At 46.3% G+C, this 284,937-nt stretch overlaps 6 protein-coding genes, 4 long non-coding RNA genes, 1 other non-coding gene and 2 pseudogenes across 29 annotated transcripts; 5 read left to right on the top strand and 8 right to left on the bottom strand.

Annotated features, from left to right (window-relative positions):
• Positions 1-2,305: 2,305 nt before the first annotated feature.
• On the bottom strand, positions 2,306-60,641 carry Rspry1 (ring finger and SPRY domain containing 1). Of its 2 annotated transcripts, none has more exons than NM_026274.4 (15): positions 60,152-60,641; positions 39,247-39,748; positions 33,474-33,526; positions 32,720-32,832; positions 30,400-30,526; positions 29,418-29,476; positions 27,091-27,157; positions 25,827-25,958; positions 24,204-24,319; positions 22,916-23,059; positions 15,887-15,998; positions 12,727-12,829; positions 12,235-12,387; positions 8,251-8,355; positions 2,306-3,878 (listed from the first exon to the last, which is right to left on the bottom strand). In NM_026274.4, exons 2-15 carry the CDS (start codon positions 39,594-39,596, stop codon positions 3,782-3,784), a joined length of 1,731 nt encoding a protein of 576 aa, NP_080550.3. In that variant the 5' UTR covers positions 39,597-39,748; positions 60,152-60,641; the 3' UTR covers positions 2,306-3,781. The 2 variants fall into 2 exon arrangements, with proteins under 2 accessions (NP_080550.3, NP_001346022.1); NM_001359093.1 differs by having other exon boundaries at positions 2,307-3,878; positions 60,478-60,641.
• Gm18002 (predicted gene, 18002) lies at positions 21,058-21,640 on the bottom strand (annotated as a pseudogene).
• On the top strand, positions 59,691-60,966 carry LOC115486880. Its single transcript, XM_030243886.1, has 2 exons — positions 59,691-59,769; positions 59,937-60,966. The coding sequence occupies exons 1-2, from the start codon at positions 59,691-59,693 to the stop codon at positions 60,644-60,646; spliced, it is 789 nt and encodes a 262-aa protein (XP_030099746.1). The 3' UTR covers positions 60,647-60,966.
• Positions 60,620-87,642, top strand: Psme3ip1 (proteasome activator subunit 3 interacting protein 1). 8 transcript variants are annotated; one of them, XM_011248256.3, is made up of 10 exons: positions 60,620-61,085; positions 65,474-65,531; positions 71,294-71,409; positions 73,175-73,271; positions 73,669-73,806; positions 74,481-74,579; positions 75,137-75,258; positions 79,568-79,698; positions 83,118-83,182; positions 86,725-87,642. In XM_011248256.3, the coding sequence occupies exons 5-10, from the start codon at positions 73,680-73,682 to the stop codon at positions 86,943-86,945; spliced, it is 765 nt and encodes a 254-aa protein (XP_011246558.1). In that variant the 5' UTR covers positions 60,620-61,085; positions 65,474-65,531; positions 71,294-71,409; positions 73,175-73,271; positions 73,669-73,679; the 3' UTR covers positions 86,946-87,642. The 8 variants fall into 8 exon arrangements, 7 of the variants coding, with proteins under 7 accessions (XP_011246558.1, XP_006530603.1, XP_006530604.1 ...); XM_006530540.3 differs by lacking the exons at positions 65,474-65,531; positions 71,294-71,409 and adding an exon at positions 70,880-71,013; XM_006530541.3 differs by lacking the exon at positions 71,294-71,409.
• Positions 87,643-92,052: 4,410 nt separating this feature from the next.
• On the bottom strand, positions 92,053-129,908 carry Cpne2 (copine II). 2 transcript variants are annotated; one of them, NM_153507.2, is made up of 16 exons: positions 129,389-129,554; positions 114,037-114,254; positions 111,233-111,412; positions 110,768-110,842; positions 109,121-109,192; positions 107,824-107,907; positions 107,563-107,652; positions 106,975-107,073; positions 106,524-106,610; positions 105,103-105,162; positions 104,324-104,457; positions 102,419-102,473; positions 99,793-99,844; positions 98,492-98,625; positions 93,755-93,991; positions 92,053-92,611 (listed from the first exon to the last, which is right to left on the bottom strand). In NM_153507.2, exons 2-16 carry the CDS (start codon positions 114,214-114,216, stop codon positions 92,504-92,506), a joined length of 1,647 nt encoding a protein of 548 aa, NP_705727.1. In that variant the 5' UTR covers positions 114,217-114,254; positions 129,389-129,554; the 3' UTR covers positions 92,053-92,503. The 2 variants fall into 2 exon arrangements, with proteins under 2 accessions (NP_705727.1, XP_017168221.1); XM_017312732.2 differs by lacking the exons at positions 92,053-92,611; positions 93,755-93,991; positions 98,492-98,625; positions 99,793-99,844 and having other exon boundaries at positions 104,297-104,457; positions 129,389-129,908.
• Gm38555 lies at positions 95,300-111,980 on the top strand. 2 transcript variants are annotated; one of them, XR_879110.3, is made up of 5 exons: positions 95,300-95,807; positions 96,217-96,457; positions 99,383-99,444; positions 108,132-108,283; positions 111,870-111,980. It is a non-coding gene; the product is annotated as a predicted gene, 38555 (long non-coding RNA). The 2 variants fall into 2 exon arrangements; XR_879111.3 differs by lacking the exon at positions 96,217-96,457.
• A 5,401-nt stretch (positions 129,909-135,309) lies between the features above and the next one.
• Positions 135,310-228,247, bottom strand: Nlrc5 (NLR family, CARD domain containing 5). 6 transcript variants are annotated; one of them, XM_006531162.3, is made up of 53 exons: positions 228,149-228,247; positions 216,449-216,524; positions 202,783-202,890; positions 192,366-192,765; positions 189,528-189,825; positions 188,538-188,597; positions 187,882-187,950; positions 185,225-186,887; positions 183,031-183,114; positions 182,808-182,891; positions 180,719-180,802; positions 180,517-180,606; positions 179,956-180,015; positions 178,450-178,512; positions 177,961-178,044; positions 175,867-175,950; positions 174,841-174,930; positions 173,931-173,999; positions 173,001-173,069; positions 172,160-172,252; positions 171,674-171,757; positions 171,012-171,101; positions 170,207-170,251; positions 169,464-169,541; positions 168,229-168,312; positions 164,717-164,800; positions 162,114-162,203; positions 161,902-161,964; positions 160,280-160,363; positions 158,118-158,201; positions 157,387-157,476; positions 157,055-157,120; positions 156,003-156,086; positions 155,832-155,915; positions 152,052-152,138; positions 151,287-151,367; positions 150,247-150,330; positions 149,936-150,028; positions 146,898-146,981; positions 146,276-146,359; positions 143,304-143,387; positions 141,676-141,759; positions 141,483-141,566; positions 141,289-141,372; positions 141,096-141,179; positions 140,779-140,862; positions 140,588-140,665; positions 139,830-139,913; positions 139,676-139,747; positions 139,350-139,433; positions 137,516-137,599; positions 137,079-137,162; positions 135,314-136,603 (listed from the first exon to the last, which is right to left on the bottom strand). In XM_006531162.3, exons 5-53 carry the CDS (start codon positions 189,817-189,819, stop codon positions 136,507-136,509), a joined length of 5,748 nt encoding a protein of 1,915 aa, XP_006531225.1. In that variant the 5' UTR covers positions 189,820-189,825; positions 192,366-192,765; positions 202,783-202,890; positions 216,449-216,524; positions 228,149-228,247; the 3' UTR covers positions 135,314-136,506. The 6 variants fall into 6 exon arrangements, with proteins under 6 accessions (NP_001028379.2, XP_006531225.1, XP_006531228.1 ...); XM_006531165.3 differs by lacking the exon at positions 180,517-180,606; XM_011248428.2 differs by lacking the exon at positions 202,783-202,890.
• Positions 148,673-163,667, top strand: Gm51584. The gene is made up of 3 exons (XR_003947587.1): positions 148,673-148,687; positions 159,269-159,342; positions 163,056-163,667. It is a non-coding gene; the product is annotated as a predicted gene, 51584 (long non-coding RNA).
• Mir7072 (microRNA 7072) lies at positions 157,477-157,536 on the bottom strand. Its single transcript, NR_106040.1, has one exon. It is a non-coding gene; the product is annotated as a microRNA 7072 (primary transcript).
• Positions 227,479-229,455, top strand: 9330175E14Rik (RIKEN cDNA 9330175E14 gene). Its single transcript, NR_015514.2, has 3 exons — positions 227,479-227,746; positions 228,106-228,355; positions 228,436-229,455. It is a non-coding gene; the product is annotated as an RIKEN cDNA 9330175E14 gene (long non-coding RNA).
• Positions 256,190-257,471, bottom strand: Ap3s1-ps2 (adaptor-related protein complex 3, sigma 1 subunit, pseudogene 2; annotated as a pseudogene).
• Herpud1 (homocysteine-inducible, endoplasmic reticulum stress-inducible, ubiquitin-like domain member 1) lies at positions 267,211-276,153 on the bottom strand. 2 transcript variants are annotated; one of them, NM_022331.2, is made up of 8 exons: positions 275,844-276,153; positions 273,149-273,226; positions 272,987-273,061; positions 271,734-271,864; positions 270,728-270,850; positions 270,058-270,408; positions 268,681-268,786; positions 267,211-267,991 (listed from the first exon to the last, which is right to left on the bottom strand). In NM_022331.2, exons 1-8 carry the CDS (start codon positions 275,988-275,990, stop codon positions 267,827-267,829), a joined length of 1,176 nt encoding a protein of 391 aa, NP_071726.1. In that variant the 5' UTR covers positions 275,991-276,153; the 3' UTR covers positions 267,211-267,826. The 2 variants fall into 2 exon arrangements, with proteins under 2 accessions (NP_071726.1, NP_001344134.1); NM_001357205.1 differs by having other exon boundaries at positions 272,987-273,058.
• Positions 276,154-282,264: 6,111 nt separating this feature from the next.
• Gm15889 (predicted gene 15889) lies at positions 282,265-284,707 on the bottom strand. Of its 3 annotated transcripts, none has more exons than NR_168553.1 (2): positions 284,377-284,707; positions 282,265-283,249 (listed from the first exon to the last, which is right to left on the bottom strand). It is a non-coding gene; the product is annotated as a predicted gene 15889 (long non-coding RNA). The 3 variants fall into 3 exon arrangements; NR_168554.1 differs by having other exon boundaries at positions 282,265-283,077; NR_168555.1 differs by having other exon boundaries at positions 282,265-283,062.
• Between the last annotated feature and the right edge of the window lie 230 nt (positions 284,708-284,937).

Below are 284,937 nucleotides of genomic sequence, written 5' to 3'. Positions count from 1 at the left end.
AGATGGCTCGGCAGCCTGGTTGATCTTCTACAGGACCTGGGTTCAATTCCCAGCACTCGTGCAGCAGTTTACAACTGTCTTTAACAGTAGTTCCAGGGCATCTCACACAGACATATGCAGGCAAAACACCAATACACATAAAAATAAATTAAAAAAGAAAAATATTTTAAGTTGGGCAGTGGTGGTGGTGCACGCCTTTAATCCTAGCACTTGAGAGGCAGGTACAGGCAGGTCTCTGAGTTCAAGGCCAGCCTGGTCTACAAAGTGAGTTCCAGGACAGCCAGGGCCACACAGAGAAACCTTGTCTCAAAATACTACAACCAACCAACCAACCAACCAACCAACCAACCAACCAACCAACCAACCAACCAACCAACACCAAACCCCAATTTACTATTTTTCTGGCTGAAACTCTAAAACTTCCCCTAACAAATCGCTGGGGAAATGCTGAAACTTATTTGTTTTTTTTCCCTCTGATAGCAATGCACTGACTGTAAAAATATACATACATACATACATACATAAAAAAGTCTAGTTTTCTTGCAAAGCAGTTATATTCGGCAGAGTGGCTCCACTGTGTCTCCATGCAGCTTGCCACCTTCTCTACATGCAGTCTGCTTCCTTTTAAAGCTTCAAGATGAATTTGCTTCCACCCTGAATGTTTTAATGAGTTTACTGCTGAAGCTGTTTAATAGTCCCCAAGTTAAAAAAAAAAAAAAAAAAGAAAAGGAAAAGCAGGACACCTTAGGAACAAAGTTCAAGGGGAGACTTCTAGAAAGCTGGCACTTTCCTTCCTGCAGTCATTTGCCTCCTGTTAGGTTTTCTGACTCCAGAGCTATTCTTTTATTCTCCAAAAAGAGGGCAGAGTCATCCTCTAAGAACACTATCCAGGCACTTCCAAGGTTCATAAACACCTTCTTGCCTTTTTCTACTGTATTTAGGAGGAAATACAAGCTCCTTACCTGGGCTTCATGAGGAGTCCCTGACCTCCAGGCAGCAGAGCAAGCTCCTCTCACCATATCGTCCTGAACCAGCTTTCTTCCTTAGTGAGGACCTCTGTCCACAGCACTATACCCACCTAGGCACCCAGTACTAGTAACCTTTCTTCAGTCCCTTCTGTCCGGTACGACCTTATGTCTCCCTTAGTTTTCTTCTGACAACTTCCCCTACCTATACGTTAGCCAAATATCTAAAGTAGTTCTGCCTAATTCTCTCCATAACTCTATGCTTATGTTCATGGCAGCATATTCTTTTCCTTCATGGCATTAGCAAATTGTCACAGTACATAGAAATTACACCGCTTCTTCCTGCTGCTACTCCATAAGCAGGTGTCTGACATGTCACACAGGCAAGTGCCAGTACCTATTATAGCTGCTCAGTGAAGAGCTGCTAGATGGACATGTAATTAAACAAGATCTCTTTGTAGTTCTGGGTGGCTTGGAGCTCTGTGGTTGGCCTGCTTCTGCCTCCCTGGTGCTGGGACTAAAGGCATGTTGGGGATTGGTTCTAATGCTCTGAATTAACTCGGCCCCCAAAATCAGGAAATCTGCATGCCCAAATGCTGAAGGACCTTGTCCCCCAATTGTTTTTGATCGAGAGTCAATGGCTGGGCAGGTAGACTGAGGCAGGATCTTTAGATTTGTACAGGCTAGGAACTGGGAGAAAGGAAGGAGAGAGATCACCATGTCTCGGAGGGAGACAGATCAGATTTAGAGCTGAAGAAAATTCCTCCAAGTTGTAGGTAGAAAGGGAAAGCAGCACTATGGGAGGGACTGCTCAGAAGGTAACAGGGCAGCAAAGATAAAGATTTAGATGGTGTTGAACCAGTAGTACTGGAGGGAAATGTATGCTAGCTGGGCAGAGGATTAGAACTGCCTAGCCGTGTGTGTGTGTGTGTGTGTGTGTGTCTTTCTTTTGAGAATCAAGATAGCTCTTGAGCGGGTGCACACATGTGACCCATCGGGAACACAAAGCTGTATAGCTAATTTGCTGCTATATACCATACCTAGTTAAACTTTAACTTTTTCTTTGAGGTGCCAGGAAAGGAACACAAGGCCTTGAGCATGCCAGACAGTACTCTACCACTGAGCTAAAGATCCAGTGCTATATACCCCGGACTATTCTGGAATTCACTATGTAGTAACCTAGGCTGGCTGAAAATGCATTCATATAAATCTTCCAGTCTCAGCCTTCTGAGTGCTGGTATTGCAGGCCCGACTTCTCTCCCTTCCTTCTTATACTTGATTCTCTCCACCCTGAGGAGTAGGAGCTTTAGCAGAAGACACCAATGAGAGCTGTGAAATCTTAAGAGTAAAAAATGCAACAGATATTTTATTCTTCAATGCAAATTACTGCATTCGCCACAAGCTGAAAGAACACATAACTATATCTATATATACTTATATGTATATATATATATATATTTGGATTTATGGAAGACCAGAGAGACACAAGGAAACCCCAGCACCCCAACACATACAGCCAGGAAGGAGATCGCCTCCGTTGTAGGACCGGTTTAATGAACCACAAACAAGAAAGAAGGAAAGGAAGGAAATAGGATGTGCAGTGAGTTTAACACACTGTAAAACTCAGAAGACATCTACTGTTCAAGTATAAACTCAGTAAGTAAGGACTTGGCATAAATTGAAAGGCAGTTGCTGAGGTACACCATTATGAAATAAGTCTTAAAAATTTACAATTCTACCTTCCAATTTTTTTTTTTTTTTTTGTGAGAAAAAAGTGGACTCTTGAAGGCCTTCACCAGAGACCCTGAGAGGGATATAAAACACTTTTGATGAAGACAGAGTCAACAATTCATGATTGAACTTGCTATTCAAAAACATGTATTTATTTGAAACAACAGAATATGTGTTCCCAGGCTGTCTTCTAGAGATTACTAATTGAAGAGTTTCAAAGTATATTACTTCCCAAAACAATACTGATTAAAAAATTTTTAAAAACAAAACAAAACAAAAAAACCTGATTTGATGGTACCTCAAAGATACACTAACTACCAATTTTCTCCAGTCTAACATTGCAATTGGTTTAAGAGTTCCTCCTGCATTGGTAAAACATTTTCCTCACAAAACATGGGTACTGAAACTGGATAGAAACACCATGGATGAAAATACCACCAATTTTCTGTAGTTTAAAAAAACTAGAATGCTCTTTGGAATCACTGAAATATAAAAAAAAACTGGGTTTTGTTGTTATTCTTTCCCTACAGTCTGTGCACCTTCTTTCAGGATCTTCGTGCTGTTTGTAGTAATGACCTGTGTGATCTAAGCGACGCTACGTTTATAGATTCAAGTCTTGCAGTGCAATATCCAAGCTTAACACACCTGGGTTCTCTGACCAGTGATACTTAACCCAGACACGCTGTCAATTACTTCTCCAAAATGACTTCACTCCAAAATAAAAACTGTAGACTAAGACACAAAACACTTTGTGTTAAACAATCAAATAAACCCAACATGAAGAATTCTGGCGTGGTTTCAGTATTCAGGAGACCCTTGCCACCTGTTATTTTTCATGGAAGTACCACAGGCCCACCTGCTGACATTCAGCCTTCCTTGGCCTCAAAAGGAATTCAGGGATGGCAAGTTGGATTAGACTAAGAGAATTTGTCTTTGATAAACTACCAATTTTAGCATAAAATCTGGCCATGGCTATAAGTTTCAATGTGCGTACAACTGGTTAGAGATGTTTGTGGTTTTTTTTTTCTTTTTGAACATTGGCTGGAATTGAGTAGAAATAGGTCCATGATATCTCTTCACATGTGTCATGAAATATGAGAAATCTGTCTGATTCTAGACACTATTTCTTTACGACACAATGGGCAGGTCTCCAGTTGCAAGGCACAATCCATGCACAGGTCGCTGAGGAAAAAGATATAAATGCCAGTTAAATTAATGCTTTAAAGGACAAATTCTACCTGCTAGCTAAATCCAAAATGTTAACAAGTATATTGGGGAAAGGGTAAATATTATATATACATGGTTTGGAAAAATCACATTAAAAAAGTTAAATAAAAATTAAATTTCTCTTCCCATTTTTATCTTTAATCCTCCTCCTCTGTAGGCTAAAGAAGTTGTTTATAGTTCACTAAAGTCTATATGTACATATTATACTCACACACATGAATGTGTATGTATTTTGGATGTTCAGGGATGTATGCTATTTTTTTCCTCTATCAACTTGTCATTTATCCTAGAGATATTTACTAAATACATCTTATATCACAGATGTGACACAAGGCCTATATTGCATATTAGATTTTCAGTTTTTTAAAATGTTATGTGCATGAGTGTTTGATCTATGCATATGTGTACCATGTGCAGTGCCTGCAGTGGCCAGAAGAAGGCACTGGATCCCCTGGAACAATTACATATGGTTCTGAGCTTCCATGTGGGTGCTGGAAATTGAACCAGTATTCTTAATTGCTGATTCATCTCTCCAGACCTCCTAGCTTTTTAATAGAAGCATGACATACTCCTTGGCATGCATTCTTACGTTTCTGTCAGTTTTCTAAGCCAGTATAAAAAGGACGGCAGTGATGGCACAATGCCTTTAAATCCCAGCACTTGGGAGGCAGAGGCAGGTGGATTTCTGAGCTCGAGGCCAGCCTGGTCTACAGAGTGAGTTCCAGGACAGCCAGGGCTATTCAGAAAAACCCTGTCTCAAAAAACAAAACAAAACAAAAAACAAACAAACAAAAAGGGCTTTCAGACAAATCTACTAACAGATTGGTATTTACGCATATAGCAAGAAGTGCTGACTTTTATTCATGTTGTAAATCAAAGCAATCAAGGCAGTGGCAGCATCTTTGTCTTGCCCCTGACATCTTAGGATGCTTCCAGCATATCACCATTAAAAAGATGCTAGTTCCTGAGTGCGTGGTCATACCTACAATGCTTTAGCACTTATGAAGCTGAGGCAGAGCAGCCTGAGCTCTATAGCAACACCTCATCTAAAAAACAAACAAAACTTATAAAAGTAAAAAGAAAAGAAAAGCATTTCAGTGGTATAGTACTTGCCTAGCATGTGTGAGGGTCTGGGTTCTATTCCTGCACTGCCCAAAGATAATAAAAAAGATGCTAGCATTTAGCTCAAATATAATATTTTAAAATATCGTTAAGGACATTTTTATCTGTTCTTTATTTGAGATTATTTCACTGGGCAGACCAGAAGGCTTGCCTTGAACTCATGAGATTCACCTGCCTCTGCCTCCCAAGTGCTGGGATTAAAGGTGTGTGCTGTCACCACCAGCCAGCTTCTTATTGTATTTATTAAAACCTTTTTTAGATTTACTTATTTTATGTGTGGGTTTTGCCTGTATGTCCATATTTCTGTGCACCACTTGCATACGTGGTGCCCTCAGTGGTCAGAAAGCATGGGATCTCTTAGAATTTGAGTTGCAGATGGATTTGAGCAACCAGGTAGGGACTGGGAACCTAACCCACGTCTTCTACAGGAGCAGAAAGTGCTAGGCTCTCCCTCTAGCTACTAATATTTTATTTAGATATATAATCGTAATTTTAAAAAGTGGTCTTATAGCCAGGTGTAGTGGCTCCTGTCTTTAATCCCAGGGCTTGTGAGGCAGAAGCTGGTGTTCTATGAGTACAAGACCAGCCTGGTCTACAGAGCAAGTTCCAGACCAGTCAGGCCTACAGAGTGAGACCCCATGTCAACAAAAACCCAAAACGAAACAAAAAGAAGTTTTCTGAGCATTTTGGTGTTTTCTTTTCAGCTTTTAGTGTGTTTGCCATGCAGATTTTATAAGAATAGTGCTGTAGGTTTATTTTGCATGTGATCTAGAGACATTTAGATAAATTTGAACTACTTTCCCCTTGAAAAAGTTAAAGGTTCACCAGTGAAAGTATCTGGGCTTAGTGCTTTCAGGAGGGAGGCAAAGGCAGACTTCACAACCATTTAGTATGGCAAGAGAAATGGTGTCCTTTCAGTCTTCTCTAGGGGTCTAGGGGTCACTTTCCCCTACCCCCCCAATTTGTTTTTTTTTTCACTTCTTTTTTTATTAGATATTTTCTTCATTTACATTTCAAATGTTACCCCCAAAGTCCCCTATACCCTCCCCCAACCCTGCTTCCCAACCCACCCACTCCAGCTTCCTGGCCCTGGCATTCCCCTGTATTGGGGGATATGATCTTCCCAAGACCAAGGGCCTCTCCTCCCATTGATGGCCAACTAGGCCATCCTCTGCTACATATGCAACTAGAGACACAGTTCTGTGGGGGTACTTTTAGTTCATATTGTTGATCCTCCTATAGGGATGCCGACCCCTTTAGCTCCTTGGGTACTTTCTCTAGCTCCTTCTTTAGGGGCCCTGTGTTCCAACCATTAGATGACTGTGAGTATCCACTTCTGTATTTGTCAGGCACTGGCATAGCCTCACAAGAGACAGCTATATCAGGGTCCTGTCAGCAAAATCTTGCTGGCATATGCAATGGTGTCTGGGTTTGGTGGTTGTATATGGGATGAATTCCCAGGCAGGGCAGTCTCTGGATGGTCCTTTCTACTGTATCAGCTCTGAACTTTGTCTCTGTAATTCCTTCCATGGGTATTTTGTTCTCCAGTCTAAGAAGGAATGAAGTAGCCACATTTTGATCTTCCTTCTTCTTGAGTTTCATGTGTTTTGTAAATTGTATCTTGGGTAGTCTAAGTTTCTGGGCTAATATCCACTTATCAGTGAGTGCATATCATGTGTGTTCTTTTGTGATTGGGTTACCTCACTCAGGATGATATCCTCCAGATGCATTCTAGGGGTCACTCTTGTCACTCACTTTATCCTCATTTCCCTCCTTCACCACCACCTTTAAAAGTAACTGTAACTTCTTTACTTCCTAATCACTGAAAAGGTGCAGACTTTATACCATGTGACTGAATTGTGTTAAATACCCTTGTCATTCTTTCATTTCTTTCCAACATTGTTTTGGATGTTCCAGAAACTTTGGCTACATAGGATAATTACTTCTAAGTCTTTACACATCATCAATTAGTCCTTAAATGTGTTTGAGGCCATCAGAAGGGCCAAAGGGCTCAAAGATGAAGATTAGATCCTACCATTAAGAAAGATGGAAAACTGTATGAAGGTATCAGATCTTTATTTTTTTTAATCAGTTTATAAGGCCCTGATAACTAAATTGTGCAAAGGTGTTTAATCTGAGAAGTTCTGGGGTATAGGAGAGAAACTGCCATAGCTAAGGCAAAAGGAGATCTGCTGCATGCACTTCTAACCCACTTCAGAAGACTCTGGGTCAAGGATCCAGTCATGGCAATCTGTGGTCAAAACCCCTGGGCAATAAGGTGACTAAAGATATGTCAAGACCACAGACACACATAGTGTTGGGATAGATGGATGCAGGCAGCTTGTGTTATCAGCATTAGTGCTGCTATCAGACTGTCAGCATGTATCAGGCTAAGGCTGCCACACTGTTTGCTCTCCTGTATAATGTTAGTGGGGATGGCTTTTTCAGTTTATTTGCTGCTATGGTGTGATGCTTAGACACTGTCCTACAGGATCTAGGATGTCCTCTATGTTCTTTTCACAGGGCTAAAATTTGGTCAGATGGTATGGAAGCTCCACCTTTTCAATGTTTAGGAATGTAAAGAAGCTGGTGAGGAAGGTAACTTCAAAATGACTTCCTTCCCAAGATGCTGACAAACAGCACCAAGTCTTTTGAATGTTGTAAGCCTGGCTTATATAAAAATATAAACCAGGCGTGATAGTGCATGTCTTTAATCTCAGCACTCAGGAGGCAGACACAGGCAGATCTTTTTGAGTTTGATGCCAGCCTTATGTATAGAGTGAGTTCCAGGACAGTCAAAGCTACACAAAGAAACCCTGTCTCAAACTCTGTATCCCCTAATCTACTTTTGTATGTGTGTTTGTCTGAGTAAACAAAAAAGCAAAAAAAAAAAAAAAAAAGCAAAAACCAACCAACCAAATAAACAAAAAAAGCCCCAAAACAAACAAACAAAAAAAACCCCAAAAAGTAAATAAAACCCTAGGCTTTCTATATCAGACAGTTTGTTCTACTCCAGGTATTTGCTGGAAAGCAACAGATACTACCTGGCAACTTAATTCTTCATTCATCCCATTAGAGTCCTAATAATCTAATGCCTCTGATGAATAGCTATAGATCTGCTAACTCCTCAGAAGTAGCTCAAGAACAGGATGAATGTTGCTGAATATGATGTGTGGAAGATGATCCAAAAAGCAGAGTCTCTAACCTGTGTCCACAAGGCTTCAGCTGTGTGTCTGCCACCTCATCACAACAGAGCGAACAGCAGTTCTCGCGAATACTGACTTGCTTCAGCAGAGCAAGGCGCCTGTGCCTGAGCAAAACAATACAAAATTCATTTTGTCAATAAGGAGTCAGCAGTAGGGCGCATGAAAGTTCTCAAAAAGCCCTAACAGGGAAAATACACTCCACAATCTTTGTTCAGTAAAGTTTCATACATTTCAGCTTCAGCAGAGTGAAGGAGGCTTGACTGCCATTTTATAGACAAAAAATACAAAGATAAAGTGCAATGAAATGATTTATATAAGAACTTAATAAATAGAAACCAATTCAGCAGGGCAGTGGTGGTGCATGCCTTTAATCCCAGCACCTGGGAAGCAGAGGCAGGCGGATTTCTGAGTTCAAGGCCAGCCTGGTCTACAGAGTGAGTTCCAGGACAGCCAGGGCTACACAGAGAAACCCTGTCTCAAACAAACAAACAAACAAACAAACAAAGAAAAGGGGAGGGGAGGGAAGGGGAGGGGAGGGGAGGAGAGGAGAGGAATCAAATTCAGACCCTTTCATTCTAATCCAGTGTTCTTTTACCAGCAACCATTTAAGTCATATATACTGAGAATTTGGTGAAAAATCACTCACAGTTTTCACATAAGGTAAAGGGGTTTATGACATGTATACTCCCTGCAAGTTTAGACACCTCAGGTTTGAACCCTTCCATTATTCTTCCATGCAGAATATACAGAAAAGCAGACAAGCGGAACTGCTCTCCTGAAATTCATTTACAGGCTTGCTGTGGGCCTGGCATTGCCCCAGGCCCTGGTAATTCAGCAGTGAACAGGAGACCAAATAAGTACCCTTAGCTAGGCATGGTAGCACACTGCTAGAATCATCATTTGGGAAGCTAGGCCAGGGGGACCTCCATGAGTCTTGGGCAGCTTGGGCTCCAGAGTTGACAGAGTTTAAAAAAAAAAAAAAGGCAATCCATAAACAAAGAAAGGGAAACAAAACAAACCAAAACAAACCAGGAAAAGTATCTGCTTTTATAGAGCCTTTGTTCTAGTGTGGCAGTGGGGGAGAGAGAATTAAAACTGATTATGTTAAATGCTGAGGAACACCATGGCGAAAAATAAACTGGAAAAGAGGAAAAGGAGTGCTCCTGTGTGTGAGGTTCAGGGGTTAGAATAATGGCAGCCAAGGAGGGGCTTACTCAGGAAACTTTAGGAGGCAAGCGAGGGAGAGGACATGAGCCTTGCTGTCTGTGGAGACCATTCTAGGCAGCAGCAACAGAGAAACTAGAATGGAAATGGGGTTATTAACAGATGGGTGAGGGAAGACCACAGGAGAATGGGTGAGAAGACCACCCATTGTGGCGGACTACTGTAGCTAAGGATATGTGTGCTTCACTGTATGATTCTCTTACATTTTTGTATGTGTTTGAATTTGCATAATAAAGAGGTTAAGAATAAGCAGTAAAGAGAATAAACACAACATAAACAACACAATTCTAGGTACTAGTTGCAACCCTCCTGTTTCAGCCCCTGTAGTACTTCAGGTTATAGGTCTGTATGTGTGTCAGAAACTTTGTGTATTTGTCAGAGACAACAAAGTCTAGTCTAGATTCAGAACAAAGTTGACCTAACATGTAATCTGTTGTTCTTACTCAGGATAGGCTAAACTCTAAATGTTAAGTGAATAGTCAGCCACGAAGTTGGCCATTAAAGTTAACTTCTATTCTGGGATGCTTAACTCTGAGGATGCAGGGGAAAACTCATCCATAGATGAGTTGTGCTCTTCAGGTAATATATGAGCCTTGTTCCAGAAAAAGCAGACTGGATAAACAAAGGACTGAAGTGTCACAGATGAAAGGGAGGTGTCACCTCAAATTTCACCAAGAGCAACTAGAGTTTATAATCTTTATCAAGAACCAAGACAAGGGGCTGGTGAGATGGCTCAGTGGGTAAGAGCACCCGACTGCTCTTCTGAAGGTCCAAAGTTCAAATCCCAGCAACCACTTGGTGGCTCACAACCATCTGCAACAAGATCTGACTCCCTCTTCTGGAGTGTCTGAAGACAGCTACAGTGTACTTACATATATTAATAAAATAAATCTTAAAAAAAAAAAAAGAACCAAGACAAAATGCACAGAAACTCTGAGGAACTAACCTCTGATCCCTAAACCCAATGGAAATGGCCTTAATATTCTTAGACCATTGTCAGGACTCTGCTGCTCTTACTGTCACATGTTCTAGTGCATCTGAAAGTGCCCACTCACTGAGACAGGGGGTAAGGTAAAGGAAGAGGGCAGCTTAGAGACCTATGCTTTGTTTCAAAACAGAAGCCAGGCTCTCATTGCATTGATTTATGGGTATGATATATGGTTCAACATAAGCTATGTCCTGGCCAGTATGGTCTCCTCAAATGTTGAGGGACTATCTTACTAGTGAACACTAGTAATATAAATTCCATGCCTCATACTGGCTCAGGCAGCTGCCCTGCTAAAAAAATGATAAACTTTGGTTGGGCTGTGGTGGCTCACATCTTTAATCCCAGCATTCAGGAGACCCAACAGGTGAATCTGAGTTTGAGGCCAGCTTGGTCTACAGAGTGAGTTCCAGGACAACCAGGGCTGTTACACAGAGAAACCCTGTCTCAAAAACCAACCATACAAAAAAAGCCAAACCAAACCAAACAAAAATTGACAAACTTTGGCTAACAATGTGTCAGGCTTCAACAGGCAGTAATCATTGGAGCAGCTGATCTTTCCCTTGCTGAAGGAACAGACAACATTCATCTTATAAGGAAACAAGCAGGGAAACAATGCCAATCTCAGTTTCTATCAAGTAAGGGCAATGAAGTTTTACCTGAGATGCATCCCCTTGTGTTAATGGCTGTAGAACCCTGTAGCATGTAGTTTAAACCCAAAAGGAGTTGTTTTCAAGAAATCAAGCCTGTTAATAATTTACTAATTTTTCCAGTATTAAGGATTTTTATATAGATTCCAGTAAAGTTAGTTTGCATTTGTGTGTAAATGAGCTATATTTTTTCTGAATTTTATTTTATGTTTGTTTATTTTTGAGACAGGTTCTTTCTTTTCTTAGACAACGCTGGCCTCAAACTCATAGAGATTCTCCTGCCTCTGATTCTCAGTACTGGGGTTATAAGAAGGTGTCACCACACTATCCCTTTTCTGAGTTTTACATCAATATTATTTACCTCATAAGAGGAACGTGGACGTGCTCCTTCTCCTCCTTCTCCTTTGGGTCCTATGACACTTTAAATTAGTGGCCCTAATGTTGTAACCCTTTAAACATGGTTCCTCATGTTGTGGTGACTTCTAATCATTAAAATTATCTTTGTTGCTACTTAACTGTAATTTTGCTAGTGTTATAAATTATAATGTAAATATCTGTGTTTTCCAATGGCCTCAGGTGACCCTTGTGAAAGAGTTGTTTGACAACCCCCTCCCCATTGAGATCAGCTGTTCTAATTAATAATGAGGTTATCACTCACAATTTGATAGAGATCTCATGAAACCACCTGCTTTTGCCAGATAACACTTTTAATATTTTTTTCAAATAATTTTATTATAACCATTAGTTTGTATGACTCTTTTTTTTTTTTTAAAGATTTATTTATTTATTATATGTAAGTGCACTGTAGCTGTCTTCAGACACACCAGAAGAGGGCATCAGATCTCATCACGGGTGGTTGTGAGCCACCATGTGGTTGCTGGGATTTGAACTTCGGAAGAGCAGTCGGGTGCTCTTACCCACTGAGCCATCTCACCAGCCCTGTATGACTCTTTCTGAGACCTGTTTTACTAATTTTTATTCCCCAGAAAGTCAACGTTTTCAGTGAGATTACTTGTTTAAAATTGTTTGTTCAATGCTGAAAAAAACCCCAAATCTCCCATAAGTTGTTTTGATTTTTCATGAGATGCACATAACAGTCCAGAGAGAGCTAGGCAGACTCTTACCTTGGCAAAATTATCTTTTCTTCAGCTGTTAGGAAGGCGTAATCATTAAAAGTGCTAAATTTCATAGATGGTGGGTATTTGAATGGTCTTGCTCCAAAATTGAACTCGCATTGTTGGTATGACATGAAACTAGCTGCAGCAAAAAATCCAGATCTACAGATAAAAATGAGCAGAGGTCAGTAGAGCTTATAAAACCAAGTCATACACAGAGTCGTTTTGAGAAAGTCAAAGTGAGTCAGCCTCGATGATAGAAAGTAAGGGAGACAGATTTGGTTTATTAACCTACACAGGTCGTGAGCCAGGGAAGCCCACACCTTTATCTTTCTATGTAATATCAAACCCTCGGGCATTGAGGTCAGATCAAATGGAGCTCTAGTTAATTGAAATAAACCAACTTTTCATAATTGCTTAGATAAACCTTTTTGGTTTTTATCTTTGAGAAAAGTACATTCCATGAATTTACTCAATCTTCAACTGAGAGGAGCTACTTACACGGTGGATGAAAAGACTTGCTTCTCAGGAGGCAGCTGGTTGCCATTTAAAAAGAAGATCATTTGCTTTTCATTCAAGTCTAACAGGAACCCTACTGTGTCTCCTGGAAGACAAACCAGACACTGTTAGGCTTGTGCTACCCCAGTCCTGGAAGCGCCTCAACGCCCTGCACTAAGTTTGTGTCTTGAGCCACACATTCAACACATTTATCTTTGCTTCCTGTGCAGCTTATCTGACATTTCCATAGCAGTATTTTCATGTTTCATTAAAGGAAAAAAGCTTCCATTTAAACTATGACAAGCCATCAATTGTATTAGATGTATCCCAATTTCAAATGCTAAAATGTGAAAAAAATGAACACACTGGGAAAGATAAAATTATGTGCTGATTTGCTTCTCGGCATGATTTAAAATCCCTCAGATGATAATTGTTTTTGTTTTAAAGCACACATTCTCACTGATTTTCTAAAATGAGACTTCAGTTTTTGTTCTTGTTTATAATGAAATATTGAAAAGAATTAAGTTTTTTGGGTTTTGTTTTGTTTTGTTTTTTTGTTTTTTGAGACAGGGTTTCTCTGTGTAGCCCTGGCTGTCCTGGAACTCACTGTGTAGACCAGGCTGGCCTCGAACTCATAAATCCACCTGCCTCTGCCTCCCGAGTGCTGGGATTAAATGCGTGCGCCACCACCGCCCGGCTGCACTAAATTATTTTACTCTGTTTTTTTTTAATTTTCTGAGACAGGTCTTTATGTAGTCTTAGCTAGCCTCAAACTGGCTATGGAGCCCATGCTGGTCTCAAACATGAAATCCTTCTGTTTCAGCTTCCTGGATGGTAGAATTATAGGTACACATCTTACCATACCAAGCCAATCATGTTTTGTTATTGTTCTGATTTTTAAAATTATTGTTATATGTAAGTACACTGTCGCTGTCTTTAGACACCCCAGAAGAAGGCATCAGATCTCATTACGGATGGTTGTGAGCCACCATGTGGTTGTTGAAATTTGAACTCAGGACCCTCGGAAGGGCAGTCAGTGCTCTTAACAGCTAAGCCATCTCTCCAGTCCCCCTCCCCCCCCTTTTTTTTTCTTTTGAGATAGTGTCTCTAGCTCAGGCTGATCTTAAACTCGGTATGTAGTTAAACTTTTGATCTTCCCACCTTTACTTCATGAGCCGTTGGGTTACCAGATATATCACTATATCCAGATTACTCAGTGCTAGGGACTGAGCCTAGGGCCTCACACATGCAGACAAGCACTCTTTCACCTGAGCTACATCTCTAGCCCCAGTGTTGTCATTTTTCATTACCTGGAAATCTGTTCAGAAGATGAGGTATAAAAATGGGAAATATGTACAAACCAATTTAAGTACCTAAAAAATCTCTAGGGCTGGAGAGCTGGCTCAGCTGCTGAGAGCACTGGCTGCTCTTCCAGAGGACCTGAGTTAGAAACCCAGCACCCACACGGTCTCTCACAACCATCTGTTAACTCCACTCCTGTCCTGGCTTCTGTGGGTACACGTGAGGTACACAGACATACTTGTATGCAAAACACCCACACACATTTATCTGTATTTACATATATTTATTTATACACACACACATACATGCGTGCGTGCGTGCGTGTGTGTGTGTGTGTGTGTGTGTGTGTGTGTGTGCGTGTGCGTGTGCGTGCGTGTGTGTGTGTGTATGCATGTCCTAGTTGGTTTATTTTCTGTCAACTTGACATGAACTGGGAATTATCTGGGAAGAAGACAACCTCAATAGGGAACACAGCCCCCATCAGTCCCCTACGGGCCAATCTGTAGGGCATTTTCTCTGATGCAGGCGGGCTCAGCCCATTGTGGGTGTATAAGTAAGCAAATTCAGCAAGTCAGTAAACAGTGTTCCTCCATAGCTTCTGCTTTTAGTTCCTGCTTCCAGTTTCCTCAGTGATGGGTTGTTAGTTGGAAGAAGATAAAACAAACCTTCTCCTCCCCAAGTTGATGTTGGTCATAGGGTTCTATCACAGCAATAGAAAAACCCTAACTAAAATCTCTCTCTCTCTCTCTCTCTCTCTCTCTCTCTCTCTCTCTCTCTCCTCTCTTTCTCTCTCTCTATGTGTGTAGGATTAAAATTGCTTTGCACTTTTCTATTTTTCAAATTTTAAAATAGGTGTATTCAGATATATTTTCTTTTTTTAAAAAAAATTATTTATTTTGCATATATGAATATACTACCACTGTCTTCAGACACACCAGAAGAGGGCATCAGATCCCATTAAAGACAGTTGTGAGCCACCATGTGGTTGCTGGGAATTGAACTCAGGATCTCTGGAAAAGGAGCCATTGCTCTTAACTGCTGAGCCATCTCTCCAGCCCCCCAGATATATATGTGTGTGTGTGTGTGTGTGTGTGTGTGTGTGTGTGTGTGTGTATACACATACATACAGACATATAAATATATATGACAGCTCTTAAGAAGCCAGGCATAGTGGCACACACCTGTAATCCCAGCACTTGGGAAGCAGAGGCAGGTGGTGGAGGAAGTGTGTCACTGGAGGCAGGCCTTGAGGTTTCAGAAGCTCAAACCAGGCCCAGTGTCACTCTCTCTGCTGTCTGTGGGTCCAGATGTGTAACTCTCAGCTCTTCTCCAGAACATGCTTGCCTGTGTGTCACCATGTTCCCCACTATGACAATAATGGACTAAACCTCTGAACCTGTAAGTCAGCTCCAATTAAATGCTTTCCTTTATAAGAGTTGCCATGGTCATGATGTCTCTTCATGGCAATAGAACACTGACTAAAACAGAAGTGTATGTGTTTTATGTGACACGAATGTAGGTGCCCATGGATGCTAGAAGGTATTAGGTTCCCCTGGAGCTGAAGTTACAGGCAATTGTGAGCCAACCAACATGGGTGCTGAAAATGGACCTCAGGGCCTCTGGAAAAGCAGCACCTATGTTCTTAACCACTGAGCCTTCTCTCCAGTCCCCAAGGACTTAATATTCTGAAATACTTTGCTTCAGGAAAGATTGATCAGGGAACAGCATTGACAATCTCGGCAGTGACATTGATACTAAGTCTCCTATTAAGGTATTTAAAGCCTATCTTATGTAATAAGTACCTGCTAGTACCTAGCTGTCCTAACCCAGGTGACAAGTTCAAATGGAGAAGAATGAATACCTTCCTTCCAGCACGGGTGCACATGAGGCTTACTTCTGGCATTGTACCAAATCAGCTGCCGGCAGCCATCGTAGGCACAGGAGTACTCATCGTCCCCAATGCCGTATCCTTCCTAGAGAGACACAAAGACCCGAAGATTAAGGCTACCTATTCTAACCTGGGGAGACCTAGTAGGTGGCATTCTAAGCTTTTTTGGATAAGGGGAAAGCCTATGGTACTTGGAAGATAGAGAAAATTTGGCACAGAATCCTAGTTCCGAGCAAACAGATACTAGTTTTGCCAACTGCAAGTTGCCAAGTGCTTCCTTTGTTGCAGGCATTTTCACACTTGTGAGTTCATTTAGTTCTTACTAGCACCATGAAGCTGCTGTCATTCCTGAAAAAGGAAACAAGCGCTTGAAGGTTAGTCAGCTTCTTTGTAGACTGGTCCTAAGAAAAGCAGATTTCAGTTTGGACTTAAACTTCCAAGATCTCTAGTCTCACCATTTCCCAGTGGTCAGGCAAATGCCTTTCCTGAATGTGGTGGATTCAAGATGCCCACACCCTCAGATTTTATGAATGGGCTCAAAACTATTTTGAAAAGAGTATGATTTGAATATTATGCAGGATCTCAATTTCTTTCTTTCTTTTTTACTTGATACCTTTCAATTATTGCCCAGAATTACTAACATAAAAGGGTGAATGGGAGCCAAGCACAGCTAATCCCATCACTCAGGAGGCAGGGGCAGGTCTAGGAGGGTTCAAGGTACCTAAGAGACCCTGTCTTAATGAATAAAGAGGGTGAGCAAAATCTTGTTTTCAGTGTTTGTCCACGGATAAATAAATAAACAGGGACAGGGGGAAGGTTCAGTGTGTAAAGGCACAGGTTGCCAAGCTTGACCCGAGTTTGATCTCTGGGACCAAATGGTGAGAGCAGAGAGCTGACTCCAGCAACTGTCCTCCAGCCTTCGCACGCATGCCAAGGGGCATGCCAACTACTCCTGCCTAACAAAATTAATAAATCATAATGAAATTATGTGTTTTTATGCATTTTACTTTTTGTGTATATATGTGTAGGTACCTGGAGAGGCCAGGAAGGGGCCTCAGATCCCTGCATCTGTAGCTATAGTTGGTTACAGGCCATCCAAACTCTGGGACTCTTGAAGAGCAGCAAGTGCTCTGAACAACTGACCCAGCTCTCTAGCACACATAAGGATGGTTCTTAAGGGAAAAAAACGTTAGAAATAGAAGTATGAAAGAAGAGGAGGAGATGGAGGAAGTCAAACCCTGTTATCTTTATGCACCAGTGGTGAAGAACAGAGTTAAAGGGGATGAAAGCATGGTTAAAGAAAAATATTACTTTCTAATGGCCTGTTTGTTCTACATGATAAACAGTACAGTCAGCATATGGACTGGAGAGAGTTTTAACAAATTCCCTAACTCTAATAATATATTGAATATATTGAATTAGAATTAGTCCTTCATGTGCACTATGCAGACATTTATTAAAAGTTAAATAGCCAGGTATGGTGGACCTTTAATGCCAGTACTCAAGAAAAAAAAAAAATGAAGTGAACTTGACCTAATTGTTTTGCAGAGAATTTCAGTAGCCTGCTACAAACAACACCTTGCTAACCCTTCCTGAAGTTGAACAAATCAGTAAATTAGCAAGTGTGAGGCCCCAGACTCAGACCTCAGCTCCAAAAACTCAACCTGAAACAAAATAAACCCCAAAACAAACACAAGCACTAAAATTTTACTGTTGAGAAATAGGCAAAGGCAAACAATTTTTCATTATCTTTACTTACTTTTTTAAAGGTGTGTGTGTGTGAGAGAGAGACAGAGAGACAGAGAGACAGAGACAGAGACATACTATGGCGCTCATGGAGTCAGAGACAATTACTTTTGGGAGCTGGTTCTCACTTCCCATCAAGTGGGTACCAGGATTGAAATCAAGTCCTTCAGGCCTGGCAGCAAGTGCCTTTCACTGCTGAGCCATCTTGCTGGTCCCATCTATCTTTGCTTTCTAACAACCTGGATAAATTCTCTGACAGAACATTGGAAAGCAATTCTAGAAGACTGCAAGCTAGTCAGGGAGGTGGTCATTACCTTGCAAGATCCTCTGGGTGAAACTATGGCACAAGAGGAAACTCTGAATTCAATTTTAATCACAGATCAGCTTCTGTAGAGCTAAGAAGCCTAGCAGAGATGAACTTTGAGCTTATATCTCAGAGTAAGTTAGATGTATTTATGCCTTCTTTCAACTTAAAAACATTTCCAATAGGATTAACATTAGTTTTCATTGGCAATGTCACACTGCTAAAAGAATAGGATAGCTAGCTTGATATTCTGGTATGCTTAAATTTCCTGTTTCTTAGTCACATAGCAATTATTAAGAGAAGTTTATTACAGCTTGTCACTGATGGGGTAGTTTGAATCCTTTTCTCATGCAGTAGAAAGTCCTTTTTTTCCGTGATGCCCAATATCCTCAAACCTTTCTATTATTCAGCATATCATGAAGACAGTGTCCTGTGCTGCAAGTGAACTAAGATTCACTAGGCTCCAAGAGGCTCCTCCCATCAGAGTCTCCCCACTATCCCAGAGGGATGGGTAGGGCTTACTTGTGGCAACAGTGCTGGCTGCATTCTAGAGAGTAGCCTCTCCAAACACCGGTGATTTTACTTTCTTTTTCTAGATTCTAACAATGCCTTACAATTTACTTCCTAGTACTTTATAGTCTGGAAGCCCCCAACAGGCTTCCAAGTCATTCCTTTTCTTTCTGTGTCTTACAGGCTCATCTTAAAGATGCTATGGCAATGTAAGGAATGAGCTATCCATTAGGTACCTTTAGGTAACTCTAATTTCCTCCTTCTTTTCAGGTTGAGTTGGATTCTCTCTCACTCTGTAGCCTCAGCCTCTACAATGCTACAGGTGCTACTATCATGGCCTCATGTACTTTTAATGCCTATCTAAAAACACACATATTATTGGAATACAATACATGTATATATTGCATTGTATTTAATTCAGGTAAACACATCCTTAAACATCTGTAATTTATTTTTTGAAACTGTTTTACTACCTAGTCCTGGCTGGCCTAGAATTCACTATCTAGACCAACTTTGTGTTGGACTGATGGTAATCCTCCTGCCTCTGATTCCCAAGTGCTGGGATTATAGGTATATGTTATATATGTGATAGCATGCATTCCAGATGCCCTTGGAGACCAGAGGAGGGCACAGGGTCCATGAAATGGAATTAGAGATGATTGTGACCTGCCATGTGGGTGCTGGGAGTCAAACCTGGGTTCTCTGGAAGAACAGCAAATGTTCCTAACAGTTGAGCCTTCTCTCTAGCACCCCTGCCTTTTTGAGGTTTATTCTATTAAATTATTTATGTACATGCATACATGCACATATGTATGTATGTATACACACATTCATGTGTATATGTGTGTATGTGTGTGTGTGGGGTACCCACAGAGCCAGAAAAGGGCATCAGATTTCCTGGAATGGAGTTACAGGTGGTTGTGAGCTCCCTTAGCTGGGAACTGAGCTTAGGTCCTTTGAAAGAGCATCAAGAGCTCTCAACCACTGAGCCATCTCTCCAGACTTCATAGACTTCTTTATAGTAAAAAAAATGTCCATATAAAATTGTTTTTACTTCCAGAATTTAAAATGTCTTCCTCTGGCCTCCAAATGTACCAGCAACAATGTACACAAACTAACATGCACATAGACACCCCTCCCCCACAGAGAGAGAAAATTTAGAGGGCAAGAAAACATTCTTTTTAGTTTTAATTTCAGGTGCCAAATATCTACCATTTATAGTTTTAGCCACAAGCTTCAATGATCTCAAAAAAAAAAAAAAAAAGAGTAACCATCCTTGTTATTAGTGTGACTGCTAAAACATTCCAATAGCAAACCACAGAGAGAAGGGCTGCAACTGTTCCACCCTACTTCACTTTAGTTGTAAACGACTTTATCATCTTTCAAGTGAAGAAACTGAGTAACTCTTCCAAATTCTCCTCATTTTTTAGGAAGAAAGTAAAGATCTGTTGTAAAATAAGAATGGTATTGAATTCCCAAGACTTATTCTTGATTTCCTTTCTCAGGCCCAATTTCTCTCATTTTTGAAATGTTTATGTGAGAAAAAAGCCACCTTAAGAAAGGGTTGTAGAAATTAGATGACAGACTCAAAAGAAGGGTTTTGTTCGTTTTTCATTTTCTTTTGTCCTTTTGAGACAGGGTCTTATAACGTAGCTTAGGCTGGAAGACTTACACCATCATGCCTCGCTCAAGATTATTATTGCTACTGCTGCTGCTTGTTTATTTTTGCAAGACAGGGCTTCTCTGTATATCCTTGGTTCTCCTGGAACTCACTCTGTAGACTCAGAGATCTGCCTGCCTCGGCCAGTGCTGGGATTTGGGGTGTGCACTACCACATCCGACTCAAGATTTCTTGTAAAAAAAAAAGATTTATTTATTTATTTAAAAAAAAGATTTATTTATTTAATTTATTTAGTGTATAATATTCTGCCTGTATGTCTGCATGTATGCCAGGAGAGGGCACCAGATCTTATTACAGATGGTTGTGAGACACCCTGGGAATTGAACTCAGAACCTCTGGAAGAGCAGAAGTGCTCTTAAGCTCTGAATCATCCGAACCATCCCTTTGGCCTTCAAGATCATTTTTTTAGTGTTTTAAAAAAAAAAAAAAGGAAAGAAAGAAAGAAATCACTTTTAGGATTCTATTTGTAACAGGCAGCCATTATTCATATAATTGATAAATTAGTTTTTGTTTGTTTGTTTGGTTTGGTTTTTCGAGACAGACTTTCTCTGTATAGCCTTGGCTGTCCTGGAACTCACTTTGTAGATCAGGCTGGCCTTGGAACAAGACAATGGAGTTGTTCTCCAAACCTAGTATCTTCCAACTACACAGCAGTTAAAAACAATCTCTGGCTTCCAAACACTACAGGTTCCCAAAGAAAAACACCAGCAGATTGGGGTCTACACAAGCAAGAGTTCAGACCTGCCTTGCCTTGCTCATTAGTTTTCTTCTTAACAACTATTTTATTTCTACTCTAGGGGTTTTAAAAAATATTCCTGGACAAAGCTGAATTGATTTCAAACAGCTTTTTTTTTCAGACTTAATTCACTTTATTTTTCTGGTATAAAAAACTAGAATACCCCATGTGGTAGCCAAAGCTGAAGATTGGGTGCTCTGAATGGAGACTCTGGTGTGGGTTTTCACAAGATGGTTAGTGAATTCCTGATAAGGAGACTTGGTGAAGAGTCTCTTTAGGGCATCAAAGGTGGCCTTGGCACAGGAACAGAGATGATGTCAGTGCCTCTGCCCCGATGAGACATTCCAGTACCGAGCCACAGTGGCCTATCCCCTTGCATGGGATAATGTGGAGCTTCCAAATTTTGTTCCCATGGTAGCATTCTCTCCACACAGGGATGACAGAATGCTTGGCTAAGATGATGGTCCCTCAGACTGCAGTGGCTCTCTGCTTAAAGTACTTATTGCCAAGAGCCTCATGGCCAGTGTAGTTCCCAATAGTGAAAAAAGCCTTGAAACTGGTCTGCTGTCCAGCCCAAGTCTGTTTCTGCACTGGCAATAACTTTAGAACCTTACCCTTTAGGGATGCTCCCAGGAAAAGTCAGATTCCTTAGTGGGCAGGAAGAACAGGTAGATCTCTTCTAGGGACTAAACATTCACGTTCTTGACCTGCTGCTGGGGATCACTCCTTGTCTTTAGCTTTAACCTCCAAAAGTCCTGTGGTGTCAACCATGATTCAACCTTAGTTGCCGAATCCTTCGAGGAAGCTGGCTAGGTCTCCCAAGGACTGAGGGCCCTTCCTGCTGCACCGGCACCACTACCATCTGATGTTTCCACAGAGAAGAAAGCTCAAATATCTTATAATTTGACCAACAGAAGAAAACCATTTAGTTTAGGTATTGAAAGGTATGTCTGGACAGGTGTGGTGATATAGGCCTATAATGCCTGTACTAGGGAGGCTGGAGTAGGAGTACCATGAGTTTGAGGTTTGGGCCATATAATGACCTAGGTTAGCAAGACTTTATCTCCAAACAGGAAACTATCCATCTTAAGGAAAGACCTGTGACACTCCCACACTCAGTGGTGTCCCAGACTTCTCTTTACTTCAGCACTTTCTATAACAGAAGATAAATACTGAAGTAAATGTGCCCATTAGTTACAAGGTAAAAGTCAAATAAGAAAAGTGAGTCAATAGTTAATGCTATGGAAAGAGAATTTGTACAAGGCTCCTTCCTTTTTTAAAGATGCATTTAAAATGTTATTTATGTGTCCATTAGTGTATGTGTGTGTGTATGTGTGCCACATATGTGTGGAGCCCACTGAGGCAAGAAAGGGTTGTTGGATTTCCTGGAACTGAAGTTACAAGTGATTGTCAGCAACCTTATGTGGACAGTAGGAACCAAACTCAGGTCCTCTGGGATGAGCAGAAAGCACTCGTAACTGCTGAGTAATCTTTCTGGCCCCCTACAAGGTTTCCAAAACTTAATCTCAAGGTAAAAATCATCTGTTGGCAGCCTGGTGGTGGTAGTGCACACCTTTAATCCCTGTACTCAGAAGGCAGAGGCTGGTGGATCTTTGAATTGGAAGTCAGCCTAATCTATAGATCGAGTACCAGGACAGCCAGTGCTATACTGAGAAACCCTGTCTCAAAAACAAAACAAAACAAGAAACAAAAGAAACAAAAAAATTATCTGTTGTCACAATGTGATAACTGGGTCCCAGATTTGGTAAGGACTACAGTAAAGCCATAAAGACAACTCTCTAGGTAGGAAATTAAGATGAATCTAAAATTCAAGTGAAAACCCCAGAGGCTGAGGACATTTCACTTGTTTCCCACTTTAAACGGTGCAGTGAGTCACTGTCAAGAATCTGGCAGCACCTAGTTACTGAGCAAGCCTACCTGAAATGTAAGCACATCTGACTGAGTATCTCTAACCTAGCCTCCAGAAGCTGCTGCTGCTTCCTTTGAATGACCCCAGGTACTCACGTGGTTGAGAAACTTGCTGTCTCGAGTAGCCCAGCCAATCTGCATGACACCAGAAGTGACCACTGTTACTTCATAGTACCACACCCCAGTGTCCACACAAAAAGTGCAGCGTACACTCTCAAAGGAGGAGGCGTCACAGCGAGCCTGGAAGAACCAAGGAGTACACATCAATTCATCAGTGTCTGAAGACTACCAAGTAATTGGCATAGGGAAGGATGGATGGAATTTTCCTTATTTAAGCTCCTGGTGGGATACCACTGTCCATCTTCAGTGATTTATAAAAGCATAAAACTGAGTGAAACAACCCTATTATTATTTCAGTGTAGAATTTCATTATGGCTGCAACTATAAGTAGTCAAAGCACCTGGCTTTGGTTTTCAGTTCTTAAGAAAGCTTGCTTTGAGGTCAGAATGTTTACACATGCACAGACATTGCCTTCATAAGATAAAGATGGAAAAGGGTAAAGACAGGGTACCTACATATAATCATTTGGCAACCACTGTTCAAACTGTACTTCAATCCTGAAAAGCTAAGATCTGTGGTACTTTCCTATATGTGCACCTACGTATTTCCACCAACTTGCATCACAAAGTTGGCAATATTCAACAGGAGAAAGGAAAACAGCAGGTCTAGTAGTAGTATGGCTACCTAGACATTTACAAAAGGAATGGCTTCTTTGGGAAACACTTGTCTTTGTACTTTTAGTTAAATAAAATGGCAAAGATTAAAAACAGATTAGAACTAGAGAGCTGTCTCATCAGTCAAGAGCACTGGCCTTCCAAAGGACATGGGTTTGATTCCTAGCACCAACATGGTGGCTCGAAAACTCCTGTAACTCCAGATCCAGGGGACCTGTTATCTTCCTCCGGCCTCCATAGGCACCAGGCAAGCAAATGGTACATAGACATACATGCAGGCAAAACATCAATATACATCAGATAAAGTTTTATTTTTTTTTAAGGTTTAAAAACAGATATACTTAGCTAGGACTGTAACTCAGTAGTAGGACATTTATTTAGCAATAGTGAGCACTACAAACCAACAATCCAGACATAAGTAAGCCAGTCAACAAGCACTGCAGTGCTACAGCAGAAGCAATAACACGTGAGAGGGAAGAGTGGATACCATCTGGAAGCATTCCTATCCCTACCACTTTTACCTCTAATCACTCCTTGGGTATAAGAAAAGTTTCTGCCCATTCCGTTAGACACTGCTTTTGTTCTGAAGCAGGGTATGAAAAGTGGGAACAGAGTAATTTTAGCCCTCAGAAGGTCTGTGAAAGCTTTACCTCCAAGCCGTGAGGTGAGATCTTCAAGTACTCGCTGACATCATTGCTGTTCAGCATGGCCCTAATGTTATTCAAGTCCACTTTCTCGTAGGTTAGTTGTCTACCTTCTTTTAAAACTGCAAAAGAAAAAGTGGTCATGTTTCCTAGGGCAGGCTGTAATGGTTTAGAAAAAGGGAAAAAGCTACTGTCATCTCGAGCTGCCATACTTGTCAAGGAATGAAAAACTGGTAGGGCCTAGCATCTGAGCTTTGCTGTTACATGGTCTATGCAAATGCCAAAAAGGGCAGCACTTTGAATGCGGTGTTTCTAGTCCCTGTGTCTATTATGGTTTGCATAGCAAAATTCAAATTACAGGTCTCATTCTATAGCCCTAACTGGCCTACAACTTGCCATGTAGACCAGGCCATTCTTGAACTGATAGAGGTCTACATGCCTCCATCTCCCAGTACTAAATTAAGAGTGTGACCTGCCATACCGGGACCATTGGTTGATTTGTTTTCTGAGCCAGGATCAAATGTAGCTTGGTTTAAACTCACTATGTAGCTGGGGGTGACCCTGAGCTCCCGTCTCCTGCCTCTGCCTCTCAAATGCTGAAACTGTACCTATGTGTCATCATGCCTAGCTTCCAGATTGCATTTACTCAAAATTAGTCTTTAACTAGCACTATACATGCTAAATTTCATGTTAGAGCAAGAATTAGACTTTTTGTGTTCAACTGCTTTAGCACAGAGCTAGCAATAGAGCTAGGCAATGATAAATAAATGTGGTTTGTATTCTAATAGCCCTTGGAAGAGAAAAAGAGAAAAAGTTAAAAATAACTGCCACAGTCTAAGTAAGAATTAATTTGCATTTGAAGACCATCTGAGGGAAAGAGGAGAGGACAAGGAAGGTAAGTGGGCTGGGAATGTTTCCTAGCATGAGCAAGGCTCTAGACTCTATCCCGAGCCCTGAACATTAAATTAAATAATAAATAAATAGGTATTCTGTCCTTTTTATATCCTTGCCTCCCTGACTGGGCTATTTCTTCTTCCTTCCTGCCACTGAGACCTCTGAAACTAGGAACCAGAATAAGTCATTCTTCCCATTAGGTCGTTTATGTCAGACACGTTGTAACGTGACAATAAAAACACCACATACACACACATAAAAAGAAGACAGAGAAGAAAGTACAAATATGAACAGGGCCAGAGTTGGAGCTACCAGAGCCTAGTTGGAGGGGAGTAAGGAAAGTGTGTGTTAGAAAAGTCTTAGACAGAGCTATATAGTTAAAGGTCTATGAACCCAAGAATGCTGAAATTCGAAGCATTCCAGTTAACTCTCATCTGAAAGGTGCCTGGGATACTTTTCTATTAGGGTATAGAGAAGCTTATTAAGAAGCTTATGATCCTACTGAAGACAGGGACTTAGAAATGTAAACAGATTTTGGCTGGTGAGATGGCTCAGCAGGTAAGGGCGCTTGTCTAATGAGCTGAAACCCATATGATGGAAAAAGAGAACCAACTCCTGAAATTTGATCTCTAATCTCAACACACATGTATACCCACCCCCAGCTCAACATAAATAAAATAAAAATATTCTATATAGAAGTAGAAACCATTTTTAATAAGGAAAATCTCCACTTACAGAGATTGTCTAAGCTCCACTGGGCACAGAAGCCAACTTGACGTTTCAGATAATCAGGATCATCAGCCCACAGCTCCAATGTGACCAGTCGGTCACTGATACTGGATTCAGAGATAGTCAATTTATTCTCACCTGTTTGGAAACATGAAATATGTAAATAACAATGAAAGAGGAGGATGAGGATGTGTAGTAGGTTAGTGGTGGTACGGAGTGAGGCAGACAATAGAGAATTTGGGGATTAAATTTCTACCAATGTTTCCTTCCAGGGATAACATAGCCAAAGAACTGTAGCTACTGTCTGGCAATCTCAATGCTATTTTTTAAAGATTTATTTATTTATTTATTATTTTGTTTTGTTTTGTTTTTGAGACACAGTCTCTCTATGTAGCTCTGGCTGTTCTGAAACTCACTGTATAGACCAGGCTGGCCTTGAACTTAGAGAGTAACTTGAGTTTGTATACTGAGTCCTGGGATTAAAGACATGCATCATAACATCCAGCTTAAGATTATTTTCTTTTTGGTTTTTCGAGACAGGGTTTCCCTGTGTAGCCCTGGATGTCCTGGAACTCACTGTGTAGACCAGGCTGGCCTCGAACTCAGAAATCCACCTGCCTCTGCCTCCCGAGTGCTGGGATTAAAGGCATGTGCCACCACCGCTCGGCCTCAAAGTCCAGTCTCTTGAAGAGCATCAAGTGCCCTTAATCATCTCTCTAAACTCAACACATCACTCCATTATGTTTTAAAATTTTGTGTGTGTTGTTTATGTACGTGTTTATGCCTGTGAATATATGCACACATGTGAGGCATGCATGGAAGCCAGAAGAGGGTACTGTGTCTACAAAATTCCTTTGGCAGGATCACTTCTTGAACTGGGGGCTTGCATTTTCTTGACTGGGCTGGAAGCCAGCCAGCCTGAGCAATCCTCTTGTCTTTGTCTTTGCCTCAGAGCTGAGGTTACTGGTACGCATAGGATGCCTGGCTTCTTACTAAGTGTTGGGATCCAAACTCAGGTCTTCATGATTGCATAGCAAGTACTCTAATTGCTAAGCCTTCTCTCCAACTCCCATTACTAAAGTTTTAGTTATGAAAGTAGTGATAATCACCATGCTTGGAATCTTAGCTGAGAACAATCTTTAGTTTTGTTCTTGATATATTTAGCTGGTCTTAAAACAAGAAAGTGTGTACATTTGATGGAGTTCAAAGTGCAGGCTCATTTTTTTAATAACCAACAAAGATCATTAGTGCAAGAAGTCACTATACCTACTTGTCTGGGCAAACTTTTCCAGTGCAATCAGTGCAAAAAGCATGACTGTGGGGTGGGACTGTAACTTCTGAAAGACAACAAAAGATAAAAACAAAAGTTACCCCCTGCAGAGGCAGTACGGTATCAATTTCATGTTCTATTTAATAGATGGCAGTCTATATATTTGGAACAGCAGAAAAGTCGCTTTTATTCAAACTCTCACTTGGCCATTTGGCTAATGGAGAATCAAGAGAAGAGTCTCTTAATCTATTTTTTTAAGTCATTAATTGGTAGATATGGATATTTCAGCAGTATCACATTGTGTTAGGGCTTTGTTAACTAAAACACCATTGATGCTTACATTCATTAAAACAAGCCAAAAAGAAAACTAGAATTGTATCTAAAAATGACCTTTAGAACCCTGAAAAGAATAATAGCAGCTCCAGGTTTATAAATAATGACATTATCAATGAACATCTTAGTTTTTGTTTTTGTTTTGTTTTGTTTTGTTTTTGAGACACGGTCTACTATATAGCTCTGGTTGTCCTAGAACTTGCTATGTATACCAGGCTGGCGTGAAACTCATAGCTAGGATTAAAGTCAGGTGCTGCCATGACCAGTAACATCTTAGTTTTAATCTAGTTCCTGCAGGAAATTCTACAGGAGCTCGTGATGACAGGAGAGTGACAAGTGCTCTTGACTTATATTTGAGTTTACAGCATGTGTGTTTGCACTTAAAGAAAGGCCTACATGTTTAGTATCTCCTCTTCTTGCCGTCCCCTAGCTATGCTGGGAGCCTCCAGAGAATTCTGGAACCCCAGTGTATTCCCATGCATTTCTGTGGTGCCTGCCTAAGTTCAGCAAAGCGCATAGAACCACTGTTCTCCCTGCTATAAAGCCTCTTTAGCATCTTTACCCTTGCCACATCCTGCCTGCTTTATCAGTTTCAAACCTTTCTACCTGGATATCCCTGTTCATGTCCTCCTGTCTGTGAACACTGCCTTCTCTGATCAGATAACTCTTTTACTAGGCTTCTATCTATGCTGCTTTAGCCAAGAAACTCACTGTGAGTTTCTAATCTTAGCCTTGTGTCATGAGCTAGCTAAGTAGGCCCCACCTTCATCAGGAAGTCTGTCTTTCATGATTACCACAGGTCCCTTGTCACCCAATCACATCCACTCCCCCACCCCTCTTCATCTTCTCAAAACTCTTATAGTGCTCAGCCTGGAGGAAGTAATTTTGCTCTTGATCACATCCTGTCATAAAGTAGAAGTTAACTGTTGTTTGAATGGTTCTATTCCTTTACCCTATAGTGACCTCTGTGATGGGGAAATGACTGTCCTACTACTTTGTATCTCCGAGTGCTCACTCAGAACATTGTAAGGGTTACTTTAAGTACATATTGTGTAGGCTAATTTATTTATAAATAAACTAGACAAATTAAGTCTTTTAGACTAAATGGGGTTTTGGTTTTTTTTTTTTAAAGAGTTTTTGTTTATTTGTTTTTGTTTTCCAAGACTGGATTTCTCCGTGTAGCTCTGGCTATCCTAGAACTTACTCTGGAGTTCCAGGCTGTGTAGACCAGGCTGATCTTGAACTCAAGAGATCCACTAGCTGCTGCTTTCTAAGTGCTGGAACTAAAGGTGCATGCCACCACCACCCAGCTTAGACTAGAGTTTTAAAAAAAGGCTAATTCTTACTAGGCTTGCAAAAAATAACCTAGAAAACACAGGCTAGTCAAAACTGCTGTCAAGTGCTGTGAGTGATAAGAAGACAGCTTCAGCAAACCACAGACCTCATGGTGATACATCAAACAGTTTACCAATGGCAGTTTTAATTGTGGTAGCAGGAAAGGCAAAGGTGGGTGAATATAGATTCATACACACTGCTGGTAACCTGGACTGCTGTTGGAATGCTGTAATTTTGTTTCCACTGTGTGTGTGTGTGTGTGTGTGTGTGTGTGTGTGTGTGTGTGTGTGTGTGTCTGTCTGTCTCTGTGTGTGTGTGTGATGTGTGCGTGAGGGCACTCTCACACATGAACCCAACCTGGGGTGTTCTCCATTATTGTTTGGTAGATTGTAAGGACACCTAAAAAGTCCAAAAGTCCTAGCAGCTATCTTATGACTAAATTTAAAACTAGAGCAACTCATAAATTTTTACCCCCTCCGTGTTATGTGTCTTCTTTCTTTCTGTCTCTAAACATAGGCGGTGTTAAATAAAAACCCAGCAAAACCTGTACATAAAGTTTAAAACTGATCCTATCCTCTGCATCAGGGACTATGCTATAACTTGAGAAAAACATACAATTCTATATAAATGAGAATAATCAGCTTTGATGTCTTACTTACCAGACACTGTAGCAAATATTCCAGTATTCCTGGGCTAAGTAAACCTATGCTTGCAGGACCTAAACAAACACAGCAAACACTGGACATGATTAAAAGTGTCATGCTATTTTAAATTGGTAACTAGTGACAACCAAATTGAGTTCCATTCTCTGACACACATTACCAAGGCTTCCTTTCTCAGGTTGTTCCTACTACCATCATCTTTTCAGTGTAGCAACTGAGTTCACCATAAAGAGACTAGCTAGGTCAGGCTCCTAGAGAGCCATAATAGTCTGGACCAGCACCCATGTGTTCTGATTTTGAATTCATCATTCTTTTACTATATATAAAGTAACTGGCTGAGATATTTTCATGCAATTTGCTGTTCATAGTCCTAAAGTGGACAATATTAATTATTAGAAATACATATAATAATTATTTATTATTCTAAATTTAGCCTTTCCCCTGTCTTAAGCAAATCAATACAACAAATTTATCTTAAATTTCTCTGAAAAAGAATCAACAAAGCTAAATTAGATTACACTTAACTGAAACTGAGTCTTTTGAGTAATTGTCTTCCTTTTAGTCCATTTCTGTTCATTCCTTTTTTGTTTGTTTTGAAAAAGGGTCCCCCACAGTTTGGTTTGGTTTTGTTTTTAGGCCAAGAGGTTTATTGGGGAAGGAGGAGAGTGAATGGCAGACTTGAAGTGAAAGACATGAGAGAGAAAGAGAGGCAGAGACACAGACAGAGAGCCAGAGAGACCAAACAAGAGAGAGGGAGAACAGAAAGGAAAGAGCTCCCCACAGTTTTGACTGGCCTCTAACATACTTACTGTGTGGGGTGGGGACTTGAACTTTTAACCCTCTTGTCTTAAAGTGCTGTGGTTATAGGCTTGTGCCACCATATTCAGCTTCTTTCCTTCTTTCTGCTCTAACAGGTTTGGTCAACGGTCTGTAGTGCAGTTGTCTCAATGTCAAACCAGAAAGCATGTGCTGGAGTTACCTGCTAGTTTCTCAGCCAAACAGCCCAAGACTGCGGATGTATTCCTATGTTTGGCAGGGTGGCCTGAGTCCTGGCATGCTACCTCTCCATTTAAATTGAGAATTTCGGTCAATTTCTGGAGTGCATCCTATTAAAAAAGTTGGAAATAGATTTGGTGAATATATACTCTGCAGGTTATTTTCCCAAAAGAATTCCTGGAAACAAAGCTATAAAAAGGTATTCAATAAACTTAGAATGATCCCATAAAATTATTTCATTAATAATGATATTATTATTAATAGGAAGTATCTGATAAACCTTAAGTTTTCTCAATGCCAGATTCCATTTCATTCAAAATGTACCAGTTATAGCCAATACATATTTCATACTTTTGTTTTTTGAGATAGAGTCTTGATATATACAGTTATACATGTAGCTGTATTTACCAAGGCTATCCTGGAACTATGTAGCCTAGGTTGGCCTTGAATTGTAGCAATCCTCCTGCCTCAGCCTCCAGAGTGCTGGAATTACAGGTATGTAACATCAAGTCAATTTTAATACATACATATGTGAATCATTAACCAGACTAAACCCATTCAAATTTCAAACATTAAGCACAATAACTTGGTCATGGTAGAACATACCTAAAATGTCTGAACTCAGGAGGCTGAGGGCATGAAAATTGTAAAGTCAAGGCTAAACTGGGTTACACAAGGCTATGTTACACAGTAAAACCCTGTCTCAAAAAGAAACCACACACTGAATCTTACTTAAAACAACAAACCCTAAAAGATAAACCAAAATATCTTATGACCTAATAATGTGGAAATAAAAAGTTACTCCCCCACCCCCAAGTCAAGGGCTTAGTCTAGCCCAGGTTGGCATACAGTCCAGGCTGGTCCTGAGCTTATACAATCCTCTACATCAGCTTTGCAAATGCTGGCACTGTAGGCATTGAGCCACCATACCCATTTTTTCTTTTAAGACAGGGTTCCATGTAGTCGAGGCTGCCTTAAACTTGCAATGTAACCAAAGCACCAAGACTTGCTATAGACTCCGGTATTCCTGCTTCTACCTGCTGAGTGCTGGGATTACAGGCATATACGACCTACCATGCTTGGCTTACAAAAAGCTGTATCAAGCAAGAACAAATCCCAACAATTTTTGAGGCAAATTAAAGATGATTAAGTTAGGTAATGCCCAAGCTGATAATGACTAGGCTAAAGATATTTCTCTCTGTTCATGTTTTTCTATCATAGAGTATCTGAAACTTCAACATACAAATAAAAGCTATCAGAATTCACATTTTTAAAAGTATGTATGGGTGTTATAGTACGTGCTTTTAATCCCAGCACTCAAGCAGATTTCTATGAGTTTGAGGACAGCTTGGCCTACAAGTTACGCGACTGTGAAGGCTACAAGCAAAGCAAAGCAAAGCAAAGCAAAGCAAAGCAAAGCAAAGCAAAGCAAAGCAAAGCAAAGCAAAGCAAAGCAAAGCAAAGCAAAGCAAAGCAAAGCAAAGCAAAATGTATGCATGGAAGCAGCCTGCCTGATGAAGGTAGAGGGCAAAGCAATGAAAGTTTAATATCTGTGTCCTAAGGTTGGAGAGATGGCTCAGCGGTTAAGAGCACTGACTGCTCTTTCAGAGGTCCTGAGCTCAATTCCCAGCAACTATATGGTAGCCAACAACCATCAGTAATGAGAGTTGATGCCCTCTTGTGGTGTGTCTGAGACATACTCAAAGAAATAAAACTAAATCTTTAAAAAAAAAAAAATCTGTGTCCTAGTTAGAGCATAAGCTAGGCTATGGACTTCTAAGTGCTTGAGTGAGACTCAAGCTTTCAGCACAGCACTGTTCCTCGTAACAGAAAATCTTTGTTATAAGCAAGTTGCTCAGATAAAATCAGTTCATTTTCTTCTAGTTTTCAAATGAAGACTGTCCTCGCAAAAGCAAACGTTTCTACTTTAAGATCTATTTATTTCATGTATGTGCGTACACTGTCACTGTCTTCAGACACACCAGAAGAGGGCATTGAATCTCCATCAAGATAGTTGTGAGCCACCATGTGGTTGCTGGGAATTGAACTCAGGACCTCTGGAAGAGCATTCAGTGCTCTTAGCCGCTGAGCCATCTCTCCAGTCCTTTACTTTAAACATTAAAAAATGTTAAACTAAAACCTATTGATAGAGGATATAACACTTCATTAGTAATAAAAATGTTCATGTTACTACTCAATAAAGCAGATCTCAAGTACATAGAGTACATCAAATGCTTCAGTGATTATTCGTCCTGTTCACAGATGACATTCATGACAGTTCCATAAAGATCAGTTTAACTTACTTTAGTGGGCAATGGACATTCGTCTAGTAACAAGGTTATAACAGCTGGTCCCAATGGATCTTCCAATGGAATAACTCTAATTAAAGACTGGACAACATCCAACCATCCTTCATCTAAGGGTAAACCAAGAAGATTATATAATGGAATCGCTATTTTAGAAACATGAAAACATAAAAAGGACTTACAAACACTTTAGGCCTTTATGCTGTGGCTTTAAGAAACTAGAGGATGACACAAGTATAGCCATAAAGCTCTAGTCATCACAATGGAGCCAAAACTCTGTTACAGGTGTCTGATGACTGGAGGGCATCTTTATTTGGAGAAAATCTAAGCTATGGCCTGGATTTTCAGATGATGACTAAAATAGATTTGAACATCTCATTTGTCATAAAGGAATTAAGTAAAGCCAGCACTTGGCTCTAATTTAGAAGGATACATGTGTAGGGTGCTAAAGGACAAACAAGTATTCTCCCCATTCAAAAACAAGTACAGTCAAAAGACCCATCAATAAAATAAATTTTCTTATCTCCTAATTTCAGATGAGATACAACCATCACTGAGACGTGCAGTTCAATACTGAGGACGTGTTATATGGTACCTATTACACTTTCACAGGAAATTTCCATACAGCCAGGACCTTTTCTATAGTACATATGGGCATTTTTGAGATCTTCTATCTTCAAAAAGCTGGCCATACACTTTTCATTGTTATTAATTCATCAGAAAGTATTAAAAATAAAAAAATTTAAAATACCTGTTTCTGCCATTTCATGTAATGTAATCATTGAATAAGGAGGTTCCTGATCACTGAAAAACAAACATTCAAAACATTATACTTAGGTAATGCCAAATAAAAGTCAAACTGGAAGTATGAGCAGAAACAGACAGAAGAAATCAACATGAATGAATGGTAAAGAAAGAGATGGAGGAGGCAGCCATAGCTACAACCAGAAGAACAACCAGTTGCCCTATGTTCTTTTTCCCTAACTGTGATGGCTCCCATGCAACAGGAGCAGGGAGGGTCACACACGACCCACTCTGTGACCTGAGGTGAAAGGACAATACTCAAACTGGGGACTAGAGTTCTCAGCTTTATTTCTCAAGGCCTGGTGCCAGCTGACATGCGACAGGAATGCCAACAGCATCTCCCTTACACTTACCTTAATGAGGTGGTAGGATGGGAGATGGCAACTCCACTGAGGACTTAGGGAATGGAGCACCTACAGATACACTGCACTTAGAAGACTTATTCTGAAACAATATCACTATTTGTTTAAACTTCGGAAAATGATAATAGAAGAATACAAAAATGTAGCAAGTGGAATTATTTAATAACGCCTCTAAAAAGCAATTAAATGTGTTAATGGGTTTTCACAGTCACCCAGGAATTCTAAAGAGGTGGTTCAGGGAAGCTTCACTGATGTTGTCCACCAAACAATGGTATTTCAAATTGCTTAGAGACTCACTTTTAGTTTATGAGTTATGGATTTCTGTTTCCTTACTGTGTGGTCAAGTGTGCAAACGTGTGTGTGTGTGTGTGTGTGTGTGTGTGTGTGTAGGCAAAGGTCAATGTCCTCTATTACTCTCCACCTTAATTTTCAGGTAGGCACGATCTCTCACTGAACATGGATCCTATTGCAGCTATACTGGATGGCCAGTGAACACTCTGGGAGCCCCCTGTCTGCACTCCCCCAGTGCTGGACTATAGATGCAACTGCTTTTGCATGGGTGCTGGAGGTTCAGAACTCGGTTGCTCAGCTTGCTAGGCAATGGTCCTCATGCTGTGCAGTGAGCAGCTGACCACTAAGCCGTCTCTACAGCTCCAGATTTCTGTTTCCTACTATGGAAAAATCAAGCCAACAAACATAAAAACTACTGTTTTACTTCATGTAATGCTTAGAATAACTTTGAGATATGGCAGTACTGTGTTCATCTCAGATGCTCATTAGGTGCTTATTGTTTGGCATACTCCCATGTCTATTCACAAGATGAGTTAATTATTATTTAAAAGATGTTTTAGGAGCAGTGAGATTGCTCAGAGGGTAACGGTGTCTGCTGAGCAAACCTGAAGACCTGAGTTCCACTCTCAGATCTTATAACAGGAGACTCCTAAAGTTTTTCTCTGACTTCTACATGTACATCATGTCCCAGGAGCACCAATACACACACACACACACACACACACACACACACACACACACACACACACACACACACACTCTCTCTCTCTCTCTCTCTCTCTCTCCACACTCAGACATGGATACACATGTTTTAGGTGGAGCATGGTAGCACATGCTTGTAATATCAGTACTTAGGAGGCTGAAACAGAAGGATCCTGAGTTAAAGGCCAGCCTGAGTTACATATAGAGACAGAAGCTCCTGTCTCAAAAGAGAAAGGAAGAAAGGAAGGAAGGAAGGAAGGGAGGAAGGAAGGAAGAAAAAGAGAGAGAGAAAGAGAGAGAGAGAGAGAGAGAGAGAGGGAGAAAGAAAAATTAAAAACAATATAACTATTGTATACATTCTTAAAGAATAATATGTCAATAATAAAGTCAAATATGCATATATAGAACATCTTTAGAGAAACTTTTGCATATATCTATACATCAGTGCACATTTTTGCTATTTATCAGACTATTTGCTTAAGTACCTATTACCATATGAAAATATGACAAAACATGGTATTTTCAAGACTTTCAAGCATATAAAGCAATACTCTGTAGCAGCCAGAAGAGGTGTAGATTTATATATGGCCTCAAACATAATGTTGAATGAAAAAAATTTAAAGGTTTGTATAATTATGTACATTTAAAAATCCAACCCCAAACCTTTCTCTATAGATACTCTATCAATACAGATGCAAGCAAACCTAAGCTTGAAACTGGACCACAAGAACAATTGATTATCTACTGATATGGTGGGTGATATAGAAGATAAAATTAAGGAAGAAGAGAAAAATGATAGAATGCAACAGAGACAGCAAACAAGGAAGAGGAGTATTGTAATTCTATGAGGAGGTACACAATGACTACAAAGACATCCCTGTACCCAAAGAAGATAAATGTCCCAAGAAGCACAAACAGAGCAGACACTTCTCATGGCAGATGGAAAGTAAGCCAGAGGATCTCTGAGCTGTAGGTTGGGAACTGGATGGAGGACTGGGGATGCTCAGCTCAGCTAGGTAATAGGACAAAAAACTTCATCTATGGAAGGGTGAGAAACTTGCACAAAGTACATCTGGGGAACAGATCCCTCTCAAGAAAAGGAGTTAAGAAAGTTAGATGGACAGGAGCAGGACAGATGGCTCTTCTGTTAAGAGGCTTCTCCTCTAGAAGACCAGGGTTCAATTCCCAGGACCCACATGGCAGCTCACAACTGTCTGTAACTCCAGTTCCAAGGGATCCATCACACCAGACATGGATGTGGTACATGCTCCGCACATGCAGGCAAAATAGCCATCCACATAAAACAAGATAAATAAATATTTAAAAGAAAGAAAGATGACAATCTGAGCTACAAGTGGGATAAATAAAGTACAAGTCTCCTGTGACCTATTTAAAACTCGGCAAAACAAAACTTATGCTGCGGGCCTTAGCTATTTACAGGGTTTCAATAAGGTTTATTTGGAGACTGGGGGAACATGCTAGCCCCTTTGAGTATGCATGGCATAAAGGCATATAGAAAAGTGAGTAAAAACTCGGAAGGAATGATGGCATTGGCCTGTAATCGAGCAGTTTATGAGGCTGAAGAAGGAAGATCTCAGACTGTGGCCGGTCTGGCCTACACAGTGAGACCTTGTCTCAGAAAAGAGAGGCAACAGAGGAATCTGGTCACTAACAATCTGAGTCATTACTCAAAATATGCAAATAAGAGAACTTTAAGATAAATATATTTGCAGGAACACCTATAAGAAGGATGTGAGCTAGGTGGTGGTTTTAAGTTGGAGGCCAGCCTGGTCTACAGAAAGAGTTCCAAGACAGCCAAGGCAACACAGAGAAACCCTGACTTGAACAAACAAAAACAAAAACAAAAAGACACCAAAACAAAAGAGCCAAACAAAACCAAGAAGCAAACATAAAAAAAAATCCAAATATGCATAAAGAGAAACTGAATGCATTAGATGAGAACACATGCATGCCTGTCCTCTGGCATTCAGGAGGCCGAGGCAGGAGGAAAATCTTAAGTTTGAGGTCAGCTTACACTACATGCCAAGACTCTCTCAAAAAGGGAGCAGGGGGCATATACACATGGGAAAAAATATTGAAGGGTTCCAATACCAAATACTGAATACCAAAAATATTTTTTTTAAAAATGGCAGAGAAATTTTCAGAACTGAAGAACAAAATACAAAGGATTAAAATTAAACAGTCACAACAACAAGAAAGCTGGGTATAAAGGCATGCTGCAATTAGGCAATTTATTTCAAATGAAGCTGTAGAGAACTAGACACCAACAGCATAAAAAACTCTTCCATAGCACCTCTCCACTATGGCACTGGGGCCTGCTGCCTTCTCCTCTCAGTTGCATTCCTTCTGGAGTAAGCAATCAAGAGAAGACAATGAGAAGACTATTTGGTAACTGCCACATTTGCATCTGGAACAGATTTAGATATGTTCTTGCTACATCCCTTTGTCCTGTCCTTCATAGTTCTCGGTCATATTTCAGCTTAACAATTTAAAAGCTTTCTAAGTTATAAATTATCCTTTAGTATCTTCTGAAATCAAGCCACAAGACTGGGAAGATAGCTCTGTGGTTAAAGCAGAAGTGTGAGGACCTGATTTTGACTCCCTAGATAACCCACATAAAAGTCTGGTGCAATAATGCAAGTCTGCAGTCCCACAGTTCTACAGTAAGATGAGAGGCAGAGATAGAAGTCCTTGAGTCTGCAGGCTAGCTAACCTGGTGCTGGCAGTGAGAACAACAAAAGAGACAGGTCTCAAACAAGGTAGAATGTGAGGACAAATAACTAGGGCTGTCCTCTGACCACCTCACCTATATCTATAGCAAGCATATGCCTGCACTCATACACATGACTTCATGTGCACACTCATGTATATTCACACATCATACAAAAAAGAAAAACAATAATAAAATATAATAAAATTAAACTATAAAGCTGGGTCATACCTGTAATCCCAGCTACTCTGGAGGCTAAGACAAAAGGATTGCAAGTTCAGGCTCTGCTTGGGCTACATACTAAGGTCAAGGTCAGCAGGGGTAACTTAACATTAACAAATACAAAAAGCAATGGTGATAAGTTCAATGGTGGGACACTTCTACTCTGCACCTAATATTTCAATGTGCCTAATTAATGTTGTGGTTTCCTTCCTTGTTTGGAAAGGATAATTTTCCATTATAATTCTGTAGGATGAAGGATAACATTTTAAAGAGGTTGGACCTGGTAAAGCGCTACATGGATATTAGGCAAGTACTCTAGCCACTGGGAAATATCACTAACCCCCAAAATTATTATTCTTGGAGATCAACAAATACTTCAGCATTGAGCAGAAGAGGCTAATATAGCTCTAAGGCTTTGTTTGTAAACTTTAGGTTTACAAGAGTTCTTTTCTTACCAGTTTTAGAGGACAAAAAAAAACCTGTACTTTTATTAATGTGAATATTAAATACCTATAAATTTCCTAGCAGGATATAAAGTAAAAAGAACTTTATAAAATGACTGCTATGCCTTGAGCATTTCTTTTTCCTTCTTTTTTTTATATAAAGCACCCCACTAGACCATTTATACAAATAACACAAGAATAAAAATTCTTATTAAAAAAAGGATTAGAAAAGTACCTTGCTGAATGTCATAAAATTAGTAATGGGCCAAAATCTGAATCTAGGTCCATCATGGTCTAAAATTTATGCACTTATTAAATAACCTTACACTGGACTTTTTTCAGTCTGAGCAAAACCCTTTAATTTCACTGTCATTCAAACCGAGATTTTGTTTTAAACAAAGCAGGAGAAAGAGAACACAGGCCCAGGTGTGCCCTGTCGTTTCAACTTACAATTTCCCCAAATGGATCTAACTGGCTAAACAAGAAATAATAAAATAGGAGAGGTTAAACTTTTGTTGCCCATTGTCCTTAATTGCCTACAGAAGTTGCATGCCATGCTCTTGATAAGACTACTCATCTTGAATATATGGTCAGCAGAACAAATAGGCAAACATAGTAATTAATCTTCAAGAAAACACTTCCTTATTTCCTACTTAAGCAAGTAATTAATACAGACTCACTCCATAGTTACTGTACTCCCTCATAAAGATCATATTTTCAGTCAGAAAATTAAATCCAAGTTTTCTGTACAGAACTGTCCAAAATGTTCCAGACAGGAGTAGATGATAGCAAGTAAAAATATCAAATCTTATTTAATCCACTATCAGAGAAGAAATAAGTATTCTCTCTTGGCCTATGAGCACAAGGCTTGGAAAATATATCCTAACTGAGTGGAAGGAGTCCAAAAGCGGTGGTTCCTGGCAGAACACTTTCCATGACACTGGAGTCGACAGTAAGTCAGATACTTACTTATCTACAAGAGTCCGTATTACCGCCAGTGTGTCCAGCACTAACCCATCCACATTTTGTTTCTTTCTCCTTGGCTCATGAGGTCCTCGGCCTCTCCTTGGAGGCCGGACAGGGTCCCGAGGTTGGCTCCTACTATCAGCAGTAGGGACTGTACTGTTCTCAGCCTGTTGCTGGTGGGTGTCAACATTGTCTTCTGCTCCACTGTCATCTCGGCAGATGCAGGAATTACCCATAGTAGCAGTGGCACCTGTAGTCCCCAATAGGTGGGCTATGTGCTCCTCAAGAGTCAGCAGCAGACCCTGACCAAGGCTTCTGCTTGCTAAGAACACAGCCCAACCAAAGACAATCATCTAGATAGTTTTCAATTTTCCGAGTACTGTTTTCATAATGTGGAACTGAACTTGCATTCTATTCATTTTTAACAACTGAATGCTGGAGAAGGTCAAGCAGCTCATTTCCAACATTATCAACCACTGGGAATGCTGGCCATACACTGGCAGTTCTACAAGAGAGGAAAAGAGAAAGAAAATTAACAGAAGGTCTTGACTACTCAATCACTCAAATTGCTAGTGTGGTTTCAATGGCATTCAGATTACAGTGAATAATCACCCTTGGATATCCTTATAGGTCCCCAATGTAAAGATATCTTTGGATAACAGAACTAACAACAACATTTCCTTTTAGATTAAAAAAAAAAAGATTGTTCAGTATGTGTATGACGTGTGTGGATATGAAAAAGTCCATGCTACGGCATCATAAGGAGGCCATAGGAAAATGTTCAGAAGTCAATTCTCTCCTAATCATGTGGGTCCTGGGCACTGAATTCAGGTCACCAGACTTGCACAGAAAGTCCTTCACCTACTAAGTCATCTTACCAGCACCAACAGCTCCTTTTTATCAGTCATTACATTATAAAGTTGATTGCTAAACCATAGCCTTATAAGCCATAGGAGTTCTAATCAATGTTTAAAAAACATGTATGTAGTTCTTATCTCTACAGAAATACATTTGGCAAATTTGTGGAACATTTTCAAAGGCTCCTTCTGTGATTAAAAAATGAATCATATCCTTTATTTAAACATATGGGACAATTTATTATGTTTCAAATAAAATATCTAATTACAGATGTCTGTTGTTGAAAAAGTTATGATACTAATATCATAGCTGCTGTCTAATAATAAAAGAATGTTTCTCTGAAATGATGGAAACTATACTGATTTTTAAAGGAGGATCACTCAAGAATTTACAGAAGTCAAGGTTGGGGAAATGGCTCAGTAGGTAAGACCCAAGTTCAGATCTCTAGCACTCACATAAAAGATTGGTCAGGGCAGTATGTGCTTGCAACACAGCATTGGGAGCCAGATCCTGGTAGATCCCAAAAAGCCAGACTAGCTAAGATGGCCAGCTTCTGGTTCAGTAAAAGATTCTATTTCAAGAAAGTAAGACAAAGAACAATAGAGAAATGTTGGGAGCCGCCCCCACATTCGCCGTTACAAGATGGCGCTGACATCCTGTGTTCTAAGTGGTAAACAAATAATCTGCGCATGTGCCAAGGGTATCTTATGACTACTTGTGCTCTGCCTTCCCCGTGACGTCAACTCGGCCGATGGGCTGCAGCCAATCAGGGAGTGACACGTCCGAGGCGAAGGAGAATGCTCCTTAAGAGGGACGGGGTTTTCGTTTTCTCTCTCTCTTGCTTTTTCGCTCTCTTGCTTTTCTCTCTCTCTTGCTTTTCTCTCTCTCTTGCTTCTTGCTCTCTTTTCCTGAAGATGTAAGAATAAAGCTTTGCCGCAGAAGATTCTGGTCTGTGGTGTTCTTCCTGGCCGGTCGTGAGAACGCGTCTAATAACAATTGGTGCCGAATTCCGGGACGAGAAAATCCGGGACGAGAAAAAACTCCGGACTGGCGCAGGAGGGATACTTCATTCCAGAACCAGAACTGCGAATCAAGGTTATAAGGTTCCCGTAACACAGACTGTTGAGAAGGATTCAACTGCCGAATTCAGAACTCATCAGCTGGGGAACGACGGTGATAAAGGTTCCCGTAAAGCAGACTGTTGAGAAGGATTCAACTGCCGAATTCAGAACTCATCAGCTGGGGAACGACGGTGATAAAGGTTCCCGTAAAGCAGACTGTTAAGAAGGATTCAACTGTATGAATTCAGAACTTTTCAGCTGGGGAACGAGAGTACCAGTGAGTATGTTTGGCCTTGAATTTTTTCTAGTGTTAGGAGCCCTTTTGTTCCTTTTCACATGTTATATAGTGCTTAAGGCAGGGCTAAAAATTCTAGAGGAAATTCAGGACAGTCTATCAGAAGTAAAGCGGAGAGAGAGAGTAGGAACAAGGAGAAACGGTAAGTATACAGGCCTTTCCAAGGGTCTTGAACCCGAGGAAAAGTTAAGGTTAGGTAGGAATACCTGGAGAGAGATTAGAAGAAAAAGAGGAAAAAGGGAAAAGAAGAAAGATCAATTAGCAGAGATCTCTAGGAGATACTCGTCACTAGATGAGCTCAGGAAGCCAGCTCTTAGTAGTTCTGAAGCAGATGAAGAATCCTCCTCTGAGGAAACAGACTGGGAGGAAGAAGCAGCCCATTACCAGCCAGCTAATCGGTCAAGAAAAAAGCCAAAAGCGGCTGGCGAAGGCCAGTTTGCTAATTGGCCTCAGGGCAATCGGCTACCAGGTGCACTCCCGCCCTATGCGGAGTCCCCGCCCTGCGTAGTGCGTCAGCCCGTAGTGCGTCAGCAATGCGCAGAGAGGCAGTGCGCAGAGAGGCAGTGCGCAGACTCATTCATTCCCCGAGAGGAACAAAGGAAAATACAACAGGCATTTCCAGTCTTTGAAGGAGCCGAGGGTGGGCGTGTCCACGCTCCGGTAGAATACGTACAGATTAAAGAAATTGCTGAGTCGGTCCGTAAATATGGAATCAATGCTAACTTTACCTTGGTGCAGTTAGACAGGCTCGCTGGCATGGCACTAACTCCTGCCGACTGGCAAATGATTGCAAAAGCCGCTCTCCCTAATGTGGGCAAATATTTGGAATGGAGATCTCTGTGGCGAGAGGCTGCACAGGCGCAGGACCGAGCAAACGCTGCTGCTTTAACTCCAGAGCAGAGAGATTGGACTTTTGACTTGTTAACGGGTCAGAGAGCTTATTCTGCTAAACCTGATAAGAGGTATCAATGGAAGGTCTTACCACAGGGAATGTCCAATAGTCCTACAATGTGCCAGCTTTATGTGCAAAAAGCTCTTTTGCCAATGAGGGAACAGTTCCCCTCTTTAATTTTGCTCCTTTACATGGATGACATCCTCCTGTGCCATAAAGACCTTACCATGCTACAAAAGGCATATCCTTTTCTACTTAAAACTTTAAGTCAGTGGGGTCTACAGATAGCCACAGAAAAGGTCCAAATTTCTGATACAGGACAATTCTTGGGCTCTGTGGTGTCCCCGGATAAGATTGTGCCCCAAAAGGTAGAGATAAGAAGAGATCACCTCCATACCTTAAATGATTTTCAAAAGCTGTTGGGAGATATTAATTGGCTCAGACCTTTTTTAAAGATTCCTTCCGCTGAATTAAGGCCTTTGTTTAGTATTTTAGAAGGAGATCCTCATATCTCCTCCCCTAGGACTCTTACTCTAGCTGCTAACCAGGCCTTACAAAAGGTGGAAAAGGCCTTACAGAATGCACAATTACAACGTATTGAGGATTCGCAGCCTTTCAGTTTGTGTGTCTTTAAGACAGCACAATTGCCAACTGCAGTTTTGTGGCAAAATGGGCCATTGTTGTGGATCCATCCAAACGTATCCCCAGCTAAAATAATAGATTGGTATCCTGATGCAATTGCACAGCTTGCCCTTAAAGGCCTAAAAGCAGCAATCACCCACTTTGGGCAAAGTCCATATCTTTTAATTGTACCTTATACCGCTGCACAGGTTCAAACCTTGGCAGCCGCATCTAATGATTGGGCAGTTTTAGTTACCTCCTTTTCAGGAAAAATAGATAACCATTATCCAAAACATCCAATCTTACAGTTTGCCCAAAATCAATCTGTTGTGTTTCCACAAATAACAGTAAGAAACCCACTTAAAAATGGGATTGTGGTATATACTGATGGATCAAAAACTGGCATAGGTGCCTATGTGGCTAATGGTAAAGTGGTATCCAAACAATATAATGAAAATTCACCTCAAGTGGTAGAATGTTTAGTGGTCTTAGAAGTTTTAAAAACCTTTTTAGAACCCCTTAATATTGTGTCAGATTCCTGTTATGTGGTAAATGCAGTAAATCTTTTAGAAGTGGCTGGAGTGATTAAGCCTTCCAGTAGAGTTGCCAATATTTTTCAGCAGATACAATTAGTTTTGTTATCTAGAAGATCTCCTGTTTATATTACTCATGTTAGAGCCCATTCAGGCCTACCTGGCCCCATGGCTCTGGGAAATGATTTGGCAGATAAGGCCACTAAAGTGGTGGCTGCTGCCCTATCATCCCCGGTAGAGGCTGCAAGAAATTTTCATAATAATTTTCATGTGACGGCTGAAACATTACGCAGTCGTTTCTCCTTGACAAGAAAAGAAGCCCGTGACATTGTTACTCAATGTCAAAGCTGCTGTGAGTTCTTGCCAGTTCCTCATGTGGGAATTAACCCACGCGGTATTCGACCTCTACAGGTCTGGCAAATGGATGTTACACATGTTTCTTCCTTTGGAAAACTTCAATATCTCCATGTGTCCATTGACACATGTTCTGGCATCATGTTTGCTTCTCCGTTAACTGGAGAAAAAGCCTCACATGTGATTCAACATTGTCTTGAGGCATGGAGTGCTTGGGGGAAACCCAAACTCCTTAAGACTGATAATGGACCAGCTTATACGTCGCAAAAATTTCAGCAGTTCTGCCGTCAGATGGACGTAACCCACCTGACTGGACTTCCATACAACCCTCAAGGACAGGGTATTGTTGAGCGTGCGCATCGCACCCTCAAAACCTATCTTATAAAACAGAAGAGGGGAACTTTTGAGGAGACTGTACCCCGAGCACCAAGAGTGTCGGTGTCTTTGGCACTCTTTATACTCAATTTTTTAAATATTGATGCTCATGGCCATACTGCGGCTGAACGTCATTGTACAGAGCCAGATAGGCCAAATGAGATGGTTAAATGGAAAAATGTCCTTGATAATAAATGGTATGGCCCGGATCCTATCTTGATAAGATCCAGGGGAGCTATCTGTGTTTTCCCACAGAATGAAGACAACCCATTTTGGTTACCAGAAAGACTCACCCGAAAAATCCAGACTGACCAAGGGAATACTAATGTCCCTCGTCTTGGTGATGTCCAGGGCGTCAATAATAAAGAGAGAGCAGCGTTGGGGGATAATGTCGACATTTCCACTCCCAATGACGGTGATGTATAATGCTCAAGTATTCTCCTGCCTTTTTACCACTAACTGGGAACTGGGTTTGGCCTTAATTCAGACAGCCTTGGTTCTGTCTGGACAGGTCCAGATGACTGACACCATTAACACTTTGTCAGCCTCAGTGACTACAGTCATAGATGAACAGGCCTCAGCTAATGTCAAGATACAGGGAGGTCTCATGCTGGTTAATCAACTCATAGATCTTGTCCAGATACAACTAGATGTATTATGACAAATAACTCAGCAGGGATGTGAACAAAAGTTTCCGGGATTGTGTGTTATTTCCATTCAGTATGTTAAATTTACTAGGGCAGCTAATTTGTCAAAAAGTCTTTTTCAGTATATGTTACAGAATTGGATGGCTGAATTTGAACAGACCCTTCGAGGCTTGCCATCATTCAGGTCAACTCCACGCGCTTGGACCTGTCCCTGACCAAAGGATTACCCAATTGGATCTCCTCAGCATTTTCTTTCTTTAAAAAATGGGTGGGATTAATATTATTTGGAGATACACTTTGCTGTGGATTAGTGTTGCTTCTTTGATTGGTCTGTAAGCTTAAGGCCTAAACTAGGAGAGACAAGGTGGTTATTGCCCAGGCGCTTGCAGGACTAGAACATGGAGCTCCCCCTGATATATGGTTATCTATGCTTAGGCAATAGGTCGCTGGCCACTCAGCTCTTATATCCCATGAGGCTAGACTCATTGCACGGGATAGAGTGAGTGTGCTTCAGCAGCCCGAGAGAGTTGCAAGGCTAAGCACTGCAATGGAAAGGCTCTGCGGCATATATGAGCCTATTCTAGGGAGACATGTCATCTTTCATGAAGGTTCAGTGTCCTAGTTCCCTTCCCCCAGGCAAAACGACACGGGAGCAGGTCAGGGTTGCTCTGGGTAAAAGCCTGTAAGCCTAAGAGCTAATCCTGTACATGGCTCCTTTACCTACACACTGGGGATTTGACCTCTATCTCCACTCTCATTAATATGGGTGGCCTATTTGCTCTTATTAAAAGAAAAAGGGGGAGATGTTGGGAGCCGCCCCCACATTCGCCGTTACAAGATGGCGCTGACATCCTGTGTTCTAAGTGGTAAACAAATAATCTGCGCATGTGCCAAGGGTATCTTATGACTACTTGTGCTCTGCCTTCCCCGTGACGTCAACTCGGCCGATGGGCTGCAGCCAATCAGGGAGTGACACGTCCGAGGCGAAGGAGAATGCTCCTTAAGAGGGACGGGGTTTTCGTTTTCTCTCTCTCTTGCTTTTTCGCTCTCTTGCTTTTCTCTCTCTCTTGCTTTTCTCTCTCTCTTGCTTCTTGCTCTCTTTTCCTGAAGATGTAAGAATAAAGCTTTGCCGCAGAAGATTCTGGTCTGTGGTGTTCTTCCTGGCCGGTCGTGAGAACGCGTCTAATAACAGAGAAAGACATCCCATATTCTGTTCTGGCCTCTACATACTCACAGAGGGAATATGCACATGTAACACACACACACACACACACACACTCGGGAGGTGAGGAGGGAGAGGGAGAGAGAATGAGAATATTTATAGAAATCATGCAAGTGGTTGTAGACAAAATTTTTCTATTACATAAGCAAGACTGTTTAGAAAATTGTGAATTCATAACGAAATGTTACATTCTTTACAACTGAAAACATTCTAAGCACTTTTTGCCAAGCACCAGGGCTGGGACTAGAAGGATAAAAACAGGGAAGGCACAGTCTCAGTGAGCCCATAGATGGTTGGTTAGTTTCATCCCACACAGTGTGCTTACCATCATAAATGATAGAAATAGCTCTTCATTGATCTGAGAACATGTACTTAGGTTGTGGAAAAAAAGACTTGGAAGTAGGAGACAGAAAAAAGGATGGTAGCTAAAAGTAAAAACAAAACAAAATAAAAACCCCAACAAAAGGCTGGTTGTGGTGGAACACCCCTTTAATCCCAAGATTTAGGAAGCCGAGACAGGCAGATCTCTGAGTTTGAGGCCAGCCTGGTCTACAGATCAAGTTCCAGAACAGCCAGGGCTACACAGAGAAGTCCTGTTTCGGGAAAAATAAAACAAAATCAAAAACAAAAGATGAGAATTTTTTTCTTTAAGGTTTGAGGGCATTTTATTAGAGGTTAAAAAAAAAAAAAAATCTAGCGCCAGGCTTGGTGGCGCACACCTTTAATCTCAGCACTTGGGAGGCAGAGGCAGGCAGATTTCTGAGTTCGAGGCCAGCCTGGTCTACAGAGTGAGTTCCAGGACAGCCAGGGCTACACAGAGAAACCCTGTCTCGAAAAAAACTTAAAAAACTAAAAAAAAAAAAAAAAAATCTAGGGCAGGTAACTTGTAATGTATACATGTGTATACATGTAACATCACACACACACACACACACACACACACACACACACACACACACAGAGGTGTACATAATTTCACAAAGTACCAGAGGAGAATGGAAGTATGGGAATAGAGAGATATTACTGCCCTCAGGCTGTTTCCCTCAAACCAGTGAGGCTGCCTCTAAAATTTGAAGCTTGTACTTAAAAAGGATGTACTGAATAAATAGGTAAGAACATGACATAAGGACTCAGCTGGAAATGGACTTTTTAACATAAAACACAGAAAAAGTTGCATAACATTCCTATTACTCTGAAGGCCAGGGCACAATTCCTCCTCCAGAGAATAGATAATCAAGAGTTTTCTGTGCTTAAAGAACAGAGAAAGAAACAAGAAATAACTTTACACAGTTAAAAGGTTTATAAATTTTGTTTATATATACTTATATAAACATTTTATATAAATATAATATATAATATAAAAATATATCTATAAATATATAAATATAACATACATATAAATGACAATATATTTATAAATAATGAGTATAATATACAAATATTTGTTAGATATATTTATAAATATTAATATTTATTTATTAACTATGCTGATTTCTGAAAAAGACCTAGTGACATTTAAGGACTCATGCTCTATGCTAGGCCTAGCAGCACATACTTGCAAATTCTAGCAATCAGGAGGCTGAAGCAGGAAGATTATGAGTTTTTAAAGGTCATTGTAGATTATATAGCAAGACTCTTACATGTGTGAGCTTGAATGCACACATGTTTGGCTCTTCTTGTCTAGTAACCTTTGTTACACATCTGCTTGCTTTTATACCAATTATTAGGCACTCGAAAATTAGTTTTTCCTTTCTGTCTGAAGCTATAAATGCTATTCTTTGGATTTTTTTTTTTTTTTTTTGACAGCATCTCTGTAGCCCAGGCCAGTTTAAATTCAGCATGCAGGTTGGGCTGGCCTGGACTTGCAGCAATCCTCTTTCATGTGCCTCCTGAATGCTGGGTTACTAGTGTGAGATACCAAGCTCAGTAACTTCCTATGCAATATACACAGAGCTACCTTACCAATTTATAGAAATATACTTCAGCTAGCAGGGTAATGGTGGCATGTATCTTTAATCCCAGCACTGTAGAGACAGCCTGGTCTACAGTGAGTTCCAGGAAAGCCAGGGCTATACAGAAAAACCCTTTCTTGAAAAAAAGAAAGGAAGGAAGGAAGGAAGGAAGGAAGGAAGGAAGGAAGGAGGAAGTAGAGAAGGAAGGAAGGAAGGAAGGAAGGAAGGGAGAGAGTGAGGGGTAGTCGAAGAAAAGAAGGAAGAAAGGCAGGAAGGGAGGGAGGAAGGGAAGAAAGGCAGGCAAGAAGAAAAGACCTAAAGAAACTTTAACTTTTTAAAAAGCTAGTTTTTTTTTTTTAACACATTATAGTATAAACATCTGTTGCTAGATCTATTAGCATTTTGGGATGTTGGAAGAGAGTGGTCCAAGATGATTCAACACAGGTGTTCTTTAAGAAAAGGCATCATCCCCATAGAAGAACTAATTCTAAACTGTTTTCTCAGAATGGTCAGAGCCCATGAATGTGCTCCATGCTGCCAGAGCAGGAAAGATTTCATGGGCGTCCCTAGTGCTCCAGGGTCTTTACACACCATCAGTATGGAAGGAAGAACGGACACAAGATACAAATAACACCCTCAGTCTAACCAGAAACATTAAGTGGGGAAACCATGCCTGAGCAATGGACAATCTGGCACTAAAAATAACTTAAAATGATCTCAGAATGTCAAAGTAAGCTTAAGTCCAGGAAACAAAGACCTGAAGGAGACCGAATAAGTCCTATAAAAATTACAGTTTGATGGCATCAGACATAAAGTTATTTAGCATAATTTACAAGAACAATATTCAGGGGCAGGAGAAATGGGCTGAAGGTTAAGAGCTCCTACTGTTCTCCCAGAGGAGCCATGTTTGGTTCCCAGCGCACACACAGCTGCTCATAACCACCTGCAACTCCAGTTCCTTGGAGCCTGGTTTCCAAGAGTTTTTGCAAGTTACACGGTGCACACAAACTCGTGCAAGTAAACACATGCAACAATAAGTAAATCTTTAAAGAGAAAAAAACAATGTCAAAAGTGCCTGTGATGAAGGCAGCTTACTGCATCTCAAATCTTAGAGTTCATTCTACCTAAAACTATTTTCCTAAGGCTTGCATAAATTACTTCCTTAACGTAAATTTTTAAAAATTTCAATAATTCTTATAATTTCAAAGTGATTAGGAGATATTCCACACATGCAGATATTTTTAAAACCTGACTAAGTTTGAAGTGACAAGGGGAAAATTAAAGGTTTTTTTTTTTTTCTTTTCTATTTCTGAATTTGAAGTCAAGCATACTTTGGGTCAATGTCTCCCAAAAGAGCTATTTCCTTAAATATCCCAGAAAATTATGTTTACTGTAAGTTTGTTAAGCAGGATATATTTTTGGGGGGTTGGAGGAGTAGGCAGTGTAGGGTTTTGTATTTTTAATTTTTTAAAAATTTTTTTGGTTTTTTCGAGACAGGGTTTCTCTGTATAGCCCTGGCTGTCCTGGAACTCACTCTGTAGGCCTCGAACTCAGAAATCCGCCTGCCTCTGCCTCCCGAGTGCTGGGATTAAAGGCGTGCGCCACCATTGCCCGGCATATTATTTTTAAGAATTCACTAAGATGTCCAGACCCAATTTGGCATTGAACTCCTGGCTCAAGTGATCCTCCTGCTCAGTCTCCAAGTAGCTTTGATCATGGGCATAATGCAGTCTAGTGAAATGGATATTTTTTTAAAGTTTCAATGATTTTAACACTAGAGATTTTAACACTTTTCTTTCTTTCCTTTTCTTTATTTTGTTTTTATTTTTTCAAAGCAGTTCTCACTATGTAGCTTTGGCTTTTCTGGAACTCAGGCTGGCCTCCTGCCTCTGCCTCCAAAATGCTAGAATTAAAAGTGTACACCACTACACCAGCTAGAGACTTTTTCTTAGCATAAAGCTGTAATGACCAGGTGTGAGGCAGGTGGTAGGAGCCATGAAGTGTTATACAGTGTTCATCACTCATGAAACATACAAAGAAAAGAGAAGAGCAGTTAGCTTAAAAAATTCATGAAATGGCCATATTCTTTAGGCTTATAGCCATGGTACATGCATATGCAAAGTATAAACTCCTTAGTTTCCTTCAGTATTGCAAATGCTTAGCTTCTTTCTTAGAAGCTACTTGAGACATATTTCCATAGGAAAGAAGTTCTGACTACTTATTGTTTGGCTACTAAGGCTAAACAATTACACTTCAAACAACTTTGTTTTGCCTTTAAAGAAAATGTGTTATCTTCCCAAAGACCACTGTTTGAAGACAGTACCCTCAGCTACATATTTTACACAGGCCACCAGGGGCCACCTACAGCACAAGCGCAGTACATGGACATGACAATCAGACCGCCCTGGGTACAAGTCTCAGTTCTGCTATCCTCACGGGCACTCCCTCCAAGGAATCTGACCATGGATGCACTTTACAAGAGGGAAGAAGGAGCAATTATTACCTCATAATAACTCCAAAGACTCAAAATGCTTTCCAGGATGCAGCCCACGCCTGTGACTGCTTAAAAGCTCCCTAGGTGGTTCTGATGGCAGCCAAGTCTGGAAATCACTATTAGTACCTACCACAGAACCTGCCATCTACTGAATGAATTATCAGATACACTAAATACAAAATGGTGACTCTTGTGAGAGCAAATATGTCAATATTCCTTTCCAGAAAAATTAACATTATTTTTGGATGTTTGGAGATGACAGTCAAAATAGTCATTTAAAAACTGTCATAACTACAAAATTGTGGGGGGTAAGAAAGGGCTCAAGTCTGCATTATGAAAATTCCATAATGAAACACTTAAACAACAACTGGATGAAAAACTAAAAATAGTTCCATATAGTATTTTCCATTAAATATACCATAGGAAGAATTGTAGCCTGATTATGGGTACTATTATCCAGAGTTGAAGACGAGATTATATAAAGGCAATACCTTTTAATGCCTATAAATTTCAACATTGTCTTCTCACCATTATCTCATGAAATCAATTTTAAAACCAAACATAAACAAAAACAACTATTGTATCTGTGACTGGGACAAGCCTCAACTGAATCAAAAAGAACTCTTATTACTGAATACCAGTGCTTAGTAGATCTCTCTCGCCATCTTAATGGCAACAACTTAAACCATCACTCTTAACTACCATTTTGCTGCAAGATTATAGACAATATAGCATTTAAAGTTTTCAAAATTCCTTTGAGAAAAAGAAAAAGAAAGAGAAGCCAACAAACTCCGTAGATCTTTGTAAATTTCATGTGAAATTAGTGAGAGTCCGGTATTCACTGTCTCACTGCCAGAAAACAAGAACAACAACAACAACAACAACAAACCACCACAATCCTCTACTCTTACCCCCACCCCACACACACACAGAGGTTTTAGCCAACTGATCTAACCCTCTCTAACAAATGGTTCAGGAATCAGTGCTTCATCTCTTCAAATACTTGCTTACATTTAGTTATTAAGCTCATCACTGATGTAAGACCTTCCTTTTCCCTGAGAAGACTTCAGGATTATGTATGCTGTCGGTAATGGGAATGTATGCTGGTTAAATGAATGATCATAAGAACAGAAAACAAGTCATCAGGTCCAAAGCACCTCATCATTCCAAAACAGTGTTACAAGATATAGGGTGGTCTTTAGCCCTTTACCCTCAAGGCTAAACCAAACAGCATGCAAGGTCAAGTTACATATTGTTTCAGTGATTTTTCTCTCATTAGAAAATGTTTTTGGATTTTCTCTCAATACAGTATGTCTCAAACAGTAGCTTCTGGTATCATCTTTTAGTGTCCTCAACCAACATTTTATGATGAAAACTTTCAAGCATACAGCAAAGGAACTAATTCACTATAAACAGTGAGTATCTATATATAGATTATCTATATATATGCCACTTAGCCTACAATTCACATTTTGTATTTGTTTTATTACAAATTTGTCCATTATATCTTTACCAAACCATCTACATCTTGCAAAAATGTATTAACTGTATAGAGTAACCACTGCCCTCCATCAGCATACCTATCACTAATTAGACCTCAATGTTTTTTAGAAGCTAAATTTATATATCATGCAAACCTTAAGTATCTAAATGCTGAGTTTTGTCAAACACATATATCAGTGTCTTCAAACTCTGTCAAGGTAGGGTACATTTCCAGCAGGGTACTTGCAGTAACCACAGAGGAAAAGAAAAATATGGGAAACATTACCCAGAAATAAGGTTTTTTTTTAAAAAAAGCAAGATTTCTTTATTAATTATTGAGGTTAGGTGGAGGAAAACTAACAAGACTGATTATTTAGTGGTAATAAGATAAGAAATGCAGATATTATTTTGACAGCATACATGCCAGGCTGAAACAAAAGGTACCTAAAGTTTTTGTTTGTTTTTGATTATTTTGTTTTATTTTATGTGTATGGGTGCTTTGCCTGCATGTATCTGTATCAGAGGCCAGAAGAAGATAGTTCCAGATGGCTTCGAGCCACTATGTAGGTGCTGGGAATTGAATCCAGGTCCTCTGAAAGAGAAGCCAATGCTTTTAACCACTGAGCAATCTCTCCAAACTAGTTTCTAAAGATTTTTTAATTATTTAGTTTAAGGTCTAAAGCATTTGCTGTTTTGTTGGAGGAGAAGAGCAAAAGCCTGCAGAAGCCCTCCAGCTCCATGGGCCCTACAGACACTAGGGTCCACGAACTACAGGTGAAAAAAAAAAAAAACATTTTCTTCCTGTTGCTGGGAAAAAATGCCCCAGCAAAAGCAAGCTGGGGGAGAAAAGATTTATTTCAGCTCACAGTTCATGCTAGTCCATCATAGCAAGGACATCACAGAGCTAGGATCTTGAGGAAATTAGTCATATCACATCAGGAACACATAGCAATGGATGTATAAATCCATGACAGCTCACTTTCCCCCAAGCCCAAAGAATGGTGCCACACACTTATAGGCTAGGTCTTCGCACATAATAAAGTTACCCACAGCCATGTCCACTGACCCACTTAATCTGGACAGTCCCTCACGGACACCGGAGTGGTTCTGGATTGTGTCAAATTGACAAAACTAAGAATTGAATGTGCTAAACATGTACAAGTTACAGAGAAGGGGCATGTAGGTTATACGCAAATATTATGCCATCTTATATAAGTGGGCTGAGCATCTATAAATTCTGGTATCTATAGGAGACCTGAGGAGCCAATCTCCCTTGCATATCAAGAGCTGATTGTATTTGATTGGAATTTCATTTTACACCCAGAAGGAAAGGCAGCCTTGATAAGGTATTTTTCACATGACTCAAGAATCCAAAATTGTGTGATAGTAGTGCTGAGCATTTGAGACTTGGGTTATACAGGGGACTATCATGCCCTAGACTGTAACCTTCAAGTGGCCAGGGCAAGCACAGGATGATTCTCCTCTTATGTGCTGAGGTTGGTTTAAGAAAGAACATCTTTGGAAAAAATTAGGTCATCTCCCTGAACTGAAAGAGTACCTGGAAAATTTTCACCTAAAATGTTGAAAGATTCTAATACAATAGCAGCAACATTAGTGCCAAAAACTTATAGCAAGAAGTAGGTGAGACTATGGCAGAAAGATTGACAGAACACAGTCCTGACCTGACCCATTACAAAGGAGAAAAGACAAAACCTTTCAGGGTTTGAAACATGAATCAAAAATAAAACTAGCAGCATATAGTGGTGCACACCTTTAATCCCAGCAGTCAAGAGACAGAGGCAGCAGATCTCTGAGTTCGAGGCCCAGCTGGTCCAGGACAGCCAGGGTTACACAGAGAAACTCCGTCTTGAAAAACCAAACCAAACCAAAGCAAACCAAAATATCCAACAACCACAACAACCACAAAAAACCTGTGACAGGGAGGATGACTCTATGGGTAAAGTACTTGTGAAAGGATGAAGACTGGAGTTTGGATCCTTATCACTCACATAAATGCTGGGCACCCATGGCAGACATCCTGCAATCAATCCCAGCACTTTAGAGGCAGATGGGACCCCCACAGCAAGCTGGCTAGCCAGACTAGCTGAATAGACGCACTCTGTGTTCAGACCCTGCCTTAAGCAACTGAGGACGACAATGACAACTTCTGGTTTTCTTGTCCGTGTGCAAACACATGATCAGCTACATGAAAACACATAATACACACATGCACACATACTACACATATATATACACAGCCAAAAATATATATAAAAATAATTAAAATAAAATTTAGGTCTTGACTAGAGCAAGGAATTTTCAGACTAATAGAAATAAAAAGAACCAACCAAACAGTAAATATTCTTCTATGAGTCTTAAGGATGAAAAAAAACTACCTTATACCCCAAAAGGAAATTCTAAGAAAGAACTGAGTTAGAAAGTGCCAATGATGGCTGCAGAAGAGGGGAAAAAAAAATGAAATAGTCTTGATTACTTACCCTCAGCAGGCCCAATAACAGGAAGCATGTTGCTGTATTATCCAAATACACATAAGTTTTAAGGAAAATAACTTTTTCTATTGAAAAAACTCTATGCTATCAAGAAAAGGAAACAAACATAAGTGGCACAAATGGCAAAATCGTCGTTAATAATACCTGTTTAAAATGGTGTCTAAAACACCTGATTGCATATGCACTTGTATACCCAGCAGCTTTAATAGGTAGAGCCATAAATACCTGGGTGAATGTATTCTAAAATATATAAAACTAAAGTTAAGTTAAAATATTTACAAAACAGAAAATACGTTTAAAAATTATGATGGCACCATTCAGTAAATGTGAACAAAGATGAAAAAATGTCCCTGTGTTCTTGGCAAAGGGCGCTGGGGTTAGGGATGAAGGATAGCACTAGACACCATGCTTAGCTCCCTGACCAAGTCTATGGCTAACACATGAGGGCCTCTAGAAGGAGGCTGCCGGCCCCAGCACTTTCTAGTGCCTGATCACACTGACGTGTCTCTGTATGGGCATGTCTTAGAAGACTGTAATTTAGCACTAGCAACTGCATTGCAACACCATCTCAAATTTTGGAGTGCAGGGCCAGTGGGTAAAGGCGCTCCCCCCACGGAAGCCTGGCCACCTGAGTTCAATCGCTGGAATCCATGGAAGGGTGGAAGGAGAGAACAAAGTCATTCTCTGATCCACACACACATTCACATCAGGCACACACAGACAACAAAAGCTAATTTTTAAAAAATTGAGAAATTAAAAATCATTCCAGGAGGTGGCAGTGCAAGCCTTTAATTCCAGCACCCCCAGGAGGCAGAAGCAGGTGGATCTCTGTGAGTTAGAGGCCGGGCCAGCCTGGTCTACAGAGGAGTTCCAGGACAGACAAGACGACATAGAGAAACCTTGTCTCAAAAAAAGAAAAAAAAAAAATCACAGTGAGAGGTTAACACAAAGTTTAAAAATTAAATTGGTAAAACTGGAAACCCAGATTATTTTGAGGCAATATGGATGTTGTAAGCCCCCTCCCCCCAAATTAAGCCCTTTCTGAATCCTGCAGGAATCCATATTCTGTACCTGATAGATGAGAAGTCTTGCGTTGGTACCAAGTGTCTCAGGACAGACCACCTTAGGGAAAAAAGGTACTAAAGACTACAATAAATTTTTTTGTTGAAAAAAGAAAATCTGTGAGTGTTGATATGTGATTACAGACATATGTTATATGTATGTGTAAGGGCCAGGACAACCTTAGGCGTTGGTCCTTGCCTCCTATCTTGTTTGAAGTAGTATTTCTCTGTATACCAGGCTAGCCAACTTCTGAAGACCCTACCAATTTTGCCTCCCATCTCCCTGTAAGAGCACTGGGCTACAGATTCATCCCACTGTACAAGGTTTTACATGGGTTATGGGGATTTGAACTCAGATCTTCAGGCGTCTATGAGCAAATATGTTTGCCCACTGAGTCATCTCCCCTGTCCAATTGCAGTAAATCCTAATTGCTTTAAGTCTGGGGCAACAAATACATTATTTTATTAAGCCTTAAAACTAACTTGGAAGTTATTAATATGTAGTACATCGGCATCTGTAACTATGAACAATGATGGAGCAATAAAAACTGAATAAAGGAGTTGTGTTTCCCATGAGGAGGGTGGAGTAGGACTCATAGTCTGAGAATACTGCATTCAGTGAACAAAGGAGAGGAAACTTAATTCTTTAGGAGGCAGAAGTAAGAAAAAACCAGCTCTGAAACATAAACTACAGAGTGATAATACACTTGCTGAGGAAGAAATTTTAGACTTTCTAATTGAAGTGTATAGGACCCATGAAATTATGTCTGGATACTGTAATTTCAAGCAGTAAGAGAGTCATACGTAGAGATAAAACCTTACAAAAATCTAGGAGTATACCAATTTCTTTCTATTTAAATGTTTTCTAGTTCTCAAAAACTCAGACAAAAAAGGCAAGTAAGCAATCTGGAAGGTGGCTCAGTGGCAGAGTGCACCCTGCTCTTGCAGAGAACCCAGCACTCATGGTGGGCAGCTCACCAGTGCTTCTAACTCCTACTAGAGGAGAAAATTTTAGTTCTTTTATCCTACTAAAAGTTATAAAAGTTTCCTAAGGGCTGTGGCCCAGGTTTTGGCATTCATTACTCCCTCTCTGTTCTGCTTTCAATTTTTAAATTTAAATACCAGGAAAAAAAATCCATCCAATGGCAGATGCCTTAAAAATGCCAAAGGCTTGAAGAAGGAGGAGGAAGAAGAGGAAGAGAAGAAAAAGAAGAAGGAGGAGGAGGAGGACGAGGAGGACGAGGAGGATGAGGAGGAGGCTGAAATTGATTACTGGTTCAGTTGGTCATTTGTGATGCCTGTTGACTTCCCCTTTACACTTAGGACCCAAAACAAATTTTACATTTTACAAGGATATGACCATAAAGTAGAGAAAATTTTCCATTAGTGTTTTGTAATGGAGATCCTCATCTTCAAGAATTCCTAATAGGGCTGGAGAGATGGCTCAGTGGTAAAGAGCACCCAAGCTCTGTTCCTAGCACTAATAAGCTCACAAGCCCTAAAACTCCAGCTCCAGAGGATCACCGCCTCTAGCTTCTGGAGGCACCTGCGCACATGTGCCATAGTCCCCTTCCTACACACACATAATTAAAATATTAAAAATAAAATCCTTTGCTTTTGTTTTTTCAAGACAGGGTTTCTCTCTGTAGCCCTGGTCTCACTGGAACTCACTCTGTAGACTAGGCTGTCCAAGAACTCACAAAGATCTACCTGTCTCTGCTTCCCAAGTACTGGGATTAAAGGCATGGGCCACCACCAATACCCTAAATAAAATTCTTTTAAAATTTGTTTTGCAGAAAAGATTTTATAGAATTCCTTTTTTTTTTTTTTTTTTTGGTTTTTCGAGACAGGGTTTCTCTGTATAACCCTGGATGTCCTGGAACTCACTTTGTAGACCAGGCTGGCCTCGAACTCAGAAATCCGCCTGCCTCTGCCTCCCCAGTGCTGGGATTAAAGGCGTGCGCCACCACACCCGGCTAGAATTCCTAATAATTTTTTTTTTATGGTTTTTCGAGATAGGGTTTCTCTGGATAGCCCTGGCTGTCCTGGAACTCACTTTGTAGACCAGGCTGGCCTCGAACTCAGAAATCCGCCTGCCTCTGCCTCCCAAGTGCTGGGATTAAAGGCGTGCGCCACCACACCCGGCTCCTAATAATTTTTTAAGCTACACAGATTTTAGAGTATTAAAAAAAAGCTGTATTCTAAAACCTTCAAGGTGATTCTCAATCATAAAATCCACTTCACAGGACATAGTGGAACACACCTTTAATTCCAGCGCTCTGGAGACAGAGGCAGGTGATCTGAGTTCCAGGCCAGTCAGGGTTATATAAGGAGACCTTGTCTCTAAACACAAGAAATAAAAAACAAACCTGGGTATAGTATACACCTACAGCCCGACCTAAATGGAAGTTGAGACAAGAGGACTGCAGGTTTCAGGTGTGCTTAGGAATATATAGTAAAATACTATACTATATAGTAAATACTATCTCAAAGGAAGAGAGAGATTATTTCATTATTTGGTTAAATATCCTTGAATACTAGTTTCAACATGTGAGTTTAAACAGATTGTTGTAAATTCACTTCAGAAACAGTTTCTGTTACTAAACTTGCTAACCATACTTTGGAACTGAGAACGTTGTTTCTCCCCTATTCAGTACAGAAAAACAACACACTATTATATACAATGCTAAGCATTTATAAGTATCAAGTTCCCCTTAATATTTACTAAAAGAAGTTATTTTGCTGACAAAGCATAAAAAGTCTACATAGACCATGATGGAATACTTTCTATAATCAATAGCTTAAAAATACTGTATCTAGAAAAAATAAAGGGCTTATACAAACAGCAAAACGCAGAACTTGCAAAGATATTAAACAGAAGCCCTGGGCACCATGCATCCTGGGAAATCAAGAAGCTCACAAAACCACCACAGAAAGTAAAACAAAAGACCAACAAACAATCAGGAAACATAAGATTAAAATACAGGAAATTCAGGTCAACTTAAAAACAAACAAACAAATAAGCCTACTTGCCTACTTTAAAAAGACAATAACAAAAACCCTAGTTCAAAACAACAACAACAAAAACCCACAAGGAAATCCCTAAAATTTTGGGACATCAGCTCTAACAATGCAACTCTAACAAGTGCCACTAACCTAAAGTTATTGAAGTGTCACATACTGACAGAGGTAACTATTTTAATACTGTAGTCTTGTAATGACAGGGGTCTACACAGCAAGTTATCGTCTCAAGAAATGCAGACTCTACATAAAATGAAAACTGAAAAGTGCCTTGTAAGCTATTACTCTGGAGGTACCACAAGGCAGAATTCATGGAAAGAAAAACAAAACAAAACTACAGGCTCATTTACAAATTACAAGTGGTGAGGGATGCTGCCTAGTCTTCACTACCTGTAGCCATTCAAAGGCCAAAGAACAGATACAAGAAAAAGTGAGCCTACAATATTTAGAACAAACTACTTAAAAGAAAAACTACTCAAAGGAAATGCTAATTCCTCCCAGCACTATTAGAAGTGGAAAGTAAATTAAAACTCTCTAAACAAAAGCTGGAAACCTCTTCATGTCTAGGAAGCAGGCAGGGTTTAGACTAACATTTCACTCAGTGATACATGGTTCTCAGAGCTCTATAGGTAATCAAGACCAGTATTTATGCTAGTCTCTTACATCAACAATTTTCCAGATTAGAAAACACATTGTTCCTCAACAACAATACATTACACTACCTTACTTCCACACACACAGCGTTGATTATTTTACAGAAGAAACTCTAAGATGTCAAGTCACTTCAACTAAGGAAGGACAAGCAGATGGGTTAAGTGAGGAGCCTGGGAGACTGCACGACTCTACTCAGACGGTAACAGACACTGCCAACTTTAAAAAAGTTCAAAGTACATCACTCCAGGGGACGAAACCTTACTCGGACATCTGCGCAAGACAGAATCTCAAGAGTTTCAGCCCAGTAGCTCTAACTAGGTCTCCCTCTGTAAGAACAGGGAAAGTGAGGCAGACAGCGGGCCCGGCAGGAAGTAATGCCAAATTTGGAGGCTCGCTTGGGGGTGCTGCTGGTGGGATGACTCCCCTGTCCCACTCTGGCGCGAAGGCCAGAGGCAGCAGAATCCTTACTCTGGGACACCTAGTCAGACTCCAGAGTGAGGGAAGAACCCCGACTATCCCCGTTTCCGCTTACCATCCCGATCTAGGGCTTTCCAACGGAAAGGACTGCCCTCCCCAAGGGTTTTTTACTTAATATTTAGCTCAGGCCTGGAGAGTAGGAGAATCCGCTAGGTCTGGCTCCCGCCTCCAGCCTCTCTCTAAGGCGAAGAACTCTCCCCAGCCTCGCTTCACGTCGAACTCTCCACCCCAAGGCAACACCAGACCATCCCAGGGGAAGTCGGCTTCCCACTGCAACGCAAAACTCCCCAGAAGGAATCCCTGCCCACGACGTGCGCCCCTCGGCCCCTTCGGTTCCGAGGAGCCCGAACGAGGGTCTCTCCGCGTCCGGAGCCTCCCCAGGAGGTACCTGCTTCTCACCTTAGCCAGTCTCCTCGGGAGGGTGACCCCAGGACCTCCTTCAGTCAAGATCCCCTAAAGGGGAACACCCTCTTCCAGGAACCGCTTTCAGGCGCCTCCAGCGCGGGCCTCGGAGGAGAGTGTGCCGGCTGCTTCCCAGGCTCTGACCAACGCCACCCTCTCCAAGACCCCTGCCCGGAGACGGCCACGGCCCCAGTCCAGTCTCTCCGACCCAGGCTTCAGCGGCTGTCCCCTTCCTTCACAGGCGTCGCTAGCCCTCAAGCTCCCTCCCCGGCCACGTCCCCAAGGGGCTTCCCAGAGCAGCGCGGTCGGGCTGTGGCACTGACTTGCACTAGCTCCTGGGCCCACCGGAGGGAGGGGACAGCGACAGCGGCGCGACTCCTTTGTGACAGGTCCAAGAGAGCGGTAAAGATGGACGCGGGGACACGGCACTGCCATTACGCGCAGGGGCCCACCCCCGCTTCACACCGCCCGGGCCCTCCCTCAGTCCCCTAGGAAACGCCCCTTCCTCAGTGGCAAGCCCTCTCTCTCAGACAGCCAATCATCAGTCAAGATTTGTGTCACGTGATCTCGCGGGTCGGCCCGCCAGCCTGGAATGAACCAGCTAATCCCCTTGCCGAAGGGCGAACGACCCAATCAGATCGCTCCATACGGTCTTGGAGCACCGGATTTCCACGAGGCGCTCGGGGAGGGAGAGAGCTGTTGATTGGACTATGCCGCCGGAAGCGGGGTGGAAATGTGTTGTGGCTGTAAGGAACAGGAAGCCCCGAAGGGTCAAAAGGAATACAATAGCGAAGTGTGTTTTCTTCCTTTAAGCCGTCGTTCTTTTCTTGGTTTCTTTTCTAGTTTTTTAAGAGCGAGAGTGGCCTTGGCGGCGACGGTTTACGGTAGGCGCCGCGGAGGTGAGGGCGGCTCGCCTCCCGCGCTCTCGTAGGTGAGTGCGGCCTGGGTCCGCGCCGGGAGGCGAAACCAGGCTTCTCGGCCGTGGAGAGGGTGAACTCCAAGCCAGAGTTAGGATTAGAGCCCAGGTTTGTCTCCAGCCCGCGGTCCTTTCTAGTGCGGTGTCCTGAGTCGCCCGGCTTGGGAGTTTGCGGTGCCCACTCCGGAGCGGAGCCGCGGGAGTCTGCGGGACGGCGTGGCGGTCGTGGTGGGAGGTTCCGACTCTTTCTTACGCGCCCGAGCTGCCGGGCCCCTTGTCTTCTTTCAGCACTTTGCGGTTAGCTGGAGCCATCAGGCCTAAAGTGAGCTGCTGCCTCGGTTCCATTCGGAGCAGCTCCTCGCTCCTTAGAAAACGTGGAATGCCGACTTGAGCATCGTTGAATCCCGAAGTGTGTAGTTGCAGGATGGGTACATAATAAATTTCCCCGTTGCAGCGCCTCGCTCATTCTCTTCTAGTAGGAAACAAGGCTGTGTGCTTATTTTATTAGAACACAACCGGTCGTTGAAATGTCTTCTTTGAGAGTTGGTGCCCTTGGAATGCCAGTCCACGCAGAGGGAAAGGGAGAACTATTGGTCATGGAAATGGCTTCTTGGGGGAACACAAGGTCTGTGGCCCTTGGTTTTAAAATGCAAACCCTGTGCTGCACCCTTGGGTCAGTCTGATTGTTTAAGTCTAGAGTGGACCCCACAAAGTCTAATATGAACCTCTGTAGGATTTGCAGCGACTTGTCAACCTGTGTAGCAAGTTTCGTTGGTTAAGTGAATTGATTTATTGAAGTGTCCCCAGAGACATCATAAAAATGGTTTGGAGGAGCTCCGTGTAGTGGCTTGTACCTGTAATCCTAGGACCACGAGGCTGTGTGTGGGTGTGGGGGACTGTCAGTTGGAGACAGGCCTGGCTTCCTTAGCAAGACTGCCAGAAAACAAAGCAGAGTATAAACTACCAAGCAAAATGGTTTGGCGGGTACTGCTTCTGAGATATTTGAAAGGAATCTGTAGAACTTTCTATGACAGAAGGAGCTGAGTTGAAATAAAGGCAGCTCCTGTGTTTCAGTTGGAGCCTAAGATGAGCTATGAATAATATGTAAGGGTCTGAAAGTCGGATGGCCCAATTATCTCTGAAGTTGAAGTCTTAAAAAAGGAAGAATTATGTGGGGAGCATTTACCTGGTTTCATCCTTCGTTGTCACCGTACGTTTGCTTAAAGGCAATCTTCAGCTTCAGAAATTGACAGTGAAATAATTGAACAGTGTGATTCAACTGTAAGCTTGGATATAGTGTAATATGCTTTTAGGGAAGCAGGATTAATCAGTTTTAGTGTGTTCACCTTATTGACACGTCTTCCTTCTTGAATGTGATCAGTTTCCCTCTAGAAGTGCTTCTAAGTGTTTTCACCTTTGTTTTGCAGTTTCAATTATGATGCTTCAAACCATGAGTTGCTTTTTTTTTCCAATTATCTTGGTATTTGATCTTTTTTTTTTTTTTGGTTGTTTTCAGACAGTCTCTTGTAGACAGTCTGGCCTTGGGTTTGATGTGTATGGAAAAATAACCTTAAGCTCCTGTTTTGTTTCCTTTTTTTCTCTCAGGTGTTGAAATTACAGGTGTATGCTATATTTGGCAATATGAATTAGCCTTTTTGACATTGAAATAATGATTTATCCTGTAAAGTTCTAGTCACATATATATTGATGCGTTCGACTGTCTTCCACACACATTTTCACTCTTGTATCCAGTAGCTGTTTTTGTTTGCTTTTTTTATTTTTTTTATTTTTTTTTTTTTTGGCAGGGTCTTGTTATGCTACCCAAGGTGGCCTAGAACTCAAGATTTCCAGGCTGGGCAGTTTCTTCATTAATTCTCTTCTGATCCAACTCTGTTATTAAACTGTAATCTTTGGGGGGGGGGTGTGTTTGTCTTTTGAGACATAATCTCCCTAGTTAGCCCTGGGTCTCCTAAAACTGGCTATATAAACCAGGCTATCCTGGAACTCACAGAGATCTGACTGCCTCTGCCTTTCCAGTGCTGGGAATAAAGGTGTGTGCCACCACGTCCCCTCTTAAACACTGTAGGTTTAGCTCCTGAAGTTTTTGTTTACTTTTATCACTTTAAAAAGAAGTTTCATATTTTTGCTGTTAATTTCAAGGCTTGGTTTTTATTTTAAATATCGTAAGTATATTTGTTGTGTAATCCGTGTATTTAATTCCCATAGATGTTTTTCTTGTCCATTATTCCCAAAGTTTTCATTCTTATCTCCCTTCCCTTTCAACGTGTAATTCTTGGGTCCCGGTTTCCAATAGGGAGGGAAGGGTTATGAGCACACCCTGTGGGCTGCCCTTGATTCTTCTGTTGCCTCTCCATAGTACTGCTAGAGTGAATTGTTCAGGTCAGAGAAGTCCTCAGGATGAAAGCATCTACTTGAGTCATGGGCTTAATTTCTGGTTGTCACCTTCTAGATTTTATCCAAAGTTTCCACCATCTTTTTGGTTTAACAGTTATCATTTAGTTACTTTTGTATGTGATGTCTTTGATATGTGTATGTACATATTTGTATGTGTGTATGAGCAGATTTACACGCAATATTACATGTTGTATCAGAGGATAACTTCAGGTGTTGGTTCTCCTACTTTTTTTTTCCTTTTAAGACGTATTTTAGATTTGCGCGTGCGTGAGTGCGTGCGTGCATGCGTGCGCTCGCTCTGGTATATGAGGGAATCATAAGAGGGCACCAGATTCCCTGGTGCTAGAGATACAGGCAATTCTGTACCTGTATTATGCCTGCAACTGAATCTATCCTCTGGAGATGCAGCAAGCTCTCTTGACTGCTGGGCCATCCCTCCAGACCTTGACTTCCACCGTGTTTGAAACAGTCTTTAGCTGTTTACTAGCACATATGTCTGGCTAGCCGGCCCACGAGTTTCTGGGGGTTTTCTGGTCTTCCTATCCCATCTCCAGGAACACTAGTATTCTAGGCGTGACCTGACATGTCCTGCACTTGGGGTCTGAAGCTTCAAACTGAGCTTTTCCTGCTTGTTTGGCAAGCATTTTACCCATTGGCCTATCTTTCAGCTATTGGCTTTTTTTTTTTTTTCCTGAGACAGGGTTTCTCTGTGTAGCCCTGGCTGTCCTGGAACTCACTGTGTAGACCAGGCTGGCCTCGAACTAAGAAATCCATCTGCCTCTGCCTCCCAAGTGCTGAGATTAAAGGCATGTGCCACCACTGCCCGGCTAAATAGAATTTTTTTTTTTTTTTTTTTTGTGCCACCACCACCCGGCATAGTATCTCTTTATTTTTTTTATTTTTTTAAAGATTTATTTATTGATTATATGTAAGTACACTGTAGCTGTCTTCAGACACTCCAGAAGAGGGAGTCAGATTTCTTTACGGATGGTTGTGAGCCACCATGTGGTTGCTGGGATTTGAACTCCGGATCTTCGGAAGAGCAGTCGGGTGCTCTTACCCACTGAGCCATCTCACCAGCCCTTCTTTCAGCTATTATTATGTATTATTACTGCTGCAGCTACATGTCCAGCTTATGTAGAATTTCTAATATTTCCACCATGCAGTGTCACAGCAGCTATAAGAATGAGGCTTCCCTTTCTAGTCCTCTTATAAGAGCTTAGTGCTTAAGCTGGGCTTGCTGACATGCACCTTTAAGCCCAACACTCTGGAGGAGAAGCAGGTGGATCTCTGAGTTTGAGGCCAACTTGGTCTACAGAGTGAGTTCTAGGACAGCCAGGGCTACACAGAAAACCAAGAAAAAGTGGGGCAGAGCTTAAAGCTCAGCTTCAATTCCTGTAGCAATAACTGTGTCCTACTTTTCCTTAAATTGCTTGTGTGCCACATCATTACATTGCTGCATTGACTGTAGTCCTATTTAGTGCCTAACTAGCACTGTGTCATAAGAAGATTTGCCTTCAAAAAAACAAAACAAAACAAATCAAACCCCAAGCCCCCTTCCCCCCACCCCCCAAAAAACGAACTGTTTTGGGTGGGGAGTGATGAGCCTCTATTCAGAGATAGGGAGAATCTCTGAGTTTGAAGCCAGCCTGGTCTATATTTCAAGTTCCAGTCCAGCCAAAGTTACATAGTGAGACTGTCTCAAAAACCCAAAACAAAACATAAAACAGCTTTTAAAAGCTGCCTTGGTTAACCTTTGGCTTCTAGCATCACATAGGACAATTCCTTATTCAGTTTGATTGTGCTGCTGAGCCGTGTTAGGATGGGTGTTAGAAGATGGGGTAGGGTTTGGTGTGTGAGTTGGGTCTAAAGGCAACCATATGGCACAATAGTTTACAATTCAAGCTATCTTTGAGCGTTTCTCAAGAGAGGCACCATGTTGAATACTAATGCTGAAATTGTTAATTTTTCTTGCGTTTTCTTTCCAGTTTTGAGGTGCTGACAACTAAAACATCCTGCTGCTTTTCTTTCTTCCCCGAGTTCCAGGTGAAGTAGTTGTTTTGCGCTCTCCTGTCATAGCACATAGCAAAATACAACTAAATTACGGTGAGGGACTGTGTCTGTCCTAAGAGGTAAAGGGTAGAGAGCTGAGCGCCAGCTAAGGGAGCGGATGTGTAAGTTAGTGTCCCTTTTCCTTTAGTGTAGGAAGATGAATTGGATGGGTGTAAGGAGAGATTGCCTCCGTGTGCTGTGGAAAGATTTTGTGTGAGTATGAGAGTGTGTGTATGTTTGTGTAAACATAATAAATACTTAACATATAATTGCATATTTCTTCGATGCTTCAAATTTACTACAAACTGCTCTTTATAACACAAACCTTAACTAAAGATTAAGATGCTTATGTTATAATCTCATTGATTCATTAGATCTCTTTACTTCTGTAGTATAGAAGTTTCAGTGTTAGAAGATTAATGTTACTTTTCTTGCTGATTGCTTTATCCATAATAAGTATTAACAGAGTTCTTTATTAAGTCATTCTTGAAACAAGTTTTATGACAGGGAAAGTTGACTTGATCTAAATTACTAGTGCTTGGTAGCAGTGTCTTCTGGCTAGAAAGTAGTCTTTTGGGAGGTTAATTGGACTATCTAGCAAATCTAGGTGTGGGTGTGAGTGGTTAATGTGTGCTGACATTCACGCACCTTTATACTTGTCTCTCCATGAACGTGAAGGGCATAAGAGGGTGTTGGGTATATCATCTGTTATTCTCTTGTCTATTCCTTTGAGGCAGAGTCAGTCTGTCTCTGTCTGTCTGTCTGTCTATCTCTGTCTCCGTCTCTCTTTTTCTCTCAACCTGGAACTTAGGTTTTTGCAGATTGGTTACAAGCCAGCAAGTCACAGCTAGCCTCTTGTTTCCACCCTGTCAGAGCTCGGTTTACAGAAGTGTGCTTGACTTGTGGCTTGTTACTTGAAAGCTGAGATCCAAACTGTGGTCCTCAAGGCTGCACAGCAAATGCTCTCAACCACTGAGTCCTCTCCGTCTCACTTGTATTTGAAGTACAGAGACTTACTCATTAGGATGAAAATAGTGGGAAGCAGTCAACTGTCAAAAGAAAATGGGCTGGCTTATTTCTGCTACCCTATAAAGCGTATAGCACAGACATGTGATTCCTTGAGTGTATCTCTACAGGTAGGGTCTGATTTTAGAAGGGTACGGTGGCCAGCCAGATGTTAACGTAGTCTGCCATCACATAATTCAACTCCATAGGAAAACAGAGCCCATTAATCTGCATCACAGCACTAGTTACAAGTTCCGTGCACTAAGCTTTCAGTTCTAGGATGATGATCACTTTGTAAGTTGGGCACTTTTAGACCTTGCACAATCTGCTATGAGACACCCTGTTTTGTCTCCCCAGCCTGGAAAGGAAATACTGACTCCAGTAGAAACACAGTACTGCAGTGTGTAACAGGTTACCCTGCCTTGAAGCATAAGATCTTTGTTTTTTGGCTGTTAAATGAGTTTGTAAGCCATGGCTCTTTTTGGAGACAGAAGTCTCACTGTATAATAAACCAGGTTGGCCTCAAACTTTTCAATCCTTGAAACTTGCTTAAGTTTAAACAGAGTGATTTTTATTTCTAAAAAATCCATATTGAAGAATGTTGAATGTTTCTTTTTAAAAAAAAAAAAGAATGTTGGGCTGAGTATGTAGTTCAGCAATAGAGCATTTACCTAGCTTGTGAGTTACTCTAGGTTTGACCATCAGCACTGGGGGGGGGGGGGGGAGTATTTGGTTTCATAGTTGAACTCATTTTTCAGATACCTTGAAACAGCTGGACAAGGAAAGAAAAGCTCATTTTAATCAGTCAGTGTGTCTGTCTGTCTCTTACCCTCCACCCCTCACAGCATCTCACAGTAGCCTTGACTGTCCTAGAATTCGTCATGCAGAGAGTGCTGACCTAGAACTTAGAGAGATCCTTCTGCCTCTGCCCTCTGAGTGCATGCTGGTACTGAAGGTGTGCGCCACCACGCCTGGTGTATTTAATCTTCCTAGAGTTGAACATAGGAAGGACAAAATAGGCCTTCCATGTAAATCCTCTCAGTCCTGTGTCGGTCCTGATGCTTAGATCCCCCTAATCCTGGGCTTCTTGTCTGCTTGTATTTTATCTTTATTTATTGTAGCGAACAAAGGGGGGAAGTATAGACTTATGAAAATTTGGCTAAGCAATAAGAATTAAAAGTCAGTGTAATTTAAATCCCATAATTCTGTAGTTAAGATGAGGAGCCTTCCTAATGCTGTGGGCCTCCAGTACAATTCTTCCTGTTGTGGTGACCCCAGTCATAAAAGTTTTTTGTTGTTACTTCATATCTAGTTTTGATACTGTTATGAATTGTAATGTAAATTTTTTGGAAATAAGGTTTGTTAAATGGGGTCACAGCCCACAGGTTGAGAACCACTGAGTTAAAGAAAACCAGCAAGAATTCTCTTTTGAAAGATGGGTTCAGTTGTGTAACAAAGAAAGATGTTTCAATTTTGGTTCTGTTTTCCTGTTGCCCACACTTAACTTGTGCTTGAACAAGAATTCCTTGAGACACGGAAACTGCAATAAATCTTTGTAGTGGTCACTGTTGCCTAACTTAACACTGGACAGTATTTGGGGATATTCATTGAATACACTTTTTCCTGCTCAGATTCTTTAGCTCCTCCTAGTGGTTAGTTTATTTAGTAAATATTTATTACAGACCTGACATATGTTCCACACTGTCTTGATTGGCAGCACTCATAGTTACTGAGTGCTATCTACAGGTTCAAATGTATGTAACAGGAGCACAGGAGAGAAATATGCAGCTGCTGCTCCAGAAGGACATGGGAAGCTTCTTAGAGGTGGGGATCTTCATCCTGAGTCTGAGCAGAAAGGTTCACATGAGGTTTGAAAATGAAGCAAGGTAGAGGCAACAAAGCCTGCAGAGAGGCAGGCCAGGTTGTGAGATGTGCAGTGTGCTTTCCGGTGCCATGTGGAGGAATTGTAGCTGTAAGTTAGATCAGGAAGATGGGGTGAGTGAGCACGGCAGTAGATGGGAGCACTCAAATGAACATAGACTTTACCCTGACAGGAGTGACTTTCAACCACAAGGTAATTTCACACACAAGAAGTATTTATGGCAGTGCCATTTAACATTTTGATTTTTTTCTAGTTTGTACTGGTGTGTGTGAGTGTGTGTGTGTGTGTGTATGTGTGAGTGTGTGTGGTGTGTGTGGTGTGTGAGGGTAAGTGTGTGTGGTGTGTGTGTGTGTGTGAGTGTGTGTGGTGTGTGTGTGTGTGTGTGTGTGTGGTGATGATACTGGTACTTTATGTAGGACAGACAGTAACAGGCAGATTTACCTTTAGATTGGTAATGGGAAAAATTATCTGAATGGAGGCTGAATAGAAACTACCTGTGGAATATTTTTGAAGTATGCCAGATGGAGCCTCCAAAAACAAAATAGAAAGGAAGGGGTCCACTTCCCACAAAATAAGAGGGTGGATTAAGGAAACCTCATCCAGAGGTAGAGACAACAGAACTAGGTGACAGGTGGAATGTAAAAGTATAAAGAAGGAAAAGGAATCTAGGTGCATGCCCAAGTCTTGAGCCTGGGAAACGGTACATCTGTATGTGTGTCCTGCAGTATCTAATTCCGCCCATACTGTTCACTTTAGCGGTTTATTATGTACCATGTTATCTGGGTTACGTATAAGAGTGTTGACCTTACTCCTTTGTGTACTTCATAAAGTCTAGCCCAGTGTTGGATAAATAGAATTACCAACTTACATGTGGAGAGAATGATATATGTATACATTAAAGGTTTATGTGTTTTCTAAGTTCTCAGTTTGATGTGGTTCCATTCCTACCTAAAAGGTCATATTTGTTTATGACTGATTTCTTCCCATTCCTTAAGTGTACAATTTCTTTTACCACTGTACCCATCTCAGAGCTTAACATAATTCTCTATAGTGATAAGAAGCCTTTCAAAGCATTTTGAAATGTGCCAAATACTGTGCCAAGTGCTTTGCATGAATTGTCTTATTTTCTCACACAAAAACTTTATGTTGTACAGAGCTGTCTTGGTCACTTTGGGTGAGTGTGATCTGGGGATAAGGATGTCAGTCAAGACTCAGAAGAATTAAGTGACTAGCCCAGTGTCATACCAAGTTCTAATTCTGACAGAGCCAGATTCTGAACTTGAGTCTTTTGCTGTTAGAGCCCATGGTCTTTGTCATTGCCTGTGCCCACCTTAATAAGAAGAACACAACAGAAGGCACTTGCTATAGATTAGTTGAATTGAGCAATCTTATACTGAAAGATGTATAAGGTTAAGCTAGCTTGTCTTGCAGTATTATTTTGAAACAAAATCATTATATAGCTCAAGCTGGCCTAGAATTTAACAATCTTCCTGCCTCAGCCTCCCTATTGCTGGGATTACAGACATGAGCTGCCATACCCAACCTATATGGCTGTAGTTATTGACTGAAAGAAGATTGTAATTCTCAAGAGACCCGAATAGTTTTTAGAGAAGAAATACTGTGAGCATTATACAGAGTACTCAGAGTTTGGCTGGTCATTCATCACTTCTTTGTAACTGTGTCAGAGGACAGCTTGCAGGAAGGAGTCTCCTTTTCCTCCCACCATGTGGATTCTGGGAGTTACACTCGGGTCATCAGGCTTGGCAGCACACGTGGTTACTCTCTGAGGCATTTGCTGGCCTGTTTTTTGAGATATGTCTCAGGTATTCAAGAGTGGCCTTGAACTCTTGATCCTCCTATATCTGTCTCTTGTGCTAGGATTACAGGCATACATGTGCCACCAAGCCAGGCAAGTTCCACTGCTTTGAAGCACGTTTATATCCATCTTGTAAGATTAGAATACTGGATGTTTTCCTTTGAAAAGCAGCAAGTTTAGAGTAGGATTACCTTTTTATAATAAAGCCTTGTTGTGTTGGAGAAGAGTCACCTTTTGTCATCTCAAAATTTATGTGTGGATTCCATAGGAACAGAAATTTCAGAGCAAGAACTGTAAAGTGGAGAGGGAGCTGGTTCCCTGGAAATGGAGCACGGGGGCCTGTCTTGAAGGTCTAAAATAGGAATTGCTGATGCTGTTTTTGATGTGTGTGATGGATTCTGATGCCAGGAGGAGGCTGTGAGGGCCTGTCCTGTCGTGAGTTATTTACTAGGAGTAGGGGGAGGAAATAGGAGTAGGGGGAGGAAAGTAGACACTTGATACAGGGTGGGAAGGGAGACGTACAGCAAATGGTAGAAAGGAGAAAGCAAGGGTCCAGCGTGACTCCCATTTCCCCAGTGCCTGCATGGCTCACATTCTTTGCTGGGGACATTTCATAAGCTGTTGGCTCTTTCTCCTTAGAAATTGCTCCAAAGAGCTTGAGGAATTCTGCTAAGTCACAGAGACAAGGTAATCCTGCTTTTGTCCTGAGTACCTGGCTGCAGGCATCGAGCGGTACCACATCCCTATATCTGAAGAAGTGCACTGTGGGCCAGGTGGGGTAAAGCCTTCTCTCAGGTGACTTAGTTTTCTTTCTAGTGATTGTCAACAGTTCTCATTTTTCACATGGAACTAAACCTCAACAGTAGGATGGATTCAGGCTGAGATGATTTCTTCTGTTTTGAATGTTTGGTTTTAATGCCCTAATTCCTTTTTTTTTTTTTTTTTTTTTTTTTTAATATCTTTACCAAACAAAAACTTTGCATTCTGGGCACTGGAATTTGAAAATATAGCTGAAATTGATGTGCCCTTGTTTTCTCGTGTGTTTCTCCCCAGGCTGAAGAGTGAACCCAGAGCCTGCATTCCCAACATAGTAGTTTGAATGAGAATGGTCTGTCTCTCTAGGCGCATATTTGAACGCCTAGTTGGTTGAACTGTTTGGGAAGGATTAGGTGAGGCCTGTTTGAAGGAGGTCACTGGAAGTGAGCTTTGAGGTTAAAGCCCCTCTGCATTCCCAGTTACCTCGCTGTCTGCCTTGTGTTTATGGATCAAGATGTAAGATCTCTCAGCTACTGCCTCAGCGCCGTGCCTGGCTGCCTGCCTGTTGCCATGCTCCTCACCCTGATGGTGATGGGCTCTAACTCCCTGGAAACTTGATCCCCAAATTAAAACCTGCCTTCTATCAGTTGCTTCAATCACGTTGTGTTTTCACAGCAAGAGAAAAGTAAGACCCCAGCCCTTAGGCTTTTGAAATAAGGTCTCACTGCGTGGCACATGCCAGATGGGCCTCTAGCCCACTTTTCTTGCCCTAACTTTCCGAGGGCTGAGACTGCAGGGATTGGTTACCATGTCCAGCCATGTCTTTGTTTATCTGAGACCACGTGGTTGAGGAGGAGGAGGAGGAGGAGGAGGAGGAGGAGGAGGAGGAGGAGGAGGAGGAGATGGATGCAAATGTGATTTCTTAAGGTATCATTATGTAGTTAGTGCAGGCTGGCCTTGAATATTGCTGTGTATTCTAGGCTCATCTTGAACTTATGATCCTCCTCCAGTCTTCATGAGCATAGGGTTTACAGTCATGTGCTATCACACCTAGCTGAGAATATGAAAATTAGATGTCAGACTTGAACTTGATCCTTTCTTTTCTTTTCTTTTTTTTTTTTTTTTTGGTTTTTCGAGACGGTTTCTCTGTGTAGCCCTGGCTGTCCTGGAACTCACTCTGTAGACCAGGCTGGCCTAGAACTCAGAAATCCACCTGCTTCTGCCCCCCAAGTGATAGGATTAAAGGCGTGTGCCACCATGCCCGGCTGTTTGGACTTGATCCTTACCTCTGCCACTTGCTGCCTATATGCTTTGAGCAGCTCACTGAGCCTGGGGGTCAGCTTCATCTGTGAAGAGTCTTTCTCATGGGCTCTATATGCAGAGAAACTCGATAACATGCAAAAAGTACATAACACAGGCGAAGCGCTTTAAATTGTTAGTTGCTTTTTGAGGCTGCAGACTTTTTTAAAAATTATTTATTTTTTTATGTATGGGTATTTTGCCTACATGTATGTCTGTGGCATACATATGGTAATATGTATGCACCAAAGCCAGAAGAAGGAGTGTATCACCTGGGGCTAGCATTATAGACAGTTTTAAGCTAAAATGTAGGGACTGGGAATTGAACTAGGAGGAAGTCAGAGCTCTTAATCACTGAGCCCTCTCTTTAGCCCCAGACTTAGTTTCTAATGAACTGTTAGATGGGTTGTCAAAGGTTATCTAGGAATAGACATTGGGTTGGGTTGCATTCGTGCCTCTTTGGTAATATTGTAGCGAACACAGAATATGTCTGAGTAGACGATTAACCGTAATTCTTCAGAAAAAAAATAAAAAGCCAGCAACCCAAGGTTTGTACATCCTAGGCAAGTGCTATGGCACTGAGTTACACCCCAGCTCCAAAATGTTGACTTTTAAAAGGAAAAGACGTCCCCATCTTTATTTCCTTCTTCCTGCTTCTCCGAAGAGTTGAAGAAAAAGAAGAGAGGAAGTTTGGTGTCTTCTACATCAGTATATGCATTAAGGGCTCGGGCCTGTAGGGGTAAAGAGGGCCACTGCTTCACAGGGACGACAGGCAGGGTCGATGGCAGCAGCTGCTTACTGTGGAGAGCGTTGGGCTGAACGTCAGGTGGGCCTGGCTCTTCTGCTTCCACTCTTTACACTCGTGTCTTGTTGTCCTAGATCTGCCACCTCCCTCCTTCATAGACGGGACTTGACTGCTAAAGCGCCTTGAGTACCTGAGAGTCTCCATTAGAATCTGCTTTGGAAGCAAGAACAGGTAAATCAAGGCAGTGAGATGGCAGCTGAAAGAAGGTGGCAAATCTTATAGCTGTGAAGCAGGATGTGAGCTGAGAACAGGTGTGGAGCCCAGAAGGCCCATTTGTCTAGAGTGCTGCGACAGGGAAATAGCTTCCGTGTGACATGCTGTGGAACGCAATGTCAGAGTGATCCTAGAATCTCTCAGTGACTGTGGATAGCACAGATGTGTGCTGTCTGATAAGCCAGAATAAACCCCACGTCTCCAGTGCCGAACATAGGTGTGCACTATCACACCGGTGTATGTGGTGCAGGGATGCTAGGCAAGCATTGTACCAGCCGAGCTACATCCCTACCCTGCTCCTAAGGATTTGAATTGTAGTTCTCCTTTGATTTTTTTTTTTTTTTTTTTTCTGTAGACTGTACCATTATGGATGGAGAGGACGATAGTAACCTTGTCATCAAAAAGAGGTTTGTGTCTGAGGCAGAGCTAGATGAGCGGCGCAAAAGGAGGCAAGAAGAATGGGAGAAAGTGCGAAAACCAGAAGACCCAAAAGGTACGTAGATAGACCTAGAGTTGGACATCATTCATTTAACCTTTTTCTAAAAAACAATAATTTGTTTTTATATGTATTGGTGTTTTGCCTGCATGTGTGTCTGTATGAGGGTGTCAGATGCCCTAGAACTGGAGTTAAAGACAGTTGTGGGCCACCATGTGGTTGCTGGGAATTGAACTCAAATCCTCTGGAAGAGCAGCAAGTACCCTTAACCACTGAACCAGCGCTCCAGCCCCTCATTTAACTCTTTAATCTTCGCAAAAACTCTGCCAAGAAGGTGATAACTGTCCTCACTAGAGGCTCCCAGGGTGAAGTAAGCTATATGAATTCTCCACAGCAGAACCAGTACTCCGTATTTACCCTCCTCCCCCCACCATAGCGCCTGCCAGGAGATTCTGCTAGTTGCTTGCTTGCTACAAGTGGAGGGGCAGTTTGAACTGAGATGCTGCTAATAGGTTTGAACTGGCTGCCCATCCAGTTAGTAACGTGACATTAATAGTTGTCTTTGAAAACCGCCTGCCCCCTTCTGTATGAGGTGCAAAGGGAAACTAGACTTTGTGTTATTTTCACCCTCAGATATATAGAGACTTAACTATTTTTCCAACTCTTTGTGATTCCAAAATAATATGAAACAACCTAAATTCTGTGTCTCCTTTATCCCGTGTCCCTTTCAGAATGTCCAGAGGAGGCGTATGACCCTCGGTCTCTGTACGAACGGCTGCAGGAACAGAAAGACAGGAAGCAGCAGGAGTATGAGGAGCAATTCAAATTCAGTAAGCTTCTGAAAATGGACGTTTGAGGGACTCACTGAGCCTTTTGATGTACTTTAGCCTCGTGAAACCATCTTTGTTACTAGCAATAGAATATCTTGATTATCCAGCCTCCAGGAGCTCAATTCAGTGGATAAAAGACCATCTTCTGCCTTCCTTCTGACTTAGAGCTTAAGATATGATTTGAATTCTGTGCTAATTTCTAGTAATGTGAGAAATGCTTTGACTTGATGCCATGCTATTTATTAAAATTATGGTGTTTAATAATTCTTCCTTGTAATTGCCCAAAGAATCTGCTGCTTGTTTAAAAAGGAAAACGGCCAGCAGTATGGTTCATGAGTACCAGTGCTGGTTGTGTGAGCTAACAACCTGCGTTGATCCCCAGATCCCACAGTTGGAAGGAGAGAATCGACTCCCAAGGGCTATCCCTTAGCCGTCACGTGTGTGCCCTGGAGCATGTGCACACGCACCGAACACAGAATAAACGTGTGGGGAGGGAAGGTCAGAGAAGGTTGTTTGTCTCAGTCTCCTTAGTGCTTCTTGTTCACTTATTTCCTCAGAAAACATGGTAAGAGGGTTAGACGAAGATGAGACCAACTTCCTTGATGAGGTTTCTCGGCAGCAGGAGCTGATAGAGAAGCAGCGGCGAGAAGAAGAACTAGAGGAACTGAAGGAGTACAGAATATCCTTTGTGCTTAGAGAGAAATGCCTCGCTTTCCTCAGGAGTATAAAGAGGCCTTCCACCTGGCCCTTACAGTTTGTCAGCACTGATGTCTCTGATTCTGAGTGATTGATTGGCTGTGACTAGTGGGGTGTGTTGTATGTGCATATCTATTGTAATCAAAATTCCATGTTTTTCAGGATTAGCCAGGCATAAATTCTCACAGTCAGTAGCGGGGTATTCTTGCCTTGTAGAATTAGACTTAGATGGGCGTTGTAGCCAATCTCACTGGGGAGACATTATCACGTGAGATTTAAAAAGTCATGTTTCTGGTCTTTTCTATGTATGTGCACACAGTGCATGCTTACTGAAGTCAAAGAGAATCTCATCCAGTGGCCCTCTCTCCCACTGCTTTAGGCCCTTGGATAGGCTCTCTGTGAACCTGAGCCCTGCTATGCCAGCTAAGCTGCCTGGCCAGTAAACTCCTAGGGTCTGCCTGTCTCCACCATGCCTGGTTTGGACAGTCATGCTCAGGATTGGAACTTAGGTCCCCATGCTAGCCCAGACAGTTACTGAGCCTTCTCCCCAGACCTAAAAGGGCCTGTTCAGAAACACTCTGCTTACTCTTCTGGTTTTAGCAAGATTAGACTATCCTCCCATACACTGCGAACTACTCCCGAAGTGGGCTCAGGGAACAAGGACAGTCATTTTACTTTGACTTAATAGTGCCTTGTTGGAAACATCTACTTGTATAACTTTCCCATTTTCCTGAGATGGTCTCACTGCATAGACTAGGTTGGCCTTAAAGACTCTTGCTTCTTGAGTGCTAAAGTTACAAATGAATACCATGTGCCTTTGAATGTCTTACTAGGCTCCTGCACGTCTTACTTAGATGATGAACAGTCGTCAGTTCATGCCACATTGACCCCAGTCATGCTTCCCTCTATTATAGCCTTTCCCACCTTCCCTGTCTCCTCTACTCTGCCTTAGCCAAAAGTACGTACGAAGCGTTCTCCAAACCTCTCTAAATCTTGTTGTCTTTCTCATCACTCTAGACTTTCTTCTGTATTGCTAGGGTTACTACTAATTGGTTTCCATTTCTCTTTGCCCTAACAATCTGTTCTTTGGGCATAATGGGAAATTGTAAAAGTTATCTGGCAGCATGTAACTTTGAAATACTCCAGTGATTTTTTTTCCTCCCTGTGGCAGTTAGTCTAAAGTAGACCTCTTTTTGAGACAAGATCTCACTGTTTAGCTCTGACTAGACTAGAACTCACTTTGTAGACCAGGCTAGCCTTGAAATCAGAGAGATCACCTTCCTCTGCCTCCTGAGTGCTGGGACTAAAGATGTGCACCACCATGCCTGGCTCAAGTCTGCATTCGTTCATCAGTCTCTGCAGAGCTCTGCATGACTTATGATAAATCTCCTGGCCTGGTGTTCTGTAGCCACTCTTCCTGACGTTTACTCTACTCTAGCCTCTGCCCTCCTTGCACATCAAATGGATTCTATTGCAAGGCCTCAAATTCATGGTTTCCTCAACCTGAAATGCCCTTCCCTCAGATTTCCCAAGGCTAGCATTTCATGGCTTAGGACTCAGCTCTGTATGCCTTTCCTCAAGCACTTTGTATGGTTGCAGCTTCTGATTGCTGTACCATTACATCCTGTTTACCACCAAATGGTATTACATGTAGTGTTATCTGGGAATTTATACATTCTAAGCACGTACTCTATTGAGCTACCCAAGCCCCATCATTTTGTTTTAAATAGGGTACATGTTCATTTGTTTGCCTGGCTCTTTTTATCTCTTTACTGCTAAGATGTAAAATAAGTTCTGTAACAACCAGAATGACTGAATTTTTTTTTCCTGGTGCCTGGAATATTGTAAATTCTCAATAAATATATAAATAAATGAGTATATAGCCCACAGGAGCTATTGATAGTCCATCCTAACTTTTACCCATCTACAAGGAAGCCTATTTGGATATTTTAAGCTTTGTAAGTTGAGTAAACTCACTGTTCTGTTTGAACATGCTTCATCAGTGAATTGGTAATTGATGGTAGGACAGTCAGTGTGCATCCTGGCTGGCTTGGAATTTACTATGTAGACAAGGTTAGACTCAGGGACAGAGGTCCACCTGCCTCTTTCTCCCCAGAGCTTAGATTAAAGGTGTCTGTCACTATGGCTGGTTTGATAGTAGGATTTTCTGTTTGTACTAGCTAGTATTTTCCTGCAGAGTGTATATACAGTAGGTCCACTAAACAGTAGTGTGGGCAGCAGTGTGGCCAGATACTCTGTGCCTTAGTGACAAAGTTATAAGTAGAAACTGCAATGTACTAATGACTTTGACATTTTTTACTAGGAAAATTAAGTCTCTTGTTTCAACCCCCCTCCTACCCTCTCACCATCCCAATAAAAAGGAGCGTTTGGGGCTGACAAGATGATGACTTGAATTTGATCTCTGGGACCCATATGGTAAAATAGAGAACTGACTCCTGCAAGGGGCCGTCTTACCTCTGTACACTTGTGGGAAACATGCATCCCTGAGTGTGTGTTTACATGTAATTTTAAGAAAATGAAGATTGAGGGGTGGCAAGGTGGTTCAGTGGTAAAGACATTTGCCACCCAGCCTGGTGTGTGTGATGAGGTAATCTCTGTTTCTCCATCTTTCAATGGCTTCTTCTTGGGTGTCTTGGGCACTAGATGTCACTGTTGTGCAGTAAGGCACTGCTGCATCCTAACAGCTGTCAGATATTTACCCGCTTAGGAAGTTATGAGGAAGAGCCTAAAACGGAAGGAACATATGCTAGCGGAGAGAACAGCAGGGGTGACAGCCTGTGAGCTGGTGATGACCATGATGTGACAAGTGCCCTGCTTAAGGATTTTCTGCCTTTAGTGGTACTGGGGAGTGAGCCTAGGACCTTACATATGCTAGGCAGCCTCGCTAGCACTGAGCTATATCCTAGCCTTTTTTCTACTTTTTATTGTGAGAAAGGAAAGTTAAAAGCTCTGGGATGGAATGTCAGTCAGAGCTGGGAGCATAAGTACTGGCTGCAGGCTTTGGTTCAAGTGCATGCTGAGAGTTGATGCAAAGTTACCCCTCAGTTTTAGCTGTAAACAATTTTTTTTCTTGGTTTTTTTGAGACAGGGTTTCTCTGTATAGCCCTGGCTGTCCTAGAACTCACTTTGTAGACCAAGCTGGCCTCGAACTCAGAAATCTGCCTGCCTCTGCCTCCCAAGTGCTGGGATTAAAGGCGTACGCCACCACTGCCCTGCTCAGCTACAAACTTAAAACTGACTCTTCTGACCCTCTGCCTTCTGCCCAGAGGACAGCAGAATAACAGGATAGGTTGACACAGCTGTGGCTGGCTTGACCCCTCTATAATCCAGAGTAGGGCTTAACACTCTCAAGTAGCTGGAATATAGACCTTCACCAACAGGTCAAACCTGTCTGTCTCTCTCTGAGCCTCTCTCTGTGTGTGTCTCTGTCTCTGTTTCTCTCTCTGTTTCTCTGTCTCTGTGTCTGTCTGTCTGTCTCACTCTCTGTCTTTGTGTCTATGTATGTCTCTGTCTCTCTCTGTCTCTCTGTGTGTGTGTGTGTGTGTGTGTGTGTGTGAGAGAGAGAGAGAGAGAGAGAGAGAGAGAGAATATGCATGTGGAAAGTTAGAACATTTTATAGGAGTCTTTTCTTCCTTCTACCATGTGTGTTCTGGGGATTGAACTCAAGTATTGTGGCAAGTCCTTTACTCCCTGAACTGTCTTGGCAGTCACATAACAAAGATCTTAAGGAATATAAAGGAAATTGAGAAGTTATTATGACTTCCTTAGAAATAAGTAACTAAGTCTCACCTTTGAAAGGTGAAATGCAGTTTTGCAGAATGTCCTCATGACTGTTGGTGACACTCAGATGAGAACCATAAGCAGCAGCTTGTCCTGCTGGTACAGCACATCAGAACACTTCAGTGAGAAGATCATAAATGCTACAGACATAGAACGGGAGTCCAGAGGCCGTGTTCAAAAGCATAGGCAGGGCTGGGTGCAGGTGCATTCATGAGTGTGAGGCAGCAAATTACTAAGACCTGACCTTCACACATGAACGCAGTGATACACACGTGCCTTCATTCACACACACATGTACACACACACATGTACACACACATACATACATACAGGATCTGGTGCTTTAGATCTAGATCCCAACCATTTGGGAGGCCAAGTCACATTTAAGTTCTGCCGAGGGGCCAATGGATTATATTTGTTGTCCTCTGGATTTACTTTCGCTCTGGAGCATTTCTTCCTTTGGTTAATCTGACCCTTAACCTGTAACTCACAGTAATCTCAACAAGGTTGGAATTTCTGCAGAAAATAAAGAAGTAGAGAAGAAGCTGGCCGTGAAACCCATAGAAACCAAGAACAAGTTCTCCCAGGCAAAGCTGTTGGCAGGAGCTGTGAAACATAAGAGGTCAGCGAGCGTGTGCCCATGGTGAAAATCTCCTCTGGCCACATAGTCTGAAATGCCACTTGCAATGGTGCCCAGAGCAAGTGGTTATTCAGCATGTTGCTGGGACAATGCTCCAGTGTGCTTGCCTTTCTCTCTCCCCTGCCAGATTTAGTGTCCCGGTAGCCTTTGCTCCTAGCCTGATTGGATCACTCATTCAGCTGACATACAGCTCCTTTTCCCTGAGCACCTGCTGGAGGTTAGATTTCCTCTAATGGCCTCACAAATTGCTCTCCCCCGTTCCTCAGAGTATTGGTTATTCTGACCCGTTTTACAGATGGAAAGACAGCTGGAGAGTTGAAGAACTTCTGTCCACAGTTGTCAGTAATAAAGCAAGAGTTCGGTGCTGAGCTTTGTATCTGTAGGCAGACGAGGCAGCAGATGCCTCAGGATTGCTGCTGGTGATGGGGTAACAGCATCTCGGAGGAGCACAGCTGGAAGTGTGCTTCCTGAAGCTAGAGAAGGGCTTAGAAAGATGTTGACAGGGTAGGGCACCGGGACTCTGGACAGGCAAGGGAGAAGAGACCCAGAGAACAGCTGCTGCAGAGGCATTGAGAGAATGGGGCAGCTGTGACAGGTTAGAGACCTGCCTACCGCTCACTCTGACTGACGTGGGAGTAGCACTGCTGGAGATTCTGATAAGTTCTTTGTCATGTTTGCTCTTCCCTTTTCAAATCCTGAAATGGCACCAAAGTGATTGAATCAGCTTGACCAACCAGACCGTGGGCAAAATGCTGTAAAGTGCAGTCTATTAGGAAAATCAATATGGTGTATTGGCAACCAGCCACATATTTTGAATAGAGTGTATTGATGCAGCCTTGTGGTTTGGCACATCCTCTATCTGCTGCAGATGTTCCTAGGAACACTGAGCACATGTAAAATGTCATCGTGGTACAGCAGCAGCAGGGGGAGGATTGTGGTCAGAGAAGAAGCCTTAACAAACCATGAATCTTTAAACACCCCATGTAAGCCTCCCAAAGTCCACCAGCTCTCAGGAGTCAGACCTGGGCCAGTTTGATGAGTCTCCAGGTGGGCAGTTACCTCTTAGGTACTCTTGCACTGCCAAATGGTGTTTCAGCTGTCTCCCTTGATCAGTCTTTATATCATACTTAGGAAAGGATCTGTTAGCTTATTTGGTGATCTGTATAGAGTCTCTCTTGGGTTTTCAAAATGCATCACTTAATGTTGCTTTCAAAGCAAGGTGACACATTAGCCTCTTGGGGCAGGAGTTTCTGAGCTTCTCTGCCTTGGTTTATTAATGTCAGTAATGTGGACTCCTAGGCTTCACACCAATTCTAGTTTAGTAACACACACACACACACACGATTAATACGTTATAATCCTAGCATCTTAGAGGCTATGAAATACGGTTCTTAGTTTTTCCTTACTAATCCTAACTTAATTGTGTTGTGGTATTGTGGTTTGTATATCCTAATTTTTATTTTAAAGATGGAATCTCCCTGTGTAGCCCTGGCTGGCCTGGATCTTGCTCTGTAGACTAGACTGCTCTTGTGCTAGTATCCCAGGTGTGCTCCACCATGCCTAGCAATCCTGGTTCTTTGGCAGGGCTATAGGCTATGTCACTTGTTCCTGGAGTTAATGTTCTAAGGGACTTTGAGGAGAATCTGTGTTGGGTCTGACTCTCTCTGCCTATGAATCAGGATGTAGCTTTCGGCTACTGCTGTAGCGCCATAAAGCTGGTGTGCTCCTTGCCATGATGATAACGGACCAAACCTCTGAAACTGTAAGCAAGGCCGCAGTTAAGTGCTTTCTTGTAAGAGTTGCTTTGGTCATGGTGTCTCTCCACAACAGAGCAGTGACTAAGACCTCAGGGTTTTAGCTAGCTGTAGTTAGGCTGATAGTGAGGAATAGTGGTCAGAGCGCCCCAGCCTGTTTGATGCTAGTATTTGCCTTGATCCTTCCTTCCTTTTTTTCTTTTGTCTTTCGAGACAGGGTTTCTCTGTGTGGCCCTGTCTGTCCTGGAACTCCACTCTGTAGATGAGGCTGGCCGCAAACTCACAGAGATCCACCTACCTCTGTCTTCCAAGTCCTGGGATTCAAGGCATACACCACCATGCCCGGCTGCTGTGGTCCTCTTTTTATCCATGCTTCTGGGGGTGGGGGTGAGGGGGCTACAGCACTTCCATTTATAATCTTTCTGGGTATTAAGTTATAGGCGGGTTGTTTTAAGTTTTTAAATAAGTACCTTTAAATGCCTGCTTTAAAATGTGTTTACTTAATCTAGTTTTTACTAGTTTGTATGGTCTGTATTTAGATTTTAAAATATAATTTCTACCATCTTAATGCTGACTTCTTATTTTTGCTCTTTGTTTATTTACTTATTTATTTATAGAGCAGGGTGTGTGTATTGTAGTCTGGTCTCAAACTCACTGTACAGCCAAAGATGACCTTGGACTTCTGATCCTCCTGCTCCACCTAAGTACTGGGATTACAGGGTGTGTCCCATGCTTAGTTTATGCTATTTTGGGGGGCTGTACCCAGAGCTTTCCTCAGGTATTGGCCACAGTCTTAACAACTGAACTACATCCTCAGCATCCCTTTTACTTAAAAAAAATTTTTTTATATTCTTGCTTTTGAGGAAAAAAGTGAAAATGACTTTAAAATATTTTTTCTTTCTATTATATATACTTTGTTTCTATCATTTTAGTGATAGATCTTGAACTATAACAGGCAGGCATACTTAGCAAAACTAAATAGCTATTTTAACTCCTTAAAAATTCTGTAAACAGAGGACCTCTGGCCAGGGCTTCAGTTCTGTACTAAAGCCCTTGCCTGCTATTGAGGAGCTGTGGGCACGCTCTCACTAGCACAGCCCCCTCCCACAAAAGGGACCTTTAAATCTTGTGCTATATTTGCTCTCTTCTATGTACTATGATGGCCACAGGACCTTACTGTGTTTCATGCCACAAATTAGACTCTGGCCCATATGTAAACAGATACCTGTTTAGGCTTACATCACCGTCTTTTCCTCTGGTATAATGTCTTTCTCCATTGAAATGTATTCTTCTGTTTTAGTGAAAATCTTTGGGATATCTCTGGATGTTCTCAAAACTATTTCCTTTCGTAATTTATCTTTTGTCATTGTGAAATGTGTAAGTACTCTTGAAATCCATCAGTTGAATGGTAAAGAAGACAAAGGCGAAGTGTGCATGCTGTGTCCTTCGGTTTGTTTGGAGGTTAAGTTCTCTTTCTAGCAGATTTTATATTTAAGAAAAGGCTAGGAAGTGAAATGAAGGCTTTTTCTTTCAGTCATCCCAGCTCCTTGAGACTGCCGCAGACTCTCATAAATGCTTCGGTGCCCTGATTCTCCGTGTTGAGCGCTAAAACTCAAAAGACTCAAATCACCATGTTTTCTGTTACAGCTCAGAGAGTGGCAATAGTGTGAAGAGACTGAAACCAGACCCCGACCCAGATGACAAGGCTCAAGGTGGGTGTGGCCCCTTCATTCTACCAGTGATGGATGAGAACTGTAGGAAGAGTGCATCTTATGTAAAGGGATGCATTATTTCTCTTTAAACAAGCCTGCCTTAACTTAATGCCAAACTGTTTTAAAATAAGCAGGAAAATTCCTACCATGAATATGTCAGCCACCCTACAAAAGTGGTGGGTTACAAACCAGTAGCATTGTAGGTAACAATCGAGTTCTCCCTGGAGTGCTTATAAGCCCTGGTCAGATGACCTCTGCTCACAAAAGGTTTTTCTCTGTCTTGCCAAATGTCAAGTTTCTTGATTTCACCTGTGGTAGACAGAATGCCCAGCTTTTACTGATGGTTGGATTGCTGTGAGCCTAATGGAATCAGGAGTCTTATTTTCCTTGAAGGTGGTGACTTCTTATGTGGTGAGGTCGGCCTCTGTATTAGGCCGCATGAAGCTGTAAGGAGAGGAGTGGAGTGTTCTAGAGCTGGGCTGAGGAGTTCAAGAGTTTGCTTTAGGTGCACTGTGGGATTGAGGATCTCATTCAACTCAGTTGGCCATCTATGAAACAGAGCTTTCATTTACTTCTTTTTCAGACAAATAATGGATGCTTTAAGGTTGTTTCTCCACAGTTCCAGGGGTAGTAGCTGTACCTCTAAAAAGGATCTTCAGTGAAGAGCCCCTTCCCACACCCTTTTCTACCCTTTCATTTCCACAGAGGAACACCATTGTATATTTCACATGTGTTCATCCAGACCTATTGCGCACATTCTAAATGCCTTCTTGTCCCTACATTCTTAGGCAAGCTAGGCAAGAAATACCTTCCTTTTCTAGGAGAGACCCTAGAGGAGACTGGCTATCCTTGAGGCTTGCTTCAGTCTTGCCTCTGCATGGGAAGGCTTTGCCTTGGTCTTCCTGAAGGAAGCCTTGGCCCTGACAGAAATTCAGCTCCTCCACTGAAAATTAGCTTAAGCAGAGCCAGCAAACGTACAAGGTGGCCTGTGTAGTCTCTCCATCTGCCTGCATTCCAAGAACATTTCACTATTCATAATTTTCTATGCTGAGTTGATATGACAATGTGGTCCAGCAGAGGCCGGAGTTGGCAGGAAATATCCCCCAAATGGTGAGCTCAGAGGGCAGCGCTTTGTTCTTTGGGCCGTAACTGCTTTTGGAATGAAATTTGTCAGAGTTGCAGTCTTTTCTCTCTTGAAACTTCCTAGATAATTGGAGGTTCTGGTCCTTTCACGTAAGCGATTCGGGGTCACAGTGGCCCTGGTTCCTGTGACAGCTCTGTCCTCAGCTCTGTCCTCCCATAGCTAGCTACAGCCCTCCTAGCACTCTGAACTTGATTATGTTATTCTCTGCCTCTGAAAGCATTCTGTGTGGTGCATATTAACACAACAAACACTGGGAGAATGAATTAACAACTTCTTGTCGTGTCTCAAATATTAAAACCATCAGATTCTTACCATTACCCTCCCTCCCCCCAAATTAACCATTTGCAAGGGAACTGTAGAATGACAGTAACTCCCATAATAAATTCTGGCCTACTTTGTGCTATACCCAGTGTGTCCCACAGTGGTTGTGGTTGTGGGTCACCTCTCAAGGGTACTCTGTGGAGTGGGCACCCTGTCCCTTCAGCAGTGTGGAGGCTTCTGTTGTGCTCGTCCTTTATTGGAAGGGTGCAGTGGGTGACACAGGTGGGTGGGACTATTCTACTTGATTGAAATGGCCAGAATGCCCTTTCAATTTTAGTATTTGCCATTTTAAAAACAATGTCTGAGTCAGTAATGTATGTATATAATTATTTAGAAAAGGGATGTTCAGTACACTGAGCTGTGGCCCCAAGAAAGCCCAGGAGTCTTTATTCTTTGCCTCTTGCCTACTGTCCTAGTTTGCTTCTCTGTCTGTCTGGTTCCCAACCAAGGCAGCTTGGAGGAGGAAAAGGTTTGTCTTCTACTTGCAGTTCTAAGTCCATTACTGTAGGAAGTCAGGGCAGGAACTCAGGAGGAGCTGTGGAGGAGCGCTGCTTACTGGCTTTGCTTTTTGTTTTTAACAGATTAGAAGAGCTCTTTACATCTTAAAAGTTGTTAGCTTTGTGATGATTGTTGGGCGTATTCTTCACCACTGCCTCCCCTGCACTGTAGCCGATGTCTCCCAGACACTGCTCACTTTGCCTTTTGAGATATGGAGCACACTTACCTCCAGCAGTTTCTCCCTTCCCTGCTAGAGAGGAGCAGACCCCCTTAGCTGAAATCTGTGTCTTAGACAACCAATGGCCTTAGCATCTCAGTAGCTCTGGATTCAGTGTCCCTTCCTCATTCTCTTGAGTATCTGCACACGTGTGGTTTGGTTTGTAGAAGGCAGTCCGCAAAAGGAACGTCCTTCGGTCCGGGCAGTGACTTCCGACCTCTGAGCTTGGGCATCACTTTGTACAGCATCTTCTGGTGCAGATTTGGGTTAGTGTTTTATACTCTAGCCTGAATTCTTACAACTTACTTGACTCCCCTCATCAGTAAGCAGGGAGAACACCCACATACAAGTTGTTACAGTGATCAAATGAGGCTGGAAACATTCAGAGGGAGGAAAGAATGGAGCGCCATTCTCAGTTTAGGTTTGTTTGACTTTTAAAAACATCTTGGTTCTTAAGTATGTATTTATGTATCTGTATGTGTCTGGGTGTGTGTGCATGAATGCTGTGCCATGAAGGCCATCAGAGGGCTGCCAGGCCCTCCAAGCAGGAGTTAAAGGTAGTTACAGGTTATGAACTAGCTGACACAGTGCTGGGAACTGAACTCATGTCCTCTTCAACGGCACAGTATGTGCTTTTAATCTCTGAATCATCTCTTCAGGCCTCTTCACTTGGCCTCTAATTGTTGTTCTCCATGTTGTCGATGAAGGCTTTTGTCTTTGGAGTAGCAGAATCACTGTGCATATCCTGGGAAGAAAAGAGCCCAGATACTTGGTGGCATTGTATATAGCTTTAAAATATTTCCTTCAGGGGGTCTTGCATAAACGAACTAAAAAGTAAAAGTGGTGAGATCAGTTTCTGAGGTGCTCCTCTCCCAGGGGTAGGAAATTGCCTTAATAAAGAGCAGAGCTGCATGGCTCGTGTCTGCCAGTTGGTCACTGGTCTCTTCAGTGTGGCATCACAGAATCGGTAGTATCACTCACAGGTGGTCTCTTGATCTAGCCTCCTGTTGAGGGCCACAAGAGTGGCTAAGGAAGACATCAGACCTGAGTCCCACTTGCTGTAATGCCATGACTTGTGAAGACAGGAATCTAACTATAATAGGTGACTATAAGGTTTGTTCCCCATCTCAGAACTAGTGGGTGGCAAGAGAGTGTGGGCAGTCTTTCAAGTCCCAACTGTGTACTCTCTTCTGTCCGCTTCTTTGACTGTAACACAAAGATGTCCAGAGTCTCCCAAGATTGCATAGAGTTGTTCTGCAGCAAAGGGGCTTTTTTATAGAAAGCCCCAGCATTGTGTTCAGGCTGGGAATGGCCCTTCAGCATTAGGAAGGTGATGGTTAACTTGCTGTCCTCCTTTTGCAGAGGCCCCGTCCTGCATGTCTCTTGGAAGCTCTTCTCTGAGCGGACCTCCCTCCATCCACTGCCCGTCGGCTGCTGTGTGCATCGGCATCCTCCCTGGCTTGGGCGCCTACTCTGGGAGCAGTGACTCCGAATCCAGTTCAGACAGTGAAGGCACCATCAATGCTACAGGGAAGATCGTCTCCTCCATCTTCCGAACCAACACCTTCCTCGAGGCACCCTAGCTCCTGATATTACCACAGGGAGCATCTCAGAGGGTTGGATGCCAGTTCTGCCTCGGCATCACCTCCCTCAGAAAACTTACTCACCTGCTTCCTGTGCACATGTGACATTTTAACCTAACTCAGAAATGTGTCTCAGTCCACTTGTGGCTCAAACTCGGCTTGATTTCTCTTTATACTCCTGTGCAGATGACCAAACCTGTCCCATTGATATGAGGAGTCGGGGTTCAGGCTTGTCTCAGAAATGTCACGGACAGTGCAAGGACAGGCAGCAGCTGGCCTGCCAGGGTTTGGTGTACCTTGTTGCTGTCTTGTTTATCTCCTTACCTAGCAGCACAGGAAGCAAGGGCAGCGTTAGCTTCATATGTTGTTGTAGATGAATGGGTTTCTTGGTTCTACCATGTTGTGTGTGGGCATAGAGAAAGGGGCTGACCAGCTGGTGACATGGAGCTGTCCCCTAGAACTAACCCTTCCTGGGTGTTGTGTGACTTAAGTAAAAATCTCAAGCCTCACCCACAAGGCTGTGAGCCAACGACAGCCCTTGAGCAGAGACTCTTCCATGTCCTCCCCTCTCCATCCAGCCTGAGGAGGTAGGAAGGAGCTGACCACGAGAACATGACCATCCTCTGCCCACCTTCTCTCTCTGAAAAAATGTTTTGATTTTGTTTTTGAAATAAAAGATTTAGTTTAAGATTCTAAACGTTAGAGAAGCAAACTTACTGAATCATAGCCAGAAACTATAACTGCTGATAGCTATGCTAAAGAGATGAGTAATGCCTAGCAGTTTCTGGAATCCTCAGACTGCAAACTAGTGGGACATGCCTGCCTGTTATGCCTGCACTCTACTCCACCGAAGCACTGCTGTTTGCACATACAGTTGTAGCTTCTGACTGCGAAGCTGCTTTTAGCCAGTCTGAGGTGCTGCTCAGTGCTTTTCCTTTCTCCAGTGTGCCTTCCCCCCCAGCCCCCTCAACACACACACAACAGCGCCTGGGCCATGAGCAGCCAAAAGCAGCAGGCTCTGGCCTGTTTCTGTCTCATGGAGGATGAAGGGAGGGAAGGGGGAGGAGGGAACAGGGATGCAGGACTTAGGAATTCTGTGTGCCCTGCTTCAGAACGAGCCTGAGAGGTGCTCTCTCGTCGCTGGTCCCAGCATCCATTGTTTTTTCCCTTCCTATGGGTGTGAGACAAGCGAGCCAGCGAGCGAGCGAGAGACACTGGGTGTGTTGGCACTGACACACTGGCAGGCAGGCAGAGGAAGCTCCTCAGATTTAACGTGGGCAGAGAGGGCCCTGGATCTCAGCCAGCCCTTCCTCTCCCCTTCCAGTATTGACACGGGTGCCTACCAGCAGATGGTGGGTTTCCTTCGCCCATCGCTGATGCCTGTGAGCGCTGCCATCCCTTGCAGAGCCTCCCAGTCCTAATCTTTCCTGACTGTCAGTGCAGGCCTGTCAGCTCCCTCCTGACAAACAAGACGTTTAGGTAAAACTGCAAGCACCTTCTGCCTCTTGTTGTCACTGTTCCGATGACTGTGCTGCCATCCCCGCAGCACGTACCTGTATCTAGAGCAACCCTGAGCTGTTTCGGGAGGCAGACCAAGACATCAAAGTCCTGAGCATCACATGGCTTGACTTTCCAGACCAACGAGTGTGCTTCATGGTCTCGGTGGATGTTGAAAAGATGGCAGGGTTGCAGAGTTTAAAACTGTCCGCTAACTTTAATTTTTAGCCCTGTCAAGCCAGCTCTTGCTGTGCACCACACCGGCTTCCAGCTCTCCCACCACGTGAAGCTGATGGTGTTGAGCAGTCCTGGGGTTCTTTTCTTTTTGACAGAGTCTACTGTGTAGCCCAAGCTGGCTTACAAACTTACCATCCTTTCATTTCAGCTTCCTGAGTGCTAGGATCACTGGCGAGTGCCGCTACACCCAACTGTGACGTCTGCTTTTGGTGTTTCTGGTGGCCTTTTTACCGTAGTTCATTGTGCCTAAATGGTGTAGAAGCCTGTAATTGAAACACCACCTCTGTGGCAAAGCAGGCCAACCAAGGAAAGCAGGATGAGCAGAGAGAGAAGGAAAACCCACTTTGACCCTCAGAACACAGTCATCTGTGTACCTTGGCAGGTCTCTCCTGGGGATCAGATTAACCAGGGACCAAAAATACTTGAAGGAAAGATTCCCTCTGTGCTGACCATGTATATATAGACTTTTCTTCTTCCCTATAAATACGTGAGTGTAACAATTTCTAGCATATCACCGTTCAGGCATCGTAAATTGTTATAAACCAAGTAAGCTAGGAATGACGGAAAGTATGGGATCCGAGTATAGGCCCGAGTAGGTTCTGTGCAAACAGCATTTCACAGACAGCACTTGACCCTCTGCGCACGTTGACCTCTGGTGGGGGATCTATGTACCAGTCCCACCAGATATCCTGCCTACATTCCTGGGACTTTCCAGTGGCTAAGAAAGTAGAACAGATGGTTGGGGTTTGTTTCTTTCCTTGTACATTCTCTCGGGTGGCAGAATTCTTAGGATTCTGAGACCTCTTGGAGAAAGCCAGCAGCAATCTGTTGCCAGCTCTCTCTGGGAGACAATGTCCCGTGCCCTCCGTCTCTTCCTGACATTTGTCTACTTGAAGCTTCTATGGCTGAGGAGGAAAGGGACCTGAAATCAAGTCACCTATTATACAAATCTGGGAGGCTGATGTGACTAGACCTAGACAGGTAGCTTACATCCTGCCTTGCACAGCTTCCAGAGGTCCCAGGACCCAGCAGAAAGTTCCTCAGACTGAAGTAAGAAATGCATGAACAGCCAGGCAGTGGTGGCACATGCCTTTGATCCCAGCACTTGGGAGTCAGAGGCAGGCAGATTTCCGAGTTCGAGGCTAGCCTGGTCTACAGAGTGAGTTCCCAGGACAGCCGGGGCTATACAGAGAAACCCTGTCTCAAAAAAAAAAAAAAAAAAAAAAAAAGGAAGAAGACATGCACGCACACACGAGCACCCACTAAGGTGCCTTGTCAGAGCCCCACCCCCAAATTTGTTTTGTTTCGTTTGTTTTGGGTCTTTGCTTCCCAGCTCTCCTGAATTCTTCCCTTTTGGTCAGCTCCTCACTTAAGAGAAAAGCTTGGTTTGCCTGGACCAGCCCCTTAAGAGCTATGTCCTTCCACCCTCCATAGATATGCCATGGTGATCTCATTACAGGTAGACAAGGTCCTTCACCTAGGAAAAGGGAATAATACCAACTTCCTATAGTCATACACAAACCACCTAGATTAGAAGCCTCCAGTGTCTGGGTAGAGTATCCTGAGTGCATTAACATGCTGCACTCAGGTTTGTATGGTTCTGGCACTCCCCACTTGTAACTAAAACACTGACATGTTGGAAGGGTCAGATCTGGTTGTCAGCTCCACCAGCTTCTGCCTTAGCTCCTGTTAGCTAAATGTTAATTGCTTAGGCACACCGGATTCTTTGGCTCAAATGTCCTTGCTGTGGGTATGTGACTCAGCTGTCATCTTAGGCCCCTCCAGGAAAAGGAAAGCAAGCAAGCTCAGTGGCAGTGAACAGTCATTTGGACTTGGGTGGCTTCTTGGCATCCTGTCGTGCCCAGCCCAGTTATACATGCTAGAATGGAATTTGAGTACTTGGTGCATGATGCTCATCAACACTTTAGTAGTCACAAGTTGCACAGTCACACCCTAATGACTCTGTCATGGGCTGGCATTGTTCCCCTACCTGCTAGAAGAATGGTTTCAGGGGGAGTTGCAATAGCATTAATAGTCCTGACCTGCCAGCATCAGGAGAGACACAGAAAAGCCCCATGGGAGACAGGCTACTCTTGTTTCTGTGACACCACTGAGGCCTGCTCTGTACAGGTCAAGCTGTTGGAGGGATACACTGCATTATTTTAGTGGACTTGTTTTTCATTCTGAAAAAGCACTCTGAAGCCAACCCTTCTATACATTCTATAGAGGAACCCCACATTCCCAGAGGCCCAGTGACTTATCTGGGTTGTCCTGCTATAAGACAGAACCAGATTTTTTTTTATTATTTATGCCTTTTAAAGGCTGGCCTTCTCGGTGTGTGTGTGTGTTACGAGACTGACTCCAACAGTACACAGTCATCTACCTGGAAACTATATCCACTAGACTCCCTTGTTTGCTAAGCCAATTAGTAGCTGGGTGTGATAGCAGACATCTTCAATCCTAGCTACCAGAAGACAGAAACAAGATGATCTTCGTGAGCTCAAGGCCAGCCTGGTCTGCATGGTGAGTTCTAGGGCAGCCAGAGCTACATAGTAAGATCATGTCTCAAAAACAAAAAGCAAGCATTTGGTGGCCACAGAAATTTGCTTCACATTTCCACCATATACACCATGGCTCCTAAGATTGGGACCTACCTAGTGCTGACCATTTCCAGCAGCTAGGAAGGACTACCCTGGAGAAGAAGGCAGAGAAGGCTTAGTGTCCACAGAACAGTGTGAGGTCATTAGCAGCTTGAGCGGGAAAGCCCTTTGGAGATGCTAAGGGAGATGCTGGGGTAGTAGGATATACGTGCACGATGGTAACCACACCTCCATCCGCACTCTGCCTGTCTAGTAGGCCTGGTGTGTTTCCGTTTCTGCAAGATCATGCATGGTAGGGCTGTGGAAGGTTCACAAACAGTGCTGGCATGGGAGCTAGAAACGTGGTACAAAGTAGAAATGTTCCCTGTTAGTCACGTCTGCTTGTCAAAGGGCCTAGAACTCCGAGAGAGAATATGGGTGTGGAGGGAAAGGAACAAGGAAGGGGGCTGGGGCCAGGCTTGTGACGAGGAGGTACGTGCTAAGAGGAACAGCGGGAGCAGATAGAACCTTGTTTAAGGTCCTGAAACTTAAACCACTGCATTGCCTACTACATCCAAGAGGAGAAAGTGGGGGGCTGCAACCACTATTTGGATGCCATGTCCTGTCTCAGTTTCACAGGAATCACTACTGGTGACGGGGAATGCATGTCCCCATGAGGAAGTGATCTCACTGAATCCTCAAGGATAGGGGTGAGGAATCGGGACTTCCTATTGGCTTTCTTTTCCAGTTCAGTGAGTGCCCATTGACCCTCACTAAGGAAGGAGCTTGACAGCCAACATCTGAAACTCCTTTATTACCCTGAGTTTTACAAATAGAACACAGTCACAAGTATAAAAACAGCAGACCACCATACAAAGTATGCAGTAAGGGATATACATTCCTTCTTGCAGCTAGTTACTTAGAAAAAGCCAGTTATGATTGTAAAAATTTTATTCTCTTTAATAACAATAATTCCACTAAAATTATACAAAGTACATTCAATACTTAGAGTGGCAGGAGGGTGGGGAGAGGAAGCCGATTTGTCCTGGAAGCATCATCCATTGACTCTGACAAAGGGAGCCCAGCTGGGCTGGGGAAGTTGTGGGTGGAGGTCCAGTTGTAAAAAATGAAAACGTGGACTGGTTTTAAAAAAAAAAAAAAAGCCACCCACGAGGAAGCGGGGTGAACGTGCATGTTCCTGGGGAGGCCGGGGGCTCAGCTGGCATGCTGCGGCTGGGCATGGGCTCAGGCAGGCTCTGAGTTGGTGGGGGGCAGGTTTTTATGCTTGAAATACTGCACTACTTGCTGAGGCAGCTCCGCCAACACCGCTTTAGCCAGCGTTTCTTTTGCTGCCTGTGGGGTCCAGGTGGGGAGAAACAGGAAAGAGGAAGAGGATTAATGTGCAGGTGAGAGATTCACTATCCCAGAGCTTTGGTAGCAGAGGGCCATGGAGGGCTTGAGGGTCAGGGCCCTCTGAAAGGAGCGTGCCTCAGCCCAGCCCAAATGCTAATCCTGCCACTAGCCGTGATGTCCTTGTCAATGAAGTTCTCTGCCCTTACAGGATGGGGAAAGACCTTAGAGGATGAATTTGTGGGGGGGAAGAAATGGCATTTTAGCCTCTTCCACCTCAAACATTTCCTGACCAACAAGCAGCAGTGAATGGTCACTACTGAACAGGCAGCCACAGGAAAGTGCCAAGTCACTGTCTCATATAGCAACAGATGAGCAACACCCCACATTTGTCCTAGGAAGCCAGAAGAAGGAACAAAATCATCCTAGAGCAATGCATGGTGACCACTGGGCTACCACTTGCCAAGGCTGGTTCCCAGGATTTAAGCCCTGGCATCCACATGGGCTTTAGCTGAGGGAACTGGGGCTCAGTAAGGCCATAGCTTGCCTAAGACCATGTAATGTGTTACTGATCCCATAGGAGTTAGAAGCTAGGCTTGCCTTATGTAGCCGTCACCCAAAAGTCCTGGATCCATCTAAAAGACAGCATCTCAAGACCATTCTACCAACCTTGGCCTGCTCACAGGTCATCTTAGTAAGGCCAGAGCCACTTTCAGGAAGAGGCTGGCTACCACCATATTAATATCATATCATCACAATTGGGAGGGGAGGGGTAGAAAACCAGACTAACAGGAGGAGTTTCTCAGCTTTCATTTTCCCATCTGCAGAATAAGGAGCTGGTAGAAGAAAGGGCAGGAAGCCCTAGTTCTGGGCCCTTGGCTCCCAACTCAGCCTGCCTCAGTGTTCTGCCTATCAGGCTAATTCTTTACCAGGACACTACCTAGAGCCATAATCTGGATTAGGTCCCACTCCTGGGATGCTTTGACTTGTGGAAATAAGTGGTGACAGTGTCACGGTGGCCTTATCTTGGGCAAGGGTGACTGCACCTGACTCATCAAGGGCCCTCGGGAAGCTAACGGTGTAGGGGGAGGAATCTGAGACTATGAGCTCTGTCAGAGACCCTCCCAACCTGGGCCCAACACTCACGTTGCGGAACTCTCGGAAGGGCACGAACTGCACGATATCTCGGGCCGCCTCCTCGCCTGTGTGTGAGCGCAGTCGACGGTTGTCCCCGTCTAGAAACTCCATGGCTGCAAAGTCAGCATTGCCCACACCCACGATGATGATGGACATGGGCAGCTTGGAGGCCTGCACCACGGCGTGCCGAGTCTCCTCCATGTCACTGATGACCCCGTCGGTGATGATGAGGAGGATGAAGTACTGCTGTAAGGAAGAGTGAGCCAAGTGATGGGTGAGAGTGGGGCCTCACACCCCTCTCTTCCAAGTCCTCAAGGCCTGAAGGAGGCAAACCATCCATACCATGGACATCTTGGACGCCCGTTCTGGATCTGGACCTCGGGCTCAAGGCTGGCTCTGCCAGTTGTGATGCAGCACAGCTTTGGCCACTAAGACTTAATCTGCTGAGATTCGGTTTCATCACCTCTAAACTGAGAGTTACTGCTCAGAGCTGGCGTGCCAGCCGCCTGACAAGCCCAGGCTTGCACAGGAACACATTTCTAGCCTACAGTCTCTGCAGCTGGCCTCCCTACTCTGTCTTTGTGGGCAGGAATGCTTGCACCTTGCTAGCTCCATACTTAGCACAGAAGGATACACCTGCAGGGGCTAAGCATAGGTCCTGTGGGCCGTCACTTCTGAGATGTGGATCAGGATCGTGTCTAGGTTGTAGAGTTGTCACACTTGGGACAGAAGTAGGTATTCAGTGGTCATCCTGTTCTAAACATGGTGCCCAGGAGGCAGCCTTGGTATAGACTGGTATCGTAGGTCTCTGGCTTTCACTGACCCTCCTAATCAACAGAAGGTAGGAAGCTTGGGGCTTTAGACAGCATAGGCTCCAGATAGAGCCTAACACCCCTGCACAGTTTGCCCTTAGTCTTCCTGTTATCCTCTATTTATGGCAAATGACACCAAACGTCCATGAGCAAGATGTGTTTCTTTATGAATTATTTCAGTTAAAATACATTGAATATTGAACATGGGCAAGCTAAGGATAAAGTGCACACAGGATGATTTGATATGGAGAAGGTAGGTGATTGACAGGAAATTGTCAGGACACTCTAACAAGTGGGCTTCGGAGGCAGTGGTGGCTGGCACTTCGCTTTCACCCAGTCAGTGCTGTCTTGGCCATCTAGTGGCCCTGTTCAGAGGAATCCTGTGTTCTGCCCTCTCCATGAGATAAACACAGGAACCTTGTGCTGACTCACCATTGGGGGCTTCTGTCTTCTAACTCTCTCCTCTGACCCCCAATTGTCTAAAGGCAACGCCGTGAAGCTAAGGGAGGGCAGAGGCAACGCGGGTGGGCATGGAGCCACCTTCTTACTTGGCAAAGCTTGTGGACAGTACAAACCCAATCTCCAGAATACCCTGCCTTCCTCTTCGGTCCCAAAGTACACACTACAGATCAGAGTATGGTGAGCTTGTGCAGACGCTGGCTCCACACTCCATACCCCCAGCTCCAACACTGTGCCTTTAAGAGATCAATCCCCTGGCTGGGGATACTTGTTGCCATGGAGATGGAGCCTGAACCCAGCAGTGGAGAGCTGCTGCTGGCAGCCCCTAGCCCTGGTTTTTACCAATCCATCTAGACCCTTTCCCTGCCATTGCCAATTGTTGTTTTAGGGTCCTTTCCCTAGCCAGCTTTTATCCACATTAACCCCACCCACCACGCAGTCCAGGGCAATATTCCTGGGACTTTGGCTGGCAGAGAGAAGGGCAGGAAGAGGCCTGACACCGAGGAAAGAAAGATTTAATTGACGCTCAATCAAAGGTAGCACTTGTCTTCAAGCCCAATCCAGCTCAGACGCGTGCCCCCACCTCCCTGTGGTCGTCTTGCTCTTTGCTGTAGTCTGATGCCTTCCTTCCCAGAGACATGAGTGCAGAAATACAGAGCCTGGGTTCCTGCAAGACTGCAGGTGTAGCAGAAAGGGCCAGGGGCGCCTGAAAACATAAGACTCTTAGCAGACAACCTGACTGTGAGCCTGGCTTAGAGGCCACCGGATGGCACGGAGAGTTTCCACGACAGGTAACCCCGTAACTGGCAGGTTCTAGGATCGTGCCCAACCTGACTACAAAGCTGGGGCTCTTCCCATGCTGTCCTTCTCTGCCACCACTACATGGGTAGCTGGTCACTGTGAGCATGGCAGGAAAAGCTCTCTTGTTATCCATTAACCTGGGGTTGGAGAGTCTGAACGACCAGGATAGTGGTCTAGGCAGAATCCAGAGCCCTGGCTAGAAACACTCAATCCTGGGGCCCACAGCCAGCCTGCTCAAAGCGGGAACCATCAAAAAACGAAGCTTCAAAGATCCACCACTACCTCCAGAATCTCCTAGAGCAAATCAGAAGGGCTGTGGAGGGCAAGAATGGAGAGTGGAAAGGGACTCTAAAGTCCTGCTGTCCCTAATGTGCTGTCCCTCCGGATACACTTCCACAGGAGGTGGCCCTGACAGCCCAGCACACATTGCATGTCAGGGGCTTGGCTCTCCATCCCAGTCTCAGAAAACCAAGTCCCTGCATATTCAAAGAGCAGAGTGTCTCATGCCAAGTCCAGGCATGCCTCAGGGTGCGAGGACTGCACAGCGATATCTCCCACCTCGTGAGTGACTGGATTTAGAGGAAATTGGCCTGACCACACAATTCCGGGCAGAGTCTGGATAAGCCGCACTCATCTCTAGGTAATTTTGGAAAAATTGGCTGCCAAGGGCCCTGAGATGGGGCCTGCTGCCTGTACTCCAGCCTTGATACTGGATGCCTTGGCCACCAAGCAGGAATGGGCCACAAACAACAAAGCCTTACTGACAAAAGCAAGGTCACTTTCAGGTCATTCACACCTTCTTATTACCCCCACCCCCACCCCTGCTCCCCCACACAGTGGCTTTTCCCACCACCTTCAGGAGGAAAGCTAGAGTGTTTGATGGCTCTCAAGGTCCTGTGGGAGAAAGCTAGCTTTCTCAATCTCTACTACTACTGTCACAATCTCCTTACACACGACTCTATCAGCTATACCCACACACCAAGACCCCTGGGTCTTTGCATTTTCTGTTTCCTCTGCTGGGCTGCTACCACCTACAACCACCCCCACCCCCACCCCACCTCCCCACACAAACTCTTAAGAATCTCTCAAGTCTAAGCCTGCACACCCCCTTCTAAGCATCCACCTTTCCTTGCACCTGCTGTCAGTTAGGTGCCACTTGTGAAGTCCGGTACTGCAACCCACCACAGGCTTAGGCAGTCATACTGCATTGCTGGTGGCCTCTCAGCTAAGTCCTCACTAGCCCATAAGCTGCATCTCATTCATGCAAGTGTCCTTGGGGTTGCACGAAAGGCTCAGAAAAGGCACGTGGAACATATGAATGGAAGGTGCTAGAGATGCCACCACACGCTCTCCATGTCCTGTACGTGGCTGTGTTCTGTGTGCCTACGTGAGGGGACAGGGAAGGTAAAACCACATTACATTCCCCAGCACCAAAACATGGCTCAACAGAAGCACTGGCTAATCCACCAATTACTTCTATCTGCTGTTTAGCAGACAGCCTGTGAGTCTGGCTTAGAGGCCAAGAGATGGCTCAGAGGGCTTACATGACCTGTTAGAGTCCCGTAACAGGTAACTGGCAGCATTACCAGATGCTGGCCCGAGAGATACCCTCACACATTCTTACGACCTATATCTCTAGGATGAACAACTCACGTGCCCATTTGGGTGACTCTCTACAGAGCTTACAGAAGGAAATGCTGTTGTACAGGGGACAAAAACCAAAGTTCAGAGTGCTTAAACTACCCGCTCTAGTAACACAACCGGGAAGTAGGGGAGATGGGGCTTGAACTAGGTCCTTTTGGCTTGAGGTTGAGCTACCCCACAGTCCTACTCACCTCCTCTAATGGAGAGGGTCAGGTATGAGGCAGAAAAGTCTGTATCCACTCCTGGACCTCAGAGTGGAAGGGGCAGTAGATGACCTAGTCCCATCTCTTCATGGAGTGCTGTAGCACTGTGTACCTGTCACCCATCAGGTACTGTGCCAGGCCTAGAGTCTAGAGTGAGGTGAGTACAGAGAGCCCTGGCCCATGTGGCCAAGGGGCTGCTAACTTGTAACAGAGGCAAGAAGGGCATGGACAGAGTAGGGCCACATGGAGATGACCTTTCAGGGCCAGTGAGTCACCATGCAGTCTGAGGAAAAACCCAGGGGGAAACCCTGGCACATGGCCCTGCTGGAAGGGATGGGATGATCAGTGCTGCAGATGCCCAGGCTGGTCACAGACACATCACAGACACTTACTGCAATCTTACTACTGAGCCCTAGGCCAGGGCTTTAAACTTAAAGCCCTGCAAATCTTTAGACCAAAATGTTCCAAAGGGCCATCTCCCAAGCCCACTGGGGTCAGACAGTGGCCAGCCTCTCCCCCCTGGAGACTGGGATCACAAGTCTCACTTGGATGACACTTCTCTCTGGAGTAGGGCTCCAGGAAGCAAGGCTCATCAAACCGGGCTTATCCTGCCTCCTCAGAACCAAATGAACAGCAACCTATAGAGAGCCTGCATCTCACCTGGATGGGGGGGGGGGGGGCAGGGGAAGTCAAACATCTCCCTCTCTAGCCCCACACTGAGAGGAAGATAAGAGCACACATCCCGATCTGTTGTTCCTCCTGTTGGGCAGAGTGCCACCCACAGCTAGCCTCATCCCAGCAGGCACACGTCCTTGCCCACTACTTACCGTTGCTGTCTGCTGCTGGGTGGCCTGGGCTGCAAACCGGGCCACATGGTTGACGATCGGGGAGAAGTTTGTGGGGCCATAGAAGCGAATGTGGGGCAGACAGGCTGAGTACGCCTGGGCGATGCCATCCACGCCTGCAGAAGACAACCTGGGTCAGCTCAACACCTCTGCCCCATTCCCTGTCCTGCTGCTGACAAAGCATCTACTTCGCGTTCTCCCAGAATGCCCCTGCCATTGCTAGTGTGGCCTTGAAACAGAAAGTTCTCAAGGGCAGGGCTAAGGGCATACTCAAGAGCCTAAGGGTGAATTAGAGAACCCTGAATTTAGGCCCTTCCTTGTTCCTTTTGCCTGTGGGATGGGGTGAGCTGTTTAAGCTTTCTGAGCCTCTATAAGTGGGTCAATGACAAACAAGGTGCCTGACAGAGGGGTGACAGAGGGTGTCACCTGGAGGTCCATTCTGGACACTCTTGGCAACTGTTCTAGTGGGGCTTGCACAGCTCCTTACATACATAGCTGCTGTCGTGACTAGTCAGCACTCTCCAACCCTTTACTCCCAGCCAGAAGGCCCCTGGCTAGGGCTGACATGGAGCAATCTGAATTTAGACATGTCTTTGAGAACCTGTACCAAACCAGTGCCCAGGGAGCAAAGGATCTCACTTGTGGCCAAGAGATGCCCTCTGTGCCCAAATCCTGACAGCCCTACAGTGACATGAGAGACTTCCTTCTCTGTGGGGTTCATCCTGGCCCAGCCTCAGAAGCCCTCAAAAGGCAATAGATGCCCTTCTTCCCTTCTGCATCCTGTCTCTTCCTCTTGGTTTCTGATGTCGGGAGGTACACATGCAGAAGGGGTGGATCCTGCACTCACTTCCTTTTTCTTCCCCTCCCTGCCAGGCCACCGTCCATCTTTGGTCATCAAGGCTCTTCCGAGAGGGACAAGCAGGAGATGATAGTAGGTGTGTAACAGTGCCTTCCTGGTCTACACAGCGCTCTGTCACCTGTCCCCCTAATTCTCACTTATATCCCCATTCACCCAGGAAAATGAGCTAAGCAGTTATCACACCTCCTTGGGGCAGGTAAGGGTTGGTAAAGGCCCAGAAAGGTGCAGTCACATCTGCGAGGCTTCACAGCCAGGAACAGGTAGCAGTTAGCCTTGAACCCTGGACTGTATGACTCCACGCTCCATAATCCTCACCTGTTACTCTAAGTAAGTATGACACAAATGGGACAGGAAGGACAAAAACTGGAATCCCGTCTCCGCCCCCTCCCTCTGCCTGATCTCTGCAGGCTGGGACCACACTCACCTGAGCAGAAAGGGTTAGTGGGGTTGAAGTTGATAGCGAACTCATGGGACACCTAGACAGCAGAAGACACGCTGAGAGGTAGCATCCTAGCCCCACCCCGAAGCCAGCCCCCTCTGTAGCGTCACTCTGTAACTCTGCGACATCTAGGTTATTGGTTCCACATCTGTCTCCCTAACTTCACAACAGGGAAACGAAGACCTTATAAGCCAGTCCACTGTCCTCTGGGGGTAGGGGGTGCATCCAGGCTGCTACGTACCTTCCTTGACAAGAGACTTCCTAAATGGGACAGAGATGGTCAGGGGCAATGGGGCTCTAGAACATTAGGAATGCACCTGTTCCCTCTCTGCATCTGGGGAGCCACTGGTCTGGGCTTGAAGGCTTTTCCAGTCTTAACACCAGGCACGGTGCTGGACTGAAGTCTACCTCACACCACACAGCTAACTAGGATAGGCTGACCACCACTCATTGCTAAATGAAGGATCAGATCATACAGTGGAGCTGAGTGGGTCACATGCAAGCTCTGCAGATCCCTAAGGGTCTGTCCCAGCATCCCTGGCATGAGTCCTGGCCTCTAGTCTGGGGCTGGAGAGTGGGCTTAGTGATAAAGAACATATACTGCTCTAGTAGAGGACCTGAATCCAGTTCCCAGCATCTCCATCTGGTAGCTCACAAGTACCTGTAACTCCAGCTGCAGATGAGCTAATGCCTCTGGCCTCTGCCAGCACCTACAGTCACACACACACACACACACACACACACACACACACACACACACACACACATACAAAGTAAAAATAAATTAAATATTAAAAAAAAAAGCTGCTGAGCTACTAGGTTGGATACCAAATCCACTCTGTTCACAAACAAGGACTTTACACCAACCTGTATGCCGGGCCCTAGCACAGCAGGAGACAACCATGTGCCTCCTCCCAGAAGGAACAAGTAAATCACTGGGAGCCTTGGGGACAGTGCCGGGGGGTCGGGAGGGGGTGGGGGTGGGGAGAGAGCCAATGAACCAGGGCGGGAGAAGTGGGAGAAGCTAACTGACTCAGTGATGGGCACATGCCAAGGCCCTCAGGTGGAAAGGAAGAGAGGAAGGCAGGCTCACAGGACAGGACTATGGTGGCAGAATGACGGAATGAAGGGCCAGGAGGACCAGGCCTGGTATACCCTGGCAGTGCAGGAGAGGGGACAGAGCATCTATGCTTGCCTAGCCTTGTTGCAGCATGCTGCTTGGACACCACTGGGTGCTTAGCCTGGCCAGGCCCCAGCACCCGCCCCGCCCCTCCCAGAGTTGCCCTGTGACATTTCCAAGGCGTTTGCTCAAGAAAACATCTCATTCAGCTGAGTTCTTTGGGAAGCTGGCTGGTGTCCTAGCAACAAGCGCTTGCTGGGCCTGGCCACTGGCTAACCCTGCCCACCTCCCCATGGCATCTATGTTTGCCCAGAGGCCCAGTCTGGGTTCCACAGCATCCTGCCTCACTCTGTGCAGGGCCAGGCTATCCACTGTTCATGTGTCAGACCCAGAGCTAGTATGATGCTCAAGGTGAGCACTTAGGTGAGCTAAGAGGATGGAAGGCCATACTAATTCCAGAAGAAACGTGCAGCACAACAGGGTTAGACCAGAGTGGGGACTGGCTGAACTGGGCATGCCATTCCCATTGGCTCCTCCTCTAGGAAGCAGCAGATTTGGATATGATCCTACAGTCTATCTGCCCTCCTGGAGCCCAGGCCCATGGGATAACCTCAGGCCGCACTGAAGTCCTGAGCCTTGGCTGTTCCATCTGTAAAATGGGATATTGTTCTATGGCTCTGGCTTGCAGAAACTCTTCAGCTCTGTGGCCTGTGTTCTTGGTGAGTTCCCAAGCTAGGGCACCCAGGGTTTCCTCCTGCCATAGGTGAGGTCCTTACATGCCCTCCACCAAGGCCACCCCATGGGCATCTACTGTTCCTTTTCCCTCCCCTGTCTCCTTCTCAGCATCTGAAATCTACCTTCTCTAGCCCTCCTCCCACCCAGTACTTTGTCTCTATTGTCTACCCCATGTCCAAACAGGTCTCCCACTATGTCGATCCCTTGGAGTCAGGGAGGCTGAGGGTCCCTTCTCCCTTCCCTGTGACTTAGGCCACAGGGTACTCTATCCTCCCTGAAGCCCCTTTCCCAGCCTCCTCCACTGCGAAAGGGGAACCACGGCTAACTTCTGCATCCTTCTGTAAGGATGGAATGAAGCTGGCAATCAGGTGGAGTTTCGTGCAAAGCACCCAGGAGCCAGCAAACTCTGCTCCTTGCCTGTTCTCTTCTCCTGATCTCCATGCTGTGACTTCTCCCCGATCCACTCTCCCGAGCCCTGACTCAGTCCTGCATCCCTAGTCAGCTCTGGGTGCCTTGCCTCTCCATCTCATCCTGAGTTGGATCCTGGCCCTGTAGCAGAGGTCTGTCCCTCTGCTCTGACTTCCAGACCATCCTCTGCTTGTCGCCTGGCCTCACTCACAGAGGTACAGGGCTAAGACACAAGTGCAGTCTGGGCTGAGTGCACAACAGACAGAACCCTGGAGCTCCCCCAACCCCTGATTCCATCCCAGCCCCAATCCCACCTCAAGCAAAGGAGGTAGAATCCATTACACTCACCTTCCAGTCTGGTGGTAACTGGGCCCCAAATCCCAGAGCAGGGAACATCTTATCACTGACCAGAAAGAGAGAGAAAATGTGAGATATTTGAGTACCACCACCCCCAATACACACACACACACACACACACACACACACACACACACACACCTCACGCCACACTCTCCCCTCTTGGTCTACCATCTTATATACCCCCAGGTGCAGAAATTCACTGCTCTACAATTATTCCCCACTAAGCCCAAGTCTAAGACCAATTCTGGATGGCAATTGAACACGGCTTGATACATCTGTACCCAGGGGGAGACACTGGTGCTTAATTTTGACCCATAGGCCTGGAGGCACCCTATAAGATCAGTGGTTTTCAACCTGTGGGTTGTGGTCTCTTTGGTAAACATCCATCTACAAAGACATCTATCTACATTACAATTCATAATAGAAGCAAAGTTAGAGTTATAAAGTAACAACAAAAATAATTTTATGGTTGGGGTTCAGCACAGCATGAGGGGCTGTGTATTAAAGGGGCAAAGCGTTAGGAAGGTTGAGAAGCACTGCTTTAGATGCTTCTCAGACCAAGACCCTGTTCATCAAGGCAAGGTCACAGCGGAACGAAATGGACTAGTTCTAAACTTCCTGTTCATAGTTGGGGGAAAACACTCCTAAAAGCATAAACACGACTTGCCTTTATCACAGCCCCAGAGCCTAGGTTCATCTTCTCTTTCTTGTTCCTCATAGGATACCTTATCTCAACTTCAGCCATTATGTTCCATTTGAAATAGCCTTCCACAAATCTGTTTTCCCTAACAAACTTTTATTCATCCTCCAAGGCCCAATCAAATGGCTACTTCTCTCTGTGGGGGCATAGATGGGTCCCTGAGACCCCATAATGCTTCTCTTCCGTGCTCCCTTGACTTCTACCTCACATGTAAACAGGTGTCTCCAAATCCCAGTGATTTCTTCTTAGAAGAGCAGTGCCTTATTTGTTAACACAGGCAACATTTATATCAGAGACTCTGGCCGCCGTGGAAGACGAGCTACCAGGGTCCAGGACAGAGCAGGGAGATCAGTTAAAGGGGATGGGGCAGGAGGCAGTGGCTTCAACATAGTGTCCTGAGCTCACTGGGGCTTCGCTGAGCCTGAACTCCAGTGAAGGGCCTGAGTGCCCTGGTGGACATCAGGGTCTTCTGCCTGAATGTGAAGCCTTCCCTGCTCTGTACGTTGTATCTTAATGCCTAGAAGCACAACCATCCCTGAGGCCCTGGTCCCCTGAAACTGGGCCATGGAGACTCTAGACCTCATCTGTGTACTTTCAGATACATTTTTTTTCAAGACAGGGTTTCTCTGTATAGCCCTGGCTGTGTCCTGGAACTCACTCTGTAGACCAGGCTGGTCTTGAACTCAGAAATCTGCCTGCCTCTGCCTCCCGAGTGCTGGGATTAAAGGTGTGTGCCACCACGCCCAGCTCAGATACATTCTTAACAAAACAAAACAGGGTCTCACAATGTAGCCCTGGTTGGCCTTGAACTCACATAGATCTGCCTGTCTCTGCCTCCTAAGTACTGGTCAGACACATTATTAAGTCCCACCGCAGCCTGTACCCCTTAGCTGTGAGAGCAGAGGCTGCGTTATAGCAACTGACTTTCATCTCCATCCTAACTCACTTTCTTACTGGATGGTTGGATGATTGGTAGGTACATCGTGCATAAAAAGATTCCAGTTTGAACCGGGGCTTGGCTGGTAAGATAACAGAATTGGTTGGCAATGTCTCCCATGGGAGAACAGAAGGGACAATAACTATGTGAATGCCACTCTTTGCAGATCCCTGGGTCCTTTCTAGCTCTGACAAGCTGAGCTTCCCAGTCTGAAGGGACACCAGCTGACCTTTCACAGAGTCACCTCCAAGTGTACCTGTCGTAGTCCTGAATGATCTGTCCCACTGCCCAGATGGCTGACAAGTATTCATTGGTGCCCATGGGGTTGATATAATGGAGAGAAGAAGGGTCGAGGGGATTCCCATTGGAGGCTGTGAAGTCTATTCCAACCTGCAGAAGGAGAAAAGGGGACCAGCAGTGGGAACACCGACCCCAGAACAGCCTCGGGGGAATAGGAGGGTCTAGTGGACACAGGAAATCTACTCATTTCGCAGCCCCAGTAGTCAGGATAATAACAGAGACAAAAGACAGAGCATCCAAGTTCCTGGTGCTTCAGTCTAGAGGAGCAACAAAGGTGGATGGGTGGAAAATTCCTAAGATGCTTCCAGACAAGACAATGAATGCCAGGTGTGTGAGAGGACAGAAAGCCCCATGGGAGGGTCTCTAAAAAGGTGGCAGAGGGGACAGCGTGAAGCCCTCGGGTGGGCAGAGAACTGCTAGGAACAGAGGCATCGCTGAAGTGAATGGCAGGAAGAGGAGCAACCGGAGAACAGAACCCTCCTGGCCAGTGAGAGGAACTGACCTTTTTTCTCTGTTAGAGAAGCAGAGTGGGAGGCCCTGTGTAGTCCTGCTCAGCCCCCAGCCAAGCCTGACTCAGCTACCCACCAGGACAAACTCCCTATGCCCTTGCCTCTGAGGCTAGTTCCATTCCTTGCCCCAAGGAAATTTATCACAAGTTTCTGCTGCTGTGGCAGAGGCCTGAGCTCTGGAGGGGGGGATGACCCTGGATAGGCTGGTAATGGGGAGGAGCCTTACGGTGAACATGAGCTGGCAGCCTCCCAGAATGTAGTCCAGGAATGAGTAGTTTCGGTGTATCTGGAAGAAACGGTGAGTCAGTGGGTCCTGATTTGGGTTATGAATGCCCCTGTAGGACTTGGTGCTTGTGTCCTGGTGCCTCAGGACAAAGCCAAACCAGTTTCATCTTATCACAAGAGACCCCAAAGCTCTCAGGCAGAAGCCATGAGTTGATGAGGACCCCAGAGCATGAGGACCATTCTAGGCAGGGCCCAGCTTCCCAGAGCCAGTCACACCTGCCAATTAGTCATCCAACAGCGAAAGTCTTCATACATACACCACTGCTGGGTGGCCACCTCCCTGAGCCCTCACTGCCTCCCTTACTAACACACACAGTGCAGATGCCCATCCAAGGCCTCCAGAGTAGGTTCACAGCTGGGAGACAGCATGTCTGCTGTCAAGGCCTCTGCCTCCTCTCAGCAAAGCATGTTGGTCTTTCCATATCAGTGGCATTGAGGATTTCTCCCTGATACATGCAATTAAGCAAATTTTAAAAGGGCATCCCCCTCCCATGCCTGTCATGCCTGCACTGGGGAAGATGACAAGTTTGTGGCCAGCACAGGCAGATCGTCTTAAAATTCTGGCTCAGACTGAGCCAGGTAGTGGTGGCACACACCTTTAATTCCAGCACTTGGGAAGCAGAGGCAGGTAGATCTCTGAGTTCAAGGCCCGGTTGGTCTACACAGCAAGTCCAGGGCTACACAGAGAAACCCTGTCGATCACAATAACAATTGCTGATAAAAAAAAAAAAATAGCAGGACAGATGCCAAAGTCTGAAAGTGGCAGGTGTTTCAGACATGGGTCCAGAGCCAGGCTTGACATTCAATGTCTGTGGCACTGTCATGTGACCCTGTGACAACCCGGGCTCCAGACTTGGACGTAGAGACCTCGGTGGGCAGCAAGGCTATACTCTACTGCACCTCAGCACTCAGGAAGGCAGAGACAGGTAGATCTATAAGTTCAAGGCCAGCATGGTCTATAGACTGAGTTCCAGGACAGCCAGGGCTGCACAGAGAAACCCTGTCAACAATGACAACGAAAGAAATCAGGCTGGACTGGAAAAAAACAGACAACATGGCCTGGCCACAGTGTTCTGAACCTTGGTAGCTTCATTTCTATCGGGGAAGCCATAGCTGCCTGGGTCCTCACTGATGCTCAGTCCCACAGACAAATGCTGAGTCTACAGTGTAAGCCTCCACGGAAGAGGGAACTGGTTCCCCACCTAGAAAAATCACCTGGGAAATCACCTCACACCCTTGTGACTCTGCACAAGAAGGGGATCCAAGACTATGCTGTTGTACACTCTACCTTTTCGACACACCCATTCTACAGACAAGGAGACTGAGGCCTCTGTGCAGCCCTCAGGAGCACCCTCTGCTCACCTTGCATGATCTCAGAATAATGATGCCCGAGTTCTTGTAGCTTTTCTTCTTCCTCTGCTTCTTGGGGTTGATGCACTCTATCTCCAGCTAGTGCCATGGGAAGGAAAAAGGGGGGGGGGCTCAGCTGGGGTGGCTTAAGATGCCACCCCCCCAGGGCCCCAGAATACCCTCCACAACCTAGACCCAGGGGTAGATGCCTCTTGCAGAGAGGTTCCCTGGGTGGCCACCTCGAGACTACTTTCCAGGTACCTAGGCTCTGACTTTATCCACATCCCGAACCTCTACCCCATAGATAGAGGGAGAAACTGAGGCTCAGGGAGGACCGTCTTACTCAAGGTCATGTAGGCAGGAGAGGTGTGATTGAGTGCCTGACTGCTTGGTCCAACATCCTGGGTTTCTTTATAGTCACTGCTGAGACCCTGGGGTTACACGGCACATTTGCCTATCTTACCGGGACACCATCCCGAGCCTCGCTCATCTGCAGCACAGAGGTCTGGAACTCGCCGATGAAGTCATGGCCTCCATTACTGTCATAGTCGTAGCACATAACCTGGGACAGGTTCAGCGTGGTCACCCCAGAGCTGTCCCCAGGAGGTGCTCTCAGCCTGTTAGCACCTGAGCACACTTTGTGTCTATCGTGTGAGGCATTCCCTCCCATGGTCTGATTTGTCTAACCTTGGGGGCTCCTGAGCTGCCTCCAGCAGGAAGCCTTCCATGACTGCTGGGAGAGCAGACTGAAGCTACCCAAGGATGAAAGCTGTGGTGGTTACCATCCACTGGCCCCACTGTAATCCTACCCAGCAATTCTGCAGTAGGGAGCAGGTAGTACTATGTATAGCAGGGCTCTTGGAGGTGGGGATCCTGTCTGAGTCCTGAGGGCCAGGCAGTTCTAGGCCTCGAATCTAAGGTGCCTGCCTTCCTCTCACAAGGCTCTTCTCATGAATAAGCAGAGTTTCAAACAGGCATATCAGGAGCCTCACTGGGGTGGACTAGGAGGTGAGGCTAGCAGGGTGGGGAACGGGGCTGCAGACTCACTAACCTGGATGGGCTTCTCCAGGTCGCCATCACACAAGGACACCAACGGGACAGTGAATGGTTTCCACACCGGGTCCAGGGTGTACTTAATCACCTGGGGGACAGGGAAGAGCAGTGTGCTCACAGATCCATTAGAGAAGCGTGTGAAGAGATGGGCAAACCCACAGCCGTGTTTCCAGCTGTGGGAGTGGCTCAGACATCACAGGCCACGCCCCACGGCCAGTTTGACCAGAGTCATGAGAACCCATGGCCCCCTTTTACCTACCTCGGTCCTATGGACCAGCATCCATTTGCCATCATCTCCTGGCTTGTAAAACTCAAGAAAAGGGTCTGACTTCCCAAAGAGGTCCTGGGGGAAGACAGGACATGTGTGAGAGGGCGTGGCCCAACCAGATTCAAGGGGACTTGAGTGTAACCCAGCCACGTCCCTGATTTACAGTTGGTGGGAGGTATGGTGCAACAGGTCTGTCCCTTCTCTTCCCCTAAGTCTCCTCGAGGTTCAGCCAGAGGCCTGGTGCATCCAACTGAGAAATATGAAACCCCCCATAATAAGACAAGGTTTCTGTGTTCTAGAGACCCTAAGCCTTGTATGCAGAAACAGCAGCAGCAGCAGCAGCAGGAGGAGGAGGCAACTCCAAGAACACCATGCCTTTAATAAGCCCAGGCCCAAGGACTTTTGAATGAAACCTAAAACTACAGTCCAGGGCAGTGTTATGGCTCAGCAGGTAAGGGTCTTTGCCATCAAGCCCGAGGGCTTGAATTTGCTCCCCCAGAACCCACATGGTGGAAGGAAGAGAGCGGACTACATAAGCTGTTCTCTGACCATATGTCCCATAGTGTCTCGGACCCCTCCAAAGGTAATGAATAAATAAATCTATGGTGCCAGTCACCAAAGGGCATGGTGGCCTCTAGAAATTCATTAATGTACATTAAAAAAAAAAAAAGACATCTAAAGATGTTACACAGAAGTGAAGGGGACAGAGCGGGTCAAGGAAGAATGTACGGGACAGCAGCATGAGTGACCACAGGCAACCGAGGGGCACTGCCACTGTGTCTCCAGGGAAGGGTTGTAGAAGGACAGAATGTGGGAAGGACACAGTGACAATGTTCACTGTAGGGGTCCCAGGTGGTGAGAAGAGAGGGCAGTGGGTCTGAGACTGGAAGATGCCTGGTTTATCCCCGGCACCCGGTATTGTGACTCCACAGCAGAGTCCTGGGTCCCGTCCTCAGCACTTGAAAATGAGAACATTAATACAGCTGAGGAGAGCAAGAGGGTCTGGTCTAACCTGGTGGCCAAAGGGGATGAGGGGGAAGGACTCTGGAGGGTCACAGTGGAGCCCTGTGGGGAGAAGGGGGCCACAAGAAAGTTTCCGGTCTCAAGCTGCCTCCCTCTAAGTGGCAGGACACTTCCCCCCGAGAGTTGGCGAAAGTCTGACTTGAGTGGTTCAGTGCTTGGCCCGACCCGTGTCAGGAAATGAAAATGATGGAGCCAGAGACCGAGCCCCAGGGCTCTGTGGTGGGAAACCCTGTTGTTCATGGAAGCCCCTCTCTGCCTGGCTTACCTTCTTATCCAGTTTCCTGCCAGCCAGGCTCAGTGTGATGACTCGGTTGTCTGACAGCTCTTGGGCTGCAATCTGAAAGGTCGTGGCTGTGAGAAGGGGTGGGGGTGGGAGTGGGGTGACGGGGCGTGGGGGTGGGGGTGTCTGCTCCTTCCCTTCCCCACCATTCCAGGATGGAATTCTCCAGGGCTAGGTGCAGGGTAAAAGGGAGAGTGAGTGCCATGTGACCCAGGACCAGCCTCTTGACTTCTAAACCTTGGTTTCCATTTTCTGAGAAATGGGATAATGATCCAACGGTCACAAGGAATCAGAAAGTGAGATACTGTGGGGGTTAGGCAGGAGTGGCCGGCGTGAGCTATGGGCTGTACCAGAGAGTATAGACTTTCCTAAGCTCTTTCTCTCCAACCTGAGTTCTAAGAAGCCAGGTGCACACAGCTCAGTGAACTGAGGTTCAGGGAAGGACGAGGAGCACACACATGTCTTCCCCATAGCCAACGCCCTCAGACCTCAGCACAACTGCCAAAAGCCTGCTGTGGCCTCTCCCCACAGATGCACTCTAAGATGGGCTTAACCTTAAGACTGGCCAACCTTCTGTCCCCTGTACAACAGGCCAAGGCCCTGGGGCCATTTCTCTCTCCTTGTTCTTCACTCAGACCATAGGATGGTGCCAAGTCCCATCTTCCAGAGGAAGGAATATGGGCTTGGAGTAGAATAACTGGCATTCCTAAACAAGAGTGGGGTTGCTGTGCTGGCATATGAGGAATATAAGGAGGCTGCCCTGAGAGCTGGCTGTGAACTCTGAGTGTGTGTGTGTGTGTGTGTGTGTGTGTGTGTGTGTGTGTGTGCACTAGGAGGCACCTTTAGGCTGCATCAACAGCCCGGGAATCCGGGAATCATCTTGGGCTATTTGAGGCATGTTATAGATTTTAGCTTGCCCTGAACTTGGGGCATGAGGAGAAAGGGTGGAATTTGGAGGCAGGGAAGCAAAGCAGGTCCTCATAGCTGAAGGAAAGACTACAAGGTCGTGGGGAGCCATGGGAGGGCCCCCGAGAATACACAGGAGTATGGGGTGCCTACAGCAGCGCGTTACAGGCTGTATGGACAATCTTGTCAGAGGAACACACTCTTGCTCATCATGTCTCTCCTCCATGAGATGGGGTTTGCCCTGCCTCCTAGGCCTCCGAGGACCAAGCAACCCATCTACAGGAAGAGCCTGCACTTTGCTGGATTCACTTCACTGCAAGGTGCAGGGGGGAACCATTACAGTTGTTGGAATCACTGTGCTGAGACAACCGGTTGTATGCATCCGGTGCTCGTGAAATGCTCTCCAGGGGAGAAGCAGCAGGGGTTAGTATTGGTGGGGGAGGATGTTGTGGGGGCTATGGACACCCCTCCCCACATGATAAGAAGACCCCTGATCCTGAGCCGCATCATGCAGGGCCTTCTGACAGTCCCCCAGCCAGGCAGCCCCCAGTACTTCATCTGTAGAGCCAGGAGCCCGTTGCTAAGAGACCTGTTGCTAAGTTGTAAGTTGGGCCTTTTTACTCCCAACAAAGCTGGTGATTATCTGCTGGAGAAGCAGTCCATTGATGGGGGAGGGTGGCGGAGACAGAAAAGGGATGTGAAAGGCTGGTGGGGGAGGTCTGGTACCGTGATTACGCCCTTCCCCGCTGGCTTGTCATTCATCAGCAGCAGAGGCCTAGTGATCTTCTTGCTGGAGACAATCTGGGGTGGGAGAGGCAGAGAGGAGCACTCAGGGAGGCATCAGGGGCTCTTGGGAATAGGTCAACCACAGGACGGTGGTGACAGCACCATGAATCACACTGTCCCCACTTCTCTGTGGTAGCAGGAAGCTGGCACTGGGTTTGGTTGCCCCTTCAGTGGGAGCGGTCTGTCTGGTGCCAGACTCTCTGGGCTACAACACCCCTGGGACCTGTTGGCTCCTGGGAGGTGGGCGTAGGGGGGGTTGTCTGTGTAGCAGATGGGGAGCCCGGGAGGATTGGCTAGGGAAAGTAGGGGACAGAAAATCCTGACTGAGACCCGCCTGACCCCAAGAGCAGAGGTTGATGGTGAGGCCCTTGGGTACCCCACTCTACTCGGGAGCCCCAGGCTCACCGTGCCCAGGCTGCAGGAGAACTGGCCCAGGAAATCATGCTCATCCAACTGGGCACTGGACTTGTCCTGGTCAAACAGGGCGAACTTGAGCTTCTGCACCTCCTCGAAGTGGTAGTCCAGCACGAACTTCTTGGAGAAGGCTGGGTTGAGGTTGTTGACGGCTGTTTCTGTTCTGTCGAACTGGTGGAGGGATGGGGGGGGGGGCAGGAAGTGGGGGGAATGGGAGGCAGAGTCGTGGTGGCCAGGTTCCCTTGATGGCTAGCTGCCTCAGTGCACTCACTGAGGTACCTCACTGCCTCCCGCCAGCACTCACATCTCATGAGCCTCAGCTCATCGGTAAGAACACCAAAGATCAGAGATGTTAAGTCAGAGGGAGGCAGGTGCAAGATTCAAGCCCAGTTCGGACTCTATGAACCCTCCCCATTCCCAGGGACCGGGGTAGGAGCTCAGGCCACATCCCAGACTGGTATGTGACAGAGGACAAATCCTCTCTCTATCTGGGCCTGCTTTTTCCTCTGTAAAATGAAAGCCTGTGACTGTGTGGATTTTCTATGTTTTACTTAAGAAAACCCTTTTCTCTCCCTCTCGCTCTCTTTTAAGATTTATTTGTTTATTTTATGTATGTGTTTATTCTTAGGACCTCTGCTCGCTCTGGGTCAACTCTGTTCGCTCAGTCCCTGTTTGCTCCAGCCCAGAAATTTATTTATTATTATACGTAAGTATAATAGTTGACTTCAGACGCACCAGAAGAGGGTGTCAGATCTCATTACGGGTGGTTGTGAGCCACCATGTAGTTGCTGGGATTTGAACTCAGGACCTTCAGAAAAGCAGTCGGTGCTCTTGCCTGCTGAGCCATCCTGCCAGCCTGTAAACCCTGTTCTCAAAAGCACACTGTGTATGCTGCTAAGAGGAAACAGAGGAGGCAGAGCTGGGTGAGGCCAAGGTCTTGGGTGGCAGAGGCGATTGTGCCTTGTATAGAATTCTGGACTTGTCCAGTCTAGCATGCCCACCTGCTATGGGCACCAAAGCCAGGGTGGGAGCAGGGCTGGGCATCGTGGGTACATGGTAGTAGGGGCAGGAACCACCTCCTGGCCTGGAACACACATAGCAGAGCCCTGAGTGACAATCTATTTTGAGACCAGGGCTGGGTTGGTTTTTCCTTCCATCCAGGCTTCCAAGGGCAGGAGTAGCAGCGGGATCGGAAGAGGCCTTGACCCAGACTATTTTTAGCCTGTGTGTACTAATTTTTAGCAGAAATTAGGGAGGATATGTCACAAATTGGGGAGATATTACTCCCTGAGGAGCATGGTTCTGGAGACAGAGCAGGGAAATTGACCGGTAACTATAAGCCCTGACTGTCCCTGGACTCCTGGGTTAGCCTACTGTCACATCTCCCTCTGTTGGCTCTATTAGCAACGCCCTGGATGACACAGAAACCTGACATGCCCCAGGGCTCACTTTCCCCTCTGTAAATTGGTCAACAATCCCAGCTCCTTTAAAATAAGGTGCTTTTTTTCTTTTTTCATCACAAGAGCCAATATCTGTGAAAACTCTTGTAAACTGGAGTGTGTGCATGCAGTAAGCACCTACCTCTGTCTGGCTCAATATTTAATTGAAAAACAGGAACTCAGTGGGGGTTGCAAATCTGTCATCCCAGCAGTTAGGAAGGGGAAGGGCTAGGAGTTCTAGATTACCGTCTGCTACATAAAATGAAACTGCTAATAGATATTTTGGGAAATATACATGCGTGTAGAAGGCTCTGGAAGACGAGACACTGAACTGTGAACAGGGACTCTGCTTGGTAGGCAGGCCTACGGTCCTTTAGGTTGTCTTCCTCGAGCTAATCTGATTTGACAGACAACAAACACAGTTTCCTTTGTAAGGAATCAAAGCAAGTTTTAAAGGCTGCTAACAGGAAAATTTCAAGTTTCTTGGTAACCTTCCTGATCCGCAGTCCTTCCAAACCCTCGGGCCAGACTTCCAGCTCAGAAGTTCCCAGTTCTGAAGTTACCCACTGTAGGCGAGGGAAAAAATAAAAGCCCTGGTTTACCAAAGAGACAGGCCCAGAAAGGGGCAGTAGTTCACCTGAGGTCACACAGCAGGGGCAGCATTGCTGGGCATGAAGCCACCTCTGGGGCCCAAAACTGAGCAACTTATTTCTCTTTACTTCTGGCCAACAGAGTGATCGCCAGAAACAAGGCAGAAAGCTCACTCGCAGGAAGCAAGTCTGTGCAAAACTACAGAAGCTTTGCCTGACTAGAGCCACATAAACTATTAGGACATAATAAATATGATTTGATTGTGTATTTGTGGGTAATAATTTAGACAGAAGTCTAGCTATATAGCTAGATAAAGTGTTTTCTGTTTTGGTTTGGTCTGAAGACAGGTTCTCAGTAATGTTGCTTTGGCGGGCCTGGAACTCACAGAGATCCACCTGTCTTTGCTTGTGTTGGTTTTGAAGGTGTGTGTCACCACACCACCACACCCAGCCAGAAATATATTTTAGAGTAATTATTTTATTTCTCTATTTTTTTTTTTTTGAGATAGGGACTGATTGCCTAACCAGGACTAATCTGGGACTTATGATCCTCCTGCTTCGGTGCTGGGATAACAGATGTATTCTACCACACCTAGTTTAAGTAATACTTTAAATATACCTAAAATAAAAGTTAATTGTAAAAAAAAATGGTGTCAGTTTTCTATGTGATCTTCCACCACAAGCCCTCATCCCATGGACCCCGGCACTCCCTGGATCTAAAAGGAGCCCCTCCACAGCAAAGCCAGTCCTTGCCACATTGCTTTACCTCCATCCACCTGCCATTGTCTTCTATAAAGAGGACACAGAAAGGGTCAGACTTGGAGGTGACATCCCGGTCCAGCAGGTTCTGGCCACTCACTGACAGCTCCACTTTGCACACACAGCACTGAGAACCCAAGGGGATGGCCCCAGCGGTAGGAGCACCCCCATCCGGAATGTAGGCCATGGGGGTTGGTGGCGGCAGCAGCAACAGTTCCTGGCAGTCTGGAGAACAGGAATGAGTGTCAGAAGGGAACAGATACTCTTCGTATGCTAGCTCATCACAGGGAGGCCTCACTGACGTTCAATAACTGGGTAGAGACTGGGGACACTGGTATAAGCCTGTAATCCCAGCTTGCAGGAGGCTGAGGCAGAAGGCTGAGTTCATGGTTAACCTGAATTGGGCAAGACTCCGTTTCAAAATAAAACAAAGAAGTAGGTGGTAAGATGGCAGACAGTGTGTATAGGGGAGGGATGGGGGGGAGGGAAGGCTTGTTGGAGGGAGAATACAAGAGACTTGGAAGGAATAAGAAGTCTCTTATAGAGACTGTATGGTCCACCTTGGTGCCTTTTCCCTGCCTTCAGTCTTAGTCCATGGGCTATATACACAGCCCCCTGTGTTGCCCATGTAGGATCATAGGGCATCCCAGTGGATATGGGTATCCTACATGCATGGTGCCAGAAAACCATGGCTTCTCCTGAGCAATGCCTGGGTTAGCATCAGTAGTGTCTATGACGGCTTGGGTTTTCTTTGTTGCTTTGGTCACTAGGAAGTGAATCTCTGGTAACCTATTCAACACCGGATCTTGTTCACCTGTTATGTTCCTCCCACATCTCCATCCCAGGCCCACGATTGGGATACAGAAAGCTTCGGAGCCTATGTGAAGGGTGTGTGCACCAGCAAATGAACAATGATATCCTGCCCGAGTCAATCCTTGTCTTCAGCACAGAACTGACCCTCCCAGACACACTTGACTTCTCCAATCTCTACTAAGGACCAACACACCTTTCCTACTGAGGCACTTACACTGTTAATGGACAGTGGCTCTGTTTTCCTCAGAGGACAAGGTGTCCATATGCAGGAGTGGGAGGACTATCTCCATGGGGGTAGGGAGCTGTGGAACCCCTTTGTCATTGGGCCTGTAGACAAGCCCAAAGCTCTCTGTGCCTATTTCCTATTTGCCAACACAGTGTCCCACCTTGGTTCTTTGAGATCACGTATGCCTGTGCATACCCATTAACATGGGTAATGAGCCTAGTTTCCAAATGCCTCATAAAAGCATCACTAATATTTGTTCCCCTCACTGCTCAATGAGTTCCTGATCAGTATCTTCCCCAGGAAGGGTCTTACAGCCCTCCGCCTTAGAGTATGGTAGGACAACATTGTTTTCTACCTCAGTCTTGTGGGAGACCTGCCAGTAGCTTCTCCTGAGCAATGCACGGGTTACTGAGCACATTCCAGTTCCGGTGTCACCTCTGGGTCAAGAGATTCTATGAGCCTGGTTTAGCGGAAACACAGTGACAGGGACTGTATACGCCTAGGTCCCTCTGGGCAGCGGGGCTTCACAGTGTGGGTGACAGCATGTCAGAAGCAGGGTTGGCATAATCTCGCTCGCCCTTTATGAGTGTGTGTGTTCACTTGTGTGTACCTTTGGGAAGTTCAGGGGTTGACACTAGGTGTCTTCCTCAATCCCTTTCCCCTTTGCTGTGTGTGCTGTGCACATGAATTTGGGGGTGCATACTCCAGGGCCCACAATCAGAGGCTAGAACAAGACGCCAGGCGTCTTCCTCTGCTGTTCTTATCTCTTACTCCCTGGGGATAAAATCTTTCTCAAGTTCATCATTTTGGCTAGGCTGGATGGCCAGAGAGCTCTGGGACTCCTCCTGTCTCTGCCCCTGGATGCTGGAGTTACAGGCGCCCACAGTCACGCTTGACCTTTTACATAGATTCTGCACCTTCAAACTCAAGTTCTCACATCCTCACACATGCAGAGCAAGCACCCCTTACCCACTGAGCCACCTCCCAAGCATCTTCACCGGATGCTTGGGAGTATCTGGCTATACTAGCCGGCCAGCTGGTCCCAGGGATCTGCCTGCACTGCCCCACCATCCTCCGCAGCCCTGGGATTTCATGTGCACATCACCAGGTCTTTTACATGACTGTTAGGGAATCTGAACTCTGGTCTTCATGCTTGCACATGGACTGTCTCCTAGTCCTTTAAAATGTTGGTATCTGCCGGGTAGTGGTGGCGTACGCCTTTAATCCCAGCACTTGGGAGGCAGAAGCAGGCAGATTTCTGAGCTTGAGGCCAGGCTGGTCTATAGAGTGAGTTCCAAGACAGCCAGGGCTACATAGAGAAACCCTGTCTCAAAAAAACAACAACAAAAAAAGTTGGTATCAGTTTGTTTGTTTCTTGTAAGGGGTATGGGTAGGTGAACACCCTTGTCAGAGAACAATTTGTAAATCAGCTCCTTCCTTCCTGGAAGGAGTGAAGCCCAGGGATGAGCAAAAGCTATTAGGCCTACTGGTAACGTTAACCAATGAACCATCACCCCCACCTCTCTTTCTTGAGGTAGGATGTCACTATGTAGCCCAGGCTATCCTTAAACTCATAATCTTTGCTTCTGTCTGCTGCGTGTTAGAATTACATGTACTGCCATGTTTGGCTTCCTGTCTTCTCAAATGCTCACTCCGCCTGAAACAGCTCACTGTTATGCTAAGGAGCAGCCTCTGCTGTCCCACAGCAGACCAGGAAAGACCACGCCACAGGGCTCTACTTCAGCCCGAAGCCCCTCCCCAGCTTCCTAAGGGACCCTGCAGACAGGACACAGTGCCTGCCCAGGGACCTCCTGGCAGGGAGGGGATATGGAGAGTGAGGAAGCCAGTCTTCAGCTTCCCCCTCCTACTGGCTGTCCCTAGAACCTCATTACAATCGCAGTTCCCAAAGCATCAGGACAGCACTGCAATTTTCTGGCAGGATTTATTCTTGTTGGTTAAAAATCAGTTTCTGCACAAAGGGCTGAGGAGCCATGTTTGTGATAGAAGCAGCCGGGGCTGGAAAGCAAATCTCAGCTGGCCAGTGGGCATCAAAGGTGTCCACGGGGGCCCCTGTTCTGCCTGGGGTGAGCATGGGCAAGATCAGCACCCTACTTTACATACAGGAAATGCAGGAACAGAAAGCAGATAAACACTGTCCAGGATCACCATCCAGTAAGCAGCAAGGACTGCTTGCGGGGCCATCTCTCGATGCCCAAGCCAATGCAGACCTTCTCACCTGGGGAAGGATACTGGGTAAAGAAGAGACAACTTGGGAACCCACCAGACCAGGGAGCATGGGACCAAAAGGTAGGCTTATAACTAAGGCTGCCAAGCAAACCCATTATGTATGTATGTACGTACGTATGTACGTATGTGCGTGTGTGCTGGCCCACTACATGCAAGCTAAATGTGCTACTAAAGTATGTGCCCAATTGTTCATTCTTTCTCTCTCTCCCTCTTTCTTTCTTTCTTTCATTCATATATATGTATATATATATGTGTGTGTGTGTGTGTGTATATATATATATATATATATATATAAATTTTGAGACAGGATCTTACTAAGTTACTCAGCCTGGCCTTGATCCCACTCTACAGCCCAGCAGACCTTGAACTTGTTATCCCCTGCCTCAGTTTCCCAAGCAGGTGGGATATCAAGTCTGTTCCCATAGGCTGGCCCCATTCCCCATTTAAACCAGGATCCAGAACCCAGGTCTTCAGCTCCTCTGACACCACCCTATCCACATACCCCTGCCATGTGGCCTTCACCCACCTCCTTGTTGCAGCACTGGCCCCTCTATAACAGATTTCATGGATCCTAGGCATGGACCCTTATAGCCCAGAGTTCTGCCCCCATATGGGAGGGGCCAGGCATACTTTCTGGTGTAGCACACATGTGGACCTGGCCCCACATGAACCCCCCTCCCCTCAAATGGACAAAGGCCCAAGCTTACATGACCGCACCGAGGACACATCTTCATGGTAGTCACCTGCTCGTCCCCATACCCAGAATCTTGCCTTTGTTACTGCACTAGCGTCCCACTGCTAACTAGCTGAGGGCGAGGCCACGAGGGCCTGCCTAGTCCAGGGAAGCCCAGGACAACTCTACCTGGGTCCGGCTCCAGCCCCAGCTGAAGAAAACCAGCAGTCTAGGAATAGTGGGCGGGGAAGTGGACTCCTCCCCAACCAGGGGCAGGGCTCCCGTCTCCAACTCACCCTCTGGCAGGAACCTTCTGGATCCCCGAAATGGGGAGCACATGGTGTCTGAGGTTGGAACAGGCAGGGATCGGAGTGGCCCTTGGTGCCAGCCCGGCAGGCAGCGGGGCAGGGATCTGGACCCTGAGGCCTGACGCAATGGAAACAGAAACCACAGCCTGGTTGGGCCAGCCCCCTCCCCTCCGTCAGTAGAAGGCAGCAAGGTGTCATTAAGGAGGGGGTTGGGTCTGTGAGTGCATTGGGCAAGATGGAAAAGCTCCAGGACAGCACCATCTGCAGGTAATTTGGGGTTTGGGGATGGAGGAGGGGGTGCAGGCAGCGTGAGAGCCTCTCCCAAGAATGATAGGACTCTTGGCACAAGTGTGGGCACAGGCCCCCAAGAAAGAGCTTGGGGTTGGGGTTGCAAAACCAGTCGGCCCATTTCTAGATGAGCTAACTGAGGCAAACAGAAGGCAGAGCTTCGAAATGACCTGTCACTGGTCACACATTCATTCAACAAACATTCCTTGTCTATCCTAGGATTGTAGTAACAAGGCTGAAGAGCAGGTAGAGGTGGCACAGCGCTCAGGAAGCAGAAGCAGGAGGGTCATGAGTTCAAGTGCAGACTGGGCTATATACAGTGAGACCCTGTCTAAAACATATAGAAGGTTAGCTCCCACTGTGGCCATTCCCACCCAGACCAGGCATCCTGCCCTTGAGATACAGGTAGACTCTGGTGCATCAGAACTAAGCTACACATGTAGAATATTATGGTTCTGGACAGAACTCTAGTCATTCATGGCCAATGACTCCCTGTGCACCCCACCCCCCACCCCCCACACCCCATGGGGCAGCCTCTTCCCACTCCTGGCTGAAGCCAGCATCAGCCTCCTGCCTCCATGTCCCTTGCCGTGGCCAGACAAGCTGCACGATCTTTTTCGCAGCAATGCCTAATTCAGTAGCTCTCCCCTGCCCAGCCAGAGGGGCGATGATCATGTAAGTCAAATGCTACCACAGAATCTTCTAATCTGACGCTTCTGGATCGCAAGTCCTTGCATCACGCCAGGCTGAGGGAGCCAGGCTGAGCTGATTCCTTTCACGCATGCAAGCCATTCTCCCAAGTTCTCGGCCAAGCTTCCCTGACTTCTAGTCTCATTTCAAGTGTGCCCACCTCCCACCTGCTCCGAGCCTTTAGCACTTGGGGTTCCATTTGCCGAAGAAAACACTTCTCTTGAAGGGCCCCCGTTATCAGCGTTCTCAGAGGTCTGCCACAATCACTTAAGCCAATGTGTTCTGTGTCCACGCCGCAGCACTTCTTTAAGTTAATCAGGGTAAGCGACAACTCTTTTACACATTCCTCAAGAAGCTCCCATAATATGAGTTCTCAAGGGGGCCCCTGACTCCTAGCACGAATGCAGGTCTGTATACTGCAAACACCCAGCAAGCACAGTAAACGCACCAGAGTCAGGAACCCAGCAAGCAGGCTGCTCACCCGCATCACTTAGAAGCTAAAGCCACTTCTCCAGCCTTGGATCTCATAACTCTCTGAAAGATGAGAAAAGGGGTGCAAGGGTCATATGTAACAGCGGAGGCCCAAGAAGGGGTAAGGGATAGATGGAGCCCAGGCCCACTGACAAGCATAGGAGCTTGATGTGGTTTGAGGGGACTCTGTAGCTGAGCCGGATGCAAGAATCCCAACTTTGAGGTGGTAGTTACAGGAGATGCCGAGTGAAGCAGGCTCAGGAGACAATAGGTTGCAGGGGACTCAGGGAGAGACAAGAGCGGAAGGCGGACAAGGAGAGATCTAAAGGGGCCCAGCAGCAGCTGCTCAGGCCCAAGACTCTCAACTGTGACCACTCTAGGGACGGGAGGCCCTGTGGGACTACCAACAAGCACTCCTAGTAGGAAGCCATAGGTACTGTCAAAACAGCATGCCCAAGGCTAATAGAGATGGCTCAGTGGCTGGGGAGCGGGGTGGGGGGGTGGGGGGGGGGTGAGGGCTGACACACAAGCATGGGGACCTGCGTTTGAATCCCTAGAATCATATAAAGGCAGGTGTGGCAGTGTGTGACTATAAGCCCAGTGCTTCTGTGGTGAGATGGTAGCCAGGGACTAGAGACTCGCCAGAAGCTCGCAGGCCAGCTAGCCTGGTGTACACGGCAGCAAACAACAGAGATACCATGACTCCAGCAAAGTAGAAGGGGAAGACACCTGAGCTTGTCCTCCGACTTCCACACCATGGCATGTCCAACCTGGTATTTGGAATATATATATAATATACATTATATATATATATATATATATATATATATATATATATATATATATATATATACACACACACACACACATACATATACATATATATATATATATAATTTTTTTTCGATGCAAACTCTAAGGGGTGAACTTGCAAAACCTTGCTAGTGACAGTCACACAGATATCTGGTCCTCTGGGCAGTGTCAAGTAGCAGTTAAATGCACAGACCCTGGACGTAGTATCCTGCATGTGAGCCTCTGGTTCTGCCGTTCCTCTGCTGTGTGACCTCAGCTGTATTACTTACTTAATCTCTCTCGTTTAGTTTTGCTCTCTGCAATATCGAAGGCAACAAGGTATGTTCTGGGTTGCTGTAAGGATTAAGATAAAGCACATTCACTATTAGAGTGGACCTTAATCTCTGGTGTGGAGACAGCAGACCAAAAAAAAAAAAAAAAACCCACAAAACCAGGTGATGTGTAGCCAAACAAAGAGGGCAAGGGACTAAAACTGGTTGAGTCACAGGTTCTCTGTTACCCTCTTCTGCTGTGGGCACAATGCACCATGTCAGTTAGGCCAAGGGTGGAGGATGTGGCCAGCGAGTTGATAAGAGACTGGCACATTTGGCAATAGTCCTGGAGTCCCTAAGGGCGACAGAAGCCGCAGCAGTTGGTGGGCACGACATTATAAGGACTGTAGTAGCTCTTAGCTTGAGGCTTTTCTTGCTCTAAGCATGGTTCCCAGAAAGCACCAGAAGTATACCATCTGGCCCCACCCAGACCTGCTCCATCAGAAGCCCTAGGGAGGCACCTAACTAACAACCCGTGTATGAACAAGCCCTGCAGGCAAGGCGGGGGGGGGGAGGGGGGGGGAGCCAAGCACAAACCACGGGTTTGGCAGGCAGGTGCGGTTTCTAACGCGCTCCCTAGAGCAATCTTGAAGCTGCCCACCTGCAGCCAAGATGAGAGCAAGAAGGCGGACACCCGAGGCTGGGCATGGCTCTAGCTTGGCCTGCACGTGGCTTAGTTAAGCAGGCGTGACACTCAGCTTCCATACAAGCCCTGCCATGCTTGGTTTAGATAGTAATTTTCTACTAACTAGAACCCTCAACTAACCAGTCAATCACTCCTCACCTTCTGGCTGCTAAGTCCTCAAGGTTCTCCGAAGTCTTGGGATGGGTCCGAGGGCATTGTCATCCCACTAACCAGATGTCATCCCAGATGACAAGGGCCAGAACTCAGAGGACAAACACATCATCAGGACTCTCCGAAGATAATAGTATGTCTGCATCCGTACAATAAGAGGCTGATTTTAAAGAATCAATTCATCGGACCACAACGGGGGTAAGCCTGAAGTTCAGAGGGCAGCATGGGCTGGAAACAGGAAGGGTTTTTTCTACGTTGTGCTCCTGAGGTCCAAGACCTCGTCTTAAAGGAAGCTCAGTCTCTGGCTGAAAGCCATCTATCAACTGGATGAGGCCCATGCATGGAGAATAATCGGCTTTGCCCAAAGCCTGATTTAAATGTTAATCACATCTTAAACATACCTCCACAGAAACATCTAGACTGGTATTTGGCTAAACAATTGGTCACTATAGGCCAGACAAGTTCACAGAGACAGTAAGTCATCCAAGCAACCTTGAGCTTTGAGGAGCAGGAAATGGGATACTAACTTCTCAAGTGTAGGAGCTCCAGGCTATCCCTGCCTGTCCGCTGGAAGGGACATAGTCACCCCAACAGAGACAAATCCCATCCAGAGTGCACAGTGAGCTTTACCTTCCAGACACCCCTGCTCAAGGCCCTGTGACCATGTGACCACACCCACAATGGAGGTTGGATGGCTGCCTAAATGGTTCCTGCCTTCTGGCTCCCAAGCTGATGATAACTGCTCTTGATATCACTCTCTGGGTCTCAGAAAGCACCCACCTTCCAGGCTGATGGGACCCTGTTCTTGCTTTCTCTCTTCTCCCTCCTTCCTTCCCCTCTCTCTCCTGCATGAGCTTGCGTCTCTCTCTCTCTCTCTCTCTCTCTCTCTCTCTCTCTCTCTCTCTGTGTGTGTGTGTGTGTGTGTGTGTGTGTGTGTGTGTGTGTGTGTGTAAGTGCACACATACATACAGGCAAAACCTCAGATGTCATTCCTTGGGGTTTCTTACTAGCCTGGAACCATGACTATTGAGCCCCAAGGATGGATTTACCTGTCTTTCCAACTGGGGTTCTAGGAACCTGGCGCTTGCATACAAACACTGTATTGACAGAACCATCTCCCCAGCCCCTGCCTCTGTTTTCTTCCCCATGAAAATGCCAGGGCACGCTGAAAGCTCTGTTTCACAATGGCACAAGTCTCTTGGAGGCTCCCTGTCCTTCCCAGGAGGACACCTAGTCCCCCTGGTAGGGCTCCCACGGTCCCCTCCCCCACCCTCTTGTTTCTGGCTATGTTCTTTACTATATGAGGTTCCAATAATACTTCTCTGTGAATCCCCAATTCTGCACCTGCTGGTCCAGCTGCCTGGAACGCACTTTCTCTTTCTCCACCTGACTCCTTTTACTCCCTCATTCAGCTCAGTAGAACCAAATGCGATATCACTATGTACCAGGCCCATCGCCATCCTTACGACGGTCAAAACTGTAGAAAGCTGGCACGTCCCATGTTGCCAAGAGTGCGGAGTGGCCAGAACTCTTACAGTTTGCCACAGGCAGTGGGATTTGGTGTAAACCATGCAGGAGAAACATTTGGCAGGGCCTGGAAGCTAACTCCCGACACAAATGTTCAACAAAGGACCCACAGTAGCACTGTCTGAGTGGCTGCCCTGATCCAAGATCAGGAATTGGTATGTCAGCACGAAGGAGGATACAAGCGCCCTACTGGACTCCTTACGTGAGGTTAGGTGTGGACAAAAGAAACCTAAGCTGTTGGAAGTGGTGACAATGGTGACAGGCAGCGTGAACCTGATGAGAAGGGACACCAGGAGGAGGTCTGCGTGTTCCCATTCCTGGACCCAGCTGCTGTTATCCCAGACGTACTGCCCCATCATGATATCCTATGCTGGGGATGATTCTCTCTCTCTCTCTCTCTTTTTTTTTTTTTTGAATCTCTGGGGATTGGACTGAGGGCCCTGTACACCGAGACACCAAACTCCACACTCAGCCATTTTGATTTTGAGACAGGAGCTTGCTACATAAACCAGGCTGATTGTAAACTCACAAGCAGGGGTGGATCTGGGAGAGGGATGACACAAAAACCCCCAGACCCTTCCACAAAGCCCTTGCTGCTTTCCTGGTCACTCAGGAGAACCAGCCCAATATCACCAATGTGAAAACATTACCTTGAACAGAAAGATGGGGCCTGATATCATTTTCTTCTCTGTTTTGGAGTTTTGAGGTAGATCCTGGTATATAGACATGGCTGGCTGCAAACTTTCGGCAGTCCTCTTGCCCAACCTTTTGACTGCTGGTTGGGAATACAGGCATGTGCCACCACACCCAGCCTCTTATTTCTGTTATTCCCAACACAGACACGTACAGGATGGGAGCTGAGCAAGTGAGAGGGCACAGTTGGAAGAGGGAGAAGGTATCACAGAAGCCGAGGATCACAGACCCCCCCTTAAATGTCCTGGGCCTGGGAATTCTTGGACTTCTAAAAGTTATTTCTTGCCAGCTGGTGGTGGCACATGCCTTTAATCCCAGCACTTGGGAGGCAGAGGCAGGCAGGTTTCTGAGTTCGAGGCCAGCTTGGTCTACAAAGTGAGTTCTAGGACAGCCAGGGCTATACAGAGAAACCCTGTCTCAAAAAACCAAAAAAAAAAAAAAGTCATTTCTTTTATGTGTATGTGTGTTTTGCCTGCATGTATATTTATGCACCATGTGTGCGCGTCTGGTGCCCACAGAGGCTGGATAAGGATATCAGGTCCTCTAGAACTAGAATTATAGATGGTTGTGAGCTACTGGGAACTGAACCCAGGTTCTCTGCAAGAGCAACAAGTGTTCTCAACCGCTGAGACATCTCTCTAGCCCTGTGGGTTTGTTTTGTTTTTTTAGACTCTGGGTGGTTTAACCTTGATATGTAGACCAGGCTGGTCTAGAACTCCAGAGATTCACCCTGCCTTTTCCTCTTGAGAGCTGGGATCAAAGCTATTCAGTACCATACTTAGCTGAACTCTGGGATTTTGGAATAACGAGTTCTTAGACACTCTGGGCTGAAAGGGTGCACCCTGTCTCACCCTCCAGCCATATAAGAATCCTGTCCTCAGTCCTACCACTTCAACATCTCTGCTTGTTAGGGAAGGAGGGATTCAGAGTCAAGACTCCTACTCCCAGGGCTTTTCCTGTGCATTGTGGTGGCTGTGTGGCTCCTGCCAAGTGGCATGCAGCCCAGGGAGCAGGCTGGCACTCACTCTGGACAAGGTGATGGAGTCCTGGAGCTCTGCACATAAACCACTTTCTACTTCAGCTGTGGCACCGGGTACTGTGCTTAAAAGACACCACACTCTGCCAGGCAACCAGGCCATTATAGGGATAAATATAGATGTAGACAGCCAGGCTAGGAGGCTGTGGCAGGGACTTGGCTCTGATGCTCTCCTGGGACCCTCAGTTTCTGCCAGGCCGCACTGGGAAGGAGGCTGATTAACACCCACCCAAACTCTGGTTCCATGGGCAGCTCATCCACCTAGGCTCTTCCCAGTGCTACTACAGGGGCTGGCCAAGTGGTCTAGCAGGTAGCCGGTCCTGTTAGTCCTTCTCTTACCACTCCCTCCTCCTTTCTGGGTCTCTGCACTTCATCTGCAAAGTAGGCTTGGGTACCATGCCTCTCTCCTGCCTCCCTGGAAGTTGAGGGATGGGCCCAGAGTTCTCTGTGCTGCTGAGTGCTCTGAGCACTTAGGGGACCTCAGGAGTGAGGCTGGCCAGAGTGAGGCCCCAAACTAATGGAGAGTTGAGGGTTTGGTGACCATGTGGTTTTACTCAGAGATTGGGCTAACCTTTGCTCCCCCACTATGCTGTTCACACCCACCAGGGGAACACCATAGAGCAACTATGCACTGCCTCATTATGTGAGAATCTTTCCCCTCCCTACCTGTTTCAAGACTTGAGGGTGTGGCTACAGATGCCCCTCTGTCCTTCCTAAGTTCTGCAGCTCAGGAACAGAGCCTGTCTTGACCACGGTTACACCACTAACATATGCCAGTCTCTAACCTAGATGGCCTGCTTGGAACACATCCGCTAAGTCGCTAAACAGCTTTTAGGTTGCCCATTTCTGCTGAGATGAAGAAACTGAGGTCAGGGACTGGAGCTAGAGTTCAGTGGAGGAGCACATGACTGAGCATGCTTGAAGTTGAGTTCTATCCCAGCACACAAATGGGCAACTAGCCAATCAATTATAGGAAGAAAGGAAGGGAGCAAGGAAGGAAGGGAGGTAGGGAGGGAGGAAGGAAGGAAGGAAGGAAAGAAGGACAGATAGAAGGAAGGAATTGATGAACTGAGGTCAGAGAGATTAAGAAACATCTATGTTAAGTGGGAAATGGATAACACTCCCCAGCATTCTCTGGTGGGCAGGCAATAGGCAGCAGGTTGTAACAGTGGCTAATCCGCAACTTTTTGTGCCAGGAAATCCTGCCCTGTTCTGACACACACCTTTCCACACCCCTTCCTGGCACCCAGCATAATAAAACCAGTGTCCCTCCAGGGACTCAGGCTGGCAAGCTCATAATCTGTCCAGGCTGTCACCTAACACTCAGGACCTCATTTGGGATGAAGGGTAGCCTCCCATTCCTCATATAGCATTTACTGGGTACCTTCTGTGTATCAAGGTACTGTTCAAGTATGAAGAAGGCACAGCCTGTTCGGTGGAGACATTGCCCACTGGAGGAAGAGAGAGGTAAGGAGCCGATGCACAGACAAATAAATGAGATGACTTCAGACTGACAAACACCCTGGGAAAAACAAAGTAAGATAAAGGGATGGGGATATGCCCTGTCTCTTCCTCTCAGATTCCAGCGGACAAAGCTGTGGCTGTGGGTGATAAGTAGACGGTACTCCAACACACTAACCAGTAGTTTCTTTGGCCTCCGTCGGAGCCAGATTCAGGAGGCAAACAAGAGCAAAGGACACAGAAGGCACCTCTGGCCCAGGGTCAGTCTTCAAGCATTGTCTCTCCTGGACAGCAAGGGGTGGACCATGGTTGGATGGTCACCATCTCCAGCCTGCCCTGCCTAGATGGCAGGGTGCCCGAGCCTCCTGCTTCTATAGAGACCACACAGACCTTTCGGAAGCCATGTGCTTCGAAGCGAGATGGCTGGATTCTGGAGGTGTTCTGCTCCTACCCTCTGCAGCCCCAGCCTGTCTCGCAGGGCTAGGGGAGGGCAGAAGAGGGGAAGGCAGGAGCACCTAGGAAGTCTCAGCAGGTACAGATCCTTTCTCCTGACAGGAGTGCAATTACTAGAGAGTGCTTTTTCCGTCTTCTGTTCAAGCGTCAGAGCCCAGTGAGGTCAGCTCCAGGTAGGGGTGCATTACTTCTTTACACTTGGTCTGAGTAGAACGAACCTTCCTACCCTGGCCTCTCTGCCCCTCGAATGGCCCAGAGGTACCAGCATCTGATTCCAGGACTCGTCTCTTAAGCGCCCCCCCACCCCCCGGCAAAAAAAATTCCAGAAGGAATGTTGGATGCAGTCATGCGAATCAAGTGCAGTAATATTCCCAGGAACAATGGGATGACAGCTGTTCCCAAGTGCCTCCCGCACCAGTCACAGCGCTGACACACAAGCTCCTTGTCATCTAAACGGATCCTCACAACTACCTTTAAGGAAGCACACAATTACCTGGAAAGAGAGGGGGACAGAGAGTGCACGCACACCTCACTATTATACAGATAAACTGAGGCTCCATTTTGACCCTCTTCTTCACGTGGTCCCCTGAGGGTTTTTAATTCTTACGGCACTGGGGGAGGGCTTGAAAGGCAATCACAGACCCTCATGAAGAGCTCTCCACGTGTAAGAATACCTGCCCCGTTTCCTGGCCCTAGCCTTCCTACTGGCTCTGCAAATGGGCTGGTATTGCCGTCGGCCCTCGTTTCACAGATGGAAAAACACCCAGAGCCAAAGGGTGTGTGTGTGTGTGTGTGTGTGTGTGTGTGTGTGTGTGTGTGTGAAGGCATGAAGGCAGGAAGGCAGGAAGCAACAGAGAACTCAAGCATCCATAGCCTTTGTCCCTGGTTTTTCCATGCAGAAATGCATCTGATGAACTCTCCCATTCCAGGGGCTCATTATCATCTGAGGACAGCCCCAGAGTTCACTGGGCCCCCTGCCAAGGTGGCAATAAACTCTCGCTTTAGTGTTTGTGTCTGGTCAGTTTCCAGGAGGCCCAGGAGACGGTCCTACTTTACAGAAACTGGAAATACACAGTTGAGACCACCATCCCACTTCCGGTCACAAAAAGGTGTTCAAGGCCAGGTAAGTCTCTCACAACTCCCATATTGGGACTGTTCACAGGCCACTAGAAATGACAACCCAACCCAAAATGCCTCCCTTCCTGTGGGAGAAGGGCTCTCATCCAATGCAAAAGGCAGCATTCTTGACCTCACAAGGGGAGTTGCAGCCACTTGACCAGAAGTCAGCAAGCAAAGAGCTAGGAGTCAGTAGGCACCTCTGGCCCTGACTGCAATCCTGAAGCATCAGGGACCTTAAATTGTTTCTCCTGGACAGCAGCTTTCCTGACAAGAAGGAAGGATGACCAGGCCCTCCCACTTTGACGAGCCCACGTCAAATCCCTTCTGAGCCCATGGTGAGGGAGCTATATTCTGGAAGAGTTTAGCTCTGCCTGGAAGAAGGCAAAGGGAGGGGATCTCCCCAGGCTGGAAAGCAGGACCCTAACCCTGGACTAGGGAATTCTCAGCAGGAAGCCTGCCTAGCAACAATGCCTCCAAACAAAGATGCGGTAGACACCTCCAGGGGCAGTATAATACTCCTTTCTATCTCTGAGAGGGGCAGTATAATACCCCTTCCCATCTCTGCGTGACAGTTCCACACCCCTACATGATGGTGGTCTGTGGTCAGACAAAACAAAGGGCATCTGGGCTAATTCTCAAAGGCCTTTCCCCTTTCCCCTTCCCCCAGAATTCTTATAGGGCAGGAAGAATCAGAGTACAAGGAGGACCCTTTGAATGGCCACCCAGCTCCGGACTGCTATTGCACCTGTGACCTTGGGCACTCCCAGCCTCCTTTTGAGGTAGCCCCTTATCCAAAGACTAGTCAGCTGTACCAAAGACAGGATTCGGGAAGGGAGGGGAAGAGAAGGAAAAAGGAACATTAGTCTCCTTTATTTTTCCCAGGAGCACCATTGTGGGGATGGGGAAAAAAAGAAGGGCTTCTCGCTTCCTCCTCCACCCCTTGAAACACACAGGTGCCAGACAGCTTTTGCGCAAAAACTAGTTTGCAAACACACTCCGACTTCTGGAACGCCGCCCGGCACTATTCCCCATCTCTTCTCCCCAGTTGGAGCAGGGAGTCGGCCCTAGAGCTGATCCCGAGTAGCGCCAGGTCCTGGTCAGGGTGGGATCAAAGGGCGCGCTCGCCTCCAAACAATTGTGCTGGCGGCTGCGATCGCTAGCCCACAGCCGCCCTCTAGACATCTAACGGTGGAAGAGGGTCTCCTAAATAGCTAGCCAGTGTCCCCGAAGCCGCCCATCCTCCAGCCGCCCCCCGCAGACGGGCGCCCCCGCGTGGCCGGGTGGGAGCTGAGCCCCCCCCCCCCAGGCGTGCTGCGGGGGGCGGCGGCCAGGGACATCGGAGTCCCTTCGGCTGAACCCACTCCCCCTCCAAGCCCCAGGCCGAACTTGAGCGCACACAGTGCCCGGCCCGCCCTCGCCGCGGACCCCACTCACCGCGCTTTCCGCAGCCTCAGCGTGCTCCGGGCCGCCGGGGCATCCCCGGGCGCTGTGCTGTCGGCCGGGCGGCGGCGCGGGACAGGCTCAGGGCGCTACCCGCGCGGCCGTACCCACTCGTGCGCTCGCCCGGGCTGGGGCTGGCCCTCCTCGGGCCCCGGCTGCGGCGCGGGCTCCTCCCTCCAGTCGAGGGAGGATGTGGGCGGGAAGCGGGCGCGAGGCGGGCGCTTCCTGGAGGGGCGGCTCTCCGGGCTAAGCCGGAGCCTGTCCCGCTCCCGGCTGGTGGCCCGCGAGGACCTGGATGCAGCAGGCTGCCACTCCGAGCGATGCCGCGAATTCGCACCCAGCGCCGGGCCCGCCGCTCTGGGCGTCAGGCACCGCCGAGCTCCCCGCGTTGCGCTCCAGTTCAAGATGCGGGGACCCGGGGGTGCGATCTCCTGGTCCGCTAGACCCCCGGGGCGCCGCCCGCGGCTCTCACCCTAAAGCGCGCAGGGCTCAGCACGGAATCCTCGGGGAGACGCCCAGGACTTGCCTCCGAGCTGCGCACAAGAACCGCAGTGTTTTCTTTTTTCCTTTTTTATTTTATTATTATATATTTTTTAATTTCTTTCAATAGCGTTTTCTTGCCGCCTGAGACTGGGAAGATGACACATATTCCCGTGACAAAGACGATGAGATAAAGACGTTCGGAGTGGGGTTTGGGATCAACGGGAGAGTTGAGGCCTCCCCTCTGTGCAGCCAGCTTTTGAACCAGAGGCACCAGTTCTTAAGGGACTGTTTTGTCGCTGGGCAGCTGGTGGTCGCTCAGTGGTATTTTGTACCCTCGGAGCAAGTAAACCACTGGACATTACCACACGGAAGCTCTTTTAACCAGATTCTGTTGTGGGAGGTGTAGGGGGAGACATGGCTGTCCAGAGGTCTTAATAAGCATGGCCAAAGCCCTGGGCCCTGGTGTACAAGTCTCGGGATTGTGGGGCTGAGCGGTAAAGCCTTGCACTGAGGTTGTAGGTTTTCTATTCCAGACAGATAAGAGTTAATGCGGGAGACTCACGCTGCAGCTCTGAGCTCCCTCCACCTCTGAGTCACAGGCACTTTGCAGCCTTAGAAGGGCCCCCACTAAGCAGCCCTAGGGCACAGAGCTTTGTTCTCTCTGCCTGCCTGTCCCCGGAGCTTTCTGCTTTTCTCCAGATTCTCCTCGTCTTCTTGCGCAGAAAGTCCTCCATGCCCTCTGCTCAGCTCTGGGACAAAGCAACCTGTGGCGCCACTTAGAGCAGAGGTAGAAAATGGGGACCGCAACGTCTTCTTCCAGACTGTGAAGCAATGGCAGGTAGAAAAGTAGATGGATGAGAAGTTCAGGATGAAAGGCAATTAGCACAGAGACCCAACTCAGCTGTGGGACTTGACCAGCACTTTTCTAAGAACCCAGAAGAATATGGCGATTGGGGGGGGGTGGGTACGGAGGGGAGGGGAGGGAAAAGATGTCACTAGGTCTTGGTCAGGAGGGCAGAGTACTAAGGTCAGGGGTCACAGCAATTCCATTCCTAAGTACCTACCCAAGAGAAATGAAAATGTTTGTTCAAGCAAAAAGTTGAGCATGAATGCTTGCAGTTCAATAAACATTCTAGCTCAACTTATAGACATAGTTCACTAGAGCCAAAATGTGGGCAAGATCCAATATATACCAGCAGTTCATAGGGGAAAGTTCAGTGCAAAGTCCACACAGTGGAATATTACTCACCCAGGGAAAGTACTGACATATTAAAGTAGGGATAGTTTCAAAGGCAGCTCATCATAAAAGGCCAACTGGATAATTCCATTTTAGAAAATGACCAGAAGAGACATAGCCACAGAGGTAGACAGGGGATTCTAGTCATCCGGGCCTGGGAGGGAGAATGGATGTGGTTGCTCTTTGATACAGGGTTTCTTGGAGGGAAGAAAAAAGGGTTTCAGGGCTGGAGAGATGGCTTAGTGGCTAGGACCACTGACTGCTCTTCCAGAGGTCATGAGTTCAATTCCCAGCAACCACATGGTGTCTCACAACCATTTGTAACGGATTCTGGTGTACCCTCTTCTGGTTTGAAGTGAGGGACAGTGTACTCACATGCGTTAAATAAATAAATAAATCCTGAAAAAAGGTTTCAAAAGTAAGAATTGGATCTGGAATGTTTCCAAAGGCTCATGTGTTGACATTTTACTCTATAAATCATTTCACTACTGGGAAGTACTGGAAACTTTAGAGGAAAGTTACCCAGTCATGCCCCTGAGGATGTGATCTCTCTCAACATCACGAGGTGTGATGTTCTGTCTTCCTGAATGTCCAGTAGTAACAGAGCCAGCATACCATGAGCCAAAACTACAAGCCAGAGGAAATCCTCCTTTTCACAACTGTTTTTCACATCGACGAGAAGTTGACTAACAGTTGTGTAACTCTACAGAAACCCAAAAGGCATGCATACTTTAAAGGGCAAGCGTCATACATGTTGATTATTGTCTTAGTTAGGGTTCTACTGCTATGAACAGACACCATGACCAAAACAACTCCTATAAAGGACAGCACTTAATTGGTGCTGGCTTACAGGTTTAGAGGTTCAGTCCACTATCATCAAGGCAGGAGCATGGCAGCATCCAGCCAGACATGGTGCAGGCAGAGCTAAGAGTTCTACATCTTCATCTGAAGGCTGCTAGTGGAAGACTGGTTTCCAGGCAGCTAAGAGGAGGGTATTAAAGCTCACTCCCACAGTGACACACCTACTCCAATAAGGTCACACCTACTCTAACAAGGCCACACCTCTTAATAGTGCCACTCCCTGGGCCAAGCATACACAAACCATCACAGTTATATCTCCATAAAGCTGCCCTCCAGCCGAGGGCAGAGGTCAGGAGACACAGGTCAAGTGTTGGTCCCAGGTTAGAGTCACTCACTGCATGCCAGATGCAGACAGTGAAAGTGAAGCCGCCTGTGTCTTGAGAGTCTAGAGAATTTTCTGTACAGTTGGAGGCCTGAACCCCATAAAAGGCTCCTGTGGGGCGCATGTAACTCAGCACATGCTTCTGGGGTTTGTTCCCCTAGTGCTGGTTGCCTGGCCAAACTGCTCAGACTAACCCAGGTGGCCTGTGCCCTTCCCTGTGTTTGTAAGCCAAAGATATCCTGAGTACCTGCCAGGCAAGTGTGTGGGAGGGGAAGGGACAGAGGGACTTAGGATTATCGTGTGTGTACCAGTACCCTAAAGCTTGGTCTGAGATCATGCAGGCTCAGTGAAGGCAGTTTTTGCTTGGGTTCAGACCACTGCTGGCTGCCGTTACAGGGAAAGCTTCCTCAAGCCCTGATAGGATCAAAAGTGTTCGGGTGGTGTGGCCATAGCCAAAGGAGGGTTTCCTTTCACTGTTGATGATGGCTGGCCACCCACTGTGACTTACTGGTGACCAATCCATGGGACCTAAGCTGCCTGGTGATCGTCCCCAAGCTGACCACTGAGTGGTTTTTTCCTGTAAACTCTGGATGTGTTCTTTTTTGTGTGGTCAAAACAGAACCTAGATGGAGTACAGGAACGTTTCATATGGGGAGGGGGGTTCTTGTCTGCAGAACACCCAGACCTGCAGGCTACTTTGATCCCCAGCCTAGGACAACCCCAGGGTCTCTTTTGGCTCCTTGGAAATGCAGAATGCCAGCCCCAGGAGGCTCAGGCTTGCTGAAGCAGAACTCCGACATACATCACATGTGGAGGTTTTTATAGCTGGGCATTTATAGGGAGCTTCTTCATCAGTTCCCCAAGGTGGTTTGGAACAGCGGCTTCTGGACAGCTGTGCTAGGGAACAGAACGGACAAAGCAGTGGAGGGGGGCTTCGGGTCTGAGAGAGAAATGGTAACTACAGTTCCATCGGGAAGATGGACATTTGTGCCATCTTCGACCCTCTCCGATGATGAGCAAGTGACAGGGACCACGAGCTTCTCCCAACCCTGAGGGAGGACTTAGGTGCTCCCAGGCCAGGCCACATCCTGACCCCCGAGAAGGACCTGACACTTCTCATTGGTACCAGCGATGGGATTTCATTTGCTTCTCTCTGTATTTTTAAAAGGAGTCTACTCCCAGAGGAAGCCATCCTTGACACTGGGCCCTACTTGCTTTAGATGAAAACCTGCCAAGGTTCCCAAGCAGGTAGGCGGCAGGAAAGGAAGTTTCTCTAGGAAAAGAACAAGGAGTTGGCACACTGACGTGAGGTGGGCCTAGCCAGCTCGGAATTTGCCAGTCAGCCTGTGGTGTGTTTTGGGGCCAAATAGTGTTTCTTGGAAGTTAGAACTTAGGCAGAGTTAGAGAAAGCCTAATGAAAAACAACAGGCTACAAAGGAAGGACTGTCTCTGTGTTCTAGGCTCCCTGTCCTCGGAGACTACTCTGTGCACATCACTCGGTGCTTGGTTCTTTTTTCAAATTTAACTATCCTGTCTTCAGTCTGGCCAAGACAGGAGTCAGAACAACTCCTGCAAGTCAACCTGGCAATTTCCTAGAAAAAGGAAACAGAATTGGACCTGGGATTTCTTGGTAAACTTCTTGGATCCTCTACCTGCTAACTTCCTGCCCGTGTTTGCCAGGTCTGCCCCTATTCTGGCCTGATAAGAGTGTCCTGGTATGACACTTGTGTTTGGCACTTGGCCGGAGGACTTTCTCCTCGTGCTTGGTGGGATGCCAGAGACAATGCAGAGGGCCAAAAAGGTCAGAACCAAGTCATCCTGGTGAGCCACAAGTATGCTTTGACATACCAAGCGCCTAGCCATAAATGGCCTTCTTTCTCCTTAGTTCTACTGGGAAATTACTGGTGGGCCAACCTGCCCTCTAGTGACACTGAGCCATAACTGCACTCTACTGGCTTGGCTTTTCACAATGTGGGAGGAGGAAGAGGAGGAGGAGGAGGAGGTGCCATTCTATCACTTGGGGGCATCTCTGCATCCTTTATGATACTCAACCCTGAGAAATAAAGGGAGATAGAATATAATCATCACTTATTTGTAGCAGGAACTTTCTTCACCTTGCTTTTCTGACCTCACTAGTTATCTTGTGTCTGTATATGTGCATATATATATATGTGTGTGTGTGTGTATGTATATATATGTGTGTGTGTATATATAAATATATGCACATATACAGACATGTATATATATGTATATGTGTGTGTATATATATGTGTATATATATATGTGTGTGTGTGTGTGTGTGTGTGTGTGTGTGTGTATTGGAGAGAGAGAGAATGTGTGCACGTACGCACATAGTGCACATAGCAGAGGTCCAAGTTACATTTTCAGCCATGTTCAAAATGTGCCACACTCTTGGTCAGGCAAAAAGCAAAGAAGGGTAGTTGGTGTTGTTTCAGGATGATAAGGGAGGGACTGTAGCAACCTGAGGGATGTGTGCCCCAGCTAAAGGTCACATCTGTGTGGCCCCATCAGAGTGGCTTTGCTCCTCCAAGTGGAAGGGCTTGACTGGCTCCCTGCACCCCCACCCCATAGTGTCTCTCATAGACCAGGCTGGCCTGGAATTTGAAATGTAGCAAAGAGAGACCTTGAACTTTGATTCTCCTCCCTCTATGGCCCATGTTCTATATGCATATGCTACCGTGCCTGGCTTTGAGCTATCTCTGGGGAAGTCAGAGTTGAGATATTTTATGTACAAGTTCCCAAATTGAAAACACTGATCAATTCATAAAAGTTTTAAGTATTATGTAAGTCAAGCAAAGCCGTTTCTACCACCTGAGCTTTGATAGCAGCCTCATGCGGCAGGTGAGGTATGGTGAGTTGCTCGTGGTCACGTGACCAGCAACTTCCACCCATTGCCCTTGCTAGTTCACTTCTGTCTGACTCTACAGTTTTCCAGTCCACAGTACACTTCAGACCTCGGAGAAGCAGGAAACTTACAAGATACCAGCTACAGGCGTTTACATCAGACACCAGTTACATCTGCGTTTATTGATCATTTGATATGGAGTGTTGTGAGTTTAGCCTTTGGAAGTTGCAAAACAAAGCAAAACACCATGGAGTTTCAAGTGGTTTCTGAATCCTGCTGAGGTAGTGGGTAGGCTAGACCTAGTGGTCTTGCCTATTATCCTGGAAGTACTTATCCCTAAACCTGTAGCTCGGCTTTGTCCCTTAAACCAGGAAAGAAGAGATGAGTGCGAACTCTCCCAAGGTCAGGTTAACTCCTAAGCCTGGGCTGGAAGTCCTTGGAAGAACACGATTAACAGAAGAGAGACTTGAGGCTCTGGCAGGAGGGGACTTCATGCTAAGTCCTTGGCATGTCCCAGACCCCGGACCATTGGGCCACTCAATTCTTAACTCCCTCTCCTAGCACAAGACAAAAAGTTTCTCCAGAAGGTGCTTATAAATACTTAAAAAAAAAAAAAGCACCGAGCATTGAGCTTAGGGCTTTACACATGCTAGGAAGCACTCTAGCATTGAGCCATATCCCCAGCCCTTTCTGACCTTTTGAGACAGGATCTTACTAAATTACCTAGATTGACCTTGAACTTGCGATCTGTCTGCCTCAGATTCCTGAACAGCTAAAAGGCTGTTCATATAACATAGCCTATACCATTAGCCTAACTTCATGTTTTTTAAAATAATAATAAATTAGGTCTTGGACTTATCTGTGGTCCCCTGTCAAGTTGTGTGTCATGTGATATGGACATCATGTCATAAGTGGATTCCTGATCATGTGTATTTCCAATTACAGTGCTAAGAGGCTATGACCAGGTGTCATGCCACAAGTTCCATGTAATTCTACATTTGACCTACTCTGAGTATGACCTTCCCATGTCAAGGGGTCATAGTGCACCATACACAGCCTTTCCTGTATATATAACCTCATAATACTCTCATAATGTCAATGCCCCATTGGTAACATATGTCATGTATGATATATGATATATGGCCCTCTTTTGGTCAAACAAAGCTCTCAGTCCCTAAGAATGCGCTCCCTAGGGATCGTGACAGGAAAAATGTGTTCTTTCCTCCTGGGGCATTCGTAGGATGCTGGGCACCAACAGAGGTTCTTCTGAGCCCCCTCTCCTGGTGGGTGATGTGGCTGTCACTGGACTGGACTCATAAGTCTTGAGAAGTCCGTTGGGTTCCTCAAAGAGTCTGCTGGTCAGTGATGGAGAAGTCCAGCCTGGGTTCCTGGCTCTGCAGACTCTGGGCCACATCGTTAAGAATGGGGTTGTTCCAGAGGCTGTGGGCAAAGACATGGACCTCAGCTCTAGAGTTGTTCCCTCATCCTCTTGTCTCTGCTCCTAACCTCCCTACAGGGCTCTGAGATCATGGCCTAAAGGAGAAGACATTATGTCACCCAGTGGAGGTCGTATATACCAGGGTAGCGACCTTAGTATGATACCCCCTTCCCACTGAGAGTCAGCTAGCTATGTCCCAGACAGACTCTGCCCTATCCAGTCCTTTCATCCACACCACCCTCCCAGGTAGATACAGATGAGGCTCAGAGACATAAAGTCACAGATGCAAAGTTAACACAGTTGGCAAATGGTGTAACTGGGATTTGATTCAGGTCTGCTGGCTGCCAGATTCCTGATGGAATAGTCCAAGTCCCTCGTGGATAATCCTCAACCCAGGCTCTGTTTCTCCCCATAGGAGGTTGCTTTAAGTTGAGGGATCTGTGTGGCCTTCCACTACAAGACCCAACCCTTTGTTACCGAATGACTGGGACGCAGGATCCCTGGACCAGCCCTTGAGCCAGGAGTTGGGCTCCACGTGCTGTGATCCGGTTCCACTCCAAGCTTTGCAGTGGACAGTGGCAGGGCAAGAGGGAAATAGAGGCAAGCGTGAGGCTGGAGGCAGGGGAGGGGGTGTTCCTTCTCCATGTCCTATCCCAGGCAAGACAAAGTCACCTTTCCCCCCTACTACCAGCACTTAGCAGAGGTCTCTGACTCCCACTGGGACAGTAGAAAGTCTAAAGGCTAGAGCATGGGAAGCACTAAGCTTGGTAGGGCCTCAGAGCCAGTTTAGGACAGTGTTCCAAGACCCTGGACAAATTTCTGGGAGGCAGGAATATTCCAGTAACCTCTGGGCTTGTTCAGGATGAGGGTCCCTTCTGTACCACCCCCCACCCCACACAAGGGTATAATCATACTTCACTTTCTTCAGCTGTCCCATCTGCGGCAGGACCTGGGCCAACTCAGCAGCCACCTCATCTCCAAGGAGATTCCCGGACAGCCTGCAAGGTGGGGGGAGGTGGGGGAGAAGCTCAGAGGTGGGAGGGCACTGAGTGGAAGGAGTGCAGTAGTTAATGCTAGGTGCCAGCAGTGTTGTGCACAAGAAGTGTTAGTTACTCAGCCAGGTGCTTGAGTACCCAGCCCTGAAGAATTCTCAGGGTACAGGTGGTTCCTTCCTCCCTGTCCACCCCCACCCTCTTCCAGAGCATCATGTTCCTCAGAAACCACAATATGACGCAAGGTACGCCAAGCCAACACCTCGCTTCGATGCCCACTTCCCATGTGATAATGTGTGTCATAATTTAAAAACCTCCGCCAACGTTGTTTTTGCTTTAGGAAATTAATCTTCAATGAAAGCATATGTCTCTACTGTTCGAGAAGTCTCCCTGCGAAGGGATCTATAGGGAAAGTGTCGAAGAGAGAAGACAGCACCATGTCCTTCCCAGGGGACTCGGTGCTTTGCTTTATTCCCAGTGGCTCAAAAGGGAGGGTCCCCGGTCACTGGTTATAAAGGGATGGCTCAAGATCAGCGAGTGCTGGCCTGTGGCAGAAGGGGGATTAAGAACCTTGAAGACTGAGGGCTTAGCTCCATAGCCTAATACTCACCTGATGGGCATGAGGCTTGGTTCTGTCCCCGAGACAGAAAAACAAACAAACAAACAAACCGGCTCGTGGTGGCGCACGCCTTTAATCCCAGCACTTGGGAGGCAGAGGCAGGCGGATTTCTGAGTTCGAGGCTAGCCTGGTCTACAGAGTGAGTTCCAGGACAGCCAGGGCTACACAGAGAACCCCTGTCTCGGAAAAAACAAACAAACAAACAAAAAAACAAAAACAAAAAAAACCCAAAACAAAAAAACCCAACACAAAAAAACCCAAAACAAAACCAACTCCCCAAACTATTTAGGATGCAGACCTAGAAATCCTCTTGCACTCTGTGCGCTGTACTTTGAGAGTTAGAATTTTCTTCTCTATGCCCAGGGCCTCAAGTCCCAGCAGTCAGGTTTAATGATTTGACAGTACTGCCACGGTCTGAGGTCTGAGGCAGTGGGTTGGCCAAAGGGGTCATAGCCAGTGTGTGAGGGGGTGGCTTCTACCAGTTTCTATCTTCTGCTTTAGCACAATTAGTTATAGGCTGGAGAGATGGCTCAGTGGTTAAGAGCACTGACTGCTCCTCCGAAGATCCTAAGTTCAAATCCTAGCAACCACATGGTGGCTCACAACCATCTGTAATGAGATCTGATGCCCTCTTCTGGTGTGTCTGAAGTCAGCTATAGTGTACTTATGTATAATAATAAATCTTTGGGCTAGAGCAAGCAGGGACTGAGTGATCAGGGTTGACCAGAGGGAGCAGGGATCCTAAAAATTCAATTCCCAACAACCACATGAAGGCTCACAATCATCTGTACAGCTACAGTGTACTCACATACATAAAATAAATAAATAAATCTTATTAAAAAAAATAAAAAAGAACAACTAGTTACAGGTAAAGGCTTATAAAAGCCCCCCAGAGGGAAGGTCTAAGACAAAAATCCTTTGCAGACCAAGTGACCGATCTCCCTTCCCATTCCAGATGAACTAGCTCTGCCCTATGTCGCTGGAGCGCATGGGGTAAGATTATGAGGCAAGAAAGGGCTTCGAATCTCCAGAAGTGAGGGTTGGCAGAGAGAGTGGGACAGCAGTAGCTCATAGTAGGCAGGGCCAGGACCCCCTGGCATCCTTTCTTCCCGACCCAGAGCCCATCCAAGCACTCACAAGAGTTTCTCCAGGGCTGGGAAGAGTGTGAGGTTGGCAGCAAGGTGCCTGGCAGCTTGGTCTTCAATCTTGCAGAACTCCAGGCTGGGATGGAATAGGGGTGAGCCTCTGAGACAGGGACCAGAACCAGCAAGTGCCCTTTCCCCATAATGAAACCAGGAGGGACCAGAGTGACCTGGCCAGGGCTAGGGGGCAAGTCTTAGAAAATTATCTTTCCCCCATCCCTAAGTCCCATCTCTTCAGGGGCTCTCTTGGGAATAAGACTTCACTGGAAGAGACTCATGGTCCTTCTGCAAGGCCCCAGACAATCAGGGAAGGCTACTCACTCAATTTGTCTAAGCAGTGGGAGCCTCTTGGAGAAACGTGGGACACCTCCAGCCAGGTTATTCTCTGCCAAGCTGTGGGACAGGTTAGACACCAGTCAGAACTTCCCCAGACCCTCCCAGCCTGTCCCTCCGCCCAGGAAGGACCCCACCTCACCTGACCTCTTCTATGTGTGGGCATTGCTCCAGGGCCTGGGCCAGGCCCAGGGCCCCCTCTGGACCCAGATGACTGGATGGCAGGCTGTAGAAAGGGCAAGGTGAGAGGAGCCTCGGCCAGCTTTGGGGGTTGGGAGCCTTCCTTAAGCCTCATATTCTTGGAGTTGTGCCTCAGACTAGAGCATCAACCTTAGCTGGCCTTTGACCCTAAGGGCCACAAAGGACCCAGTAGATGCCAAGGACCCCAACTTATGGGTCTGGTACACTAAGTTCAAGGCTTGACTTCTTCTTCTACTAGGAAGTTAAGATTTTCACCCTGTTTTTGGTCTTAGCTCTCTTTCTAGAATATGGTTCCTGTCTCAGAGAATCCCAGACCCAGGGCTGGATGGGACTCAGGAAGCCACCAACTTGACTTAACAGAAGATGGGACAATGCTCTTGTAGCTTTTGCACATGGCCTTTTGCTGACATTTTATTCAAACACCAGAGACTTGTTCTCAAGCAGGAACGCTTGGGTTGGTGACATCTTTTACAAACGAGGAAACTGAGGCTCTGAAGGGGCAGAAACTTGGCCAGGGGCTCCCAGAGGCAAGGGATAGGGTCAACACTAAGCTTAATCTGGGGAATGAGGAGTGGCAGCAGGGAGTGGGCCATGCTAATCTAAGGCTAAGCTGCTCAACCCCTGGCCTGCTTAGATCCCACTTCTCCTGGGTCCCCTCTCCACTGCTCTGTATGCTAAGTTGGCAGGGGGAACACTCACCACAGGACCCTGAGTTGTGGGGGCAATCTCTGAGCCAGCTCCAGGGCTGTGGGCTCCCCCAGAGCATTGTTGCCCAGTCTAAAAGAAGATAGGATAGAGTGCCCAGTGTTGACAGCCTGCTCAGGATCCCATTCTGCCCGGTTCTAAAGGAACAAGAGGTCCAGGGGGATCCCACCTGGATAGAGACTCACTTGATCTCCTCCAAGTGCTCGAAATGGGTGAGAGACTTCACCAGCTGCACTCCCCCAGCTGGGCCAATCCTGTTCCCTGAGAGGCTGTGGAAGGGGAGCTTATTGGACCTTCTCTTCCCTCATCCCTCCCCACTGCATTTGCATAAGAGATGCAGCCACGCCTCCCTCCTGATGGAACACAAAGACCCAGAGGACATAGGAGATGACAATTCTTGCCACCAAGACTGGGAGAGCTTCCCTTTTCCATTGCTGGCCCAGTGTCTCCCAGAAGCAGGGTAGAGTCCCTGCAGGCTTTTCTCGGTAGGGCTGAGACTCACTCAAACTTCCTGAGTTCTGGAAGTTTTGGCAAGATGGCAGCTAAGCACTGGGTACCCACATCTCCGATCTGGTTGCGACTCAAGCTTGGGGAGAAAAGCAAAGATGAAAAACTATCAGGCTGCCTCCTGTCTCCTGTCTCCCAGAAGCAGTGTAGAGTCCCTGCAGGCTTTTCTCTGCAGGGCTGAGACTCACTCAAATTTCCTGAGTTCTGGAAGTTTTGGCAAGATGGCAGCTAAGCACTGGGTACCCACATGTCCGATCTGGTTGTGACTCAAGCTTGGGGGAGAAAAGCAAAGATGAAAAACTATCAGGCTGCCTCCTGTCTCCCATCTCCCAGAAGCAGGGTAGAGTCCCTTCAGGCTTTTCTCGGTAGGGCTGAGACTCACTTAAATTTCCTGAGTTCTGGAAGTTTTGGCAAGATGGCAGCTAAGCACTGGGTACCCACATCTCCGATCTGGTTGTGACTCAAGCTTGGGGAGAAAAGCAAAGATGAAAAACTATCAGGCTGCCTCCTGTCTCCCATCTCCCAGAAGCAGGGTAGAGTCCCTGCAGGCTTTTCTCGGTAGGGCTGAGACTCACTCAAATTTCCTGAGTTCTGGCAGTTTTGGCAAGATGGCAGCTAAGCACTGGGTACCCACATCTCCGATCTGGTTGTGACTCAAGCTTGGGGAGAAAAGCAAAGATGAAAAACTATCAGGCTGCCTCCTGTCTCCCATCTCATCTTGCACACACCCCTTCTGGTTCGCACGTGAGTCTCATCATCCCATGTTTGGATAGGACTCCCAACTCTTGGTGCCTGCTTAGGATATTCTCCCTGCTGTCTTCCTAGAATTGTTCCTGACTCTTGCATATCATCTAGGAGAGTCCAAGGATCTCCCCTGGAGTTGCTTATGCAGTGTGGAAGTGTGTGAAGGCATGAGAGTAAGAAATGAAGGGAGTACTTGAAGAGACACCCCAACCCCTTCAGTTTTTCCTGCCAAAGTTGCATGGGATCTGGGGGAAGGGATGGCAACTTGTTCCAGCTCCTCCAAGCTGTCAGCAACCCTGAAGAGTGTCAGAAGGCAGCAGCCACTGTCACCAATGCCATTCCTGCTCACCCCGGAGAAGCAGAGTGCAGACTCGGAGGAGAAGAAAGGCACCCTCCAGACTGATAAACCTATATTCGTCCAGAAACTCGTATGCCACTCACATATGAGTTTCCTCTAGAGGAAAGTAAGCAGAGTAGTATTGACTTCTCCCAGTGTCCCGGCTAAGAAATGGAGCCGCAGAGGCTCACAGTGACTTGCAGGCAAGGCAGACATGATGCTTCAAGCCCCCGGCCTGAAACAGTTATTATAATTCCTGTTTGCCTGGACGCCAGCAACAGAGTTTCCTAGGATGGCAAATGGGTTCCCCAGTTAAGGCATCTGAGCTAAAATAGGGGGATTCCTGTCATCATTAACACGGCTACCACCACGGCTACCACCACCACCACCACCACCACCACCACCACCACCACCACCACCACCCTCATAATTATTACTGTTGCCTTTTCTACTCTTGGAATGGTCTTGCCTGTATGAGAGGCAAGAGCTAAGCTAAACTAAAAGTAAACTAAATTACCCAGAGAAATCGTTTGTATTCTTGTTCTGGGGATTGCTTTCTTTTGTACATGAAATTGTAGCAAACTGCCTTGAAGCCAGTTGATTTTGGATCCTCTGTGCCCTTCTGTGCGTTAACCACAGGTCCTGCCAGAGTCAGGCTGGGCCTCTGATGGAACCAAATGCCTGTGGCACCACCGGGGCTTGTTTTAGCCACAATATTTAGTGTTTGCGGTAAACCACATCATAAGAGAGTGTGGCATTCTCTTGTCAAGTAGGCAGGGGGTGATAATACAGGGGAGATTAAGTCTAGCCCCTCACTCCACAAAGTGTAGTCTCTGGCCCTTAAAACCACCGCCATTGAGGGGTGCTCACTGGAAACACAGGATCTGGGCACCAGGACTCAGTCTAATTCTTATCTTAACAGGAATCTGCAGAGAATCCTATGCATATGAAGGGCTTCTATAGGGCACGAACCCCACCCAGCTATATCATTTTTGTATCCAGGAAGCTGGTGGCTCTAGGAAGCAAGAACAGCAGGCACCAGCCCAAAGGGGCCAGGGATGTCCCCAAAGGAAACCAGCACAGGTTCCGAAGGAGGTATCTAATGTTCCCCTAATTACTCACCAAAGGTCCTGTAGTAGAGTCATTCGGCTTAGTCCTTGAATGAGCAAGGCCAGAGAGGAGGCTCCCAATGGTAAGAAACTAAGGCTAGAGAGAGGAGGCCAGATGAACTCTGCATGCCTGGGCTGCAGACTAAGGCCTTGTCCAGCTGGACTCGTGAGGCCTCTACACTGAGCATACCCACAGTCCTCCAGTGTAAATTGTGAAAAGCAAATTGGCACCTATACATTGTGCATGAACTATTGAGTCGCATGGCCAGCGGTTCTGTGTTCTCAACCACATACCTAAACTGGAGCTGAGCAGTAACAGAGATCATGTGACAGGGGCCAAAGACTGGGCTGAGGCCATCTTGAAATGTGGGTGCACTGTCATGTCCATTTTACAGATGAGGAACACTGAGGCTCAGAGGGGAAGGGAACCTACTCAAGGTTTTAAGAGGAAGCAGCAGCGGCAGCAGTGAGAATAAAACCTAAAACTTAGGACCCCTTTCCAGGGCCCTAGCTATGTGTTCCCCACTGGCTGGTGATCCCAAGGTCGCCAGCCTGAACACTGAAGAGAAACAAATGACAGTCTTAGCCAAGGCTTCTACAGAGTGAATGCGGCCAGCCCCTGCTCACAGCACTCACCAAGTATTATTATTTCACTTAATCCTCATAATCCCAGGAAATCAAAGCTCAGAAAGACGACTTAGCCTAGAGCGGTGAAACGTGTGCCCAAGCCAGCATGGCGACGTGGCAGCAGGACTTGGCCAACTGCCTCCGTTTCCTAGGGATATGGTTCTTAAGGACAGTGCTGAAATGACGCAGCCTCAGCCAGCAAAGGCCATCAGCAGCCTATCAAGAGCCTATCTGCCTGAAGGGCGTGGCTCTTAGCAGGGTCCTCTCCCCTAACCTGAGGAGGGTGTGAGGACAGCCAGAAGAAGCTGGCTGGGTTTGAGGAGAGCCGCCAGTGGCAGAAGACATGGAACTGACAGGTCTGGCTTCTGTACACTGAGGACCCATCCCCTTCTTTCAGACAATGAGGAAGGACGCGGTAAGGAGCAGCCTGAGTGTCTGGGACTCAAGACAGAGAGTGATGGGAGGACAATTCTCCCTACAGAACCACCAACCCCTAGCCCTGGCCAAGGCTTGGGGGTCACACAGGTGAATAAGCCAATGACCTTATTGGGTCTTTAACCACTCATATAAAGCTTTGGGAAGGTTCTAGAAGGCTGAACAAGCCAAGAATACCTAGTGGTACCCAAGCAATGGCTCCATGGAAAGACGGGTGGGTTCTGGAAGGTCCAAGGTTTCCTAAAGTCTCCCGCCCATCCTCACGGTTCTCCTGCAGATGAGCTAAGAGGGACAGACTAGAGGCATGCCATGTCACTACAGGCTACTGTTCAACTGTGTGAGCACATGTGTGGAGAAAAATCTGGAAAACAGTCCACAAACTGCCTGTTGTGGGAAATTTTCTGAAGCAGCGTCATCTCCAGGGGATTTCGCCCTCTTTGTTACATATTTTTGAAATGATGGAGCTTTTTTATAACCAGGGTGTATTCTGGGTCATCAGAAAAACAGATTTAAAACAGAAAAAAACGCAGTTAAATGTATTCACAAGAATGTGCCTGAACTGGGTCTGTATGCAGAATGGGACTATTTGGGGGCAGGGGGGTTGGGCTGTTTCTGGCTTCTCTATGAATTCGATGATTGCAAATTACTAGGAGAATAAAAGTAGAGAGTTAAGTTACTAAGAAACTGTGGCTGGCAAGACGGCTCGGTAGAGAAAGGTGCTCCGTGCCAAGCCTAAGGATCTGAATTTGGTCCTTGAATCCCATTTAGTGGAAAGCAAGCTATTCCCAAAAGCTGTCCTCTGACCTCTGCATGTTCACCATGGCATATGCGCGCACGCACGCACGCACGCACGTAATGTTAAAAGAAGGAAGAAAACTGTGCAGATGCCAGAGACACAGGAGGGAGTTCTACCCAGAGTTTATATCCTCTCTTCTGTAACAGCATCTAAAAATGCTACCTAAGTCCAGGGAACAGGTGATCTCACCTAGCCAATGAGTCAACTGAGAATTTAGGGGCAGGGCACATGACTATATGACCGAGCTCATTTTTTAAGTCTCCCGCTGATCACAGGGATACACGTGCTCCCTTTCCACTAAATCAGAGGAGAGAAAGCTGCAGAGGGTGCTGGGTGGGACAACAGAGACCAGTAACTGGCCCTTGGAGCCAGCCAGGCCTGAAGTTAAGTTGCCTAGTAGTTTTCTATTAAAAAAGAAAAGGAAAAAGGAAAAAGGTCAACCAAATCTTGCCTTGGCAGCTTCGAGCTGGGGATTATGTTTCCAGAAACCAAGCATTCTAATGACTCAGCTAGGCAGTGAAGTGAAAGTGTGTGTGTGTGTGTGTGTGTGTGTGTGTGTGTGTGTGTGTGTGATCCAGAGACTCAAAGGCGCATTCAGAGGGAGGGAGACAGAGATGCAGGGGCTCTGAGCCATGTTCTGTAGACCCCTCTGTATGAACCTCCCTTCCTTCCCTCCTCTTCCCTCCCTCCCTCCCTCCTCCCTCTTCCCTCCCTCCCTCCCTCCTCCCTCTTCCCTCCCTCCCTCCCTCCTCCCTCTTCCCTCCCTCCCTATAGTCTAGAGACTATTTCCCTGCCCTATTTTTCTTGTTTTCCCTCTAATTTCCTTTTTCCCTTTCCTTTCCTTTCCTTTCCTTTCCTTTCCTTTCCTTTCCTTTCCTTTCCTTTCCTTTCCTTTCCTTTCCTTTCTCCTTTCCTTTCCCCTCCCTTCCTCCTACTACTTCCCTCCCCTGAATCTTCCTCTTTAGTCCCTTGCACACAAGAACCTCCCTTCTCCTCCTCCTTCCAATGAACTTCCACCCAATCTCCTCCCCCTGAACATCTTCTCTCCCTCCCCTCTCCATGTGCTCCCATCCACTCCTCCCCCATTAACATACACTCCTCCTCTTCACTACCTCCCCCTCACTTACTGCAGCTTCTTCAGTCTGCAGGTTCCCTGAAGGGCTCCCATCAGTAGCTCTGTGTCCTCCTCACGGAGACTGTTGTTAGAGAAGCTGTAGGGACCAAGGAGAAGGTTCCATTCAGGCAAGTACCCTGGAGAGACACTGCTCTACCTGTCCCTTGGCCCTGGAGAGGCTGATTGTGATTACAGATAATAGGCCAGGCTTTCTGCCTAGCCCCCACCCCAGGAGTACCCCTGGCCCCAAGGGCTAAGCTCTATGGTCCCTGCAAGAGGGGTGGCAGTCACAGCTGGGTCAGATAAGAAGGATGCCAGGTGAAGGCTACAGATAAGACTTGGGACATGCAACCATACAACGATTCCTCTGTCCCTTTGTGCTTTCTGGCATCAACTGGGGGCAGAGTCAAGTCCCATTTTGACAGATGTGTAGTTCCAAGCCACCAAGTGAGGGAGGAAGGAAAAATCCAGCCATTTTGACTCCATGGGTCAAGGGTAAAGTCAAGATAAGGGACACAGCATTCAACCTGTGGACTGCTAGGCTTGGCCAGGAAGGACAGATTCAAGTGCCTCTGCACCGGACCAGAGGCTCAGCTGTCCTCTCAGCCATCCCTTGGCCAGGCATCCCAACTTACTCCAGCTCTTCCAGATGGTGGCAGTGTCCCAGACCAAATGCCAGATGGGTGAGGCTCTTTGTGCTCACTTGGCTGAAGGTCAGCCTGTTGGGAACCAAAGAGTGGCAGGTCAGGAAGAGCCTCAGGAGGTCTGAAATTAGTGCCAGAGGCTGGAGGTGGCTCTTGGAATCAGTGCTTAGGGCACGCCTGTCCTCCGCATCACGAATGGCTGCATCCTGGACTAATTAAATAAGGACCTAGCTGGAGGCAGAAGCTGAGGGCTTTCTAGCCCTCCTTAGTCACAGTTGGATGCCCTGCTAATAACTGGCTGACACTACAATAGTTCTCAAGTCTGTCTGACAGCTCCAAAGGGGTTTTGTTTGTTTGTTGTTTGTTTTTAGAGACAGGCTATCTCATTTGTATCTCTGGCTGTCTTGAACTGGCTATGTTGAGCAGTCTGGCCTCTAACTCACAAAGATCAGCCTGCCTCTGCCTCCAAGTGCTAAAATTAAAGGTGCGCACCATCACACTCTGCCCAAGTTCATGAGAGCTTTTCTTCTTTTTTTTTTTTTAAATACTTTCCTTCCACTTAAAATTTTTATTTATCTATAAAAATATATTAAGGGAAAGTAAGGAAAACAGAGTGGGAGGGGTTCCAAGTTTTTCTATTATTTGAAAATTCTGATTTTATTTATGTATTTTAGTACATAGGTGTGTCTGTGTATATATAAGCACATGTCACGGTGTGTGTATATGGAGGTCAGAGGACAACTTTGGGGAGTTCTCTTCTTCCTCCACGTGGCTCCTGGGGGCTAACCTCAGATCCTCAAGCTTGGCAGCAAGCCCCCTTACCCACAGAGCCATCTCACCAGCTGAGAGTTCCTGGATGTAATCAGTTGCACCAATCATCAGAAAACCCCATTTGCTTTGGGCATCGTGGTTCATTCTAGTAATCCCAGCAGTCAAGGCCAGGGCAAGAGGATGAAGAGTTCAAGGCCAGTCTGGGTTACATATTGAGACCCTGCCTCAAAATCAAAGCCAACTCAACCAAACAAAAGCTCCATTTTGCAGTCTTTGCTCTGGTAATTAACTCAGGCAGTATTTACCAATGGATGCCAAAATGTGTGGGTGAAAGTCTGAAGAACTGAATATTGACAATCAGAAGCAATCTCCCTATAAGATGTGTGTCAGTCCTAAAGAGAAAGAGTGCTTTTGCAAGCGAAGGAACTTGGCAGACACCACCTTTATCAGGTGACACAGTTAGCATCTGCAGCAAAGGGACCCAAGCATTGTGTGTCTTTGATAGAAGGTCAGAAGGAATACGCAATGGCCTGGTTGATATTCCCATTACAAACGCAAACTCTAAAGCTAGGCAGATGCAAACTTAAGGAGATTCCTGCCTGTAGATTCCAGAGTGTGTCTAGACACAGGAGGTTGGAGGGTGCTTCCGGTCAAACATGCTACTGAGAGACAATTGACATTGAATGCACATTTTATTCTGCACTGGGTTCAGAACATGCAGGGTAAAGCAAAATTAGCAATGAACACTACTAATGGGACGAGAAGCTGGGAGGGTAAGCTGTGACTGAGAGCGTAGTGTTTAAGGCTGGGTGTGTCTCAATTGGTACAGTGCTTGTCTAGCTTGTGCAAAGCCCTGAATGCTCATGCCTGTCATTCTGACACTCAGGAGGCAGAACAAGACAGGAGTTCAAGGACATCTCCAGCTCTACATAGTTTGAGGACAAGCTTGGCTACTGAGACCCTGTCTCAAAACAACAACAACAACAAAACAATGTACGACTGTTCAGCAGGTAAAGGTGCCTACTGTATGAACTTGGCGATCTGATTTGGAAGGCCAGAAGAAACTACCAACATTGACCTTGTAAATACCATCTTTCTCCCTCCCCATCCCTTCTTCCTTCTCTATCTCTCTTTCATTTACACACACACACACACACACACACACACACACTTTTAATTTTTTTTTAAGAAAGAAGAAAAGAAGATAGTAACTGGTAGTCAATGTTTAAATTCCTGAGGTTCACACTTTCTTTAGATTATGGCAAATAACACCCTCACTCTTGAGAGATTCACTGAACCACCTCTAATGGTTAAAAGTGAAAAAAGGGGGAGGAGAAAAGGAGGAGAGAGGGAGGGGGAAGGGAGGGGAGAAGAGGGGGAAGGGAGAAGTGAAAATATAAAAATGTCAACAGAGATATTTGGGATAAATTCTCAACCCTATAAGTTTTTTGTTTGTTTTGTTTTGGGGTGTGTGTGTGTATTTGTGTGTGTGTGTGTGTATTTGTGTGTGTGTGTGTGTGTGTGTTTGTGTGTGTGTTTGAGACAAGATTTCCATGCTGGTCTCCAACTTCCCATGCAGCTGGGTTACCCTTGACCTTCAGATCCTCCTGTCTCAGCCTTCTAAGTGCTTAGCAACTTTCTATTTGCAACTATTCCAGAAGAAAACAAAACAGAACAGAGTGTGGAGAGAGGAAATTTTTAGTTGTGTGGCTGTGTTCCTAAGGTCACATTTAGGACCCCTGCATCATCTCTAGGAACCTGGGACCTGAGCACAGTTGTGGGACCAGCATCCTCTGGGCTGGGAGCTAGGGAACAGGTGGAACAGGCAGGCAAGGGGGCTATGGTGATTTGAATAGGTTTGGCTTCCATAGACACACTCGTGTTTGAATGCTTGGCCCATAGGGAGTTGCACTATTAGGAGGTGTGACTTTGTTGGAGTAGGTGTGGCCTTGTTGGAGAATGTGTCACTGTGGGAGTGGGCTCCTGAGGTCTCCTATGTTTAAGCTCTGCCTAAAGTGGCACACAGTCTCCTTCTGCTGCCTGAGGATCAGGATGTAGAACTCTTAGATCCTTCTGCACCGTATCTGCTTGCATGCTGCCATGTTACCTGCCATGACTATAAAGGACTGAACCTCTGAACCTATAAGCCAGCCCCAATTAAATGTTGTCCTTTATCAGAGCTGCTGAGGTCATGGTGTCTCCTCCCAACAATGGAAACCCTAAGTCGGGAGCCTCAGTGAAAGTGCAAGTCCACATACCTGAAGCTCTTCAGCTCACAGCTTGATAGCAGGATGTTCTGCAGCAGCTTGGAGCTGGTGCCATCATTGTCATTGAAGCTAACCTGAGACAAGCTGAAAAGGGCCAAGAGTATTCCAGAAGACTGTATGCTGAACACACCTCAGGGGTCACCATGACAGAAGGTCCCTCTAAGAGCTTCCCTGGGTGTGCCTGAGTCTCTGGTCCTTGGCCCAAGTATGAGTCCCACCCCAGGGAGGTAAGAATGTGGCCCCGAGAAGACACTAGGGTAGCCAGTGAACTTGAAGCCACTGTTGGCATTGGCAGTGCCAACCTCAGCTGCTGCAGTCTGGCATATGTCTCCACCAACTGTATCATAAGATGGCTGTGCTCGGTCTCCAGGTCACAGTGAGCCAACCTGAAAACAGAGGGGGTAGCTGCAGTACCTGGTCCATGATGCAAGTTCTGCCCCTGCTTTATGCTCATGGCATTGGAAACACAAGCTGGCTAAAGAAAGTCTGAGTTTACTACCCAGTTACAAGACCCACTGGGAAGAATGGTCCAGGTGGGCAGCGGGCACACCCAGGGAGATCACTGACTGTATGAAGAAGGTAAGCTGGGGCTGAGAACCAGGCATGCTCTGTTCCCTAGAATGTATACATGCTGAGCTGTATCTGCTCAAAAAAGCTGACATTTCAATGTCCATAAATGTGACATTTGGATTGAAATGTCCTAAATCCAGGCATCTAGGAGAGTTGAAAGTAGAAAGTAGGGAGACTTGGCCAAGTCTTGACTGTCAGGAGTCCCAGCTGAAATAGGGCATTTAAGCTGAGACTTGAAAGAGTATAACCAGACAAGAGAAGAAGAAACCAGGCAAGGAGAAGAGATTCTTGGTGGAAAGAAGAGTCTGTGCAAAGAGTTTGAGGTCAGAGAGGGCAAGTTTGAAGGTTTGAGGTGATGTTTGAAGAATTGAAAGTTGGGCTGGAGAGATGCCTCAGTGGTTAAGAGTACTGGCTGCTCTTCCAGAGGTCCTGAGTTCAATTCCTAGCTATTACATGGTAGCTCACAATCACCAGTAATGGGATCTGGTGACCTCTTCTGGTCTATCTGAAGACAGCTATAGTGTATTCACATACATAAAATAAATTAATAAATCTTTTTTAAAAAGTTGTTGGGGAGAGGTGGAGCTATTGAGTTGGAATGGGGGATGGGGAGAGGAGGAGAGGAGCTTCCAGCATGTGGAAAGACCAAACATCAAAAGATGCTGAGCACAAAAGATGCTGAGCACAAAAGATGCTGAGCAGGTGCATGAGAAATACTGATCCAAGCAGTGCCACCAGTCACTCCCTGGAGACTCCTGATGCTGGGTCCTACCTGAGAGCCATGGAATCAGAATTGCCTTCTTGGTGAGGAAATTCCAGCTGGAGCCACAACTTCCTTTGGATCTCAGAGATGCTGAGGGAAGAAGAAATGGGCAAAATGTGTGACAGCTTGCCTTGACCTGGATCATGGCACATGATCCTCCAGCTTTAAACAAGGGCAATGACACTTCAAAAATAAGAGGTGTGCCAGGTGTGGTGGCGCACACCTTTAATCCCAGCACTCGGGAGGCAGAGGCAGGCGGATTTCTGAGTTCGAGGCCAGCCTGGTCTACAGAGTGAGTTCCAGGAGAGCCAGGGCTACACAGAGAAACCCTGTCTCGAAAAAAACAAAACAAAACAAAACAATAACTAACAAACAAACAAACAAAAAGGAAGGTGATACCAAGAGCCAGACATGGCCAGGGTGAGATCTGTTATCACATATTATCCAACCAAAACCTTGTGCCCAGTTACCCCCACCATTGTAATCTATGGGGCAAGCTAATTGTATCAAAGAGTCACTTTCAGGTAATCAGCATAGACCCCCTCTGCCCCCCTAGCATGCCTGTCTGGACCTTGAACCCAAAGTTACTTTCCTTTGACATTATGACCTGTCTACTGCACAAGACTCTACAAATGTGTATAGCTCTTCAGGCATGCTCAGCAGTCTCTGCTAGCCAGGCAAGGACAAGATACCAGTGTCTAGGGGTGTGAGGGCAAGGGATGGTTGCCATGGTCATAGAAAGGTGAATCACCAGGGGCTCTTCTCTGGACTCACCTTAACTCAGTGAGACATCCTGAGGCCTGGGCACAGACTTCCATTAGAGCTGGTAAGCTGACAGAGTCCACCCAGGGCTCTTCCAACCTGTCATGGAAGGGACAAAAACCCCTGGGGTAAGCATTGGCTTATTATATCTAGGGAAGGAGTGGTGACAGGAGGAGCCTGGAGGACCTTGAGAGAGAGAGAGAGAGAGAGAGAGAGAGAGAGAGAGAGAGAGAGAATGAATGAATATGTGTGTGTGTGTATGTGCACACATGTGTATCCCTATGTTGTGAGCATGCCACAGTACATATGAGGGTGCATGAAGCTCCTTGTCTTCTACATTGTTTGACACAGGCACACGCACACTATGCAATCAGTTTTATACAGTTCTGGAGATATGAACTCAGGCCACGGTGTTTGCAAGCCAGGTGCTTTACCCACTGAGTCGTCTCCCCAGCCCAAGAATATGTTTTGAAATAATATTTTTCAGACCTAACACAAGTAATTATGTGGTAAAGGTTAGAAAACCAAATCATACCTAAACTATAACTCCAATGCTATATTTTAAAAAAGGAAAATACAAAAAAAGAGAAAGAGGTGGAGTCAGATATGAGGAAATGTGTGGGCTATCGCCAACGTGGGTTAGATGGGAGAATTTTCATGAGCGATTTGATTTTGATTTTGGTTTTCTTTTTTAATGATTTATTTATTCTTATTTTATGTGCACTGGCGTTTTGCTTACATGAATGTCTGTGTGAGGTTGTCAGGAACTGCAGTTATAGTTGTGAGCTGCCATGTGGGTGTTAGGAACTGAACCCAAGTTCTCTGGAAGAGCAGCCAGTGCTCTTAATCACAGAGCCATCTCTTCAGCCTTGGATTTTGGTTTTCTACATTTTGTAAACTTTCATTTATGTTTTCTGTTTGTTTTTTTTTCCAGACAGAGTTTCTATGTGTGGCCCTGGCTGTCCTGGAACTCACTCTGTAGTTCAGGCTGGTCTTGAACTCAGAGATCTGCCTGCCTCTGCTTCTTGCTGGGATTAAAGGTGTGCGCCTCCACTTTCTGGCTCATTTTCTAAACTTTGTACAAAATGCACGAATGAATTTAGTTATTTAAAACATTTCTGTTGTACGGCTCACTTGCATTATTATTTTTTTAAACATTGTTTTCCTTTATGCTAGTCTGGATTTTCTGCCAACTTTGAAAATGTTACTTTTAGGTGTGGGAAGTTTTAAGGTGTTCTTTGGGCAATCTAGGAAAGAGCTGAGTGCAGGGACAGGAAGTCCTATTTGTGCCCCCACATTCACAGCACATGGCTGAGAGGTGAAAGCGTCCCAAGTCCACATGAGATGAATGAGTAAACTGTGGGGTACCCACATGCAGGGCTACTCGTCAGCCTAAGTGGAAAGCTCTCACGTCTGCAACACCATGCGGGAACCTTGAAGGCATGCCACGTGAATGACGGCAGTCACAAAAGGCTCAGGACAATGTGATTCTACTGATAGGAAGTAACGGAAGGAGTCCGGTTCACAGACAGTTCATGCCCCAAGCTGGGGTAAGCAGAACATGAGGAGCTGTTCATTGGAGACAGAACTTCAGTTGTGCAAGATGAAGACTGGTTGCACACGGGGTGGAAGTCTTTTCTATGGCTGAGCTGTACATTTAACTGTGTTATGATGGTTTGTTTGTTTGTCTATCTAGACAGGGTCTCGTGTCGACCAGGCTGGTTTCTAACATTCTAGGTAGTCAAGCAGTCAAGGCTGTTCTTGATCTCTTGCTTCTCTATTTCCTGAGTGCAGGAATTTCAGGCTCAAGAAAGTACTCGTGTGACTGATTATAATTTTAAGATAGGTTATGCCAGGCAGTGGTGGTGCACGCCTTTAATCCCTGCACTCAGGAGGCAGAGGCAGGCGGAGTTCGAGGCCAGCCTGGTCTACAGAGTGAATTCCAGGACAGCCAGAGCTACACAGAGAAACCCTGTCTCGGAAAAACAAACAAAAACCAAAAAAAAAAAAAAAAAAAAAAAAACAAACCCAAAAAAAACAAGATATGTTATTTCTGCCAGGCAGGGAGTGTCAAACAACTCTCATCCCAGCACTTGGGAGGTAGAAACAGGTAGATCTCTGACTTCAAGGGCAGTCTGGTCTACAGAATGAGTTCCAGGAGAGCCAGCCAAGGAGAAACCCTGTCTTTAAAAACAAACAAAAATGTTATTTCTTAAATCTTAAAAAATGAGAACAATTAGCTCTCGTGCCTTTCCTTGGGCTATAGTCAGCGATGTGCAGTGGTGCTCATAAGGCCAGATTTGGGGGTACAAAGTTGTTATCTTATCTCATGGAGCCTTTTGACCAAGTTTAGAAAAGTCAGTGGTTAGCTCCAGGGCACATAAGGAAGTAAAGAGGCACAGCCCTGACTGTGATGGGTAGTCACAGCCCAGAGTCAGGAATGCCCAGGAACCTTTGTGGACCTGAACTCCACAGCCAACGGTTACACTTAACTACCATGTGAGAATCTCATATTAAACCAGAGAACACATGGCCCTAAGGGTTGCCGTAGACTCCTCAGGTGTCCTGACTGATCTAGAATCCCTATTTCTTTATTTGTAAATGTGTGTTTATGTTCCTATGTTGTGGTGACTTAAATAAGAAGTGTCTTACATAGGTTCAGGCATTTGAACACTTGGTCGCCAGCTGTCACTCTTTGGGAAGGTTTAGGAGTTATGGCCTTATTGGAGGATGTCACTGGAAGTGGGCTTTGGAGTTCATAGCTTCAGCCCACTTTCTCTGCTTTGTGCTTGTGATAGCTTAGTTCCTGGAGCTGCTACATCTGTTGCTTGCTGCCATCTGTCCCCACTGTGAGGGACTTTCATTCCTCTGGAACTGTAAGCCAAATAAACTCTCTTAAGTTGCCTTTGGTCATGTTGGTTTATCACCAGTGTGTGCCTGTTTGTATGGGGGTGATTGTGTGTGCACTTGTGCCTAGCATACCCAGAGGCCAGAGGACAACTTCAGATGTTGTCCCTCAGGACCACCCATCTTGTTTTCAAAGACAGGCCTGGGGCTTGCCAAGGAGGCAAGGCTGGCTGGCCAGGGAGCCCCAGGGAAACCCTCATCTCCATCTCTTTAACGTTGGGATTATACCTCTTTTTTCCTTTCAGTTCTAGGGCTGGAACTCAGGTCTTTGTGAGGCAAGGCAAGCATTTCACTGTCTGAGCCACCTCCCAGCTTTTACATTAATGGGATTCACAGTAAGATGTTTAGAAGTGATATTTCTATGAGGTCGTCTGTATTTTACTTTAAAGTGCTTTAGCCAAACAAATGTGGAGTAAACATGGGAGAAAATGAGCAATTATCGAACGCAGGAAATAGAATGTGCATTTTGAAAGATTATTCTCTCTCCTTTTTTAGAATGTTCTTATTCTGAATGCTTTTACATTATGGTGAACATGTAAGCTGGTTCTTAAATGTTATTTTTATCTTCCATTAGGTACCCTTCAGAACTTTCTTTGATTGTTTTTAATTGATTTTAATTATTATTTCTTCTGTGGCGTTAGGGATGAACCCCAGAGCTTCACAAATGGTAGACATTCACTCTACTCACTGAGCTCTACACATAGCATGGTTTATTTTCTTTTAAACCCCAAAGCACAGCCTCCCTCTCCTCATGGACAGTTTTCTTGTGCCTTGCATGGCTTTAGGGAAGAGAACTGGGCTTCTGAACACAGGAACTGACCAGGCAGTGACTGAGAGGGCCCCATCTTCTACTACCCCACTCTCCTCCCAAGTGCAGGCAGGTACCTGAGGCCCAGCAACCCTGTTGGCCGATTCACCAGGTTCAGGAGCATGGTCAGCTGTGGCAGGTCCAAGTGACACTTGGTCAGCCTGAGGACAGAGATTAGTTATTGGTATGGCTCAGGCAGGCAGGATGCCCCACCTATATTATCCACATGGGCTGGGCCTGTCACTCACCAGAGCTCTGTGAGCTGTTGGGCCTGGCTCAGGCTGGAAGCCAATTTGGATACTTGTTCTGGGCTGAAGCTGCATTCACATAGCCTAAGGGCAGAAGAAGAAAGGGTCTGAGGATGCTTGGGATGCTGGCCTCTCCTCTCAGTCTCCCAGAGGACATAGGCTTAGGTTGGGGCCTGACAGGTATTGGCTCTTGTCTTAGGAGCTCATTACTCCACCGGCACAGGGCCCACCTCCAGGTACACGGTGCCTGCCTGTTGCACGTTTCATTTAGTCTTTATGATACACTACAAGCAACCACTGATTGACCCCAGCACAACCTGCTGGGTTATCCCTGAGGAGGAAAAGCTAGCTTTGGCAGAGTCAGCCTGACTCTATGACTAACGGGATAGTTCAGGCTCCTCATGTGGAGGGTGAGCTTGGGCAACGGCTGGGCATTGGCTGTGGCTCCGTGGTCCTCAGCCTACAGATAAGCTAGGTCATTGTCCCTGAAAAGGGACTGCAGGACCCGCAAAGAGGTTCACTCTGGTATCAGGGCTGCTGGCACCTCACAGGCCTCCATGAGGAGCTGCCACATAAGCTGGCCTTAAAGGGTGAGAGACTCTTCTCAGAAACAGCAAGAGAAGAGGATACTAGGCACACTCCATCATAGGCAGCATCAGGCAGGGTGTGCTGGTGGACGGAGAGCAAAGGCTGTGTGTGTGTGTGTGTGTGTGTGTGTGTGTGTGTGTGTACACTCTACATGTATGTGTATGGGAGTATGTAAGCAGGGAGTATATATTTTGTTTGTAGAGTGTATTTGTGATATGTGGGATGGTATGTGTAGGGTATGTACATTTTGTGTGTTTGGTACATGTGTGTGCTGGATGTATTGTATAATATGGTACTGTGTAGTTTGTGTGGTGTTGGGAATGGAATGAGGACAGCAGTGCTCAACTGGAGAGCAAACCTGGGTTGTATGTCAGAAGCAGACCATCTGAGGAAAGACTCAGTGAAGAAGCCACGGGTTCCTCACAGATCAGAATCCCTGCCTTTTCCTGTTCACCCAGGATTACCTCAGCGATGTCCCGGCTCCTTCCTTTTTGGAGAAGCACATTCGGAAGATCTGCTCAGAGCTCAGACTGTGAGAAAAAAGGGCAGGGAGGCATCAAGCTAGGACTCTGGGCACCCAGGGCATTGGGGGCAGGGCCACACAGAAGAGACGGGACTAAGACCACAGAGAACAGGGCAGGTCTTTGCCACCCTCATTCTATGAGGAAAAGGTTCTGTATACCTGGCCCTCTCCACCCTGGTGCCACCCCATCAGGGATAGACGCAAAACCACACAATATAAAGCTGCAATGTGGGAGTTGTAAAGCTCACCACTAGTCAGTGGTTAGCAGCCTACCTCACAGAGACCTCTTGGATATTAGGGTAGGAAGGCAGAGTCTCCAGCAGGTACAGGATCCCTTCCTGAGAGATATTGTTGTGACTGAGGCTGGGGAAGAAGAGAAGCTAGGCTCAGTAGGGTGCCTTGCCTCTTGTCTCCCCTCCCATTTCAATGTCCAAGAACCTATTCTCCAGATGTTGACATTGAAGCTGAGAGTACAGGGAAGGCATATGTCCCTGAGTCCTTAAAAGCTGTCCTTACCGAGCCTGCAGTTCCTGTGGCTGGGGTGGGACACTGAGGAACCTAATGTTTAGGCAACTCCAGAGCAACAGACTGTGTGAGGAGATGCAGTGAGAGCAGATGTCTTCCTGAGAAGCCTCCCTTGTTAAAGATCCTTTCCAGACTTGTGCCCCGTCGATGGAGTTAGAGGGTTTTAGGAATGGGGTCAACTAGGAGCTGGCTGCTGAAGCCCTGCATCACTTGGTAGGGATGGGATGTTGCTCCCAGTCTCGAGCTAGCTTGGTGAGGGGACATGGTGGAGGGGCAAGTCTACTCTACCACAAGTCCTAACTTGAGTGTCTGACACAGGATCTGTCGCACGTGGGGATGAGGCAGGAGGTTGTCGGAGCAGGTCCAGGTAAGAGCCACCCTTCCCATCACTGGCTCTTGTCTTCAGGTTCCCTTGAGATGCTCTCTATGCTCTGGTTGAAGTGGGGAATCCCCTGGCTGTCTCGGGGATGCTCACTTACTCAAGCCACCCAGAGATGGGCAGCTGTGGCAGGCACTCCAGAAGGCACCTGAGCCCGATGTCACCCAGCAGATTGTCTGTGAGACTGTAAGAAGTAAGACACAGTATTGGTGGACCAACCTATAGCTCTGCCTGCTCCTGGAGGTCCCTGTGGCCACTAAATCGACTGTCACTGCTGCTTGTCATTACCATGGCATCCACAGCACCCCACCACCAGAGGCATCCTCATCATACTGAATGACCACGCCCACCACCAGAGGCATCCTCATCATACTGAGTGACCACACCCACCACCAGAGGCATCCTCATCATACTGAATGACCATGCCCACCACCAGAGGCATCCTCATCATACTGAGTGACCATGCCCACCATCAGAGGCATCCTCATCACACTGAGTGACCACGCCCACCATCAGAGGCATCCTCATCATTCTGAGTGACCACGCCCACCACCAGAGGCATCCTCATCATTCTGAGTGACCACGCCCACCACCACACCATCATCGTTTCACTACTACCAGCATCACCAACAGCTCTGCAGTTCCCCCCACCAGCAGTGCTTACTGTGTGCTTATCACCCCCTCCACTATCTGCGACACTCACAGGACTCAGGTTCCTTTAGCAGGCTTTTAGGAGTTAGAGAAAAACTAACAAGCTTTCCCCTGCCCATCACTGATGGCAGCTAGAATCCGCAATGATCCGGGAAAGGGACACATGTTTGGAGGATACAGTGACTTAACAGACTTCCTCCTGTGATTTAGGAATTTGACCTTAGAAACTACACCTGAATTTCACCCCTTCTTTCCCTCCTGAGAGCATCCCTGGGCTCAGCCACAATTTCCCATTTACCTTTCTAACATTTAAAAATATTTTTATTCTATTTTTATGTTATGTGTATGGGTGTTTGCTTATATCTGTGTATGTCCAGTGTCTGTAGAAGGGCCAGACTCCCTGAACTGGAGTTCCGTGTGAGTGCTAGAAACAGAATCTGGGTTCTCTGCAAGAGCAGCAGTGCGTTTAACTCATTGCACCACCTCCCAGGCCCCATACCTCCGACACTTATTTCTTTGGAATTTTCAGGAGGATTTTGTTTTGCCTTCTAGAGGCTAGAGAGATGGTTCGGCAGTTAACAGTGCTTGTTGCTTTTGCAGCACACACAAAGGACAGTTCAACCACTCATAACTCCATCCCTAGGAGATGCAACAGCTTCTTCCTCCTGGCTTCTGTGAGTATCCATGTGTGTGAGGTGCACACGTATGCATTGTGCGTATACATATACACACATATATGGGAGGGAAATTGGTGGATCTTTTTAAAGAGGAGTGCCTTGTTTCACAAGGCCGATTAATATGATGACCTGCATTTGACTTCTGTGGTCCTGGAGTTTGAATCTCAGGTTTCGTACATACTAGAGCATACTATGCTCGACCACTGAGCTACACCTCCAGTTCTCAAATGACCTTTAAAACAAGACAAGTTTCCCTCTACCACAAAACATTCATCTTTCTTAAAGCACACGGCTCATATCAGCCACATCTCCTCCTGGCAACATCTTCATTAAATTTGTCTTAGTTGGGATAGAGTTTTACTACGTGATGCCTTGAACTTGCTATGGAACCCAAGCTAGCTTGGAACTTGAAGTCCCTTCCCTTCCCTTCCCTTCCCTTCCCTTCCCTTCCCTTCCCTTCCCTTCCCTTCCCTTCCCTTCCCTTCCCTTCCCTTCCCTTCCCTTCCCTTCCCTTCCCTTCCCTTCCCTTCCCTTCCCTTCCCTTCCCGTCCCTTCCATTTCCCTTCCATTTCCCTTCCCTTCCCCTTCCATTTTCCTTCCCTTCCCTTCCCTTCCCTTCCCTTCCCTTCCCTTCCCTTCCCTTCCCTTCCCTTCCCTTCCCTTCCTCCCTTAAGTTGCTTTGATTAGGTGTTTGGTCACACAGTGATGAGAAAAGAAACTAATTTGGCCACAGAGGGAGTAGGGTAGAAGAGAAGACACATGGGGAGGCTTAGAGATGAAACCCAGCATCCCACCTGTCCCTGATAACTGATCCTGAGCTGCAGTGGGGCACATGAGAGTGCCTGCTCATATGGACTCTCCTGTTCTTGCACCTGTGCAGCCCAATCCAGGTGTGTTCCACTCTCCTCCCCCTCCCCTCCCCTTCCCAACTTACTCAAGCTGGCTGAGGGCATTGCACTTGCTCAGTGCACAGCACAGTGTTTCCATATGCTCCTGGCTGAGGCTGCATCCCGGGAAGCTACGTGGTCCGGTTGGGGACAAGAAGGAGAGGAAGCATTCAGATCCTCAAACCACTCCTACCCCAGCTTTTCCCGGGTGTGGCCTCTGAGCTCCAGAGGACGTTTGAAAACATGGAACACCCATAGCTCCTGTTCCCTGCAGGCCCCTTTTGGTATCTATGTATTCCCTTTGGGAAGGGTGATTCTTAGTGTGGACCCTAGCCAGTCACATCAAAAATCACTTGGGAACTTGGAATGTGAATCTTGGGTCCCCCACCAAATCTACAGATCAGAAACTCCAGATCAAGGCTAGGAGGTTCCAACACAGGTTGAAGAAGACCTCTAGATCTTTTTATTCACTGCCCCTCCCCACCCCCAATTAAAAAACAAACAAACAAACAAACAAACAAACCACAGACTGAGAAGTGTGACATGTAAAGTGACAGTTGACCTGTCTTGTTTTTAAGGCCTACAATGAAATCTCATAATTAATTAAATGAAAGGGCCCTGGCTAGTCAGCAATCTTAACACTGTCCTCCCCACCCCCGCCAAAAAAGGCCTGAGCCTACCCCCAAAAGCTCTGAAGTCAGAGAGTTAATAAAATTGCCAGCTGATTTTTTTTTAAAAAACCATTATTACTCTCTTTAACTTTAAAAGATTCTTGTTTGTTAAAGACATTAACTCTCTATGTAGCTGGGGCTAGCCTTGAACTAAAACCCTCATGATCCTCCTGCCTCTGCCTCCTGAGTACTAGGATTACAGGCATGCGCCACCACAGGTGGCCTAATTATTTGTTACTTAACGATTTGCAGAAAGAGTGTGCCTTGGGGGAGTGGATGGGGGACTTTTGGGATAGCATTAAAAATGTAAATGAAATAAATACCTAATTAAAAAAAAGAAAGAAAGAGTGTGCCTGCCTCTGGGTTTGAAGCAGTCAGCAGGCCAACCTTAGTGCCTGCTCTCTGATTACACTGCAGTGCCCAACAAGCACTAGTTATTCACTAACTGTCATTTCCCAGCAAAGAAGGTGATGACCCAAAGGGATGCGTCAGAGAACTAGTGCCTCTGCATTCAAAGGCTGCCCTCCTGCCCTCCAGTGCCCCAGTCTCTGTCACCTTAAAGTACTGCCAGGGTCAGCAGGGCAGGGTCACTCATGTCTGTACATGCCTGGTGCCTTACATATTGGTTGTGCAGCTTTGCCAATATTCTGCTGTTCCATAGCTCCCTATTGTACCCAAGGAAGCCAACAGCCAAAGGGTAAGCAGCTTGCTCAAGGCCGCAGGCCTTGGTGGCCCTGGTGGCCCCGTGTCTGGACACCTGGATTGTGTGGGCAGGTTGCAAAGCCCTTTGTAGATCCAGCCCTAAATTCTAGTCTATTTAGACAGAGACTCTCATTAGCCCCTGAGCTTAGCCTAGACCTCTCTGGGCCTTTGAGCCTTCTTGTTGGAGAAACCAGTTTACATTTGGCAGGTGGCACCTGCACACTGCTCTGACCCCAGGAGGCAGATCTGCTTGTCCCTGATCCCTATGGATGTCTAGGACAGTTCAGGGGACTTACCCACAGCACACACCCTCTTGTTCCTCATTGGAGTCAAAGTGCAGAACAGCATGACATAGGGACCTGTAGTGACCATAAACACTCACTCACCATTGGCCATTGCCCCAGGGTGCCCCCAGACTTCACCTTGGGTACAGCTGGTCACTGACACCCACCAAACACCAGGCTCCACCCTCTGAGACTAACCTTAGGGCTCCCAGCATAATGCCCACCTGAGAGTGACCTTCCGAACCCGTGGGCACAGGTTGAAGATGTCAGCCAGCAGGAAGGGGCTTCTTGAAGATAGGACTGTGTGTCTCAGCCTGAGAAGGGAAGGGGTGGGGCCAAGCAGGGTTAATGGGCGAGAACCAGGTAGGCTGGAGTGGGGGTGGGGTGGGGGGTGGGGGGAGGAGGAGTATATCTTGGCTGCTACTTCAGCAAGATAATAAGGAAGACAAGAGGACTCAAAAGAGGCAAAGAGGGGCCGGGGCAGGAGCAGGCTGGCTGGGTCTGACTCCCAGTTTCGTTTGCTAGCTATGTGACCTTGTGTAAGTCTTAGTACCTCCACGTTTTGTGCTCCTTATGGGGCAAATGGGACTAGCTGCAGCCAGCACCCTGACTGGCATGCTTACGATTGCTGTCATGGTTTAAATTTTTAAGAAAGATTTATTTGTATGTATATGTCTGTGTGAGTGTATGCTGCCTGTGTGTTTGGAGGGCAGGGTACCCAAAGAATCCAGAAGGTGGCATTGGGTCTCTGGAGCTGGAGTGATAGGTGGTTGTGAGCCATTTTATGTGGGTGCTGGTAACCAAACTTAGGTCCTCTGCAAGAGCAGGAAGCTCTCTTAGCCACTGAGCATCTCCAGGCTCTTGACATTGATATCTTCTTTTCTGTATGTGATAGTCCTGCATGTGTATGGGGCATGTTCTCATGTGTGTGCAATGTTCTTGTGTGTTGAGGCAGGTGTGTGTGTGTGTGTAAGAAAGAGAGAGAGAGAGAGAGAGAGAGAGAGAGAGAGAGAGAGAAGCTCATCCTAAGGTTGCTATTAAGAATCTTCCTTGATCTTTCTCTCTCCCACAGTATTAAGGCAGAGTCTCTCCATTAAAGCTAGAACTCACCAATATGGCTAGTCTCTAGTCTTACTAGTCTGTTTGAACACCTGTATTCTTACCAGAGACCATGAGCAGCAGGAAGTGAAAGGAAGACAGAGAGACAGACATCCTAGCAACACCCCAACAATGTAACCAGCTACAAACTCCGGCCTTGGAGACCTGGCCATGGGTGCATCTTGCCTGCGACTCAGCTCCTCTCTTCCCATTGCTTCTCTTACCCCTCAGTCTCCACTCAGCAGCCAATCTTAGCATTTGAAAATTCATATTACTCATGCATACCGACTTCCAAATTCCTGAGAGTGAAAACCCCAATCCTCTCTCTGGACACCAGGTCCTACGTGACCAGCCCTGACATCTCCCTCCGTCTTGTGTCCTAGCTCCTTCCTGCCGGCCACTGCCTCTGATCACATGTGTATCAAGGCTTGTCAAGGCTGCAAATACGGTGTCCCCACTGCCTGGGATGTAGTTCCCTGCCCTTCACAAACTTATAAAGACAGACTCTCCCTGTTGTCCTTCGGGAATCACCAGGCCTTCTCTGATCATGCCTATTGTCACTTGTGTCTCAGCTCCAGCCACTTACCGTAACTCAGTGAAAAGAAACTTGCTATTGGTTACATTCATGTATTAATTGTTTTGCTTAGGGTTTGTTGTTTTGTTTTGTTTTGGGGGCAGGACTTCACTTGGTAGCCCTGGCTAACCAAGAACTGGAGATCCTCTTGCCTCAGCCTCCCCAGGGACTTGGGTTCCACCTGACGCCATCTGGCTGCATCATTCCACATCACTGTGGTTTTTGCTTGGCTCATTGTACCACAAGGCAAGCACGGAGAAGGCAAGGACCTAGTTGTTTGCTTTTCACTCCCATGTCCATAGCACCCCAGACCGTGCCTGGTCAACAGCATGGAGGGTGAGTGAAATCAAGGTGAGACTACGCAAGGATCCAAACACAAAAGCAGCATCACGGCTGACGCTGGGCCACTTACAGCTGTGGTTTAGGTGACTGTCCTATCTCCGACCACTTCACATCTGCGTGCTCCCCTCCCCACCACCCAGAGGATCAGAAAAGAAGCGAGTGCCCACAGGCAATGAAAGCAGCCTCGTACATGTCCAGAGCTCAGCCGAGCAGCTCTTGCTGCCACTATTAATGCTGTGATTTAATTTCCTGTTGTATTTTTCCATCTCAGCTGTGGCTGTTTCTTCCCAACCCCCCCTCTGCTAGAAGCATATTTAAAGTAAATCCTTTTTAAATTCTAACCAGTCTGCACTGAAATTAGAAAACAGAGTTTTAAATACTTTGACGGATGCTGCTTAAATTCCTCCCCTTTGACAGAGTTAGAGGGTGACCTTTAAAAGCATGGCATGTGACATATACATGGCCTACATCTGCTTGGGTCCTTCGTAGTGGTAGGTGACCTTTCCATAAGCAACAAAAAGCATGACTGACTATTGCCCAAACTCCTCCCATCCTTCATGAGCTTCTGAGTACATGGCCTATTTGAGTCCCAACCCGGAGCAAGAGCTGACATACGGACCCTGTCGTTAGAACACAAAACAGATCCAGAGGAGACAACGCCTTTGGGTGGGGTTGGATGAGCTGAGTCTCAGATGTGTGAGATGAATTGATGTAGTGGTGGAGAGAGGAGAAGAGGATGAGGAGAAGAGCCCTGTCGAATACAGCCTGGGGGATATGATCAGCTGGGTAGTAGGACTGGAAACCTGGACTTACTGCAGCAGGCTGAGCTGAGGCAGCTGGGGCAGGCACTGCAGCAGGATCTTCAGGCTGTCATCACTCAGGGACTTGCAGGACAATCTGTGAAGCAAAGGATTTGATGAGGTGGGGGAACCTTCTAGAAAGTGGACAGCATGGCCACTTCACAGCCAGAGCCTTCAGGAGAGGAGAGGAGATGCGTTGCCAACAGCATTCTCCTGGGTCAAGCCAGATGTGTCTTGGAAACACTGGATGGAACAAATAAAATTGTTTTATTCCGTGTGTCTTTACCAAGCTGCTGGACACTTTGGATTTCCAAGGGACTGTAGGGCAGTCTCTCCACAAACTCCATGGACTGGCAGGATTGTAAGTAGAGGGTCACCCCAGCAGGAATGAAACAGATGGAGCCTGTGAGCCATCGTTCCACTGGAGGGATGTAGATTTCTGTGGCCCATCAAAACCCACCAGTCACCGCATTGCAGGCGCAGACAATGTGACAGAACAGGAGACAGTCCTAACATCTGCCCTTGGGCCACTGTGTGTCCTGAATATCTAGAGAATCACATTCAACCTCCACTGAGGGTCTGGAGGCACTTCCTGTCCCCACTTCCTGTCCTGTTCCTTTGGGCTGGGGTTCTCTCCTGCCTTCACTCCCTCTGCCCTCTGCTCTTTCTCCTCTATCCCTTTCCCTTTGTGCCTTAAGAGCCTGCTGGCCTCAGTCCTGCTCTACTCATTGGTTGGCTGGGAGGAGGGGGTAGGTAAGGGATAGAGGGGCTCAGACTAGCTCTTTCTGTCCCCACCTGGCCAGGACTCAGGGCAGTGTCTTGAGTGGGATCTTTCACTGAGGGTCTTTTCACAGCACCTTCCCATGTTCCCCACGTCCCTAGCCCACAATACTATGGCCTCTGGGTCTACACAGATTTTTTTAAAGCAATGGTCATATGACCCATTTTGACTTATTACAGGTCCCCAGTAGGTAGAATGAGAAGTGGGTAAGCAGCAGGGAACTGACCACCTTTTCTGACCTCCAAGCAAGTCCCAGGACACCCAATCAATGCTGGGGGGGAGGGGACCCTGAGATATGGCTTGTGCGCAAAACCCCCAGCTCTGCCTGTCTTTCTTATGGATTCTAGGCAGTGCCTGCAGCCCCAAACCCTGTGCGCACCCTACAGCCTCCTATTCAGTGGGTGCCTAACAGGTAGACAATGCTGGAGTGCTTTGGGTAGCATTGCTGTGACAACACAGGAGAGCCTAGTGTAGCCGTCTGCACATATCTAGATGGGCTTGCAGTGCTCTGCTGAAGATGGCCAAGGTGCGAAAGCCCGGAAAAGCAAGCCCTCTGCAGAAACACCTCAGGCACGGCCACCGAATACTGAATGATGCTCTGGATAATTTTAGGACTTTATTGTTAATATCTGAGGTTCGATAATATTTTTGTGGTTACATTAAGAATAAAAACGCAGGGAATGGTGGGGCATGCCTTTAATTCTAGCTCTTGAGAGGCAGAGGTAGGTGGATCTTTGTGATTTCAAGGCCAGCCTGGTCTACAAAGGAAGTTCCAAGCCAGCCAGAGCTACACAGTAAGATTTTGTCTTTAAAAAAATTTAGATCAATAAACATAAGAGTATTTAAAACTTTCCATACTAAAAATATTTACAAGTAAAATTGTAAAGTATCGAGCCATAGCTATACAGAAAAACCCTGTCTTGAAAAACCAAAAAAAAAAAAAAAAAAAGAAAAAAATTGTAAAATATCTGGAAACAACTTTAAAATAATTATGTGTGCATGTGTTTGTACATGAGTACATACTGTGTGTGCACATGAAATTTTCTGTTTTCTTTTTTTTAGACAGAGTGTGGATGTGTAATCCTAACTGGTCTAGAACCAACTATGTGGCCCAGATGGGCCTCAGGGGGCTTCTCCACTGTAATGCCTTAACAAACACACAGTGTAGCAGATGCTGACTCTCTGTAACTTTTTTGAAACATTGTCTAAACTTATTCTAAAGGAATTTGTTTAAAAGAATCAGTTGGGGAGGGTGACATCTGAGATGCTCCCTGGGACCTATGTGGTGACCTGCGAGAACCGATAACCATGAACTCCACTGAGTTCCACTGAGTTCCGAGAGTAAGCACCACAGCTCGCACACCCTCGTATGTACACAAAATAAATAGAATAAGCTGTAAAAAGAAACAGTGAACTGAGGACTGGTGAGATGGCTCCAAGGGCAAAGATACTTGCTCGCTGCCAAGCCTGACAACTTGAATTCAATCCCTGGGATATGACTCGTGAAACTTCTCCTCTGACCTCTGAACACACACTGCACGTGTGGGTACAACACACCCCCTCCCATCCCCAAACAATAAGTGAATAAATGTAATAAAATGCTTTTAATGAATTGGACTCACACGACCTGACCCTGAGAGAAAACCACACTGTCACTGAATAGTAATTAGCTGCAGGGAGATCTCCCATGGCTGGATTCAATCCTTTCAGACGATGCAAACCCCTCTTTCTGGGTGTGTTTTGTACGGAGAAGTGCATAGGAAACACACCTGAGGTCTACACGGATTAGCTTGTCCAATGGTCTGGAATTGATTTGAGGTGGAGCCAGAAGTCAGGGCATGAGGTTGCTACAACCTGGGAAAGCAGGTTTGATGCAGGTGAGACTATAGGCTCACTAATCGGAAAATCCAAAATCCAAAGTCTGTAATAGTTTGAGCGCTGATGTCACACTGCAAGTGGAAAATTCCAGTCCTGACAGGTCCCAGCCCTAAGTGCAGCAGGTCCATTATAGAAACGGGATATTGCTTTCAGAGGGCTTACACGAAACGAGTGAATGTTGTGTTTAGACCCGGTTCCCTTTCCCAAAGTATCCCATTCTGCATATGCAAACATTCCAAAATCTGAAGAAAATTTAAAACCCTTCCAGTCCTGAGTATCTTGGATAAGAACTACACAACCAGAAAGTAAAAACATAGTATACAATGAGCGAGAGGAGGACAAGACTGTGACAAATGACACCATGATTCGGTGAGAGGACGGGTTTGCTTAGCGAGGGGCTCCAGCCTACAGTTTTTAAAAAGGTTATTCTTGTATAAGAATCTTAACACTGACTCCCAAGGAAAGGCTCAATGTCTTGTTCACAGAAGTAGAAACTGAAGTACAAGGACTCAGCCAGCTTCCATGTGGCTGAGAGAACTCCTGGTTATGGTCAAGGGCCTGGTTGTTCTGAAGTGTGAGGTATTTCAGGGACAAGGGGTTCAAAGGTGATGAGATTAGCCATAGAGGCAGGATGAAGGAGAGACTTGTGTGGGGCTCTGAGACAGAACTCCATGTGGTCCAGTACTTGAGGCTCCTGGGAGAGGGCCTGACCACTGATGGGTCTCATAACTGGCAGAGTAGGGCTGATTGGTCTGGTGGAAGAAGGCCGTCAAAGATTTATCAAGTCTCCCCTATAAGCCCTCACCCAGTTTTCTGCACAGCCACCCAGCCACCCTGTGCACTCCGGGTTTTGTCTTATTACTTACTGGACTTCCAGAGGCCCTGGGCTCTTCTCCAGAGTGGCACAGAGGAAGGTAAGGCTCGTGGGTTCCAACTGACACTCTTGAAGGCTGAGAGAGGGAAGAGGATGGGGCTTCAGAGAGGACCCTTCTTCTATCAGACACCCTCCCCAGAACTGCAGGCCTCAGGTGCCTCTCCTATGCCCCGCAGAGCACACTCCCCTTCCCAACTCTCCTGTGACCAGCCATCACGATATCTACATCAAAGCTGCTCCACGTGGTGACTCCTCTCTGTCCACCACCTCTGCCGGAGCCCAGGCCTCATCTTCACTCACCTGGATTCCTTATCACCTCTGACTTCCACTCTCGATGTCACAATCCATCACCACCCTCTGAGGGTCTCACCTTTTTTTTAATTTGTAAAATGTGTTTTGCCTGCATGCATACACATGCACCAAGTGCATGCCTGCTGCCCACGGAAGACGGTGTCAGACCCCCTGTTATTGGAGGTAGGGATGGTTGTGACCTGCTGTGTGAATACTGGGAACCGAACCCAAGTCCTCTGCAAGAGCAGTGAGTGCTCTTAACTGCTGGATCCTTTCTCCAGTTCGTGTTTGATCTTTCAACACTGAGAATCTAATGGGGCCTCCCCACTGCTCAAAATCCACTGCTTAAAGCCCTCAGTGGTTCCTTAGTACCCTTAAGTAAAAACTGAACACCCCGCCCAAGCTCTGCTGCTATGTGCTCTAGCTACACTGCAATGCTTCCAGACGTGCCCTCATCCTGGCCTTTGTTCATGTTGCCTCTCCTGCCTGGGGCATGACAAGTTCCCTCTGAATAGCTCTGTTGGCACCAGCTTAGGCATCTCTTACTTAGGCAGCTCTGATGGGAGAATGCCAGGTCTCAGGAAGGTCTTCTAGCCCCTTGTGGCCTAGTTGGGAAATCCCCTAGATCCCCTTGTGGCCAGACTTTTCTGGAGTATGACATAAACCCCTTTCTAGAAATGAAAGTCTCAAAAGCAGACAGAGAGAGAGTCAGGGTGGGGGAGAGTGGGTTTCCAGTGTGTTTCAGAGATATGACAATCTTCTCTTAGGAGAGTGTCAGGCCTTAGCTCCACTGAGGTGATCCAAAGGGCCCAGCAACCCCCAGAGCTAGGTCCCCTGTCCTTTTCTTTTCCCATCTCTCAAACTCTTTTAATTTATAACCCCGAGCTCCTGGCTCTGCCCAATCCCTGACCCCTAAAGAAAAGTGGGAAACAGTACCAGAAGCTCCGGGAGGTGTACCGCTGACTCAGCTCCAGTACCTGGACTCCAGTCTGGAATTTTGGTTCTAGTGCATCCCTTGGAGGGGGAAAAGCATAGCAAAAAGAAAGCTTGAGCCACACCTGGGGGGCTCCCACGCCCTCAGGACTTCCACACCTGGAAGGGATCTGGAGATTTGATTCCAGCCAGGCCCCTCATTGTTCAGGTGGAGGAACTGAGATCCATGAAAGGGAAGCTGGGGCGAGGAAAATCAACAATTCACACCCGTCCAGGGCAGCCCCCAACCAGGTGAGTGGAGACAGAATGGAGTGCCTCCCCTGCCACCACTTTGTCAAAACCGTATTTCTGTCTCCCTGATCCACAATTCTTTTGCCCTGAGATCCCGCAGAGACCCTAAGCTAGGGAACCAAGAGCACCTAAGCCAGGGGCTAGCCTGGCTTCTGATCGCCTGCGTTAGCTGTGGTGAAGTCACTGCCCAGCTGTGTGGACAGCCTCCAGGGTTCGGGCCATGACGCCTGTTGCCACCAGGGGGCAGCTGGAAGAGCCTGTGAAGTGCTAAATTGGAGTTAGCCTGGTTTTGCAGGGGCTTGCTGACTAGTTAGCCAAGCTGCCCCAGAGACCTCGCCAGACCTGGCGGTCATTCTTGGGCACCAAAATGTCTGTCAGGGTGGAGATTGTGCATCCACAAGAAGCAGGAATCAGAGCTACAGGCTAGCTCGACTGCCCAAATCTCCTCTCCTCACCTGCTGGTCCCAGCTCCTCGAAGGAAGATGCAGTCACTCTCAAGGCTAAAAGCGAAGAGGAGGAAGCTGGTTGAGAAGAGGCCAAGGGTCCCCTCCCGAGAAGGGCTTAAGGGACCAGGAGATAGCCTGCCACCCAGGGACTATAGTAACAATGGATCAATCGACAGCCACGGTTAGTCTTGGTTGCAGGGCTCTTGGCCTATTATTTCAGCGCCCTCTCGTGGTAAAGCAGGAGAGAAGGCAGGCTTCCATGCTCTATCCAAATAAGGACATAAGAACCCTAACGTTAAGGACCAGCATTGGCCACCTGCCACCACACCTCTATTCTTAGGATTCTCAGGGAAGGAGGAGAAAGGCAGAGGGTTTTTACAGGCTTTTTATATGGGGGAGATCCAGGGCTGTGGGTTGGCTGGTGCCTTCCCCTCCAGCTTCATAAACTCTGGAGATGCCAGTTAAGCCAGTCCCTGAGCCCCGAAGGCCACCAGCCAGCCCCTAGTTTGCTCAGGAGTATCTAAGGACAACCTGGAGGGTAAGGGAGAGTGGAAAGATGTTTGTCCCAAGGAGAGTTTGGAGAAATTTGATTGTTCCTGGTACCATGGAGCCACAAACTTTACTGATTCATTCATTCATTCGTTCGTTTGTCCATTCGTTCATTCATTTATTTCATTCACTAATCCTAGCACACCTTCACTGCACCTGGTATCATCTAAGATCCTGAGGATGACCCCAAATGACCTGTAAAAATGAGGCCTCAGCAGGGGCTTATGAGAGGAGGGAGAGGGTGGGGGACAGGGCAGCCACTCACCTGACATCTAAGTGGAACACCCACTGCAGGGAAGACAGACACTGGACCAAGCTAAAGACAGCATCCATGGACAAGCCATTCCTGCTGAGGCTGAGGATCACACAGTGACAGTGGTGAAGGACTCAGACACGCTCTCTGAATTTCAGAGCACAGGGCCAGTGATGGGAGTGTCTCTGGCCGCAGATGGCAGACCCCAGTGAACCCCCAGGTGACCATCACAACCCTCCCCCCCAACTTCACTGCACAGCTGTGGAGATGAGCTAGGCAGGTAGGAACTTGCTCAAGGTGACAACTGGAGCCCAGAGCGCCCTCTGAACTCTATTTTGCCGCCTGATAAGGGAATGGCGGGACTCAGGGTAAATTAAAAATGGGAGGAGACTCCTTAACAGGAGCGGGAGGAAAGCTATCTCTTCTCCAAGGAGACACAAAGGAGCTGCTTGGAGAAGGCCTGAAGCAAACGGCGGGGCCCTGAGTTCTTTGAAGTAAGTCAGTGTTTAGTCAAGCCAGGGGGAGGCCTTGTTGAACACTTGCCTGTGTGTTGCTGTGGGAAGAGGGCTCATACGCACTTTCTGGTTACATCTTTACTGTATCCAGAAGAAGACCCGAACAACCCCTCTCACTGGTGGGAACCCAGAGGCCTTGGGGGGTGGTTAGTTGCTTACTTCAAGGACTTCAGGGGACCCAGTCCTGGGAGCAGCTCGGTTAGCAGGATCACTCCTTTGCCCCCCAAAGAGTTGTCTGATAGGCTGGAAAGGAAGAAGCAAAGGTTAGTGGAGGATGTAGGTTCTGCTTTGGCAGCAGTGTGGTCACCTGGTTCCTGGGACCAGGAACCCAATCTAAGCACTACGTCACAACTCTGCACTTCACACACGGGACACTTCCATCCCCCTACCCCCACCATTCTTTCTAAGATTTGTGGTCTTCTGGGAGCCAGACATGGCTGCAAAGGGCACCAGTGTGAGATGTATATTTGGAAAGAAAGTCACTGTCCCTCCCCCCTCGCCCCCCAGGTCTCTGAAGGGTCTCTGATGTCAATGAGAAAGAAATCTGGGGATCAGACTCTTCAAAAGAAAACAGGACACCTGCATTCTATCACCAAGCAACACTCTACTGTCCCCACCGCTGCCTTTCTGGAATCAAATACTCACTCAAGATGATCCAGGTTGTGGGTCTGGCAGCTGGCTCTCAGTGCCTCACAGAGCGTCTCTGTGTGCTTGGCCAGGAAGCCACAGTGTGTCAGCCTGCAAGGGGCAAGACCCACACAGCTCTGCAGTGCCCACCAGACACTGTATCCAGAGGAAAGCTGCCCCTAGTGGGCAGAAGGGTGGGATTGTGGTACATGGCATTGAGAAAGGCAGGAGGACTAACACACAGCATGCCCCAAATAGCAGAGAGGCATAGGGCTGGGGTTGGAGAGAGAGAGAGACAGAAATAAACAAGAGAGCAACAGAGACAGACAGGTTGAAATAGAGACAGAGACAGGTAGAGATTGCATCAGGGGTAGTTAGAGATAGACATAGGCAGAGACAAAGAGACACAGAGTGACAGTGGCAGAGACAGATAGGGACAAAAAGCAAAGACAGAGGAGAGATAAGAATGAGGACCTTGGAGAAAGAAACAAACTGTGAATGAGATAGGCAAGGAGAGAGACAGACAGACCAACCGACCGACAGACAGGCAGGCAGGCAGGCAAAAAGAAGGTGATGTTGATGGGAAGATGCAGAGCTGAGGGGAGCCCAGGCTGATGCCCAGAACTGGGGATCAGAGGCTCATGGCTCCCCTTTTCTCAGTTCAGAGTCTCTCCAGCCCAGGGTGCAGGGTACAGGATAGGGCTGCCTAGACAGTAGGAGGAGACGGAGGGATGGGCTATGCAGGAAACAAGAAGTTGACAGCCATAACTCCTTGACATGGCAGGTTGTGGTGTCTTCTGGGGAGCCTTTGAGACAGGCTTAAGGCTTGGGGACAAGGAAGGGAATATTGCCATTGTACCTGATCCTTCGAGATCTCTGGGACAACTCGGAGGTCACAGGAGACACGAAGCTGATAAGTGGTGCCCTCCTGGAGGAACACATAGCAAGGCCAGACTCAACACATCTTGCCTCTGGTTCCAGGGTCCATTGCCAAACTCACTGTCAACCTTTCAGTCTCGGTGCTTAGCCAGGGTCGTGAGACTTTAGTCTGGCATGTGACTGGGGCTAGCCTCTCTCTGGGACTAGTTTGGCACATGTGAGTTGTCTCAGTCTAGTGCTAGCTAGCTGTACACTTACATTGAGTAAGTGCTCAATTCACCTTGGTTATGGTCACCATTAATATCATTGTCATTATCACCACAGGGGATGGTAGAGATGACAGATCCCCTCCCACCAACCTTCAGAGTTCAGACCCTATGCAATATGCAATAGCCTGTGATTAGACACACAAGACACAGAGCTAAGCCTCTGGCCATGTGCTGCAAGTCCCTCAAAGGAGGGAAACATATACCCCTTTGCCAAAGGAAGGTAGGAGTTCTGGCCATATCAGAACGCCATGCCAGACAGACTACTCTCAATATTTAGGCTAAAACCTTAAGCTTCCATTGAATAATTATTGTCTAGCCATCCCAGCCTGGCCTGGCATACCAGTAGTCTGCCCTCTGCTCCTTTTTCATCAGACCCATGTCTCCCGCCACACCTGCTCACTGCCTGACCCATGGTGAATTCTTGATCAGTATTTCAGACAGGATCTCATGTATCTTAGATGCCACCATGTTTGACTTGTACAGTGTGGGGAAACTGAGCCCAGGGTTCCATGCACTATCACACAAACACTCTGTCTTCTGAGATACAGAGATAGGCCTACTTTGTGAGTTCCTATCTAGGTCTTCCTGGGTCAGGGAGGGCACATCTCCACCCCAAAGAGGTGCACATACTGGGTCCTTACCCCTTGCAGCTCCCCTCCTGCTCCCTCGGCTCCTGGGCAAATGTGAGTACCACGGTGTTGTTTAGCAGGCTATGGAGAAGAGACGGGTAAGGGAAGGTTACTGGCACCACTAAGGCACCACACCTGCCCAAACTAAGCCCCTTCCTATGACTTCCTATGAGGCTGTGAAGTGTGATGCTTTCCTGCTACAGAGGCTTCAGGGTTTTCCTGTTCTGGTTTGTCTCTCAGTTTACAGCGTGCCCTCTCTGCCTTCCCTGGGTGGGGTGGGGGTGGGGGTTTCCTCAGATCCTTGCAACACTTTGGGATGTGGGTGCTGTCTCCCATGACATGCTGTATATCTCAAGGATCACTGCGAATGAGGCCCCCAATCTACTATGTGAGAGAATCTGGCTTCCCTCCAGCCCTTTGAGGGGTGCATGAAGCAGACCCTTCATACAGCTGAGAACCAAGAATGAGGCTTTCAGGAAAGCACTGACATTCGTTCACATCTGTCCTCTGCCCCTCACACTGATAGAGATAGGACTGTGGTTGGACCAGGGGGCAGGAGGTCACAAGTCACTTGGAGATTGTTCTCAGGAGAAGCTGGGAGGAGACCAAAGGAAGTTGAAAAGAAGAGGGCCCACAGGAGCTGGGGACACACAGGGCACTGCATAGTTTGTACCAAATGGGGCGAGGAGCGAGAGAGTTGTTCTCTCGGTCTCTGTTACTGCCATTCCCAGCTGGCTCCATCAGCCCCAGGCAGTTCTCCAGAAGAGACACCCACAGCACCGAGTGCCAGCTTTGCAGGCCCCAGCCGCATCTTCTGGGGGTCCTTAAGGCTATGGGGAGCTTCAGAAAGTATGAGGAGACACCCCTGAGCTCTGGGCATCAGGGATAAAGTGAAGAGATGGTGCTCTGTTGAGATTCCCACCTGATGTGCAGGTCTTCCAGGGTCCCACATGTGCTCATGGCTTTCAACACATAGGTCACCCCAGTCTGAGAGAGGCCATTGTCGCTGAGGCTGTGGAGGAGAGAGGAGGCGGTGTCAGCAGGCAGAAAGCTCCTGTCCTTTCATCGTGGCTTGAAAGTTGTTAGGTGTCATGTGTCCCCAAGCAGTGTCCCTCTGAGAGTTCTGGCCGTGCAGGCCAAGGGTTGTATGGCCCCCACCCAACCCCCCATCACACACCAACACACACACACACTCAGGGACTCAAGTTTTCTGGCTTAACCCATTGAGTACTGCTTCTGGGTTCTCCCCTCTCTGAGCTTCAGTTTTGCATTCTATGGAGTAACATGGAGGACTGGCAAGGTTTTTGGACATGCACAGTCCCATTTTAACTCCATTTTACAGATGGAGAAACTGAGGCCAGAGACATTCTATTACCTTCCCAGGGTTTTTAAAGTTATGAAGTGACCCAGATAAAGCTGAAGTCCAAACCACTTTTCCTGACCTCACTACTCCTTACCCAAATAGGATCCTAAAACCCCAATACAACCCAACCATCTCTATCCCAGCTCCACACCACTGTACACCCTGATTTCTCAGATCACCACTCCAACAATTTACACCTGCACCTCAACCAAACATGTCACATTGTCCGCTAATGTCTTGACCTGTCTGCACAGTACCCACCCAGTCAGTACCTCAGCTCTGGCCCATGCAAGGCTCCAGCCTTGCCAGTTGTTGCAAGGACAGACCTAGCTTGTGAGCCAGATGTGCCATGGGCATGCTATGTGCTATGTGTGTGGACTTAGATGGTGAGCTTACTGGTGGTTCAGGGCAGAGGCCAGGGCAAAGTATAATCAACACCCAAACTTAGCTGGAGAGAGAGGAAGCTGGGTAGATAGATGCTGCTACTATTGCTGACCGTGGACATGGAAAGCAGGGTGTGGCAGGGACAAAAATGGGACTCTTCCTGGCTCCCCTTGTTACCCAACAGTGGGAAGTACAACTCACTCCAGTTTCTGGGCAATGTGAAGCTGTGAAGCAGCCTCTGCCACAAGTCGACAGCCATCATCTTCCAAATGGTTCCCTGAAAGACTAAGATAGAGGCACCATGGAGACTCTCTTGCAGTGCTCCCCCTCTCCCAACCCTGGCTTTAGTCAGACCATTGTTCTCATGAATGAACTTTATAATAACTAAAGACTGCCAGCTCCACATGTGGCAATGGCCTTGGTACTTACACACTTGTGGCACATTTCATACTCACAGTCTATGAAGCAGCAGCTAGTGTATCTTCATCTTACTGCTGAGTAAACAAGGCACAGAGTCCTTAAGGGATTTGCTCAAGAGTGGGCTTGGGTTTGAACCCAGACAAGCCTGCCTCAAAGGACCCCCTTTGACAATTCCTGTATTCTGCCACATGCATAATTGCTTCTTGCGATCACTTCCCTAATTCTGAGGATATCTGACCCAATGTAAGGTCAGAGAGGCTTGATTTTTTTTTTTTTTTAACTACTTGCTGGAAATCCCAGGAGTTCCATAGGGAGAGATCTGGGAAGCTTGTCCCTAGTAGTGGGAGTAACACAAAGACCTTGTGGCATAGAACATACCAGCCTCCAGAGGGAGCCAGTGTGCTTAGACTGGAAATAGAGTGAGGGTGGGGTTCGGGCAGGGGGGGAAGGCCTTAGAAAGGGGCTGTGGAGGTTGGGGCAGGTTTCTGGGTCCCGCAGGATTTGAGGATTTGGGCTTTACCCTGAACAGAGGGAGGGACTGATGGTGTAGGTGGCAGTGAAACTCTGTCTATTCTGCCAGGGAGAGAATGCCATGGTGGGAGCTGGGACAATAGTGAGGCAGAAGCTAATGGGTCACTAGGTGAGAGATGCGGGTTCTAACAAAGGAAGTGGATGAAGACACTGGAGATGAGCCAGGCTTGAGATTAAGTTGGATTGGCAGTAGGGGGGAACAGAGCTGAGAGGGTGGCTGGGGTCCTGTTGCAAGTGAGGGGACCAGGCTCAGTCGTGGCAAGGGGGTTAGAAATATCTCATGCCTTCATTTTTGTTTTAAAATTCTGGTATGTAAGTGTGTGTGTGTGTGTGTGTGTGTGTGTGTGTGTGTGTGTGCCACATGTATGGGTCCCTATGGATGCCAGAAGGCTCGGAATCCCTTGGAACTGAAGTTATAGGCAGTTACAACAGCCCAACATGGAAACTGAAACTGAAATCAGGCTTCCTGGAAGAGCCCCAAGCAATCAGCCACTAAGCCATCTCTGAACTGATTCTCGCTCTTTCCACCGTGTGGGCCCTGGAGCTTGGACTCAGAGTGGCCAGGCTTGGCAACAAGTGCATTTACCTGCTAAGCCATTTGCTGGCCCATCTTTGATACATTGTAATGCTGTCTCCCTTAGTGTTCCAATGAAACAAAGTAATGAACCAATAGATGATTGCCCAGACTCACCCTATGGACCATACCCTGAGCTGGGGCCAACTCACCCCTAAATACTTCACACTCTGGCTTTTAGATACAAAGTTTCTCTGTGTTGCTCTGGCAGTCCTGAAATTCGCTCTATATAGACCAGGTTGGTCTTGAACTCAGGAATCTCCCTGCCTCCCAAGTTCTGGGATTAAAGGCGTACGCCACCACCACCTGGAGACCCCACCATTCTGTCTTTACATCCCTTAGGAGACTTCCTGGGACTGTCTTGGTGGAGTTCCCTTCCTATCACTAGGTAATGACCACCACCAGTTCTTAAGCCATGCTCAGGAGACAGGCATCATGGGAACCTCTTTAGCTTGTAAAGAATGGGTTGCCTGAGTGCAGGAGGAGTCCCACTCTACTGATGGCCACAAAGGTAGTGGCAGAATTCACGAGGAGGGGCTGGGACTATCAGGCCAGATGCTTCCTTCCTGTTTGATCTTGAGCAAATTTACCTCTGTGCCTTAATTTCCTTCTCTATAAAATGTGGTCCATCACAGAGAGGAGATGATAAAACACACCCCTGACAGCTTCTAGCTGAGCCGCTGATACAGGACAGGTGACAGATATTCTGTCTACCATGGCCAGCTTCCCTGCCTGCTCCTGCCCCAGGCTTCCCACTTAAGGGTACTCACTTCACTTCCTCCAGCTGGGGGCTTTTCTGGAATAGCTCCACAAGGGCTTCTGCATCACGGATCCTGAGCTGACATTTCTGAAGCCTGGGATAGGAATGGAGGGTATCAGGAGAAAATCATGGTCCTTCCGGTTCTGAGTCAGGTGTATCCTGAGGGAACAGCTCTGGAATCTGCATACCTCTAAGTAGTGGGGTGAACCTATTCAAGGCACTTAATCTGTCTATGACTCACTATCTTCTTCTACCAAAGTAGAGAAACATGTGTTATTAGTGGGGCTCCTACAAGGGTTCCTATGAGGTACCAGACACAGACCTTTGAATACAGTACCCCACATATATAGCATGGGTCCGTTCAGCTGGAGTTATTGTTGATACAGTTGCTTATGTATGCCCTTTCCCTGTCCCTCCATTTGCTTCCCCTGTATTCCTTCCTGGATGTTCTTCCTCTTTTGGGAAAGGACCCTACCTCCATTATCCTTTGCCGTGGTACCTGAGTTGCAGGCTTCGACTCTGTCCTTCCTTCAGGCTGTCTTTGCCCTGTACATCTGATGCTCTGAAAAAGAACATTACACACTAGTCTGAGCTCAGGATCCCAACCTGATGGACTGGACCTCTTTCCTTGGCATCCAGGGCTGAAGATCCTGCGGCACCCCCATGATGAGTTTGTGCTAAAGGCAGTGGTAGAAGGTGCTTGGGCTGTACCGAGGCAAAGTGGCAGGAGCAAAGGGCTTGAGGTTTAAGGGAGCGTTAGTCAGATGTGGCTTCTCCTGTGTGTGACTGAGTGGTTTCCCCCACTTCACCCACCAGACTCTTCAGTTTTGATTTCCTAAGTTCATTATGATAACATCTCTTTGATGTGACATGGAGCATGTGCTGCCTTCCATAGGCAAGGCCAGGCAGTGAAGAGCTATAGCCCTTCCAGACTCTCTCATAAGGTAAAGAGAATGCGAGGGACTGTAGAGAAGCTTGGGCTATACCATAAGGCAATTTTTATAAACTTATAGGTTAGAATTGTCTAACATAGTGGTTCTTAGCCTGTGGGTCATGACCCCTCTGATGTGTGTCACATATCAGAGATCCTACCCACCAGACAGATATTTACATTATGATTTTTAACAGTAACAAAATTACAGTTATGAAGTAGCAACAATATAATTTTATGGTTGGGGGTCACCTCAACACGAGGAACTCTATTAAAGGGTCACAGCATTACCAAGGTTGAGAGCCACAGCTTTAACAGAACCTTTAGCTGTGACAGAAGTTTCACAGTGTCATCTGCCACAGGAGATACCTGCGGCCACTGCGCAGCCCTGAAAAAGTGGTAAATGCAACTGATGGACTGAAAGTCACTTCATTTGAATAGTCACAGTGACTGGTGGTGATCACATTGGACATCAGAGCTTTAGGCATCTAGGGGTGAAGTAACATTGACCCAACTGTGTCATGGTACAGATGAGGGACTGAAGCTGAGAGCAGAGAAGGGGTATAGCCTGGAGCTTAGCCAGGGAGGAGTGTGGGGAGGAGGGGTGTTTTCTCAGTGGCAGAAGTGTTCTTGTCTTCACCCATCCCAAATGTGTGTGTGGTAGGGGTGGAGGTGGGAGCTAGAAAGCCAGCTTTGAATGATGGTGGCATTCCAGAATTTGAAGTATGTTAGATGCACTTTTTCCTCCATTCCCAAGGCAGCCCTAAGACGTAGATACTATAATTTCTCCCTTTATCTTTTCTTCTGTTTGAAGAACTTTTCAGTGCATGGTATCGTCATGTCCTTCCTACAGGCCTGGCTCACTTTGACCCTAGGGATGCTTCTCAAGCCAGGGGTCAGGTGTACTACAGACACATGGGAGGAAGGGAAGACTCTTTGCCAGCCCTGAGCAGGAATGCACCCAGCAGCAGGGAGAATCTTACCACTCCATTTCTTGCTAGATTCTCACCCTCGACCTCCCAGTCTAGATCCCCTCTCAGGACTAGCTGGGGCCATGCCTCCCTAGCTACTTACCCTGATTGCTGTGTAGCTGTCTCTGTGACTGGGGACAGATAGAAGATGAGGTCCAATTCCCTACAGAGTCAGACATAAAGACTTGATAACCAGGAACTGGAAGTCAGAGCATCACTCCACTTTCCCCAGCTGTCACCAACCCCGTCCCAATTATTTAGGAAAAGCTTATTTGCTGATAGAGGAAACAGGAGAAATGAAAAGAGTGCCCCACATAGCCATACATCCTCTTCCACGGCAGCAAGCCTGCTTTTGTAAGGTCGGGAGGACAAGGTAGAAAGTCCCCCTCCCCACCCCCAACCCGTTTTGTTTTGTTTTGTTTCAGAACCATGGAGAGCGACACACACCTTATTCCTTTAGCTATGCCTGTGCTCCACCGATTTTGTTCACCCATCAATCCATGCATCTTTCCATCCACTTACTATTATTATGCACCAGACCCGAGGCAAATTCTAGCTGTGAAGTAAGCTTACTGTGGCATGCACACACAGATCTTATAAGGTAGGGGCCACCTCCTTTCCCATACTGCACTCTCCTGCCTCCAGACCTGGAATATCTGCTCACCTGACCTGCAGCTTCCTGACAGTAGGACATGTGATAGCCACTTTCACCAAAGACAGGAGGATTGACCTGGAGAAGCTGTTTCGGCTCAGGCTGTATAATTGTGGCATAGTGTCAGGGGTGGAAGCCCTTGACATGGTCTGCAAAGGAAGGTGTGACTTGGGCCAAAAAAGGGGCGGGGTTGGCTTGTGGTAAGACCACTTACTCAAGTTTCTGGAGCTTCGGCAGGGAGGGAAGCAGCTCCACAAGACTCAGCACCTCTGGGTCCTTGAGCTGGTTGTCATGCAAACTGCAGGGAGACCAAGACCCAATCCCTCAGCTGTGGGAATGGGCACTTGGAAGCCCCAGGTGGTAGGTGACAGCCTTATGAAATGAGGTCTACTCCCAGGGCTTAGGTGTACAATGTGCCTGAGTCTTGAGTTCACCAATGACTCAGGGGCTAAATGAGGTATTTCTGGGAGATTAAAGACTCTACTTCCAGTCTCAGCTCTGGCCAGAGCTCATCAGAGGTCATAACAACCTCTCTGACTTCACTGTCCCTACCTGGATTCCAGTTGGAGAGACAGATGGATAAACAGTGTGAGAATGGTTGAGAACAACAGGGGAAATTGAAATAAAATAAATGAATAAATAAATAAATGGGATGATGAGGACCAGGATTAATCTCACTCAAGAAAGACAGTTTCAACAAGATCAATGGTTAAAACCTTTCCAATCAGAGTGACCACTGCCCAAAGGCACCCATTAGAGGTAACAGCAGGGACTGGCTAGCCTGGGTACCATTCTGTAAGTGCTGTATCCTACTTCCTGGGTGAGCCTGCTTGGATTCAGGGGTTCCCTTTCTGAATCTCAGGAAGGAGATTTATATAAGATGAAGGATTTTGCTGAGACTGTGTCTCCTAGTAATGTCAGAAGCTACAGTCATAAACTTTCACCAACATGACTGACTAAACATGAGCTTAACAAAGACAGCATGGACAGACATGTTAAAGTGGACAAGGGAGAGTCCATGATACTTCAACCCTACACAAAGAATCACAGGCAACTGAGGGATGCTAAGAATGGGAGAAAAAGTTATTCCCAGGGAAGAGTATATCAATTGGTCATCCCATAGCAAATGGTCTGCCCTGGAAACATACCTACAAGTAACAAGTACAGAGTGAGTGGGTTATATTTAGGAATATATATGTATATATGTATATGCATACAATAACAATTAGTGAAAAAAGAGGTCATGAATCTGAAAGAGACTAAGGAGGGGTGTATGGGAGGGCTCGGAGGAGGAAATGGAAGGGAGAAATGATGCAATTATGTTATAATCTGAAAAACAAAATAAAAACTGAGAAAAGAAAAAATTAAAGTATTAAAAAAAAAGACTGTTCCACCTTTTTCTGGAGCAATCAATTAAGACACAAGCAAGAAGTATACTGTGGCTGGGCAGTGTTGGCATATGCCTTTAATCTCAGTACTCAGGAGGCAGAAGCAGGCGATTTTCTGAGTTCGAGGCCAGCCTGGTCTACAGAGTGAGATCCAGGACAGCCGGGGCTATACAGAGAAACCCTGTCTCGAAAAAAACCAAAAGAAGGAAGAAGAAGGAGGAGGAGGAGGAGGAGGAGGAGGAGGAGGAGGAGGAGGAAGAGGAGGAGGAGGAGAAGGAGAGGGGGAGAGGGGAAGAGGGGAAGAGGGGGAGAGGGGGAGAGGGGAAGAGGGGAAGAGGGGGAGAGGGGAGAGGGAGAGGGGAGGGGGAGAGGGGAGACGGAAGAGGGAGAGGGGAGAGAGGAGGAGGAGGAGGAGGAGGAGGAGGAGGAGGAGGAGGAGGAGGAGGAGGAGGAGGAGGAGGAGACAATTGTGCAGATGTGCTCAGCCAGTGTGTGGTGCATCTAAGTGCACCTGTGTGTACCACATACATACCCATCTGTGAATATGCATGTGACACATCCTTGAGTTAGGCTAGTGGGTACTTTTTTTGCAAGTGTGTCTCCAAGCACAGGAATGTGAAGTTGTGCATCTTATGTGGACCCACATTACCTGCCTTCTGCCTCAACACTGAATCCTTTTCCCTAGGCTCACAGAATAAGGGAAGGGAATCCCAAACTCTTGATCCCTCAAGGTGGCCCAAATATGCAGCCTGCTGGAGTCTGGGAGGTGTTCTTTTGGATTTGACCCACCTCAGTCTTGGACTGACATCCCCCTCTGTCGTTGGCTCCCATGGAATATGCAGGTCCCAGGAGTGCCCGAAGCACTGGACAGTGTTACTTCTCCTAGGCAAGGAAGCTCTCCTAAAGATCACTCACCTGACCTCCTCCAGCTGGGAACAGAGGGGCAATGTCTGTATCAGGTGGCTGATGCCTTGGGCTGTAATCCTACTTCCTGTTAACCTACAAGACAAGCAAGGGTGGTAGAGAGGAATGCGGATGGAGAAGAGGGTTGGCTAGGGTTCTGTATACGCAGGAGAAAGCAGGGAAGTGTGTGCCAGACATCTGCAGCTGCACATCTTGCTTGCAAGCCTCGGCTCACCCCAGCGTCTTCAGGCTCCCCATAGTAGGCAAACTCCTGCAGAGGGCTTCTGCAAAGGCATCCCCACACTTTCTGCTTTTAAAGCTGCAGGAGAGAAGCAAAATGGTCAGTGATGGGCAGAGCTTTAGTGACTGCTTGTGCACCATGGGCGGTGTCCACGGAGACCAATGGGCATCATTGTATCACGAGCCATCGCTGTAGTTGTTGGAGTAGCAAGAAGGACAGCTTAAAACATTGGCTTCATTATCTGCCAAATTAACTGTGCATATATAATGCAAATTATGGCAAGCAAACACACGTGTGTGCATGCTCATCACTCATGTGCACCTGTGACAACCAGAGGATGTTGGTAGTCTTTATTTATTTATTTATTTATTTAGTCTTTCATAGATCCCAAAACTCTCTCTTTAGCCTAGGGCTGGCTGGCTGACAGTGAGCTCTAGGAATCCACCTGTCTCTGCCTCTCAATGCTACAGTTACAGACACGAGAGGCTATGCTCAGCTTTTACATGGGTGCTGGGGACTTGAACTCAGGTCCTGTTGCTTTTACAGCAAGCCCTCTTACACACTGAGTTATCTCCTCAAACTCAAGAAACTTTCCTTAGAAACAGAAACAATAAGAAAGAGCTAATTATCAAAATGGGCCAAGACTTTAGCAGAGGGACATTTCACCTCACAAATTGATCTAAAATAATTCAAGTTTATATCAGTTCAAAACCAAGAGCATTCTCTTTCCTTAACCTCTTCTTTTAAAAAATGTTATCTAGTGTGTATTTATTTGTTTGTTTGTTTGTTTGTTTGTTTATTGTATGTGTGTGAGTTCACTGTAGCTATACAGATGGTTGTGAGCCTTCATGTGGTTGTTGGGGATTAAATTTTTAGGATCTCTTCTCGCTCCGGTTGGCTCCGCTCACTCTGGTCAACCCTGCTCGCTCTGGCCCAAAAATTCATTTATTATTATTATACATAAGTACACTGTAGCTAACTTCAGAAACGCCAGAAGAGGGCATCAGATCTCATTACAGGTGGTTGTGAGTCACCACGTAGTTGCTGGGATTTGAACTCAGTATCTTTGGAAGAGCAGTCAGTGCTCTTACCCACTGAGCCATCTCACCAGCCCCTTTAGTGTGCTTCTTTAATTGGAAAGGGGAATTTGTTTCTTTTATTTGATTATTTTGTTTTCCATGTTGTTCATCATCAACATGTTGTGTTCAACATTTCAAATATGTTTGGTATTAAAAGATTTCAAGTAATAAAACTACCTTAGCAGGCTGGGCTGCCTTGTTATACAATGTTGATATTATATACCGAAATGTCTAATATGTTTTCAGTCTATTGACACATATAATATACTTGGAAATAAAACCTGGTGCTGATTTGCAAGAGGAGAACAAGAACAACATAGAGTGATAGCAGAAAGTAGTTTTCCAGACAGAAATGACACACAGAGTGGCTTGTGGCTCTGTTTTCAGTGATGCAATATGACTGGAAGGGATGTGTCCTACATCTATGGTGATCTTTAAACATATTCCTCCTTCCATGACACAGGGGGTACACATGAGTCTGTCTTGATCCTGCAGCTAGGATGCCTGGGGGGATGCTGGAGGAAAGACTGGGGTCCCAGCATGAGCTCATGGGGGGTAGAGCTACCTACCAACTTGGACCACCTGCTTCTAACTTGTCTGTCACAGAGACATACACTGCAACAGGACTTCCCCTGACTGTATCTGGGAAGGTTTATTTCTGGGACTATAGCTTTGTGCTTTCTTTAGCTGATAGATACAGAGCCTTGGACCAGATGGCACATTGAGAACCCATCACTCTAACACATTCTCCCAATACCCTCCTGACTTGTGAACCCATTGCAGGTGTGGAGAAACACCCTTAAGGGAAGTAATACGTAACTTGTTCAAGGTCAATCAGTCTTGAGTTGCACAGCCCAAATCTAACACTCCAGTCCCTGATCGCCAGGGAGATATGAGAGTCAAGAAGTCACAGGCAAGAGTCAAAGGTATAACTGAACTCCAAGGGTCTGATCAAGGCTCAGTATATTGCACACTAAATGAGTACGGGACATGCTTTTTCTGAAAGTCAAGACTTGAGTCCAGTCTTTCTGCCAGACTGCTTGGCCTGCCATTCTCCAAAGCCCAATGCTTCCCCCACCCTTTCCAACCTCTTTTCTGACTTGACTCACCTGAGATTCTCCACCTGCCCACATCCTACCAGAGCCTCTGGGCAGTGGGGCTCCAGTGGGCAGCCGTCAAAATCCAGGTGAATGGGATCATCCCTGTGCTCCAAAATGTTAGCCAGTGCAGCCAGGTCTGCATGGGTCAGAGGGAAATTGTGGAAGGAGAGGCGGGAAGGAAGGCTTTGGGCAGTGAACCTCGCCAGCTCCAGATCCTGGGTCTCAGCCACACAGTGATACAACTCTATCATCTTTGGCCCTGTGAGTTTCCGGCTAGCCAACTTCCTTAGCACCTGGATCACAGCGGCCTGCCTGGAGCCCACCCAGGCTCTGTCTTGCTGAGCCAGTTGGCAGAGGAACATGTGGCAGGTGTGGGAGGCTAGGCCTGCCAGGAAGGCAGGGAGATGATCCGAGAGGCCCAGTCTACCTTTGGTCCTCAGCACCCAGTGGGAATTGAGGGTGACATACTCGACGAGTGTGTCTTTGTCCACTGTGTGACTGGCCATCAGATACAGAGCAGCAAAGAACTCCTGCAGGCTAAGGTGGACAAAAGCATAGCCTATTTCTTCATGCCCAGGGCGGGTGTGGATACAGAAGGAGGTCAGGAGGCTGTGGACAGCTCCAAAAGACATCAGTTGGGGAGAGATGTCTTCCACAGAGAAGACGACTTTCCCAGTGTCCAGTCCCCTAAGGGCCACCTTTCCAAAGCCCAAAATGGATGTGTCAAGCAGAGTCTCACTGGGGCTAAAAGTTTCCACCATCTGCAGGTACAACTGGGTTATGGTGGGCAGGAGGGCTGCAGACTGCCCTGGGGAGCTTCCAGGAAGCAGACGGCGAAGGCAGAAGCAGGTGACTGTGCACAACGCAGGTATTGCACACATACCCCGGAGACGTGCATTGGTTCTCATTTCCTTCAAGGCCAATTCCTGAGACAGAAGATCACTGAAGAAGCAGGTAACATACTTCTCTACTCGTAGCCCATCAAAGCCCCACATGTGTACCGTGGCTGCTTCTGTGGGCACACAGGAAGGCAGTTTCCCAGGACGGGAGGTGGTCATCACCCAGCAGCCTGGCAGGAGGTTCCCATGGCAGAGTTCAGAAAAGAGGGTGAGGGCCGAGCCTGCATTGTCAGTACCCACAGAATCAGCATGGAGAGCCTCATCCAACCCATCAAAGATCAGTAGGACTTCCTGAGCATTCTCCTTTAGGTACTGAAAAACAGCATCAGGCTCTGACTCTGGCATCAAGTACAGATCAAAGAGGAGCTGGGGCAGGGTCGGCAACTGTGTGATCATGTTGAGCTGGCGGAACTCAAACAGGAACAGAGCCTGGAAGCGGTCCAGCTGACCTTGAGCCCACCTCCAGCGGAGCCGATATGCCAGAGTGGTCTTACCCATCCCAGCCTTTCCCAGTAGTACTGTCACTCGAGGTCCCTTGTGAGCCTTGAAGCTGAAGAGATCCTGGATGCTCACATCAATGTTGTCGGCTGCTTCAGGGTCTCCTAAAGTGGCTCCCTCCTGAGCATCCAAGGGTGCTGTAGCCCGGCTCCACTGAAGAACTGGGGGGATGTAGGTCTGTGGGGAGTGAGGAGTAAGCCATGCTCCTGGGCACACACCACCATGCCACTGTTGGGCAGAGGTCTTCAGGAGCTTCAGATACTTCTTGGCCAACTCTGCAAGGGGCCAAGGAATAGTATGAGGGTAGGAGCTCTCACACTTGATACATGTCCCGGGGCTCTATGATCATCCTGCTGCTGTCTTTAGTCCACAGCTATGTGTACATGGGGAGAAGTGTTAAGGGCACAATGGAAAGTCTTAGGCTGTCCATATTTCCAGAGGAACTGGCTACACAGCATTATAGGCCCCCATAGCAGCCACTTATGCAGGGAGGTGGGGATGGGTCCTTGGGTCACACCTCTCTCTTCCAGGTCAATACAGGTGATGTAGTTTTCAGGAAGCTGGGTGTGGTGTTTGTTTTGCAACATCTATGGGAATTGGCTCTAACATGGCAAAGGCAAGGGCATCCTTGCCTCGAGAGGAAGCACCAACAAATTGCAGGCTTTGGACCAGTCAATCAAACCATGGGAACTGAGCTCTTGTTATGCCAAATGTTTTATTTCTTCCTTCCTAGGTCATTGGGAAGACTCGGCCCTGACCCCTTCCCCAGAAAGGACTGAGGTCGTGGTTTATTCTGGACAGGCGTGAATTTTCTGGTTATGCCCATGCCTAGTGGAGTGTGTGTGCATGTGAGAGCTGGGTTAAGGACTATTGCTAACCACAGGTCAGGGATGAAGGCTGCTTTATCTCTCCCCTTCCCTATAGCCTAGCTTCAGTGCCCTGTGTCCCCATGGCCTTCCTGCCTGGAAGTTCTCCAAGACACCTCCATCTCCTCCATCCTCTCTCATTCGCAGCATGCCCCGAGACCCAGGTCTGAGGTCACATCGGTTACTACCCTCATGCTCCCACAAGCTTGAGGACAGTTTGGAAGAGCCTAGATGACAAATCTGCCCTTGAAATAGCCCATCTCCACTGCTCATTCAGGACCTACAGTCTTTCTCTCTTGGAGTCTTGGAGAACAAGCTGCTGGGCCTTTTCAGCCCACCAGAATCTGTGATCAACCTCAGGGCAACCTTATCCTAGGCTGGGGTTCCTACTTCCATAACCCACCGAGCTGCTGCTTCTTGCTGTTCTTCCGACGGGGTGAGGACCCATAGCTCTGAAAAGGACGTTTGGCACCTGGAAAGAAAAAAAAGTAAGGACACGAGGGAGAAAATGTGGGCCAGGGCAACAGCTTTGGGGTGCTCTGTTCCACAGGTGGGCCCAGGCAGAGAAGTATGAGACACCCTAGGGTTGTGAGAAGGCTATTCCTATAGTTTCACCAGTAAGCTCCACGCTCTAAGCAGGCCCACAGCAGGGCATCCTAAGCACCATGCCTATTAGGGAAGGCACAGGTTCTGTGAGACTGAAGCTTCCAATTGTTTAGTTGAGCCTGCAACTGGTCCTTGTCTATATACAAATTCACAACATGATACCTGCCTTCCTGCAGTTCCATGAGGTTGGGACAGAGTCATGAGAACAGGCTCCCTAGGTGACAGCTGACAAGGAATCTGGAGGGGTGAGACCAGCTATACTCAGTCTCTTCCGGGGCTCCAAATTATATCCCTGTATTAAAGGCAGTGTGGCAGGCCTTGAAAGTCACAGGAAGGGATGAAACGGGGCTTGGTCCATGTGTAGGGTAGACATGGTGGTCACTGACCACCACTAGCGTAAGGTGAAGACTGAGCAGCTCAGCTGGAACCCCAAACCCTAGTCCCAAATCTCACCATGGTACAGCTGAGGTCCAGGGCAGCTCTCCTCTCCTGCCCCTAGCTGCTTAGAGAATTCTGTAAAACAGAGCAGGACATAGTCCATTGAAGAAGATGTGGGATACGGTGTCTTGAAGGTATTGGGTGCATGGGTAGCTCTGAGTGGTGTCTGTCTGGGAACAATCAGAGGTTCCATGGATGTAAAACTGATGCCTAGTCATCTGCCAGGGAAGCAGGCAGTGCGCTCTGCAGGCAGCAATAGACAGAAGTGTATATGTATATACACAGTGAGGATGTTTGTCTGCACACAGCACTTTCACCTTGGTGGTGCGCAGCGACTGGCGGCTCCGGGATGGCTGGGAAGGCCCAGCAGGGAAGGTGGCTTGGGGGTGGGGATGGGGCAGTGTCACCCCCAGCCCCGTCGCCTCTCTACCTCTCGGGGGAGGGGGCCCGGGGGACTGGATGAACTGTCCCCAATGCGACCCGGGTGTCATTGCGCTGTTGGACCCCGGGGGGCAGGCAGTCATGCCCCTGGCCGTCTGGGCGAAGCTGAGTGAGCACGCAAGGTCGGCAGCGATGTTGACTACTCACCAGACTCGTCTTGCAACACGGATCAATCTCTGTGTGTACGTGTTCACATGCATGTGTGTGCTGTCTGTCTGCTCATGTATTTATAAGTATGTTCCTCCCACCTCTACATTGGTAGAGCTCATGGATGAGTCCCCACTTTTTATCTAAGGACTCCTTGTCCCTTAGCATCCTGTGCTGCTCCTCAGTCCTATGGTCAAGAAAGTGCCAAACAGAGCAGTCAAACTTTCCTGCTTATTAGTAGAGGCTGTGGTCTCCTGGCTGCCCTGCAGAAGGAAGCCGTTTGGTCACTGAAGGCATTTGGAATGTATGTCCTCTGTGTGTCCTCTCTGTGTGACCAGATGGATCACTGTGGGTTCTGGAGCTCTCCAGGCCACAAGGCTGTACTGGCAGCCTTGAACCTCCCGTTTGAGCCCTTACCATCTCTTGGGCCCCAGATGCTCACTAGTGGTATCTCCATGTCCAAAGGTACATCAAGCTCGAAGCACAGATCATTGATGAAAGACTTCCAGGTGGCCATGCCTTGGGCGAACAGCCTGTTGAGCTGACGGTGGATGACCTCAGGGTTGGAGGGCTCATAGCTGCAGTCCAGGTCCATGGTCGGGAGGAAGGACCTAAGCTTGGCACTCAGCCATTCTGGGTTTTTGCTCAGCAGCCTCACAAGCCAGGCCCACAGGTTTTCATTGTTCAGTCGGATGCTCTCAGCGTCCATCAGAAGCTGGCCGTGCAGAGAGGAAGGAAAACAGGTGAACTGGGGGTAGGTGAGTAGGGGGCAGGCAGGCTGGGGTAAGTGGCCTTGGGGTGGGTGTGTTTATGTGCCCTTAGCCGAATGCCAACCGAATCTAGAATCATCTGGGAGATGAGCCTCTGGCTGAACTTGTAGAGGATTATCTGCACTACATAATTGATATGGGAAGATCCATCTTGGCAGTGGATAGCATAATTCCCTGGGCAGGGGATCCTGGACCATATGAAGTGAAGGAAGGGATCTGGGCACTAGCATTTATCACTCTCTGCTTCCTGACAGTGGATTCAATGTTTCAAGCTGTGGTCACATTGACTTCCCAGGTGATGGACTGCACCCTTGAGCTGTGAGCCAAAGGACTCCTTTCTCTATTGTTAGTGAATTCTATTAAAGCAACAGAAAAGTAACTTTGCCTCTCCCATGTATCTCCTCACAATCAACTTCAGAGATGGGCCTGCTTCTTATCCTTAACTATACTCTGGCTAAGCAGAACGCACTATCAGCTCATCAAAGTATATGGGTCTCTAAGGATGCTGTTCCACGGACCAGATGTGCTGCTTTCAGTCTGGGTTAACTTCAGGACAAAGTCATCTAGCCATCCCCTAATATTGTCCTTCCTTTCTTTCTTAGTAGTATAATTCCCAACTATTCCCTGGTCATCCAGAATAGATGTAGCTAGTTAGATGCAGCTGCATCATGGGAGGATTGGCCAGTGGGATGCAAGTCAAATGTTAACTGCCTTCCTTTGCTTCTTCCTGGTGACTGGAATGTCAACAGGATGGCTAGCCCTTGGGCAGCTATGTTGGGTCATGAGGTAGAAGCTGGGGCTGAGAAATGTGTGGGTAAAGGTGCTTATCTTCCCTGGACTCTATGACTTTAGCCTTCCACTATATGATGGAGAGATACATTTCTATTTGGTTCAAAATGCATTTAAGGATTTCTGCTTAGAGTGAACTGAAGTCTTAAACTAACACAAAACATCTGCTTTTTCTCTTTAAGCTGACCTCATCCCAAAGATTTATTTTTATTTTTATTTTTATTTATGAGTCTGTGTCTGTGTGACTGAATGCCACATACTGGTAGGCACCTGCACAGGCCAGAAGAGGTCACTGGATTCTCTGGAGCTGAAGTTCCAAAGCAGTTCTGAGCCATCTGATGTGGGGGCTTGGATCTAAACCTGGGGCCTCTAGACAAGCAACAAGAACTCTTAACTGCTGAACCATCTCTCCAGTCTCCCCCTCTAGACTGAAACTCACCAAAAGCCTGCTGGGAAGAGTTCCAACAGAAGGCACAGGGCATTTACAAAGCAGAAGCCTAAAATAATAACTGATATTTGTGAGCTAGTAACTCCATAGGCAGCAGGAAGCTACCGTGGCTGTGCAACTTTTTTTTGTACTGTTCATGAACAGTTTTGAAAGTGTTCCTGGCACAATTATTTATAATAATTAAAAACCAGAAGCAACACAAATAGCCAACAGTTGGGATGGGTTAATTAAATGGTGGTCTATGTACGCTGGAATAAGGTGTTTTTCAATATATTTCTCTATCAACAGTGGCAATACTTAGAAAATATACACTGTGTTAGGCATGGTACTCTCTGGGTGTACTATAGGCTAGCCAATCCTCACATCTGCAGAAATATCATCTCTAACTCTAGAGAGTGGGAGGCTCCCTCACCCATGAGCTAGCTGGCCTTGTTACATTGATTGTGTAACCTGTGCATGTGGTGGGGGCGGGGTGCTGACCAGGCTCATGTCCCAGCTCCCTCCAGGCCCTCTCCTCCACTAGACTTCGAGCAGCTGTCTCTGCATAGACACAGAATATGTCTATATTATAAGTCACACAATATGCTCAGGTCCATGATCCTTAGGCTGGGACCACTGTCCCTGGAGAGTGAGTGACTCAGGTCAAGGAAGAGAGATGGAAGTGCCCAAGGTCAAATCCCAAGGTCATGGGCAGAGCTAGGATCAGAACTATGACTTCTTGGCTCCCAGGTCAGTAAACTCCAAAGCCTTAGATCCTCAGGTAGCATGAGACAAAGGCTTTGTGTGATTTTAACCCTAAGGTTGTATCCACTTACTGGGCTATGCTGTCTGGCAGCCATATTCCCTGGAAAAGAATCACTTGGGGCATCAGGGGACAGATGAAAGGAGGTCAGTGAGAGGCTATTTCTCCACTGGTGAAATGAGCTAATTCAATCCAGATTAGAATATATTAAAAGGCAGGTTTATTGGGAAGCTGCTCTCAGGTGAATTCATTGGCCCCAAGGCTAAGAGAGTTGCCATGGGGGTAGGGGAGAGAAAGAGAGAAAATGTATATGCAAAGAGAAGATGAAGAGAGAGCACAAAATGTCTGGATTGTATAGGGAGAAGCAGCCAGGGGGAAGGGCAACTGAGCCCCTGGGCTGGAAAGTTCAAGGGTGGGGGCAGGGTATGCCAAGTAGGGACTGAGGGATGCTGGGAGAACCTGGAGGCCAGGTCTGCTTTGATATGTAAAATATATAAAACACATACCTCAGTCCCTTTTCCCAGGGTCTGAAACCAGTCTGGATAGGTGACACTGGTGTGGCTCCTTATCCTCTCTTCAGTCTATCGTGGAATCTTGGTTTCCCCATAAGGGTCTTGGAATAAGACACCAAGCTCATGGTGTTAAACAACCACTGCTGGGATACAGGGTGTACCTTGTCATTATAGACATGGTGACTTCTCTGAAAAACAGCCTTGGGGACAGGATTTCAGCAAAAGATCCATGGCCCAAAGCCAAGAGATGATTATAGGCCAAGTTTACTACCAGTTCTTCGTGGTGGGCCTTGGGGACACGTACAAATGTCGAGCTTGCCTTCTTCTGGGCCCTTGATGGCATCACAGGACCCTGTCCGCTTGCATTCAGCTGTGGCTGTGAGATTCCTTTTGTCTGGTGAAATACATTTAAAAACAACATAGGTCACGTTTGTACAGATGTTTCCAGAGCCAATGTGTGACTCACTCTGATCTCTTCTCCCCTGATGCACTTCAGGTCATGGCTACTCCTTTAGCCTGAGTCTGGGCCAGAGGACAAGGTGGACCAGTGCTTCCTTCCATTCAAACATCAGGAAAGGGAAGCCAGGAAATGTTGCTTTGGGGGCTATTTGTTACCACAGCAGAACCTAGCTGACACATACTTAGTGTGACCTTGAGCTGGTTTCTCCCCTGACTGTTGTGGGGAAGTAGATGAAGCCTTGGGTGACCATATCTCATTGGTGTGAGTGTGGTTATGATGAAGAGCTCTAATCCTGAGACTTATGGAAACGACAAAGCCTTTGTCCCTGGTGGGAGTGTAAACGTGTAAATGCAGGGCCCACAGTTTCCTTTCCTGGATGTTTATAGCCTGGGACAGCTCCCTTACAGTGACCCCTCCCTGCCCAGCTAACCCCTCCACCCCTATGCTACGAAGTATAAGTATAGCCAAGTTCCTGATAGCACAGTAGGCACCCTCCATCTAAGCCAGCACAACCCAACAGATCCCTACTTTTCTGAGTGTATCTGTTGTTTCTTCATTCCTGCTCTGCCCCAGGTTTCCAGGACCAAGCTGTGCAAGACATGGCAAGGTATGTGCCTCAGTCATACCATCTATAAATAGGTAGAGTGGAAGCTCAAAGCTCTTCGAGATGTTCTGTGCCAATAATTTTCATTCTCACACTCAACAGGCCCCAAGGACAAGTTGTTAGGTCTGCATAATCCAGTTAAGACAGGTGACAGCACTCAACTCTCCCTGAGTGTCCTTGGCCAGGTGTTACAACCAGTAAAAACTCAGCTCTCCTTAAGGGTACTTAGACAGGTGGTATGCTTAGTTAAAGTATTGTTACAGATGTTTATGTTCCACAACTGGATAATGTGTAGAGAGTGAGAGACTTAAAATTCTCAGTCCTAAATGGGAATGTCACCATCACGCCTCTCCGCTCAAGGCTCAGGAGTCTATGCAAAAGGGGAGATAGGTTTTTTTTTTTCTTTTTGCTTGCTTATTTTTTTTTCCTTTAAAACAAACAGTAATGCTTTTATTCTGAGGCTTTTTTTTTTCTTTCTAATAAGGATTATCTCTTCCTGTTTTCTTTTTTTATTAATATTTTTATTACATATTTTCCTCAATTACATTTCCAATGCTATCCCAAAAGTCCCCCATACCCTCCCCCCCACTTCCCTACCCACTCATTCCCATTTTCTTTTCTTTTCTTTTTTTTTTTTTTTTTTTGGCCCTGGCGTTCTCCTGTACTGGGGCATATACAGTTTGTGTGTCCAATGGGCCTCTCTTTCCAGTGATGGCCGATTAAGCCATCTTTTGATACATATGCAGCTAGAGTCAAGAGCTCTGGGGTACTGGTTAGTTCATAATGTTGTTCCACCTATAGGGTTGCAGATCCCTTTAGCTCCTTGGGTACTTTCTCTAGCTCCTCCATTGGGAGCCCTGTGATCCATCCAATAGCTGACTGTGAGCATCCACTCCTGTGTTTGCTAGGCCCCGGCATAGTCTCACAAGAGACAACTACATCTGGGTCCTTTCGATAAAATCTTGCTAGTGTATGCAATGGTGTCAGCGTTTGGAAGCTGATTATGGGGTGGATCCCTGGATATGGCAGTCTCTACATGGTCCATCCTTTCGTCTCAGCTCCAAACTTTGTCTCTGTAACTCCTTCCATGGGTGTTTTGTTCCCAATTCTAAGGAGGGGCATAGTGTCCACACTTCAGTCTTCATTCTTCTTGAGTTTCATGTGTTTAGCAAATTGTATCTTATATCTTGGGTATCCTAGGTTTTGGGCTAATATCCACTTATCCGTGAGTACATATTGTGTGAGTTCCTTTGTGAATGTGTTACCTCACTCAGGATGATGCCCTCCAGGTCCATCCATTTGGCTAGGAATTTCATAAATTCATTCTTTTTAATAGCTGAGTAGTACTCCATTGTGTAAATGTACCACATTTTCTGTATCCATTCCTCTGTTGAGGGGCATCTGGGTTCTTTCCAGCTTCTGGCTATTATAAATAAGGCTGCTATGAACATAGTGGAGCATGTGTCCTTCATACCGGTTGGGACATCTTCTGGATATATGCCCAGGAGAGGTATTGCTGGATCCTCTGGTAGTACTATGTCCAATTTTCTGTGGAACCGCCAGACTGATTTCCAGAGTGGTTGTACAAGCCTGCAATCCCACCAACAATGGAGGAGTGTTCCTCTTTCTCCACATCCTCGCCAGCATCTGCTGTCACCTGAATTTTTGATCTTAGCCATTCTGACTGGTGTGAGGTGGAATCTCAGGGTTGTTTTGATTTGCATTTCCCTGATGATTAAAGATGTTGAACATTTTTTCAGGTGCTTCTCTGCCATTCGGTATTCCTCAGGTGAGAATTCTTTGTTCAGTTCTGAGCCCCATTTTTTAATGGGGTTATTTGATTTTCTGAAGTCCACCTTCTTGAGTTCTTTATATATATTGGATATTAGTCCCCTATCTGATTTAGGATAGGTAAAGATCCTTTCCCAATCTGTTGGTGGCCTTTTTGTCTTATTGACGGTGTCTTTTGCCTTGCAGAAGCTTTGGAGTTTCATGAGGTCCCATTTATCGATTCTCGATCTTACAGCACAAGCCATTGCTGTTCTATTCAGGAATTTTTCCCCTGTGCCCATATCTTCAAGGCTTTTGCCCACTTTCTCCTCTATAAGCTTCAGTGTCTCTGGTTTTATGTGAAGTTCCTTGATCCACTTAGATTTGACCTTATTACAAGGAGATAGGTATGGATCGATTCGCATTCTTCTACATGATAACAACCAGTTGTGCCAGCACCATTTGTTGAAAGTGCTGTCTTTCTTCCACTGGATGGTTTTAGCTCCCTTGTCGAAGATCAAGTGACCATAGGTGTGTGGGTTCATTTCTGGGTCTTCAATTCTATTCCATTGGTCTACTTGTCTGTCACTATACCAGTACCATGCAGTTTTTATCACAATTGCTCTGTAGTAAAGCTTTAGGTCAGGCATGGTGATTCCACCAGAGGTTCTTTTATCCTTGAGAAGAGTTTTTGCTATCCTAGGTTTTTTGTTATTCCAGATGAATTTGCAGATTGCTCTTTCTAATGCGTTGAAGAATTGAGTTGGAATTTTGATGGGGATTGCATTGAATCTGTAGATTGCTTTTGGCAAGATAGCCATTTTTACAATGTTAATCCTGCCAATCCATGAGCATGGGAGATCTTTCCATCTTCTGAGATCTTCTTTAATTTCTTTCTTCAGAGACTTGAAGTTTTTATCATACAGATCTTTCACTTCCTTAGTTAGAGTCACGCCAAGATATTTTATATTATTTGTGACTATTGAGAAAGGTGTTGTTTCCCTAATTCTTTCTCAGCCTGTTTATTCTTTGTGTAGAGAAAGGCCATTGACTTGTTTGAGTTAATTTTATATCCAGCTACTTCACTGAAGCTGTTTATCAGGTTTAGGAGTTCTCTGGTGGAATTTTTAAGGTCACGTATATATACTATCATATCATCTGCAAAAAGTGATATTTTGACTTCCTCTTTTCCAATTTGTATCCCCTTGATCTCCTTTTGTTGTCGAATTGCTCTGGCTAATACTTCAAGTACTATGTTGAAGAGGTAGGGAGAAAGTGGGCAGCCTTGTCTAGTCCCTGATTTTAGTGGGATTGCTTCCAGCTTCTCTCCATTTACTTTGATGTTGGCTACTGGTTTGCTGTAGATTGCTTTTATCATGTTTAGGTATGGGCCTTGAATTCCTGATCTTTCCAAGACTTTTATCATGAATGGGTGTTGGATCTTGTCAAATGCTTTTTCTACATCTAATGAGATGATCATGTGGTTTTTGTCATTGAGTTTGTTTATATAATGGATTACATTGATGGATTTTAGTATATTAAACCATCCCTGCATTCCTGGAATAAAACCTACTTGGTCAGGATGGATGATTGCTTTAATGTGTTCTTGGATTCGGTTAGCGAGAATTTTATTGAGTATTTTTGCATCGATATTCATAAGAGAAATTTGTCTGAAGTTCTCTATCTTTGTTGGATCTTTCTGTGGTTTAGGTATCAGAGTAATTTATTGTGGCTTCATAAAATGAGTTGGGTAGAGTATCTTCTACTTCTATTTTGTGAAATAGTTTGTGCAGAACTGGAATTAGATCTTCTTTGAAGGTCTGATAGAACTCTGCACTAAACCCGTCTGGTCCTGGGCTTTTTCTGGTTGGGAGACTATTAATAACTGCTTCTATTTCTTTAGGGGATATGGGACTGTTTAGATCGTTAACTTAATCCTGATTTAACTTTGGTACCTGGTATCTGTCCAGAAATTTGTCCATTTTGTCCAGGTTTTCCAGTTTTGTTGAGTATAGCCTTTTGTAGAAGGATCTGACTGTGTTTTGGATTTCTTCAGGATCTGTTGTTATGTCTCCCTTTTCATTTCTGATTTTGTTAATTAGGATTTTGTCCCTGTGCTCTCTAGTGAGTCTAACTAAGGGTTTATCTATCTTGTTGATTTTCTCAAAGAACCAACTCCTCATTTGGTTAATTCTTCGAATAGATCTTCTTGTTTCCACTTGGTTGATTTCACCCCTGAGTTTGATTATTTCCTGCCGTCTACTCCTCTTGGGTGAATTTTCTTCCTTTTTTCTAGAGCTTTTAGATGTGTTGTCAAGCTGCTAGTGTGTGCTCTCTCCAGTTTCTTCTTGGAGGCACTCAGAGCTATGAGTTTTCCTCTTAGAAATGCTTTCATTGTGTCCCATAGGTTTGGGTATGTTGTGGCTTCATTTTCATTAAACTCTAAAAAGTCTTTAATTTCTTTCTTTATTCCATCCTTGACCAAGGTATCATTGAGAAGAGTGTTATTCAGTTTCTACGTGAAAGTTGGCTTTCCATTATTTATGTTGTTATTGAAGATCAGCCTTAGTCCATGGTGGTCTGATAGGATGCATGGGACAATTTCAATATTTTTGTATCTGTTGAGGCCTGTTTTATGACCAATTATATGGTCAATTTTGGAGAAGGTCCCGTGAGGTGCTGAGAAGAAGGTATATCCTTTTGTTTTAGGATAAAATGTTCTGTAGATATCTGTTAAGTCCATTTGTTTCATAACTTCTGTTAGTTTCAGTGTGTCCCTGTTTAGTTTCTGTTTCCACGATCTGTCTATTGATGAAAGTGGTGTGTTGAAGTCTCCCACTATTATTGTGTGAGGTGCAATGTGTGCTTTGAGCTTTACTAAGGTGTCTTTAATGAATGTGGCTGCCCTTGCATTTGGGGCATAGATATTCAGAATTGAGAGTTCCTCTCGGAGGATTTTACCTTTGATGAGTATGAAGTGCCCCTCCTTGTCTTTTTTGATAACTTTGGGTTGGAAGTCGATTTTATTCGATATCAAAATGGCTACTCCAGCTTGTTTCTTCAGACCATTTGCTTGGAAAATTGTTTTCCAGCCTTTCACTCTGAGGTAGTGTCTGTCTTTTTCCCTGAGATGGGTTTCCTGTAAGCAGCAGAATGTTGGGTCCTGTTTGTGTAGCCATTCTGTTAGTCTATGCCTTTTTATTGGGGAATTGAGTCCGTTGATATTAAGAGATATTAAGGAAAAGTAATTGTTGCTTCCTTTTATTTTTGTTGTTAGAGTTGGCATTCTTTTCTTGTGGCAGTCTTCTTTTTGGTTCGTTGAGGGATTACTTTCTTGCTTTTTCTAGGGCGTGATTTCTGCCCTTGTATTGTTTTTTTTCTGTTATTATCCTTTGAAGGGCTGGATTCTTGGAAAGATAATGTGTGAATTTGGTTTTGTCGTGGAATACTTTGGTTTCTCCATCTATGGTAATTGAGAGTTTGGCCGGGTATAGTAGCCTGGACTGGCATTTGTGTTCTCTTAGTGTCTGTATAACATCTGTCCAGGCTCTTCTGGCTTTCATAGTCTCTGGTGAAAAGTCTGGTGTAATTCTGATAGGCCTGCCTTTATATGTTACTTGACCTTTCTCCCTTACTGCTTTTAATATTCTATCTTTATTTAGTGCATTTGTTGTTCTGATTATTATGTGTCTGGAGGAATTTCTTTTCTGGTCCAGTCTATTTGGAGTTCTGTAGGCTTCTTGTATGATCATGGGCATCTCTTTCTTTATGTTTGGGAAGTTTTCTTCTATTATTTTGTTGAAGATATTTGCTGGCCCTTTAAGTTGAAAATCTTCATTCTTATCAACTCCTATTATCCGTAGGTTTGGTCTTCTCATTGTGTCCTGGATTTCCTGGATGTTTTGAGTTAGGATCCTTTTGCATTTTGTATTTTCTTTGATTGTTGTGCCGATGTTCTCTATGGAATCTTCTGCACCTGAGATTCTCTCTTCCATTTCTTGTATTCTGTTGCTGATGCTTGCATCTATGGTTCCAGATCTCTTTCCTAGGGTTTCTATCTCCAGCGTTGCCTCGCTTTGGGTTTTCTTTATTGTGTCTACTTCCCTTTTTAGTTCTAGTATGGTTTTGTTCATTTCCATCACCTGTTTGGATGTGTTTTCCTGTTTTTCTTTAAGGACTTCTAACTGTTTGGTTGTGTTTTCCTGTTTTTCTTTAAGGACCTGTAACTCTTTAGCAGTGCTCTCCTGTATTTCTTTAAGTGAGTTAAGAAAGTCCTTCTTGATGTCCTCTACCATCATCATGAGAAGTGTTTTTAAATCTGGGTCTAGATTTTCGGTTGTGTTATGGTGCCCAGGACTAGGTGGAGTGGGAGTGCTGCGTTCTGATGATGGTGAGTGGTCTTGGTTTCTGTTAGTAGGATTCTTACGTTTGCCTTTCGCCATCTGGTAATCTCTGAAGCTAGCTGTTATAGTTGTCTCTGGTTAGAGCTTGTTCCTCAGGTGACTCTGTTAGCCTCTATAAGCAGACCTGGGAGGCTAGCTCTCTCCTTAGTTTCAGTGGTCAGAGTATTCTCTGCAGGCAAGCTCTCTTCTTGCAGGGAAGGTGCACAGGTATCTGGTGTTCGAACCTGCCTCCTGGCAGAAGTTGTGTTCCACTCACCAGAGGTCTTAGAATCCCGTCGGGAATCCTGTGTGGGCCCTTGCGGGTGTTGGGAGACTCCGCTGGCAAGGCACCCCGGTGCTCGAGTGGAGCAGAAGAGCGCTTGTTTATTTTTGCATTGTTTGTCTTACTGATTTTTGCTTGTTTTGATTTCTTTTTTGGTTCTTTTTTTTTTTTTTTTGAAAAGAGAGAGAGAACACAAAATTGGCTAAGTAAGGAGGTGGGGAGGGTGTGGGAGGAATTGAGGAAGGGAAAAACATGATCAGAATATATGAAAAAATTAATTGAAAAAGGAGGGAAAGGACCCTGATATAGCTGTCTCTTATGAGGCTATGCCGGTGCTTAGCAAACACAGAAGTGGATGCTCACAGTCAGCTATTGAATGGAACACAGGGCCTCCAATGGAGGAGCTAGAGAAAGTACCCAAGGAGCTAAAGGGGTCTGCAACCCTATAGGTGGAACAACAATATGAACTAACCAGTACCCCCGGAGCTCGTGTCTCTAGCTGCATATGTATCAAAAGATGACCTAGTCGGCCATCATTGGGAAGAGAGGCCCCTTGGTCTTGCAAACCCTATATGCCTCAGTACAGGGGAACACCAGGGCCAAGAAGTGGGAGTGGGTGGGTAGGGGAGTTGTGGGGGAGGGTATGGGGAACTTTTGGAATAGCATTTGAAATGTAAATGAAGAAAATACCTAATTAAAAAATTTTTTTTAAAAATAAAAAATAAGAAAAAGGAGGGAAAAAGAAATGTTAATGTTTGCTCATCACCTTTACTTTAAAATAAGTTAAGTGGATAGGGAACCTTGACCGTCAGACCCTTCCTTGTGCTTGGTTGTTTTGAGTGGGAAGCTGCCCACTGAGCAGCCCTTCTCTTGGCAACCAGCAGGATTGCCGTTATGGAAGTCAGGTCTGCCAGTTCTAAGAGGCTCCTCCCCTGCTTCAGGAGGCCCTGCTTCAGCAGCTTCCACAGTCCTTTGTCATTTCTGCTGCCTCTGCTCTCTGGCATCTCTGTCCCTAGCCTCCATCTGGAACTCTTCAGCAGTGTTCCTGCCTCTCCTGCTTGCAGACACTGTTTCCTCCAAGGCTGCAGCTGCTACCACCTCTACCAGCCCAGGCCTCTCTACCAATGAGAATAATCACAGTAGGCAAGAAAGGATCCCTCTGGAGTAGCCTTTTATTGAGCACCAGGGCAGCATGAGATAGTGTCTCCCTGCTGACTCAAAAGCTAAGAACAAGCCACTCTAAATAGGTAGATTAGAAGCTTAAAGATCCTCAAGAAACTCTGCCAAAGACCTTCATTCTCATGCTGAATGGTGGCCCAGGGCAAGTTTGTTGGGTCTGGATACTGAAGGTCAAGAATGATAATACTGGTTGCCATGAAGGCTGAAGGTCCTGATGTCTGGGACTCAGGGGCTATAACACTAGTAAATTTTCAGATGTCTCACACTTTGAGAGCTGACACCCAGCTGTTGCAGAGGGCTGAGGGCTACACAAGCTGCTTAGCACCCAGTAACCAAGCCCAAAGCCAAAGGCTCTACTCCGATACATAGAACTCTAAGATTCTGGCTTCTAATGCTGTAGTTCTCAGGGCTTGGACCTGAGTGTCTTTGGCACTCCAGGGGCTAGGACTAGAAGAATTCTATAATAAGAATTTTATAATCTTGTTTTCTTTTGTTTTGAAACTGAGAAATGTCATAAAATGTTATGGGAATATGTTCTTGTTTAGTATGTAATCATTTCATGTGATATGGGGCTGTTCCACAGTAGCTGACTGTGATTTGCCTCATGATCTAGCAGGGGAGTGGTTTTGCCAGCTGTAGACAGTTTCTGTGAATGTGTGACATTTGGAATTTTGGAGACTTCAGAGGATATATAAATGCTAGGGCCTTGAGAGGCAAGGTTACTGTTGGTTGTGGTTTGTTAAGTAGTCCTGTGCAAAAAAAAAAAAAAAAAAAAAAAAAAGAAAGAAAAAGAAAAAGAGAAAGAGAAAGAAAGAAAGGAAGGAAGGAAGGAAGGAAGAAAAGGAAAGGAAAGGAAAGGAAAGGAAAGGAAAGGAAAGGAAAGGAGAAGAAAGGAAAGAAAAGAAGAGGAAGAGGAGGGGGAATGGGGAGGGGGAGAAGGAGAAGAAGGAGAAGACGACAAAGAATACTAAATAATTAAATCCTGATGGTGAAGATCAAACTTGCCCCAAGGAACTTGATGCCCCTAATCTACAGGAAGTAGTCTAATGATAACGCTGCCCCCTTTCCCCTCTATCCTTTCTACTCTCCTATCTAGGGTTAGGGAGTGTACTGGCTAGTTTTGTGTCAACTTGACACAGCTGGAGTTATCACTGAAAAAGGAGCTTCAGTTGAGGAATTGCCTCCATGAGATCCAACTGTAAGGCATTTCTCAATTAGTGATCAAAGAGGAAAGGCCCCTTGTGGGTGGGGCCATCCCTGGGCTGGTAGTCTTGGGTTCTATAAGAGAGCAGGCTGAGCAAGCCAGGGGAGACAAGCCAGTAAAGAACATCCCTCCATGGCCTCTGCATCAGCTCCTGCTCCCTGACCTGCTTGAGTTCCAGTTCCGACTTCTTTCAGTGATGAACAGCAATGTGGAAATGTAAGCCGAATAAACCCTTTCCTCCCCAACTGCTTCTTGGTCATGATGTTTGTGCAGGAATAGAAACCCTGACTAAGACAGGGAGTTAAAAGGGAAGAAGTAAAGAGGTGGAAAAGGGTGGAAGAGAGAAAGGAACCCACAAAATAGTAGACAGAATCCCTTGTCTACTCTTAGTTTCCATCTACAGCAGCAAAAGGGTACAGCTGACCAATGACTCAGGGAAGTGGGGTTGGGAGTCTTGGCCACAGTTAGAGAGAGAAGGAAGAGATGGGAGGGGAAAGGAAAAGAGGGAAGGGGAGGAAAATCCATTTACCTGGCTTCTTGGATCATGATAGATGGTGTCCCCATATAGAGGGTCTTCTGAGTGTCTGGACTTTGCCCTCTGACCCTCAGTTTATAGGCTGTTTCTATGGCTCAGGTCCTAAAGAGAGAGAAAACAAGGTGCTCTCCCCCTCTTCCAAACTCAAGAGGAATGATGCTGTGTCCAGGACCCCAGTCCCTGCCTCAGAGGACACTTGACCCTCAAAGGTCCTTCACCTTCACAAACCAATCGAGTTCTTCCCAACCAAGTTCTGTATGTTCCTGGAGTTGGCACAGCCCAGTCATCCTGCTGCCATCTTGCCAAACAAGGAACACAGGATGACTTCCCCTACCTCCTTTAACTAAAAGCCTGGGCATCATAAGTCCATAGTTGGACTCAGCTTACTCATTTGCACAAAAGTGGAAAAGTCCTCACCACAAATGCCAGCCTCTGTCCTTGCCCACAAAGTCCCCAGGAGCTCAACATTTGGAGCCGTCTTTCTTAATAGTTTAAAGTTTTTAAATAAGCAAACAAGTGCTGGGCACGCATGTGTGCAATCCTAGCACTTGCAAGGTGAAAGCAGAAGAACCAGGAGTTCAAGAATATCTTCAGTTTCAGAGTGAGTTCAAGGTCAGCCTGGCCTATGTAAGACCCTGTCTAAAGGAAGAAGAGCAGCAGGGTGAAGCCGCAGAGGTAGTCTACCTTACTGTGATACAAAGTTAATGTTCTCTACAGTGAATTTGGTACAACAGCACCAGGAGATTCAGAGATGCAACAGAGTTGTGAGGTAGATCTTCAAGGTGACACAAATGTATCTACAAGAAGATACAGGAAGTAATGTCTCTTTCTACCCTGATGAAAACATAGCAAGCAGCTCTGAACCTCCAGTGGATGTACTGGAATCCAGATCTGGGGCCTCCCAGCCTCTGAGGCTGTGAGCTATAATTGACACCTAGACTGTGTTATTCTGTTACAGCAGTTTGAAGTGACTAAGACACAGCTGCCTGTGACCACAGAAAGCAGAAAGAAAAAAAATCTCTAAGTTGGTATGCAGGCAGAAGGCAATGCCACTTAAAGTCGACCAGAACACCCTAGAGATGTGAGGATGGGGACAGTCATTTGGAGAAATAAGCAAACAGGATGTGTGGCAATAGGGTGCCAATATTACAGCACAAGGCATTTTCAGTTAGAATCGAATAATTAAGGGTGCAGGCTGCAGCTTGGTGTGCAGTGTGTATGCATGTATTTAGCAAGCACAAGACCCTGGGGTCAATCCTCAGGAACGCACAAGACAGAAAAACCGAAGGCAATTCTATCAAAAGGCCATTTGGGGGATAGGCAGGCAAGCATGTGGAGAAAGTCTCCAAATATAGTAAAGCGATTTCTAGAGGGATCAACACTGTATGGAACTTGGGTTAAAATAGAAAAAAAATACAAAATGACCAAAGGAATGGAATAGAGCCAAATGAGCTTCACATTCACATAAAACTCACTCATCAATGGCATTTCCCAACACATCCAGTTAAAGAACTATTATTAAAATTGTGTGTGTGTGTGTGTGTGTGTGTGTGTGTGTGTGTGTGTACACGTACATCCACATGCCTGTGGGTCAGAGAGGGCATCAGATCCTCTGGAGCTTGAGTTCTAGGCAGTAGTGACCTTCCCAACATGAGTTCTGGAAACTTAACTCAAATCCTCTACAAGAGCAGGAAGTGTTTTTAAACACGGGGACATTGCTTCCCCGAAATAATTATTTTTAACTAAGTGTTTTTGTAAATGTGTTGCATAGGACTGGGGAGATGACTCAGCAGGCAAAGGCGCTTGTCAGACACCTCAGTTTGATTCCCAGAGCCCATGGAAAGCCGAAAGGAGAGAACCGACTCTACAAAGTTGTCCTCTGATCTCCACATGCCCACCATGGTGCCCACATGCTTATGTCAAACACATGTAGACGCACATGCACACATTCGTTCTCTCTCTTGTTCATGTGCTCACTTGCTTTCTCTCTCTCTCTAATAAACAAACAAACAGTTTTAAGATTGCTTGGAACTTAAAATCCTGGGATCATAGCATTTCATACCCATATAGACTGGCTGTAAGGAAAACAATGGACTCTGTTGATTGGGATTTGAAAGAACTGGAAGCCTCACATATGGCTGGCAAGAATGATACTACTTTGGAAACCAGTTTGGAAGTTCATCATAAATCCAGCTCTGCCATTCCTAGGTCTAGACCCAAGAGCTATGAAAACACTGCCCACACACAAGTGGTCCCTGGATGTTTAGACCGGATTGTTCATTTTCATTCTGAGATGCTCCACACTTCAATAAAGTTACTGGAAACATTTTATATAAACAAAGGTGTTACAATAAAACATTTCTTACCATCCACTAATTTTTCTATTTGTGTGTGTGTGTGTGTGTGTGTGTGTGTGTGTGTGTGTGCGGGGGGGGGGGGGGAGACAAAGATAAAATGAAAGCAACACACTGGAAAAGGGTTGTATGTGATTTGCTGATCTTCCTGGTAGAGCGATGATTCTAATAAAACATGGAAAGACACGCCGAGCATGGTGGCGCACGCCTTTAATCCCAGCACTTGGGAGGCAGAGGCAGGCAGATTTCTGAGTTCCAGGATAGCCAGGGCTACACAGAGAAACCCTGTCTCAAAAAGAAAAAATATGGCAAATGGCACACAATGACGGGATTGAGGGGGGGAAACAGATACGTGTGTGCTTTATATTTATGGGTAGGAGATTATTAAGAGTACTCCAGGGAAGAGCTCAGGAAGGTATCAGTGTATGTAAATTACCACGCTCCCCCAGTCACATGGTCACAGAGCCCTGGGGTTATTGATACTCCCTAAATGGCTGAGAAATAAACTTTCCTATCCTCCATTGATGGGTGAGTCTTGTGGTTCCTTTTTTAGGAGGATGTCATTAAAGCCCTGTAGCTCCTCCCAGGTCCCCAGCTTCATCTGCATGTACTTGGTTCACATCTGACCACCTACCCATCAGCTGGAGGCCAAGGGCTTAATTTGTCTCCTTAGCCAAGGGATGCTGAGAGTTGCTGTGTAAACATCCTACTCCCTCTTCATTAGGCAGGTGTCCATTACCTATAGTACTCACTCAATGACACACCTCTGGGATGCCTGGCCTCCCCTGTCTTCATTTTCTGTCCCCATAGTACGTGTCCCTATAGGAGCACCTCCTAAATGAATGAGCTATGTTTGTCTCCAGGTTAGCTTATGAAGGAGCCCAAACCACAACAGGAATCCACCAAATGTGGATAAGCCAAACACCCTTCCACTTAGGATCTGCTTTGTAGCACTAACCACTGTGAGATGCAGTAGCGTACGTGGCATAAAAAAATAAAATGCCATTAGTGACTTACAGTTATTTAGAGGTAAGGGCATATAGGCTGTCCTGTAAAATGTTTGACCTATCCTTGGCACATAGTAACAGGACTCTCAGGGACAGAGACAGGAAATGCTCAGGAGCTGGCCTTCAAGGTGAATGTTTACAATGTGTGTCATTCAGCTGGGAGCAGGGGAAAAGGCTAGTTTGTTTGGGCAAATTCAAGGGATTGGAATTTGGGTTGTCAGAATTCCAGTATAGAACACGAATGGTGATTGATCTCTTGCTACTGCTGCTGAGGAGACCAAGGTGGGGAGGGGGGTGCGGGGGGGCAGTGCCCATCAACAGGAGATGAATTATGATGCACACATATGACGCAGCTACCAGAAAAACAATGACTACATGAATCATGATATGGAAAGTATTCCAAGCATACTACTAAAGGAATATAACATTTAAAAAGCTTTAACCTCATAGACTTCAGTACTAATGCTCTACTAAGCCAACATAATTTCTGACTGCATTCTAAATACGCATCCTTAGACCCCCACAGATGAATGAGGCTTTCATCAGTAATCAAAGAGACAACGTATCTTTGTAGCAGATAGACACCATTACACAACTGTTCAAAATGTATAGAAAAACTGACTGTATGGTACCCAGATCTAATTGATCCATCTACAACACAACCCCCACACCTAGAGCTCTGAGAACATTGTGGAAGAAGAGTGTGGGGGTTTGAGTGAGAATGCTTCCCACCTTGCAGGTTTGTAAGTGATTGAATGTTTGGTCACTGGTTAGTGGAACTGTTTGGAAAGGATTACAAGGTGCAACATTGTATCATTGGGGTTGGGCATTGAAGTTTCAAAAGCCCATTCTAAGCCCAGCCTGCTACTTGCCTGCCTTCCTGCCTGCCTGTCTGTCTCTTCCTGGCTCTCTCTGTCTCTGTTTCTCTCTCTCTTTGTCTCTCTCCCTGCAGATCAGCATGTAAGGCTTTCAGCTCCAGAGCCAGCACCAGCACCATGCTTGTCTGCTGTCCCACCCTGATGATGATGGACTAGCCCTCTAAAACTATAAGCAAACCCCCAACTGAATGCTGTAGTCTTAAATTCTTTTATTGGCCTACTTTTAGTATGGGTCCTTAAACGCTTTAGCCTCCCTTCTAGCCCACCACCCACCAAAGGTAGTGGGAAATAAAGGTTTTTAGGATACGAGGTAAGTGAACCTGTTTTGAAACGGTTCTTTGGAGCGAATCTCATCTGCTTTGTCAGGAAATCAATAGTTCAGGGGTCACCAGTGGCAGCTCGATCCACTTGAAAACAATTTACAAATATACCAGCAGTCTAGTTTGGTAATGTTGGGATAGCCAATAGAATTAGTAGCGTTGGCACCACCTAGCAGAAACAGCCAGGCCTCAGCTGAATCAACAAGAGTCACCAGGAGGACCAGGACCAGCAGGGACACCAGGAGAAGTTCTTGGCTGTGCCTCTCTCAGAGAAGACTTGTAAAGCTAGGCACATAAGCAAGACCCTATCACAATCTGTTGACTCTTATTTACACTCCTTCCAAACATCATGTGTCCTCCATGGGTCTTGCCTCACCACATGTCTTGCTTCAGCACATGAGTCTGTCTTAGCAAACTCTACGTGAGTCTGTATTAGCTGACATCACTCTTCCAATCGGTCCGAGTCCACAGGAGCTGCCACAGCACCATCCGAAGTTTTTTGGTGCATTTCTTTCTATGGAGTTACAACAAACAGAGCTCGGCTATGCATTGTAAGGCAAACCAATAAATGCGTGTCATTAGTGAAGAATCCTTCATCATGAATCCTTTCATGTACTTGCTTTAGCAGAGCATCCTTTCACCTGTGTCTGCTTCAGCGAAAGTGAAATGTTCCTTCGAGTGTCTGCCCCAGTGAAAGAGCCTTTCACCTGGGTCCACTTCAGCGAAACATCGATTCCCATGTCTGCCTTAGCAAAACATCCTTTTACATGTGTTTACTTCAACAAAACGTTCTTTGACATAACTGACTTTCCAAAGAAACCACAAGTTTCCACCTCAAGATGCTTTCTTTTCTAAGCATTTCCTTCGTCATGGTGCCTCTCAATAGTAATAGATAGGTCAGTGACTAAGAGGGGAAGAAAGATTGTAAGAGACAGAGGAAAAGAAAGTCTGCTGAGACTGTATCTCTTAGAAATGGCAGGGAAGCTACACACCCACGATACCTCAACAAAGTGACTCCTAAACAAGACCTGAACAAGTTACAACACCAATAGACATGCAGACCCAGAAGGGGAAATCTCAGGGGAAACTACCCATAAACAACTGCAGGCGATTAACAAATGAATGAAAATGACTCCCATAGTCTTTCTGGGAGAGGCGCTCTGGAGGTGTGGCCTTGTTGGAGGATGTGTGTCACTGGGGGTGGACTTGGAGGTTTCAAATTCTCAAGTCAAGCCCAGTGTCACTTCTTGCTGCCTGTGGATCTGGACGAACTCTCAGCTGCCTCTCCAGCACCAAGTCTGCCTGCATGACACCACACTTCCTGCCATGATGATAATGGATTTAACCTTTGAACTGCAACCCAGCCTCAATGAAATGTTTTCCTTTATAAGAGTTGTGTGGTCACGGTATCTTTTCACAGCAATAAAACCCTAACTAAGACAGAAGTTGGGATGAGGGACTGAAGTACTGGTATGATCGGCCTGACTATGCTTTTATTTGGAGGACTTTGGATTAGAAAAGCAGTTGGATGTTTTAAGTGGGACTCAATGGGCCATACTGGTAGAAACATAGGAAACGGTGGTGCTGAGCGTGTTTGGAACTGTGGGTGCCTGGCTCAAGAGGTTTCAGAGGAGGAGAATGTTAGCATGTGGCCTAGAAACTGTTCTGCTGATATTTTGACAAACAATGTGGCTGCTTTCTGCCCTTGTACAAAAAAAAAAAAAAAAATTATGCCCGAGGTTAAACTGAAAGGGGTGGATTAACAGCTTTGGCAGAGGAGATTTCCAGACAGCCTAGTATTGGCTGTGTTGTGTGGAGAGCCGTGCCGCGAGCAATCACGAGCTGCGAGCAATTGCCATTATAAGATGGCGCTGGCCTCCGCTGTGCCTAACTAGTAAACAAGCCTTGTACGCAGGTGCGAGAGTTAACTCACGCCTAGTCACTGCCCATATCAGGGCGTAGTAATGGGGTGATGGGCAAGCAACGAATCAGGAGCTGTCACACCACATCAGGTGCTGAAACGTCATGCTGTGGGCTATCTAAGCAGTGCCATTTTCTGGGTTCGGGGTCTTCCTGAGAAGTAAGTAATAAAAGCTTTGCCGCAGAAGATTCCAGTTGTCCTGAGTGTGTTCTTGCCGGCGGGGACAAAAGCTCGGGATAGTGTTGCTTGGTTATTAGTGGCCTCGCTTATGGAGATCTATAGTGAAAAGGAGCAAGCTGAGCAAGGAAAAGTATAAAATGCACAGTTTGAGGGGAAAGGGAGCATCAGGAAATGTAATGAAGCTACGTCCAGTGGTCAAGGAGATAAACAGGTTAAATGGAAGCAAGCCCTGCCTGGTGCTGAGTGAAATAAAGGGATTGGTGACCTCAGGACAAGACCACACCCATCTAAGCTTCAACTGTGAAAAGGAATTTTTAAAAAGCTTAGGGTTATACTGGCAGGCAGATTTTGAGTTTGAAGCCAACCTGGTCTACAGATTGAGTTCCAGGACATCCAAGCTTAGTCAGTGAAGGAAACCATTAAAACCAGAAAGCTGGTGAAGATGTGTTTGAATGGGGAAACCATGTTACAGCCTAAGCAAGCAGTAGAGCCTCGCAGCTTTGGTCGCACGGTTCTGGCTTTAGAGTCGAGGATACAAGAAGGAGGTACGGAATGCCCCTCCAGACTGAGGAGAGCTGTGGAGGCCAGGGGTGTGGCAGGGGTGTCCTATGGACACCTAGAGAGGCCACTGCATGAAGCTGTGAAACAATGATTGTTTTGGAGACCCAAAAAATGTTGGAGATGCCAGCGCTCTGTGACACCTGCCAAGGAAAGCTGCTATCAGTGTAGAACCAGCCCAAGAGGGGGAAGTGTGTTGCAGTCATCAGAGATGAAAGGATTTGGAGATCTGAGGAGTGTTTTGACATCAGACATGGAGATGCAGAGCTTGGAGTTTGCCCAGCTGGTTTTCAGTCTTGCTTTCATTCAGTATTTCCTCACTGTGCCCCTATCCTCCACTTTGGAATGGTCATGTGTATTCATTGTATGTTGGAAATATGTGATCTGCTCTTTGATTTTGATTTTATGGGGGATTAAAGTTAAGAGATTGCCTTGGGTCTCAGAAGAGACTTTGAACTTTAAACTTTTAAACATTGTTGAGACTCTGACAGACTATGGGGACTTTTTAAGTTGGACTGACTGTATTTTTGCATTATGATATGGCTACAAGCCCACGAGGGACAGGGAGTGGAATGTGATTGTTTGAATGAAAATGGCCTCCATAGGCTCATAGGGAGTGGCACTATTAGGAGGTGTGGCCTTCTGGGAACAGGTATGGGCTTGTTAGAGTGGTCAATACAGGTCTCAAATGCTCAAGCCAGGGTTTTCCTTTATAAGAGTTGCTGTGGTCATGGGTCTCTTCACAGCAATAAAACCCTAACTAAGACAGGGAGAATCGGGGATGAGCCCTGCAACTAGTTATCTAGATGGTCATCTCTGAAATCATATACAGCAAATAACACTAAATAAATTCAATAAGTCACATGTATATATTCATGCACATATCTAACAATAATAATTAAAGAAAAAGAGGCCATGCATTTCTTTTTTTAAGTCATAGTCTATGTAGCCTCCTTAGCTACTGTGATGGTTTGAATATGCTTGGCCCAGTGAGTGGTGCTATTAGGAGATATGGTTTTGTTGGAGGAACTGTGTCACTATGGGGGCAGGCTTTGAAACCCTCTTTCTAGCTGCCTGGAAGAGCCAGTTTCCTTTTGCATTGCCTTCAAATCAAGATGTAGAACTCTCAGTTTTACCAGTGCCATGCTCCTGCCTTGATGATAATGGACTGAACCTCTGAACCTGTAAGCCAGCTCCAATTAAATGTTGTCTTTATAAGAGTCGCCTTGGTCCGGTTCCTCAGAAAATTGGACATAGTACTACCGGAGGATCCCACAATACCTCTACTGGGCATATACCCAGAAGATGTTCCAACTAGTAAGAAAGACACATGCTCCACTATGTTCATAGCAGCCTTATTTATAATAGCCAGAAGCTGGAAAGAACCCAGATGCCCCTCAACAGAGGAATGGATACAAAAACTGTGGTACATTTACACAATGAAGTACTACTCAGCTATTAAAAAGAATGAATTTATGAAATTCTTAGGCAAATGGTTGGACCTGGAGGGCATCATCCTGAGTGAGGTAACCCAATCACAAAAGAACTCATTTGATATGTACTCACTGATAAGTGGATATTAGCCCAGAAACTTAGAATACCCAAGATATAAGATACAATTTGTGAAACACAGGAAACTCAAGAAGAACGAAGACCAAAGTGTGGACACTTTGCCCCTTCTTAGAATTGGGAATAAAACACCCATGGAAGGAGTTACAGAGACAAAGTTTGGAGCTGAGACAAAAGGATGGACCATCTAGAGACTGCCATATCCAGGGATTCATCCCATAATCAGCCTCCAAACGCTGACACCATTGCATACACTAGCAAGATTTTGCTGAAAGGACCCTGATATAGCTGTCTCTTGTGAGACTATGCTGGGGCCTAGCAAACACAGAAGTGGATGCTCACAGTCAGCTATTAGATGGATCACATGGCCCCCAATGGAGGAGCTAGAGAAAGTACCCAAGGAGCTAAAGGGATCTGCAACCCTATAGGTGGAACAACATTATGAACTAACCAGTACCCCGGAGCTCTTGACGCTGGCTGCATATGTATCAAAAGATGGCCTAGTCGGCCATCACTGGAAAGAGAGGCCCATTGGACATGCAAACTTTATACGCCCCAGTACAGGGGAATGCCAGGGCCAAAAAGTGGGAGTGGGTGGGTAGGGGAGTGGGGGGGGGGAGGTTATGGGGGACTTTTGGGATAGCATTGGAAATGTAAATGAGGAAAATACCTAATAAAAAATTTTTAAAAAAAAGAGTCGCCTTGGTCATGGTGTCTCTTCTCTTCATGACGATGGAAACCTGAACTAAAACAGCTATGTAGACCAGGCTAGCCTCAGATTCATAGAGATATACCTGCCTTTGCCCCCAAATGCTGGGATTAAAGGTATGTGTACCACAACTTCTACTGAGGTCATGAATTTAAGAGGAAGCAAGTAGGGGTTGGGGGTTGTTTGAGATTGACAAGAGGACAGAAGGGAAAATAATGTAATTATATTTAATTTAAATTTTTGGAAGAAAAAAGTCTTTGACAATTGATGGATTGATTTGAAATGGGGTCTCCCTAAATAACTCAGGCTGCCTGATAAGCTTTGCACTCATAATCCCACTTCTGCATCCCAAGTGCTTAGATTACAGGTTGTACAACTGTATTTTGTTTTGTTTTGTTTTGTTTTGTTTTGTTTTGTTTTGTTTTGTTTTGTTTTGTTTTGTTTTGCTTTGCTTTGCTTTGTTTTGTTTTGTTTTGCTTTGTTTTGTTTCTCGGTGTTTTGAGTTAGGGTTTCTCTGTGTAGTCCTGGCTGTCCTAAAATTTGTTCTGTAGACCAGGCTGGCCTTGAATTCAGAGATCCACCTGCCTCTACCTCCTGTGTGCTCAGAATAAAGGTGTGTGTCACTACCACCTGGCAACAACTGTATTTTTTAATGCAAATATGTGTGTATGTATAAATGGACAACTCTTGAAGGCTATACCAGAAACTAGTGACAAATTACATCTGGAGATGGGTCCCGGTGGACACAGAGGGAGGCGAGTCTTTTATTACATTGTGTGGGGCTAGGGAGCCGCGGGCTGGAGAGGGCTGGAGGTAGTGCAAGCCCTGAGCATGTCTGGTACCACCTGGAATTCCTCCTTATGCAAATGAGGCCTCTCTAGCACCCTGGCCCTGGCCAATGATAGACACTCACCCCGAAAGCCCTTACCCATCCTCCAAAGATTTATATAGCCTTTGTTCCTCCCATTAAATGAGCTGTTTCATTGAAGCTGTCTCCAGAGAGTTTGTTCTCATATCCACTGCCAACTGAGCTCTCTTCTGCCCCCATTTGGGTTCTGCTTTCCCTCTCAGGATCCACCTGCTGCGATCTCCAGCCTATCATACTTCTATGGGGCGGGGTGTGGAGGCAAAGCCTGAATGGCAACACTGTACTGTTTTTTGTTTAAGACAGGGTCTCATGTAGCACAGGCTGGCCTCTAGCACTCTATGTAGTTGAGGATGACCTTGAACTCCAGATTTTCTTACCTTCACTTCCCAGGGCCTGGAATGACAGGTGTACACCACCTTGCTTGGCTTCCACTGTACTCTTTTGGTCACTTTGTACCATTAATTTTATTTTGTTAGACTTAATGTGTATGTATGTGTGCCTGAGCATATGTCTATGTACCGCATGCATGCAGGAGGCCATGGAGGTCAGAAAGGGCATCAGATCCCCAGGAATGGGAGTTGCAGACAATTGTGGGTAGTGCAAGCCCTGAGCATGTCTGGTACCACCTGGAATTCCTCCTTATGCACCGCCATATGGGTGCTGGGAACCAAACCCAGTTCCTCTGAAAGAGCAGTAAGGGATCTTAACCACTGAGCCATTTTTACAGCCCCTCCCCATTTTATTATGTGCAACTTGATTTAAAAATCATATAATCATCAACATTAAAAAAACCTAGAATACCAGCCAGGAGTGGTGGAGTACACCTTTAATGCCAGCACTTAGGAGGCAGAGGCAAGCAAATCTCTATGAGTCTGAGGACAGCCTGGTCTACAGTGTGAGTTCCAGGACACCGAAAACTAGATAGTGAGACTGTCTAGAAAACAAACAACATACAGAAACAAAAACTAGAATATCCCTTTCTTCAGTGTCTAAAGAAGGCTCATGACGTAATCACAGGAAATGATTGGTGACACTTATAAAAAATTAAATTCCCCTGTTTTGAAATCCTAAAGTGGGAATGTGGAAGCAATGATGAAGATAAAGCATTCGCACTGGCTGGGAATGAATATTAAAACCAAAGAGCAATTCAAACCTATCGAGAAGATACTTTATTCTACAATATGGTGGATATTTGCTCCACACCAGACAAATGCCCTTTTGGGTTACCTGTTTTAATTCTCAACACTCCACTTAAAATTATTTATTTATTTCTCATCAAGATAACTCGTTTTGAGTCTTTGATGTACTTTGACCAAAAGACAAAAGTGCAGATGGTTAATAAGGATGTGAAACATTGTTTCGCATCCTTTACCAGCAGAGAAATGCTAATTAAAACCACACTGAAGCCAGTGAGGTGACCTTTAATCCCAGCACTCAGGAGGGCAGAGGTGGGCGGAGCTCTGTGTTAGAGGCCAGCCTGGTGTACATAGTTAGATCCAGGACAGCTAGGGCTACACAGAAACCAACCCTGCGAATAACAAAACAAATGAAAACCTACACTGAAATTCTATCTGGCCACAGTCAGAATGGCTGTCTTTGAGAAAACAGGCAACAGAACAAGCAGGAACAGGAATGCAGACTACACTGCTGGTGGGAGTGTAGAGTGATGTAGCAACTGCGGTTATCAGTCTGGAGGTGAAACCACTCCCACACACATAGGCAAAGGATGCTAATTCAACACACCATAGAGACAGTTGCATATATCTGTATTTACTGAAACACTATACACATAGCTGAGTTATGGAATCAGCATTGGAGTTGTACCAGCAAAGGACCAGAGAATCCTCATATTCATTTTGATACCTCGTATGGGTTTCAATATTTCCAGGCCTCAAACTAAGCCCATGCTCACCCTTCTACACCAGCTCACCCCTCTCTCCAGCTCAGGAAAGGGCAGCAGCAAGCTTCCCGGGCCTCACAGCCCTCGTGGCTTAATCATCCAAGTACATTTCTTCATGGCCTTTGCCTACACTTGGCACCACCATTTCTCACTGGAATGTGTGTGCCACCCTGCCCGGTTTCAATTCTACCTGGCCCCAACATTGTTCAGTCAAAATACAAGCAAGAATCCTTCCTGATATGACTAAGTCATCCTCTTAGAGTTTATTTTGAGACAGGATCTCCTTGAACTCAGGACTCTCTTGCCTTAGCCTCCTGAGTAACTTGGGTTATAAGCACACTTGCAGAAACCAACTTGACAGCTTTAAAATATTTCTCATTGTGGGGCTGGAGAGATGGCTCAGTGGTTAAGAGCACTGGGTACTCTTCCAGAGGACCCAGGATGAATTACTAGCACCCATTGCAGGTGGCTCACAACCCCTTGTAACCCCAATTTCTGTGAATTCAGTACCCTCTTCTTCGTTTTTCCTTTTGTTTAGTTTGCTTTCTTTCTTTCTTTTTCCTTTATTTATTTATTTAGTTAGTTTTTTTGTTTCGTTTGAGGTGGATTCTCATTAAGAAGCCCAGGCTCATATCCAGGGATCCACCCCATAATCAGCATCCAAACACTGACACCATTGCATACACTAGCAAGATTTTATCGAAAGGACCCAGATGTAGCTGTCTCTTGTGAGACTATGCCGGGGCCTAGCAAACACAGAAGTGGATGCCCACAGTCAGCTAATGGATGGATCATAGGGCTCCCAATGGAGGAGCTAGAGAAAGTAGCCAAGGAGCTAAAGGGATCTGCAACCCTATAGGTGGAACAACATTATGAACTAACCAGTACCCCGGAGCTCTTGACTCTAGCTGCATATGTATCAAAAGATGGCCTAGTCGGCCATCACTGGAAAGAGAGGCCCATTGGACTTGCAAACTTTATATGCCCCAGTACAGGGGAACACCAGGGCCAAAAAGGGGGAGTGGGTGGGCAGGGGAGTGGGGGTGGGTGGATATGGGGGACTTTTGGTATAGCATTGGAAATGTAAATGAGCTAAATACCTAATAAAAAATGGAAAAAAAAAAAAAGAAGCCCAGGCTCTTCTCACATCCAAGATCCTCCTGACTCCATTTCCTAAACTGAGATTGTAGGCATACGCCCCACACCTGGCTCTTGTAAGTCAGAATCACTTCAAGTCTTTACATTTAATGCAATTTACTTTATTGTCCCTTTTTCTCATTAGGTTTTTCCAAATGCTGGCACTTGCTATTTTGTACAGACATTAAAAAAAAAGATCTTTCAGGTATTATTTTGATTATACATATTATAGTATACAATTTGATCATTTGATACTGACCTGGACTCCTGTCTGCTGGGTACCAGCTGTGAGACATCACATGTTACTCAGCCTCTTGGGATCTCAATGCCATCATCTGCAAAGTGGAGGATGCTCTAGGTCAGGGTCATAAGAGCAGAACCCAAGACAGATCCTTACAAAAGTTGTTTATTAAGAGGGTCAGGGATCCAGACCAGGACTGGGTGACTATGGTCCAGAAGCTATGCATAAGAGTGTTTTGGGAGAAAGCCTGGTTTTATATCAGGGTGTGCAAAATTGGTCCTTCTAGGAGACACAGGCTCGTGGAGATGTCAGTCACAGTTTCCAGGCTCGGCTTATAAAGGGAAGGCAGGCACCAGGCACCTCTAATGAGGCAAACCATCAGCTAAGGGTCATCTTTGAGAGACAAACACAGAAGTGAGCATCCTAGTGCCATGGATGTGACAAGAATGAGCAGTATTATCTACCACTGGGTCATAACTCCAGCCCCCAGGTCAGGTTGCTGTGAGGCATGTCAAATCTGACATGGTATCTGCTGTGTGAGACAGGTACCTGCCCACACTACTGATTCATGCTTAGCATTATTGTTTTCCCTGCTCCACCCCACCCCAGTCCAAGGCTGGGGTTCGAGGAAGGAAGGGAGGGATGTGAGAGGGCACAGGTCACTGACTGATGCTGCCGTCCCTCTGGCTTCTCTCTGTGCCTCAGGATTGTGTACCTGTGTGTGTGTGAGCTGTGGGGAGTGGGAAACACAGAACCTTGTGTTCTCATTTGATTAACGGTGTTCCCAACTTCCCTTATTGTGCTCTTTTAAAGGTCAAGCTGAAAAGCCCTGGTGCCTGCTGGAAAGAGGACAAGGAACAGGCAGTGAAAAGAAGGGCAGAAACAGGAGGTTCTTGAATGCTAACCTCAGGAACAAGAAGAATGTGGACCTGAGGTAGCCAGAAAGCCACCTCTAGTCACAGCACAGTCACTCAGATTGAAGCTCCTCAGGAGAGTAAGAGTTGCTGATGTTACTTTCTCAAGATTGAGCAGACAAGTCCTTATTTGTCTGGGAACCCAGAGGCCGGTCCTAGAACCCTCCACACCAAGCACAGCCTACAAAGAGTAAATGCAGAGAACCTGGGGTTTCTGCCCTCATTAGAATGGCTAATGCTGCTTGGACTCTGGAGAATCAGAGAGATAGGCTGTCAGGTGCACAGATGGGAAGCTGAGGTCCTTAGAGGGGATGGCACTGTTAGCAAGATGGGGTCAGGTCTGTTGTCCAAGGCTCTCCCTCCCTTCATGGTCGCTGTGGTGAAGGTGTGTGTGTGTGTGTGTGTGTGTGTGTGTGTGTTCCAGAAATCCTTTTCCCCTTGTTCATGGAAACAAGAGGAGCAGATAAGAAACATCTTTGATTCATACATTTGGCATGGCAATCTGTTTGGTAGAGTAATGATGATGTGTGTAGGTGTGTGATTGTTCCCTTTAGAAAAACTACTTCAAGCCAGGCAAGCAGGCTGAGGGGAAAAATGAGCTTGAAGCCAGGGCTGGAGATGTCGCTGCCATCTGGTCCCTACCTAGTATGTACAAGGCCTTGGATTCAGTCTTTAAGGGCTGGGAGGAAAGGGAGGGGGGAAGGAGGGAGAGGGAGGGGAGAAAGGAGGGAGGAAGGAATGAGAGAGGGAGGGAGGGAAGGGAGAAGGGAGGGAGGCAGAGAACAACCTGAACTTCATAATACACTATATGAATAAAACCAAAACACCAAAATCAACCAACTAACCAAAAGATCCTGTGGCTAAACGATATGACCACAGTGCTTTTCAGAAGAGGTAAGTAGAAGCCCCATCCCCCAAAGAAGAGAGCCTCTCAGGCAGCCTGCTTGAACTTCAGAGCTGTAAGAAACAGACATTCCTCACTTCAAAACCCTCCGGTGGTTGCCATCTAGAGAGAGGTTCTACCTAGGCCTGGGCCCCTATATACCATTTCCATGACTAAAGCCCAGAATCAGATCCCAGCTCAGCACATGTCTGTTCCTATTGAAGGCCCCTAGGGAATCTAGAAGAGCCCTTCTTTGGGACCAGGGTGCTGACTCTAGCCTGGCTGAAACAGATAGCTGGGGAGGTCTGGTCTCTACTACTCAGTCCTGGGTTCTAGGGTGCATCATTCAGAAGAAGTGGCTGGTGACTAGAGAGGTCCCTCACATGTTTCTGGATGCTGTAACCTCCTTGGTTCCTCTAGACCAGTGGTCCAAAATGTGTCTGCATATTTGAATTACATGGGAGCAGGGTGTCCTTTAGCAAGTCCAATGAACCGTTTAGCAGCATAATATTGAGGGTGGAGTTAAGTCAACGGCTTTTCTAGAAGGTCCGGGAGCAGTCACTATATCTACATATCTGGGGACCACCACATCAGACCATGAAGATACCAGCTCTCCACCCCTGGTGGGAAGAGATTGGCTCTTTATCCCTGCATCTGGCACTGTTCCTCTAGAAATCCATGTCCTGGTTATCCTGGCCTTCTGTGAGGTCCCAAAGACCCTAGTGACTAGAAGGCCATTTGGGCACCTATGTCCACATAAGGAACCCAAGGGTATTGCTAAGGAAGATATCTTCCTTAGCCTCTCTGCTGTTCTTTCATACCTCAGTTCATCACAAGTGGCTCTGCCAAGTTCTATCCTGCAGGCAGGGCCCAGAATGTCCCACACAAACAAAAATGAAAGTAAAATTTGGAAATCCCCTCCTCCACTTCCTTTAGGTAGGAAAGTCACTTGACCGGAGAAGTCCAGCCCCGCTGTGGGAGGCTAGACAGGGAACAGGGGAAGTTTCAGATGTGAGAGAAAGAGGAATACATACCCAGGTGCAGTTTGTTTGCAGAATTGCTTGCTGATTTTAACATCTAGGCACACTGTGACTTTTAAGTCTCAAAGCACATCCATTCTTGGACCACACAGTTCAACTTGGCGGAGAGCAAGACAATGCCAAATAGCTTGAGCACATGGGACTGCACACAGTATATTTGTCATCCCCCAAGTTCTGTGTTGCAACCCTACCTCCAATGGCTTGGGGTGGCTTCTGGAGAGGCAATTAATCCACAAGGAGGGTGGGGTCCTGCGGACAGGATTTGTTCCTGATTGAAGTGTCTAGCATGTTCTACAGCACTCCTTCCATCATACAAGTAAAAAGTAAGTTGGCAGTCTGCAGCCCAAAAGGGGGGACTCCATGTTGGCATCCTGACCTTAGACTCTAGCCTCTTGGACAGTGATAAATACATTCTTGTGGCATATAAGCCACCTGGGCTATGGAACTTTGTCACAGTAGTCCAAATACACTCAGGAACCAGATTCCGGGCTAAGGAGATTCTTGAAGCTATGTTTGAACAACCTAGACATCTACAATAAGGTCTTTATCATGCCTTGGCAGTACAGGTGTGAAAGTGACGATAGTTACGGGTGGACACAGCTATACCTTCAGTATGTCCCCCAAATGATCCATGCTGTATAAAAACACACATAGTATGCTATCTGCAGGCATGCCGGCCAGTTTCTGGCTCAATCTCCAGCATCATAAGAAGGTAATAGAGCATAAAGCCCTGGGATGAACCACAGGCTGCACCCGAACATAAGTATAATATTGCCATCAACAAATGCCCTTCTCTTAAAACTAAATGATTGCAGCCGGGCAGTGGTGGCACACGCCTTTAATCCCAGCACTTGGGAGGCAGAGGCAGGCGGATTTCTGAGTTCGAGGCCAGCCTGGTCTACAAAGTGAGTTCCAGGACAGCCAGGCTATACAGAGAAACCCTGTCTCGAAAAAAACCAACAAAACAAAACAAACAACAACAAAAAAAGAAACTAAATGATTGCTTCAACAGATTTACATTACTTTCTGCTTACAGGCATAGTCTCAACCAGCTGGAAAGTTCTATGAATTGCAGAAGTAGCAGGATGCTCCCCACAGCCCGCCCTTCAAGAATGTGTGCAATTTTCTAGCTTTTGTCATAGGAAGGCTACTTTATATGACAACCAGTGCATCACTTCCTAAAGGTCTGGAAATCATCTCACTTTTAAGATTATTTTTTAAAACATATTATTCACCAGGGACAGACATAATTCCCTAAAAGAAACTCCCAGAAGCAAACCATAATGAGGCTGTTGAATTGGAAGAGTTGGGGATTGTGTTGCTGATCTCAGGGCTGACCTAAGGTATGGCTGCCCTTGTAACTGGGCTAATCCTTCTGAAAGCAGTGCTTCATTCAACACCTGGCTGAGAAGTTTCTCCATGACTAATCAGGACATGAGACACAGGAACTGAAAAGAGAACAATTTTCTTGCTTTATGGTTTGATTTAGCCCAAAGCTCAGTCCCCAAGCCTCCTATGCTCACGCAGCAGACATCTGGGTAAGTCCTTAGGTAGAGACTGATCTGTCCATCTCAGTGAGAGGATGTAAAACAGAGAGTGGTTTCTTTGCTCACACAAGACCCTGAGATCACTAATGCTGATGGGGATAGGGATGGGGATGGGGATGGGGTAGGGGTGGGGATGGGAATGGCTCCATCCTTATGCCCTAGAATGGGTACCAGGGAACAGGGCTGTCTCTGGGCTGCTCACAGTAGCAATCCATTGATACAATCTTCAGGATTTAGCAACATGGTTTCAAACATTTTAAAACTAAAGGCCAACCTCTCCCTTGAGAAGTCCTTCAGAACCAGCCAGAGGAAGCAATCCAGTGCATAGACGGAATAGAGGTCTGGCTGCTGGCGAATGTTCACTGTAAGCACATCTATGCCTGGATGTCTGAGGTTGGATCTGCCTTTTCTGAGATGGAAATGCACCGGGACACAAAGTCATCCACCACACCACCACGCAGAGGAGGCTGTGGCATCTCCACGGGGCTCTGGGCTGTGGGGAGGGATGGTGACACTGCTTGTCGTGGCCCAGGGGTGCTGCTCCTTTGTAAAATTACATGCAAAATATCAACACAGCAGAAGCAGTTACGAGCACAAAGGCCAACGTTGAACAATGTTTCCCCTCATTCTGCTCTCCCTTCTTCCCCTCCCCTGTCTCATCTTTGCCTTTTTCTGCCATCCTCCAGTCACTGTGGGCCACCGTTCCCTTCTTCTCCTCTCTCAAACGTTCCATGTGCCCCTCATGAGCAGGCGATATCCAGCCTTCCTCCCAAATAAAGACTTCCCCAGGCCTTTCAGTATTAAAAAAACAAGTTTGTGAATCACGGACAAGGCGGAGGAGGAGACACAAGTCAGGGGCTTGAGAAATCAAGGAAATCAAACATGGTAGAAGCTGGGGAAAGAATGCAAAAGTCCTGATGAATGCCTATAATCTGATTAATGATAATTAATAATCATAATTAATGCTGTTGTCAGCTTTGGTCAGTGGAGGCTGCAAAGACTCACTGGCCAAAAATAATGACAAGAATAACTATTGGGTGCTCAGCCGTAAATGGGACATTTATATGTGCACTTGGAGGCTTAGGTAGGATTGTGAAAGAAGAGGCAAGAAAGAATATAAGAGTCAGAGGACATATCTAGCAGGAGGTGCTGATGGGGCCCCACCCCTCCCTGAGTTAATGGCAGATGAGGCTGGGGAAGACATTTTAGTTACTGGTAAATGCTGCTGTGTACAAAGCCTCACACAGGCTTCTGTAACTGACCCTAATGAAACTCACTGGGAGACACACAAAGAAGGAAAGACAGGAAGGAAGGGGAGGGGAGGGGGAAGGGGAGAGAGAGATGGGGAAAGAGAAGAAAATTAGGGGCTAATCTCTCTAATGAACATAGGTATAAAAATTTTCAACAAATGCTAGCAAACCAAAGTTCTTAGTACAAAAAGCACATTTGCCATGATCAAGTTGTCTTTACTCAAGGCCGCAGTGGTAATTCAACAAATAAAATCAATAAATTTAATGTACCATAGTCTCAAAAACAAAAATTGCAGGATCATATCAACTGATACAGAAAAAGCCTTTGACAGATCCAACGCCTATCTTTTCGTGATTTAAAAAAAACTATAAAAAATTAGGAATAAAAGGAGCATATCTCAGCATAATGTATCTAGTTATGTATAGTTATATAAATATATAAAACTATATATGACAAACCTACAGCCAACATTATATGACAAATTCAAAATATTTCTGCTAAAATCAGGAACAGGGTAAGAATGTCTACTTTCTCCACTCTTAATCTACATAGTACTAGAAGTCTCAGCTGAAACAACAAGACAAGAGAAAGAAAAAAAAAAGGATGCAAGTAAGAAAGAAAATAACACCAATTTGAATATCATGCAATGAGTCAGTACTGAATGCATCAGAAAGTTCTTAGAACAGATAAATACTGGGCAAAGTGTCAGGATGTAAATGGCACAGAAGTCAGCAGACTTTGTATCCAATAATGAACATGCTGAGAAAGAAATATAAAAAGTACCCCATTCATAATTGCTTTACAAATAAAACTTTAGAATAAATCTAATCGAGACAGTGGGACTAAGACTTCTACATTTATCAATGTAATCTTAAAACACCAAAGAAAGAAATCAAAGATAAAAGGCTATGGAAAGACTTCCTACTGTCATGGATTGGTAGAATTAATACAGGAAAATTGACATATTACAGAGAAGAGTTTATACATTCAATGCAATTCTCATCAAAATTCCACTAACATTCTTCATAGAAATAAAAATAAAATTGTACAATTGTAGAAATACAAAAGATCCCAAAGCAAAGATCTCAAAAGATGCCACAGCAGACCCGAGCGATAGGGACAAACTAGCGGTATCACATTCCTGGTTTAATATATACTATGGAGCCATAGTAACAAAGACGGCATGAGACTGAGACACACACATCAGTGAATAAGACAGAGGATAAACCCACACAACAACACAGTGGCTATCCGATTTTTAACAAATATACATGCCATAAACATATGTTGGAATAAAAACAGAGTCTTGAACAAATGGTGCTGGATATCTACACAGAGAAGAATGAGACTAGGTAGTTATATCTTCCCTTGTGCACACACACACACACACACACACACACACACACCAATTAAAAATGGGTCAAAGACTCTGATGTAAGACGTGAACTCTGAAACCACTAGAGAAAAACTCAAGCCTAACATTTCGAGATACAGGTTTAGGCAAAGCCCTTCCAGAGAGGATTCAGAAAGCATGGGAAACAATTCTAGGAACAGAAAGATGGAATCAGACACAATGTAAAGCCTTGTGTGCAACTTAAGAATCTACAGAGTGAAATAGCCCACTGGCGGAACAGTGGACAAGCTGCCGCACCTGTCCATGGGGCAGCTGATGGACAGCCGGACTAGATAACGCAAACAGCTAAATACTAGACAACCAAACAACACAGTCAGTAAATTGGCTAATGAAATGAGCAGACAGCTCTCACAGACTAAGGTAAAAAGGACCAATGGACATACAAATTTTTTTAAAATTAAAAAAGAAAAAGGTTCAATTCCTTAGCCATCAGGAGGATGCAAGTTGAAATAATAATGAGTTCCATCTCACCCCACTCTGAAAACAACAAATGCCATTGAGGATTCAGGAATAGGAAAGTATACATATTTGTGTGTGTGTGTCTGTGCATGTGTGTGTCTGTGCATGTGTGTACACTCACTGGGACTGTAAATTATTTTAGCCAGCATAGAAATTAATACAGAGGTACTTAAAAATAAAAGTTAAAAATAGAATCACCATATGATACAGCTGCACCAACTCATGTACAGCTGAAGGACTCCAAAACATTACATCCCAGAGACGCTTGCACACTCATGTTTATTATCCATGGTATTGCAGCACCACTCACAATAGCCAAGTTTGTATGATCAGCCTGAGTGTCTGCCAGTAGTAAAGCGGATAAAGAAAATGTGGCATAGACACACACACACACACACACACACAAATGGTATTTTGTTCATCTATAAAGAAAAAGAAAGATGGTGTTTGCAAGAAAATCGACCCAGCTGGAGATCACCAGACAAACTCAGAAAAATAAACATTGAATGTTTTCTTTCATTTGTGGATCCTGGATTTTATATAGATGTACAAAATAATACATTATTTTATAGATACATAAAATACATATATTAATTTTTACATCTAATATATACTGTATGTATGTATATATACATATAATATATATATGGTCAAAGTACAGAATATACTTGCATAAGTAGGTTTTTCTACACACAGAGAATATACAACCATAAAGAGGGCTGAAGACATGGTTCAGTGGAAAAGCGCTCACTAGGTATGCCCAAGGCCCTGTGTTTGATCTCCAGCACCAAAATAATAAATATAGAGAGAAAAATAAAAGATTATTTATTGCATTAAATAAAAAAAAACCTGTCCACACTCTATGCAGTACACTCTCATCATGAGAGAGAGAATACACATGTGTGTGCATGTATATGGTCATGGAAGCACATATGTACGTCTGTATATTTGTATGTGTATGATCTAAAGTCTATTTAGCTGAGGCTGATTGTGTAGGGGAAAACACTGGATACTCTTGTCTGTAAAGTCTGAGAGAGACACTGGAATAAGATACAGAAACCCAATCACACTGCTTGTTCTTGCTTGTCTTCACAGATAGCATCTGAGTGACTGGATTTTTTACTCTATAGATGTATTTGTTACTTAATTAAGTAATTGATTAAAAAAAATGCTGGAGACAGGGTCTCAGTACCTAGGTTCTGAGACCAACTATGTTCCAACTCTCATCGCCTCAACCACCTATATATACTGGGTATATGGCACCACACCTGAGCTTTGGTTTTATTTTAGCATCATACATATTATTTAGTTTAACAAGTGACTTTTTAAAAAACATATCTGAGTTCATTAAAATATGGTAACAAACACATGGAAAAACCTAGTGCTAGAGGGTCTCTGCATATCAGCTTCTTGTAATTACCCTTCAACAAGAGTCATGGGTGAGTCAGTCAGAGGGTGGCCAGTGCCTCTCTGAGTTAGAGTTAGGAGGAGCACCATATGAGGTCATCAGGAAGATCGAGCAATCTGGAGCAATGGGTGTGTCTATGCTATGATTTGAGGCAGTGACAGAGAAAGGGAAGAATCCGAAGTCACAGGTGACCAGAATCACAAAGCCTGCTACCCACATCTCCGAGATCCACAGAATGGAAGACTCAAGGCTCTCCTAAAGAAAAGAATGGGGGTCATGCTGCCTCTACCCACTTTCAGGGACCCAGAAACAGGAGTTTGTTTGTTTTGTTTTTGGGTTGTTTTTTTTTTTTTTTTTTTTTTTGGTTTTTTCGAGACAGAGTTTCTCTGTGTAGCCCTGGTTGTCCTGGAACTCACTCTGTTGATCAGGCTGGCCTCGAACTCCCAAATCCACCTGCCTCTGCCTCCCAAGTGCTAGCATTAAAGGCTATCAACTACACTCACAGAAACATATTTGGTGAAGAGAGACGATGCTTTGCATCCTGAGAACACCTACAAAGAGGTTTTTGCTTGTCTTCTGTAGTAAGGATAGAACCCAGAATCTTCTGAAGCTAGGCAGATCTCTTGCCCTCTCAGCCGTGCCTTCCCCCAACACTTAAGTGTTTGCATCTCTTTTGCCACAATTCTCTGCTGGTGGTAGAGGAGAGATGCTGGGATGATGTATCAGATGTGGTTAAAAAAACAAAAGTTCCATCAAGCGCTGGCAGAAATGGCTTTTTATTTTTTTATTCTCTGCAGTCTGCATCCTCTGAGGATGCTAGTAAAGGGGCCTTCCTCTTTCCGATTGGGACACTTTGGTTGCTGGGATTTTTGTCTTTCAGCTTGTAGTTGCAGTCTCTGCCTCCCCAAGATGGCCGCCTTCCTGAGGTATCTATGTGGATATGCTGATCGCCTCTATTAGTGGGCAGAAGTCTTACTGGGCCCACCCTACAACCTCATCTTAAGTGTCTGCAGTCACCCTGTGTCCAAATAAGGTCACGTTCAGAGGCAGTGGGGATGTCTTCTTTACCCAACACACAGCACAAAATATGGGAGAAGAGAATCTACAGAGTTTTGTTGAACTCTTTCTAGAGGGAAGAGAGAAAGAGAGAGAGAGAGAGAGAGAGAGAGAGAGAGAGAGAGAGAGAGAGAGAGAGAGAGAGCACATAGACATTGACCAGGTACTGCTATCCTCGGGCTGGTCCGGGAACAGGTCTAGGCAGACTTTCCCAACCAAGTGCTTACTAGGCCTAAGCATACTTAGCTTCTGAGATCAGGCCAACCTGTGCTTTCTGGGCAGACCGGACTAAGCAGACTAAGGCACTAAGGCGTTCCCTTAGCTTCGGCATTTGTCCCATCAGGACCCCAGGCTCCTCACACTTGTGGCCGAGGCATTGTTTCTATTTCGTCTCACTCGATTCAGGAGATAAATTTTGAACATAATGTCTGTACTATAGATGGGGAACCAACCTTCCAAGATCTGAAATCGTAACTCATGGTCATGATGCACAGTATTGAGAGCACCCAGAGGTCCTATTCCAAGACAGATGGGCGCTGGTCCTGGAGGCAGGGCAGGCAAGGCATAATTGCTGGTGCTGGTCTGTGGACAGTACACCATGAGGGGCCTTATGAACTTCCAGTCACTCCCGCCCACTCTGTTCTCTGGTGGGAGCTCAGGCCTGGTGCCTTATTTTTGTGGCGCCGGGGACTCAAACCAGGGTCTGCCCTGTCTCTGAGCTACATCCCAGAGGGAACCTGGCAGGTTTCCGGGTTTCCTTTCTTTGCAAGAAAGCGATTCAGGAAGAGAAAGCTGCAGGTATGGCTCAGCTACACCCACCTTTGGTCATTTTCTAGCCTTTTCCCCCAATCATGAAGGTCAATTTTCAAAATACCTTTTCTGTATGAAGCCCCTCCCGCCCTTTTCAGAAGAATCCTGACAATATATACCAATAGTACTGAAGACCCAGAATTCTCCAGGAACCTCCCAGAGCTCCCAGCTCAGCTTTTCTGAGTGGAAAAAAAATGGTTTAAACCCCACGTGGCATTGTGGTAGGCCAGGGACAAAAGGCTGCCCAGGCTTACCCTTGTGACTGGAAAGTTTCAATGATCATTAGAAATACAGGTGATGGACATTCAAGAAACATCGTTCTCTTTTAAAACACAATATTCTGTTTTGTTTTTGTTTTTGTTTTTAAAGATCCCTGTCTTTTTGTACATTCCTTAATATCTAGTATTTGTTCCAACACAATGTTGGTAGCCAGAAGCCACCGACCTGAGGTTGGCAACTCTTAGAGAACGCAGCTTTCCTCTATAGAACAGCAAGTTGCTACGGTTCAGCCAAATTCTATCTGTCTAATAAAAGGTGGGGTTTTGTTTGTTTGTTTGTTTGTTTTGTTGTTTTGGCTGAAAATTCAGAATTATATGTAGCAAACAGGGCGGCTTCTGGATTATTATTAAAGCAAAGGCATTGAAAAGAAAAAAAAAAAAACAAGAAGAAAGTATGGTTGGGGGTGGGGGATGACAAGTGTGGCAGGCACCAGGAGAGGGGGCGCACAGACATACAAAGTTTTTTCCCAAACTGAGCCACTCCCTCCAATTTCTGTGGTCCCCAAATTACAGTGTCCGACTGCATTTTGCTAAGCCACCAGTACCCCAACCCACCCGGGCCCCTCAGTCCGTTTGTCTATCCACCTAGCCCCTGACACCCCCTCCTCTCTCTAGGCACAGATCTCCCTCCGCGCCCCGGCTTGGGCAGGTAACTCACCAGTTCAGCTCCCTCTCCACCGCGCTCTGTGGAAACTGAAAGTGGCCACTGAGCGGGCGCTGTTCGCTAGTTCATAGACTCTACTGCCGCTGCCGAGAAATCACGTGGATTCAAAGTGCCAGCCCCAGGGCGCGCGAGTAGCGTGCCCGGAACCCGCCGCGGCTTGGAGATCGCAGCGGGACATGCCTCTCTGACTACTGAGACTGGGTAAGGTGGGCATCTGCCAGGAAGTGGGTGGGGCCAGAGCGCAGCAGGACCCGCACAACCCTTCTTTCTACACTTCCCAGAGACGATGTAGGATGAAGGCAGGAGGAGCCACTGAGCAAAACTTCGTGGAGTTGGGTCCAGGGTCCAGTGGCGACAGCGGCTCATCACCTGAGACCTGACCTGGACAAGCGCGGCCTCCAGGTGTGTCTCTGCTGGTCCCTGGGTGCAAGGGTTGCCTAGGCTACAGAAGAAAGCTTGGTGCAGGGATAAGGGATGGAAAGAGGTGGGCGGTAAGAAAAGGACTACAGGGCCAGCGTCAGCCCTGGAAAGTTCCTGTCTCTGTTCCAAGTTCTACAACCTGCCCTGCCTCTTGTCTTTGTCCCAGAACAGGAGGCCAGGCTCCTCCTGAGGATGGTTTCTGTGACATCCCACAGTGAAGCAACTTTCCCAGAATGCTCTGGGGGAGGAATGGGGAGACAGTGCATTAGCACTGTAGGGCAGGGTCATCAGCACACCCATGACCCCCAAACCTCAGGCTCAAGTCCTCCTCTTAAGTGCTGGCTACATCACCTTAGGCCAGTGGTTCTCAGCCTTCCTAATGCTGGGACCCTTTAATACTGCAGCCTCACGCTGTGCTGACCCCCAACCATAACATTATTCTCGTTGCTACTTCATAGCTGTAATTTTGCTACTGTTACGAATCATAATGAAATCATTTGACTTGGCAGAGGTTGGGTCCCCCAGATTGAGAAACACTGCCCTAGACAAAAGTCTTGACTCTGAGTTTCAGTTCTGTCATCTGTCCTGAGGACCAGAGAAGGAGCACCTTCCAATTCCTTCAGAAGAAGTTAGAGCAGATGTGCTGTGTGCCCAAAACTCTTAAGAAATCCTTCTACGTTAGTCCCCTTCTTTGGATCTCAAATTCCTGTGACCTTCTAACCTCCTCCCTCCCGGGACCGAGCCGGAAATCTAGAAAGTTCTTGACAGGCAAGAGTGTGTGTGGGGGGGAGTCATTATTATTTTGACTGATTACTTATGTGTGACTCTTAGCTTTCCCAACCTTACCTGGCTCGCCTCTTACAAATAGATGCCTTGTTTTTAGCCAGCCTCCGTTTCCTATTGTCACATGGTGGAGTCCCAGCCTGTGGTACATGGTGGGCTGTCATCTGTTAGTGTGAGAAGAGTTACAGCCCAACAGTAAGGCTCACCCCATATTCTCCCAACCATTATGTGTTGCTGGACCTACATCCTTCCCTGCTGACAGAGGGCTTTCAGTGGACACAGACAAGTAGCCACCACCCAGAAAGACAAGCACGGGCCATATTTAGATGTACTTAAACCCACACAGCCCCATGAAGGATCCAGGCAGAGGTTAACATCTCATTAGATGTCTCATCCAGAGATGTCAAGGTCACACAATAATGGCAATGAGAAACACCGGATCGGAAACCCAGTTCCATGCCTGTTGTGGAAACAGGCCTGCCAATAAGGGTTCTGAGAGAACCATTTCCCCAGAGTTACCCTGTGTTCGGTCTGTGTTATGAAGGTATCCTATGAGCTCAGATGCTGCCATCTTCATGAGACTAGGACATTAGACCCTCTCCTGAGTTTCTGGCCACTCCTCCCAGTCACTTGTGTGCAATTCTGCCCTAATTGCATGAGGCCTCTAGACAGGGCAAGAGTATATAGGCTGGGGAGAACTAGAGGGGAAGGCTCCACCTATACAGCTCTGGGGAAGCCATCAAGCCATCGTCCATGCTGGGTGGAGACTTTCCAGTGTAGCTGCTTTGGGGTCACTGTGCTCTGTAAGTAAGAAAGTACAATAAACTCACTGGTTCCCCGGGGAGAACTGTGGTGAAACGGACTTTTGGGTTGTAATTAGGAGGGGAAGATAGATGCTGTTCACATCTCCCCAGGGAAAGACTTTTCATAGCAGCTCAACCAATGGCTTGAAAACCATGAATACCAGGTTCCCTTGGCTAAAGTACATAGGGTTCTTCTTTGGTGGCTTGCATGATTATCCACTTTGGAGAGCTGGGTCCCTGTGTGTGAGAACTGGCCCAAAGTGCCAGAAGATTGAAGAAGGGTGAACAGACGGAGACCTGGACAGAGTACACTTCACTGGGAACTTACTGCAAGTGTTACAGCTCTGAAGAAAAAGCCTTCCCCAATGGAACAGCTCTGCTCTGAGGGGGAACATTTCCCCAGTGCAACTGTTGCTGCTCTTAAGGCTAAGATATTCCTTGGCAGTTAGGTTTGTGTAACAAACCTCATGCAAGAGGGTATCTGCTATTGCTCAGGTAAGCAGCAACAATACAGGGAACTGAACAGGAGACCTCTTTGTGTGTGTATGTGTGTGTGTGTGTGTGTGTGTGTGTGTGTGTCCACAGGAGATTTCCAAGGCATGGATTGGTGAGATTTCAAGTCAAGCTCAGGGATTGGTGGGATTTCAAGACAAGCTCAGGGATTGGTGGGATTTCAAGATCAGGGATTGGCGGGTTTTGATAGGTTTTCAAACCTGGAAGTGGGCTCGAACCTTTAACCTTACACTTACAGATGGAAATATTAGGTGACTGTAAGACAAGTGGATCCCCACACCCCAAGGAGGTAGAAAGGGTCCTTCATTTGGGAAAAAAAGTCCCCTTTACCTAAGGCCTAATAAACCAGCAGCCTACAGACCAGCAGCCTACGGACCAGAGATGAGAAGATGTACTGCTCAGAGCCCTGGCTGGGGGAAGCACTGTTTGCTGTCTGGAAAGAGCAGAGCCATAGCCTCCAGGCAATGGATTCTAATCAGGTTTGCCAGCATCTGACCTGGGCCAAGGTTGTCCTGGTCCTTAGAGGTTAACCCAATGCACAGCTTCTGGAATGGGGGAGGGGGGCAAAGGAATGGGGGGTGGGCGACACAGAGGAGTAGGTTTCAGAGAGGGTCTGTCTGTTCTGTTCGAACAAGCCTCTGCTCTCTGGGTTGCCATAGATCCTGTTATATGCTCTCTGGGAACCTGTAAGTGCCCCACCCCCCAACAGACCTAGAGACCTGCTCCAAAATGACAGACAAGGATACTGGGGGTGGGGGCAGTACACCTGTTTTCTATTATTGCTAAGGATGCCTTCCAAGGTCCAAGCTAGGGTATGGGGGCTGCAAGAGGACACTCTAAAGGGCTTCTCAGAATGTCCTTAGTGATGTAAGAGTTTCTGGGCATGACATAGGGGTTACCTGGGTGGCAAGCTCTCCTGCCTATGCTCTGTAGCATTAAGGGAAAGCCTTGGGATTTAGGGGCTCCTTAAGGGAGAGATCCACTGTAGCTTCTAGCCAATGTCGCTACCCTAGAGACCATTACAGAGCCTGAAATTCCTGTTGGACATCTGGGGCTGACAAACACTTTTTTTTTTAGATTTATTTTTATTTATGTATGAGTGCTTTGCCTGTTTGTATGTATGCTAAGTGCATGTCTGGTGCCCTCAGGGACAGAAGATGGCATTGGATCTCCTGGAAACTGGAGTTAGGTACAGTTATGAACCACCACGAAGGTGCTTAGAGCCAAACCTGGGTCCTCTGCAAGAGCAACAAGTGCTGTTAACTGCTGAGCCATCTCTCCAGCCCCTAAGCATTTTTTTTTCCAGGAACCTTTCAAGAACCCTCCCCACGCCCCTGGCTGCATCTAGTATCAGACTCATGCTCTGAGATCCAAGGGCAGAAGAGAACAGGGATAAGGGGAGCTCAGACCATGAAAAGGGAGCGGAGAGGGCTTGGAACTTGCTGCCTAGTCCAGCTTAATTGGTGAGATCCAGGCCAATGAGAGTCCTGGTCTCAGATGCAGTAGACAGTGAACAAGTGAGTTTATACTCTGGTCTCTACAAGCAGGCACAAAGACACATACACACCTGCACACACATGAACACAAAGATTCACAAATGCACGCACACATGCATTTGTTTGTTTGTTTGTTTGTTTGTTTGTTTGTTTGTTTTTTCAAGTCAGGGTTTCTCTATATAGCCCTGATCATCCTGGAACTCATTCCGTAAACCAGATTGGCCTCGAACTCAAAGATCTGCCTGTCTCTGCCTCCTAAGTGCTGGGATTAAAGGCATGTGCCGCCACCACCCGGCTGTACATGCATTTTTAAAAAGGTGACTTTACTTGTCTCACAGTACACATACATAATAGCCTGTTGTGGAGGCTGGAAAGTCTTATGGCATCATAAGTATGGCCTCAGAAAAGATATCATACTGCTTCAACTCCCAGTAAAGACAGGCAAGGGGGCACAGGTGGAGAGGGGGGAAGACAAGGGGTGGTCCGGCTTTATCACAGTCTGCTTTGGGAGTCACTAATCCACTCCTGATTGATCAGGAGCTCACGACCCTGAGAATCAGCTGAAAATTTATAAAAATAAAAAAAAATGCAGAAACCCCTCTTGCTTCTCAAAGGCTCTGTTTCTTAATACCGTGTGCGTTCTGAGGGCTGTGAGGACAAACCATCCCACGGGGCCGGTGTACTGGCCCATGCCTGAAGAAACCCATCCAGGACTGGAGCTGGAGCCGAGGGGTGGGGAGGTCGAGGAGGCTGGAAATCTGCGGAGGGGACCTTCCCTTTGACATTAAAGTTGAACTGGCTTGCCTATTCAGAGACTCTATATTTCTCTTCTGTGAGACTCTCCCATCCATTTCACTTCCTGCTTCCCTCACCCTGCAGTGTGGGGACCACATGGGACAGTGGATGAGTCAGATGCTCCCATTTGGACTCAGGCAGGAAGCTGGTCGGGGGGTGGGGGGGTGATGGGAGCTTTGAGGGTGGGGAACAAAGGGTTGTCAACACTCATACTTGGATGATGAGGGAGAGACCAGGACTGGTCCCAGGACTCTTGCCTGACCATGGTGTGGCTGTGGGGGTGGTTGTGCCCAGGAACCTAGAGATGCTATGTAGGCTTCTGCAGAGAGATCAGCACAATGAAAAGGATAAGGTTAGTGAAAGAAAAGATGACTGTGTCGCCAAGTCAGGGAGGGAGTGAATGTTTCCGGACCCCACACGTGCCACCGTTGGCTCTAGCCCCTTTTCTTATACGGCTACTTAGTTCGTTCCTGCTCAGCCTTTCAAATGTGGCTTAAGTAGCCCCTCTACCACTGGCCACCAAAAGATGCAGGTGTGCAGTGAAATGTGGGTTCCACGCTGATTGTGTCATCTTCCTTGGTATGATAGCCCAGTGTCCATCAAAGGAACTCAGAGCCAGCGATTGGGCGCTTCACCAAACCCTAGAAATCTCGTCCTGAGATCGATAGGAGTGGGATCCCTCTCCCAAGCTCCTGGCCTGCGTGCCCCAGTTCACACAGCCCTGTGCCCACAACCTTTAGCTGCTAGCCAGGTTAAACTTCCTTTCCCCTTATTGAAGTCCAGCAGGGACACTTGGAATTCCTCCTCGAGCAAATGAGGCCTCCCCAGCACCTTGGGCCTACACTCACCCTGATAGCTCTTACTCATCCCACAGAGGTTTAAATAGATTTTGTCCTCCACCCAATACTCTGAACCAGTTCCCTGTCGCTGTTCTCGGGTGTGTGTTCTTTGCCCAGGCACTCACTGCCACTCACGGTCCTGCCTGCCTGCACCCATCTGCTTGGCTAAGCTTCCCTTTCTCCAGCCAGGGTACTCAGGCCTGGCTTGGTCAGGAAGAGGGAAGAAGCAGACACCAGGCAGTGGCAGCTGGTGCCCAAAGTGGTTGTTTCAGGGCCTCTGGTATGAAGTGGAAATTTAAGGGTTCTTTGAAAACTCAGTAGTGTCAGATGATGTTTTGCTGGGGCAAACACATGAAGGGGTGTTTTCCTGAAGCAGACTCGGGTGAAAGGATGTTCCGTAAAAGCAAACATGTGAAAGTACCCCACCATGTGATAGGATGAAGGATTCGATGCTGACAGGGATGCATTGGTCTGCCTTTCTCTCCATAGAGAGAAACGCACCAAAAAACTTCTGATGGAATGCGGCAGGTCCTTGCTGCTTCCACAAACTCGGGCCAATTGGCAGAATGATGTCAGCTGAGACAGACTCATGGGGAGTTTTGTTAAGTCAGACTCACGTTGTGATGCAAGACACCTGGTGAGGCAAGACCCATAGAGGACACGTGATGTTTGGAGGGCGTGTAAATAGGACTCAACAGCCGATGAGAGGAGCTTGCTAATAGAGCTAGCTCTTCAACACATTTTGGTCTCGGGTCTTTGATGATCTTTGCTTTGTTGAGAGAGGCACCGCAGAGAACTTCTACTGGTGTTCCTGTTGATCTTTGTCCCTCCTGCTGACTTATGCCAATTCAACTGAAGCCTGGCTGTCTCTGCTAGGTCTTGCCACCACTGCTGATTCGTGTTTGCTATCCCGATCTACCGAACTGGACTGCTGGTATATTCTTGAATCTCGCTGCCACTGCTGATCAGTAAACTGAACTGTTGATTTCCTGATAATGCAGATGGGATTTGCTCCAAAGAACCATTGCTAAACAGGTCCAGTTCCCCTGTACCCTAATACCCTTTCTTTCCCTCTGGTGGGTGATGGGCTGGAAGTGAGGTTAAAGCTTGTAAGAACCATCATGAAAAGCAGGTTTTTAAAAAAATTAAAGTTACACTGGCACAAGTGTGGATAGGTGAATGTCACTCCATGCCTTCTGGCACTCGCTCAAAGACCCTGAACCTCCTCACACCGAGGGCTGACGGTCTATCCTTTCCTTCCTTGTTTTCAGTCTGTGAGGTTGTGTTGGGCTCACACACATTGACAGGGCAACTGATGCCTTCTGGCCAAGGTGACTCCTTGTCCTTGGTAGAAGGCCCCTAACCCTCTGCTTGGACCCCAACAGCCTGCTTGGGTGTTGGCAAAAACTGGTAACAGTGACCAGTAAACAAAAACCACTAGGGTGGTCGCTGCAACTCTTACAACTTCAGGAAGGCTACGATTGGGGTCTTTGGGGAATCTCCCCAGGAACTGCACAGTTCCTGGGAAAGTTCCTCTCTGATCTCCATGTTTCAAACTTTTTTTTTTTTATCTTGGGAAATACCTCATTACATCAAAAGAAACCTCAGATTAAGGAAATACTTGTCCTTTTAAAATCCAGTGGTGTAAGACTCACCGAAAGGCAAGCCCCCTCATTTGGGGAGAAGTCCTTGAAATCGCACCATGCATAGCCACAGATGGTCTTTACATCCCTGACTAAAGTCAATTAATTACCTTACCCAGATGAAGAGGCACCCAAGAAGGGAAAAACTCTCTCTCCACATTTCCTGACTGTTATAGCTGCAATCTACCAATGCATAGGACCTCTTAAAATGGGACCCTCTGAGGATGCTGCATTTCCCTAGTCAGGGGAGCCTAAGAATGCCCTGTTCCAGATCTTACAGCCCATAAAACAGAAAACAAAAGTCATATATCCTCCCACCCCCTTAGGGTCCCTCTGAGAAACGGCCCCATAAGCCCTCGGCCCCACCAGCCCCTCTCCCTGCACTCTGTAGGACTCTACCACTCCCATAGAGACCTTATGGGTGTCCAGCCTCTCAGAAGGCTTCCACCCCCAAATCATCATAAAAAATAGATGTCAAGCCATTCAAATGCTCTGTTGATAACTGGGGCAGACAAGACAATTTTGAGGCAAGAAGAGAACTCACACAATTGGCAACTGATCCCTGAGCCTCAGTGTCTAGGAATAGGGGGCTGCTCCCCTGCACTTATCACTAAGCAGGCCTATGGATGGAAAGACCCTGATAGAGCTACCAGTCTAGTACACCCTCTAATAGCCAATATCACTGCCAAACAATCTTCTGGGGAGAGATAACTTAGACGCCCTGGAAGTGGTGCTTGCTAGCCAACCAGAAAGGAATTGCATCAGGATAGATGATTGTACCCATAAGGAAACATTTTACCCCCCCCAAAGCCTTATTCACTCTCCTCCAAATCACTCCCAATTTTAAGGGCTACTGCTAAAAATTAATAGTCCCCATCTTGACTGGCTTTCTAACCAGCCTGTCTGAATTGAACAGTGGCCTCTATCAAGGGAGAAACTTGAAGTCCTCACAAAACTAATAAAAAAGCAGCTCCTGCTCCGACATATTTGACCTTCCCGAAGTTCATGGAACACCCCTGTGTTCGATATAAAAAAGAGTTCAGGGGATGGTGACTATTACCAGATATAAGGGCAACTGATAAAAACCACGTGAATCTGGGGTTCTCCTCCAAGGGGGCTGCCCCATGTTTCAGCCACGCCTGCCAAGGTCCCTCTAGTGACAATAGACTCCAGAGGCTGTTCTTTCTCTATTCTTCTGCTTTGCATTTTCAGTACCCCCCTCTCCCATTAACAACTCTGGGCTAGCCTCATAATATGAATGGACAGTTCTTCATCAGGGACTAGCTAACAGTCCCATCCTCTGCCATGAAGCCATGGACACTCCATTGAAACCTTACTTAGACCAGTGGTAAATATTGAGTCTCCCCATACTGTTCTGGTGTGGAAAGATTCTTCCACCTTCCCTCAACCCACTTAAGGATCAATTAACACCTTCCCTGGTCCTCCCTAGAATTTAAAGTGGCTCCTCGAAAAATACAGCTTATTCCACCCATTGAATTCTTGGGAATGGAAATTTCCCTCACCTCAATATGCCCCCTTAAACCCACACTGTTCTTCCCCCCAAAACTCTCACCTCCCTCCAAAGTTTTTAGGGAAACCTTAACTGGCTTTGACCCTGGGCTCTCCCTTCCCACAAGCAATTTCCAGCCTCTCTTTGACTTTTTAAAAGGAAATAGAAGCCCCTCCTCCCCGTGAACACTCCTCTCTGAGACAACCAGGTTCTAAATTTTGTCAATATGACCCTAAAAGACAAGGCACTTGCTAGATATGACCTGACAATGCCCGTATAGTTTCTTATCTTCAATTTTTGCCCCACACTTATGGGAGCCCCATATCAGCCCCAGGGAGTGCCGGAATGGCTCCACACACCAGTAGGCGGTGCACCTAGAATTATAAGTGAGATAGATACACTCACTATTATAATTAGAAATGTCAAGGATAGCACCCTGCAAATCTTAGGAGAATAGATCCCTGTCACCCGCTTCTCTCTCTCTGATATTCAATGGCTACTCAGAAATCTCTCCTGCTTTACTAGTAGCCTAATAGAATTCCCATTACAAAGAATCTTGATAACCTGGGAAGCAGATAAGCAGTGTATAAGCAGCATAAACACTGTCTGAGAAAAGATTAAAGAGCCCGTTGACTTCGGGCTTCTGCCCTCTCTCTGTTGTGGTGGCTGTTCCCTCCTCCCCACCCCCCAAATCTTTGCAAAGGAACCAATCACCATAGCCCCCTCAATATTTACTGAAAAGAGGAGCTGCAGCAATAATATATTGCTCCCTAAGAAAGAGCTCCCCATTATTTGATTCAGAGGGCTGCCCCATTACTCCCCCCAATATAAGGAACTATATACTACCTATCTAGCCCACAGAGAAGTCAGTGGGCTCTTTAATCTTTTCTCAGACAGTGTAAATGCTGTTAATAAGCTTCCCAGGTTTTCAAGAGCCTTTGCCAAACTAGACACCAACCCACTATTCCCTCTGTTCATCTGTGTGTCTATTCTCTTACAGGGCCACTTCCTTCTACCTCCAGCATGTCAGGTCTCACAATCCCTTGCTAGGTCTGATATCTGAAGGAATGCCCTCACTTATCGGAGTGTTCACAGCCTCTGTTGAGCAAGCAGATTAATTCCATTCACACACACACACACACACACAAATAAAAAGGAGCTTCGTATCCATTTCCCCCACATCTCTCTTGCTCAACTTCAGAGGATAATAAAAACATGCTCCTCTTGTGCATCCCTCATTATCACCCAGCTTTACAAACTATGGGCACTAACCCCGAGGTCTCCAATGCAATGCCCTCTGGCAAGTTGGTATCACCCACATTCCTCAATTCAGCTGCCCCAACATATGACTTTGTTTCTGCTGACACATGCTTACATTTCATATGGGCCAAAACAGGTGAAAACTCAAAAGGTGAATTCTCCATGTGCTCTTCACCTTTGCCATCAACAGATAAAATCTGATAATAGCCCTACCTTTACCAGCTCCCAATTCAAAACCTTTTGCTCAAAATGGGAATAGCTCAGCATCCTGATCCCTACCCCAAAGGCCTAGAATATCAGATATTAGAAAGAACACATCAAACCCCAAAGCCCAACATACAATACAGAAAGCAGATGCCTACCCTCCTAATGTACAATTAATGATGGCTCTGACTACCCTAAATATATTTAATACTTGCAAGAGCTCCAAACACTCTCCTATCTCCCTTCATTGGCACTCACCCAACTTCCCCCATGCAGTGCGATGGTAATATCCTTAGACAGGGTTTGGAGGGACCAAACCCCCTCCTTACAACTGGTTTTGTTTGTGCCTTTCCACAGGACCAGTCAAGGTCTATTTGGGTTCCAGGCAGAAATGTCTGACACCACCCCACGGACCAAGATGGCCCACCTCTCGCTGACAGATCAAGGACCGGGGAAGCAGAGGAGGCAGAATCACCAACAGAACAAGATGTCTTGAAAGGACACTCATGACCTAGTGGCAGACACCCAGGCCACATGACCTCCACAGGCTTCCCTTTCCTCTATTCTTATGGCTGTTTTTGTTATTATTAATTTTAACTCTGCCCAGCCTCTTCCCAACCCTCCCAATATCCACCGCTGGAGAGTCTTAACTAGGGAGACTTATGACAGACACAACACAGTCATAGGAACCCTGGACTGCCCACTTGAAGGATGCTGGACCAAAATTGAGATTCCTCTACACATCAATTCCACTCCCAGCCCTTTCCTCTTCTTTCCTTACAACACAGGTGAAGGCCTCCATATATGGAGGTTGCAGATATTTGGAGACACCAAATCGAATCCCCCCCAGTCATGGTGGCACCATGTTCGCCAACCTTAACACTCATTTTTAGCTTGTCATCAGTGACCCCTGGGACGATTGATGACAAATGGAAATTGTAGGTAAGCTACCTACCCTAACAGTTCTGCCATACTCCATAGCCAACTTACACATTTCTTGCCAGCTTATCCCTGCCTCCAAGTTGGTCTTTACCCACATTAACATTATTCAACAGAAGGCTCAAACTCAAGAAGAGATCCAAGCCACCCTCTGCTGGCTACAATAGAATACAATAGAATTCCTTGAATTCCTCCGCATGCAAATAAGGCATCCCCAGCACCCTGGCCCAGCCAATGGTGTACACTCATCCTGAAGACCCCTACTCACCCCCATGCAAAGGTTAAACACCTTGTGTCTCCCCTAATAAATTGAACCAGTTCTCTGAAGCTGTTTCCTGTGTGTGTTCTTTGCCTGCACGCACCCACCCGCCTGCCTGAGCTTCCCTCCTTCCAGTCTGCTCTGGTTGCATAACAGGCCTGGGTATCCCACAGGAGAACTGGACCTGGGGCAGCAGATGACATCTCAGGTATACAATAGAATTCAATAGATCCTAGGGGATCTCTGCTGCTTTGGTAGTACCCCAGGATGTTGCTGTGACAAGTCTGCCACTGTGACATTCTGCTTACCCAGTCTCTGAACTGCTCACAACCCCTAGCGCATTGCCTTTGCTACTCTGCATCCTGATTGGAGTATATGCCTTATTCCTGAGGACACTTAGAGATGTGTTATATAGGTCTTGGCCTCTTGGTGTCTCTCACAGCTTCTCTCCTGAATCAAGGGCCTCGGGTGGTGCACACGCACTATGTGAGCTGGGAAGGCAGTTGCTAGAGGAAGGGTTGATGTTGACAGATTCTTCAGAGGGTGGCCTTGATCTAACTTTGGGGGAGGAGCCTTGGGGGTTGCCAGGGCAATACCAGAAGGGCACCTACCAGAGGGGCCATGCCATAGATTTGTTCAGCTTGCGACAGGATGGATAAGATGTGTTCCTTCCATGTTCTATTCCCTTATTCCCCTTCCCAAGAAGTGCATTCCCAGATCCTGGACAGTGCATTTTCTGGCAGCAGGAATCAGGGAACCAAGAAGACAGTCCCCATCTCTTTGGCCCCACTCTGAGCCCCAATCAAGAGATCCAGCCTTCCAGTGTTCCTGTTCTACCGTGAGTTGCAGGTAACACCTTCAATCCAGCTCCATTGGCCTTGATTCCAAAAGTCTCAGCTCTGCAGGACGTCCACTAGCAGGTGATCTGGAAAACCAAAATTCAGGAAGCTCTGCAGGAGACAGAGGCAGGCTGTTTCTGAAACACCGGAAGAGAGCTTCCTAGTAGCTACCAAACACTTTAGAATGGTTATCTAGTTGACGCAGTCTAAAGTTACCAGAGAGAACTCTCAATCAGGAATGGCTTAGATCAGAATAGCCTGTGGGCATATCTCTTCAGAGGTGGGGGGATGCCTTGATTGTTGAATGATGCAAGTTGGTACAGCACAGTGTATATAGCACCATTTCCTGGGCTATATAAGATGGTTTCTTAAGCATGAGCCTGAGTTACTCAGTAAGCAACATCCCTCCATGATTTCTGCCTCAAGCTTCTGCCCTGACTCCCCTCAGTGATGGACTGTGACCTATCAGCTGAAGGAAACCTTTTCCTTTGGTCTGAGTGTTCTATCACAGCAAGAGACCAAACAGCTATCTATCTGACTGTCTGCCCAAGAGATATGTCGAGGGATGTTTCCTTACAAGTGATGATCTCGGGATTGATGGTGTCGAAGAGATCCAGGCCTTTGTTGTTCATGGGGGTTGTCAAGGCCCCCTCCAGCCCAATGCAGAAGAGGGAACCATGTCAGCTCTTCTTAGAGAACAGGACCAAGCCCCAGGCCCAGGTTGGAACACTGGGGAACACCAGTGGGAAATGTTGAGATTGATGGTGTTCTGTGAGCCACTCTGCTACAGGTGTCAGTCCCTAGTGCTCACTCCACAGAATATCCTCCCTGTCTATCTGTTCATCATTGGTGCTAGTCATTTGCTTGTTTAGGCTTGTTTATAGTATCAGAGACTGAACCTGGCCCTCGCACAATCTAGCCAAACACTCTACCACTGCAATCTGTCTGTTTCTATGTCTATGTCTGTCTGTAGCTCTGTCTTTGTGTGTGTGTGTGTCTCTGTCTCTCTTTTCTCTCTCCTCTCTGCTCTCTCTCTCTCCTCTCTCCTCTGCCTCTGCCTTTGCCTCCGCCTCTGTTTCTCTGTCTCTGTCTCTCTTTCTTTGAGACTAAGTCTAACTAAGTTGCCCAGCCAATGCCTGAGCTTGCTCTGTAACTCAGAGGTTTGCTCTTGCAATCCTCCTGCCTCAGCCTTCCAAAAAGATGTCATTACAGGCCTGCACCATCATACCCAGTTTCCCTATAGCTTTAGCATCCTGGTATTGACAGGGGTAAATTGAGGCTGAGAGAGACCAAGACACACAGTCAGGTTAGGTCTAGTTTTTCTTCTCTGTATCTGCCAAAGTCATGTGGATAAACAGATGTTCAAAACGATGCTGCAGCCTACCAAATATCCCCATGCAGAAGGGAACAGAGTTTCTCACAGGCCCTTGTTCAAAGTGCCCTCTGTACATCCCTGTGTGATACTACCATTGGAGTGGCTGCATATAGACAGAGCTCCTACAATGTCAGTGTCCACAAAGAATCTGGGGATCAGTAAGTCTGATGGTCTCATTTTATAGGAGGGGAAACTGAGGCTTGCCCTAGGCTCCCACTACTTGGCAGCTTCCCAGATGTCAGGGCTCTCTCTGACACATATTCAGACAGAGAGATAGAGAGACAGTCTTATTTTTATTTTATGTATCTGTTTGTTTGTTTATTGAGACAGGGTCTCTCTACATAGCTCTGGCTGTCCTGGAATCCACTATATAGACCATGCTGACCTTAAATCCACAGAGATCCACCTGTCTCTGCCTTCAAGTGCTGGGTTTAAAGGTGTGGACCATTATGCCTTGTGAGGTCCATGTCCTTAAAGTGGGTTTGGCCAACAGTGAGGTGGCAGAGGCAATGGTCCTAATGTGAGCCAGAACCAGGGTTGTGTGCACCTGATCATCACACATTGCCACCTGGGAAGAGACTGAAGACACTCAACCAGCTTGAGAGCCAGAGGCACTTCAGGCTCCTGCTTGGGAGGGAGCTCTGCAGTGAACAGTTGAGACATGGAGGCAAGGTTAAGCCAGACAGTCACCCCATCCTTTCCTGGAGCCCACACTTAGAAGACATAACCTCAGGAATACCGATTGTGGAGATCACCAACCAACGGGAAACTCTGGATGAACTTGGAGCTGCTCTGCCAATCAAGAGGCCCATGGTGAGTGCTCCTCAGATCACAGAAGCGACCCATGAGACAGACAGATGGCCACAGAGCCTCAGCCAGCACTTGTTCATGAGCCCATAAGAATGTGCATCTGAACCCAGGCCCTCTGCTCCTTCACAGAGGTCCCTTCTCAGCTAAGGTTGTTAGCCCGTTCAAGAAGGGAAGCTGGTGCCTGGAAGAGGTGTCTATCCAGTATCCCCTTGTTGGGAGCCGCCCTCACATTCTCCGTTACAAGATGGCGCTGACATCCTGTGTTCTAAGTGGTAAACAAATAATCTGCGCATGTGCCAAGGGTAGTTCTCCACCCCATGTGCTCTGCCTTCCCCGTGACGACAACTTGGCCGATGGGCTGCAGCCAATCAGGGAGTAATACGTCCTAGGCGGAGAATAATTCTCCTTAAAAAGGGACGGGGTCTCGCCATTCGCTCTCTTGCACTCTTGCTTTTGCTCTTGCACTCTTACGCTCTTGCGCTCTGGCTCCTAAAGATGTAAGCAATAGAGCTCTTGCTCTCTTGCACACTTGCTCCTGAAGATGTAAGCAATAAAGTTTTGCCGCAGAAGATTCTGGTTTGCTGCGTCTTTCCTGGCCGGTCGCGAACGCGTGTAAGATCCCCTAGCTTCTCATTTCCCCACAAACAATCTTTCTTTTGGCAGAGAGTAGGAGAAAAGTTAGACAAGAGACTTGGAGGGTCCTATTGCCTGATTTCCTTTAAAGCTTCTCTCTTCTTTGACCGAGAGGCAGAGAAAAGATAAAGGCTAGGATTGGAGTGGTTCCGTGATGGAGCACCTGTTGAGGCCACACAGTACCTGATTCCACAATGTGGGTAAGAGGGGATTGAAAAGGCAAAACTGAAGAAAGTTCCCCCGCGTCTGTGGGGACTTTCAACCCTGTTCCCTGTCAACACACCCAACTGTTTCTTCCTGTTTCAATGGCCAGGACCTTCCTGAGTCACTTCCATCCTCCACCTCCAAAGCCAAGGTCCCCCAGGGAGCTGAGATGTCCTCTGCTGGTAGCTGGAGGTGTTTCACACTCTGGAGACCCCGGACCCTGGAGAGCTGTGTCTCCAGGACTGTTCCCATGGTCTGGAGTGCCAGCATTAGGAACAAGGAGTGAATCAGGAATGCACATTCTTGGGTCATACATAATAGCTATGAGCCAGACACTCTGAGGATGGGCCTGCATCCCCAGAAATCTGTGCTCTGCCAGCCTCTCTGAGTTATGCTCAGAACATGTCAATGCTTGAGACCCAGGTACCAAATGGCCTTCAAATAGACTTAATGTTGACTTAAAGTTACCTAAGTATGTTCACTGGCCATAGTTTTAAAATCTAAAGCTCTGGGGAAAATTTAAAAGGTACAGTTTTTCGCATGAATGGCCATTTACTCTCTCTCTGACCCCTAGGCTATGTGCTTCATGAAGTCAGGATTCATATGGCCTGAGCCACAGTAAGAATTCATGGTGTTAAAAGAAAGGGGTTAGTGTGTCGAGAACACACAATTTATTGACTCAAGGACAAATGTAAACTGAGACCCTGAAAAAAAAAATCTCCTGTTGTTCCATGCTTCCAGAGCCGTCTCTAGTCAGGAAAGGGATACGCCCACAATCTCGCTAAGACTACTCCCACCAGGACTCAGTTTAACGTCCCCTCGATCTAGCCAGACTACACCAGTACCAGCTATGTAGCTGGCTCCACCCAAACAGCCTTCTGTGTGTCAACTTCCTCCTTTGCCCTCTGAGCCTACTGACACAGTCTCAGCCTACCCTCAGCTCCATCTGCAAGTCTCACTCCAAATACCCACACTGGGATATCTCTCGCCACCAAGACGTTAACCTGCGGTCCCTGAGGATCTAACGAGTACAGCTTGCTGGAAGTGTTCTCACCCAACATCCTGAGTGATACCAGTTCCTGAAGGCCACTAATGTGCACAGCCAAGTCCATAAACAGGAGGGAACCTCCGGGAACAGAGAGAGAGAAAGAGACTGGGGAAGTCAGGGGAGGAGGATGAAGTGTGACATCTGGGGAGACAATGGCTTGATAGGTGCCAACTGTGGTCTTTGCTTGGCCAAACTTTGGTCAAGTTCCTAAGAACCATTGCCTACACTATCAGGCAACCCTCCCCTATCTGACCAGGGCGACTCATCCTCCACTTGATCTTATGAGGGTGATATCTAACCACACTGGCCACCTTCAGCAAAGACCCTGTTGGGTCAGTTCTAGCAGGCTCTTCCCCAACTCCCTGCCCTTACCCTTGGGTATCAATTCCCACTTGGCCAAGCCTTATTTGGAGTTAAGCCTAGTAGCTGTCTACTACCCAGTTCCTTAAAGACACTGCAGTGGACCCTGTCCTTACAGACATTCCCCCTACCCCCCCCCCACGCTCTTGCATCCCCCCATTCCTCCCCCCCTCCGTCCCCCCCTCCACTAACAAGCATCACTGATTTTTTTCCTATAAAGTACTGGGAATTTCTCAGGTTCTTAAAAACACAATAAAGTTATGAAAGCAGAACAAGACAAAAGCCTGGGAACTTTTCAAAAGTCTGAAGGTCACATGCTCCATGGTCTGGAGATCAGTGGGAAAAAAAAAGAATGACGTTCCGATGAAGTCTGGAGTCACTAAGAGCTCAGCAGTGGTGATCTACAACCAACACAGCTTGTTTATGGAAAGATTAATACTGTACATTGGGTATGGAACATTTTGTCATGTCTTTGTAACTTTTATTCAAATCTAAAGTTATTAGAAAAAATTAATGAGTTGGGGCTAGCAAGATGGATCAGTGTGTATGTGAATTTCTCACCAAGCCTGACCACTGGACTTCAGTCCCTGGGACGCCCAGGGTAGAAAAAGAATTAGCTCTAAAAGTTGTTCTCTGACGTCCAGATATAGGCCATGGTGGACTGATGTGTGTGTGTGTGTCTGTGCACCCATACACGCTAACTGATTAAACTTTCCTTACATTCTTATTTACTTCATGTGTGTCCCCCACCTGCATGCTATGTGCATGTGTACAGATCAGAGGACGACTTACAGAAACTGACTTTCTCCTTCCACCATGCGGGTCACAGGAATTGAACTGAGTTATCTCTTTGGCCTGATAAAAATATTTTAAAGAAATTGCAGATACCTTTAAGCCCAGCACTTGGGAGGTAGAGGCAGATGGTTCTCTGTGAATACAAGGTCAACTTGGTCTACAGTGCAAGTTTCAGGATAGCCAGTGCTGCACAGAGAAACCCTATCTCTAAAAAACCCAATCACCATCACCACCACCACCATCACCACCACCATCACCATCATCATCATCACCACCACCACCACCATCATCATCATCGATAAAATGTAAAAATAAGGAGTTGGTTTGTTGTTGTTTTTAAGAAATGGGATTCCCCCAAAGGAATCCCATTCTAGACTTCATAGAGAGGTGTGGGTGTGGCCCCAGGTCTTGGTTTGTTTGTTTGTTTTTTCGAGACAGGGTTTCTATGGATAGCCCTGGCTGTCCTGGAACTCACTTTGTAGACCAGGCTGGCCTCGAACTCAGAAATACGCCTTCCTCTGCCTCCTGAGTGCTGGGAGGGACAGGTTTTCATTACTTTTGCCTTTAGGATTTTGTGGGGGTGTGTGGGAGGGTGCGGGTATTGTTTTGATTTGGGGGAATTTTTTTTTCAGTCAGGACTCCACTGTGTAGCTCAGGGTTACTTTTCTCTTAGCTCACAATCCTCCTGCTTGGCCTCCTAACACTGAGATTACAGGCATAGCCATCATGCCTCCTATCTTTAGAGTTTAGCGTATTAAAAACTATTAAGGAGACCTTGAAGAACACTGGAGACCAGACTGACCCTCGGTTTCTTGTTTACAACTATACTAGCTTCCAAGCTCCTGTTTCTAAGTGGATGAAACCCAGCCACTCAGAGGGAGTTTGGTACCTAGGATGGTCTTGCTTCATGTGGCTACTGACACAGGCGATGTCAGTGTGTGCTTGATCCTAAGTGCCACCCCAGACCTTACATGGGATTCTCATGACAAGCCCAGCACATATTCACTCTATGCTTCTTTCCTAAAACCTACAATGTGGGGGAACTGGAGATCTATGGTAGATGTGGACAGAGGCAGATGGTCTTAGACAGTGTAAGGGACCTGTCTCAGTGTTCCACTTAGAGGGACATTAGCAAGGCTGAGGCATCCTGTGGGCCTTCTCCTGGCTCACATCCCACGAGTTTGATGATCAGGAGCCACGGATAGGAAACAGTGAACCCCAGCAGAGGGAATGAAAAGAACAGGTAGACCCCGACAGCCGCTGGTACCCCAAAGCCTTGCACCCATCTCACCTCTTCAAAGGTGATTTTGCCCATCCGTCTGTGGGAAGAGAAATTCCATCAGTCCAGGAGAACTGACCACAACACCCTTGTTCTGGCAGGAGATTGTAGGCCTCCTCAGGCAGTAGACAGTGACCCAGCCTGGGCTGGTAAGGAAGTCACTGAACAGATGCTGAGAGACAGGAGTCATGTGACCGGGACAGCAGCCATCAGAGGGGATCAGGCTGACTGCAGTCCTGTGTGAGCAAGAAGCAGTTTGGAGTAGCTCAGGCTCTGGGCTGTAACCCTACACTAACTTAACAGTGACACAGCAAGAAGTTAGGACTTGGGCTGAAGAGATGGCTCAGCAGTTAAGAGTACAGGCTGCTCTTCCAGAGGACCCTGGCTTGATTGCTAGCATCCACATGGTGGTTCACAGTAGTCTGCAATTCCCGTGTCAAGGGATCTGAACTCCATGGGCACCAGGCATACATACGTTGCACATACAAACATGCAAGCAAAAACATTTATATGCATAAAATAAATAGACACCAAAAAAGTAAAAAGAAGTTAAGAGCCTTGACCCCTCAAGACTTCAGTTTTGTCATCTGTATGGGGGACAGCAAAAACAGTTGCTTTTCTGCTCACCTCCAGGGGTATGGAAGGGACACATTCACTTAGCTTTGTGGGCATCACTTTCCCGGCCTGTGAAATGGGGGTGACAACAGTGAGAATAAATGAGATCTCCCACATGCAGAGTCAAGAACTGGTCCTGCTCTATGGTGACCCAGCAGAGGTGTAATGAATAGAGGGATTTTTTTTTCTTTTTTTTTAGCCGTGCATGATGTTGCACAGCCTTTACATCCTTTAATCTCTGGAGGTAGAGGTAGGCAGATCTCTGCATTCAAGGCTATTCTGGTCTACAGATCGAGTTCCAGGACAGCCAGGGCTACAGAAACAAATGCATGCACATGTACATGCATGCACACATGCACAGGCACATGGGAGAGGGAGGAGGGGGAGGGGAGGGAGAGGGACAGAGAAGCAGAGAGAGACAGTACACAGGCACATGAGAGAGGGGGGGAGGGGGAGAAGGAGGGGAAGGGGAGGGAGGGAAGGGAGGGAGAGATAGAGACAGTGCACAGGCACATGAGAGAGACAGAGACAGACAGATTTTGGTTTTTTTTTTTTATTAATTAATTATTTATTTATTTGGTTTTTTGGAGACAGGGTTTCTCTGTATAGTTCTGGCTGTCCTGTCACTTTGTAGACCAGGCTGGCCTCGAACTCAGAAATCCGCCTGCCTCTATCTCCTAAGTGTTGTATTAAAGGCGTGCACCACCACACCCAGCTCAGAGACAGATTTTGACAGCCAGCTGTTGCTTCTAATGATATTTGTGGGGACATTACTAACTTCAACTATGACCAGAAGCTGGATTCAGCAGAAAGCCCAGCACACATGGTGTCTGGCAGCAAAACTCAACATCTATTAGGGAATCCCCAAACAAAAACGCACAATTGTAACCAAAGACTATGTGAAAGGAGAGAGAGACCAGGCTAGAGCACCAGAGTCTTAGGCGGGGAATCTGACACAGACTGGGAGTTGGGGGAGACCTACCCTGTAGATGGAAAAGAATCAGATGGGGAAGAGGCTGGGGGAAGACTTTGGGTGGAGAGAACAGAGTGAGCCACCCTGTGAGCGGGGCCACAGAAGGAATGTAGGTGGCAGGTCAGCTGCAGGACTGGATCAGTAGCCTCTCAACTGCACCGCTCAGCCAATGAGTGCTTTAGAAATGAAGAAATACACAGTGTTAGGTTCTGGAGAGCAGCTGAGAGGTGAAACTGTATGCAGCAAGCCTCTGTGACCCTGGAGAGGATGTGGCACCGAGGTGCAAAAGAGTTTTGATGTTCTCAGAAACCAGTGAGATATACAGCTGAAAGTAAGACATTTTCTGTTCGTGGAAAGAAGACCGAAAACTACCCTCGCTAAAGGAAACCACAAGGAGGTTTGGGGTGGTGTGTGTGTGTGTGTTTGGGGGTGTGTATAGATGAAAGACCCAAGTATGATGGTGTACACTTACAATCCCAGCTGAAGCGAGATCACAGCTTGGTGAGCAGCCTGGGCTATGGATAGAATCTGCGCTAACAGAAGTCATAGGGTGAAGCCCCAATCTCCGAACAGCAGCAGCAACAACAGCAGCAACACAAACGTTAAAATGAGCAAGGAGCAATCTCTGAACCCCAGGATTGAAGGATATATTTATAACTGAGTTTGACATAGGTCAGAGTTTCCCCGGCTGAATGTTTAACATAAAAAACACACCCAGCCACTGAACGTCTTACTGTCCCTGCCACAAATAAACGCAAAACCCTCTTCTTAGAAAATTTAGCTCATCTAGGGAGCAGAGTCTATGCACAGAAGATCCAAATTCCACTAAAGAAGACCTTAGAAGAATGATGGGCACACAGGGAGGCCACCACCGGCGGTGGCGAGCCGGAAACAACCAGTCAAGAGGGTAAGCAGCCAATGACTTGAGAATGACCCAAGGAAAGGTTCAAGATAAGATTTAAAAGCAACTAAATAATGAGGTGATAACACCAAAGGGGCAGAGATGAGAGATTTGAAGATGAGTTAAATAACGTTAGAAGTAAAAATCACCGATATTAGAATAAAACACTCTGGCTAAGCATGGAACTCAGTGGGCATGCATAAGGATCTGGGTTCGATCCTTAGCACTGCAAGTTAAAGAGATAAGTAAGAAAAATAGTGCCTAAAGAATGACTCCATGCCCAAGACACAGCTATAAAGTAAGGTGCTTTGTCACCTCTTTATTACCAACGAGGAAACTAAGTTTCAGAGGTTTGGTGTCTTGCCCAAGGTCAACTCCTACAACTGCATCTCTAAGAGGAAATGACTCCAAGGTCAGCAAAAGCCACATAGGAGAGTGGCTGTCTCAATGTTATACAGTAAACCATGAAGACAGAAACTCACCAGTGCTTCTCTGGACAGTCAGCAATGATATTAGAGATGACGTTGGTTTCCTCGAAGACCTGGAATAGAGAACTCAAGCCGTTTATCAGGCCTGCGAGGAGGCTAGAGCAGGGGCAGGTGGTACCTCTGGGTAGCTGTGTCTGGATGGCTCCCCTGGGAATGGGTACAGGAAAGGAAGAGTCCAGAGAGAAGGAAGCCTGGTCCGGGACCTGACCCTTGTAAGCCAGGACACCTGGCCTTGAAGTAAGTCCAGGACACGCCCAGAGAAGAAATTCTCAGCATAAAGGAGATGTATTTCCCTGGAGGGGCAAGTGGGAGTGGGGGCTGTAAAGGCAGGCAGAAAGCAGCAGCAGTAATAGGAGCAAGCAAGCAAGCAAGCAAGCAAGCATATTTTTGCACGAGTGGGTTTTTTAAGAAGAAAAGGGAGAACGTCTGTACTAGGATGAGTTAGTAAATTCTGATTGGACGTGTTAGATAAATAATGACTTTTGATTGTTAGACTTTAGTGTTTTGTCTCAGGAATGAGGTGGTGGTCAAATAAGGGGCCAGACCTTGGAGGCTAGCTTTAGGAATGTAAACATTTTAGCAAGGGAGAGGAATAGGGGAGGAAATCCAAGACTCGTCGATGCCATGTTTGCCATGCTGAGCCTACTAGAGCCCTTCCTACCTGTCCCTCAAGGCAGAGATGAAGCTCTTGAACATCTGTTTAATCCACACAGGCCTGAGGGGGCCAAGCATCGCAGTCAGCCTCTGTGTAATTCTGTTCATGCAGGGAGTACCTACTGTATGTTGAGCGACATTCAGGGTTCCACTGCCCTCAGAATCCTCCAAGATCTCAGGAAGTAGATACTGTCATCCTCATGTCACAGCTGAGATCGCTGAACCTGGGAATGCCTGGGACCCAAGCGCTAACCACATTGCTACCTTAGACTTCCCTGGAGCGTCCACTTCCTGACTGACACACATTTACCTTCCGCGTGCATGACAACTGTTGGAGATTGGTTCTAATGCTTTGATTCAATCAAGTGTCTAAGCATCCAAATGCTAAAGGTCCTTGTCCCAGATTAGTTTTTGATTAATTGGTAAAGATGCCAGTGGCCAATGACTGGGCAAAAGGAGATGGAGCAGGACCCTTAGAGTTGTGCGGGCTAGGATACAGGGGAAAGGAGACAGAGGATCTCCAGGATGTGGAGGGAGAGCTGCAGGAGAGAGAGCCAACCAGCCATGTGAGAATTCGGGTAAGTGGCCACCCCCACTCGAGATGTTCACCTCCTAGTCCACAGAAGAGATGATGCAGGTATAGGAATATTATAGTATCAGGGGGTAGAGGGGGAACCTAAGTTCACCTGGGTGGAGTAAGTTCATCACAAGCCCAATGTTGGACAGTGGCAAAAGAAGGCAAGTGGAGACATGTGACCAGGGACAACGGGCAGAGATACAGCCTTGCTAGTCTCAGAGATACAGCAGTCTTCACTTGGGGTGGCCTCTAGAAAGTACATAAGGCAGGGGACCTCCTGCCCCCCTGTAGCTTCAGAAGAGTCCCCTGCCAGCACCTTGACTGTATCCCAGTGGCATCTGTCCTACAGCTCTAAGATAACAAGCATGCACTGCTTAAAGTCACCAAACTCTCACCGTTTGATGGCAAACTGGAAATGAGCACAGATGCTTCCTGGAGGTGATTGATGGAAGGAGTAGGGGAGTTCTGGGTGAAAGGTGACCTCAGCGGGCCTGGAAGAACCCTGAACACAGAGAGGAGCCAGGCTTTGGGTGAACCTGAGGAGGACATGTGGTCAGAGGTGGCCCTCAGCAGGGACTTTGAGAAAAAGGACCAGAGGGCAGAGACCAGCTGGGAGGCCTGCAAGACACTGGGAGCTTCATGCTCTAGCCACACCTGCTCTCCAGTGGATCTGCTGGAGCATGTGAGCCACAAGGTGGCCCAGCTGCTGTCACCAGCTGTGTAGACCAGGCTGGTCTTTAACTCACAGACATCCTCCTGTTTTCACCTCACAAGTGCTGGGATTAAAGTTGAGCAACATCATACCTGGCAAGGTCATATCTTTTAACAATTTCCAAGACACTTTTGTAGCCTCTGCCCTATTGTGACGTAGGACCAGGATGTCATTATTCTCATTATACAGAGAGAGAAACTGACACCCAAGGTCACACAGGGACCTGACTGCCTCATGTCCCTCTTAGTCCAGCTGTAGTGGTCCTCAGAGTGGCTTTCAGCACCGCTAGCACCGTAGTGGCTCTAAAGAGAGACAGGTTCCTTTTCCAACATATAGCTGGTCACATTGTCTTGGGTCCGTTTTAAGAGTCTAGGGAAGAGGATGCTGATTTAAAAAAAAATGGGGGGTCCAAGAACAGTGTCTACCCTCGATTTGTGATTGACATCATTGAGCACAATGGGGATGCTTTACTCTGTTGCCTATGAAAGGGACAACACAGAAAGTTGGGTCCTGGGAGCTGAACTTATAACTCAGATGTGCCAACCTCACTGTATAACTTCCAAGATATACTGTATGACCCCCAAGATATACTATGTGACCCCCCAAGCAGCCTTGCCTCTCCAGTCTCTCCTTTCTTATTTGTTTAGGAGGGCCTTTAGGAAGATGCAACCATGAAAAAAACAAAACGCACCTTATAAGGCATGAGGTTTCATAGCCTGCTCTTGGGCCTGACCATAAACCCAATCAAGTCAGGAGAGCCATTTGGCTCAGAAATCTCAGCACATGGCCTCTCTTTGCTTCATCTTCCCAGAACAGTGGAAAGGGGTCACCAAGGCCTGGCTCCTGCTGGGGCTGCTTTCAGAGGTTAGTACACGCCAGTTACTCCGGGGTCGCTTATAGCTGGACAGACTGAAAGCAGGGGGAAGTATGCCGGTCAGGTCTGCTCCTCAGTTCTGCTATCTTCCTCTCTGCGGCCAGAGTATGTCCCAAGGTCTTCCCCTCCAGCCCCAGCCCTGCCGTGTGCAAGCCATACTTGATGCAGACAAGGGGCATCATGGACCTCCTACCCACCACCATACCCTTGATATCTGGATAGGAGTCTCTCTGGAAGGCTGTCTGGATGACCTTGGATGTCTCCTCGTTCATTAGACAAAGCACTGAGTGAGGGCTTGTAAGTAGGGCAAACCTCACCTTCAACCAGCCCACCCTGGACCACCGTTCAGCCTCTCTGGGATGAAGCCTCCCAGTAGGGGGCAGTCCTCAGGAAACACGGAACCTCTTCCCCAGACCCTGCTCACACCCCAGGCGGTACCTCCCAACACTTAGGGACTTTGTGAGTCTAGTCAAAATGGCATCCCAGCTATGCCCGACCCCAGTTCCCAATATGATTACTATAGAATGTCCTGTAGGAATAACACAACTTATCCTCCCCGTATCTTCATCAGGCTGAATCCCAAAGGGAGCAGGAGGGCTAAGGTCACACAGCAGTTGGTGACAGATGCCTGACTCTGGCCATAGGTTGGCCCCCATCACCAAGGACACACAATCCCCATCTTTGTCCCTAACCCTTTTCCCCCAGGTTCTCTGAATTACAGATTGACTAAGGGCCCTGAACAAACCATGCATCTGGCTATTTGAAATCTAGCAGGGAACGACAGACTTTGAATGTGCAGTTAGAAGGGAAAGGGGAGCCCTGCCCCTCACCCTGCTATCACAGCTCATCCTTCTCCTCTTCTCCTCCCCCTCCCTACCTCCCTCTCCACCCTTGCCCTGCAAGCTGCTCAGCTAAACTTTATCTCTCACTTGCCACAAAGAGAGGAGTCACCTGACTTCCTGCTGCCCACAGTGACCTAATCTGGGGTTTGCTGCTGCATGTCCGCTGGTAGGGATCTGAACGCCAATCGCTCCTTCACTGTTTTCTGAAAGGCCAAGGACCTCTGATAGCCTGACAGTGGCCCTCTGGAGCATTCCAACCGTACCGCAGTACCAGAACACCACCTTCCCAGTCGCCTGCATGGCCTGCACTTTGGGATACTCCAGTGAGAGAGCACTGAGCTCTGTTGCTTACCCCTTTGTTGTCTTGAGGATGAGGATAAGGCGCAGAGAGGGAGGGGAGCTGGCACAGGCCACACAGCAGTAGGTGGCAGCTTCTTTTAGACATTCAGGTCCTGGGTCCACATCTGTAAGAGTTACCCATCTCTGAGGGGCTAGAGCATACCTTAGGCCCCCATGCTGCTTCCTTCTCAAGATCCCCTTGCTATTACAGTTCTTGAAATCCAACTTTCCTGGATTTCTGAATCACTAGGGTTGTGACGCCTCTATGTCCTTAGCTCCAGACGATAGCAAGGAACAAGATAGTCTGTCTATCTGTCTGTCTGTCTTATATCATATATCTGCCTGTCTGTGCCTGCCTGTCTGTGCCTGCCTGCCTGTCTGTCTGTCTCTACATCATCTGTCTGCCTGTCTGTCTGTCTCTATATCATGTCTGTCTGACTGTCTCTATATCATGTCTGTCTGTCTGTCTGTCTGTCTGTCTCTACCTCTATATCTCTATATCACACCCAAGCTCATGCTGACTGTCCTAGAAGCCCCAAAAGCCCCATGAGGCAAAGAAGTTCTGTTCTAGTGGAACATAATGCAGAAGGTGCAGCTACAGAGCGCATACTCCACGGGACAGGTGCCAGGGGTCCAGGGTTCAGTGCCTGCCTGACCATTTAAATTCCGTCCTCCATGCTTTGGGATAATAGCGGGAGCTGCCGACTACAGTGGAGGCTGGGTTTGCCCAGACCTCAGCTACTGCAGCCTATTTCCCAACGTCAGAGCCCACCCTGGCCACATCCTTTGACAGTCACTTAACACAGCATCGTTCACCTTGGAAGAGTTCCGGTGGTGTTGAGAATTCTCATATTTATCCTATTATTTTGAAAATACAAATGAAAGCCCGGAAATATAGCTCAGTTGGTGGAATGTCTGCCTAGTATGTTCAGGGGGCCGAGGTTTAATTCCCAGGGCTGCACAAAGTGGGTGTGATGGCACATGCTTGTAAACTTGGCACTTGTGTGGTAGAGTCAGGAAGATTAAAGATTAGGAGTTCAAGGTTATTTGTGGGTTGCATTACAAGTTTAGGAACTGCCAGGGTTATACAAAACCCTGCCTGCCTGACTGCCTGCCTGTCTGTCTATCTGTCTCTGTCATCTATCTCTATATTATCTGTCTGTCTGTATGTATGTCTCTATCTCTATATCATCTATCTGTCTATCTATCTATCTATCTATCTATCTATCTATCTGTCTGTCTGTCTGTCTGTCTATCTATCTATCTATCTATCTATCTATCTATCTATCTATCTATCAATCATCTGTCTGTCTGTTTCTATCTCTGTATCATCTATCTATCTATCTATCTATCTATCTATCTATCTATCTATCTATCTATCTATCTATCTATCATCTGTCTGTCTGTTTCTATCTCTGTATCATCTATCTATCTGTCTGTCTGTCTATCCATCTATCTATCTATTGGCTTATATCTACCTGTAAATCCAGGTCCAAGGAATCCAATACCGCTAGTTTCTGTGAACACCAACACATGAACATACCTAGATCTACAGACATACACTCTCTCATGCTTTGACACACATACACACACACAAATTTAAAAATAATAAATCTTTTTTTTTTAAAAAAAAAGAGATAAATTAATTTTACTTTCTACTCTAAAGCAAACTTATCTGATAGGGTTGTGTGTGAGACAAGCCTTTATTGCCTCTGCACATCTATTCAATGAAGGTCCTGTTTCCATCTCTTTGACCTAGGTGTTCATGTGATTGCTGCCTGCATGATAACTCCCCACTGCTCTGAGAGATCGTGCCAGAAACCCCTACTAAGTGGTCAGCATATCAATCTAGGATCATAGCTGGGGTGTGTCTTCACACAGTAGGCTCTCAGGACATAGCACATAGTAAGTGCATAGTTAATGCCGGTTGAATTGAGTATAAACTGGCAAGCACGGTAGCTCTCCCTTCATGCACATCTTATTCCATTCTCATGATAACCCTACAAGAGTTATTACCTTCAACAATCTGAGCTCAGGGAGGTTCCTCCAGGTGACACAACTGAAAGATTTCACAGGACCTTAAACTCCAATTCTGCAGTTATCTGTATAGTGCCAGAAACAGTCATGTTCCATCTTCAAAGAGTAACCACCATGGAGAAGGCCTCTAACACATTGTGGGCCATGAGTCAGGCTTCCCACAGCTTTTTAAAAAAAATTTATTAGATATTTTCTTTATATGCATTTCAAATTTCTTTTTTTAACAGTGGGAAAATATACTTTTATTTACTTTGTTGAGTCAGAAGATTGTAAAAAAAAATTATTGCTAAAGTAGATACCAAGCAAAACAGAAAGGTACTTTAGAAGTCCAGTTACCTTGGAGTTTATTTAAACTAAAGAAAAGGTCATGTTTTCATGCAATACATACTTGGTTCTTTAAATAACAATTGTGACAAACAGCAGAAAGAATTAGAGAATGCTGCACTTGTGATCCATACAAAACATCAACATTTTGGGTTGTACATAATTAAAGAAACATCTCACTTTTGGAAATACTGTAATAGCCAATATATAGAGGCATGCCTTTATGTGGGCATAGGAATGTAATTTAGAAAAGAAAAGAAAAACAAAACAAAACAAAAAATCACATGGGAGCTAGTCAATTTCTTTAAAACCACTGAGCAAGAAAAGCAACATTGAACTTCCATACTGATTTTATGCAGCTTCTATACAGTACCTTGACTTAAATCCAAGAGCAAAGTTAAGAGTCTCCTTCACTATTTTTGGTAAACAATTGCATGGTAAACTTAGATGATTTTCCCTCTGGATTTTACCTGGGAGTGGCCTTTTTAATACTTATTTAAGAGAGGGCAGGTTTGGCACTTTTATACTGATGTCACCAATGTTAATATTTCTTGGGATCTCAGGAAGATTCATATTCTTTACAGCTGATACAGCACGGGCTGGAGCTCCTGCTAAGCCAGCCTCAGATTTCTCCAGTTTATTTTGTGCATCAATTTGTGTGACAATCTCATTCATGTTGGTCTCCAATACCATTCCCCTCATCACCATTTCTGCAAGAATATTATGAACCTTGTCTACGTGGAATATTAAATCCAGTTCACAAACATTTTCAAAACATTTGTCTAATGTTTCCACAAATACTTGAATTAGATCTAAAATGCCAAGTTCACTTTCTGAGGAGTCCACACAGAAGACAAAATATAGTGTTGCATAATGTCTGTAAATGAGCTTGTTGTCAGAGCCTCCAATTAATAATCCTCCTTCTAGGAAATGACAAACGTTCTCATCGCGCTTAGACACCAAATGGAAAGTCTCCCTGATGATTTGCTGTTGCGTGTCTTCACTATAGGGCTGGTAGAACTTGGAGAGCCGCGGCTTCCCGTGGTTGCTGAAGATGAGGATGGCCTTGATCATGGCTGGGCCGGGGCTGCTGATCGGGTGGGCGCTGGGGCCAGGGCGGGGGCGGGCGCGCGAGCCTCGCCTCCGGGAGCTTCGAGCCACGGCTTCCCCACCCCACATTTCAAATTTCAAATGCTATCCTGAAAGTTCCCTATACCCCGCTCCCCCCCCCCCCCCACCTACTCCCGCTTCTTGGCCCTGGCATTCCCCTGTACTGGGGCATATAAAGTTTGCAATACCAAGGGGTCTCTCTTCCCAATGATGGCTGACTAGGCCATCTTCTGCTACATATGCAGCTAGAGACATGAGTTCTGGGGGTACTGGTTAGTTCGTATTGTTGTTCCACCTATAGGGTTCCCACAGCTTTCTCACACTCCCATCTAGCTTCTCCTGGTGGTGGGCAAGATTGTGACCACTAGCAAAGTGTCTGCTGACCACATAGTGGCACCTTCTCTCCAGCACAGCCCCCAAGAGTGCCTGAAACAGGAGAAAGGGAGAAGAACAGCAACAGTGATCGGGCCCACGTGACCACTGTGAGCCTCGGTTTCATCATCCATCAAGAAAGAAGATTGCCCTCCCGGCCTTTTGATTGGTACGCTTCAGGCCAATAAAAGACTGTCTCAAAAGATGTGGAGCCAAGTGTGGTGGTGATTGTCTTTAATCCTAGCACTTGAAAGGTAGAAGCAAGCAGAGTTTTCTGACCTCAAGGCCAGCCTGGTCTACACAGTGAGTGAGTTCTAGGCCAGTCAGAGCTTGATGAGACCTCGTCTCAAGGTTTTATATTTATTGAAGGAGGCGGGAGGTCTTCCTTAAGATGACGCCTGAGGTTGTCCTCTGACTTCCAAGTGCTTCCATACACCTACACATAAAGAAATTTAAAAGCCAGGGCATGGTGGGGGGAGGAGGGTATGGGGGACTTTTGGGATAGCATTTGAAATGTAAATGAAGAAAATACCTAATTAATAAAAAATATTTATTTAAAAAAAAAAAGCCAGGGCTACACAGAGAAACCCTCTCTTGAAAAACCAAAATAAATAAATAAATAAATAAATAAATAAAGATAAAAATAAAAATAAAAGAAAGAAAAAAAGAAAGAAGAGAAAAAGAGAGAAAAAAGAAATTAAAAATTTTTTTTTGAAAAAGAAAGCTAGTAATGAATTTCTTTCATAAAATAAGTGTTGGCTGTGAGGAAGCATGTGGGCATCCGGGAGGAGCAAGAGTGGGTATCAGGGAGGAGGAAGAGCAAGCATCAGGAAGGAGCAAGAATGGGCAATAGAGCCAGGCGTGGTGGCACACGCCTTTAATCCCAGCACTTGGGAGGCAGAGGCAGGCAGATTTCTGAGTTCGAGGCCAGCTTGGTCTACAGAGTGAGTTCCAGGTTAGCCAGGGCTATACAGAGAAACCCTGTCTCGAAAAAACAAACAAACAAAAAAAGAATGGGCAATAGAGAGGAGCAACCTAACCTAACCACATACATGTCAGCATGAGTGCAACTTTATGTGTTCCTGTATGTGCAGGTACACATGCACATGTATGCATATGTATGAGGAGGCCAAAGGACAACCTCTACACTTTCTTAAAGATAAGATCTCTCACTAGCCTGGAATGCACTAAGGAAGCAAGTCTACTTGGTCATCAAGTTCCTAGGATCCTCTTGCCTCTGCCTTCTGAGTGTTAGGATTACAAGCAAGTAGCAGCCATTCCTAGATTGGTTTTTTGTTTTGTTTGTTTGTTTTTTGTCTTACTTTAGTTCTGGGAATCAAGATCCGTATTTTGTCTGCAGGTTCTTGAATCTGTGTTCGCATGGGTAAGGACATAGTCTCATTTTTATAAACCAGAAAGCCCAACCCTGTGTGTGTGTGTGTGTATGTTGTTGTGTAGAGAATCTTCTGGAAGGACAGACACTAAATTATTAAGTTGAAAGACTGGGGTGGGGCTATTGTCATCCTTGAGACCCACAGGACTGCCAAGGTCTTCACATTTGATCATAGGTATAGTAGGCTATGAGCTTGAAGGATCTCTAAAGAAACAGCAGAATTAACAGATGGCAGTCTTATAGGGAGGGGCCCAGCTTTGGCCTTGGAAGAGCCACATACCTGGCAGCTGTGGAATTTCTTAAAACCTCAGGATTTTTCTTTCAAAGGGATTGTAAAATTTAGTCTTTCCTCCTAATTACTTAATTCCCAAAAATAACAACTCTGAGGCTAATTATTTATTAATAAGTGCTTATGACATGGCTTTGGCTTGTTCTCTGACTAGTTCCTAACTTATGTTCCTTTTTATTCTAACCTGAGCTCAGCTATGTGGCTGGTTTCCTCTCCTTGTCTTCTTACATCTGTCTCCTCAGCATTCTGGGGAGAATATCTCCCTTATTCTAACCCGTTCAGCTGTGTGACTGGTTTATGTCTGTCTCCTCAGTGTTCCCTGAGCAAATCTCCTTTGTCCCTATTTCCCAGAATTCTCTCTCTCCCAGCCGGATGTCTCACCTCCTATTTCCTGCCTCAGCTCATTGGCTACTGCTTTTTATTGACAGGTGATGCATGTAAGAGATTCTCTCTACGGACAGTGACGATAAGACAAGCTGTTGTGTGGGAAGGGGGACACTGAGCACAGTGCCCAGTCCACAGCTCGCTGCCCCGTTCTCAATGTGTGCTGTCATTCTTTCTGGTTGGAAGAAGCACCTGCCAAACCAGTGTCTGTGCACCAGTGAGGCCTTGAGAGCCTCCAGTAGATGACCTGCCTATCATGGAAGGCTAGTTCATCACAGAGCAGAGGTTCAGTAAGCTCGGTAAACTTAAGGAGGACCAGAGCTCCCTGTTGATCACTGCAGCCACCACCAAAATGTTCCTTTGGTGTTTCTGTGGATGCATGGTCCCTACTATGAATCCCCACACTACACACAAGCCAGGCCAAAGTTTGGCAATGTTCTGATCAGGCCCTGAGCCTGAGGAGGAATGGCAGATAGCTCCATAGTGCTCAGTGCAGACCTCCCAACAGAACCCAAACGGTGGGAGAGCCAGAAGGGCTAAGCCAGCCCTGCTCCTTGACATTTGTACTTCAGAAATCCAAGCTGGCTGGGCCAGGGGCACCCTTCCTGGCATTCCAAAAGATCCAAAGTTGCCTCAAAGTCCTAACCCACCCTATAACAACCAGTCTTTTTTTCTGAACCCTGGGCCTTCCAGAAATTTCAGACAGGGATCACTGGATAAAGCAGAGGACTGAAGGAGGTCGGGAGAGATGGAGATGAGGCAGAGGGATGCCAAGACTTTTGGAGTCAAGCTCAGAGCTAATTTTATCTAGCAAAGACCCAAGAAAATGGGAGAGTTGGGACTGACTGAATCAGCTTCTGCCCAGATATGTTCTGTCCTCTGGTGACTGGTGGCCCGCCATCTCGGCTTCCAACCAAGCCATACCCCTTACTATAATGCTGAACGTTGAGAGAAAATTACTGCACTTGCCACCTCCTTGACTCTGTTAATAGCAGCCACCCAAGATGCACGTAGCTGGTACACTCTGCCCACATACCTGCCCAGACAAACATTTGTATGCAGGAAGCCTAGGGCACCTGTGTGTACAGTATGTCCCTGTACTGGATAAGCACATGCCGACTACATACAGACAACCAGAGAGATCTGGCTGTGAGGCACACTCACCATTCAGATCCATGCAGTCCCACCCACAGCAAGCACCCCAGTGCACACATTTTAGAATTCACCTCGTATGATCATGGTGTCCACAGAGACCTTAAGGGGTAGTGGGTGTCTCCTGTCAGTCAGTCTTGCAGGAACCACTGTCTGGACGGTTGCCTTTTCTGCTTGTGCAACTGGCTCCTGCTTGCTTAACTTTTTAGAACGTTTCACCTGTTCTTTTAGTTAAATGGATTTTAAAGGGAGAACTGTATGTCCTCACTTGACTCGAAGAATACATTTACTTAATACCTTTAAAAAAAATAACACAGTAGACAAATGTTTCTTTCATTCAGCTTACCCTACACCTGTGCCACCAGAGAGACCTTTAGAAGGCACACGTGGCTTCCTTGGAGCCTTGTGGACTTGGTCTTGGCAGAGCTAGTGTCTGTCAATCTGTGGGGAACAGGAGCTTGGAGGCAGTGTGACTTCCCTTAGGCGCCCTGCTAAGGGAAACAAACAGGCCCTCTTGTGTCAACTCCACTGTCCTTCTGTGGGAACAATCTCAGGTCAGCCCCAGCCAGCCAGCTGTCCTCAGAACAACCTTCTACTTTCCCACTGTCTTCTGCCACTAGTACCAGGTGGTGTCACAGTGCCCCCGTTCCCAATGCTGCTCATCAACGTTGGCCGGCACTCTGCTGTCTTCTTGTCTGCTCCCCCTCCATGAGCTGGCTCTGAGTAGGTTTGCTATACCTGATCCATAAGGATGCAGCAGGCCTGATCTTGACATCCTTTCTCCGGCCATAAGGGAGCTACGCTAGGAGATGTGTTCTTCAGCGACTATTCAGAACATAAGAGAACCAGCTGGAGAGACGGCTCGGCAGTTAAGTGTGCATACTGCTCCTGCAGAGGACCCGAGTTTGATTCCGAGCACCCATACTGGGAAGCTCACAAATGCCTATGACAACACCGCTTCCCCACCCTCCCACACACACACACACACACACACACACATTATTTTTTAAGTTTTTCTTTTAAAGGGAAACACAAAAGTGTTCATAACCTAAGAGCTATGATGCTGGCTGATACAGTCTCTGGGATTGTCATTGTCTACCTGCCCATGGAGGGAGGATGTGGAGGAACTGTCTTCACGAGTCAGTGAAGACACTTGGCTCATTTTCCCTCTTCCTTCTTAAACTGCACAGAGTATATCACCATCAAACTTCACGGCTCACTGCTCTTCCAATGGCCCCAGCCTGCCTTAGCTACTTCTTTTCTTTTCTTTTCTTTTCTTTTCTTTTCTTTTCTTTTCTTTCCTTTCCTTTCCTTCTCTTCTCTCTCTCTCTCTCTCTCTCTCTCTCTCTCTCTCTCTCTCTCTCTCTCTCTAAGATTCACTTATTTTATTTACATGAGTACACTGTGGCTGTCTTCAGATGCACCAGAAGAGGGCATCTGATACCACATGTGAGCCACCATGTGGTTGCTGGGAATTGAACTCAGGACCTTTGGGAGAGCAGTCAGTGCTCTTAACCACTGAGCCATCTCTCCAGCCCCCTGCTGATAGTGTCTCACATAAGCTGTCCTGCCCATCTCGGTTTCATACCCTATCACTTCTCTTGGCTCAGCCTCAAGCACACGCTACCATGCAAGATGTATGTCATACCAAGCTCTCTCCTGCCCAGAGAATCTGTAGCTCTTCAGTCTGTTCAGTTTCCTCAGGGCTCTCCCGGACCTCTATCTAATCTTCCCCTGCCCCCAACACACACACACACACACACACACACACACACACACACACACACACACACACACCACAAATCACTACCATGAGACAAAATACTTCCTGCTGATAAGTTGAATTTCTTGGGTATTTTGTCACAGGTTGATTGACATGCCTCCTCTCCCACAATGATAATGAGTGGAGACATCTTCCCAGCCTGATGCCCCAGCTCTTTTCACCATTTGAAGCTTCTGACTCACTTCAAGCCTTTGGATCGAGGCCTATCTCTTCCTACAGACTCCAGCCTAGATGGGGAAATCTCAGCCTTTGCTGGAGACACCACACACACTCTGTTCTCAGACACAAGCAAGAGAAGAGCCCCTGATGCAACAAGTGTCCCAGCCTACCAGGCAACCTGTGTTGGCCAACATGATACACAGGAACAAGGAGTTGAGACTCTTGAGCAGTCCAGGTACCGTCAGCAGAAGCAGCTGGGATGTGTGTGTATTGTTGTGGGCTTTTGTGCTTGTTGCTGGACAGTCCTGCCATGGAGGGACCTCAGGCAGTTAAAGCTGTCTAATTTCTCCTCTCTGAGGAGACCTCAAGCCCGTGAGTGGGCCTTCCCAGGTTAGGGAGGACCACCCTTGATTTAAAGGCACCTGGTCACAGCATTCTATCTTTACAAGCCAAACTGTACTGTTTATGTGTTTGGAGACCTGGACTCAGCCAGGCTGAGTTGGAGCAGTACAGTTTCTTTTGTCAACTTGACACTCACACACATCTCCTTAGACCATCCTTAACCTCCAGAGAAATGACAGTTATTCCTTGTGCAGTAGCAACACGCAGACCTCCTCTGCAGGAGGATATGCAGAGTCCCTAAAAATGGCCGCTTCATTCCCTGAGAACCTGGGGCTTAGAATTCTGGGGCATAAATTACAACTATTCATTAGTATCTTACCTTAGATGATAAAGGGTAAGAGGGGGAGGGAAACAGAGGGACGTGGATGTGTTACCTACAAGTTCCCACCAGCTATTCACATTAAAACAAGAGGTGCACTTGACAATGGCATTGCTCACAGGAAGCTGGCCACATGACTGCAGGCGGTGCTTTCATCTTCGTCCTCCACCGAGTCCTCCACCTTCCTGTGCTGAGGGAGCACCATGGCCACAGGGGCTTCACTTCCTGTTGAGGGAGATCCAGTTCTTCTTTCTAAATCCTGCCTGAATTGAGATGCAATGGCCCCTTCGGAAAGTAGACAGTACGGAGACATGGCTTCCATATCCCATCTTCCCCTCTGCTTCTGCCATGTGGCCCAATTCCCTCTCAATCACCAGTATCTATTACTCCAACCAATATAGTAGCTTCCTTCTTGTCACTGCAAAAGCACAGGGAGCCCAAAGCAACCAGGCCATGTTATGCTTGGCACCCAGGTTAATCATTGCTCACTGTTGTGAGTTGATTAGTTAAATTACTCCTGCGTTAGTCTGTTTCTGTTGCTAAAATTGAGTAATGCAACCTGATAGTTTGTGAAGAAGAGAGGTTTTTGTAGCTCACAGTTCAGCAAAGCTAGGGGGCTCAATGTCAAGGTGCCAGCACCTGGTCAGGAGGGCCTTTGGTTACATAATAATATGGAGAAGGGCCTTCACATGGACAGAACTGGGGAGCTATAAACTGGGGTCTACTTCAGAAAGCCACTAATCCCATCAAGAATGCCCCACTCTCATGACCTCAGCTAACTCTACTTCCCAAAGGTGTCACCCCCAAAGACCATCAATATATGAAATTTGGAGATTGTTTTCAACATGAAAATGAGGGGGGGGGGACACACTCAGATCAGAACTTATCACACACTAATCTATATCCACCCAGAACCTCAGAGTGTGTGCTTTTATGGAAACAGTGGCATTTTCAGTTTTAAATCCAATGTCTGATCGCCTTAAAAGACAACATGATGATGCAGAGGCACAGGAGGAGGGGACTGGGCCAGGTGATGGTACAGCAAGGAAGGGGAGTGGTGTAGCTACTTACCCAGAGAGCATCATGTTGCTAGGACACTAAAAGGTCCAGAATGGATTTTCCATCAGAACCCTGCTAGGAGCACCTGCCAACACATCCAGACTCCAAGCCTCTAGAACTCAAGAATGTCTTCGGGCCTCCTGGTTTGGGGGTTGAGGTTCTTATGAAGTCCTAGGAATCTTATATATGCCACATGACCTATGTATGCCCTCTAGATGCTGGGCCGAGGTGCAAAGGTTTCACTAGGGCAGAGTCACTCTCCATCCTGGCTTGATTCCGTGCATACAACCCTAGTGGACGTTGTCCCCACTTTGCAAGGCATGGCCACATGGTGGAGCTGTAACTGTAACTGAGTCCACGGAAGGCCACTCCCCAGCTGCTTCAGAATACAGGCTTCCATAACAAATCATCAGGAGCCATTGCAAGACAACACAGGCATATGTCCTCACAGCGTAGGCGGTAAGTGTGAAATAGCATCAGCAGGGACAGGCCATGCTTGAAATCTCCATGGAAGACCACTTCTTGCTCCTTCTGGCTTTGGGTGCTGCTGGCGATGCATTATTCGACAGTGCAAGTCCAGTCTTTGCCTGTCTTCATGAGACTGTCCTCCCAGTGTCCAGATTTTCCTGTTCCTAGAAGGCTGTCCAATATGACGTCATCTTAACCAGATTATCTCTGTTTATACTCCATTTCCAAATCAGGTCATGTTCACCGGCTCCATGTGGATGTATTTTAGTGAACACTATTTGGTCCAGTGCAACAGGGAACAGGATAAGGCAGGAAATCCCACTGAGTGTCGACCCACTGCCCCCTGCATGTACTGAGAAGGAGGTCCTTATCAGAAGTGGAGCTTCACAGAATACCATGAAGACAGAATAGCATTGGCATCAAACACTGAGCAGAGAAGACAGCTCTCCAAACACAGAAACAAAGGGCTTGATAACCATCCTTTTGTGACTGGCAGACTGAGCGCTCAGTAGTGGCTGCGAGCAGGTTCACCATTAGTAGAATTCATGTTGAATCTAGGCAAGACCTCCATCCCTGTCACCCTGATACTTTGTTCATGAGCCATTGGGACAATGGTGGTGATGGGGGGGGGTGAGGGAAGGAGCCTAACTGGTATCCACAAGCAGGTCCCCCTAACATCCCCCCTCCATCCTCTTTCTAAAAGCCTTTTTGTGGCGATCACTCCTTAGTGAGAATTCACACAGGGCACAGGTACCATGAACTCTTGCCTGCTCATGCCTCTTTCCAGGGCTCCTGCCACCAGCTTCTCAATCCTGTTCCTTCAGAGTCTTTGCCCAACCAACTAAATTACCAGCCTCAGCCCATAACCAGCAATACAGAATGAGCATATACCACAATATAATTAGTATACACCACAGTATAATTACGAACAAGGTCTAATCAGTATACACTTGTGATTCTGGCTATTTCTCTTCCCCCAAATATATGATGCCATTACCTAAAGTTCTGCCCACAAGAAAGAGTTCCCTATACCACTGTTATCTCTCTGGGATGCTGGGATACGAGAGAGAGAGAGACAGACAGCCAGACAGCCAGACAGCCAGACAGACACTAGGCTAATAGCTGTCCTTTTCCAGGAGCTACCATGCAGAACTATCTTTGAAGCAGGTCTGTGGGTGCTTCCTTTGACAGTCAATCATAGGGAATTTGCATGAGGGCTTAGGGGCAGACTGAGAAAGAGGGGGCTTATCAGGGGTGAGGACCACCGGCATGAGATTTTATCATAGACACACCACTCCATTTTGATTAGGAATTGATACCCGAGAAGTCTCCTCTAACACTGCAGACTCCATCAGCATTAGGGAGCATTCCTCTATACTACACTAAGGCAGCCCCAGCACTTCTGTTTCCTCTGGTAGCGACCACCTTTAGGTCCATGTTCTTGTTAACCAGTTAGAACCCTTCCTAACTCCTGTGCCAGAGCACTCAAAGTCTCTGCTTAGTGGGCGCACATCACAGAACCCCAGGTTAACCCCCTTTGTATTTCTGCCACCAGAGCCTCATCTCTCACATTGAGAGAACACCGTGTGCTGTAACTCACTTCCAAGATGACTCTGGGCTTGGTTTCTGGCAGTCTCTGCCCTACCCAGGCATAAGGGTTGTTTTCAGGGCAGATGTAGCTTTAAAGTCACTCATGAGGAACCTGGGTTGGTGACTAAAACCTTCCAGGCTCATCCTTTCCTCTCTCAGTTGAAATAGAAGTTTCTCGGAAGAAATAATTAGGCCAGTCCCTTGAATTTGGGGGATCTAGTCTTGGTGGGCTCCTACATAAGCTGGTGACATTTAGGTGGGAAATGAGGCCACACAGAGGCACAGCCCTGGTTACCAAGAGCCTCTGCAGCAGCCTTGTCCCTTGCTGGCACAAACAGTCCTTTAGGAAAGAAGCATTTGGGTTACTTAAGAATCAGCAGCTCAACTGTTGATTCTCCAGTGACAAAAGACACAGCAAGCTTGCCAGGACAATGGGAGTCTCTGCTACAGTCATTCATAGCAAAACTTTATTGAACAGAAAACTCGGCAAAGGTTTTACCTCTGCCAAGTCGCCACCCTCGGTTTAAAGGAAAGCACTGCATTTTAAAAAGCAATTATACATAAGTCTCTCCTAGAAAAGTCCTGCTAACATGTCTAGCAATTCACTGATTATATAAAGTAGTACACTTAGTGTAATTTGAACATTCCAACAGGAATCAAATCGAACCAGCAGAACCGTTTCTGCATCTATGACTTCCATGTAGAGCACACATGCACACACGTCTATGACTTCCATGTACAGCACACATGCACACACATCTGGGGAGGTGCTCAGGCAGAACATGCGACCCTGGGCCTTCTGCTTACAGTGCCTATGAAACTACATACAGTATACATTAAAGCTCTTCAGAATAACGACATGAGGGGCCCTGTTCAGTTTGTACCACGGCTTCATGTCTTAGTTTGTGCTTTTGCTTGGCACAGAAGCACATGTCATCCTGTGGGTTTTCAATGACTCTGTCGAGTCCACGCCAGGGGAGGAAAAGGAGCCGGAGCCAGACGATCCAGTCCGAGCTGTCAAAGCCACCAGCGACAGAGCACAAGGGCCATCAGTTGGCTAGGGCTGGTGGGCCTTCTGGAAGAAGAGAGGCAAAGAAAGTCTTGAAGACTAGCCATGCTGTGCTCATAAACGAGGGGCTGGTGTGCTCAGGGTCCAGCACTTCGCGGTCTGGGGGGAGGCGGTTGGGGTCTTCCATTTCTGGGTCCATACCTCCCTATAGGCAAAGACACAACGAGAAAATGATTAGGGTCTAGAGGAACACCTATCCTGAAGTCAGGTCCGGATAAAGCCTAGCAGGCTGACAAGCCCTGGGGATGAGCCCTTGGCTGCAGGAGGTACCTCTCCAATTCTATAGCACATCTGCAATTGACCTTCCATAGTTCAAACACTTCCCTTGGCCAGCGTCAGAGAAGGGGCCTTCAGTTACTATCAAATAGTAATTAACTTTGCTGCACGCTAACCAGTCCTCTAATTTGGGCCATGCCCTGAGCTAAAAGACCAATCTGGCATCTCAGTGTTCTAAAAGCAGACTACAGAGGCAATTTCTGTTATAAAGTATACCCTTCAGGATGATGCACTAATCTGCCTTATGACGAAAATCTATTCTGAGATGTGGTTATGTACCCAGTCAATTTGAATAACTACCCACCAGCAGTTTCCATAGTTAAGTATACTGTTACATATCTCTTATTCTCAAAATGTGGGTCAACCCCCCCATCATTACATATGCAAAAATCCCAATTGCCATATGCCTATATAGAATATTGAAAGTCTTAAAAATAGTTGCCATAAGAATAACTTTTAAAAAAAAACATAAAATACTTAGCCTTAAAAAATGGCAAACCACTAGTTTACAAGTCTGCAAGCTCAGGACTAGAGCGGGCCGGGCAGTGAGGCCTGTACCTGGAGGTTATTGTTGGGGTCCTGGTTGGCAGCATCTCGAGGACCACCATCATCCGGGAAGTTCTGAACTGGCCTCTGTCTGAACGGAAACCACCCGACGTGGTGCCTTTGAAGAAAGCACAAACAGGCACATCTCAGCTAAGTCACTGTGGGATTCACATAAGAATCTGAAGGCCCCAAAGCTTACACAATACTACCTGTGCAGCCAGTCTGCCAGTCCCTAGATTCTCTTAGGCCTCTGGTCCTTAAAAGCAGGGGTGTGTGTTTTATTCACCGGCAGTAAATAGTAATAGCAATTCTGCCTTGGCTACAGAGTGAGGTCAATGCTATTGACCAACTCAGCAAGACCCTGCCTCAAAAAAAAAAAAAAAAAAAAAAAAAGAGAAAGGAAAAAGCTGAAGCTATAACTTAGTGGAAAGTGCCCACTTGCCTGGAGAGAAGCGGGGCGGCCTAGGGTTCAACTCCAGCCTCACAGCATCAAAGCAAACCAAACCCAAAAGAGATGGGAGATATAATCATATATAAAGCTGCTGTAATCATATATATGTGTATGTGTGTATCTCTCTCTCTCTCTCTATATATATATATATATCATATGATAACAACCTTAATTTGGTCATAGAAATATTTGATTCTAGACATAGAAATGTTTGATAAAAGGCTTTAACTGGAAAAAAAATCTACAAAATTCAACTTTCAAGACAAAATATTAAGAATGCTTGTGCTTCTTACATTTCGAAAAACTAAGATAAAACCCAATTTTACTCTACAGGAAAACTTCCTTCTTTCCGTTCTAACCAGAGACCTATCCTTCTAGGCCCAGCTTTCTGGGGCTCTGTCCTCCAGGCGAGCTCTCCTGCACACTGCTGGAGACTTTGAAGCATCTCTTCCTGTCATCTACTTAAACACACCAGCCCTCTAGCTGGGAAATCCTTCTGACACTGCCAAATGTCCCCCGGAGAAAGATGCAGAATTATCTCCAGCTGGCAGCTGGAGCAAACAGAGTGTGCGAAGGGTCACTGGCCCTTCATAGCTGTGACGACGCTGTCTGTACTTTGTCCTGAAAGGCAGCTACGACCTGATAAAGGACACTCTGTCCTTCTGGAAACAAATACAGCCTCTTATGCTTCAGGGTGGCTCTGTACTGTACTTCATGAGCCTGACAGGTCATTTATCCACCGACCAGATGATGAAAATATTTTTCTTTTGCTAACACAGGATTTCTGCATTCTGTGTTAGTGCTCCTTGAACCAAAAAGTGCCAGAGTGACAAAAATGTAAACACACCTCCTTTAAGGGTCACAGACTGAAAGAATCTATCTATACTCAAGTGACAATATAGTGTCATTTTCAGTAAAGAGACAGCCCATGTGCTTACAGGTACATGACTACAGTGGCACCCATGACCATGAGAAATCTGCTCAGCGAGGAGTAGAAGTAAAGGATGCTGAGGAAAACAGAAAACGTCGCTGCGGAATAGGTCCAATCCAACCAGTCTCGGTTTATCTCATCATCTTCCTCCACCAGGGGGCCACCTTGTGCATTCATCCGCAAGTTCTGATTGGCTCCGGGATTGACAACCGCTTGAGCAGCTGCATTCTGATTGGCCGGCTGGTTTTCTGCCGGAAACTGGTTGTGTATAGGAGCCGGAGCAGGTGTAGAGACCACAGGTATCTCTTGTGCACTTGGTGTCGGGACAAAAGTTCCTGATGCAGCAGTGGCAGCTAAGCTAAAATAAAAACAGAAGCAGATGCAGCTGAAGGCAGGGCGTCATGGAGACGGGGCTCTCTCGGCAGGTTAGGCAGTCCTAGACATCACATCTATATGATGTCTTTTCTAAGAAGAGCTATACCGCAAAGCATATCTGGAACTAATTCTACATCAATTGACACGTCTTGAAGCTGCTATTGTTTCTACCCTACTCCATCCAGAACTACAAAAGACAGGGTTCTAGAAGTCATGAAAACACACCCCTCTCTCCATTTGACACTATGGCAATGATGGGATTTCTTGCCATTCCCAGCAGCCACACCCACAGTAGGACTCACTATTGCATGTAGTACTGCCTTGCATAGATCTGCTGGAACCAGGAGAGCTGCAGCCACCCATACGTTGTGTAGCCAGAGAAGCCAGGCCCCAGGCCTTGGAAAGTCTGCTGGACAGCCTCAGGCCTGTACGCAGATTCAAACAAAAGAACATGTCGAGTTAGTCCAGGATGACAAGCTTAATAGTAAATTATAATCAGCAATGACAGTCAAAGAGACAGGACAGAGATCACAGTAGCCATCTCTATGATGCACCCTAGAAGTCGAGGGCAGCAGCGCTGTGGCTCATCAGATCCCATGGAAAACAAGAGCCCCGTCCTGCCCTGGGGTCTCATTGTATTGGCAGAGAGTTGCTGCATGCTTTCTGCAAGCCAAGCAAACAGACTAACGCTTCCCCTCTCAAGTCTCACTGGGGATTAAATCCACGGATCATGCTTTAGAGGGGAATGCCCAAGTCACCTTACCAAGTCCTCCCTGACCCCGGGGTAAGAATCTACACTGTGGCAGTTCTGAGTGCCGTGACAACCCTCCCTGTGTCTACTGCTCATCTGGTATCCCGCGCAGGTTGATAGATATCCAGCAGCCTTGTAGAAAGATTCCAGCCTAATTTACAGAGAAAGCCCAAGTGCAGCTCAGAAAACCAGGGGACTCGCACAAGCTCATGAGCCAAAGGAACAGGCCTGGACTTTCAGACACATCTGTGCTGGGCCAGGCATGCACCAGCCTTCCTTCCCTTGCTGGGAGCAAGCATCTGAGAAGCTAAGGGGCTGTGTACTTTCGCTCCACACTCCCCTGTCTCTGTGTAAGTCCTGGCTGTCCTGGAACTCGATCTGAGATCAGGCTGGCCTTGAACTCAGCGATGTGCCTGCCTCTGCCTCCTGAGTACTGGGATTAAAGGAGTGCGCCATGATGCCCAGCTTAAATACGCCTTATTTTTAAATTGACACAAATGAAGTACAATCATGTTCTTGACACAAATGAAGTACTCGTGTTCTTAATGGGCACTCACCTAGAGATGTTCTCCCATCCGGAGGGAGAAAGGTTCCGAAGAACTTCTCTTTGCCGTAAACCATCACTTGAGGAGTCCCCAGGATGCTGTGTCTGATTAGAGTTGTCCGGCTGCTCTGTGGATTCAGCACCCTAAATTAAGTAACATAAACGTCAGAACAAAGGGCCTGATGCAACTCTTTGCAATCAAGCTAAAAGAATTACTTTGCTACCAGTGGCTTATGGCCCTATCCCCACCCCACAACCTGACAAAATGAACATACAGATACTAGGACTGAGGAATGTAGCCCAGTGGTAGAGCTCTTGCCTTGCCTGCGTGAGGTCCTGGGTTCAAGTCCCAGCAAAAGCTCTCTATGCAGACACCAGTATCGAGACACACATACAAATAAAAAATGTTTTTCTACTGTAGTCTCAGAAAATCTTCTGAATGCAGCTATCATTACTGAGACTGCTTCCCACTGAAGCTAAAATGTACAGTGTTAAACCCAGGAGTAGGCCTAGAAATCAATGTGACAGACAGGATGTGCACATATAACTAGGCAGCAATGTAAAGGAAAGAGAATTTTCCATGTGATACTCAGAAGTTGTGAGAAATACAAGTGAAATACAAATTTAAGTCAAATACCACGCTAGAATATGGAGAGTGCACATATAAGCAACTACTGTCAAGAAAAGCAAATGTGTTTTATTGTCAAACCAAAGTCTTTAGAGATCATGTAATGAAGACTGTGGTCTTTCCCTACCCAAGTCATCCTGACAGAAATTTCTACAGGAAATATGTTTACTTCTCTACTCCTTATAAAATTCATGTTCCTAGCCAGGTGGGTGTGACACAGGCCTGTAACCTCAGCACTCAGGAGGCAGAGGCAGGCTGATCTTTGGGAATCTGAAGCCAGCCTGATCTACAGAGCGAGTTCCAGGACAGCCAGGGCTACATAGAGAGACACTGTCTTGAAAATAAACAAAGTTCCTTAGGGAAATGTGTTCATTTCTATAAACCCCACTTTCACGTGCCATTCTGGCGCTGTGTTCTGGGCACACAGCAAGCTCAGGTCAGGGGACTGCCTTTGCTTTTGCACATGGCACGCAAACAGCAGTCTGCTCAGCCCTCAGTGTGCTGAGAGCACAGCCTCTGAGACCTGGCATGCCTTGGGGAGATGCGATCAAGTCTCTCTTCGGTTTTACTCGACTTCCTTTCTCCCTCCCTTGAGAATCAGAGACACAAGTAGCTATTATCATAAAAAGATGCCATACCTTTGTGCTGGTTTCTGGCATTTTGGAGGGATTCTTCACATTGCACACAAGGTGCAAAACATGTCGCTTTTCCTGCTGATGTAACAAGAGACACCTCAGAGCCTGACTTCAAACACAAGCGCCCGACCCCACCCCAAAGCAAGAGCTAAGGGCTACAAATACCTTTGGAAGCAAATCTTGGAGACACTGGTGATCCAACAGCAGCTTCCCAGAATAAATTAACCTCTGGTCCTCTGGACGCTGATTGTAAAAGGAAAGAAAAGCACACATCAGCTTAGATTCGAACAAGTTTTTTTCCCCCCGCCACCACGGGAAGACCTTTTTTTTTTTTTTTTTAAGAAAAATTCTCATATATAAAACGTTTATTTAGGAAGTGCTTGACTTTAATCTCAAATATGCAAATAAATTTGGGAGGCAAATAACCCCCTAGCTCGTAAAAACTATGCCACACACTTTACTTCTTATTCACAGGGAAACTTCTTTCTGCTACTAAAAACACAAATTGTATTTCGTGCTTTGGCAGCAATGAACTCTAAAGCCAGAGAAAACTCAATTTACTTTTGGTCAGTCTTCTTCCATGCCACCCGATATTACCTGCTGCTAGAATCAAGAGTCCAACCCATATATTCTCCTCTATACCAGTGACTTTAAGGACACGGAGTCCATATGCCTTTATATAATTCTCATCTCTAAAATCAATTTTTAAATTTCTCCTAAGCCATATTTTTAAAAGTATGTCCTTAAAAGCAATGGCCTCAAATAATGGCTACCACCCCACAGGTCACCAGCCTGCACAACAGAATAACCCACTAAGCAAAACTTGGAATTAAGATGTTCCTTCCAAACAGCCTGAAATAAAAATTAAATTAAATTTTAAAAAAACCTGGGCTCATATCTAGACTCTCAGCACAAGGGTAACTGAGGCAGAAGTTTGAGGCCATCCCGGGATATGAATGAGCTGCAAGCAAATCTGGCTAGAGAGGCCCTATCTCAAAACGCTGCTCCCCAAAAGACCAGGAAAACTGTATCCACCTAGGCATGGTGGCACATGCCCACAAGCCTGGCACATGGTGAGGTAGAGGCAGAAAGAACAAGAGTTTATGGCCAGCCTCAGACTATTAGGAAGCCTTCATCTTCTTATCAACATCCATTAGGACTTTTGACACTACACCTAAAACACATATTGGATGCTGTGTTCCATGTTGTTTGGACTGCTTTACTGACAAATGCTGTGCACACCAATTTGCAAAATGCTGTTCTAAATGTGAAGCCAACCACCAGCAAATGGTAAAAACCAAACTGACCCTCTGTCCTCACCTGGAAGGCCAATTTGAAAATAAAATGTTAAGCAAATAACTATTATAAACTTTTATCATCACCCAATGATAAGTACTACTACAGAAAAAAAAAAAAAAAAAAAAAACCATGAACATGCCTTCTTCTTTAATTACTGAGAGACTCACACTATGTATAGCCCAGTCTGCAAGACATGCTCCTCCTGCTTTGGCCTCTCCAGTGACATATTACAGAAGCGCACCACTGCGTCCATTCCCGGTATTTTTGTAAGGTACAGATTTGTACACCCAGGAGACCTACTGGTATTTACCAGCTTAGGTCTTCAAATCCAAGGGGCCCAATGTTCCTCACCTGAGGAAAACAGGCCTCAAAACAGCTTTTACAAATGATGCAACCTGACCCGACAGGAGCATCATTTATGCACCTAACTGCCACCTCCCAACAAGAACACCTGGTTTCTTGAAAACAACCACGGAGATCCTACACACTGCCCCGACCAGTTCCAGGGGCTTAGACGCTTACACCCAAAGTGATAAAGTTCCTCGCCAATTCTAAAAGGAAAAGCCTTGTTTACTTTCCCGACAACTCGGAACAAAAACAAACTGAAACCCACGCGCCACTGCCGGTTGGAGCTCTAAGGCCACTGTTCAAAGTCCCCATCTGCAGCCACCCGATTGCCCTCTCCTGTCGGATCCAGAACTGTACTCGTGGACACTTACATAACATCAGAGAACAAAGTAAATACAGGAAGGTCCAGCGCACAGCCTCCGTCACGTGGCAGGGACCGGAGGGGTGGGCGGGGCTAGGGAGCTGTTGACAGATGTGTCAACCAAAGGGGGAGGGGGAGGGGTGGGGAACCCCACGGAACAAGAAAGTCTCCTAACTGACCCACGGTTGTCGTCAAATCAGACTCAGGGCTACTCCAGCTGCTGGCTTCCTTTCTCAGTCATCCTTCGCTAGAAAGTTAAGGGGGCTCCTCCCCGAGACTAAGTGCGGCGCGACAGGGAGGGGCGGTCAACGGAAGGCTGCAGGAGAAGAGCCATGTCTAGCCTATGGGCGTGGGACCTTCAGAAGTTGGTGACTGGGCACGCACCCCACCCTCTAGCCAATGGCCCAATCTGGCACATATACTGTCTGTCCTCGGTACACCCAGAAGTCTCGTTTGGCAACATTTACTTTTCTTATTTCTACCCATCAGATGCAAGCCGAACTGGGAACACCCAGTCAGTCACCTAGTAGTTTGTGGAGGGTCACTGGGACTCGGATGGGGAAATGACTCATTAAGGTCAAATTACTGTTTCCCTGGGAGGATGAGGAGAGGGTACAGGGACGTGGGGCAGATGTGTGACAGCCTTGGGAGTTAGGTGTAATGGGAGGTGAAGAGATGAGGGGCTAGAAGAGGGCAAGCGCGGACTGGTGGAGGCCCAGAAGAGATGACAAGCGCTAGGGCGAGCAGAGGGGCACAGGAGACGGTTGGGCAGGAAGGAGACTCGCGCCCTGTGGTGTGTGACAGGTGAGTTCAGGCAACCCTGCAGGCGTGGCACCCCGGGGTCCCACTCACCGGGCGCTCGGGGTAGACTCGGCTCAGGTGGGCCTTGAGGCGACTCACACTCCAACTGCGGTCGCCACTCAGCTCCAAGTCGCGGTGGCGCTGATTGGGACTCTTCACCAGCAGCGTGACCGGCTCGGGCTGTGGCTCGGGCTCCATGTCTGCGTCGCTGGCGGCTCGACTGCGCTCAGGGATGCCGAACGGGCGGCGACGCAGCCGTCTGAGACCACACAACGACACTTGGCGTCTTTGGGACACGCGCCCCCGTCTCGGGTACCTTTTATGGGCGCCCCGTGCCAGGGCTCCGCAGATAGCGCTCTCTGTGGCTGCCATCCATTGGCTGAGACAGAGGTCAGTGTCCAACGTGGCCCAATCAGCGCCCGGAGAAAGGCGGCGGAGAGGCGGGCTAAGCGCGGGGGTGCGGGCTGATGCAACCCGCCGTGGTTGCGTCATCCTGAGTCCCGACAGCGGCGCGGGAGCGGGTCTTCGGCGGCCATGTCAGGGTGCCCTCTGGGGCGCTGGTCCTGTTCAGGCTCCTTAGCGCGGGATGCGTGCGGTGCCTGAGCCTGGCGGCCTGCCTGACTCCCAAGATCAGCAGGCTCTGCAAATTGTGCCCTCACAAAGCGGCCCTCCGCCCTTTCTGACCCCAGGCGCCTGGGCATACGTCTGTCCGCTTGCATTTTCCCTGGTGGCTGCGCAGCCTGGCATCCAGGGAAGCCTTACGAACTAACCAGGCCTTAGAAGCGAAGAGAAACCAGGCCTGTGTTGCTCTGAGCTGAGAGGATGAAGGATTCGGGCACTTTCCAATGTGCCTGCAGCAAATTTAACGATGCATCAAGTGTGGAACATACCCCTTATAGTAATGGCACTAAGTGCCTCTTGATTGACAAACCCTCTAGGAGACACTGGAAAGGGTCATCATTTATGAACTAACAACATCTGCTGCTTTTAAATTGGGGTTGCGACAAGCACAGCAGTGGTCTCAGATACCTGAAATCTGACCAGAGGCAGTGCTCCAGTGTTTCCTCTGAGTTTGAAAAACAAAACTGGCATTGCTCCGGCCCATCTTTGTCCCAATCCTGTTGGGATACCTGGGTTTTCAGCCATGTCCAGAGCTTACAGAGGTCAGAGAGGTGATAGGAGAGTCCTGTTCGGGAGATGGTTATGTGAGTTTGTCACACAACCATAAGAAAGTGTCGTAAACTGGAGGCTCGAGCAACAGAAGTTTATTTTGAAGCTGTAGAGGCTGGAAGTCTGCGACCAGGGGTTAGGGCAGCATTGCTTTCTTTGGGGGCAGAATCTGTACCACTCTCCTAAGTTCTGCAGGTTTGCTAACTGTCCTTGGGACTTCTTAGCTTTGGGGAGTATTTTTCCAATCTCGAGCTTTCCGATCACATGGCATTCTCCGGGTGTGCACCTGTGTGCGTGCACATACACGGGTGTGAGTGTATCTGCATCATCTTTATGCGTATCTCTGTCCAGTCTCTCCCCTGCCCCCTTTATAAGGGTATCATTCGCATTGTCGTGGCTAAAGACCTCATCTTAACGATTATCTTTCACAAAGATATTTCTAAATGCCATCACATTCTGGGGCTGAGACGTCAGCGTCTCTCTGGAGGACACCCTGCACCTCACCGCAGCGGCATTTGCCAGTGGTCCACCAGGGACACGCCGCAGAACCTCAGCTGCTTTCCTTCCCAGGTTTTATGTTGAAGACCACTGAGGCCAGTGTGGTGTTACAACATAAAGGCCTGCATCAGGAGGCAGAAGCAGGCAGATCTTCAGAAACTAAAGGGCAGCTAGGAGGGCTCTGTCCCTTTGCATGAAGACTGGCCCCCCAGGGCATGTGATCTCTGCCACAGTGATCTTCACATTTGACTTAATACCCTGTTGTTTCTCTCTTAAAATTATTTTTGAAGATTTATGCTATTTGCGCGTGTGTATGTATCCCTGTGCCTGTATGTAGGCACAATGGTGCAGAGACCAGAAAAGAGTTTCCGACCGAGGTTCTCCTCCACATTTCCTTTGAGGCAGGGTCTCTCCCTGAACCTGGGGCTACTGCTTTCTCAGCGAGCCTGGAAGTGGCAAGCACCAGCAATCCTCCTGTCTCTCCACCACTCAGAGCTGGAATCACAGACGTTTGCAAGGGATGCCCAGTTTGTCCTGTGGGCGCTGGGATCTAAACTCTAGTCCTCAGGATTTTGAAAACGTGAGCCAACCCCCTGAGCCACCTCTCCCACTCCACCTTCTCTCTAAGACTCCCTTCATAGGACTAATACTTTCATTTTGCTCTGGGCCCCAGAAAGTTTGAAGCTTTCCCTACCTGATTCTTCTGAATGGGAAAACATAGCTAATTATGATATCGTAGGCTCGCTGGCTAGGAACTGCAAGTCGGGGAAGATTAGATAAGACAAGCAGAGACCTTGGGGAGACAGCTTCGAGAGACACGGGCCTCACTGGGCAAATGAAGTGTGCCTACAGAAAGCTTTCCCCTTGCCTTCAGGGACAAACCTCAGCATCCCTAAGAGAGCTTGTCCATTTCCACGAAGTACTACTGGGAAAGGATGGGCTTGGAATATCACTTGATGGTACCAGGCTTGTCTAACATTCATGAGGTTCTTGGTTTGAGCCTCAGTAGTGGAGGGGGGGTTGCTGGGGGGGGTTCTGTGTTGTTGACTTTACCTTCCCTCCCCCCAAGAAGAAAAGCACATCCAATTTGTTTCTGTCTTAAATTTTATCTCCCTGTGAAACAGCCCTCTCTGAAGGCTGGATTCTGCTTACAGTGTGTTTTGAAAAACACTTAATTTAGCTCAATAAATTGCCAAGGATAGAAAGATAAGCGTGATGTGACCTTGCTCTTCCTGGCCCTACAATTCCAAGGGGCAACAGCCATGGGACAGTGATAATAGAAATACAAAAGAGAATGCAAAAGCCTCAGGGTTTTTGTTTTGAATGCAGGGACTCCCCGTGTAGCCCAGACTGGTCTTGAACTTGTGATCCTTCAGCCTCAGCTTCTTAGGGTTAAAAGAGTGTGTGTGTGTGTGTGTGTGTGTGTGTGTGTGTCCGTGTCTGTGCATCTATGCGTCTGTCTGTGTATACTCATTCATGTATATGAACATGGATATGTGCCTGCCACAGCACTTATGTCAGAGGACAACCTCAGAGGATGGTCCTCACCTTCCACCTCCTTTAAGACAGGGTCTCTTGGTTCTTTCTTTGTTTCTGATGCTTCCAGGGATTTTTCTGTTTCTGCTTCCCATCTCTCCACGGGAGCACTGGGATTACAGAGACCAGATACAGCATCTGGCTTTATTAGAGTTCTGAGGATTCAAGCTCAGGTCCTTGTGCTTGAGGGGCAAGTACCTTACCTTCTGAGCCATCAACTCATTTTTGGAGGAGCTATGATTCCTCCAATTATATATATTATACATATGTGTATATATCACATATATATTACATAATATATATTGTTATATATGTCATATAATATAATATATAATAACATATAAATGTTATATATAACAATTAGCGGTTAATATCTATGGGACTAGTCAACTTTATACAGAATTTGTATAGGGGGTGGGGTATACCTCTGTGGTTAAACTAATGAGCCAAACTGCCTGTCTTCAAGCCCAACTTCTGCCACTAATCGTGTGGCCTTAGGAAGTTACTTAGCCTTTCCGTACCTAATTTTTCTTAGCTACTTAATTTTAATTATTAAAATTTCATACCACGACTGTGAGGCTGACACAGGATGCCATCATTGGGTTCTGGAGACAGACAGAGCCCAGTATCTGGTGAGGGCTCAGTGAATACTAACCATCAGTATTTGGAGAGCAGCAGTGACTCCAGCTGATTGGTTCTGAAACCAAAGTCACCCAGTGGATTCTTCTTCGAAGGGATGCCAGGATTTGAAAGTTTGCCTCCTCCAAACTCATCTTGAAACTTTAATTGCCATCGGAGGATATTGAGAGGTGCGGCTCTTAAGATCTGATTATGCCGTGATGTGAACTGACCGGACTCGATGATCACAGGTGTGGGTTCCTTCTCTCACTGTGGGCTCACACCCTCCCATGCTTATCTTGCTCCCCTCTTCTCCCTCCTCCCCTTCCATGAGAGGTAACTGAGAGAAGACTCCTGCCAGATACTGTCACCTATGTTGGGCAGAGTTGCTGTGACACTGGAGCAATTAGAGATGTTACAGGCAACCCTCTGATTGGACTGGTCTGTCCTAGTGTGCGGCTGCAGATCACTGGACAGCAGAGCCAGGAGTGGCCGGCAAAAAAAACCCTCATCTTTTTAAAAAGTTGTGTCAGGAGCCAAGCATAGTAGTACACACCCATAACCCCAGTGTTTGAGAAGCTGAAGAAAGAAGATCACCTGTCCAAGGCCAACTTGGCTACAAAACAATACCCTGTTTTCAAAATGGAAGCAAAACCCAAGTATTATGTGTCTGTACTGAACTGTGTGGAACCTTTTGTCATCATTCCCTAGACAATTTCTGTGACCTCATACTGTTAACTAATCTAGAGATGACTGCCAGTCCCCAGGAGGATGTGTGAAGGTTCTGTACAGGTGTTTGTCAATTGTGTGAAGGACTGGAACGTCCACCGATTTCAGTACAAGGAACCCTGAAACGAATTCTCCATGGGTCCCAATGGCTAGTGTAGGTCCCCAGGTATGCATCCCCATTCCATTCAGGATGGGGAACTCAAGGATGCAAAAGTATCCTAGGATGACAGGAAATGGTAGCTCCCTTGGGAGGACACAGGGCAGTGGGCATGGGCTTGAGTGGGGTACAGTTATGGTCCCGGTTGTCCTGGTTCATCAAGACTCATTGTGAGTCTCTCTGCCCAGCGCTGACTCAGTGATGGCACACTGATAGCTGGAGATTGACCATGTCTGAGTACGAGTACCAGGGAGATCAACAAGCACTGGAGATCTGTGACAGGACAATGGATTATTGCACATAGAAGACCTAGATGTTACCAAACTATAAAAACCTCAACAGATACTGCGTTTGTCAGATGCAGTTAGGTGTGTCCTGAAGAGATGCCATTTGGGGGTGCTTCTAAAAGCCTCCATAGATAAGAATGCTAAAGAATTGAAAGTCCCTGCCTATTTTAAGGCAAGTTGCTTGGGAGAGGTCTTGTGGTCTTTGCTCTTTGACCTGAGGCAGCGTCATCTGGGTGGCTTTGAGCCACCCCACCACTTGGTTTAGAGTCACCCCCATCTCCCATCAAGGTGGGGATATGGTTCAGCCTGCCAAGATGAGGGGAGGAACTAGAAACTTCTTTTATAATCAATTGGACCTTTAATAGAGTTCTCTCTCTTCCTCTTTATTTCTCCCCCTCTCCGCCCTTCCCCTTTCCCTCTCTCTCTCCCCCTTCCCTCCCCTCCCCTTCCCTCTCTCCCTCCCTTCCTGCCCTCTCTTGCTCTCATGCACTCTGAAGCTCTCTCCCTTGCTCTTGGCGTTGAAGAACCTTTACAGAGGAGCTGCAGGTAAGAGATGGGCTCTCTCTGGGCTTGCAGGAACCACAGAGAAGCAGCTGGCAGGACAGGACCACTTGGGTTTGGAGGATCTCAAGAGAAAGGTAGACTAGCTCTGTAGAATGACACAGATAGAAAGAGATTTCTAAAGAGCTAGCAGTTTAGTTGTAGAATCAGGCTTATAAATAGATATTTTGTATATAGTTCGGAAAACAAGTTACCTCAGGGACCTTCAGGACTCCCGCCTTGATTGCTATAAATTTTAGTTAATTTAAATGGCTACAGAGCTCATCAATATGTTTTCCCCAGGAATCTGGGCTACAATTCTGTCAGCATACTACAAGGCACCAGAAACATATCTAGGGGAGGATCTACCCTCTGTTTTGATTAGAATATGGCTTACTCTGGCATCAAAACTAATCAAATTAGGGCCAGAGGGATAGCTCTGTAGTAGAGCATTTCCCTGACATCCACAAGGCCCTGCATTACATCCGTAGCACTGCAGACAAACAAACGATCAAATTGTGTGTTTAAGATTTGTGGTGGTACAAGCCTTTAAACCACTCTGTAGGCTGAGACAGGCTCATCTCTGTGAGTTTGAGACCAGCCTTGGCTATAGAGCGAGTTCCAAGACAACCAAGGCTACTCAGAGAGACTCTGTCTTGAAGACCAAATAAATAAATTTGTGCCTATGACTGCATTTACATGCAACTTCAGTTTACAAGTATCCATACTTTACAAAGGACAGATGAGTTGGGTACGGTGGCACACAGAACTCCGGAGATCTCTGCAGGGTGATCTCAAGTCTAGGTCAGCGTGAGCTACTCAGGGAGATCCTAGCTGCCTCCCCGCTAAAGGGCAGATTTTGTGAAGCCTCTCAGACCTACCTGTTAGGGCCTGATACACGCAACTGGATGGACATTCAAAGGCCCCACTCGTCAAGTGTGGCAACAAGTACAGGATTTATTTTTAGATGGTGATAATGATGATAATAATAATAATAATAGCCATATTAACATCAGTGAGACTGAGTGGAAGGAAGTCTTAGGGCCAGCTCAGCGAAGACTGTGGTCCCTCTTAGAAGAGTATTTGGGGAATTTGGGTAGTTGGGGTCAAAGCCATTACAGAGAGAGACAGACTTGAGGCTGGGTCATGCTACTTTGCAATGGAAGAAGAGATACAGATTTGGAGGCAGGTGGAATTACACTATGGCAGGGAGGAGATACCCCGAAAAATCAAGGCGGGAGGAACAAGGGCTTAGACAGTGAAGACTGCCTTTTGCATAGAAATTGTAAGGATAACAGCCACCACCCACAACGGTTAGCTGCATAGCACAGCCTCAGGGAGCATGCACGGCCTCATCGTTCAATCGCCCAGCACTGCCTTAGAGAGTATGGTGCTGCCGTTTCCACCTTACAGGTAGGCAAACGGAAGCATCGAGCAGCTCTTTAAACTGGGTGTTTAACTGGGACTGAGTTATGATTGACACATATCTTGGCCACTGTTTTTGCCTCTGTAACCCATACCTCTCTCACAACACAGAACATTCCTATCTCCCTGCCCCACCCCCACCCCCATCCTCCTCAGCACCCCTTCCCCAGTCAACCTCCTGGTTCCTGCCACTCCTCTCTGCCGTCACTGGTTGGCTTCTGTGCCCCTCAGAGACAGGACTTCAAGTGGATCAAGGGACGAAAGTCATCGCTGAGACTTTCCATGAGAAATCCACAGTTTTAGATGGTATCTGCAAATGAAAGGACTGTGACCAGTTAGAATTCGATCATGTGGGCTCTGCTACGATGGTGATCTGTCTGTGCTGAGACCTAATCCAGTTTATACTCTGAACACGCCAAGGAAAGCGCCAAGGACTCCCAGACGGTCTCACGCACAGGCAAATCTGAGACGCAGAAGAGGTCTTCACAACCCCGGACCTGGAAGAAGATAACTCAGCATGTGCGTGTTTTATTTCAAACCATCTGGTGTCACAGGCCTGGTAGAACTTCTGCATTTCATTTTTGGCACTCTTGTTTTTATTTGGTTGCTAGAAATCCCCTAAATAATCAAAGCACCAAGAACTTCACCTTTTATGGTCATTTCTGAGGTCACCAGAACAACGTGCAAAAGCATCCCTGTCGCCAGCAAGAGGGTGTCGTGTTCCCCGTGTCATGTTCCCCATCCCTGAAATCCATCTTTCTGAAGCCCACCTGCCCACGATAACCGGGGCAACTTTCTTGCCTTACCAGAAGCTGCTCTGGAGTCTGATCCTCCCTAACTGTGGCAGCCCGTGCTAGGCAGCTGTTCCACTTGAGAGAGAGGAAGGATGGCTTGCCATTTAAGGGCACTTGCCGCTCTATCATGAGCACCAGAGTTCAGATCCCAAGACCCATATGCAGCAGCTCACAAATGCCTCTGCTGGCCTCCAGGGGTACCCTTGCACTGCCACGCATGTGGGCACCACCACCACCACCATCCAGAAGAATCAAGTAGGGAGAGGACTTGTGGGACTCATCTCCCTGCTGACCTCTGCCCCCCCCCACCTCTACATTATAAAAGAATACACACATATCCTAAACCCCCTCCCCCCCAAAAAAAATTCCTCTGCTCTGACATTGTTTAAAAATGTACCCAGACTTCACTTTAAGTCAAACATAATATTACCCTCTGACCTAGCAACTTCACTCTTAGGGTTACATCAAAAAAAAAATTGAAAACAGTTTAAGGAGAGAAAAAAATTGCTTATAAATATTCATTACAGCATGATTTACAACCGCACAACCTCTCCCAAAGTGAAGACAACCTGGGTATATGTCAGCTAAAGATCGGCTAAAATGTGGGGGCAGGGCACACAAGAGAATCCTACCCAGCCATCAAGAGGTGTCAAGTGTGAACCCTTGGTGATGTGGCGACCCTCAGAAACAGTGGTGGACCAAGAGAAAGAAACAAGACACAGAAGGGCCCAGGCTATGCCTATTGATATGAAATATTCAGACTAGGCAAATCCGTAGAGACAGAGCAGATTAGTGGTTGTCAGGGAGTGACTTGGGAGTGACTGCCTTACCCGTCCAGAACTTCTTTTAAAGGGTGATGAAACCATTGGTGCTAGGGCGCTCTTGAGCACTGGCCAGGTGCTGGGTCCACAGGGACTCTGTGGAAACTCGGTATTGTTGTTGTTGCTGTTCCGTTGGCTCTGAGTTCCCAGCCTTTCAAGCCAAGAGAAGAAAACAAAGTAACAGCTGCCACATAGCAAATGCTGAAAGATCCCTGGGCCCCACTGCCTCTCTCCCGCAGGGGACTGGACTGTAGTGGTGTAGTGGAGTAGTAGGTAGGGCTGTCTGATTAGACTGCCTGTCCCGTGGAACAGCAGCTGGCCCAGCTCAGGCTGCAGGAATGTCCAGGTCCAGGTTTACGGTCCCCCTGGCTGCTCCAGTTTGTTTGGTTTGGCTTCCGGACGTGTCTAAGAGTCACATGGACTCCAGCCAACATCCAGGGAACAGGCACAGGGAACACCAGGTAACCGCAGAAGTTAACCTTTCATCCCGGAGCAGCCTCCCACCCCTCGGCTAACTATTTGATCACCATCTGGCATTTTACTTTGAAGAGACTGAAACAAGGTGGTGGT

Source organism: Mus musculus, chromosome 8 (genome assembly GCF_000001635.26).
Source record: "Mus musculus strain C57BL/6J chromosome 8, GRCm38.p6 C57BL/6J".
NCBI classification, from domain to species: Eukaryota; Metazoa; Chordata; class Mammalia; order Rodentia; family Muridae; genus Mus; species Mus musculus.
The sequence above is the reverse complement of the archived record's forward strand: the minus strand, read 5'-3'. Positions and strand labels throughout refer to the sequence as shown.

Coding starts and splice junctions, on each gene's coding strand:
- Rspry1 (NM_026274.4), bottom strand. CDS start 39,596: ATGATTGTCTTTGGTTGGGCTGTGTTCTTAGCAAGCAGAAGCCTTGGT. Junction 33,527..39,246: donor ATACGGACTCTTGTAGATAA/GTAAGTATCTGA, acceptor TTTGTTTTTCAG/TGATCAGGAACCTCCTTATT. Junction 30,527..32,719: donor AATGTCCATTGCCCACTAAA/GTAAGTTAAACT, acceptor CTTTTTTAATAG/GATGCACTCCAGAAATTGAC.
- LOC115486880 (XM_030243886.1), top strand. CDS start 59,691: ATGACTCCCCTGTCCCACTCTGGCGCGAAGGCCAGAGGCAGCAGAATC. Junction 59,770..59,936: donor ACACCTAGTCAGACTCCAGA/GTGAGGGAAGAA, acceptor CCTCTCTCTAAG/GCGAAGAACTCTCCCCAGCC.
- Psme3ip1 (XM_006530540.3), top strand. CDS start 73,680: ATGGATGGAGAGGACGATAGTAACCTTGTCATCAAAAAGAGGTTTGTG. Junction 75,259..79,567: donor AGGAACTGAAGGAGTACAGA/ATATCCTTTGTG, acceptor CCTGTAACTCAC/AGTAATCTCAACAAGGTTGG. Junction 79,699..83,117: donor GGAGCTGTGAAACATAAGAG/GTCAGCGAGCGT, acceptor TTTCTGTTACAG/CTCAGAGAGTGGCAATAGTG.
- Cpne2 (NM_153507.2), bottom strand. CDS start 114,216: ATGGCCTACATTCCGGATGGGGGTGCTCCTACCGCTGGGGCCATCCCC. Junction 105,163..106,523: donor TTATTCTGAGATCATGCAAG/GTGAGCAGAGGG, acceptor CGTTTCTTCCAG/ATACACCGAAACTACTCATT. Junction 92,612..93,754: donor CCTTCCGAGAGTTCCGCAAC/GTGAGTGTTGGG, acceptor TGGACCCCACAG/GCAGCAAAAGAAACGCTGGC.
- Nlrc5 (XM_006531162.3), bottom strand. CDS start 189,819: ATGGACGCTGAGAGCATCCGACTGAACAATGAAAACCTGTGGGCCTGG. Junction 180,607..180,718: donor CCGAAGCTCCAGAAACTTGA/GTAAGTGGTCTT, acceptor ACAATTATACAG/CCTGAGCCGAAACAGCTTCT. Junction 146,982..149,935: donor TGTGAGCTGAAGAGCTTCAG/GTATGTGGACTT, acceptor GGTTCCCAACAG/GCTGACCTTCAGCCAAGTGA.
- Herpud1 (NM_022331.2), bottom strand. CDS start 275,990: ATGGAGCCCGAGCCACAGCCCGAGCCGGTCACGCTGCTGGTGAAGAGT. Junction 271,865..272,986: donor TGCCAGAAACCAGCACAAAG/GTATGGCATCTT, acceptor TACTTAATTTAG/GGTGCTGAATCCACAGAGCA. Junction 268,787..270,057: donor GCCACTGTAGTCATGTACCT/GTAAGCACATGG, acceptor CTTTCTTCAAAG/GCACCACGTCGGGTGGTTTC.